General features: G+C 30.9%; 2 protein-coding genes, 1 long non-coding RNA gene and 1 pseudogene across 3 annotated transcripts; 2 read left to right on the top strand and 2 right to left on the bottom strand.

The window, feature by feature from the left end:
- Positions 1-251: 251 nt before the first annotated feature.
- On the top strand, positions 252-7,371 carry LOC143189774 (uncharacterized). The gene is made up of 4 exons (XM_076393865.1): positions 252-463; positions 1,635-5,555; positions 5,748-6,782; positions 6,976-7,371. Exons 1-4 carry the CDS (start codon positions 388-390, stop codon positions 6,987-6,989), a joined length of 5,046 nt encoding a protein of 1,681 aa, XP_076249980.1. The 5' UTR covers positions 252-387; the 3' UTR covers positions 6,990-7,371.
- An 887-nt stretch (positions 7,372-8,258) lies between these two features.
- spz3 (Spaetzle domain-containing protein 3) lies at positions 8,259-201,080 on the bottom strand. The gene is made up of 6 exons (XM_076393867.1): positions 200,844-201,080; positions 145,571-146,079; positions 21,388-21,512; positions 13,948-14,211; positions 13,764-13,889; positions 8,259-9,542 (listed from the first exon to the last, which is right to left on the bottom strand). The coding sequence occupies exons 2-6, from the start codon at positions 146,030-146,032 to the stop codon at positions 9,386-9,388; spliced, it is 1,134 nt and encodes a 377-aa protein (XP_076249982.1). The 5' UTR covers positions 146,033-146,079; positions 200,844-201,080; the 3' UTR covers positions 8,259-9,385.
- Positions 70,303-72,418, top strand: LOC143189822 (uncharacterized). The gene is made up of 3 exons (XR_013004097.1): positions 70,303-70,444; positions 72,156-72,218; positions 72,281-72,418. It is a non-coding gene; the product is annotated as an uncharacterized LOC143189822 (long non-coding RNA).
- On the bottom strand, positions 187,609-187,705 carry LOC143189432 (uncharacterized; annotated as a pseudogene).
- Positions 201,081-202,195: the final 1,115 nt, after the last annotated feature.

Genomic DNA, 202,195 nt, shown 5'->3' with positions numbered 1-202,195 from the left:
AAAATAGATACTGTCAAACATAGAATCTCTTCCTTCTTTGAAGTCGATTAATAAGTAAGTCTAATTTAAAATATTGCTTTTACTGCAAAAGTCATCCTGGTATTAAAAATATTTTTAAAAGAACATCTTTCTTTTATAAAATATCTTTTAGAAAATGCACAATACCATATTAGATATACAGAATATATAGAAATAACTAATATAAAGAAACAACGACACCGCTATTCACCCAGTATATTTGTTTACCCTAGGTGTTTATACTTATCCCGGCGCCAAGTAGTAAACCAGTTTAAAAATTCCATGGGAAGCATTGACTGCCTCAGTCTTCGGCAGTGACCATCGCTAAAAGCGACTTTTAACAGTTAGCTTCATTGGCTTTTCCACGAAATGTTTTTCAATTGCTTGCTGTTTATTTCGCTGTGTATTATTTTTAATTGCTGTCAATGTGCCAGTCCAATAACAGGTAATTTTTTCATTACTATACCGCCTATATATATATATATATATATATATATATATATATATATATATATATATATATATAATTTTGATGTAGATAACAAAAGGTAAATGTTGTCGTTGTGCTCCGCGGCAATGTAAACACGTACCGTGTAATTACAGCAACATTATTATGCAGTACGTCATTCCTTTAATTGATATACGGAGGATTAACAGCAAATTATACACTCATACTGTAGGTTACACAATTAGGTTGATATCATGCTTTTTTATTATATTTATCTAATCTTGTTAAAATAAATTTATAAATTAATCAACAATATAATAATGATAAATAGTGTAGCCATTATAAATCTGAAATTCTTGGTATTTTCTCTTAGGTAATTATATTATTGATGAATGATAAAATTTTAAAACTGGTTAAATCAAGTTGTGTTGGTTTCAAGTTGTATGAGCATTTTACTAAAATTTTGTTGGATCGACTGTAGGGTAATATTAATTAATTTATTTTAACTTTACTGCCTCTCCATAATTAGATTAAATAATTATTTTACACTATTATCTAATAAAACATAATGAGAAAATACATTAAATTAATAGTATTGCAAACCAATAAAGATAATACATGTATTGTTATTAAAAGTCTTATCGCTTAAAGGTGAACAAAATATGATTTCTTAATTCCCAGAATGAAATTACAGGGCGACAATATAGCATTATCAAGAAGAAATAATGTTACTTCTAATTAATTAAAAAAAATTTCTCTAAATCTCAAAATGCAAAAAGGGGTTTCATAATACCGTAAATATCGCAGAATACTTTGAAAAACGAAAATTTAACTCATCCACAGTATTGCCCTGACATTATCCCACCACATTATAAATTCTTCCAGTTATTTAGAATCCATTTCACAAAAAATCTCCGTTGCCAAAAAGAATTGAAAATATTATTTAATCATCCAGAAATTCTCGCAGATATAGAACCCTTAGCTAAATGCAAATTAACATTTCAAAAATATTTGAGAACATGAAGTTTGCTTTGTTAATCGATAATATATATATATATATATATATATATATATATATATATATATATATATATATATATATATATATTTATTTATTTATAATTATATTATTTTAATTATAGTTATTACAGCATTCTTCAATTTTTAGATTTAATCGAAAAAAGACGTATAACAAAACCACAATACAAATCCGCTGACTATCTTAAGAGATTTTTTGAAGCCAAAAATATACATGAAATAAAACGCATAACGAACACAACAGCAGTTGACAAAAGAAAAATTGAGTTTGAAGAAAGAAGAGAACAAGAAACTACTTATATCCATAACAATACCCACACCGCAGTAGACTTGTCTCTCAAAACTATTTCCGGGTACCCGATTAAGACCCTAATATTAACGCCATCCTTTGTAGATACACCAGAAGGTAGTCCCGTCAAGAGGTCAATATTAACAGAAAAGCCATTTTCGGTATACTCCGTCGGCCACAGTCGCCATATTCCTGTCGTATTACCGTCCACTAGAACAGCAATTCTACCAATTATACAACTTAACCCACAAAGAACTTCCTTTGCCGGAATATCAGGAGGTGGTCGCTTCGACCAAATAATTCCACCAGAAAAACCATGGCCAGCATATCCATCAAATACGACTGACATAGTAGAGAGAATAGATGAAATAGAGAACAGTACTAAAATCGTAGAACAATCCACAACCGCATCTACTAAATCGCCGTTAGAATATAACCCACAGAGACCATCGTTTGCCGGAACATCAGGAGGTGGTCACTTCGGTCAAATTATACCGCCAGGAAAACCATGGCCAGCATATCCGCCAAATACAACTGACATAGTAGAGAGAATAGATGAAACAGAAAGCAGTACTAAAATCGTAGAACCATCGACAACAGTAACTACTAAATCGCCGTTAGAGTATAACCCACAGAGACCATCGTTTGCCGGAGCATCAGGAGGTGGTCACTTCGGTCAAATTGTACCTCCAGGAAAACCATGGCCAGCATATCCGCCAAATAGGACTGACATAGTAGAGAGAATAGATGAAATAGAAAGCAGTACTCAAATCGAAGAATCATCCACAACAACAACTACTAAATCGCCGTTAGAGTATAACCCACAGAGACCATCGTTTGCCGGAACATCAGGAGGTGGTCACTTCGGTCAAATTATACCTCCAGGAAAACCATGGCCAGCATATCCGCCAAATACGACTGACATAGTAGAGAGAATAGATGAAATAGAAAGCAGTACTCAAATCGAAGAATCATCCACAACAACAGCAACTACTAAATCGCCGTTAGAGTATAACCCACAGAGACCATCGTTTGCCGGAACATCAGGAGGTGGTCACTTCGGTCAAATTATACCTCCAGGAAAACCATGGCCAGCATATCCGCCAAATACGACTGACATAGTAGAGAGAATAGATGAAATAGAAAGCAGTACTAAAATCGTAGAACCATCGACAACAGCAACTACTAAATCGCCGTTAGAGTATAACCCACAGAGACCATCGTTTGCCGGAACATCAGGAGGTGGTCACTTCGGTCAAATTATACCTCCAGGAAAACCATGGCCAGCATATCCGCCAAATACGACTGACATAGTAGAGAGAATAGATGAAATAGAAAGCAGTACTCAACTTATAGAATCATCCACAACAACATCTACTAAATCACCGTTAGAATATAACCCACAGAGACCATCGTTTGCCGGAACATCAGGAGGTGGTCACTTCGGTCAAATTATACCTCCAGGAAAACCATGGCCAGCATATCGGCCAAATACAACTGACATCGTAGAGAGAATAGATGAAATAGAAAGCAGTACTAAAATCGTAGAACCATCGACAAAAGCAACTACTAAATCGCCCTTAGAGTATAAGCCACAGAGACCATCGTTTGCCGGAATATCAGGAGGTGGTCACTTCGGTCAAATTATACCTCCAGGGAAACCATGGCCAGCATATCCGCCAAATACGACTGACATAGTAGAGAGAATAGATGAAATAGAAAGCAGTACTCAACTTATAGAATCATCCACAACAACATCTACTAAATCACCGTTAGAATATAACCCACAGAGACCATCGTTTGCCGGAACATCAGGAGGTGGTCACTTCGGTCAAATTATACCTCCAGGAAAACCATGGCCAGCATATCGGCCAAATACAACTGACATCGTAGAGAGAATAGATGAAATAGAAAGCAGTACTCAAATCGCAGAATCATCCACAACAACATCTACTAAATCGCCGTTAGAATATAATCCACAGAGACCATCGTTTGCCGGAATATCAGGAGGTGGTCACTTCGGTCAAATTATACCTCCAGGAAAACCATGGCCAGCATATCCGCCAAATACAACTGACATAGTAGAGAGAATAGATGAAATAGAAAGCAGTACTCAAATTGCAGAATCGTCCACAACAACATCTACTAAATCGCCGTTAGAATATAACCCACAGAGACCATCGTTTGCCGGAATATTAGGAGGTGGTCACTTCGGTCAAATTATACCTCCAGGAAAACCATGGCCAGCATATGCGCCAAATACAACTGACATCGTAGAGAGAATAGATGAAATAGAAAGCAGTACTCAAATCGCAGAATCATCCACAACAACATCTACTAAATCGCCGTTAGTATATAACCCACAGAGACCATCGTTTGCCGGAATATCAGGAGGTGGTCACTTCGGTCAAATTATACCTCCAGGAAAACCATGGCCAGCATATCCGCCAAATACAACTGACATAGTAGAGAGAATGGATGAAATAGAAAGCAGTACTCAAATCGCAGAATCATCCACAACAACATCTACTAAATCGCCGTTAGAATATAACCCACAGAGACCATCGTTTGCCGGAACATCAGGAGGTGGTCACTTCGGTCAAATTATACCTCCAGGAAAACCATGGCCAGCATATCCGCCAAATACAACTGACATAGTAGAGAGAATAGATGAAATAGAAAGCAGTACTCAAATCGCAGAATCATCCACAACAACATCTACTAAATCGCCGTTAGAATGTAACCCACAGAGACCATCGTTTGCCGGAATATCAGGAGGTGGTCACTTCGGTCAAATTATACCTCCAGGAAAACCATGGCCAGCATATCCGCCAAATACAACTGACATCGTAGAGAGAATAGATGAAATAGAAAGCAGTACTCAAATCGCAGAATCATCCACAACAACATCTACTAAATCACCGTTAGAATATAACCCACAGAGACCATCGTTTGCCGGAATATCAGGAGGTGGTCACTTCGGTCAAATTATACCTCCAGGAAAACCATGGCCAGCATATCCGCCAAATATAACTGACATAGTAGAGAGAATAGATGAAATAGAAAGCAGTACTCAAATCGCAGAATCATCCACAACAACATCTACTAAATCGCCGTTAGAATATAACCCACAGAGACCATCGTTTGCCGGAATATCAGGAGGTGGTCACTTCGGTCAAATTATACCTCCAGGAAAACCATGGCCAGCATATCCGCCAAATACAACTGACATAGTAGGGAGAATAGATGAAATAGAAAGCAGTACTCAAATCGCAGAATCATCCACAACAACATCTACTAAATCGCCGTTAGAATATAACCCACAGAGACCATCGTTTGCCGGAACATCAGGAGGTGGTCACTTCGGTCAAATTATACCTCCAGGGAAACCATGGCCAGCATATCCGCCAAATACGACTGACATAGTAGAGAGAATAGATGAAATAGAAAGCAGTACTCAACTTATAGAATCATCCACAACAACATCTACTAAATCACCGTTAGAATATAACCCACAAAGACCATCGTTTGCCGGAACATCAGGAGGTGGTCACTTCGGTCAAATTATACCTCCAGGGAAACCATGGCCAGCATATCCGCCAAATACGACTGACATAGTAGAGAGAATAGATGAAATAGAAAGCAGTACTCAACTTATAGAATCATCCACAACAACATCTACTAAATCACCGTTAGAATATAACCCACAGAGACCATCGTTTGCCGGAACATCAGGAGGTGGTCACTTCGGTCAAATTATACCTCCAGGAAAACCATGGCCAGCATATGCGCCAAATACAACTGACATCGTAGAGAGAATAGATGAAATAGAAAGCAGTACTCAAATCGCAGAATCATCCACAACAACATCTACTAAATCGCCGTTAGAATATAATCTACAGAGACCATCGTTTGCCGGAATATCAGGAGGTGGTCACTTCGGTCAAATTATACCTCCAGGAAAACCATGGCCAGCATATCCGCCAAATACAACTGACATAGTAGAGAGAATAGATGAAATAGAAAGCAGTACTCAAATTGCAGAATCGTCCACAATAACATCTACTAAATCGCCGTTAGAATATAACCCACAGAGACCATCGTTTGCCGGAATATTAGGAGGTGGTCACTTCGGTCAAATTATACCCCCAGGAAAACCATGGCCAGCATATCCGCCAAATACAACTGACATCGTAGAGAGAATAGATGAAATAGAAAGCAGTACTCAAATCGCAGAATCATCCACAACAACATCTACTAAATCGCCGTTAGAATATAACCCACAGAGACCATCGTTTGCCGGAATATCAGGAGGTGGTCACTTCGGTCAAATTATACCTCCAGGAAAACCATGGCCAGCATATCCGCCAAATACAACTGACATAGTAGAGAGAATAGATGATTCAGAAAGCAGTACTAAAATCGTAGAACCATCCACAACAACATCTACTAAATCGCCGTTAGAATATAACCCACAGAGACCATCGTTTGCCGGAATATCAGGAGGTGGTCACTTCGGTCAAATTATACCTCCAGGAAAACCATGGCCAGCATATCCGCCAAATACGACTGACATAGTAGAGAGAATAGATGAATCAGAAAGCAGTACTAAAATCGTAGAACCATCCACAACAACATCTACTAAATCGCCGTTAGAATATAACCCACAGAGACCATCGTTTGCCGGAACATCAGGAGGTGGTCACTTCGGTCAAATTATACCTCCAGGAAAACCATGGCCAGCATATCCGCCAAATACGACTGACATAGTAGAGAGAATAGATGAATCAGAAAGCAGTACTAAAATCGTAGAACCATCCACAACCACATCTGCTAAATCACCGTTAGAATATAACCCACAGAGACCATCGTTTGCCGGAATATCAGGAGGTGGTCACTTCGGTCAAATTATACCTCCAGGAAAACCATGGCCAGCATATCCGCCAAATACGACTGACATAGTAGAGAGAATAGATGAATCAGAAAGCAGTACTAAAATCGTAGAACCACCCACAACCACATCTGCTAAATCGCCGTTAGAATATAACCCACAGAGACCATCGTTTGCCGGAACATCAGGAGGTGGTCACTTCGGTCAAATTATACCTCCAGGAAAACCATGGCCAGCATATCCGCCAAATACGACTGACATAGTTGAGAGAATAGATGAATCAGAAAGCAGTACTAAAATTGTAGAACCATCCACAACCACATCTGCTAAATCACCGTTAGAATATAACCCACAGAGACCATCGTTTGCCGGAATATCAGGAGGTGGTCACTTCGGTCAAATTATACCTCCAGGAAAACCATGGCCAGCATATCCGCCAAATACGACTGACATAGTAGAGAGAATAGATGAAATAGAAAGCAGTACTCAAATCGAAGAATCATCCACAACAACAACAACTACTAAATCGCCGTTAGAATATAACCCACAGAGACCATCGTTTGCCGGAATATCAGGAGGTGGTCACTTCGGTCAAATTATACCTCCAGGAAAACCATGGCCAGCATATCCGCCAAATACAACTGACATAGTAGAGAGAATAGATGAAATAGAAAGCAGTACTCAAATTGTAGAATCATCCACAACAACATCTACTAAATCGCCGTTAGAATATAACCCACAGAGACCATCGTTTGCCGGAACATCAGGAGGTGGTCACTTCGGTCATATTATACCTCCAGGAAAACCATGGCCAGCATATCCGCCAAATACAACTGACATAGTAGAGAGAATAGATGAATCAGAAAGCAGTACTAAAATCGTAGAACCATCCACAACAACATCTACTAAATCGCCGTTAGAATATAACCCACAGAGACCATCGTTTGCCGGAACATCAGGAGGTGGTCACTTCGGTCAAATTATACCTCCAGGAAAACCATGGCCAGCATATCCGCCAAATACAACTGACATAGCAGAGAGAATAGATGAATCAGAAAGCAGTACTAAAATCGTAGAACCATCCACAACCACATCTGCTAAATCGCCGTTAGAATATAACCCACAGAGACCATCGTTTGCCGGAACATTAGGAGGTGGTCACTTCGGTCAAATTATACCTCCAGGAAAACCATGGCCAGCATATCCGCCAAATACAACTGATACTATGAAGATATTAGATGACAATAATTGTACTACAGTAATTTGAACCTAATACCACCCCAATCAAATTACTCAACTTAATTATCAATTGTTAAGAGTATAATAAACAAAAATTGTCGAAGCTGAAGTAGCAAGGGGTTGTTGCTTTAATTAAATACCGCCAGGTAGCTAGTTCAGCTAAGTTCAACACATTTTTACAATGACTTATATTAATATTGTTGTTGATGATTGTTGTTATAGTTTAAACATTGACTACAGATTCTATGTTTTTGCTTTTTAAACACTAGGTAAACATTGCCAAGATAATTAGTTATGACTAAATTTAAGGGTGTGTAAACTCAAATAAAAGCAACTTCTATATTAATAATAATTTATTGTAAAATATATCAAAATGGCAGCTGTTTCATTTTTATACTCTATCTATCTAACATAGAATTATTGTTTTTCGGTAACTCAAGTTACTATGGTAACTAAAAATGCAATTTAAAAACAATCATTTTGGAACAATTGCTAGTTAACATTGGTCGAATTATACAATTACTAATTCTAATTGAAATAGACATTAAATAATCTTAACATTTGTTCCAAAATGACTGACTTGTTTCCACTTTTTATATATAAAATAGACATAGATATCTAAAATAAAATAAAGTAAATGAAGTGTAAAATGTGTCTTTTATTTAGCTTTCAAGTGCAAACTTTCTAAATCTACGAAGTGAATGAAATTTAAAAGTAATAATCGTTGCCGTGTCCATATAATATGAGAGAAGAATATGAAATGAATAAAATGAGGTGTTAGAATGAGTTTTGGCACAAAACTTTACAAACTACACGATAAACATCTACAGATTAATAAATATTACAACCCTAGTGATTTTTGTTATCAAGACGAGAAATTATCTAATCAATTTCATGATTTCATTTGGCTGAAAAATACGTCTACGTTCAATAGTAATGCATCAATAATTTAATTGAAATTATGTAATTTGCTCTGCATATTGTTTTACATCTAGTTACTCAATAAAGATCTTTAATTATTAGAACAGACTGCTTATAGAATAAGCAGCTGGGCATTATTTATTTTTAATAAATTAATTCTGATTTAATATTAAATGTAGAAATGTTGACATATCGAGATATTTTTTTATTTCAAAATATCACTGACGAAAATCTTTGGTAAAAGATGCAAAACTCTTGAACATAAAATTGTTTTCTAACTCTTCTCACATGTTTATTTTGTTAATATCCTATCTACGATGATAAATTGATGATTTAAAAATAACATGAATGAAAGAAAAATTGTATTAAATATAAATCACATCTTATAATTATACAATTTTCATTTTGGAATGCAGAGTAACAAGAAAATATAAATGAAATGAAATAGTAATGAAATAGTCAATTACAATTTAATGCATTGTAAAGGTATTTACAAATTTTTACAGGATATTGTTTAGATTTAGTTGTAGTTTTCGTTTTATCAAGGATTACATCTGCAGACGCAACATGATGGAAATAGGAACCAATCCATGAAAATACCCCTGCAGTCATTGTCTGGATCGTACGCTAATAGTCGGTGCCATTTATATTTTTGTTCGCATCCACAGTCTCCTGAACACCTCTTGGTTGATGATTTTCTAGAATTATTAAAAAGAATTAATTAATATATAGTTGTTTAAATGTATTATGTATGATATTTCTTTTTAATTGTTTTACAACTCTTAAAGGCCGTTTGGGTTTGGAAAATACGTTTTATTTTAATCATCACTTTTTATAATATTTCATCTAGAATGTCAGATGAAATGTAGTAAAACGATTTCAGTCTATAGGATGTAAGTTTGGGGTTTTTTCTAATTTTGAAGTGTTAGTTAAAGAAATTGATATAATGAGTAAATTTCAAATACTGATAAAAGCTCGATAAATTTAATCAGACAATTTTACGTTAATTGACTAGAGGCGTCTTCTTTTGTTAAATATAAGAAATTTGACGGAAGTTTGCCAAATTGTTGTTAAAAAATATTATACTTCATAAAATTTTCTTGTGATTCAGGGTTTCATAAATAATCAAACGCGTTTCGACTTCTTTCTGTTAGATAGATATTTTTCTTGCTTTTGGAATCATTATGGCATTAAATATCTATCTCTGAATAGATTTGGGCCGTGAGATAATAATTATTTAGATATTATTAATCAATTTTCTGAATAATAAATAATACATAATGCAAATAGGTAAAAACGTCTATAAAGGTCTATAGGCAATGTTGCTCAACCGTTCGTAATATATTTTGTTTTAAATATCAAACCACACGTATATATCTGTTCAAAACAAAACATACTGAATATATATTGAATATAACACTAAACATTTCATGGAAAGTTTTGGAACAAAAATATTGAATGCTACTTTACAAGTACGAAAAGGGTTTAAATCAATAAAATTTCTAATTTACTTTTAAAACCACTTTTTAATTTAGTAGTTTTTATTCGTCACTGTAAACCTGCCAAGTACTACGTGCAATTATATTAATTACAAATGCATAATTCAGCCACCATCATTTGTTACCTTATTGAAATTCTTCCATCCGACTGCCGCAAAAATATATTTATTGAACTAATATGTACTAATTTGTACTAATCACCTACTTGTATTGTAGGAACAAATGAAATTTATTTTTGTCTATCGAAGACTAGAGATCCCTTCGGAAGAACTAATGCTTAAAACTACTTTATTGACATATCATTTTATCAGATTTAATTAAAACAAATACTAAATTATTAAACTATTACTTACAGTCAATTGCGTGTAGTTTATTTAAATTTTTTTAGTTAAATTTTAGAAGACCTTTATTTATTCTTCATTATCCCAAATTGTATAAAACAGACGTACTTCAAATTTTGTACCAACCTCCATTTTATAATTTTCACGTCACTTTGTTATATTTGTCCATTAAATAAGTTATTCTCTCTTATTTCATGACATTAAAATTTATAAGAAAATGTTTAAAAGATATTAGAGAAAGAAATCATTATCATATGTGTCATATATAACAACGTTGTTAGTAAGTCAATTATTAAGTTCATCTTTACTTTTCTATTTTTCTATTGTATAACTTGAAATATACGAAATATTAAAAATATAATGTAATCAGTAATATTTAAAAATGTTATCCTTTATGGTAGCTAATAATGACAGTAAATGTTTTTGATTAAGTATTAGCATTTTACAAATATTTTTGGTATTACACTTTGTTTAAAAATGACTAGCTTCTAATACTAGCATAATATGGAATATCCAATCTTCCTAGAGGATTAACACAATAATAATATAGATAAGATAATTAATTAAATATTGAGAAATTTCTAAAATTAGTTGATATAAAGCGTAAATAATTGGTTGGAAAAAATTATTTTAAGCCCTTTTAAGATTTTAAATTAATTTTACACAAGCTTTGCACCTTTTCTCTGTTGAGAAATTGTGGTGGATAAAGGAAAGTTAAAATTAATCTTACATTTTATTGTTTGTATCACCTTCCTTAATATCAGTGCGGGGTTTTCAACCTTTTGTGAAACTACTCCGAGTCATACCTGCTACACTTTTCAATAAGGGTTAAGAAAACCAACTCGTACATTCAATTTTTCATTGTTCACGAACTCCATTTTCAAAGCGCTGCAAGGTATTATCTGTTCTGAATAATCTGTGAGCTGTTAACGTGCTTTATTGAATTAGAATTACTAAACATATGAGTATTTAGAAGGATATATACTTTTCCCCATACTTATATAACATTTATTTGTGTTTAAATTCTTTATAATGAACTTGATCTGAAAATATGAAGAAAACAGTTACTTTTGCCTCAAAACAATATTTACAATTCTGATTGTTAAATATATGATAATAAATACCCTCAACTCCATTACCATAGGAGAGTGGAGAAAACAAATCATATTTTGAATGGTTTAAATAGTGAGAATTTTTATTAAAGCCTCTTTTCATATTTTATCAAGTTTAATGGTAGCTTAAAAAAACCAACCTCTGTAAACCTCTGTTAATCCATGAGTTTTCAATAAAAAAATGCTATACACTATAGGTAACTCCCAAGAAAAAAGGGCATTCTCTATTTTCACATTATATACAGAATTAGTTTCACGATACGCCGATTTTTCTAAGAAACAATCTCTAAACAACAATATATATATATATATATATATATATATATATATATATATATATATATATATAAATATTAGTAATTAGTATATATTAGTAACTATTGTTACAGCGGCATTTTGTACCTTAAATTTATATTAACAAAATATTTTTGTATATTTGTAGACAGATACATTAACAATAGCATTTATTGCACTGATTAATGTTGTTTAAGTTCATAAAAACTAAGGTATTTCAAAAATATCTTACAGCACATTGTGGTCTGTATGGTTGGATATAATAAAAATAATTGTTTGAAATAATTTTTTGAATATAGATTTCTTCTATATCGATATACAAGAATTTCTTAACAAAAATCCAAAGTGAATTAAAATAATCGTTATGTGCTAGAAGTTTAATTATTTAAATGGGTAAAATAGGGACATCGAAAATATACTTAAATTTTTGGTAGATATTCGATATAATTTTAAGTCTCGTTAGTTGTAAATGAGAGTTTCCAAATTAATTTAGGTTGGAAATTAAAATATCGATATTAAAAATCCAGGATTTTTGGAGTACCGAATTTTTCTTTTAAGATATCACCTTCTCCTGTCATAAAAAACCACTAGAAGATAATAAAGTTTATACTGCATTATTTTTAAATGTTATTCAAGCTTCCGATAAAATTTGACATAAAGATTTATAGCATAATATTAAAATGCTTATTCCTGACCAAGATTCAAAAATTTTAATCATATATAACTGACCGATACTTCAGAATCAAAGAAAGAATAAGATGCCTACTCTGACTTGAAGAAAATACAAGCAGGTCTGCCATAGAGAGGTGTATTAGGACCACACAGTCGGAACTTGCCTACACTCAACAAAGATGTTGCTGTTGCATTTGCAGATGTCATTGTAATCCTAGCTATTGGATACAACAACACTGAATTTACCAAGAAGTAACAGCTGTTGCCAAAATACAATGCAGGTGAGAGAAAATGGGCCGGAAAATTAGTCCCGTATGGAAATTCTGCCAAACGTCTTGGCATAACCCTTGATGTCAAACACAGTTGGAAACCACACGTTAAAAATGTGAAACATTCAAGGTGAAGCAAAAAAATGTAACGGTTATTGGGTAGATAGTCAACCCCATCAGTATATAATAAGCTTTAGCTTTACCAATATGTATTAATGTGGACTTATGGTATTCAATTATGAGGTTCCAAAACAAAGATACCAACCAGATACTCTAAGGTATTGTTAATGCTCCATGGTGCATTCGTAACGATAATTTATAGAAGAACCTAAAGGTAGAAACTGTCGATAACTTTATCAAGGATTATGCCCAAAGACATAAACAGAGGCTCCATTAGCACATCTATGTGGAGGTTCTCCAGCTCCTATAGAATCATGGCTTAGTCAGAAGATATCAAAGATGAAGGAAAATAAATCCACTTGAGCTTGATCTTTTCAGTGAAGTTATAAGTAAAACTCAGTGTAGATTTAGAATAACAGTGACATAGCCCAAGGTGTCGAATAAGTCATTTGTAATTTTAAACCGTTGCAAATTACGATAAAAACAATTAGCCTATTAGAGTTAATTTGCTAGATCGTTGTAAAAAATAATAAAAAACCCTAATAACCCCCCTCCCCCTGTCAACAAGTGAATGGCGCGAGGAAAAGTATGGTTGGTCATAATCATACTTACGCGCAAACTTCTTGATGAATTGCTTGTTCGAAATGTTGTGTATTGACAATGGCACGAATTTTTCCCGCTGAATTCGATGCCCAATACGGAGTCACAATTTCTAATTTACTCTCGCATGCATCTATCCTAAAATCGACGATAATGTATAATTAATTATCAATGCGTCTTTTATAATCAATATTACCTTCCGCTATCGTTGCTCTTATTGTTGCTAAAGTTCATATTTTTGAAGTTTTGTCGAATAAATCGCTTCTTGGACGTTTGCTCGGAACTGTTTTCGATATCCGGACCTGGATCGAAATGAACGTCGGGTACGCCAGGTTTAACAGACCGTTTCCTCTTATTTCCGGGTCCATAGTTGGCAGGTTCGTACTCGGGCATATCGAATTCACCATACATTCTTTTCATTAGGGCTTTATTTTCGTCTATAAACAGTTCTATCCGGTCCCTAAAATAACAATCACAATATATAAAATATACACCACTACAGTATCGATTTTTATGATATTTTATATAAACCAATATAGCATACTGTAATTCTAGCCTAATACTGATAAGATAAATAGTTTAAAATGTTTATAAATGTATCTTTTTTAGCATGAAATAAATTGTTACTAAAATAACTTATGATTATTTATGAAGCTTGGATCAATTTATTCAATATAGTAATTTAATATTAGCACTATCTATATATTAATACGATAAGCCAAAACGTCGTCCCTCTTTTTAAGAGTATTGGAGATACAAAGTAGTGTGAGATTTGCATAATTAAAGTTTCTATGGAGTTCACAAAGCTATAACGTATATGGCTCGTAATATGTAACATATTACAAACACATAAAGTTAAATTGAATAAAAACACACACAAACAGATCACCACCCACACCTGCCAATTTCGTCATGTTCATACAAATAGGCTGCTACTAGTTTTTAATTTTATACGGTAGCTCCATTTTTTCTGTCAAACGTACATCACAGAAAAAATGCACACAACACAAATTCATATGAATAATGAGGCCAATATGATTTAAATTAACGATTTCTTAAAACTCTATGAAATCTTCTTTAAAATTGTGTGGTACTTTGGGTTAAATTGTATTGTATCAGTATTGCCAGAACTAGGGAAGAACAAAGGTAAAAAGTATTATAAAAAGCATAAGAATATAGAATATTAAAACCTTTGTCATTTATGTTAGGTCTTTATTTTAGGTGTTTTCAGCTATGGAAAAAGAACTTTAATGAAAACTTTGAAAATAATACAAGAATAATTTTCTCGCTTTATGTACAAGAAAAGGATTTCGTCATCACATTTTGATTTGATTTAAATTATCGAAAAAAAACTCCTTCAGATTCATCATATAATTATTAAAGAGTGCAATTGGAATTTCAGGGTTTTAGTTGAATCTGAATATTGGAAAATGCAGAAAAATCTTGCTTAAGAAAGTTGAAATGATTCTAAACACACAGTGTACCAATGTATTAGAACTAATTATAAAGGAAATATTATAATGATAAACTGAATACTCTTATGTAAATTCATTTGTTCGTTGCAAATACTATTAACTATCAAAGAACTGAAAAACTGAAGCGTGGAACGAAAAGGCACGTGGTCACACAATGTATAATTCCAAATGCTGTCACCGAAATCAAGTAAAGTGAAATAAATTAAGGAAACATCTAGTATAAGAATTCATAGGAGGACCTAGTATATAAAACATGCCTAACCGCAGATTTTGTAAAGTACTTGATGTAGTATTGTAGTTGGAGATGCTTATAAGATTGTGAGGCCCTTATTAAATTGAACTTGGAAAATTATAATTAGGGTATTTTATTTAACCAAATATTCCAAGGTATCTGATACAATACCGGATATACCTTTTCGTTCTACAGAGGAATTTTTAAATATTTTGTTTTTATTTTTGGCAAAATCTTAAAATCTATTTCCAATTTTAATATGAAAATAAATATATTTTTAATAACCTGTCTATAGTAAATGATTATAATAAATCAATAATTTTGTGATTCTTTATTACAGTCATCTAGCCTATTATTCACTATTTCGCCTAGAGATTTAGAAATAATAAACATTGTCTCAGTAATACAGAAATTTTTTTTTAATTATGTAATTAATATATTGTTACTAGTCGTTTCCGTCTAACCTACAATTTGTCTTTATTTTAACTTAAAACTGGGTATATAACCAGGAGGACCCATCGGCCCTATTTCAGTCTCTGGTGAAATGATGTTTATACATGTCACTGGTGTATTTTTATTATATGCACCTCACTATACGACACTACACAAGATCAGATGGTTTGATTCTTTTGAGTCTATGTCCTGTTCTGATGGTATTCAAAAGCTGCAATATGTCAATACTCTCATGAGAATGGAGTCTTTCCTCATGCCCCTTGCAATTATCTTGATTTCTTGACTGACTGTGGGTATATCAAGGTCTCGATGTAGGTAATCAGTCCTATCGTATTTGGGTGCATACACAATACCTCTCAGGACTTTGTTCTGAAAAATTTGTATTTTATTTATGTTACTTTTTGCAGAACATCCCCATAATTGAACTCCGTTTGTCCATATAGGTTTCAATATTTGCTTTTATAATAGCAATTTATTATGTACTGACAATTGTGATTTTTTTCCAATTAGCCAGTACGTTTTCCTGTATCTCAATTCTAGTTCTTTTCTTTTATTCTTTATATGTTCCTTCCAGCGAAGTTTGGCATCGGGATTCATTCCGAGATATTTAGCGTTGTTGTTATATGTAATGATAGAATTATTTAATGTTGTTGGTGCTTGTACGGTCTGTTTATAGATGAACAACATATGTGCAGATTTACTTTCATTAATTTTTAGTTTCCAAGCTTGTGTCCAATTATTTATATTGTCACTAGCCTGTTGTAATTTTCGTGAGGCTTCTTCACTATTGTCTCCGACAGCTATAATCGCAGTATTATCAGCAAATGTAACCATCGTGATATTTTCCATTTGTGGTATATTATAAGGGTAAAGTAGATAAAGCACTAGTCCCAGTACACTTCCTTGTAGTACACCTGTTTGAGCTTCTTTTATTGTAGAGTAAGCTTGTTCTTGTTTGACTCTAAACATTCTGGTAGTAATGTATGATTTTAATTGTTCGGTGTCTTGTTTTGGTAGCATTTTTTGTAGTTTATGAACAAGACCTTAACGAAAGCTTGTGCTACATCTAAGAATATAGCTGAGCATACTTTTTTACTTTCGTAGGCTTTTTCAATAACATCTGTTATTCTGTGGACCTAGTCAATTGTTGAGTGCTGGTTAATAAACCCAAACTGGTGTGTTGGTATTAAGTTTTTTATCTCTATGATCGGTTTTATTCTTTTCAACAGGAGTTTTTCAAAAACCTTAGATACTACTGGCAGCAGTGATGTAGGTTTATAGGCTTTTATTTCGTTTGGTGACTTCCCAGGTTTTGGGATCATTATAATTTCCGCCTTCTTCCAAATGTCTGGGACATATTTTAATCTAAATGCTGTATTGATCAAGTTGGTGAATTTTATAATTCCCTTTCTTGATAGTTTTTGCAGTAATTCTCCTATTATTAAATCGTAGCCTGGTGATTTCCTAGGGTTAATGTCAGTTTTATTAATTTTGGTTAACTCTTTCGGCGTGACTAATTCAATAATCGAATTTTCAGCTTCTGTGTCCGGCAAATTATGTTCAATATCAGTTTCGTTTGGTTTGAAAGTTTTTTCTAGATATTCAGCAAATGCTTCTGCTCTTTGGTGATTGTCACGTGCCAATTATATAGGTCTCTTATAGGTGAACTGTGTAGATATGAGCGCTTTAGATATTTTATGGCTTTCCAGAGTGAGTAATCAGTTTCTTTATCATCTCTTAAATGGCTCAGATAGTCATTTATGGTTTTGTTTTTAATTTCCAGTATTTTCCTTTTTAGTCTTTGGGTTATATTCTTTAAACTATTTTTATTTTCAGTTATTCTGTTTTGTTGCCACTTTTTTCGTAATTTATGTTTTTCAGCTACCATTTCCTTCACTTCCCTAGGATAGTTAATTCCTTTATTTGTTCTCTTAATTTCTGGAGTATTATTCCAGGCAGCTTGTTGAATATCTACTACGAATTTTTCTGCTTCAAAATTTAATTGTTCAGTTGTCTTGAGGGCTACATTTAGTTGAATTATTTTGTTCAATTCTTCAGCAAATCCTTCCCAGTCTGTTCTTTTGATTCTTAACGTTGGGTTTCCTTCTTTTCTTATTATATTTTCACTCAACGTCAGAATCGCTGGCGTATTATCATACACTAATACATGAAATTTCAAATATACTAATTTCAGAGGCTCCCTTTACGATTCAAAGTATAATCGTTAGATATTCCTTTAATTTAAATTTGAATATGACATGGCTTTGACAGCGCTCCATAAAATAATATTTAAAAAATGTGGGATAGTGTTTATTGTATACGTTTGCTTTTTTATACTCCATTGTGTTTAATATCTGAAGTTGGACCCATTTTTATATCAGACATGCATATTAATTGAATAATAGAAATTCAACTGTGATGTTCGAAATTAAATAATTTATAAAAATTGTTTTAAGAACAATGTAAAAATGTGTTGTCATTTGCGAAAGTTTTTATAGAACACTAAGTAAATTTTACACAGTTTATAAGCAGAAGTGTTTTACAAAGGGAAAATAAATTAACTTGTATAAATTACGATCAAATTTCGACCAACCATTTTGTTCTGCAATAATATTTTATCAGAAATTTATTTTTATTAATGGACCATATATTTATCGCATCTTTCATGTCAATGTGTAAATAAATTAGATTAGTTAGATTAGATAAAAATCGCATGCATATATTCAGTGATTTAATGGAGTATTATAGGAAGGAATATTGACATTACTCATTATTTCAACAAAGAATACCAAATAAATTGAGTGAAAACTCAATTCGTTTTGCGGGCTGCTGAAAATATGCCTTTTTAAGTTCCATTTAATCATGAAATTGGAGTTATGTTGTTATGAAAAATGTCACAAAATGGTGTGGACTTTTGAGTTCTCTGTTCTTTTTAGGTCTCGTTGACGATATGTTACTGTATTGTGTACTTAACAGGTCAACTGAAAATCCCCGGACTACCATAGTTAAATACATTTTTTTGGAAAAATTATTTTTTTGACTCAAGGGTGGCTCACTGATTATAGCGACCCTCCGGCTTTTCGATACCATTTTTGTAGTACGATTTGTCCTTTGCTTCAAAATGGGTCTCAGTTTCGGCAATCACCTCTTCATTCGACAAAAATTTCTTCCCAGCAAGCATTCTTTTGAGATTTGAGAACAGAAAATAGTCGCTGGGGGCCAGATCGGAGAATACGGTGGATTAGGAAGCAATTCGAAGCCCAATTAATGGATTTTTGCTATCGCTTTCACTGACTTGTGACACAATGCATTGTTTTGGTGAAGCAGCACTTTCTTTTTCTTTAAATGCGGCCGATATTCGATGGTCCTTCTTTTTTCAAGGTAATCAATAAAAATTATTCCATGCACATCCCAAAATACAGACGCCATAACGTGCCAACCGACTGTTTCCCCCGCTTTGGAGCGGCTTCATTGTGTGCAGTCTATTCGGATGACTGTCAATTGGACTTCGGAGTAAAATGATAGAGTCATGTGTCAGCAGTTCCAGCAATAGTTCAGGTTTATTACGCTTGATTATCTTCAAAAAGTGCTCCGAATCATCAACTCGTCGTTGTTTTTTGTCAAAAATGAGATCGCGCAACACCTACTTTGCACAAAGTTTTCTCATACCCAAATATTCATGAATTATATGATGTACACGTTCAGTTGAGATCATAGGAGTGTCTGCTATTTCAATCAATTTCAATTTACGATCATTCAAAATCATTTTGGGGATTTTTTAATGTTCTCCTCAGTAATAACCTCTTTTAGGCGTCCACTGGATTCACTGTCTTCGGTGCTCATTTCACCACGTCTAAACTTAGCATACCAATCCTTGAGGGTTGATTTTCCTGGGGAAGTGTCGGAAAACGGCCATCAAACCAAGTTTTTGCTTCAACTATATTTTTTCGGTTCAAAAAGCAATATTTTATCAAGACACGAGATTCTTTTTTATCCAGTTTTTTTACAATAACCAAAGTAGCTTCACTCAAAATGCTATAATTCACAAACTAACGATCCGACAGCTGTGAAATTTACACACGCATCTTTTGAGGGTTAGGGCTAACTAATCAATTATATTACAGTAGTTGAAAACCTATATATTTAACTTATGCATAGGGGGTCTACAGGTGTGGATTGCTTAGGCTATCAAATAGTCTTAATCTGACACTCTTTAGAATATAGTTCAATATTTAAGTTTCCTGATTTCGATCCTAATTATTCTCACTGGAAGATGATTAATGAATAACTAAGGATGCTTTGTCTCATTATGACCACAACAGCTTGAAATATATAATTTTTTGTTAATTAATAATAATTTGAATCACTTGAGCTATCTACAATGACCATTTATATGCCTGACTGGTGATTGATTGTTAGTTACCAGCGACGAGGGCAGTTTGATAAGTCAGTGATTTATTGATGAAAGATATTTTCCCATAAAGCGTAATATTTCTCAACATAATATCCTTTTAACGCAATACATGTAGTCCAGCATTTTTCCATTTTACTAATTCTTTTCAAATAATAAGTTTCTTCAAAGCCTTCAAAATTGAGCGTTTGATTCAGTTTGTTAAATAATCTTAGAGGCTAAATTAATTTATGGATTTTTATCATAATAACTACATATGGTATGCATGCATCTGTGCATTGCCTTGATGGAACAACTCTTGTCAAATATAGTCGCTTTTTCTTCAAGTCAATATAAAATCTGCCCAATAGCTCTGCAAGATAATGATAACGCTGTTTTACGATACATCTATGTGTCGTCAACGATTACGAAACGGTACAAAAATATCGCCAAGCTCTGCATTGAGAAGGTTACACCATTTCGCTTATGGTAGAGTGTGAGCCATCGCGGCGCCTATCTCACCTATAGCTTTTTCACGTACAAATATTTATATAAAATGCAATTTTCTCGCTCAATTGGGATACATAGAGCCTCGTTCGCCTCAGGCGCTTTCATTTTTCGTTCTTCCAACATCAGTTCATTTTCTTAATTGACAATTTTGTGGCAACAACCTATTCTGGACAACCAGAATGTTCTGCGTCACTTGTGCTGTGACTACCACAACGGAAATCACTTCTTAGTTATTAATATTGATGGTGCATAATCCTCATAGTATTTATTAAGTCGTTCTCTGGTTTCTTTTGCAAAAAGATATTCCATAATCACCACATTATCATCGCTTTTTCCATATTAAAATTCGAGGAGTAGTCTGATAACGTGTACTCTATTAATAGATGGTACTTTATGATTCATTAGCACTAGTCATTAATTTGAAGTCTACTCAAAGTGCCCTCGTATTTCTTAAATTATATATAACATGAGTGATATATGATAAATATATCAGTTATAAAATATATATATTACAAAACATATTTTATATAGGTATTTAATTATATAAAATAATAAACATTTATATATTATACTTACAGTGGGTATGAATTTCCTGCTGTCGGGCAATATAGTTGTTGATGTCTCTTTATACAAGGGACTCCACGAATATATTCACCTCGCAATTCTAAACCTAAAGCTACTGATAGTGCTGTCCATAGAATCTGTAAAAGAAAAAAAGTTTCTCAATGTCGGGTTATCTTTATAATATTTCAATAGATTTTCGTCAGTTAAATAATTAAAGTGATTATAAGAATGGTTATTAACTTTTCTTCATTAGTGTCTGATATCAATTTTTGAATAAGCTCTGCAGAGGAGGAGTAATAATAATACGGTACTTGTAATAATGATAAAGGTAATAATTTAATTAAGAGTAAAGGTTCATCCCTATTATAGAATCATGCACATCATACAAAATAATCATTCAGCTGTCTATTGGTTATAGCATTTTAGCTCTCAGTGTAATTGTTCCTCTTTTCTCAAATGTATCATTGATCAGTACCATGCAGTTTGGTAGATACCGAAAATTACTTCAACAATCGATACCGCTTTTTTTTCTTGTATTATTAACGATGTGAAGTTTTTGAACACTTGCACTTGTTCAGACTGTGGTTTTTTTAACATTTTGTTTCTTATGCACTTATTCACAGGCCATATGGCTTGATAATATTTGTTATATGAGTTGAGATATATCATGTCAAACGTCAGGGAAATTTAAGAGAAATTAAAGAACCGGATATATCTATTTAATTATTCCTTAAATTTAGAAGGTATAACATATATATTACAAAATATGTATTTGTATACAATTAATAGTATTTTAAAATTATTGATTCTTGAATTTAAAACCATCCAATCTTATCTTTATATATTATTTGATATATGTGTGATTGATTATGTCTTATGAGTGGCGTCACTATTACTTTTGCGCTATTGTGATTTAAGATATTTTGTGGTAATACTTTATTTATAAATACAATTGTTGGTTATACATTAGGTAATTTGAATTTTATATTCTCCGTTATTTTTTAAATTTACATGGTTACAACACTTTCTTTTATGTAGTAATACATAATTTGTCGTAATTTAGTTTATAAAAACCAGCATCTCTATTAAATGAATAAATAAAGCTCATTGCTATTAATAAACCTTATTCTTCTAGATAATATTTTTTGTGTGATCATGTCTTGAAGTTATTGAAAAGGTCTGGGTTAATGTACACTCTTACAGTCAACTAATTATTGAAAACTATATAAAAAAAATGGTGCCAAATTAAATTTTAAGAAATAATTAAGTGATATTTTTAAATATGACGCTTTCGGTTATCTTTACTAATAGTAATGACGTAATGTTTTTCTTAATAGATTTAAAATTAGTTTATATCTGAATATTTATATGGAGGATACTTTACTTCATAAATATTTCTCATAATTCCGGATACTTTGCTTTATCAAATTAGTTTACAGTGTGATTAATTCGTAGTGAGTCTGTTAGAATAAGAATAACCCTGTACCTTGTCATTTCACTTAATAATCAGTTTATAACAAGATTAAACTGTCTAGCCTAGCACGACTTGTTTTTTTTTCAATTTTAATTGTATCATTTTTTCTTCACATGTGGCTACAAATACCACGTATGTAGAGCAGTTTATACGACAAGACCTTCGAAAAAGGTGTAGTTGCGTAGGAGTTGAGAGAAATTTAAAGAATTTATTTCTAGCAAATAGTATAGATGAAATTTATAAACAAAATCATCAATTTATTTCTCTTAACTGTCATATTATACTTAACAAAACAGTACTATCTAAATATCCAATGGCTTTATGAAAATGCGAATGTGTATGGTGATGCTGTAGTACTTCGAACGTTCTTCACCAAGCCTCGCTAGTCAGCTAGCTGCTATTTCGTTCCATCATTAATTGTCACATCAACATCGTATTTGGAACACTCAAAGCTTACAGATATTAGAATATAGTTATGTTCAAAAGTCGAAACCCTACGGAGAAATTAGTAAAATATGTTGAAAAACATGTATGTTGAATGAACATATGCGACTATTTAAAATTTTAAAAAAGAAAATAGTCTTGGAATATTTACAATCTTTTCTCCTACACTGTAAGCTAAAACCTTACTCCTATTTTAAGAATATTGCTCACAGAAAGGAGTGTGATATTTGGTGTAGTTAAGGTATATGAGAGGAAAAAGTTCAAAGAGATAATTATTTATTTGGTTATTTATTTTTATTCCTATATTTGTTATGTATCTTCAATTTAAATTTTTTTATTATTTAATTATTGCATGTTTACTGGTTGTTTCGGACTAACCTTTTAACAATTTGTCTCTATCACAACTTAAATCTAGGTATATAACTAGAAGGACCCATCAGCCCTAACTCAGTCTCTGGTGAAATAATGATTATACATGTCACTGCTGTATTTTTAGTTAAATTTTTTAGTTAAATGGTTTGATACTTTTAAGTCTGTGTCCTACTCTAGTGATATCCAAAAGTTGCAATACTTCAATATTCTCATGAGAATGGAGTCTTTCCTCATGCCCCCTTACAATTCTCTTGGTTTCTTGGCTAACTGTGGGTATCTGAAGGTTTCGATCTATGTAGTCAGTTCTGTATTATTTGGGTGCGTCTACAATACTTCTCAGGACTTTGTTCTGAAATATTTGAATTTTCTTTATGTTACTCTTTGAAGGACATCCCCATAATTGAACTCCGTAGTCCATATAGGTTTCAGTATTTGCTTATATATGCAATTTATTATGTACTGATAATTGTAATTTTCTTCCAATTAGCCAGTACATTTTTCTATATGATATTAAAAATGAAAAAAGTTCATTTTTCAATCAAAACGAGCATTGTTAATATTTGAAATTATTTCATAATAAGAAGACATTTTGGCATTCGAACCTATCTTTTTTCAATTTACTTTGACTACGTATAAGTTTACAAAAATTTAAAAATTACAAAAAAAAATGCAAAGAAAACATAATTGACTTGTCACTAACACTAATTAATGTTCCAGCTATCGATGTTACTTTGTTCTCCTATAATTATAACTTAGCTATTACTGGATTTTTTTTCGTTGAGATTTTCAACTTCAATCAATACATGACGTTTTTGTCAATCAACGAAAAATAGATAAGCCAAATATGGAAGGAGTGATGTAACTTTTGAGACTATTCCCCAATCATGTAATAATCAGAAGGAGTAAGGCATGGAGAAAATAGTGGGTGGGGTTTTCACCGGTTTTAAAATATATGGTCGAGCGCTATTATGCCGAAGAATAATAATTTGTTTTTATACGTATTTCAGCAAAGGCATCAACTCTAATCTATAGCGATTCTCTTAGATGTTCTCATAGGGTAATGTCTTCAAACCATCGCTTTCAAAATTTTTGTCTATCTGGAGGAACCCTTCGTGTTCGGTGTCAAAATTACCACTTATAAATCGTCGAAACTAGTACTCATATATTGAAGTCGATATATCGATGGTTGCTGTAAGCTTCATATAGCATTCGATAATCTTGAGTGTAAAATTAAAACATCCCGCAAATGCATGAGATCGATGAGATTTGTGGCGATCGCCACGACCCTTTAGGCCACCATGAATGCATCAATAGGTGCAAGGGTTGGCAGCGCTGGTGGATTGGTACCATGCAGTTCCAGGGTATAAAAGACCAACACGATATTGTCTCACTCTCTTCTCTTTTCTACACCCCCTGTAATAGTACCACTTCCACAGCGCTACCGTACTTCCTCTACCTAACCTAATATCCTGTCAATTCTCCCGTCGACCACATGTATCACTCAATATCGAAATAAACAAGTGATTATTAAACCAGTGTTTTTCAGTTCTCGTGCAAATTCCTTCCAAAAATAGTAGTGAGTGTTCTGACAAATAATCGCAGTGGCAGCCACACATTTCGACCGACTGACCGATCCGACGAACATTCCTACAATTGGCGACCCCGACGTGATCAAAGTGCCTAACAGATAAATCAGTTCAACATAAGCCACTCGACAGGTGCTTGACACGTACATGGAAGGATAGCACCAGGAACGGAACACATCAACATCACGTGGTCGACGACATCCCACGAGACTAGCCTGATGGACGAAAACCACAGAAGCCCATCATGTATACCAGCAACACATGTACATCCTCGCATCACGAGACGGGACACGTAAAATACTTATAGGTACCCTCAAAGAAAGCTAAGCGCCCCAAGACGAACGACGTCCTGCTACAACTCCGATGGCAGCTGATCCCGTAAAACTCCTCGCTCAGGTTGGGATCCTCATCTCATCAGCAGTCCCCGGGCGTTTGTTTGCGTGATTGCGGGTGCACTCCGGAACTTGCACCACATATAGGTACGTTCCACGGCAGTTCCACTAGGAGGGGAGTTATGTGGCGATCGCCACGACCCTTTAGGCCACCACGAATACATCAACAAGTACAAAGGTTGGCAACGCCGGTGGATTGGTACCATGCAGTTCCAGGGTATAAAAGACCATCGCGACGATGTCTCGCTCTCTTTTCTTTTCTTCGTCCCCTTGTAATAGTACCACTTCCACAGCGCTACCGTACTTCCTCGACCTAACCTAATATCCTGTCAATTCTCCCGTCGACCACATGTATTAATCGTAAGTTAAAATAAATAACTTTGATTCAACCAGTGTTTTTAGTTCCTGTGCAAATCCCTTCCAAAAATATTAGTGAGTGTTCTGACAAATAATCGCAGCGGCAGCCACACATTTCGACCGACTGACCGACCCGACGAACATTCCTACAGATTTAGTATACAATGCGCCATCTGTTATAAATCTTTTAAAATAAATTTATAGGTCTGACACTATCAGATACATCTGAATAATTCATAAAGTATTTTATCGATAGTAGCCTTTAATAACAGAAAAGTACCCTAAGCAGTTTCCTTTTCCATTAATCAACTATGAAATACAAAACGTAATTTATTTTATGCTTAATAACAAACGACATTGATATTATGCATTTAGGTAAAAAAAAGAATGATCTATTACCGACACATACAAAACCGTTTAGAGTTACTTGATTTAAAAGTAAATTAAGAATGTTATTTTAAATTATTTTAGCATACTTTTAACCAAGAATATGCAACGTTTGAATCGTAATAACCAACAAGGTAAACGTATAATCTATATTTAATTTACTGGAATTGAAATACAATATAATTTACTAGGTTATTCTTAATTAATAAATAATAGTGTTAGTGTTATATTGTATTTAATTCTTTTTATTCTAAGTTTTTGGACTCTGGTATCACGGTTGTTGATTGTCAAATTTTACAAATTACTAATAGTTTAAAGTTTAATATAATTTGAGAGATATTTTATAATATTCAATCCTTACATATATCAGAACATAGCAGTATCAAAGTTAAGTAGATATATCATAAAAAATTACTCTTTATTGCCATTTAGCCTCTGCTACACGTATAATTTTAGACAAGCGAATGTTTTTAATGTTACAGAAAATGGTACACTAATTTGAATAGTAGATTTTCTGCTAAGATGTTATATGCGAATTTTACGTTGAGCATGATTTGTCTTGATTATTTGCAGGTAAATGTGAAAACTCGAAAAAATACGTCAGTTGGTAGGCTTGGCATATTTCTAAAGATTTGAAATATGTGGTGGTTCTTGGCTGATGAAACCACATTAAATAATAGGCACAGAAGCAAATATTCTGAACAGTTAATATCAATATTGTTCAATATATTCATAAACAAGAGTATAGACACGGTACCTGTCATTTTAACAACTAGCTAACACCAAATAGCTCAACAATAATCCATTAATCCATTAAAGAGAAAATTGCGGTGTTATATTATAATATTTAGGAGGCCCATTCTGATTACCAAAACAACAGTGCATAGAATATAGATATCTTGTTGAGACCCCATTGTGTTTCCAAAACTGAAATCAATTTTAGGTAGAAAGTAGACAGTTAACATGTCCTATATCAAACCAGATTTTGAAAAGCCTTATTTTCGATTAAAAGTCTACAGGTGTCTTTCAATTGTGGCATCTCCAGTCTAAAAACCGTACCGAATATAACAGTTTAGAAAACTATGACGAATGTGAAAATGTGTTTCAGTATTTATATTGATTTTTTTCAAGAAACTTTCAAGAAAACAGTATTTTCCATATAAAATATTCACAATAATAATATAAAATTATTCACAAGTGTAATGTAATGATTCATGCTTACCCAAAACTATCAGTCTAATCTAAAAAGTATTTTTTATTGTCAATTGTATTTTTTGATTTATTTGTTTTACCGTTCAAATGACGACAGTTTTAATCAATCTATATGAACACATTTTGGCATAGCATTGAGTCAATTTTTCTTTATACCCCTTTGAAAGGACAGCAAACTTCTTTCTTTTCTTTCGGATCTTTACCAAGATTACCTCACGTATCTTCAAATTTTACATATTTGCATTACATTATAAAGTGGATTTATATAGTTGTATCTACTGTTAAGCCGGATTAAAATTCAAAATCTTGAGATATTTTTGAAACCAGTAATAATAAAACAACCAAATTAAACTTTAAAATCAAACTTCACCGGTTAATGATTAAACAGCATCACCACAAGCTTCCACAAATTCTAACGGATTATGACAGCGCATTTCTTCAAATCAAACAGGATCCTCCAAGTAATGGAGGTAGTAAATAACTTTTTAGCGTATGTAAATTATAAAAACTACCAATACATGCAGTCAAAATGCCACTCGTGACAGATATGATATGAGTTATTTAATTAGATAGTATGAACCATAGTTAAGTACTTGTAAATTAGAATTACGGACAATATATAGTAGTGGTTATACTCAATCCCGCTAGTAAGCCCTAATTTACTCTTAATCTACTTAATTACAACAGTTTAATGTCAATAAATATTACAGGTTTCGTATTAAAAGAAAACGACATTGGCATTATGCATTTGACTAGAAAGAAATGATTTATTTCGAACAGTTCCATTTTAGTATTTATTATTTAAATCTGGTAAATATATTTTGCCATTAATGCCGACATTCTATTTTTAAATAAATCAACTAGATAAATTAAGTACATAAGTCAAACTGCAAAAGCAAGATAGTTTTCCTGTAAAGCGCTTGTATTCAGCCAATGTCGTTTCTTTTCAGTTATTTCCTTGATTGAATGAGAGTATACGAATGACCTAAATAATGTTTATAAGAAATAATATATTAAGAACATTATATTTTAATTTTTAAGTAATTAAGTTTTTTGTAAGTTTAAAATTTCCAGTTTTTATATTAAGATGTTCTTAAAGCAATTAGTTATATATTGTATACAAATATCTTAAGTTTTTAAGGAAGGTACAACTATAAAACTTTCCATATATGTTACATATTATATAAAATATAACCAAGTCCAAATCTGGTAATTGTACAGTTAATTAATGTAAACATTATATTAAGCAATTTATTATTGTCACTTTATATCTCCATATAGAGCGTAATTAAGAGTATTCGTTTTAAGTATCTCGAAAGAGTATACCTCAATCTGTTGTTATCATCTTGACATGAAGATTTAGAATAAGATATTCTTGGCTGGAAATAGCTTAATGAAGTGATTTGCTCCTTTTCATGTATAAACTAGTCATCATAAGAAATACTTATTGTCCACTGACCAAGATTGTTGAACTATTAGGGGTAATAATAATAAGAAATGTATGTCAAGTCAAGAGTGTACATAAGTCGTTCAATGGCAAATGTACATACCATGGTTCTTGAAAAATCTATAAGTTATAAGCGTTCTCAACACCTCTAGGATTTTAGTTTGGGCGATCTTGTCCCCCGCTGAGAATCAGTTTTATAAAGGAAAATAGTTATAAAGCTTTATTATGAAATTATTTCGACGCATTTAGTGACTCTTGAAGCAGATTCCTTCATGTGTCCTAGTGGCTACTCCCCATAACACGATTTTTTCTGTTCATTTAAAACTTAGTTAAAGGTTTAATTTCGATGTATATTTACGAAATAATATATTATCCACTAACTGATCGACTGAAACCGATTTATTATATTTTAAATTAAAGCCAAATAGACACTAAACACTTGCTATATTATTAGCAAGCTATTAGTTTTGATTAACTATGTTTTTATTAAATTATGAAAAAGAGCTATATGCTAAAACCTCCTTACATATTATTTTAGGTATTTCATATAAAATAGTCTACTAAAAGCTACTATTAATAACCATAATATTAGCCAACTACTAAAACTACTATTAATAATGAGTTTATTTTAAATCAATTTTTAGTTATTAAATTAAGTTATTAAGTTATTTACATTATTTGTAATTTGTTTACATTTATTTACATTAATTGTAAAAGTTATAGTCATATCAGGCTTTATATTATTTTGCTGGATTGTAAAGAACCGAATGCTTTTAAGACGTTGAACTTCAAACGAACTATATTTTTCCTACAAAAAATGCCACTGAAGGACACTGAATGATGGCGGGAATTTATTATGAACATACTTTGTCGATAAACATTTCAGCATTTAGATGGTTAAAAAACAAATGAATTAAAAAATTAATAAAAATTTAACGAGAGTTTGGAAAATTGGTGCCTTATTGAATTGGCAGAAAACTAAGAACTAAGTAATAATTGTTTACTGAATATTGGTAATATTTAAAGTAATAATTATTTGCAATTTGCAATTAAATTAAGTTAAATTGTAATTATTTAACGAACATTTTCATATTAACTATTGCTTGTTCTGGTGGATGACAGAAATAAATAGAATTGCAAAGGGCCAAAATAAGAAATTTTGAACATATAAAAATATGTATAAAAAAATATGGTTTTGTAATCAAAATTAAAAAAGGAAATTCTGATATATAATAAATTCATCTTGCCATTATTAAGGATATTTTTGGCAAGTTATTATTTAATTTACAGTTTTTTAGTTTATAATAATTAATACAATAACAACGAACAATTTGGAGATAAGTTCTCAGTTGTCAGATTAGTTTGTTAGTTGTTGTTTTAATATTTTCTGAAAATACTTTATACAAATGTTAAATAGCAATTAATTAAAATAGTTAATTTAAATTCTATTTTCTAATTCGCTCTTGTAATATAAATATTTTAATGTTATTTTTTTACTCCTGTGGTAAATAAACCCGCTTGGTGCACCCTCCAGTGATTTAGACGAATAAAACTTGAAAACAACTTTATACAGTCTATTTTGTGTCTATCTATCTGGTGGTGCAATACTGCCGACCTACTTTTATTCTACTATACGCGAAATACTTATGTTATCAACACTTCAATAGTCACATTTTAAAACATATATCAACACACTTATTTCTTAGAAGATCCACTATCCTAACAGTTGTGCAATATAACAAATATTATAACTGATTTTAGATTTTTATGTGTTAAATCAAAATAAACTTGACAAATAACGCCTTGAAAAATATTGATAAGTATAATCTCAGACAAGCACTCACATTTTCAAAATATCGGTAAACGTCGATTAAAAGTTTCTTTCTAAATGAAATGGATTCTCTTATCCCACAAGAACAGTAACTGAAGGTGAACACATTGTCCATAGTTCATGGCCTAATTGATCTAAATTATCACAGAATAAATGCATTTTGAAATCTGTATAATATTTAAATACTACCAAAAATATATAAAATTGTGACTAACGACCTGAAATACATTAATGAATAGCAATTCAAATAAGACCTTACAAAATGTTTGTTTGATTTGCAGGAATAAATTAGATTTTTAGCTAGTTTTTTTTAATCACGAATGTTAATTAATGTGATGTCCGAAAACGTCCAACAGCTGACTTGATCAAACATGTCGTATTGATTTATTATAAATTCTAACCTTTATAAAATAAAAAGAATTCTTATCGTTTACGGTTAATAATATTATAAATTGTGAAAAATCACAGTTGGCAAAATAAAAATATGTTAAACCGATTCGCAAATATAACATTTTAAATACGATTGATCGTGTATGCAAACGTCATTGTGGTGGAGATAAACAGACGAGAACCGATATCGAAAAGGAAACAAAAACGCAACGCATGACAGAAACAAGAGATGAGGAAAAAACGTGAACGCTTGGACGAATGAAAGTCAATGTTCCAGTTGCCTTGACACACCCGCCAACTTGCTATACCAGGTTCACTTTTTTCTCTTTCCGGTACCCAAATCTGAAGGTATTATGCACTACGAGGGGTTACAGAAAAGCAATACACTCGAACAACCCACTAGATTAATTGTTATAGTTTCATAATGCCATGTCGTATGCACTAAATCACTCAGGCTTGTAGGGTTAGTTCTATTGGCAACTTTTTAATATTATATAATATATTAATTAAAATCAAAACAAAATTTATGGTGTTGGTATTGATTAACACCTCCAAATAGGTCAATGCCAATAAAACAATATTAAGCATTATTTCGATTAAAAATGTAGTACCATATTACAAACTAACTACAGTTATTAATTTATATTAGAGTCAAATTTAACTAAAAAACTAGAAAATTGTTTAAATTTGAAAAATAAAACAGTTTAATAGCAGTTAACAGTTAGCGCAGTTGACAGATACAATAACTATCAGCGAGATCATTGGATGTACATTGTAAATCAGAAAACATCAAGACCTATAAAGTATGCATGCCGAAAAAATATCGATATATAGAGATATTCTGAAAAAAAAAAATATAAAAATATATTGTCTAGCCGATATTTTTCGCCCAGTATATCGATAGTTGTCAATGAGAGTATGAAACTTTTAGTTACAAACAAAAGTATCGATATTGAAAGCCTTGTGGTGTCAAAGGGGAGTATCGACCTTTTATCTAGGGATTTTTTTCACCCGTTCATGACGTAAATTTTACGGTAGGACAAGAGCACAAAAAATTCGATACGAAATCCTAGGATTTTGTTGAAGCGTTTTGAAGAACTTTACTCCAATTCCAAAACATTCAATATTTGAAAAACGAAGCTGAAGTAGCTGTCAACAGACATGGTCTACTAGAATTTGGACAAAATATTGCAGTTTAAGATGTACGGCTACCAATGGCGAATTGCAGTAGTTCAGATTTTTATCCGTGTGCTATTGGAATATAGAGCTATCAGACCTGGGAAAACCATTCTATACAAAGTATATTATGGGAATTTAATCTGAAACAGAGCTATTTCAAATTATTAATGGCAAACTCAATAGCTGTTCAAACCACATACATTGCTTTGGTCGTTTATTTGGAGGGTGGCTGAATACTAAATAGTAAGACAGTATGTCTGACTGACATACTAGAGATAGGCGCTTAGTTTATTTGGAAAGCATTTAAGTCCTCAATGTCCTCTTTAATCGCCGTTCATTATGTCGTCAACTCCTCCCTTAAAATAGTGTTTCAAAGAAAATTAAAAGTTTTCTATGTTTTAAACCTTTCACATTTCATAACTTGAATAGCATTAAATGGAACCTACAAGGTACTAAAATAATATTTTATGTCATAACATCATAATTATGTATCTTTGTATATATTATTATAAATGTATTATTATAAAATACTACGAGGGTTGCTAGTTATATTTCTGAACTTGAAATTTAAATATTCAATGGATCCCATTAGTATGGCAAGCATCAATAGAATATTGCATAAACATTAAGCCTTAAAAATATGGATCATTTCTGAATACACCATAATATAACTGCCCAAAGATGGTTAGTCTCCACTGTTGCAAGGAACTCTTCGAAAAAATTCGAAAGAAGAGGCGAATCATTCTCCATCATAACAATGCAGACGATACACATACATGACACTTTTGATCGACCAAAATACCGAATTGGAGAGTCATCCACTATGCAGTCCTAATTTGACATCAAATTATCTTTATTGGTCACAACACAGTAGAAAAAGTACCAAAACCATTGGTTCCAACACATACGTACTACATTTCGAAAAACAGTAAATTCAATTTCCAAAAAGAATACCTGGTTTTTTATTATTATGGTAAAAATATATTTTTTTATTACTCTTCGTGATTGCACAATCTGCCCTATTGGCAATAAGTATTTCTTATGTCTATATTATATATACATGGCATGTAGAAAATCATTTCATTAAGCAATCTTCTGTATCGAATAATATAAGTTTACATATGTCCAGTAATCAGATCAGATGGTGTTAAACGTTTTAGTCTACGCGCTTCACTATCACGTCGCATATTTAGCTGATTAGCGAGTACATTGGGATGCACTGACACTCTTTCGAAGTATTTCATACAAACACGTTGAATTACACTCTTTATAAGTTCTAGAGGAATATCGCGTTGTATCACTTTATTTGAAATATAGTACGGAGCATCAACAATGGCACGCAACACCTTATTTTGGAACCGCTGAATGATTGATATATTAGTTTTGCTAGCGGTAATGCATAGTTGGATTCCATTGGAACAAATAGGCTTGAGTATAGACTCATACAGCAATACCTTGTTATCTAATGATAACTTGGATTTGCGCCCAATGAGCCAATACATTTGATATAATTTTAGTCCCAGTTGTTTCCGTTTAGAGAGTATGTGCTTCTTCCAGGTTAGGCGTCGATCTAAATGCATACCAAGATATTTAACATGCTCTGCTTGGGGGAGTTGACGATGAATGATATTCACTGGTGGACATGTTCTTCTGCGCAAGGTAAACGTGACATGCGTGGATTTTGTTTCATTGGCCTTAATGCGCCATGCCCTCAACCATAATTGTATTTGCTACAGGTGTATTTTTAGGTTTATTGATGCTGTGACTGGATCATCACTTTATCATGATTTGATCATCACATTAATCATGGGATGCTAAGATTCCTGTGTCGTCTGCGTATGTTGCGACAGTAGTCATTTTTGTGTTGGACAGATCAGCGTATACAGAAGATACAGTACTGGACCACTGGGTGTACTGACACTACCTTGCGGAACTCCTGAATATATGGGTTTAATTCGGTATGTTCATCGCCTTAATTTACAATAAATTTTTTATCAGTGAGATAGGATTTTAGTAACTGATAGTCCGGATGGGGGAGAAGGTTGAGGTTTCTTTAGTTTAACCTGCAAGCCCGTATGCTAAACTTTGTCTTAAAAGCCTGAGATATGCCTAGAAAAGCAGCCGAACAATATCTTTTAGTATTTAGGTCAGTGTTTATTTTGTTTACAAATCTATGCACTTGTTCTATAGCCCCATGCTTATTGTGAAAGCCAAACTGATGTTCTGGAATAATTTTTTCTTTTTCCTATTATATAGTTTAGTTTTTTTATGTATAATTTCTCGAAAACTTTCGAGATTATCGTTAAGTCCACTTGAAATGGTGAATCCAGAAAGCTACTAATTTCATTTTCGTCATCTTTATGTGGCTGAGACTGGAAAGGTTTAAAAACATTCTTTAAGTGTTTTGAGAAAATGTCGGCCATCTCTTTATTGCTTTTAGCCCAATTATTTTCGCTTGTTTTAATAGGTGAGTTATGCTGCTGTTAATCTTTCTTGTTGCTTAACAATTGTTGCTTAACAATTTTCTTGTTGTGTGTTCCACAACGAGAAATATAAATGAAAACTCTCGTATTTTTTTAATAATTCATTTAATGTTCTAACAAACTTAGAATTATGAACATGTTCCTTTATCGAAAATAATATCATTATTATTTATCAATTAACCAAGTCCAATTTTGTCTAACACAATAGAAAAAAGTTAATTTTTTCAAAAAAACACAAAATTTCTAACAAAATGCAACGTCGAAAATAATAAACAATTATTAAATTCATCAATAGAGAAGATTATATAAAAATGATGAGTAATTTTTCAGAATTATATTTACAAAACGTTTTACTATTAGCAAACATTTTAAGCAATAATTAATATTCTAAGAACAGAAAACAATTTAAGTACAGTACTAAAATTTTTTATTTTTTAAACATTTATAACGTTGAATATTTTTTCAGCAAAAACCAACAACGGAAAAATACCGGTTAATAAAAAAAATCTTTTAATGAATTGGCTAAACAATAATATGTATCTTTTTATTTAGAAGAAAATATTTTAAGAATGCATATCTAATATAAACTAACCATATTAGTCAATCAGATTGCTGTTAAAGACAAATACCCATTATCTTATCAGGCTTCAATATTTGAACCAATTCGTTTTATAATATTTTGAATTATTTCTTCTTTACATAAGGCGCCATCTCTTGGCAGTAATGTGATTTTTATTTTATTATATTTAATTTATAAAAGTATTTATTAAAACTAAATACTTTATTAAATAGTGAGATTCCTTTAATTTCTAAATAATATAATATCCAACCAGTCATAAAAATTACTTATTTGACTCGACCTTAAATATTTTTCTTTTTTCACATTTCACTTTTTTTTCGAAGTAAGAAGTGATGTTATATAAATATTACCAGCTTTTTAGCGAAGAGTAAATCAGCCTATATAATTAAAATGCAAAAAAAAAACAAATTGCATTAAGAAGAGGGTGTATAAAATTTTCTAAGGTATTTTTAACTAATTTTAAGATATTGCATTTGATCTATCTAATCGATTCTTTCAAAAATTTAAAAAATGTAGGAAAATGTGCGCTACTATGTCTAATATTATTTACGGTAGATATGATATTACATTCATAAACCTTCATACTTTTATAAGCTGCCGAATATCTAATAACCTATATAAACGAAACCAAATATGAACGATGGATGTAATATGGTTACTTATAACTATCATCTCCCCAATAACACTCAAACTAGTGTTATTTTTTACTCTAGAGGACGAGTATACTATTATATCTCCATCGGAATATTTTCATACATAGGACTAATTGGTTTAAACAATTTTGGTACTATCTAAAATCTATGTCACGTACCTTTTACACTATGAGATTTTGTGTTAAAATCATCTTCTAACAACGAAGCGTATTTTTAAATTGACTGATATATTAGCCGGTATAATTACGATATATGTAACCGAGGAACGATGACAAACAATTATTTTGTCCAAATTAAACGATATAGACGTAGACATATTATTCTAGCAAGAGGGCGGTAATGTGCCACCTTCTTTAAAAATGGTCTACACGGTCATTTCTTACAGATTTGACGCGAACTGACCACCAAACATTTGTAATATGACTTTAGTACACTTTTTATACCTATGTAACTATAACTAATATAACAAACTCCTCAGAAAACATAGAACACAAAGCCAATGCATGAAATTTCGAATGACCGAAAGCTCTAAACCATGCAAAGCTTTGTGGTATCTAGCATAACTTATGTTTCCAAGTGCCAAATGCATTGATTGTATGCAGTGATGCCCTTTATCGTAAAATTTCTAGTTCCTTCTGACTAACTAAGCTGCATTCCTAGTCTCCTAACTACGTTCCCATAAATTTGTATGTGTGGAAATATATAAGGCAGGAATTTACAATTTCTAATATTGTTTGGTAATGTCCTACTTTAACAGCGGGAGAAAGACAATTTAAAACATGGTCGAAAGAAAAAATGAGAGCAATATTTGTGCAGTACTGATTTTTAAGAAAGAAAATTACTATTTAAATTGAATTTTTCGTAAGTTGACATTCATAAAAATTAAATTTGACCCAAAGCTCAGAACATTTGCTTGTCACTGGTAAAATAAAGCTAGGGTTTCCATAAAGAAGTAAAAAAAGAAATTATATAATCCTTCGAATTTATGTGTTGTATTACATATCCGAATTATTAACAAGTTTTGTTATCAATAAATATTAAATAGCTTCCTAAGAAAAACGATCTAGATGAAGAACCCTTTATATTAGTATTAACAGTTATGAGAATTTATAGTTTTTTGTCAGATATTTTTATTTTACATATATGTAATAATTGTTTACTAGATAATATAGCATTTTGATTACATAATACTAAAAGCTTCATTTTATTGTAACAGGTTTATGACAACGTCCTCTAGTATTCAAAATAGTTGTCGGATTCGAATTCGGGAATTACTATTCAGAGAGGATACGTGATTAAAAACTAAAATTTATTGTGATGAAAAAAATTAAATTATCGACTGAAAACTCCGGCATTTTGAGACAAAAACCTCCGCAAAAACACCGTATGATACTCAAATAATACTTATTGTTCTTTGTTATATTTTAAAGGCTCCTTTTACCAACCAGGGCCTATCTGAACTGGACCTACAGTTTAACGTGGGCATCATCATCCTAGTAGACATCCAGCCTTACCCAGCCTGGTTACTGACCCAGATTTTGTACTTTTGTCTTGAGGATAATCACAAACATACAATTACGATGAACAGGACACAAAACGACAACAGCACTAGGACGTCGTGTCACCCTGATTACTACGCCAGTTAAATTAGCAATAATATTTACAAAATCAAATTTTTTTACAATACAACCACATAAACATTTTATTTGATATAAGAAGAAATCTTAAATATTAAATATGTGCGCGTTTTGTTCATATAGCACAACAGTAATCAATAGATATGGATTTAAACCATAATATATTGTTCAAGCCACGAAAGTTTATGTAAAAATATCTATAAAACAAGTAATGTACATGCATATATTAAACTTACAATACTTTTACAACGTGAATTTCTTATAAATAATAGGCAGAATGGTCGATGAATATTGATGAAATGAAAGAAATTTAACTAGTTAAAAATGTAAAAAATACCAACCATAGCCTGTTGCTATTTACATGCAATATAAATTGGCATATTAATATTGTTGGCATGTGCCTTACCATCACAGAATGTTCTAATAGATACGTTGCGGCAGGAATAATGTAGTACGAAATTTCTTTGTTACTTAAAACCGACAAAGAAGACACACAACAAAATTCATATATATGCAGAAACCCTATAAACGAGTCATTGACATTTAGTTGGGTATTCAGTCGCGAGTCAGAGGAGTTTGAACCTGTCTACAACAAGACTCGGGCAAAGAAGAGCAGAGTTTTCGGTTAGTATCGTTTCATTTTTATATAAACAACATGAATATATTATGTAAATTTCTGCGATTAGTCACCGCATCTGGTGGAATGGGTTTTTTCTTGGTATCCGGCATAATCAAAATCCAAAATGGGAATTTTAACGAAATATACCTAGCATACTGTTATCCACCGGATGCACTGAGGTTGAACTGGCACTATCTAAGACTGCTAGAAGGTTGCAACAAGTCAATATCCGTTTATTCTATTAAAAATTCAATAAACGACTGTCAATCAAAAATACTGATAATTATTCACTGTTATCACAATGAAATTCTACAGTTTATATAAAGGTAATTTAAAAATATCATTAATATAGCAATCTGCAATCAATAAAGAAAAATAGCGGAGCTGTTGAGTTTCTTCTGCCAAACAAAAAGTCTGGACGGATTATTATTTCAGCACTCGATGACTCGGTGAGCTTCGTATCACCAATATCTGCCTATTTCCTAATTTTACGTCTACGTTATTATGGCTGTCACATCACATCATATCCAATGTTATTTTAAACATTTTGACAAATTCGATATTCTAATTATGATTTGTTGTTCGCTGTTGGATTGTGAGCATAAAGCCTATCAAATTTTGCATCCGGATTGACCTTGAATTAGTTTTGTAAATGAGATTAAGAATTGATTGATTAAGAACGGATGATCTGCATTTGGCAGAGACAATGGTGCTTTCAGTAGATAATAAATATGTTGATATATTTGCAATTGCTTAATACTATTTGCCTATTATTTCCGAACTTATTTCTGATATAAATTTCAATATTCCAACAAGACTTTTACAGTATAGTACCTTGAAATTGGACGTAACATTGTCTTCTACAACGTGCGTTGCGCCAAACGGTGTCATATGGGAACAACTAGTGTATTTTTCAATGTTTGCCAAACAGTGTTTAGAATCATTTCCCATTCCAGAAACGAACGAGAGTCATAGATATGGTGGTGGAAAAATTGTGAAAAATAGATTCATCGCTGTATTTTTATGCCTATTTTAACTGACATGTTGGCATCATAATATTTTTCTTAATTGGAGTGGAATGCAGTTCGTTATTGGATCATAAGAGTACTGCATCTGCGAAATAGCTCAATTTCATTGTGTCCTACACGCTGTTATTCTATTTGATCTGTATGAACTCGTTGTATTATAAACCTATCCACTTTATTTCCACTCACTTTCGAACGCAATTATCACACATTAATACGACTATTACTATTTTCTGTCACTCCCTGGTCATCGGTGCATCTAGCACGTCAGATACTTCGACGCACATTTGACTAACTTTGTCGACTTGAGACTGGATGACTCTATTTTGGCATTGTTAATAATGCCAGATGAACCGGAAGCCATTACTGTTTTTCTCGAAAAAATCTATATAATTTTCATAAAAATGGAAAAATGCATTTATTCAAAGTTTTGGCCATTTAATTGCATACATATTGTTCATCTTTCAGGCAATATATGGATGGTATTAAAAAAAACTATTTGCCCTTTGAGCAAAACCATTCATAAAGCCATTTTCGAAATTAGCAATGTACTGCTCTACAAGTGCGTGTCTCTTTGATGCGAAAGTTGATAGTGGAATGGGGAAGGTCTGGAGAATACGGTAGGCGCGATACTATGTCTTATTCAAGTGCTTACAATGCTTCCTTGACCGATTTTGCTTTATGAGGCGCTTCGCTATCGTGCTATAAAATCACTTTACTGTGCATTCGGACCCACCATAGAAGTTTTCCATCAATGCGTATTTAAAATTTATCATTTGTTGTCGGTAGCGAACACTATTAACTGTTTCACCAGGCTTCAACAGTTCGTAATAAACTACGCCAATCTGGGTCCCATCGACTTGGAGTCGATCGGCCTTCTTCGCCGGATGGAACTATGATTTTTTTGCACTTAGGTTTTTCAAAATAAATCCACTTTTTCACCCGTCACTATTCGGTGTAGAAATCATTTCTGAGCATACTTTTGAAGCGGCTTTTCACAGAGAAGTTTTCGATTTTCCATTTATCTATTACTCAATTCATGTGGCAACCATCTTTCCATCTTCTGGATTTTACCGTAATCAGTCGCTCCTAATCAGTTGCTAATCCTTTCTTGGGCCATATTTGATTCTTCTGCCAATTATTTTTTAGTTTAACGTCCTTTGACTTACACATCGAAATCACCACTCTTAAATTTTTGAAGCCACGCCTCTCATGTTTTTAAGGTTAGAGCATGCTCATGTAAGTTTTTTCCAGCAAACGATGATTTTCAACAACCTTTTTCTTTTGACTAAATACGAAAATAATGTGTAAACGTTTTCAGGAACGAAACTTGACAATTTCAAAGAGGTATAAATCTGTGACGTTGAATAAAATATCAAATCATAACATTGCATAATTAAGCCTAGCCGACATCTATTAGAAAAATAGACAATGATTTTTCAGTATTCCCCATAAATGTAAAGAGAGTTCTCGCGCACTAAAGTTGTGATTAAATAATAGTAGTAGCACTTTCTATAGAAAAGAAACCTTCCTGTTTTACGATATCCCTCACAATTATTCAATATTTTCTCATCATATAAACCTTCCCTTGACTTCCATAATCATTCCATAACTAGTGTAAAACCAAATTATATCAGTCCAGCCGTTCTCGAGTTTTAGCGATACCAACGAATATCAACTCATTTTTATATACGTACATTATTCTTCTAACAAATATGTGACAAGTCATTAAAAGGCCTATATCACACTTTCAACGAGTTTGGTGGTAATCTATATAATATTATTTTATGAAGGTAAGTTATGTAAATCTTAAGATTATAAATTGCAGATAAACATAATTACTAAATAAATGGGTTATTTATCTGATTTAAAGCTTTAAGTTGATTTTGCATATTTACTTCTCAGGTCTCCATTATAGTGATGAAAATATATTACCGTACTTTGATATGCAAGTATATTAACAGGATAGTAAGTAATATTAATAACACATAATTGTTGTTTAAGTGAGCCTAGTCTATTTTATTTTAGCAGCGTCGCTCTGTTGCAACTCATTATTAATCATTTAACTATTTTCCTGTTGTGCTGTGAAAATGTATATCAAATGTATTTTAATATTAAATCTATTTTCTATTTGGAATATTCTGTAATTTTCTAACTTTAGTCGCTTTGCTGTTTAAGCTTTCTTATTTTTTGTGTAAATAACTGATTGAAGGAGTTTATAGTATTACGAAAAATAAGAGAATTATTTAGGAAGTGGGACGAGGCACGTACCACTGAACAAATACCCAAATATCTAGTAAAACAATATATTTTAAGTAAAACACCTCCTTATACCTTAGAAATGTTTTTGTATTTAATTCCTAGATTGATATTTCTTGACATTTGAAATAAACCTCAGCCTCCAATCACCTTTTCGCTTGATTCAAACCTATTTCTCTAGAAAAAACTTCCAAATAGTCAGTAGAGAGCAGATCTGGGCATTACAGTGACTGACCACGCAAGCGGCCAATTCAGCCATTGAATCTGACCATCGTTTCCGACTTATAACACAGTCCATTGTTTAAAGATAATGTTAAAAATAAAAAAAAAGTGTTCCACTAAAATTATCATAAATTTTAAACTAAACAAAGCATTTTCATAAAAGTCTGACACATGTTCTACTTCGTTGGATTTTTCTTGACATTATTTATATATTAAACTCGCGACTTATTGAATGAATTGTTATTGTAGTATTTAATTCTTGCAATACTACCATTAATTGAAAAAAAAACCATAACGACTTTAAAAATAACTGTCAGTTATCTCATAAGAGTGCAGTTGGAAATATGATTTTATAAAATGTTCTCTTACCCTGGGTTTAAATTTTTATGTAAAAAACATTTGTAAATCTTTAATTTTTTTCAGTTATTATTTTGGAAATCGGCAATCCGGTTTTCGGTGTGCAAAAGAAAATTTCTCTATTAATTACCTTCAAACTGGCAAAGCAATACACTTAGAACGTGTGATGCTACAAAACATTTTAATTCGAATTTGTATTTGTTTTGAATCTTTCACCGTATCTCATTCATCGCTTTTTCTCATTACTTTTGAGAAAGAAAAGAAAATATATTGTATATCCTCCTTTCGCTTATCTTTGTGTTGTGCAATCTTACGTAGAAAATATTGCAAATTTTGATCTCGGAGATTTTTACATAGTTAATTTTCACAACACTTTTTAATGCATAGTTTTCAAACATTTTATATAAATTTAGGCCCTTTGTTGCCAATAGTTACAAAGCTAGTTTTGCAGACTTTTAAGAACATAATAGGTCTAAAATTTACAAAGCAATATAACAGAGCAATTATAACAGAGTCCCGGGCCTACCATAGTAAAACACATTTTTATGGCAAAATTAGTTTTTTTTTATTCAACATAATTCCTTTCAAGGGTGATACACTGATTATAGCGACCCTCCAACTTTTCGATACCATTTTTGTAGTACTATTTGTCCTTTGCTTTAAAATAGGACTTAGTTTAAGGCGATAACCTCTTCATACTTTTTTCTTTACAGCGAGCATTCTTTTGAGATCTGAGAACAAGAAATAGTCGCTGGGGGCCATATCTGGAGAGTACGGTAGTTGAGGAAGCAATTCGAAGCCCAATTCATGGATCTTTGATTTGATCATCCTCAAACATTGGAATCATCAAATCGTCGTTGTTTTTGGTCAAAAGTGAGCTCGTCCAGCACCTACTTTGCACAGAGCTCTCTCATACCCAAATATTTGTGAATATTACGATGCACACGTTCAGTTGACAATTATAGAGTGTCTGCTATTTCATTCTCTTTCAATTTACGGTCATGTAAAATCAGTTTGTGGACGTTACGTATCCACTACGTTCACCTACTTCAGTATTCATTTCACCTCGTCTAAACTTAACATACCAATCCTTGATTTTGGTTGATTTTCCTGGGGCAGTATCCGGAGACTCGACATCAAGCCAAGTTTTTGCTTCAACTATATTTTTTCCCTTCAAAGATCACTATTTTATCAACACGCGAAATGGTCCGACAGCTGTTAAATTTATACACGCATCTTTTGAGGGTTAAAACTAACTAAAAAAACATATGGATATACTTCTAGTAGCGCCATCTATTTGCCATGCCGGGAACTTTTTAGTTGACCTGTTATCTACTGCAAATTAACAAGTGCTTACATAAAGCATATAATCATATTATATTATGAGTAATTTTAGAACCAGAATAAAGATAAAATATCCTCGAACGTTTTAGTCAGTTGTAGGTATACGGATTTAACAATATGTATCCAGTGAATAAATAAGAGCCTAAAGTCGATATTCATCAGATAAATTACAGGCAGAATGTTTAAAAACATCCATGGCTTGCGTCTAATATGAAATGAAATAATTTTCCTTCGAAGCTAATTCACATCGCGCATGTTCCTTAATCTTTCATTATAAATGCACTGAAAGAGCGATGTCCGATAGGGTTTACATTAATTCACAATCTTTGACGATATCACAACCTCCAAACACTTGAAAAGTAAATGTATTCTCAAAGTAACCACATACTTAAAATACATAAACCTCTAGTTCCTGCCGCTCTCCCATACTCTCTAAAGGTTATCTAGTTGTGAGTGCTATTCTCAGCCCGATTAAATATCAGCAGTGATTAAAAAAATATTCAAGGGAGTTTGAGCAGAAAAGAGTTCTCCATGACTAAGTTCAACCTGTGGACTCAAGGACGGGACTTCCAGACTGGTTGTGTATAGCGCATTTTCCTTCATGGTTTCAAGTTGAATTCCCTTTAAAAATATATTCCTTTTTTCCTATATCCAGAACATTATAAACTTAATACATATCCCGTCCATCTTCCCATCAAACATTTGAAATTAATAATAAATAAACAACTGTTCTCTTAAAAAGTCCAACATTAGTGTGTAACCAAACAAATAAACAGTAAAACATTCGTTATACAGTAATGTATATTGGCGCCATCTAGTATATCACTTTTAAATGCTCGAGTATTTCCAAATAACATTGATTCCCACAGATATACGGCATTGAGTATGACAAACGTTGGCTGGAAATCAATGTGGCTTTTACTCGGGAGATTGCCGAGTCACGTAGCGCATTCACACCGCACAAAATAACCTTTCGAATAAAAACTCTAAATCGTAATGTAAAATATAGATCGACACATTGCCGTAATGAGTAAGCACAATCGGTAATCAATTTGCTTCAATTTAATGTGCATAAAACAATATGGTTGTAACTGTCTATTTAAAAGGTCCATTTTTAATGGCCTTGAATGTAATTGTTATCCCATAAAAAAAGTCGCAGCAAAAACATCCGGATAGAAAGAACCAATATACGAACCGCGGTTGATATGAAACTAGGCGGTTTTTATCTCTCTATATCATACATGCAGACTTTTATTATATTTTTAATGTTATTTTTTAAAATATTTTAAAGTATCCTTGACTTACAGTTTAACGTGGGCTCCGAACCACGGTCCTCGGCATTAGACCTACCAATTGGTCAGTGACCAACTTAGAGACTATCCCAGAAGAAGTGCGGTCTTACCCAACCTAGTAACTAGCGTGACTGGGATTGTTATTCCTCGTCGGACTTTCCACTGTTATCTATACAGACATTTACAGTTACAGTCACAAACAGAAAGTACATCCATGCCCCAACATAATTCGAACCCGCGACTATCGTGACAGTAGGAGGACCCTTCTGTCGCCTTGACCACTGGGCCAAGGAAGCCCGCATGTTATTTTTGGTTGTGTTTTAATGTCTCCTTTTTACTAAACAGGGTTTATCTGGACAGACCCTACTCCTCCGTTTTAACAAATATCAATCCTAGCCTGGTAACTGAACTAGTAACTGGAGGACTTTTACCTTGTCGGCTTTCATGCCTCGAGATATTTTCACAATCATAGGCGGAATTCAAACTCGCGACTATTGCTGCAGTAGGAAGACCATTATTCTGCCCTGCCTTGGTTATCAAACCTTATTTAACTTTTACGGTTACGAATTAGCAACAAATTTTTTACATATTTACGGATAGTTTGGTAACTATAACCAAATACCAAACGTCTATCTTTGTCTCACTGTCAGGTTTTATTTGTTACGTTATTTGCTAAAAAATAGATACGTTTCCCGAACCCCAAAACTAATGCGCCAATGTAGAATTACATGCTTAATACATACAATTCATACAAGCTTCCGGTACTTTTATTCGTATTAAATAACTTAAAGAAAATGTTATATATCTAATTGATATACTTATTGACGTCATTTGTACTTGTTTTCATTAACACGGCAGATTGATTCGGTAGCAATTTATTTCCAGTCGTTCCAACAGATAGCCACTTCTTTCAGTTAAAGTCATGTTGTATTTTTCAGAAGACAGCAATAGCCGAAAGGCCTGCGGGCTGCTCGTGCTCATTCGGTCGAAGCTAGCTTGACAAATTTCACACTTTCTTACAGGTTAGGAGACATATTTCAGGTTAATTTTATGTTTACAAAAGTTTGCTGAGGTAATATAATTATCTGTTATTTAATAGAGAAAATTAGCAACAAGCAATGCGAATATAAGTGTATGTTACATAATTCGGTCAGATTTTAAGTAAAAAGTAAAAAAGTATCAAAATAAAACATGCAACGTAAATATAAATCTAATTTGTGAGAGTAGTTATAAAACATTATATTGTAGTCTATAGGTTTCTAGATTATACGATGAAGAATACTCTGTGTAAGCATGTGCATTTAGCATATAATCACAAGAGGAGAACGGACACTAAATATTTGGAGATGGTGTAGCAATTGCTCGAAGAGAAAATGGGGTGAGTAAATCGCAAAATAAGCAAAACATTAAAAGAATCTTACAAGAAACATATACACTGGAAATAGCGGAAGAAGAACATGAGGACAATGACCTTGGTAATGGAATATTCAATATACATAACATTTTGAAACAAATAGATTAAGATTCTCAAAACGAAATACTTAAGAACACTGAGGTGATGCTTCAGAGATATCAGCAAAAATTAACCCAAAAAAAAATGTAAAACACACCAATACCATCCAACAACCAAATGTAGAAAGGTAAATATATTTTACCAAAAGCCCAATATATAACCTCATTGTTTTTCTCACTTTTAATCTATCAGTATTTGGTTTTAATTTCCTCCCTTTATAAATAATGTGTTAGATATAAATAGTATATCAAGATAAATTGTATTTATTCTAATTTTTGATTTAATATTCTATTTGTATTTCTTTAATTATGTTTACTTAGATTAAATTTTTGTTTATTGTTCTTTTTATTGCAATAAAATATCTTATACGATATATAATTTGATTTTTTTTATTATTTATCTGCCCTGGAGAAATATATAAACTGAAAGTAATAATAGATCAAAAAGATTCAAACTTTTTTTATCAATTTACTTCACTTTTTCTGCTAACTACATCTTATAATTAAATTCTTCTTAAAATGTTAAAAATGCATGACATTTTAATTATTAAACATCTGCTTTTTGGAAATCTTCTAAAATATCTGCAAAATCTAAAATTTATATGTATATAATTTATAGGTAGTTTATAGTAAGTATAGGTAGGTATACAACTATGACCATTTTTCATTCTTACCTTTACTATAATCTTTAAACAAATCCTGTTTTCAGATTATTAATTCAATTTATAACATTAGTGCTACAAAATCGGAAGAATGTATAAACCTTACCACCTTATACTCTTATTTTCTGGCGACTGTGGAAGAAGTCAAGCTGCCTTCAAATGAATGCGCATGAGCAAACCGCACATGTTTCAGCTTTTACGATCGTCTTTTTGTTTGTAAACAAATGTTTCTATTCTAAATCCTACGCGTTTCATAATAATCTTTCCGTCGTCGAATTTATCAGGAAATTTTATTTTAATTCATTAATTTGAATAAATCTACAGATTAGACCATTCGATGTTTCTCAAAAGCAAAAAACAATCTTCATTTAACAAGAATAAGTATTCACGATTGGCTTCAAAAGTTTAGAAATAGTAAATAGCAAAACACTGTATATTGAAACTAATAATGAAACATTGAACAAAAATAATAATTTAGTGTAAAGCGGTTGAAATTACTTCATAACATGAGAATATTGTAAGCTGATGAAATGAAATAAAATGAAAAAAAATGAAAAAAAGAGAGGCTTGCATAAAGACAAAGACATTTGAAATGTTATTCCCGTAACACTGTATATTATTTTCCCGGTTTTCATTCGCTTATAACCGATACTGATATTATATATCAGAAACCATAGAGTAACAGTTGTCTTAACGATATTTTAACAGAAGAGCATCGACTATTTTCAAGTTAGGTTTCCTCAGATTTTTTAAATAGCTATATGCGGATTAAGACCCGGAAAAGTGCTATATGTATAATTTAAAAATTATTTTAAAAATATGATAATATGTGTATAACAGAATATCAAAACATCTAACATTTCGATAATAAAAACAATTCATAATGATGACTCACCGGTAATATGATTCAGATCTATCCTTTATATATATCTTCAGTTCCTGAATGTCAAAAGCTACATTCATTCAATGCTTTTTTTATTGTAGAATGTCTAGCTTCATATTTTCCGTTGGAAAACCCATAAGGTGCATATATATATAGCAAATAACAATACATAAATCATATGGAATATTTTAATTAAATGTATATCTTAAATGTCTTGAAATGTATGATATTAATAACCGGCTGCATAACTATTCTATACACATAGCAGTAGATGGGATTTAGGCTAGCACAGAAAGGACAAACGAATGCAAAGGTTATCGGGAATTTTTAATAGTTAAGACTATGACATAATATGTCAAAGAGCATTACGATAATGAAAGGAACGATCCAATCAATGCTTTTTATATTTGCAGTTTTTAGATGCCAATATATTTATTAGTTCAAAATTGTTGTGTATCAAAAACTAGACCATATAAAAATTTTTTTTATTAATTTTGCTATTTATTCCTTATCAGTTCAAGATCTCATTGTACAGATCGTATAATTATTTATTTACATATTGTTTATTGCTAGGCAATACTTTTCCTGTGATTCATATTAACATTTGAATTCTTTATAAAAATTAACTGTAATTCAACAACAATATATTATCGATAAGAACAAGGGAAAATCGAAAAAAAGTTAATAAAGTCACTTTGTAAGTTTCGTATCTGCATTTTCGTAGACTTTCATAAAGCATTTAATTATTCTGTTTAAGTAGCACTACACAATATAAACCTCATTCTAGCCATTATTTAGCTTTGTAATCGGTACTGATATATAATTAGACAGTCATTAACCGACTTTAAAAAAGTTGGAGGATCTATATTCGGCTATATATTTTTTTGAAGAGTGTTTAGGTTTTTATTTTCAAAAGAGTACATTTCCGGCGTGGTCCCTTTGGTACCATGTCAGGATCTGATGGCGAAATCCGGAGAAATCGATGGAAACCCTCAAATTTTAAAGGCATATATAATGTTTTAACACATTTATTTATCTAATATGATCAGATATTTGTGTATAATGTTATTGCTGAACTGATACGATGGAAAATTTGAAGTAGTTCAGTTTAAAAGCCATTTAATTTACTTTATAAGCTCTAACCATATATGAGACGGCGTGAAGATATTGAACGCCACTGCTTCTATGGTGTAATGGTTAGAGCTTTCAGCTAACCCGCGGAAATTGCGGGTTTGATTCCCGACGGAGGCAACTACTTTCTGTTCTAGTTTGGTTAGTACATTTGTCAAACCACCTAAATTAGGTAGCGGATCCCGGAGCTTGAAGCGTTCCTTATTTTCAATCATTAGTTCTTTATTACTAATTTTCCTCATACGGGCTACGCCTTTACTTGATCTACTCATTGTAAGACTTACGTAGGTACATATTTTATTTTAAAATCTTTTTTTTGTGTTAAAAATCTAAGTCTGACGATTTTTTACATTTTGTGAGTTTCTTATTTATTATGTGAAGCCAGTTCGATTTCTTTTGTTAATAGTATGTTATACCACAAGGGCCGAAAATTGAATTTTCGGCTCATCATGATTCCCGAGGCGAAGCCTAGATTTCAACTTTTGGCCCGTGTGGTGTATACGATTTTTTTTTCATAGCCGGTGGAAAGTAGGTTATTAACAATACTCAAAACAACATTGAAGATTATTTTTAAGGTTAGAGGTAGCAACGTTAATGACAGCGGTAGACACTTTGTTGTAGTGTTATAATAAATAGTCCCTAGTTACAAGTATAAATACGCATAAGAAATGATTTTCTCTCGCCGTTATAGAGGGCGCGGGTGTACTTCTCACGTGAAGTAAATGTTTAGCTTTCTTCCCTGTTGTTAGAGACGAAATCCGACGAAGAGCATTGTATCTGGTAATAAAAGTGGATGGGCGCAAAAATCATGTGTTGCCCTAGGAGAGTTATCCACATCGACACTGAAGGGGAAGTGGTTTACGAGTATTACTACCTACTAAAACCGAACGAAACTATTACTGCAGATGTTTATCTGCGTTAATTGGACAAAATTGGACGTGTTGTGCGTATATAGCAACTAGCAAACGCAAATCATGATAACACTGAGTCACAAGTTGTACAAGTTGTGAAGGATACACTGTTGCTGTTCGAATGCCAAGTTCTACCACATCCAGCGTACTTACCAGATAATGTCTTGTTTGGAATGTTAAAGAACCAAGTCGACACTGTATTGTCAGATTTTTATAAAAATGAGAAAAATGTATAGAACATTATGGTAAATATTTTTGTTAATATAAATGTGGTAAAATAGAAAACTGTATTACGCATTGCTATCAAATGAAAAAAGAGCGTTAGTTTTGTATCAGTTGCGTGCTGATAAATAAGCTGTTATATTATGTTATTTAACGCAAGAAATAGAGAATGAAAAACACTGCTTAAGTAAGAATATGAAAAGAGGCGAACAATTATAATCTAGGCATAAGAAGAGCTTATGCCTTAAGAAACGAACAACGCTGCAGAGTATTTTATGATCATTAGCTAATCAGAATTTTTTGAAAATTTAAAATGTATTTATATAAAAAACAATTACTATACACAAATTTATATTTTATACTGCAATCCCAAACCAGCCCTAATCCTAAATTAAAATAAGCACCTTTTGCATATATTCTACCAATTTTCTTCACGAATTCCTTTTTAAAGTGAAAAAATAATCAGAATACACTCAAACACCTAATAACTTATTACCTACACTTAGTAATGGAAAATATTAAGTGTTTCAATTAAAGCGTTGCTTTTTTAATAAAAAATAGATTATTTGAAGCTAGATTTCCATCACAAGTTACTAGTTTTTCTGATCATTTGTAAAAGAGACTAATCTCTGAAAAGAATTAATATGTGTTCTATGAATCGATATAAATTTGTTTTTAACCCAATTTAGAATGCAAGAGCGCCAACTGTTATAGTTTGTTGTTAAAACATCACAGAAGATCATATGGGAGAAATGTCTGACATCTGTTTCCGAGAATGCTTGAATTCGTGCGTAAGTAGGAAAAGAAATATTACGATGAAGACCAACATTCGTCTGTTTTCAATATAATATTGCCATTCCTTCTGCATGTTTCTGAGACTTGGATACTGTTACAGTCTTAATTCTGTAATCTTGAGGTCTTTCAAATAAGCTGCCTAAGAAAAAGTTAACGAATTTCTCACAGACCTCTATGGCAAAATCGGCCTTTTGAATAGTAGATACAGCAAACAGTTCCGAAAAGTATATCGGTTGTATCTATCATCTGAAAGCAATCTGAAAAATAACAGACTAACATTGTCCCAGGCCAGGACAGCTATGGCCTATTACCAACTATAGCGAGATTTAGTCGAAGTCGATTGTTCGAAGTGCTGCAGCAGCATCATTAACATACTAATTGAGAAGTAAAAATTCCCTCAAGAACTGGCTATGGATTGATAACGATGATAGATGTTACCTCTTAACCATTTTTGTAATTACAGAACCAACCAGTTACCAAAAAAAAACCTCTCAATAACCCTGTATTGTAATTCTTAATGAGATTGTAATGTATCCTTTTATGTATATCTTATCTACTATATGAGATATTCATTATATTGTTCAACCACGTTTAAAACCTGCAAAGCACTGTAGACGTGTTTGCTATGAGAGAACATAATCACTTACAGACGTTTAAAATGCCTGAATTATTAAATTCAGTAAGAAAATAACGTATTACATCCAGGGTCCATTTTAAAAAGTTAAAGAGTACAAATTAATTTTAACACGTAACAAAAAGTATATAAATCTAAAACAATATATATATATATATATATATATATATATATATATATATATATATATATATATATGAAAGTACCATAAATATGATAATTATTATAATTAAAATTAATTCACAATCCTAGTATATCAATATCACAAAACAACAATGTTTTAAATATATGTTGTTATGTATATAAAGAACAAAGTAAATTAAATAAGTATATACAATACAATCATTTATACTAATATACCCACAACGTGCTTCATGTAAAAACAATGTTTCGGAAACGCTTTTTGGGTTACGGCAAATGTAACTAGGATGTAAAAAAATAGCCTAGAGCAATACCATTCGCGCGAAGGTCAAGAACTTTCACCGCTAGTCCAGTTGATTTGGAGATGATTAGTTGTTCGATAGCCCACTTCATGTTTTTAATCGTGTGGGATATGGAACACTCTCTCTTTCATAGATTGCTTGTATGAATAAATACGAATCCCTTAAAACATGCAAACATAGATGTCGGTTGTTGCAAAAATAATATACGAGGTTCGTTCAAAAAGCTTCTGAAAATATTTTAATTATTATAATATTTAATTTATAATTTTTATTACTATATAATATAATTTATTTAAAATAATATAGGAGGTAGTTAATTCTGCCATTCAATTCATTTTATTAACGATGGGTGATTAAATAATAAGCTTATAATATATTTAAAAATCATATACAGATTATCTTAAACCCTTAAAAATATGGTTCATTAGGTTTTGGGATTGAAGTCGACAAAAAAAGTATAATATATAAAATGAAAGAAATTGGTATCCCCTGCACCAATTTAACTATAGCCATAGTTTCAGTCTGTATGGGCTGTTAACAAATTGAATTAGATCTCAGATATTATCGAAATCGCTTATGGTGAACGAAGATAATATATAATAGAGTTTAGTCTGTGACAAATCTTAGCAATGATCATATTCTAAAAGTGTCAAATACATATTTCCTCCTTAGATTATAAAACTTCTTATGCGAACAATTATCCGTTCTTTTAACACATATATCCTACATAATTTAAATATATTTATGATATTTATCATATATTATATTTGTATATCATCTTAATGATTGGGAATAATAAGAAAATCTACCTAGAATCATTAAATCATTTACTAAATGAATAATGAAAATGATTTGATTTTTAATTACATTTAAATTAATTTATTAATTTTGTTTTGACAACATTTAGGTAAGAGTAAACAAAAATTATGTCAAAAATAAACTTAAATAATCTAAAGTAAATAAACACCCCTCCATACTGCTCAGCAAAGACCATCTTAAGAAATACATAATGTTATCCATAAAAAGCCAGAAAAATATTTCATGTAGTTATATTTAATTAAGAGAAATATGATACAAATATGTGTAAAAAGTCTGTATAAGGATTGCCATTTCCGTTTTAGAAATAAAATATTAATTAATTTTATTGTATATGGTAAATGATTTAAGAAATATTTAGCTTGCCTACCGCAGTAAATTTTATTGTTTCAATATTATTTATTAATATTATTCCATATAACTTAATATTATATATTAAGTGTATTATTTATTATGTCATAATAATAATATAGACATAATAGATATTGAAATTTTATAAAAATAATAATTAAAAATAATAATAAATTAACTTAGATGGTTCAGTAATATAGAAGAAATATTTATAGTTATCATAATATTTACTATTCAATACTGAATATCAGTTTGTAATTTATATCAAAAACAAATAAAATAACATATTGCAACCTAAAACAGTTTAAAACAACCTTTTTTAATAACTGTGTTAAAATACATATAAAATTAAAATATGATTTAAGCAAAATTATTACTTTAAACAAAATATTTCTACCAACCTATATGTTACATCTGTTAAATGTTCTAATAATAAATTACAAGGAAAGGTCTTTCAACTAAGAAAGTCTTTCACTCAACCAGTTATTTCATTTTGGGGTCATTGTCTTAATGTATTTGGAGAATATCAGCTCCGATTATACCTAAGTAGGTGGTAATAGTCAAGAATTTTAGAACTAGTGGTGGCTATTTTGTATTTGTAGACGTCTCGCCATAATTTTATGAGGTTAAACTATGGTGGTTTTTATACGAGTAACATTATACACAATGCCCAATGGTCACAAAGACATCATTGTTAACAAACAATTTTTATAATTTAAAAAACATTTTGAATATTCATTATTCATTAATAAATTCCTAAACGCAAGTACATATTGACCGTTAACCACTGTCAGAATACGTTTTTATGAATGCTATTATCTCTTTATCCAATGAAAATGGCATTGTTTCCACGGCTTCATGTTCTTATTGCGAAAATTTGGCACTGAGGAGAGTTCCGTCAGCAAGGAAAAAGGCAATAATTTTCTTGATATTGAAAAAGGTCCAACGGAGCAATTTTTGTTTCTATTGATCTTCGTTCTGCCTTCGATTGTATATACTGGCCCATAATTAACATATTCCCCTAAATATTATTAAACTCTTTCAGACAATGTACGGTAGTTTAATTAGTTGTATACAAGCGCAGGAGTTCAAGTACTTGGGGTCAGTAAGACAGGAAAAGAAATAATAATCCAGGGTTGAAGTAATTAAGCTGAATCAGTTAATCCGCAGGAAGTTCCACTTCGTTAAGACGATCAAAATTGCATTTCGGAAGTAAATTTTGAGAGCAGCTGGTGAAGAGTTTGCAGTAAAATTCTAATTTTATTATTTCACAGTCATTCACAAAAGAATTCATTCTGCAACCTAAAACTCGCAGTTAACTCCCTTTTTGATGATTTCTAGGCCGTTCGATTTAAAATGATGGTGCTAGTATCTATCGAATCGAAAACACAATACCAAATATAAAAAAAACTAAAAATACACTAGACCATGACTTGATCAACGTTAGATTTGTCTAAAAACATCGATCCTTGATTGGTTTTCAATAATGTTGAATCTTAAAATTCTTTATATAATAATATAAATTTCACAAAATTGATATATTAAAAAATATATATGTTATATTAAATATTCTAATAAACATAATTTAATAACAATCTCATTAATAATAATCTCTCTCTTAAATCTCCTTCTGTAGTCCATCATTTAACACGGAACTCTCAGACATGTAGAACACACTAGTCAGCGTTAAACAGTTAAACAAAACTTTTAAACTGGTTCCCTGTTGTGGAAAGTTAAAAGACGATATTTCCTCCATCTGTTATTAATAATCTTAAAAATTTCAGCTCTTAGCGACGATGAACTATCAACGAAAAGATACAACATTGTAAATTACCTTCGAAAATATTAATAGAAGATATGATTAGCTAAGTAAAAACTGCAATATATAACAAGTGTATGAAACTAGTGAACGAAACCTCCTGTTTCCAACCTGTAAAGAAGAGAAACTAGTAGTAGTAGTCTTAAAGAGGATGAGGGTATCCCCAACTACCGGGTAATAAAGGAAACCCTACAACCTTACCTGACAACTCAAGGATAGAAAAAATCAGTGCCATTCTCACAATAGAAAATTATTTTAAACCAAAAACTATAAAAAATGTAATGCCTCAAGATTATTTCACACACCGGGCCATACGTACCGTCAAGAATTAAAAACCGTCTATACCCAACTCCCACAAACATTGAAGGTACTATGTTTAATCTTGTTAAATATCTATAAGATACCTAATCATCAATAAGGCATCAATTCTTAACAAATTAAAAGCTATGTTGAATATATGAGCTATCCAGAAAACATCCACAGTTTTAACGCCTTTAAAAAAATATATAAATATAATATATATAAAAAAATATCAGACAACCTCTTGCTTGATACGATATGATATCTTGAGCCTAATTATTCATAGAACGTTCTCAAGGAAGTATATCGGGATGAAATCTGACACATAATTTCACATAAATTACACAAGACACTTAAATATTATTTAATTTTATCCAAATTATATTAGACATTTAACTAATTCTATTGTATATCAGTAAACATTTCTCAGATATTCCTCGTACAATACCTAGGTAATTAATCAAATTATGAACTTAAAAAAAACTTGTTTTCATAACTATTTTATTCTGCAACGTTAATTAAAAATACGCTCGGACTATAATTAAACACTTTTTTATAATTCGCTCGAATGTCAGAGAAAAAACTACCGATTTAGATCGATCCGATATTGTGTTTTTATTGCAAACGAAATAAATAAAAAGCATTTAAAGGTTGGTAAGTTGCGCGGAATTTCACCCACCCTTTCAATATCGTTCAGAAAATACGCGCCGAAAAAAAGTCGCCTCTACTTTCGCTTCTTTCTTAAATACAACCGTACGAATAATGACGACCGTACTTTTACTTTCTTGTTTTGCATAATTATTTCATCATCGATATCATTAAATCTAATTATGTTGTACGGATCGAGGTTTTTTTAATTTTAATTTTAATTTCGGCTTTTATTTCGCGTTAGGTCACGTTTATTTTCGTCCACGTACGTTTCGCAAAACGATTTCAATCACCATCAGGACTTACGCTTTAACAGAGAACTAATTTTAATGATCAAGCAGTTCTGTTTCACATTATAGTTCACATTGGTTATTGTATTATATTGTTTTTTATATGTAAAGAATTTTTTATAATTTATTATGAATTAGTCATGTTAAGCTGTTGAATTTTTTAGTAACTAGAAATATTGTTTGCATGAACTTTAAACCACTGTTCTGCTACACCAGTTGTTTTTTAGTAAGGTATTACAGAACTTAAATTTTTGGTTAGTAAGTTTAGTGAGGAACCAATATAAACATTATCTCAAAGAACTTACAGAGCTTTGTTCAATGGTCACGTATGGTGATTATTGAGTATCATATTTCACATATCCTAACTATAATTGATTTTTAACTAGAAAATTTGATCTATAAATTATTAGGACGTGGGTCGTGATATGAATTCTGATAATTTTTCCATCCTTAATACTCTGAGTATTAATATTATCAAAATTGAAATTATACTTCAAAATGAGTTAACCATTAATTATAAAATTATCAACTAAACATCAGCTAGATTGTAAAATTGACAAACTTTTAAACAATATTAAACAAGAAATAGGATAAACCTAGTGACAGACTAAAGGTTGTTAAAAATGTAAGCTCTTGGTACAGGAAAAAGAAGATTCAGAAGAATATGGCCTCAAACCAGATCACCAGGAGATAAATCTAGATTAAATATTGTCCCAAGGTAACTAGAACTACCGATCCAAAGAGTTAAAAAGATGTATATTAGAAACTATCTAATTGATATTCGAACTGAAAGTTAAACAAAGACATTGGTAGGTAAACAGACAGTGAAATTAAGGAATTTGCCAACGAAAAACTACTATATATGAACAAAAAAAATGATGTAAAAAAGAAAAGACGTACCGGGCACCTCTAAATGTTTTTCTAATCGAATGAGGGTGGAGCCACCCTTGACTAGGATAATCTTTAATAATATGTGGCATAGGGGGCTTAATTTTAAATTAGGCCAGATGTTTACGAGATAGTTTTTAAAGTTATTAAATATCTCTAATATACGGACCAATCTCCTTATGGCTGGTAATTTCCAAATTATTTTATACAACTAAACTTGAAATACTGAAGCCAGTGATAGAGGATAACAACATAATCCTGGTGTATTAGTCTGGCTTCAGGGAGAAAGGCAACTATAATAAAATGTATAGTATTACGGATATCGATAGGTCTGCAAATTGTAAATAATATCATTGGCAAATGATATTGGACACAAAGTTACAATGGAAAGAATAAAGAAGAAGATATAAGAATTGGATAATTTAGATGCATATATTTACTATTCGGAAGAAATTCTACCTTGTCAACATATAATAAAGTTTTGTTGTATAAATCAATATTTATGGAATATGACTTCCAGCTGTGGGGTTGTGCCAATAGAAATCTGGATATAGTTCGACCTTTTCAGAATAAAGTATTAAAGACTGCTGGTAATGCCAAACCAACCAAATGGACACCGTTAACCAAACCATTAAAATACTTATCCAGAGCCATGAACAACTACTTCTTCACCATAGCGATGTTGAGACAATACGGCTTCCCGATATGTGCATATAAAAACACAAGATAAGAAGCTGACTAAAACAAACTAAACGATAGTTCGGAAATTATATCAGTTCGATATTTGGTTTTATTTCTAAATAGGAATCCTTATCAATAACCGGTATTATTATTGATTAAACGACTAGTAAATTGTTATTTAATTTAATGACTTTAGTAAGAAAATGTAAATGAAATAAAAAATTGCTAACCTAATGCTTATTTTAATGATATTAATGTATGTTTAAGAAAACATGTATTGAAATGTTGATATAAATCTCTTCCACTACATACATATATTATCATAAACAGTTAAAACTTTTAAAAATATATTTTATATATTTTCAATGCATGTTCAATGTATCTAAATATTTTACCGTATTAGCACCTAATAATTTCATAATTATACCAACAAAAATTGATCTCTATTGTTAATGAAATTAAGATTAGCAATTTACCTAAGATTCATTAATATTCCTCCACTGTTTTATGGAAATAATAATGTTATTAAGTGATGTAAGAAGAAATAGTTCATATATAATATATTAGATTATATTGATATGGTAATTCAGAAAATCCTTAATTTTTTGTGTTAAAAGTAGAATGTAAAGATAGTTTGGAAGGAGAAGTATTCAACAAGCCTTAAATATCCCAATTAAGGTCAAGGTCAAGTTTAGAGCAATGAAGTCTCCTGAATGAGGAGGACTAGGTGGTTTAATAATAATAATTAACAATTTAGAATGTAAATGTCATTAAAAAAAACACAATCATACGTTAAATGTTGTTAAGCGTATATAATCAGTGTTTTTCCTTTTCTTCAAAACGTAAAACTGTCTAAAAAAATCGTAAATCTATTGTTAGTAATTGTTAAGAAATTATATAAAAGGTAACGGAAATATTCTTTCTTTGTTTGTCTGTGTGTTTCTTGAATCCTTTTTTTAATTGACATTGGCAATTCTCAACATGTTTCAACAAAATTATCGTACAATTCAGCGTATTTTTGGTTAATTTTAATAAATGAATGGTTCAGTTTGTCAATGACGGCCAAATCAAGAATTGCATTACGATTCGGCTCTTTAGAACCAGTAGAATGCTATAAATTTGAATCGTATAATCGTAGCAACCTACTCGAAATTTGAATAACACCACACCACTCATTTAACCTTAGAAAAAACCCATTACCAACGTTAATAATAGTTTTAAATTCAACAGATACCAAAACAAATTAAAACTAAATTATAAACAAATGCTATGTATTGACTATTATAGAATAATCCCTAACTTATTGAGTTACATGAGATCAAATAACTAATTGTTCCAGGTGACATTAATGAAAACACTGTTTAATCTAATTTCTGTATATATAATAGTTGAAAAGTAACCGGTCTAACCTAAATGATATACACGAATGGCAACCTTCAGGTGATCAAAATGTCATGATATTTCGATAATTGGACATTGAGTTAAAGTGGTTTTAGTAACGCTACTTTTGATATTTTTAAGAATTTAAAAATATCAACTGATTATAAGTATTGCTATTTAATAATTAGAAATTCTGTTCAAGCTAAACATTTGCTTGTTATGTAACTGAATCTCAAAAATATTGTTATATTTCTATCAATTAAAAGGATTGTTAAGTATGTCCTAAAATGTAGAAAACAAGTTGCGTTTAGGGGGAGTTAAAAATATTCTAACATAATCTTCTTCTCTTGGTTTCCTTAACCTTTCTTTTAACTTTTGACTAAAGATTACCTTGACATGAATCATGATTCCCGGACTAATTCTGGAAATCAAAAAAAAACTCATTGCAACTTAATGTGATGAACACTGTCAATATTATTAATATTGTAATTTTTATTTCATAACTTAAGCTCCTGAAATAGTACAAATATATGATTGGATTTTTATTGAGAGTATAAGATCATTTTCAAATAACAGACTTTCTTTCGCGATTTCTTTACTCAGAAGAAGTAATAAGTACATAAAGAGATATGATCTATGTTTATTATGTTCACTTACTACCACAAGTGACTATTCACTATTTCCAAAAACAATTATCAAGATCTTAACGGTCGATAGTCTCGTGTTTCTCTTCAAAAATTCACTGTTATAGTTTTTCTTTAAATCTAAAATATAGTTTTCTCCGTTTTTACTCCAAAATGTATGTATGCATATGAATTACTTCACAAAATTCTGAGGAATATAAAAACCCAAAAACGGTCATAAAGGCAACAACTCGAGAGTTATTTTCTACTACAAACCAAATCATTTTAACAAGATTTTTACTCCAAAATGTATGTATGTATATGAATTAATTCATACATTTCTGAGGAATATACAAAACCCAAGAACAGTCATACAGGCAACAACTTGGAAGTTATTTTCTGCTGCAAACCTAATCATATTAACGAGAACTTTTTCAGACCCAGTTTTTTATGCAGAATGAAAATACTATATATTAAAATTTCTGAGGCTTCGAATATTATATAAGCACAGTTCTTCGATTGAGTCGTCGACTACTCAAAACTATGTCGTAGAAATATTACGGTCCAAAAAGCACATAACAAATATATATGAACTTCTTTCAATCTAGCTCTGATCTGTTTGAAATTCACGGTCTAATGACATATGTTGATTGCTACAATAAAAGTATTTTTGGAGTGTAAAATTTTGATTTGGCTTAATTGTGACTGGATTTTTTACGAATATATATATTTCTTATTAAGTTATTTCATTCATTGCTTCTACATTTATTTATTTTAAGAATCATTTTGAAAAGAATTATTAGGTCTAGGTTTAAACGATCTTGTTTTAACTTTTAGTTTTATTGTGAAAAATCGATACGATGTATTTTATTCAAACTATTTTCCATCAATATCCATTTATTTTTCTCATCTTTCAGACAAGGCAAATTTTATCTCGAAAGATCGATGCATTTCTTGATGTTATTTTCATAAGGAGCAAAGCTTGGGGAACACGGAGAGTAGGATCGCACTTCTCACTCAAAACACGAGGTTGTTTTCAAAATATGTGGTCGAGCGTTGTCATGCTTAAATAACATCCCCATTAAGGGTTCCATCGAGTAATTCCCTCAAATCCTTGCCAAATATAATTTGGTGTCTAGAACCCTCTTTTTCTTCGATGACAAAATCACCACAAAAGGTCGATACCAATATTCGCATGCTGAAATGGAGAATAGTTGTTTTAAGTTTCACACAGCATTAGATTACCTTCATCCACCTTTTTCTTCAGATTGAAGTAAGAAAGAAAACTTTTGTCAAATACGATACTCGATTGGTTCAGACATTTTCAACACACTGAAAATATATTTTGTCCACACATCGACAAAATGACACGTACTCGAAAAATGTGAATTGAAGTGAAGTTTGTGACTGAGACTTGAAGTTGGTTATAAAAATACCCGATGCGATTTTATACACAGAAACGCAATCTACTTGAAATCCTGTAAAAATAATTTATAGACCCGATAGGTAAATATAAAAATCTGAAACATATAATACACTATGTTAAATATATGATGCGTCGATAGAAGAGCCAGTATAAAAAAGAGGAAGAAGAGTAAGGAGAGGGCGCTGTAACTTGTATCGAGTCGATATAAAATACCAGGGTTAATATTAATATTTATCTTTTGTTCCAATACAATAAGTAGTGCATTAATTCCGTCCCGTCCCGTCCCGAATCATAAGTGAATCGTAATAGGTTATGGGCCCAGATTTCTCAGTCCAGCAAAAGTATAGTGAAGCACCAAGAAAGAATTATTCCATGCTAATCATAACTGGCGTGGTATTCCAGAAAACAATAACTTCAACAAATGGGAATTTAGAATACACACCATATTAAGGGAAAACTACAGTGATGCCAAACTAAAAAGAAAATCGAGCGTTGTGTAGTTTGAGAAATGCAGCTAAATGTGGGAACACTAAATTTAATGAGGTAATGGACAAGTTGAACTTTAAAAGATCTGAGTATGACTATTGTCTGTATTCTAAAGATAATGTTCATCTTGTTGTATGTGTTGATGATGCCCCAGTAACAGGACCTGAAGATCAAACAGCAAACTTGATGCAACAATTGTATGAAATATTTAAAGTTAGAAAGATAACCGAAGTTAAACAATTTCTCGAAATGGAAATAGAGAAGACAACCGATGTACTGAAGATACACCAAAAGGGCATCCTTCAACGACTGTTAAATGAATTCAACATGCAAGACGGTTAAACAATAGCTACACCAATGGAAGTCAACTTTCATGTTGATGAATGTGAAGAAGTTATTAAAGATGTACCGTTTAGAAGATTAGTATGCAGCTTCATGCATTTATCTTTGGTTACGAGACCGGATATTGTATAAAGTGCTTCGTATTTAAGCAGATTTTTAGACAGACCAACAAAATGAGCATGGAAAGCTGCAAAAAGGGTACTACGATACCTCAGTGGTACAAAGGACCATGGATTATTATATGGTAAGGGCAACAGTAGATTACAAGGTATAAGCGACGCAGATTGGGGAGGTGATCGTACAACAAGGAAGAGTGTTAGTGATTTCATAGCATGTCATAATGATAACCCAGTGGCGTGGCATTCTCGGAAATAGAACTGTGTAGCGTTGAGTTCAATGGAAGCTGAATACATATCTGCAGGTTTAGCAGCACAAGAATTATTGAATGTCAAAGTACTTCTAAGAGACTTAAATTAAAGTAAAGGGGTGATATTATTTGTTGATAACCAGATTGTTATTTCCATATTCAAAAATTTTTAAATCTCCAAAAAAGCAAAGACGTTGATATAAAGTCATTAAGTAAAATTAAGTTCACACAATTCAAAGATAAAATAGTTCAAAGAGAATTGTCTAATGTAGAAAGTTGATTATTACCTTTGTTTATTATATAATTGGGCAAGTTTGTTCGATTAAATCACTAAGTAAAGTTAAAATTCTCACAATGTAGAAATAGAATAGTTCTTAAGTTAAAACAAATTTACATGTACAATGTAATAGTTTTGTTCAGGCAATTTAAATTGAATTTTTGTAATTTTTGTTTACAATCTTAATTAGGTTAATTTATTTAGTACATATCAATTGAAGGGGAGTGGTAAATATATGATTTGTTTCGATACAAGAGCCAGTATGGAAAAGACGAAGAAGAGTTAGAAAAGGGGCTGTAACTTGTATCGAGTCGATATAAAATACGAGGGTTAAAATAAATCTTTATCTTTTGTTCCAAGTTAATAAGTAGTGTATTAATTCCGTCCCGTCCCGAATCATAAGTGAATCGTAACACACTAAACTCAAACAGTGACTTGACCATAAGTTTCAATAGAGAATCAGGCATGAACTGTAGTTAATCATGAATAAAACCTACATGTCTATTAAACCTATTAAATTGCTAAAAACTTGAAGTCATGTGGTCATGAAAAACGAAGAATGCTCGAAACATCCTTGTTTTGTGTATTCTATTTATTTAACTATAAATAATCTTACCATTGTCTCATATTTCTTTGTGAGTCATTAGGAAATAAGATTGATGATATATCCTGGTTGTGTTAACAAGAATATTTTGTTGGCTAGTTTCAAAATCAACATTAGATTGTATTTAATAGCTCCCGGTAATTATTTATTGCCATAGATACATCTACATTTCACTCCTAAAGTGCATGTAAGCGCAATCTTTAATATATATGCATGTATTCTAAAATGTTTAAATGGTCAGTTAGTCTATTATGCAAGTACCATAGTTTATAGCTGTGCTGCAAAAGAAACTAATCTTGTATGTTAGTCTGAATACCACATAAAATATATTTTTTAATGTAAATATATCTTAATTTTTTTTGTTTTATACAGGGTGAATATATAAGTTTTGAGACTTTTTATAACTTCAATTAATTCTGCTACTTTCTTGCCTTCAATGCCAAATTAGGCATCCTTAAATTTTTGAACACAGTGCTTTGACAAAAATGACAATGACACTGACACAAAACATGACACGATACAACATGACACAAAATAAGATCACTTATCAAATTCATCAATTGATTTTTAGAGGCGGGTAAGTTTGGCTTTTAGTAAAAAATTTAACCAATTCGGAATATAAATGTTAAATAATTTTTTTTCTTTCCTAACATTGTATATGAAAAATATCTTAATTATATCAGAATGACAACAAATAAAGCGAACAGTAAATAGCAGACATATTAGTTTAATTAACAGCATGTAAAATGTTGCTTTCCATTTGTCATTATTTATGTTCTAATATTAAGTCATATATATCTTGTAAATTTATAGCAATTTTTAAAATAGTTTTTCAATAAATAACAAAAAAGTCACTTGGGTCATATGTCGCTATTTTTAATTTCTCTCTGTATTAGTTTCTTTTCATCAGTTTTAGTAAACAATGGGTAGTTCAGTAATTTTATTTAATTTATATAATTTTCAATTTTGATTTTCAGTCAACTACACCAAATGGTCATCATCTTAACAAAATCAACACTATTACGAGTTATTGTATTGCTATGCTTTTAGAAATGTCATATATCTTAGGCATATCTTAGGCATTAAATATTACCATTACGAAGAAGATAATTTCAAATATTTTATTATTCCATATAGAATATGCATATTAATACAATTTTTCTAGTTATCTTCCAATGAATGTATATCTTGCCTAAATTGATTTGTAAACCAACATTGTGTAGAAATGCTCTTCTACTGTTATTGTTACGTTTGTTTTATGAGTTCCAGGTTAAGTTCCGCGCATTAAGTAATATTAATGGACAGTTATAATAATCCTTGTCTGCGGAACTATTTTTTACCAAACTACTGTACTGCCTAAATAACAAGCACTTTTGTTAAAATGTCTTGAAGTTTAAGTGAATATATAATGAACTATAATCAAATGATCATCATAACAGAACCATCTCTTATCAAACTCAAGACTTAACAAACCTAATTTGGAAACCAATAAATACATTTTAAAAAGTTCTCATTTAATAAATTACTGATTAGATTTTTAGATTAGATATAACCTCTACAGATTGTTAACAAGACATATTAACAAAGGCATACTTAATGTCTATTATAATACTTACACGGATAAAATACGTACTACCCATTGATCATCTAAGGCTAAACACGTGTTGATTTAATTAAGGTAACACTAAAACTGTCCACTATTCTGCAGTAGACGACGGAGAAAGTAAAGTTCAGATAAACTGAACTGTTTATCTCATGAAATATTAGTGGCAGTTAGGTAATGCGACTAGCCACTTAGTTATAACACAAGCAATAATGGCCATTCAATATCATCTTAAGTGATTACGAAACATACATTACTTATAACTATTTAATTTAGCATGAACAACATTAAACTAATAGGTATACGAGTATTATATTTTCTAAGTATTTATAAGTATGTCTCATATGATATTCCAAATAATATTTCATTTGAATTAATTAATATATAATAAAGGGAAATTTCTTCCTGCCTCCCTCAATTCCTTTGTTATACTTTGTTTGAATCTTGTATTATGTCTAAGAGAGAGTAACAACCAGTTTCACACATTTGTTAAAACAAATATCTAATCTATCTATGTTTAAAAGATGCATATTTCATGTATAAGGTTATTAGATTATTAAAAATAATGTTCTTATATTGGTAAAACAATATAGGTATAAGAAAGTTAGCAGTGCCGAGTTTGAAGTCAGTAATACAACGGATGTTTTAGACGACTTATTCAAGTTATAATCCTAACTAACCCTTAAAATGGGTTTAAATATTCATATATTGAAATCATGTGATTTTAATAAAATATCAAAAATGACTTACAAAAATTGAAATTATAATTAGAATATGTAAAAATAGAGCTATGACACAATAGTTACTCGAGTGAAAAAGGAGGGAAGATGCAAAGTGATGAAACAACAATAGCAAGCTGAAAATTTTATGATTATTATATTTTAGACGCTATAAGGTTTCACCATATGGAAATAATTTTATGGGTCCCAAGTCCCTACTTATCCCTTGTAATACTTCTGAGTACTGGTACTGCTCATATTACAGAACACTTTTTACATTTCATATTGATTACAGTACGATCCATTTTATGAATTCAAATAAATTAATTTATTTTCCTAAAATATTTAAAAAACAGTAACAAAACCAATGTTAAACAAATATTATACAGAACTGAAATAAGGCAATAAGTATGTGATATATGTTATCACAGATAAGTGATTAGAATACAAAATGAAGAATATTGAATATACATTATAATGAAAGGAAGTTCATTCAGAAATTGCATTGCAAATTAAATTTGCTAAAGCCTCTCACGATAAAAAATATAATATATAGTTAAAAAGCCGCAATTATATTTTGTATGTAAATAAAAACAATTGTGAATCAATTATATTCAATTAAAACAAATATAAAATAGATATACGAGGGTGAATATTTATATTTCTAACCTTGGCAGCAGTAAATTTTATCAAAACCCATCTTCCAAACAAAAGTACTGAGAATTAGGTGGACCCAGATACTAGAGGATTAATTACCTAAACTGAGACCTTCAGATAATGACTGTCATTCAGGAAATCAAAAAAACTGCAAGAAGACATGAGAAGACTCTAATCTGATGTCAATATCAAAGTATTAACAATTCTTGGGTAACACCAAAACAGGATACAGACTCAAAAGAATCAAACCAGTTGATTTTATGTAGTATAATTTAATAAAGTGCATTTAGTAGGAAAACAACAGTGTTAATACATAAATATTGTTTTATCAGGGACGGTGTGTCCTCCTAAATATATACTTAGATCTATATCTAGATTTAAGTTATTATAAAGACGAATTGTAGGTCAGTCAAAAACATTCCCTCCACAATTAATTCATTAAGGGTTATGCAAAAGTACGGCTTCCAAATAATTTCGATGCTGTATGTGATCTTATAAAGGCAGTTACTTTTTTAAATTCATTCACATTCAAATCAAACTACGTAGTCAACGATTTTATGCACATGATGAAGGGGTTGATGAATCGAAATACAAAGAGTCATCGAAATACAAGAGTATTTATATTCAAGGGGAATATTTTGTTTAAAAACCATAAAGTTAGTTTTATTATTAGGACTCCAAATACACCTTGATTTGTTTTATAGATTATAGAAAATGGAACAAAAACCTACTCATTCACTGTGCATCAAAGACGATATACACAAGTGGATATAAAATATTGTCCACTTCCTCAAGCTGAGTATGCTAAATATTTTAATATGTATATACACTAAATTGAGGTGCATTAGCACTATTTTTAGTACTAGTACACAAATATTTTGAATAACACATAATGGTTTATAAAGGACCAACCGCCTGGCCTAACCTGGAAGAAGCACATACTTGCTAAACGAAAATAACTTGAACTTAAACTATATCAGATATATTGGCTTATCGATCGCAAATCCAATATGTCATTAGATCACAAGTTATTTCTATACGAATCAAAATTTAAGCTCATTTGATCATACGGAATCCAACTGTGAGATACTGCTAGCACGTCAAATATAGCCATCACACAATGGCTTCAAAACAATTTGCGTGTCATTGCTGATGCTCCGTAGTATGTCTCTAATGAACTGATAGAACGCGATAGACCTTCCTCGAGAATCCATAATGTGAATTCAAAATTAAAAGAGTGTTTGGTCATTCAATGTGGTCGCTAATTAACTAAATGTGCAACGGGATTTTAAAGTGCGTAAAATAAAAGGTTAAACATCATCCGATCTGATTACAAGACGTGCATATACTTTAGAATAATATTTTCAGTATCATATATATAATATAATCATAAGAAAAGCTTATTGCCCACTGAGCAGATTCTTAAACCGCAAGGAGTTATGTTAATTTTTTTTATTAGGACATAAGTATAAAAACAAGACTTGTTACACTTGTGTGCAATAATAAATTTGTTATCGTCACCTTAATAGACTCCTTAGAGTAATTTGCTTTTGCAGACAAATTTTGATCTTTTGACAAAATGATATCTAGCGTCTTCAACTTATAAATAAAACATAAGGTAAGTGTAAATGCAACAAAATGTGCAATATAAAGAAAATATTAATGATTATAACGCGAAATGATGGGGGGATGGTAAAGGAGGAGTCCTCTGTATATGTCTACACTTAATATACTTACACTATGTACACTCAAAAAATGTTGACGTATGATCCATATTTTTTGCATTGTTTACAGCAATTTAATGAAAATATTGATTAAAGTAAAATCACAATACATCGATAAACTTCATTCGACCTTTATGGATGAAAGATGATCCAGAACTCATAATATGCCGACTTCAGTGATTGTTTAATGATGAATTTCATGTGAAAATAAGTTAAAATCGTTTATCGCTCCAATAAACCTTGATACTCAGTATGAACTAATATATCAAGATCATTATGAAACTTATCATAATCAGGATGTATGCGCATTGGGCCTTCAAATTGATGTAGTCTAAGAACTCAAAATATAACTGTAAAGTATGCAACCACTCTATATAAGTCTAATTCTCCTTAAAATAAACAAAACGCCAATATGACAATATGTTATCAGAACAGCAGTAGTAAAGGATAACAACATAGTTTTATAGCTTCCCGGCTTTGAAGAAAATGAGTAATACCTAATTTAAATTAAATATATGCTGTAAATATCTGAATAATAGAATACATCCAGTATCTATGAACCCTAGTTATAACATAGCAACTACGTTAGGTGAAAATATAGTCATTAATAGCAAACTAAAGAACAATTTCCTCCAATTCTGCAAGATTATTTACCGTATATTAGTCACCGTTAGCGTTGAATGAAATTATCAAGAAAATTAATATAGCAACTTAAATATATTATATTACTTACGTGTTCGAACTCACTGCATCGACAATATTTGTGAAATGAGGAAAAAAAATCACCAATATTTAAATAAATTAGACACATACGTAAAATACAATCTTGCGATATTTTCCAGAATTTCAATAATAAAATTGTTTAATTTCTTTATATCTAAAATGTTAACTCGAATGGTAAATGAAGACTATATAAAAGGAAACTTGTGGATTGGGCCTAAACGAATAAAAATATGCTTAAAAACTGACTTAACATTTAAATTTAACGTAACTTTATTTTTCATATATATTGATATAAACGATATTAATTTGTAATTATTTTTGTTTATAATCGTGTTTTATCTATAAAGTATATATTTTTTACAGCTTGGTTACATTTTTTTAAAAGCTTCCTTAGAAGAGAAGCCTACTTATTAAATTTTAGGACAGAATGAAATGCATAGGTGCATATTCAGAAATTATCTTGTTCACCACAAATTAGATAAATTCTATTACATTTATTAAGTCTTTTATAAATTAAGCCAATTGTTACTAAAATCTAAATTTTCATTAGATTTAGATTCTTAGACTTTTTTACAACAGTACAACATAATAAACACAATAATAATTAGATAGTAAGAATTACACTTATATGTTAAATATATTTGTGACGCTTAAGACAATAAATGACAGAATCACCAAAAAACATACGATTCTTCTCAGCTAAAAGCAAACATATTAATGACAGCATCGAATATGGTTTTTAATTAACTAAAAATGTTGCTAATATTCGAAAATCGAATAACACTGACTTACGTAAATTTATGATGCACTTATAAAATACGAATTTGAGAATGTATACTAACATAACCTCACAAGTCTATTTTCTATGAAATAAATATGAGAATTATGTCAAAGCAAGAAGAAAAGTGACTCAGACGTATATATTTAAATATGAATGACTTAATATGGAAAAATATAATGCAAATAAGAGTGTTTTATATCAATAATACTATTTCGCAACAAAATTAGTATTATTAATTCATGAATATGATATTAATAAAATTGTTACATTATTACTGAATTAAAATAAATCGCGAACAAACACAAAATCATTAAACATGTTTTTGAAAGGTGACAGGGTCTAGTAACAAATTCACTTTAAAGACATGCAGATGTACGCTCGATGTCGACCTACCGTCAAAACAACGTAATTATTTAAACATTTGTTCACCATTTTGCACTTGTATCGTCGACGTAACCATAGGACACGCTCATCGGTCACCAAGCATCACCAATACTGATTTTCACGAGCGCGAGCGCGCGACATAGGCCAGCCCGAACACAGACCAAAATCGAAAATAGGAAATTGAAAAATGGCCGGTGAGTTTTGTGGTTGTCTGAAGGTCGTCGATTTGCAACTGGAAATCCTCTGACTAACATCGTCGTTATGTAAGAATCATATAGATGTGCGGCTAATAATAAAACGCAAGAATGTGTGCGCTACGGAATCGTGAATTTCTACTTAAAATGCGGATTCGGAGCCGCGCGCCTCGTCTTTACCGCTCGGATTATCGGCTAAGGTCGTAATTAGCGGAAAGGCCACATTCGAATCCGTCATTTCGGCAATTAAGGTTAGTTCTTTTTTTTTCGTTTCATTTGTAGACAAGGAATATATTAAAATGGTTCGGACATGACATAAATGTTAACTGGTACTAATCTTGTTATACTCTACACTTTTGATGATTTATTATGTCATAATATATGATGGCCACCATTTTGATATTTTATATAACGATGGCGTAACAAGAACTAACACATTACCACTTACAAAAATGTATCTAATTTTTTCGTGTTTATGATTCACCATATTCTTAATTAATTTTGATTAACCTTAATTTAAAAAAAACACTGACTGAGAACTGATCTCAATATTTTAGGATTTAATAAAAAGCACATACAAGGTATTGTCCATCGACAGCAGATACTTTTTCCAATCTTTCAGGCAACTTATTATATTAGAAAGAACTATGTATTTTTGGGGACATCGATAAACTTAATTCGATTTAATTCTTTTTGGGGGTGAAAAATGATCAAGAACTCATAATATACCGACCTCAGAGATTGTTTAATGATGAACTTAACGAGGAAAGAAGTTAAAATCGGTTATCGCTCCAATAAACTTTGATACTCAGTATGAGCTAATACATCAAAATCATTATCATTAAACATATCATAATGAGGATATATTAAATAATGTAGGCGCATTGGGTGTTCAAATTGAAGCATTCTAAGTTCAAAAAATAGAATTTTAAAGTACGCAAACTCTCTATATAATCCTGATTGTCCTTAAAATAAACAAAACGTCAATATAACATGATAATGAGTACCACTATATAAACTAAAAAATGTAAAAAAGGATGGGTAATATTGAAATACAAATATTAATCAATATAAGTTATAAGTACAGCAGTGTTAAAAGGTAGTAACATAGTTTTATAGCTTTCCGACGAATTTCTATAAAAATGTATCTAATTTTTTCATGTTATGACTATATTCTTAATAATATTGATTAAACTTAATTAAAAAAAAACTGCACTTGAAAAAATGCTATTTACATCCGTCTATAAAATTTAATATTAAAATGATCAGGGTCAATTATAAGTATTGTCGATTTCTTTGAGAACTGATCTCAATATTTTAGGATTTAATAAAAAGCACATACAAGCTATTGTCCATCGACAACAGATACTTTTTTCAATATTTCAGGCAACTTATTATATTAGAAAGAACGATGTATTTTCTGGTACAGCAATAAACTTAATTCGACTTTTAGGGATGAAAAATTATCAAAAACTCGTAATATGCCGACCTCAGAGATTGTTTAATGGGGAATTTAACGTGAAAAGAACTAAAAAACGCTTATCGCTCCAATAAACCTTGATACTCAGTGTGAACTAATACATCAAGATTATAATCCTTAAACTTATAATAATGAGGACATATGAGATAATGTACGCGCATTGGGTGTTCAAATTGATGTAGTCCATATTCTAAAAATATAATTGTAAAGTACGCAAACTGTCGATAGAAAATTGATTGTCTTTAAAATAAACAAAGCGTCAATATAACATGATAATAACTACTACTATATAAACTAGTAAATGTAAAAATGTAAAAAGGATAAGTAACAGTGAAATACCCAATGCAAATAATAATCAATATAAGTTATAAGAACAGCAGTGTTAAAAGGTAACAACATAGTTTTATAGCTTTCCGACCAATTTGTATAAAAATGTATCTAATTTTTTCGTGTTTATGATTCACCATATTCTCAACGTCAAGATCCGTCGACAAACGTCGTGACAAACAATAATCGGAAGGAGCAAAGTCTGAAGAATACAGCAGGTGAGGTAACACTTCCCATTTTAATATGTCCAAATATGTTTTAGTTATGTTTTTTGTTTCAGTTATGTGTTGTTTTAGTTATGTTTCTATGTTCCAACTCATCAATTCTAGTCGATAGCCGATAATAATTTTTCCCATGAGCTTCACATATGAACTATGGGTTTATCTGGACTGGACCTAAAGTTTAACGTGGGCTCCGAACCACGGTCCTCCGCATTAAGCCTATGGACTGGCGAGTGACCAACTTTAGAAATCATCCCAGAAGACATCCGATCTTACCCAGCCTGGTAGTGACGTGACTGGAATCATTTTAACAAAGACATTCACAAATTTTAAACAACCACAAACATAAATTTACGATCATGCCTCAGCAGAATTCGAACCCGCGGCTATCGCAACAGTATTCCATATTTATTTTTATAACATTGAAGTAAGGAAATATTATATTAAGTTATTTTGTTTCTTATATTTTATATTTTGTTATAATGTTCAGTGGTGTAAATAAAATTAAATGCTATTTAAAAAAGCTGGTGAGTATTACCTTATTTGAGATAGTTATTTTAATATGTTTTAATACGCTGACATTTATTATTTTAATTAATATTATATATCAAATATATTTCTGAGCTTGTATTGAAAATACTGTGAAAACAAGTTTTAGTAACATATCGTTTTTAAATTATTCGCTTACTCTGTTATGAAGGAAATATTAACTTAATGAATTGTGATTTCGATCACTAGCTAATATAAATAACTCTTTTCTATCTAACATTATTGAATTACTCAGTCGAAGGATGACGGTATACCGATACTTTCGTCAAAAATATCAATATTTTTGGCAGATATATCGACAATTTTGGATGTTTTTCCTAAGAAAAATTAAAGGTTTCTTCAAAAATATCGATAGTAAACCTCAAGCTTACATAATATTTTGGTTCTTGGGTTTATTTTGGTACTTATTTTAAAGTTTATTAAAAATATCGCTGCTTTTTAAAATATCTGAAAAATATTTTTATTTTTTTTTTTGGCTGATTAATATCTGCTGAAAAATATCAATATATTTAATAAGAAAGATCGATATTTTTTATTCTCTGATATATCGATATTTTTTTAAATAGCAATGCCGCTATATTGATGTAGTAGTTCGACAGCTTAATAGTTAATATATAAACAATTTGCAGACTTCCTTCATCCGATAAGAAAGATCTGAAAGGAGCGAAAATAACCTGCCAGCCAAAACAATCCAAATTGTGACATCGCCACTCACAACAAAAGTGAATCTATTGCGACAATTTTAAGAGCTAGTCCAGGAGAGCCATCCACACCGACATTGGATCGAAATATTCCTATACATAAAATTTGGTTGTCCATATGCAGCAAGGTGTAGTGTATTACGAGTTCGTACAACCAAATGAAATCGTTACTTCAGGTATATGCTGACGTGATGTACTCGTTCCAAAAGTTGTGATTTGTTACATTGGATACACTATTGCAGCTGGAATAAGAAATTGAGACGCAAAAAAGGAATCGGTGATTTATTCAATCGCTAACAAATCAACATCCTTCTACATGGTATATCAATATTCTAAAATGAAAGAAAGATCAGGATACATGCAAGCACCTAATATAATGTGTAAAATTAAAATCAAATAGAAAAATTACTGAATGTAGTCAAATTCATTTCAAAATATCACGTTATACGTATTTTAATGTTTAATAGGAAAATTTTAGAGAAATTAAATATTGATTCTGTAACGTTTATAGTTATTTTGTCATTTATTTTTCTTGGAATAAAATTAAATGATAACATTAACATTATATTAAAACAACGTTGCTGGTTCTATTATGATAAAAGTATCTTAATATGTCTATAATATAGTATAAATTAAATTATATTTTAATATGAAAGATATTTGAATGAGTTTTAAAATAATATACCTTAGTCCTTCAAGCAATTAAATTCGAATATGATAACTGAGGCATTGAAGATTTGGCAACTATTGTAGGCAAATATGTATTTTATATAGGAAACCATAAAAATATTGATCCTTTTATGAACTTGTTACAGAATATTTCTTTCAATAGTAGAATTTCTTCCATTATTAATCTATATGTTAAACTCTCACAATATTAGTAAAGCAACAGGAAAAGCACATATAAAGAAAATTGAAACGGAACATTAAATTAAATGTTTTTACATTAAATGACACAACAACATATGTATTTGATCACATTTTTGTCAAAATATTCGCCAATGTACGTGATATTTATTTTCCATATAGAACCTAGCACCATATCGATCTTGGGTTTGCCAAATATGTGTGTGCATCTGTACCTGTAGTATGTAAACATTTAAAAACTTAGAAACTAGTTTACATCTTGTAATATGCATGTAGCTTAATATGAAACAAAAAATATTAAGATTTAAAGGCAATACTGAATGACAGTTTAGCTTAGAGAGCAAGTTGTTTATTTCTCCGATATTGCTAACACAGACTTTACAGTAAGAAGTATAGCAAGAAATATCTAAACTGTCACAGACTCTACAAAAAGAAGTAAAACAAGAAATATCTAAACGTAACAGTTCATGACAGGAATTATCACCAATATTGTGCAGATGCTACGTTAAAACCATTAAAATCAATGGAAATAAAGACAGGGGAAGTGTAACTGTAACAATAATCACTAAAAAAGTACGATGAGAAAATAAGCACCCTTTTAAATAAGCTTATAGACAAGCTACCGATCCAACAACTTATCAAGAAAAATTAACAGAAACTAAAATCAAAACAAGCAACAATAAAAAGCAACATCAAAAAATCCCATGAGAAAAACCTTTAAAAATATATCAAAAAAGTATTACACTCAGCTACGTTAAATCACCTTAAAAATTAGGTAAACTTTTGTCGAAACAACTACAACCTTATTCCAAAGATGCAAAATATTTCGTGAAAAAGGTTTTTTTCATAGCTCGGTCGAAACACTTGTATTTATACTCGTAACTAGGGGACTATTTATTCTATCGCTACAACAAAATGTTTACCGCTGTCATTAAAGTTATAACCTGTAATCTTAAAAATAAACATCAATGTTGTTAATAACGTACTTTCGACCGGCTAGAAAAAAAAATCGTATACACCACACGAGCCAAAAATTCTACTTTCAGCCCTGGTGGTATAATATACTATTGAAGTTCCTTATAATATTATCGTAGAATCAGTACTAGGGATGCCGAAAAATTATTCATATTTTTCGATATCTTTTAAAAACGTCAAATATATCTTAAGCATTATAAAAAAACCATTTAATTATTTTAAATATGCCTTTAAAATGTTACTTAATTTACTTAATATACTATTTGCTATATATATATTTATATATATATATATATATATATATATATATATATATACACATATATATATTTTATGAAAACGGTCATGGCTTATTTTGGTATAAAAACCGTCCTTGCCATCCCAGGAAGTGAATTCAACTTGTGTAACGAAAAGGAAAACTAAAGATACCTCAAGATGGCAGATAAAATTTTAAATAAAGATTCTTTTGGGGACTAAACGTGGATGGAAAGACGGAAAAATACTACTACATAATATAATAATAAGGTCATTGGTATGTATTTTTATGTCAATGGTATATAAAACAAATTGTGATAATGTAAACATTATCCTTGAGGGTTCAGGTTCAGTAAAAGTAAAACATCCTTTTCAGGCAACTAGCAAGGATATGTTTATCAGAAATTTTTATGAGGTGATATTTGGCAGTTTATTTTATTTAATATATAGCTATATCAGTCAAAATTTTTGTGAGATCCAAGAAGGTATATTAAAAGATATATTAGTGTACCTAAATAATATTATTTATATATATATATATATATATATATATATATAATATTAATAATATAATAATTAAATATTAATTAAAAATTATATATTAATTAAATTAAGACAGTGGTGTATTTAAAAAAGGTGTTCAGTGCACTATTAAAACTAAAATCTTATAATTTATGCCATGAAAAATCAAGAAAAGTATATTGAGTAAAAATATCATAACAATATAAAGAACGGCTTCCCATAAGATATGGTAGTGTTTAAAAAGCAAACTGAACGGCTTTTGCACTGAATGACTTCCAGTCTTCCGTCACATCACTTCAGCAATAATATTGAAGACAAATATCTGATTTCACGTGAAAACTTTGTATATGCCTTTGATATTTGATGATTTCCTTTGATTCACCCCCCCATTCCATCATCAGATCCTGACTTGATTCCAAGAGCACCACCACACTCAAGTACACTCTTTCGAATAAATAAAAAATAAATAAAGAAGAATCGGTCAACAAAAGTAAGTAAAAGTAAGATAAATTACTTAATATTTTTATGTAATATAATATATATATATATATATATATATATATATATATATATATATTATATTACATATATATATATATATATATATATATATATATATATATATACATATATATATATATATATATATATATATATATATATATATATATATATATATATATATATACATATATATATATACATATATATATATATATATATATATATATATATATATATAAATATAATTAACATTACTCATAAAGTGTATATAATTTATTAGTTCACCATTGGTCCACAAATTATAAGAAATAAAAAGTTAGCTGACTGTTCATTCGGCAGCAAGTGTTCATTATTTTTTATGAAACTGTGAAAATCGCGGAAAATGCGAAATAAGCCTTGAAATATTAGTACTTGTTTTTGAAGGAAAAATGTTTATCATTACAGATAAAGTTCAACTAGCATAATTGCTTTATAGAATTAAATTTGCAAGTTATCGCTAAAAAAATGGTAACATGAAATCGCATATAAGTTTGTTCTTGAAATAGCTGGATTGCATTTCTATCAGAAAATAAGTATACTTGGGAATCAGGTATTTCACTGCGAATGCTACAGGGTCCCCAAAATTAATATTTCACGAATTTGACTTTAATTTTCATTTCAATTTCGTATTTATATTTTACTTGATTAATCTAATCTAATTTCACTTAAGTAACTTGATTTCATCGATTCATTGACAAGTATTGGATGGAAACATGATAGGGAATTTAACAACACCAGAAAATTAAGGCGTTATAAAATTAAACCAGAGAAGAGTAGGGATTACTCCAAGGCTCGGTATCATATTAAAAGAATAGTGAAAGAAGGAGAGTGCAGTGTGAAAATAGCGATTCATGTGTCATCTGTTTGCCACAGTTAGATTATAATCTTATATCTGCAGAAAAGTTAAAAGTCAAAAGTAGGGATGTCGGGCGCGAAGTAATATATCGATATTTTGATAACTTTAAAAAATATTTATATATTGGCAAATAGAAATGTCGATACCAAATAACGCAAAATTAACTTGATGTCCAGATGGTAAAAATGTCAAAACAAAAAGTCGATATTTTCCTTTATAATGATCGATACCTGGAAACAATATCGAAAAATATCGACCCAAAAAATATCGATATTTCTATATATCTTTTATATCGATATATGAATATTTTTTCAACATCCCTAATACAAAGAATTGTTTGATAATAATGATCGGGCGCTAAGCGTTATTAATGTAACACAAAAATGGCAAGTGGAATTAATATTAAAGATTGTGGCATTGGAGAAAGTTGCAATTGATTTAGGAAATCTATAATTAACTTTAAAAGTCGTCAAATATTTCCAAAGCCTATTTGGTAGCGCAGTGGTTATTACGACAGGATGGTCTATTACTGTTGTACTATATATATATATATATATATATATATAATATTAATAATATAATAATTAAATATTAATTAAAAATTATATATTAATTAAATTAAGACAGTGGTGTATTTAAAAAAGGTGTTCAGTGCACTATTAAAACTAAAATCTTATAATTTATGCCATGAAAAATCAAGAAAAGTATATTGAGTAAAAATATCATAACAATATAAAGAACGGCTTCCCATAAGATATGGTAGTGTTTAAAAAGCAAACTGAACGGCTTTTGCACTGAATGACTTCCAGTCTTCCGTCACATCACTTCAGCAATAATATTGAAGACAAATATCTGATTTCACGTGAAAACTTTGTATATGCCTTTGATATTTGATGATTTCCTTTGATTCACCCCCCCATTCCATCATCAGATCCTGACTTGATTCCAAGAGCACCACCACACTCAAGTACACTCTTTCGAATAAATAAAAAATAAATAAAGAAGAATCGGTCAACAAAAGTAAGTAAAAGTAAGATAAATTACTTAATATTTTTATGTAATATAATATATATATATATATATATATATATATATATATTATATATATTATATATACATATATATATATATATATATATATATATATATATATATATATATACATATATATATATATATATATATATATATATATATATATATATACATGTATATATATACATATATATATATATATATATATATATATATATATATATATATATATATAAAAATAATTAACATTACTCATAAAGTGTATAGAGTTTATTAGTTGACAAATTATAAGAAATAAAAAGTTAGCTGACTGTTCATTCGGCAGCAAGTGTTCATTATTTTTTATGAAACTGTGAAAATCGCGGAAAATGCGAAATAAGCCTTGAAATATTAGTACTTGTTTTTGAAGGAAAAATGTTTATCATTACAGATAAAGTTCAACTAGCATAATTGCTTTATAGAATTAAATTTGCAAGTTATCGCTAAAAAAATGGTAACATGAAATCGCATATAAGTTTGTTCTTGAAATAGCTGGATTGCATTTCTATCAGAAAATAAGTATACTTGGGAATCAGGTATTTCACTGCGAATGCTACAGGGTCCCCAAAATTAATATTTCACGAATTTGACTTTAATTTTCATTTCAATTTCGTATTTATATTTTACTTGATTAATCTAATCTAATTTCACTTAAGTAACTTGATTTCATCGATTCATTGACAAGTATTGGATGGAAACATGATAGGGAATTTAACAACACCAGAAAATTAAGGCGTTATAAAATTAAACCAGAGAAGAGTAGGGATTACTCCAAGGCTCGGTATCATATTAAAAGAATAGTGAAAGAAGGAGAGTGCAGTGTGAAAATAGCGATTCATGTGTCATCTGTTTGCCACAGTTAGATTATAATCTTATATCTGCAGAAAAGTTAAAAGTCAAAAGTAGGGATGTCGGGCGCGAAGTAATATATCGATATTTTGATAACTTTAAAAAATATTTATATATTGGCAAATAGAAATGTCGATACCAAATAACGCAAAATTAACTTGATGTCCAGATGGTAAAAATGTCAAAACAAAAAGTCGATATTTTCCTTTATAATGATCGATACCTGGAAACAATATCGAAAAATATCGACCCAAAAAATATCGATATTTCTATATATCTTTTATATCGATATATGAATATTTTTTCAACATCCCTAATACAAAGAATTGTTTGATAATAATGATCGGGCGCTAAGCGTTATTAATGTAACACAAAAATGGCAAGTGGAATTAATATTAAAGATTGTGGCATTGGAGAAAGTTGCAATTGATTTAGGAAATCTATAATTAACTTTAAAAGTCGTCAAATATTTCCAAAGCCTATTTGGTAGCGCAGTGGTTATTACGACAGGATGGTCTATTACTGTTGCGATAGTCGCGCGTTGGAGTCCTGCTAGGGCATAGATATACTTTATGTTTGTGATTGTGATTGTAATTGTAAGCGTCTTTATAACCAACAGTGAAAAATCCGACACGTAATAGCCATCCCTATCATGTCAGTAAGTAGGGTGGGTAAGACTGGATGTCTTCTCCGATGGTCTCTAAGTTAGTCACTGGCCAGTTGATTGGCTTAAAGGCGAGGAACGTGGTTCGGAGCCTACGCTAAACTATAAGTCCAGTCCAGATAAACCCTCGTGGATAAATAGGAGATTTTAATATATATCAAGAATAGTTCTTTCAAAGTAATATATTTAAAATATTTGACGTAATAAGATGCTAGAAGCCTGGTGAATATTTTTTAATATATGATTTGTAATACATGATACCTTAATACAAATGTATTAAACAAAAATATTAAACAGTAACGAAGCTAATGAGTAATCAGTGAGATAGTGTTACAAAGTCAGCCAAAGTTACCAAAGACGGAATATGTCAAAATAATATTAAAGCAAGAAAGGAGTAAAAATAAAGTATACAACGGAAATTGGAACGATTGGGAAGGTTAATTAACCTGATGGAAACAAGTATGTTACTAAATAAAGGATTGGTTAATGTTTTAGTTGACTGATTAAGTAATCAATCAGTTACTTTGAAGTAACACAAAGTTGAATAAACACCTTAATAATATTAGCTAACATAAAATTTTTCAAACATCACTACTAATGTTCGTTCAAGTGTATATAATTTATTATATCGCCAACAAACAATAGATATAACAAGATGATAGTGACATTGCAAAAAATATGTGACAATTGAATAAGGAACTACTATATTTTTAGTAGTGCTACTGAGAAGTTCTATTTTTATAAAACATATTAAATTAATATCATAATATCATATAACATATTTTAAATATATTGAGTGTTTCACTCAATAAGAGTGGATAGCTGGATTGGTTGTCGCAGACGTTCCTCCTACAGGTGCGATAGTAGCGTGTTCAAATCCTGCTGGGGCATGGTTGTACTTACACAGTCGTGATTGTTTATGATTGTTATTGTCCATATGGCAAGAGTGCAAACTTCGGTAAAGAGAATAGTCCCAGTCATGACCGCAACCAAGCTGGATAAGACTGGATCACCACTCGTCAGTCAATAGACTTAATGCCGAAGACCATGGTTGAGAACCCACGGTAAGCAGCACATAGAGTCCAGATAAACCAGGGTTACCTACGCTATAGTTTAGGGTAGGGAAAAAAGGGATAAAAAGAGAAAATATAACCAAAAAAGTGGATTCTGGCAACTAAAGATAAAAAACAGTTACTATAAAAGAAAGAAACTGCTGTTATTTATATTATATTATTTTTTTCTATATAGAAATGTAATGTATATGAATCAATAAATAAGTAACTAATAGATCTGACAGGCCTGAAGTTACCATCAATAGGATCAAATAGAATTATTCATTTAGCAATTAGTGAACTGATCAAATACACGATTGAAAACATCTTAAATAAGCCCTGGATTGAAAGTTACATTTAGAAAAAATTTGCTCTTATTTGCATATCTTTTTCTAAATCTGATGTGAATAGAATGTAGTTAAACGTATCAATGTTGCGAAAGACTTTAATAAAAACTATGTCAGTTAAGTAGCGTTTTAATTTATAGCTTTTAATTTGAATCGGTAGATTATTTATAGATGTTAATAACCAGGTGTAAAAGAACAATTTCATTTTACTTGGTCGTCAGACCATTAAGGTCATAAGCACAATGGATATTGCGAATAAGATCTTTATGCGGTTCCAGTCACTTTTAATTTTTAATTTTACGACCAATAGACCAAACCATACTGTTATATAAATAAATTAAATAACTTTCTTAATATTACATTTTGCCGTTGTCAGCCTACGGTGACATATACTTTTTATACTTCATTCACCAAATTAAATCAAATCGATTTTGTACTTAATTATTAATATAATTTAATTATCATAACACCAACTCCTGGATTTGACATAAATTTAATAGAACATATTTCGTCTATCTACAACATAATTGGGTCAAAATATTTAGCAGTCATCATTTGAGGAAAACTTGATTTGTGGAGATTTAAATTATTTCAAGCGATAAAGTAATTTATCACCATGAGGATAATCTTATAGCATGTATTTATCTTCTTCTATATGTCATTTCGCTAGGCCTCGAGAATAAACGCGTGACAACCTCGAGGCCTCTATCACATGGGGTGATTTCATGGTAATTAAGAACAAAAATTTGCAAATTCTGGTCAACTTTTGGACCCGAGCAGATGAAAACTATTGAACTGAGAGCATCAATCAATGTGCTGGTGTACGATTGGTTTTAGTTTTCGAGTTCGCGCATAGTGGCAGCACTGCTGTATGCTGCAGTTTTAAAACAGCTGTCAGATGGAGACGTTGCAAGAAACATTATTTTACAACATCTTTTTGTACTGTGATTGTGCTTCAGAACATGTAAAAATTCGGATGACACTTTGTAAAGTAGATTCAAAGTGTTTTTTGCGCTCATGGATGTTATCTGCTCGAATAACGTAGATAAATCATGCAAAACAAAACTGTACAAATGGTCACTTCATGAAGAAATGGTATTATTTTCTCTGCCAACGTAATGGATAGGACAGAAACATTATGTAGATGCATGAATGTTAGTTAATGAAAAAAAAAAAGCACAGTATAAAATCCTGACATATAATCCGTATGAAAACCAATGCAAAAATGCCTTAAGAGCTTCGTTTTCATCATTGGAGCAATTCGATTTTGTTATAGAGGAAGAACATATAATTTTTCGAAGTAAATTGAGTAATTTGATTTGGAATTTGAGTTGCTTGCATCACGGTTGCCGGAATGGCAACAGCATGAATGCAGAATGGCTAAAGCGTAACACAATATACCATATATAGAAACAGAAATCACGCGATTTTACCATTAATCATTAAGGAAAATTACATGTAATTCTGCAATGGTTTTAATGATTTTTTCATGTGATAGATATACCATATGATAGATATTATCAGGGTTTGTTCATAGATGACTTTAAGATCAGATTTAGGATCACCCACCGTGAAAATAAAAACCATCCATTCCTATAGCTCACTCAGTACAAACTATGGAATATTACGCCACAATGTTCTACACCAAGATCAATTATAATTGGAATCAATGGACATTTGATGACAATCTAAAGGTTGAGAAAAAAAAATTGCTTAATATTGCAACATTAATTGATTTACATATTCATTGCAGTTTATGGGTCTATTAGTTGGAATTCAATGTGGATTCATGAATTTTTATTGTTTTTTGTTTCTTGTGGGACAGTCGTACAGTATATCGTCATAGAACGAATACTTATCGGGCTTGATATTCGAAAACTAATAGCTCATGCAAAATTTAAAAGATGCTTAACCTCTGATGAAGCAGGAGCATGGGCATCATATCCAAGTGTAGTTTAAAACTTTTTCAGTAACCTTAAAACACCAGATTAAAAACACGTAATCGACAATTTATTGTAAAATTACTAAAATATTGGAACTCTAAAGTCTCTCGAACTTCATTTTCTACATTCACATCTTGAGTTTTTCCTTAAGAAAGGACAAAGACATGATAAGCGATTGCTGTTGGAGCTCAAGGCATGAAACACATATCAAACAGTATAAGAGACTCAGTTCAACTTCTGTTTGTTTCCAATTTATGATTTTTAATTTAATAAATGACCGCTAATGGTTAAAAATAGGAAAATGGTGAATTTATTAAATATTTCGAATAATAAAATGAATTTTAAAAATCGGCCTGATTTGGATTCAGATTCTGACTATATTATAAACAGCTTTTGATTGATCAGGTCCTAAACCGTGTATATTTGTGTAATATATGGGCTTCATAAATATAGGATCAGTTTCATGGTTGAGATTATTTTATCACAACATATGCAGATAATTCGGCGCGATCAAGCGAGATATGAAAAAGAAAGATCGAATACTGCAGAGATGAAAATGGGAAAGACGAGAAAAAGGACTTCGGTGAGATAATATTGGAAACAGATTAAATTCAAATCGAAAGCATACCTAGTACTGAAGCATCTATTACATTATATAACTCGTACCTGCATATCATTGTAAATTGCTTATTAAGCTATAAAAATGTTAGCCTATATATGTTCGAATAGGAATAACAAATGATTCGGGAATTCGACAGCTGTTCATTCTATACACTGGAACAGTGGCAACAACAAATAATGTGTCTCCCTCTTCCTATGGAAACCCTAACTATTATTGGAGAATTTACGCATCATTCTGCGACGTCAGAATATAATAAATCTAACCACAACAACTGTACCAAGAAGACGAACGAAAAAAACAAAGGTACGAACCCAGCCATAGTAAAAAAACAAACCACAGTTGTAAATATATTTTTGTGTGCGGTAACCGCTTATATTAAATCAACATGTATTTACGAAATTTACAATAAATAAGTTATACAATCAGACACGTCATAAAACTATATTAAAGAAAGTTACAAATAAATGACTTGGATATATAAACATAACAACAATATAGAGTTAATAAAATATTGGGACTAACGAAATCAGAAACAAATCAGTTCCTAATTAACAATTAATGATTTCCATTCTACAAAAGATAGGTAGAAAATCACTTAATCATGTAGTTTATTGTGTGAACTGTAATATAAATTTAGTTCGAGACATTTTATAATTCCTTTGAACAAGTCGGATTGTCGTATACCTACTGAATTGCCATCGCGTATAATTAATTAGTTTGTGTATTTCCAATGACCAAAAGGGTTTAACAATTTATGCCAATTAATGTGAGCCTAAGTTATTTACGTTTTGCAAATTAACTTCTTCCGTAAGATTTAAGGCTTCAACAGGATGAGAGGGGGATTTATTGATTATTGTTGTTACTGTTTATTTCAAGTGTATAAAAAGGCAAACTTAAGAGCTCATTGTAATAATAAAGTAGGTTAAAGAAAATAACTTGCTACTAAACTACATAATTCGGACATTAATTTATTTATTTATATTATTTCAAAAAGTCAATTTCAATGACAAGCTCTTATTTAAAAAGTTAAAAGCCTGTAATTCCTCGCTTCTATATCCATAGAGAATATAGTGGTTTAGCGGTATAGGAATTTTGGTTTGGAAATATTTCGCGACGTCTAATATTCGTATCTAGATGTTACTACTTTGAACTTATTACTTGATTTAATCGTTATGCTAATGCTATTTCGTTTCGTATGTATAATAAACGGTGCTGAAAAAATATGATTAAATCATAATCAAAATTAGTCGGTTAAAATGCATATTCGTTTTAATCAATGAATCATATGTACAGATAGCAAAATAATCACACATCGTTTTCCTTTCAAAATGTTTCCGGCTCTTATTTAAAAAATAAGTCTTTTAAAAAATCACAAATTATCTGGATTAAACATGTGTGGTGTGTAACTCTGCATTGATTTTACCAGGTATGTATACGCTTATATATATAGTCTATCCAAAGAAGTTTTGAACATACGTCATCAAGATATTTAATTTATTTTTAAATGCCGCAATTTTTAAATCTGTTTTAGAATTAGATAATATTTTCTTTCTCATTTTATTCTTGTTAAAATGAAACAAAATGGTATGTGATATGTTCGAACATGTAACCTAACCAGCCTGTCAAAGTCGCCCGATTATCAAACTTATGCAAAATTCTGCAAAGTAATACTGATAGTGATAGTGATAAGAGGTGATAAATCGGCGAACGTTGTTTTAACGCTTTGCTGGATGCAAATGGAAGACTTATTATTACTCTGATTCGAAATGCCGATGTCACACACAACATATTGCGTGTCTAATCAGTTACTTTGAACAGAAACAAGATAATGGAGGATTCATCTAACAATAAAATTATATTTTTAATATAATATGTAATAGTATGATATTGTATTAATAATATATAATTCATTACAGATGCAAGAAAAAGAAATGGTTAATCATACTTTGGGTTTGGATAAACTCAATCAGACACTTTGAAGATGAGACTAACGAAAGATGAAATTATGCACAAATGTTACATAGATTGGAAATTAACAGCTTAGTTATTCACTAGAATTAAACTTTCTGAATATGGGATTATGATTCAATGCTAACAATTTTACTAGATAGGTGATGAGAGTGGAAACAACTAAAGGTGAATATATAATTAATATACGATAACTGTAGGAAGTTGTATTGTAGAGTGTGAACGATTTATGTTCATAGATATGTGTGTAATTGTTCAGAATTATACATGAGCATTACGTTAGAATGTGTGAGGAAGGGATGAATACTAACTGTTCTGTAGATATGGTAAATATATTAGGGAGAACTCAGTTATTAATTTAATCAAGAATGGTGTACCCAGGTAGAAACAACCAAGAGAAGAAACAAAAAATACAGCTATATCAAAATAATTTGACAAGGAAATACACCATCGAAAGAAACAATAACTAAACATAAAAAGGTAAACTTGCTCTAATAATAGTAAAATACATCGCTTGGAAATTCACTAGTTAATTAAGTCTTCAGTGGATTCCACTACATAAAAAATAGGATTAGAACTCTACCTCATGGTTGATGAAGAAAAGAATACCATGTAAATATAATAAATCTATAACCTATAAACTAATGTAGCTGTGTAATTAATTGTAGTCTATATTATTCAATAATATACGCATTAGATGTACTATATTTGAAGAATATTGTGATATGTCTTTTATCATAAGCTAAAACTCAGAGTTGATGCGCTAACATTGTGAAGTTTTGACATCATAAACTGAGATGACGTCAGTTCTTGAATAGACTATATAATTTTAATATACTTTATACCTAATTTGGGCCCGTTAAAGAGCTTTTATAATCATTATATATATATATATATATATATATATATATATATATATATATATATATATATATATATATATATATATATATATATAGTATAAACAATAATTAAAATATAGAGTAATAATGATTTACATATAATATTTATCAATGCAATAAAATCAGATGGTCATGAACTAACTAATTAACACTTTCCAAGTTTTCTACCATTCCTGATGACCTAGGTTGTCCATAGTTTGGTCTTTCAAGGAATGTTTGACGTATAATTTAAGTAATGAAAGCCACAAACTTTCAACATTGCATTGCCATTCCGCTTCCCATTGTCTGAATTACCTACCGATTAGCCTGGCTACCTATGACAAAGAAGCTAAACAAATATAAACTTTCCCTTAAGCCTCTATAAGAGGATCTATTACATAAAATGGAAATCATACGGGTAGATTTTGTTTCGTTGGATTTAACACGTCAATATTTCCGCAACAATGGGATTTTATTAACGTATTAATTCGGAATGAATCTTGACGCAAAACTTCAATAGAGAGAACATGCAAAAAATAAAAGGAAAAAACTGGAGTTAAAATATTGGTTAATTGTAAGAATATCACAATTATCACCACATAATAAATTTCCATTATACAAGCAGGTAATGAAACCTATGTGGACATACGGAATTCAATTATGGGGATGTTCCTCGACGAAACGACGAAATCACGAGAATCGCAATTGCATAAAAAGAGACTCCATTCTCATTTCAGTATCAAGTATTACAATCTTGTATAAGACCAAAAAAGGACGCAGACTCTAAAGTATAAAACTAATTACTCTTGTGCAGTGTACTATCGTGAGGTTCATTTGATACAAAAACTGCAATATTAATACATAAAAATTATTAAGCTTAGATTGAAGTTATTACAACGACAAATTGTAGGTTAGTTAATAAAAATAAATAATGCGTTTTTCGTAAAATGTTAAAACTCCCGAGTTATTAGTGGAAAATGTGTTGATAGGTAAATTAGTTGTTTACGGGTGAGATAGTATTCAGTAACTGGCAAACTTATAAAATCATCATTTTATAAAAACTGACAAGAATTATACAGAAAAAGACTAAAAAGACAAGTAAAAAAACTTGAACATTCAAAAAGTAGGCCATAGTAGATTTTTAAGTAATATGTAGCAAAAGTTAAAGCAAATATCACCTTATTATGAGTACTGTAATGTTCCTTTCTTCTTGTTTTGTAACCAGCTCGGTTAATAGTTTAATAGTAAATAGCAAAAAAATTATTTTATATTCAATGTCTAGCTCCACGCCAATATCAATACTAATGCAATACTTATTTTGCTAAACTGTCTAAATATTTTCATAAACTTTTTTGTTGATTAGATGTCTAGGGCTTGTTTCATCATAAAAGAATTTTCGCAGATGATACAGTACCATTCTTTTAACCACCCTGCAGAACTATCTTCCTTGTTGTAAAATTAATAATATTGTAAAAGAAATAACCTAGCATTTGTATATATTACAATTTTTTTATGGCTCAATTCATGACCGTCTTTTTTATATAATTTACGAAATTGTATTATAACTTCCGTCCTGAACTGCCATATGCTATATTAATTAAATATTGGCAATTTCCCGTCAGCACGTTTAAATTATGTTACGTTTTAATTGAAAAATATGTACATCAAAACATCATATAATAAAACTTACATTTTATATGGGAAACGTTACTTTAGGCAATTATCTCAAGCTATTCACGATACCTTCGAAAATTCCAACCCCTTGCGCTTTGATTGACATTTGATCTCGCTACTGAATTACCTTTACTATGTTTGGCAAATATCTAGTTCGGTGTGTTGTTAGTATGAATATTCATAAAAATTATTAAAGACATGATTGCAATATATGATACTGCGGATGAAGATGAATACTAATTTGGTGTAATTTTGTACCACCCTTGCTTTGCGGCTTGTTAAAAACTGCAAGAAATGCAACCGAACTAAACTTCTGGCATTTGCTAATAAAGATTTTGAAGATCATAGATAATATAACTACCTAATGGACTCTATAAAATATATACTAATACTATGGACTCACCTAATAACTAAATTAAAACATGTTATTTCTCATATCGATAGAATGTTGCTGTATAATTAACAAAACACATAAGTTTATGTTTTTTTTTTCTCTAACTTAATTATGTCCAATTGATACAGTTTCTCATGCGCTTACTTTTTTAAATTATGGGGCAGTGAATTGTTAGTTCCCAGTCATATCGTGACCTTGAACTATTAAGCTATGCGTTTTTTATTCGTAAACGTTTTAATTGAAATATTTAAAAAATTATTTAAATCGAATGCTGATTTTTGCAAATCACTGCGGTTACTTAAAGACTGTGGTTATTTAGAGTGGACCAATGACTAAAAATGCAAGATCATCTAATATATATATTGGGCATAGGATAAAATTCGTGGCACTTTCTTAGTAAAACTCAATTGGTTTTCGTATATTATAAAAATAAATTGATTTAAGCCTTTCCATTATTCCATTATTATCAACAAATTTAATCTTTCTTTTTTATGCTTTTCTTTGGCAATATAAAAGTTCAGTGATAGAGTTCGGCAGAGATCAGATAATGAATAATTAAAGGACATAATCGACAATGAATCGCTTTCAAATATAATTGCATCAGGTTTACAAGATCACTAGGCAAAGCTTTAGTGCTTTGTATATTATACCAAAATGCCATACTTTGTCGAAAACCGTAGTCAAATCCAAGAACACTGCCCTCATGCCCGTTGGTGTTGCAGCTTGATGAATTGACGAGTGTTTAGCTCTAAAACGCTCGTTTTCGCAATTTCAACGAGAGTGTAGAGAGTTACTTTGTCGATCTTTTTTTATCATGAGTTCAGAAGACTGATTAAACGGTAGTTGGAAGGTGCTAACTTGTCTCTTTCTTTCGGAATAACAGTAATATACGGAATTTGTGATTTTTTAAAGTATATTGAGTTGTTTTTGAGTAAAGTTTTGAAGTTTTCAAATGGTCGCGACCCGGAGCTTTTCGGCGAGTGCGTTTCGGTCTTATTGTTCATTTTTGTGATTTTTGAAGTCATAAGTATTTAAAAAACTAACTTCCAAATACTCCAGCGTCAGGTATTTGAAACACCAACTTCAAATTTTATTTTTAGGAACTAATTGAATTACAAATACAAAATATATAATTGTATATCAATTACATATTTTAATTACGAATAAATCAACCCTAGTGTGTATCATTCAATTAACATTACTAATAGTATCTCATTGCTGATGCAGAAAGAGACACTTTTCTCTAATGCTAAGAGCTTCATACCACTGTATTTTATTTTCTAAATTTACAATATCAAAATTAATTTTCGCTAGAAAAACTTGAAAATGAAGACAAATTTATAATTGTCGTAGCATTTTTTTTCTGATAAAAATGTTTGATACTTTAACATATATTTCGTTTATCGTCAAGTTTGATACTGTTTTGTAACAAAATAAAGTTATACAAATAAATAATAACTAATTCTGAATGATAACACAGGCTATAGTAAGCACTTGAAAAATAAATAAAAAGTTTAAATTTCATGATGAGCAGAATCGGTGTCCTTTTATGTGATTGTTTTTTGCTAGAATGTTGGAGTTAGTTTGTTTGATGTTAATCTTCCTTATTTTTAAACTCCACTGGTTGTATATACAGTAAATGAACGGATAGTAGAAATAAAAAACTTTACGACTACACTAATTTTTATGTTTATTTACTAACAGTAATTATCAAATTACCATCCCTCCAATGAATATTTAAGGAGATCTGTATTTTCTGCATTATTTGGAACTGGCAATTTTAAACTGATAAACAAAAGAGGACAGGAATGAATCAAAAATTTGTTTAAACCTTGTATTTTCGCTCAGTTAGAATCAATTCAGATCAGTTATTTTGATCAGCAACATTTTTCAGCATGTGTTAAAGTAAATAACTACTGAATAACCTAACCGGTCCGCTTGGTGGCGCAGTGGTAAAGGCGATGGGACGGTCCTCCGTCCGGTTGCGATAGCCGCGGGTTCGAATCCTGCTGGGGCATGGTCGTAAATTTATGTTTGTAATTGTTTAAAATTTGTGAATGTTCTAGGCAAGAGTGTAAAATCCAACAAGGAAAATGATCTTCTGGGATGATTTCTAAAGTTGGTCACTCGCCAATCGGTAGGCTTAATGCTGAGGACCGTGGTTCGGAGCCCACGTTAAACTTTAGGCCCAGTCCAGATAACCCATAGCTGGTAAAGGAGACTTTAAAATATACATACAAAAAAAAAATTAAAAATAACCTAACTGTTAAATTCGATTGATTGAGTTACTTTTAATGAGTTGTTCGGTGTATAGAAACATTAATCATGAAAAGCTCAAAATTGCCTTTTTGGATGATTTAATGGTAAATTTTGTTTAATTTGTTATTAATAAAATAAATATTTTTTGGGTTCATTAATTATTTGCTAGTTTGCTATTAAAATTATAACGTCATACCAAAAGTAATCAGAAAGATTCGGAGATTATTTTTAATTATTAAAAATATTCTGAAATAATACGTATATTAGAGAGATAAATAGACTGTCAAGTATTAATATATAATAACGGATGAATGAAACGCCACTGCATACTATTAAAATAGGCTGCAAACTATGAAGGATGATGGCATGATGTATAAAAATAACGGCAAGAAAAAAAGGTTGGGTTAGGCACGTCGAGGTTGTCGCAAAAACCAGAAGAAATACGCTTCATATATTTCAGATGATCCTTTTTTTTTGGTTAAGATCAAGGAAATTGTTTGTCTTTTCACTTGTAACACGGTCGAGTTATGAAATATGGGTGAGGTTTTCATCGGATGTCGACTAAGGTTCATGGCTCATTGCGATTCGGCTTGCATCATACCTGTTATAATTCACAGTCAAAATATGAGTCAACAAATATATTTTGAATGGGGCTGATTTTATAAGGCCATATCTCTTGTTCTCTTATTGATCAACTAGTTTTTTTGTCGTAAATGATAGAGACTTTTGAAGGTATATGCTCTATCTAGTTACATATATAGGAATAATGCTTGTTATTATTTAGGAATCACGACTCGAGAACGTCTAGAGCGATTTGGCTAACTGTTAGTTTTGTAACATTTGTGGAAGTTCAGGAAAGGTTTATATGGTGAGATAATATGGAATAATTACGGTTTCTGATTAGATCTTGAGGCAATTATTTCTAAATAACGTCATTTGGAGTAAACTCATATTATAAAGAACAATTCTATGTCAACTTCTAAGATACCATAAAAGTTTTGTGGTTCATTAAAATTTACTATCAGAAATAAATGAACAAAACGTTAAACAATTGCAGATCTAGGACAATAACAACATGAAAATGATTACTAGGTGTACATTATCCACCACCAAATGAATATCATCAACTTACATAGAACGATACACATAATTATTTATTTTATGGACAATCAGGATGCGGACGCATAGATCATAGGTGTTGTGCTCACAATCCAACAGTGAAGCGAACTAGTGTGTTGAACTATTCGAGCAGAAACGTTTCCTCAACAGAACAACGATATAGTTAAAATTGTCGAAATAAGGTTACCGTGTAATAATAATATATATTACAATTATTGTCGAATATAAAAATTTACGCCTAACAAAAATAAGCTGTAATTTGATAAAGTCATTCACCCAATACCATGAGGGTATTCTAACCTGGAAATTTGGAAAAATAGATTTTTTCATACTTTCAAAGCTTGAACATTTAAGACTAAATCCTTAAGAGGATTTTTTTTTAATTTAAATTATTTTCGGATATTTTTAAGGATGCAACATCTAAACCGTCTCGTAACTAACCCAAAACCTGAGGGGGTACTCTATAAATTTAAAACAATCGATATATTTTCATATCTTCGAAGTTTGGCCTTTTAAAAATGAGCCCTTAAAATTATGTATGCAGTATGTTGAAGTTGTGGTATAATATCATCATTAAATATTAATAATAATTAAACTTAATTGGACTTCAAAGTATTCTACCAAAAAAACTCATCGCATCATAAATACCCATAAGCTCTCCAAACAAAAAATCAACGTAATTACGAAATTATTAATTAAATCAAAATTGAAACATAAAATACATTAAACAAACGTCCAAAATGGCCGTTTTCAGCTTTTCATAATAAATGTTTCTATACATCGAACAACTCATTAAAAATAACTTTATCAATCATATTTAACAGTTGACGATAAACGAAATATATGTTAAAGTATCAAATATCCTTTATCGAAAAAATGCCACGCTAATTTATATTTGGCTTCATTTTCAAGTAAATTTCGTAAACAAAAGAACAGTGGTACGAAACTCTTAGCATTGGATAAAAAGTAGCTCTTTCTGCATCAACAATGAGATACTATTGTCAATGTAATTTGGAGGATACACACTAGGGTTGAATTACTTGTAATTAAAATGTGTAATTGATACCCAATTATATATTTTGTATTTGTAATTCAATTACTTCCTAAAAATAAAATTTGGAGTTGGTATGTCAAATACATGACGCTGGAGTATTTTGAAGTTAGTATTTTAATGTTTCAATTTTGAAACATAATAAGAGTTCATATTTTACATGTATTAACAGCAAAATGTTCCAAAAAAATTATAAATCAAACCGAACGAAACCTATATTCGCCATATCTATAAATTTTTAACAACAACGAAGATTAATGAGAATATACATTCATTGAGAATGAAATAGTTTAGCGTCAGTTAGTATCAGCTTGGCAATATTTATCAACAAATATAAAAATCTGACAAAAAATACCCATTCCAGCCACACCTATAACTAAGCTGGGTAGAACCGGAAGTCTCTTCATCATTATCTGCGTTATACTTTTAGGCTATATTAATACGTTCCAGATGGTAAAAATTATATTTAAACAAGAAGGCTATTATACAAAATATAAAGATTCAATGAAGCAATATTATAGCAGTCAAAAGCTGTTATACTTATTTGAAAATTAGTATTCTTCGTCATATATTGCTTCCTTACTTCTGAAAATGACGTGCTACTTATTTAAGGCTTAAGGGAACACCAGTGAGTTTGTAAAATTGTGATGTTAAAGATAACCCTTGTCCAGGTTGGAAAAGTTCGATGAAATTCTGAATGATATCGAGGTAGACAGATATATTTCGTCTTGCGATATTGCTACGGATCTAACCGGCGATCCATTGATCTAACCTAAGTTTGCATTGACGCCATTGAAAGTGATGAAAATGACTTTTTTAAATGGCACATGCATCATTAATTAGTGAAATTTATATAAATAAATTCAGCTTGGAAACTATTTAAAAAAAACCGAAATTACTCTTAAGCAAATACATTCAAAAACAAGAATAAATACACGATAAATTTTGTTTTTCCGCTAATAAAAATTATACTAATTTCGTAGATTTTTCTATAATATATAGTTGAATATTTGAGTGTGTTTACGAATCTTTCTCGTGCTTCCGAATCCAGGTCACTATAAACCTGCTGGTTATGAAAAAGTATAATGCAAATATGATGTTAGGCTAAACATGTTCTGGTTTTAACACGTACAAGTTGACATATAGTGTTGAAACTAGTTTATCTAAACCACTATCTCATTTACCCAGATACAAAATGATTTTTTTCCTAAAAGTATAAAAAATAATGATATTACTCATGATATATTTACATATTTCTTATATTTACATAATATAAACAAAATGTATGCATTATTGTTAGTATGTAGGAAATTTATCTGTGGTAATTTCTCTGATACAATTCATAACGTATAAATATTTTTAGTCATTAGAGAAATATGGACCAGGACCAAAATAAATGTAGAACTGATATTAAAATTTTAAAAATTAAGAACTGTTTTGGTAACTGATTAAACATTTAAAGTTATTTCATTCTGGGGTGGACATACTTTTTATAAAAGTTTCAAGAGTATTTAGTGTTCAATACAGTTTTTCTATTCGTTGAAGATAAACCATCTTACTAAAAATTTCACAATTTTTTGGAATGACACCTTTTGAAGATTTCTATCATATTTCATGAAAATGCTATATATCAAATTGAAACTCTAACTGAGATTAAAACATTAATAGAAAAATATGGTATGTGATTGAGGGTACATGTCCATTTAAATAAAACAAAACAACTAATTTTTTTAGTCAGATATAATATGTTAATATGATTTATACATAACTATATCGTCAGCTATAGCTAGAAATAAATTTAGTTACCGATATTGTTTACATTATTATTTAAACTAACTTTCTGTGAACTTTAAACTCATCTCCGTTATTCATCTCTTCCGCAATTGAACAACTTGTGTCACATTTTACTGTATCTTTAATCTAATAAATAATTTTTTGTCACCAAATAATTTAAAATAATTTTAAGTAGTCAGAGTATCATTGAAAATCAAAGGAACCAAACAAAACTTAACATATTTTAGCAAACTTTTAGCACCATCGAAGTAAGTAAGTAAGTTTCATATACCTTTTACGCGATATTGATTTATGATGAGATTGAAATTTACCCCGTAGAACTGAATTATTCCCTAGTAACTTGATATTTTTGATCAAATAACTTATATATACTTTGTACGTACTAATATTCACATATTCCTTATATATTATTATTAAATTTACATTCTTAGATATCATTTCACCTATTCAGGACAACGATGTTGGATAGTAATTATTTTTCATTTTTTACATCAACATTTTGACCATACTATATCATTTAGCACTCATATTTTTATAACTATTTTATAGGTACTTGATTGGAGCCTTTATTAATTGGATTTATATAATTCAAATGATTGTTTAGCGATATGTGGATTAATGTTACTATATTATACAGCAGCGTTACCTAATTTTTCAAACTTATAGAAGTAAATAGTAACATATAATTAACTCAATTATATATTTTTGCATGGCCATTGATTTCTTGTTGTTTTTCGAGGTATATATCCTATGTATAAAAACTTATACTCTCAAAAATAAATTTGTTAGCTCAACCTCGCTATTATTTTTTCACTGCTAATAAAATACTTAGAATTTTATTGTTTTTACAAGTTTTTCACCAGATTCTCACAATCGTAGATAAACATATAGCAAGCTGCTCAAACTATAACCGTATAATTAACAAATTACAAACAAAATTAACTATGTTGTCAAACTGCGCATGCGCATAACAATCATACAAGATCTTGTTTATTTATTTTTTTGTCGTCATAATCTAATTTTCTAAAAACTATCCGTACAAAATAGGGAATGTTATAAACAAAAATAGCACCGGATTTTGTTCTACCAAATGTTACTGTATTTCATCAACACAATACTGAGCACAGAATAATGTTTAGCATCAACAAAACAAAGGAAAGTGAAGAAAGAATGTTTGTTAGAGGTTGCTTCATTCAAAAGTGCTCCAAAATGTTTTAATATGCATCGGCTGCCGAATATGAGGCCCAAGCAGAAGAATCATTAAAAAAAAAATTATTATTTAATACTCATACGCATTAACATAAAAAAATTAAAATATTAAAAATATTATCTGTGGATAAAAAAGTGCAATATTTTCTTCTTGACCTAATATTATACAAATCAAAATAAACGCATATAACAAGGTTATTTGCATAAAAACCAACTTACACAATTAAATAAATTGTATTACATAACTATTTAAACTATTAACAAAAAATAATACAATCAAAAAATAGTTATTACCAAAATTTTACGAAAGAAAACGAGATCATGATATATTTCTCTGCAAAATTACCATACTGGTTTTGCTCGCCTAACCGTTTAGATCTAATAAAGACGATCTGAGGTTTTTAAATATTCATTTTATTTAATGGTATATATTTTATCTCAATGGCCCTGCGAACGTTTGATCTCATTACACACCAGGTCGATCTCTGAAAAAGTCATCTGTTATGTCGGTTATGTTATTATATCTGTGGAGCTGATGTTAAAATGCAATATTTGCAATTAAATAAAATTTGTATCGTTAGCCATAGTCATATTTCATTAACAGTTAAAATTAATACTTACATAAAAATAATTGTTCAAAAATGTATTTCAAGAAAAATATAAATGTAAAACAAAATAACTTGTATATATAAAATAAATATCAATTTTGCGGATCTTAATAAGAATAAATAATATTTAAAATATGATCGTATATAAAATAAATAAGAAAGCTGAGAAGTAAATATAAAATATCCACAAACATTATAAAAGTGATCTGAATTTAGTATCAACAAAGCTACAACAAGAAAATAATATTTATTTAAATATTATGAAAATCATCGCCAAAGTCACTTAATTAAAATACGAGTTGTTTCAATATCCAGATAAATCGCTATGTCTAGCTCCCTATATACTGGCTCTTCTGCTGTAGAATGGTATTTCGTAAGCGTCCTAGAAGACCACTACTGTAATATGATTCTAAAATTGCAGGATGATTATAATACGAGAGCCTTTTGATAAGTCAGTGATTTTTTAATTTTCTGTGTAGTAGCTTTAAATATATTACTTCTGCTCTCAACTGACACCTGTTAATATGCTACTGTGAGATTTCGATTAAACTACACCATTTGTTCATCAAAAATTGTAAAACCGCTGGACCAAATGTTTTTCGTCAAACGGAGATTATGTCGAGAAATGTAAACGCTTTTATGGTAAAAAACATATCTTTCATTTAAAATGTTACTATTAACTTATTCACTGAGTTATTGAACAACAATGAAATTCACATAGTCAATATTGCATGCAATTATTACTCAGAATTTCTCTCTGCAGAAATAAATCATAAATCCAGGAAATTTAAAAGATAAAAATACATTACTCATAAATAGAACGGTATATAAAATTCCTAGGTTCAAACTCATTTCAGTGATCTTTCAATAATGATAATAGTTGTAATTAAAAAAGAAATTCAATTAACTAGATAATTTTAATGACGCATCCCAATATCGATAAGATATAACATTTACTTTATCAGTAATAAAAAAAAACAATGCACACAACCGACAGGAAGTTCGTATTTTTCAACCATTCGTTTTAAATGCAAATCCAAAATGCAAAAAGTACCATACGCAAGCGACCATAACGACGACTGTAATAATTCCCATTCACTTTTGTTCTTTATCGACAACAAAGAAAACACAATAAAAATTAATACGTTCTATTTCTAAGTAATTATCATTTTTGTACAGATTTTATCTACGAAACTATACCCATTTACATTGACCTCTTTTCTGGTCGTTCAACAGTTTTCAGCTGGTTTAATTTTTGTGGTTTTCCACTTTTAAAAAACAAATTCTTCGAAGTCGGATATCGATCCCTATATTTTTAACTACATCTTTATAGTGCAAGTTAGGACTAAGGTAATTTTTAGGAATTTATGGCAGTCACATGGGAAAGATGACCAACAGAAATATTCTTATTAACCAAATTCTGACCAACTTTTGGACTCGAATAAATGAGAATGATCCTTAACGTCGTTTGATACCCTGAACTCAGATCTCTACGTCCGTTTGTCAAATTAAATGACGACATTGCAATAAAAAACAGTTGAAGCTTGATTTTGTGCAGTGATTGTACTTCGGAAGTGTTAAAATTGCAACGACAACGTTGTCGATGGTTTGTTAGATTAGTGGATATTATAGGTTCGGTAAAAGTGGAAAGATTATGACCAATTCACTCAAAGATACGTATTTACAGTATTTTGGTTTTGCTGTAGTAAACACTAACAAGCCATGAGTAACGAAATTGTTTTGTATGCGTGCAGAACCAAGTTGTACAAGAGATCACTTGGTAAAAATGTATACTTTTCATTTTATGTACCAACATTATGGAAAGAACAGAAAAACTATGTAAATTATTGCTACTTTTGCATGATAAATGTCGACAGTATAATTGCAAGAAATAATACATTATAAATATACTGGCGTATCATCAGTGCCAAAAACACTTCGACGTACGGACACTGGTCCATTACCAATTTGTTTAGATACAAATGCAAATAATGCCTTAAGAACTTAACTTCATCAGCGGCGAAAAATGAAAGCGATTTCGTAATGGAGGAAAAACATTTAATTAATTAACGAACTAGCTGACCAGGCAGACTTCGTACTGCATCAATCGATAAATAAAAGACCTAATAATCCGTAATTAACAAAAAAAATGCTCGGTATGAATGAATTTTTATTATTATTTTTGATTAATTACACATGTTTTTTTCTGAAATACCAGCTATTTATAAGGTTTCAATTATATATTTACAGACACACACAGTTATGATAGTTTGTTAATCAATTTATAGCTTTCTGTTAAACTATATTTTTTGTTTTGTTTTGTGGTGAGTAAATAAACAAAGATGACGGTTTCCCGACGCGCGAACACGCGACCTATAATTGTCCATGCGCGAAACAGGGAAACTCTAAGTTGATTCCGCAAACTTCCAACGACTGGCCTTTAGATTTATTTATGGTCATCGCAAAGGCCAGACGTACTGGAATTATAGAAGTTTAAAATCGAATGGTAAATTCGTTGGAATCATCGGTATACGCGGGATCAAGACATCCTCTTCTTTGTATTTTCCCTTTGTGATTGTTGTCTCAATGACGTTTTTCATCATCTTTTTCACATCCAGTCTTGTTCCATTGCATAGTCGAGGTTGATTAATGTTACGCAGCATGACGACAACTGATCCTAAACTTAACTTCAAAATTTTTAAGTGGTAATCCAGGCAATTCCAGTGAATTTAAAAACTCCGTGGGATAGTTGACTACGTCGTCCTGGTTCATAACGGTGTCGACTGATTTGAAGGTAACCAACTGTCCCGGAGGAAAATTCTAAATAGTCGTATTGAGATCCTCGACAATCTCGAATTCTCGACTTTTTTCCTCCTGACGATTTTCTAAATGGACTTCCAAGAAAAGATACGCCAAATTGCTTCGTCGCTACTTACATAGCGACCCATCTGGTACTGCGATATTTCGACATTTGCATTGGTTACAATGAAGACGGTCATATCGTTAACATATTTACATATGTGCTTTATCGACTTCACAGAGTTACAATATTCCACATTGATATGAGTCTCAAAAGCTTTGGATAATATTGGCGAGTATGGCACGATCCAACGATTGTCTACATCAACATTTTGTCCTCTTACCTTCACAACTACCGATCGCCCATTGCCCGCAACTGATCGCCGACGATACAATGGATATCCATCATTTCCCGTTATGGTTCCACAGCTGTTATATTTCTGAATGTTGGCCTAGAAGTGCTTAGAATAATTTCCAATGCCAGAAACTAAACAGCGTAAAGGATCTGCTGGTGGCACCAATTGTGACAATTTTACTTTACCTCCAGCACAACATAATTCAGTAGATTCACCACTCTATTTTAACGTCTTGCGATATTAACAAATTATTGTCATTTCCACAATTGTTACCGATTTGTCGACACAATAATCTATAGCCGCATCATAGTGGAATACAGCTCGTTCCAGGATCACAGGAGCGCTGTGCCTGCGGAATCGCTCAATTTCATTATGTCGTGCTCGCTGTTGTTGTGTTTTATGTGCACGAAGACATTGCATTCTAAGCCTATCTACTTCATTTTCACTCTCTAAAGAACACAATTCTAACATAGCAATACGACTATTTTCTTAATCTGTCTCTCTCTGGTCATCAGTGCGGTTACAACATTTGATTGACTGCGACGACCTAAGTCAGGTCGTCTTCTCCTCGGCATCGTAAATTGTAATTAATCAAAAAATTTCTCGCGCACTTAGCAATAAAGTAAATTTTAATTAATGAAAGTGAGAAAAGTTCTCGCGCACTTAGCAGTAAAGTATCACTATCACAAAAAATCAACAAAAAAAGAGCGCATATTTTTAAATGTCACTATCCCAAAGGATCTTCGAAGTTAAGAAAGTTCTCACTAAGAAAGTTTGTCGGGTTCGATCCTCGACATCAAAGATAAAACAAAATTATTGTTTTTATTTAATTTCGAGCATTTTCATATTTATTCACCTTTTAAAATTTCCTTGGAGTTCCACAAATAATTCAAAACTAAAATTATCCAAATCGGTCCAGCCGTTCTCGAGTTTTATCGAGACTAACGAACAACGATTCATTTATATATATATATATATATATATATATATATATATATATATATATATATATATATATATATATATATATATATATATATATATATATATATATGTCGTTTCTGATATTCGAAAACTAACGAATGACGCAAAGTTGAGCACCATTTCAAAGTGTTGTTCGGAACTTTCTCGGTAACCAATAATCACCGGATTACAAGCACACAATCGACAATTTGTTGCAGAATTACCAAAAGATTGGAGCTGATGTATCTCAAATTTAATTTTTCACAATCATATCTTGACTTTCCCCGCAAATAGCTTGGACGATAACAGCGACAGACAAGGAGAGCGGCTATACCAAGATATAGTGAAAACCGAAAGGCAGTACCAAGGATTTTATTACAAACGTAATGACAAACCTTTTGTTCAACATTCGTTAATTTCTGATGTATACTTTTTAATTCAATAAATGATCGTCATTGGCCAAAAATAGTAAAATATTGAATTTATTACATAATTCGAAAACTAAAAACAATTTTAAAACACCTGATACTCATTTGGATTTGAAGCAAAATTTTAAGTTAATTAGTTATGTTAATACACGTTATATTATTAGTTATACAAAGCTTTTGGTTTTTTAAACATGTGTGGTCCAAAACTTGGACATACTTGTTATTACTTGATTATTAGATATCAATAATCAGCTCTTGGTTTAGAGCAAAAAAATTTTTTAAAGAGCATGTAAGATCTTCATTAATTTTGAATACTGTAGATATTTTTTGTATGACATATTTCACAATATTTTAATATTTTCCACAAATGTTGTTGCTATCAGACTTTTCCCATTAATTACAACGATCAGATTTAACATATATTGTTTCTGGTTGTTTTAAGTATACTACATATAGAAGATTAGAAAACTACTCCCAGAAGATTAGAATAATCACGTTTAGGTCATGTTTAATAGTTATATGAAAAGGATAGAATGGGTGAAAGTAGAGTTGAAAATTCACTGATTGCTGCTAACCATGATTATGAGTTATCAGCATACACACATGAGATGTAAATAAAACGCAGGAAAGATATATGAACAGCAAAAAGAGACAGGTACTATAGGATAAATCCAATCTGACACGCTCTCACCCAGTTTCTTTGATCAGAAAACCAGAAAGTAATATTTTACTTTTACAGTTTTTAAGTAATAACATATATATTAAATAATAAGTTATATTGGATTACGGAAATACCGCTAAAAGTAAAAAACAAGCAAATAGTGCAAATAAACCCTCTGAAAACAACTAAATTAAAAATAAAAATTTCGTGCAAGAAAGCAAAAGAGAGTGAGAAAAATATTTCAAAATAATCTGTATAGTAACGAGGCTATCTTATGTTGAATTGCACAAAGATGAGAAGAAAGAAGAGAGCAATTGTACTGTTCAGTATGAAAACTTGATGTGTAGTTTCAGTATTAGATTTATTATCTTGTACCGTTAAAAGAAGCAATTACTTTACATAAATATTTCTAACTATATCGTAATATGGCAAAAAGCCGCGACAATTTAGATGAAAATCTAGATTTATTTGGATCTATAAATCAATTTGACAGATTTTTATCTTTAAATACATTCACTTTAAAGATATTTTTTAATAGTTTTTTATCTATAGCACTATCTTTTGGAAAACTATAAACTCTATTCTATTAACTAATATATCGATATTTTTTAATATAGTTATATTTTAGGTATATTATATAAAAAAAATCTATTATTCAAATAACAAAATCCGCCAAAATATATTTTAATTTTATTTTTATTTTTTACTAAAAAATTATATTAATTTTTTATTTAATTTAAACCACTTCAACACTATTACGTTACTTATTGACTGATAACGTGGTATTTGAAGCATTCAAACTGCCAAATAATTAGCAAAAGGAAAATGAAACATACTAAGTAATATATGATAGCGAATGGTGCCATCTACAAGGAGAAGCTGTCTGAACGATTTACAACAACGACATAACAAGCATCACGTCTGTGTCTAAATGATCACGTTCTATAAAGTAATGTTTGCCATTGAACATCACAAAAAAACATTCACGACATCGTCAAATTAATCGATTGTTCGGCTAGGTAAAAACCCATCGAAGTCACCTTTAACATCCAATTGTTTCGTTGTGTCACCAACATTTTATTATTAAAGTTCAATTGAATGAATAAAACATCACAAGGAAGTAAGTAACGTTTGCAAGGATATGTGGAACATTTGGAGCATTTCAATTGCATTCGGATGTTATGAATCGTCGCAAAACATCTCTGAGAAAGGTGAAGGACGAAATAAAGAATAACCGAACAATGAGAGCAAATAATAAAGATATAGATCACCCCTCGAGTAAATGTGCTAGAAATGTCGCATGTAATATTAAATGAAAATATTTTTTAAACAATGAAGGTGCAAGTCTATATACGACATCAACTTATTACTTTGTTTCAAGCAAAAATAATTAAATTTATTTTCATCAGAGGAAATCCCGTGCTATATTCTTGCTCAGATTTTTTTAATATTAAGTTGTATTACACCCATTTACATACAAGGATATCTTCACAGTCCAGATTAAATCAGATTGCCTATGTTTAGAAGATACTTTTTGTGTAATAACTTTTCTTCCACTATGGCTGATAATTCTGATTTATAGTGGTATTAAATTTGCTTCTTATTTACCATAATCCGCAATCCAAAAATTATATCTCTTGACTTCGATTGTCAATCGTGAAAATTTAACTTGCAAATATTCCCATATCAATTCGGCCAGTTTGATGCCAACAGAGAACCATCGTTACCCGGTCGACCAAGTATTAAGGCCAAGTAGAGAGAGAAAAATATACAAATAAGCAGAATTTATTGTTTTATTCCTTTTATGTATTTCTTGATGAGTTCTAAAAATGTTTCAAATTGAAAATAAATTAAATTGTTAAAGTTGAAACCGAAATTAGTCTCAAAAATCAGGACATCGGCTGCCTATAGAATTGAATTGAAGCAAATTGTTAGAACAGTATCAAATTACCCCTTAAGAAAAGATAAATTGGAAACATTTGAATAATAAATGAACAATGAGTGTTAACAATAAATAAAACTTAAAAAACATATTATAATTAAAACATCATGTTTATTCCAATATGATACAGATCGTCATACATCCTTTAATACCGCAGGAATTCAACAGGAATATTTGATTGATTGTTATTATTGTTTTATAATTTCTTCAACGCTTTAGCACTTTTTGACACTATCAACACAGACCAAGAAATATTGACGAAATCTGAGACGCTAACGTCCATCAGTCGTGCATTCCAAGGAATTCCAAAACAATAACGCCAAGTTAATTAGCAGCTAATATTACATAATATCGTTCTCGGTACAACAGTAAAGTGTTAGGAGAAGTGTGACAGTCAAACAGTCAGAATAAACAATTAGTCAAAAAAGAAATCAAGACGACTGGCAAATTGCGTCAGGGGCCAACACGCAACAGCAAAATTTCCGTCCAAAGAAAACGTTCACAGAACAAACTCAAATCAAATAGAACGGCAGAGTTCTCATCAAAAAGAACGGTACAGTTGTTACGTATATTTCAGCTGTAAAAACAGAAAGTTAAAATAGAGAATCGATTGTTGCCATAGTTTTTACTGACTTGTGACACGGTGCATTGTCTTGGTGAAGAAGCACTTTCTTTTTCTTCAAATGGGCCATTATTCGACGATATCGTCCTTCAAACGGTCCAATTACGCTATGTGATAGTCACTGTTGATGGTCCTTCCTTTTTCAAGGTAGTCAATCAAAAACTATTCCATGCGCATCCCAAAATACAGACGCCATAACCTTGCCAGCCGACTGTTGCCTTTTCCCACGCTTTGGAGCGGGTTCATCGTATGCAGTCCACTCGGATGACACTCGATTGGACTTAGGAGTGAAACGATGGAGACAAGTTTCATCCATTGTCATATATCGACGCAAAAACAACTCGTTAAGAAAAGACAAATTGAAGACATTTGAATAATAAATGAACAATAAGTGTTAACAATAAATAAAAGTTAAAAAACAAATTATAATTAAAATATCATGTTTATTACAATATGATACAGATCGTCATACATCCTTTGATACCGCAGGAATTCAACAGGAATATTTGATTGATTGTTATTATTGTTTTATAATTTCTTCAACGCTTTAGCACTTTTTGACACTATCAACACAGACCAAGAAATATTGACGAAATCTGAGACGCTAACGTCCATCAGTTGTGCATTCCAAGGAATTCCAAAACAATAAGGCAGAGTTAATTAGCAGCTAATATTACATAATATCGTTCTCGGTACAACAGTAAAGTGTTAGAAGAAGTGTCACAGTCAAACAGTCAGAATAAACAGTTAGTCAAAAAAGTCAATTCAAGACCACTGGCAAATTGCGTCAGGGGCCAACACGCAACAGCAAAATTTCCGTCCAAAGAAAACGTTCACAGAACAAACTCAAATCACATAGAACGGTAGAGTTCTCATCAAAAAGAACGGTACAGTTGTTACGTGCATTTCAGCTGTAAAAACAGAAAGTTAAAATAGAGAATCGATTGTTGCCATAGTTTTTACTGACTTGTGACACGGTGCATTGTCTTGGTGAAGAAGCACATTCTTTTTCGTCAAATGGGCCGTTATTCGGCGATTTCGTCCTTCAAACGGTCCAATTACGCTATGTAATAGTCACTGTTGATTGTTCTTCCTTTTTCAAGGTAGTAAATCAAAAACTATTCCATGCGCATCCCAAAATACAGACGCCATAACCTTGCCAGCCGACTGTTGGCTTTTCCCACGCTTTGGAGCGGGTTCATCATATGCAGTCCACTCGCATGACTCTCGATTGAACTTCGGAGTGAAATGATGGAGACATGTTTCATCCATTGTCATATATCGACGCAAAAACCACTCGTTAAGAAAAGACAAATTGAAGAAATTTGAATAATAAATGAATAATAAGGGTTAACAATAAATAAAAGTTAGAAAACATATTATAATTAAAATATCATTTTTATTCCAATATGATACAGATCGTCATAAATCCTTTGATACCGCAGGACTTCAATAGGAATATTTGATTGATTGTTATTATTGTTTTGGAATTTCTTCAACGCTTTAGCACTTTTTGATACTATCAACACAGACCAAGAAATACTGACAAAATCTGAGACGCTATGGTCCATCAGTTGTGTATTCCAAGGAATTCCAAAACAATAAGGCAGTGTTAATTAGCAGCAAATATTACATAATATCGTTCTCGGCAGAACAGTGAAGTGTTAGAAGAAGTGTGACAGTCAAACAGTCAGAATAAACAATTAGTCAAAAAACAAATCGCAACAGCAAAATTTCCGTCCAAAGAAAACGTTCACAGAACAAACACTAATCAAATAGAACGGTAAAGTTCTCATCAAAAAGAACGGTACAGTTGTTACGTACATTTCGGCTGTAAAAACAGAAAGCTAAATTGAGAATCGATTGAAAAGTTCACTGTGAGACCTATGGTATGTTGGAGTGCCTACTCCTATAGACGACTTCTGTATCATCCGTATAAACAGCCTCACCATTTGGATACTGTTATAGGATTTGAAAGAATAACTTCTGAAATGTTAGTAAATTTATATTCTGTTTATAATAAGAAGCTAAGATCTAATTTATTATGATGATTGTCAAAGTCCATATTGAACCAAATGTTGTCACTGAAGTCAAGTAAGGTAAAAGAAACTACAGACATATCTATTTGCAGAACTCATAAGAAACTTGATACACATTTTCCTTATTAAAATATATATTAAGTGTATAAAAAAGAAACAAAAATAGTGAAAAGCTATTCCTAACAGGTTAGCTTGTTTCATTATGTATTTATTAACAGAAATTGTAATCACCACAATAGCAAATTAAAAGTACCTGCTAGACATTTATTGAAACTGGCCTATGAATATCACCAAATACTTTCTAGAAAACAATTTGCTCGAAAAACAATGTTAATAAGCATGGAGATGGAGTGTTTCGCCATAAGATCCGCTTACGTGTCACGTGCGAAGCAACCGAATTAAACAAATTCAATTACATAACGGGCGTTTCGGAAGAAAATCTCCGAAATAAAATCCGATCGGCTCTTGTTTAGTTCAGTCACATCGCTGAGAACGGAAACAAAGACATTACACGTAGGATTGAAATCGGCGCCTACTTGATTGGACTATTAAAATGATGAAGTGTTTATCGAAAGGAAAAAAAAGACGGCGGACTAATGAAGTTGCGAACCCATTAGCCCTGTGATGTTAAAGGTTAGAACGGTATGCCGTCGATATTTTACTGCTTTGGCAAATAGTGAAAGGTAGACCATTTTAAAAATGATAAAATAAATTGACATGATTCAACGCCAATAACTTAGTCATTACGTTTCATGGTCAGTGTAATGATATTTAAAATTAATTCTTAAAAATGTGTTTTATGTCTTGCCGGATCGGTATGTCCCTCGCTTAGCTTTGTTCGGCTGTATGTATTAAAAGAAAAAAAGCATTGTATTTGATAGTCACAGTTTAAGAGCATATTCATATATTTGAAATAATCATTATTTAGCAGAAATTAAAAACAATTAATAAACAAAAATAATACCGAATGACAAAATTTATTATATTTTAAAAGATCAATTCTATTTAGACAACAATTTATATATAATCGGCTTAGCGAAAATGTTGCCTCCCTTTTTAAGGAAAACGGGACAACTCGAGGAGGGAAATTTAGAACAGTTGAAGTTTATATCGAGGAAGAATTTTCAGGCCTAAAATGTTTCTGTAATATGCGCTACAAATAGATCTCAATAAAATTCATCAGAAACCATCAGAATTAAATACTATTATACGAATTTATATTTTGAAGGAAAACATATTATTATTTTTTTCATTAAAAACGATATTAAAATGGATAATATTATTTAAGATTTCATGTTACTTTCCATTATTCCCATATTGTTGGAATTATTAAAGAGTTATGGCAAGTTCGGATAAAAAACGATTAAGAATAGTGTGATCACCTAAAATTATATTTTAAAAATTTTTGTAGAGAGAACAAATTAACGTGTCCGTTTTAACGGGAGCTATATACTGCTGTGAAAGAAAAACCTGACCTGATTAACAAAATTCAAGAAGAACAAGACTGGTCTGTTTTGATTATTTTTATATTTTGATTTAATTTGATGTCTCGTGAACAGAGAGCAGCTAAGAAAAATTGTTCTTGTTTAAGAACTGATTCATTTCAGGTTTCTTTAGTAAGTGCATTTATTAGCAAAGCACTAACCAAATCAAAATTATTTGAGAAACTGCTGTTAAGTCGGATTAAAACCATTACCACATTTACAGTTTGGATTTTAGAATCATTATTCGACAATGGACCAAGTGCACAGAGTAACAGAGGTTGTTGAAAAGTCATTTGCTGAAAAATGATGATTTTGACCGGGTATGACATTTGGGACATTTACATTACCTGAAAATATCACGTGAGAGAATAAGCAGAGCAAATTAGACTCAAAGTCAAGCAACTATACTAGTTAGTTAGAAGATACTCTCAACTTAACCTAAAATCAAGGGGATTAGTTTATCAGTCAATCATAAAGCTTACTTGGGCATATTGGGTGCAAATATGGGGTTGCACTAAAACATCAAACCAACTAGGAATCTAAGGCACCCAAAGCAAAGTTCTACGATTAATTAACAATGCTTATCGCTACGTAACCAGCGAAAAGCTGCACCATGATCTTGGAATCAAATTGATAGACGAAAAGATCCAAGATTTCGCTGAAAAACATGAAACAAGGTTGCTAAATCACACCAAAGTCGAAGCAATACAACTATTGGACAACACGCAAGAAATCAGAAGACTAAAGCGAACCAAATGACACGAACTAGTTTAATGTGTAAGAGTATTATTAACTTGAGCTTAAGTAAATTAGTTATATTATAATTTTTTAAATACATACAGATGTATTAATGCCGTACTCGCCTTATTTGGGTATTAATGCAAGTTCAACAGAACAATAGTAATAAATTAACTTGTGAATTAAGATTGTACTAAGCCTATCGAATGCAAGATGTAATTAATAAAAAAAATATTTGATGCTCTGAAGTTGTAGCAGTTCTGAAAATATTCTTATGGTAATTCTTAATTTTTATAATGTTCACTGGTGTAGTAATTTTAACTTGTCAATAAATTTTTACTATTGAAACAGAATGGCAATTATTTTAAATTAAATGCTATTTATAAAATTTTAGCGAGTTTTAGTTCTTGGAATAGTTGTTTTTATATGTTTTAATATACAGATATTTATTATTTTGATTAATATTATATATCTAATACATTTCTGATTTTATATTGAAAATACTGTGAAAACAACACAAGTTGTTTTTAAATAATTCCCTTTACTTATCTTATGTAATTAATATCTCCGTATATAATAGATAATGAAGAGAAAAGTTATTTACATCACTCTGGTCTCGAATAAATATATTTTTTTAAATATTGTTCTATTAAGTTATTATAAATAAATATAATAACATACATATTTATAAATACTAATTAAAAATAATTATAAATGTAATGCAATAAGAATTTACATTATGTAAAAAATTACCCATTTGCCCATTTATCTTCATTAATTATATTAAACTTTAAACTAAGAAGTCTTCATATGGTGAACAGTCAATTTGTTGAGTGTACATTAAAAAAATCCAGGATCTATTTTTTACCGTATTCTGATCTTTAAGGGCCCATCAATGCCAGTGAGTTATCTTTTGTATTTTTATGTTATAAATTATCAGGTACCGTGAAAAGGCATTCAACAAAAAGCAAATCTTCTTATAATAGATCGAACGAATGATGTTGGTTTGGTCATGTATTTATGATGATGTTGCAACTATCCAATCATTAATCTATTTTCATACTTAAGAAGGGAAGGAAATGATGAAAAAAATTGCAACAAAACAAAACAACTGAAAATAAAAATAGTTTAAACAATATAACCCAAAGACTGAAAAAAGAACAACTAGAAATTAAAAACAAAACCATAAATGACTATCTGAGAAATGTAACAGATGATAAAGAAACTGATTCCCCCCTACCCCCAACAGATCCTGATTTGGTTCCAACGGGACCACATCGGAAAGTGCCTTCTTTCGAATAAAAAATTATTAATGAAACGAACGAAAAATGAAACTGAAAATGAATTTTGGAAATGGGCCTAAAATTGACGGAGAAATTGGCGAACTAAATATATATATATATATATATATATATATATATATATATATATATATATATATATATATATATATATATATAATCGAACATTGAACCTCCTCATTTTTCGAATTCGGTTAAAAATAGTTTGTACCAATTTTTCTGAATAAAGTTACAAATATCTTCAAAATATATCTGTACACCCTATATACCATATAAGCGGAAATATATTATATAGCGCCCCGAATTTGTAAAATTGCCAATACATGTATTGCATTGTGTAAGTTTAGCATAAAACTATTATCGGCCATTAAAGTTTACCACATAATATTTTAAACCCAACATGCATATAACAGTCGATTTAATTGGTATTACCTTCAACTACAAACATACTGTAACATTTTCAAATAACATATAAATAATTGATCGTAGCAAATAGTACGGCACGCATTATTTAACCATAACCGTTTAATGTTAAGGAGGATCCGATCGAGCAAGATATATGTAACATCCTGCGCGAGAATACTTTCATATTCCTTCGAGAAAACCAATTTTTTCGACCATCGTCACGACATTGAAATTAAGGCGAAGTGACGTCACGGTATTACTGATTCGCTCATTGTCCTTATACATATTTCGTGCGGCAAAATGTTACAGTTTTTTTTACGAAGGTAGAGAAATGTAGCGGTTCTATGAATCCCGCGCGCGTTGGTATAAATCAAGGATGATTGAATGGTTTCAGGTTCTTCCTTGATACTATTATTTTTAGATCGTTCTTATTTTTAGGATGATCGACGGTATGCGAATAAAGGTTGGGCTTTTGTTATTATTTGATGGGTGAATGTAGAATTTCCGGTTTACCTAACTAAGTAATAATGGGTGGACTTGGGGATATTTATAAATCCGTTTTCAAGACGAGGACTTTTCCACAATGGTTATGCTTATTAAGTATTGTACTTAAAATTATATTATCCATTTCGTTATTTCCTTAAAAAGTTGTATGAAAAAAGGAAAATTTTGATGAAAGATCAGTTCATGTGTTTCGGTACAGATAGTTCGTGGATTTTGTCAACATTTAATCACAAAATTTGGGTGCGAGAACTTTCTTTCCTGTTATTATTAACAATTCCAAAGAGAAGAAGTCGAACTATATCAAATGTACGATGACGTCCTAAGTAGATTGATGACCAGCGAGAGACAGAAAATAATAATAATCATACTACTGGAAATAAAGTCTATAGGTTTAGAATGCAACGAGATTGTGCACATCAAGAGTAATAATTTTGAGAACGACACAATTAAATTGAGCGATTCCGCAGCGGACGCAGTGCTCCTGTGACTATGATACCTTCAAAGCAGTTACAATTAGTGAAATAATAATCGTTTGTTAATATTGTATGGCATTAAAATATAGCTGCTGAATCTATTGGAAAACTGCCACAACTAGTAATAATACCAAATTAACAACGCTCATTAATTTGTAACATGAGAAATTATTTTTATCAGTTATTGGCCAATACTAAAAGAAACAATGGTTCAAGGTATTATAAAAGTACATTGTACAAAGTACAAAGAACTCTAAGTAACATTAAAATTTTTTATCAGAATTACGTAAAGAAATCAAAAATCAAAAGTTCAAAATAAAATCTCCATTTCAACTATCAGATGTGGATCATCAGTTCTAACAAATTTATTTTAGAGTAAATCCGGTGCGAAAATTCACAATTTTGGACTCACATTCCAATGATAGTGGAACGAACTATTGTCCAAGAAGTACTCGTTTATTCATCAGAGCAATGATTTAGTCAAAATGTTCAAAGTAAAATTATAATAATATTAGAATACTATAATAATAATATTATCACCAGTAAAATCATTATATTGTCACCAGCCCTGACAAAACACCTGGTAGCAATAATGGTGGTTATAATATAATAAACAGTTATAGTTATTGTTCGAAAAAATTTGCGTGAATGTCATAATTGTCAAAAAAAAATAGTTAGACAATAAAGTACCAAAGAGTGTTTTATTTTTATCTAATTTATTTTGTAAATTTATCATCCCATAATTCTTATGTATGAAAATGAAAAATTTAGTCCAAATAACAATAATTCACTTTGACCCAGACGGCCCAGATCAGCCAGCCCACCCACTCCAAAAATTATCAGGCCAAAATTATATAATTTATGGGTTCTTCATCGCATCTTCAAACACCGTCAAACTAGATTCTTTAAAGAGTGAACTTTTTCAGAACAGGCATGTCCTTCCCTAAAATCGCTACAGCTTCAACTTCAAAGTTAATGTATGTTGCCAACACACCCGCTATACGCAATCGGCCTGTTCAAGGTTCCCTGTTAATATAGACTTGGGAGGATAATAGTTAGACAGATAAAAGAACATCAAGTGACTGGATATTGGCCACAACATACAATCATACAAAATAAAGTCGAGATTTTAACTATTACACAAACATATCATTCCCCAGATCTTTAAGTATTTAACTGCCTATTAAAAAACGAGAGTCCTTAACACTCATGTGTAATAGAACTTGCTTAAATAGAATAACCTGGAAAGGAGACTTAACTTAACAGGGCTCTGTCACTGAAAATGTAATCTACGAGGATTACAAAATGTCAACTAGTTTTAATAAATAACAGTTACTCCAAAAATTCAAAAGGTATTGTCTTAAAAGGAGTGAAGATGATATGGATTTGAAGGCAATTCAGTAGAGTAAAAAACACTATCTTTTTTAATTGGACGCAACAAAATCCGTTTTCTTTAATATAACTTAATAAATGTCTGATAAAATTCATTGATTTTCATTTGAAGGAAATTATCATACAAATTGTATTAAGTAAAGTATTATTATCTGAAATAAAATAGCTAATAAATCGAATCGGAATTATTGTTCATTAGTCATTAACCCTATATAGCATAGAATATATAAATTCCGCTGAAATCACCAAGAGATAATTTCTATTTTAAATATTTTAGATCAAGTGTATTATATAGTGTAAGGTACGCTTCGAACCAGAAAACTCAAATACCTTTAGTACTTTGGATTAGTTAATGGTTATTATTCTTTAGCAACGTTTAACCTTACCAACAGGCGAGTAACCAACATAGATATCTGTACACTTTTAACCGATCTAACCAATCTGTACACTTTTATCACATACGTTCAGACAATTGATCTATTCTCATCTTCTATGCTGCTTATGAATTAATATTTCTTATTAACATACTTTAGCTATTATTACATGCCTTATTAGCATTAGTAAATTTATTTTAATGGGAAATTATTATTGCTCAATTAATCAATTATGGTTAAATACTATTTTCCAACGATATCTGTTTTATTTTGAACCATGATTCTACTGAAATATATAGAGACCCATTACTCCGCATTGTAAAATATCTAAGATTTAGAAATTTTAAAAGACTATGAACTGATACAAGTAATTCCCGCAGGCCTCTTGACGTCAAGGGTTTTTACAAATTACGAGTAACGCTAATGGTAAAATTATATTGAAAGATTTAGGCCGATCTAATTTAGGTAACATAATTGACAACATTTTGTTATTTGTGTGCAAATAAGAGGCCGCTGGGAGATATATTTTACTTTCCAAAATTATTACATTTATTTACGCCTTGCTCTTATTTACTCTTTCCTATATGATGAATTTTAACACTTTTGATGGTATACTAATTTTCAAATACATGTATATTTGTGTTGCATTATATATGTGATAACTTAAAGTACTTTAATTATTGAACTATATAACAAAACCAATAACATTCTTATTTTTCTACACCAGTTAAATCTCCACTTACAGTTTAAGTTTGCAGCTCAATGGCCTATTTAATGGTCTCTGAGAAAATACATGTTCTGAAAATACACAGTGAAAAACTGTTCCAAAATTTTATATAAATATATATAATACATATAAATGTGTAAAAATATATCTGTATGGATTTTTTTTAATCATAAAAATAAAAGTATAATCCAATTTATTTATCTTCGTACATTTGCAGGGCATATATTCTATAAATTTTCCGAAAATACATTATGAAGTGCATTAATAAAATACTCCTAATGATTTTCTATACCAATCGCACGAGATGGATTGCGCTTATTTAAGACTTGAGTAGTAAAAATATTAATGGATCATCAATTGTATACACAAAAATGCATATTTCAAGGTACTTTAGGTAGTAGAAAATCTAAAATATTTTCTGTAGTTAAAATCCATAACAAAATAAAAATAAAAATATAACATAACAATACAATTGAATTATAAAATTATTACTAATATATCAGAATACGTATATATTATAATTTTAATAATAAGCACTATGGAGGAAAAACCTACGGACCGAATAACAATGTTTTATAAAAACTTGTATTAGTAACATATTAGTATACTGATTGCATTTAAATTAACTTTTTTTAAGTGTGTTCTATTTTTGATCGATGAGATTATAGATTTCTATCGCATGGGACTTTTATAACTCAAATTGACGCCAGTGATTCCCGCAGGCCCCTTTTGACGTCATTTATATTCATTAAGGGGTTTTAGAAAGTCAAAGACCAAAGCAAATCACTGATGACTAGCTCCTGCTAACAGGTACATAGAGATTTTTTATTTAATTAATAACAACTTTTTACCGAACATATACAACTAAATTGTTATTATAATTTCTTATAAACTCTGTAAATTGTCCATGAATATCTCAAAATTATTAATAAAGCAGCTATTAACTGATAACATTAAGTATTTCAATATATTCTGATCATTTTTCGAATTTAAAATGATATTTATATACTAATCAAATTATTATCCATCATTTTCAACTTTTAATTCTATAATGCTTCCCAACATTTTGATACCGAATGGAAATAAATACGTTGGATTGGTTTGGTCTTCCTAGCAATGCTATATCGATCGGAGCCTGCAATCAGGTAATCAGAAGATCCTATGTCAGAAGACCCTCACCCAGCGTACTAGGGTGAGGCAAAGCCTCTCATTCGAGCAGAACAAGTGTATCCTTCCGGACTTGGAAACTGTGGTCGAGCTGTGTCATAAGTCGTTCAATTTATTTAATTGAAGTATGAAACATCTACAGTCTCATTCCTTTTTAGCATCTTCCCTATAATACAATACACATTTTTGATTCCATCATATGTGCAACATAACTTTATGACCTTCTTGTGGATGGCACTTTAAGACTAACCTAAAAAAGCTTTAAAAATAAATGTACTATTTTATTAGAACGTAAAATAGGGAATGTCAAAATTTAAAGAAGTAAAATTAATTAAAAGAAATAAATTAGCCAGGTTAGGCCCACGAAAAAAGAAGAAATACGAGAGAAGCAATGAGATTGACTAAATACAACTGATATATTAAGGAACGTCAATGTTCAAATATATGTAATGATAAAGATGAATGAATTACTTAGATATTCTTATGAATATTACATATAGCAACTAAAATTTGTTATTCGAAATATTCCCTAACATAAGATATCAACTAAAGGGAGCATTAGCATCTTTAAAATGAGTAAATAAAATTCTACCTTCAAACTATAGTGGTATAAATCAATGAAGCAGCACACCTTACAAAATACTATATATTGTAAGTATAATAACAAAAGTTATTAGAAACAACATTATTAATTTAAAATCCTCATTAAATGACGCCATGAATTCAAATCAGGTATATCGTGCATATAGCCGTTTTGGTCAAATTAGATAATAGAAAAATCTATTAATACATAAAATATACTTTATTTTTACACATTCGATCGCTAGCGGTTAAAAAACCTTATATACCTGTACAATAGCTAATCTTTATAAGGTATAAAGTCTATCCAAAGTTGTTGTGAACATACCTCATCAAATTGTTTAATGTATCGCCTGCCGCAATTTGTAAATTCGTTTTAGAATCAGAAAATATATTTCTTCTCATTTTATTTTAGTTAAATACAGATACAAAGCTGTCTGATACGTGCGAAGAAGTAAACTAACCAGCCTGTCAATGTTGTCCGGTCAAGCATATGCAACATTTTTCAAAACAACAGTGATAAGAGGTTACAAATCGGCAAACGTTGTCTTAACGCTTCGCTTGTTTTGATAAATTTCAAATCGCTACTTATTATTACTCTGATTAAAATGCCGATGGCAGATAGAACAGATTGCCACTCTAATAAGTTACTTCAAACATGAACTAGATAATGGAGGCCCCCCTTCTCATTAAATTCGTTATAGATGTAAGCATTTTACTGTTAAATAATAATTTGCTGCGGTTTTTATTACAAATATTTTTTGCGTGTTACAGCTGCACTAAGTATTATTATAGTCACGGTCACTGAAAGGTCTCAAAAAATGAAAAACATAATATTAGATTCACCGAAATGAAACCGTCCTTATACGAAGAGGATGAAGGTGTCAGAGGTGCACTATCAGAGATCAAATATATGAAATGTACAGAAACAGTGAGTAGTTTTTTCAATATAAATATAATTTAATACAATTATATCAGAGGAAAAAGTTAGCCTGTAAAGTATCAAAGAGGTCTAATAGAACTTCCGGACATTGCTTTCAAAATAATGCAATTTTTAAAAGCATATAATAATCTTAATGGGACCAATATACCTAACGGTCACTCATGGCAAGATGAAATAAAAATAGTGTTAAGACAACTAAAGTTAATGGAAAAAAAAATAAATGTTGGATAACAACTGATTAGGTACTATTAGCCTTCACATTTATTAATAATTCGTTACAGATATATTGGCTTCATGCTGGAAACAGGAAATGAAAATAACACTTTCGATTTGGATCACCTCGATCAGATACATTAAAAAAGAAATTGGGAAATGATTGAATCGTGAACAAACGTTCGCTAATATCTTAGTTATTCACTTGAGTAAAACTTTTCGAATATGGGATTATGATTCAATGCTGATTATTTCTAATATAGGGTGATGAGAATAGAAACAACTAAAGATTTGTATATAATCAATATACGACAATTGTAGGAAGTCGTATGAAAAATTTATGTCCATTAGGTATTAGTGTAATTGCTCAGGACATACATGAATATTTGGCTGAAATGTGCGAGGAGAGAACACACTAACTATTTTTCAGATGTAACAAATGTTGAAATAAATTACATTTGATCTCTCTCTCAGTCTCGCGGTCTTGACTAAATTTAATAGCTGTGTACCGTGGTATTCCTTAGCTTCTTCAATTTCCTTTCCTTCTCATATTTGTTGTTGACAGAGGAATAAGAAAGGTACATTTACTGAATTTACGTTTGTGATGCTAAGAAAGCGCAATGCTGGTGGCTAGAAGATGATTTACAGTGACTATATTATAACTCTACTGTCATATCAGTTAGCATTAGGATAACAACCCAGCAAACTAAATATGTAACATTAAAATGCCATTAAGGTTTAAATTGGAAGTTGGTTGGGAATTTAATCAGCAAGAAATTAAACTTCTCAAGCATCAGGTTATAGTAATGTTGATAAAGGCTATAAAATGATGTAAACAGACTACAAAATCAACAAGAATATCAGAATATTTAAGCGGTACAATATGACAAATTAAAATTATTAATATAGACACCAAATCAACAATTTACAAGGCAATGATAAAACCTATTATATAACATACACTACAGAAGATGGGGGCCTTAATAAAAAGATATAAGCGTGATATGAACACAAATCTAAATGATACCAGCACAGGAGTTAGTTTAGTTTGGTTCTCCAACCAATATCTTCATTCATATATGAAGATAAAATTGACACAATTAGCAAATCAATACCAAAATTTTCAAAAACTAAATATGACAAATTCGAGAGATTCAATTCAACTATTTGGCGAAACTATTCAAGAAACTTGACCGAAAATGAACGCTAATATATTTCGCTGTTAAAAATGGATACAGCTTTACAAAAGATATCTATAATAAAACATTTGTCTCTAAATATACAAACCTGACTCTCTAGACATCACAATACTGTGATCAAGCCAGAGTGTCTTTACGGAGCTGGAGCTCTCATTTTCAACAAATAGAGGGACATGAAGAAATCCAACAGAAAATTAAATATTATCAACAATAAATGTGAAGGTTAATTGTACCAAATCAGTTGTTGTTCCAACATTTACCTTTTTCCGTTAACTTTAGTTGTCTTAACTCTATTTTTATTTGATCTTGCCATGAGTGACCGTTAGATATATTGGTCCCATTAAGATTATTATATGCTTTTAAAAATTGCATTCTTTTGAAAGCAATGTTGTCCGGAAGTTCTATTAGACCTCTTTAATACTTTACAGGCTAACTCTTTCCTCTGATATAATTGTATTAAATTATATTTATATTGAAAAAACTACTCACTGTTTCTGTACATTTCATATATTTGATCTCTGATAGTGCACCTCTGACACCTTCATCCTCTTCGTATAAGGACGATTTAATTTCGGTGAATCCAATATTATGTTTTTCATTTTTTGAGACCTTTCATTGACCATGACCATAATAATACTTAGTGCAGCTGTAATACGCTAAACATATTTGTAATAAAAACCGCAGCAAATTATTATTTAACAGTAAAATGCTTACATCTATAACGAATTTAATGAGAAGGGGGGGCCTCCATTATCTAGTTCATGTTTGAAGTAACTTATTAGGGTGGCAATCTGTTCTATCTGCCATCGGCATTTTAATCGGAGTAATAATAAGTAGCGATTTGAAATTTATCAAAACAAGCGAAGCGTTAAGACAACGTTTGCCGATTTGTAACCTCTTATCACTGTTGTTTTGAAGAATTTTGCATATGCTTGACAGGACAACATTGACAGGCTGGTTAGTTTACTTCTTTGCACGTATCAGACAGCTTTGTATCTGTATTTAACTAAAATAAAATGAGAAGAAATATATTTTCTTATTCTAAAACGAATTTACAAATTGCGGCAGGCGATACATTAAACAAATTGATAAGGTATGTTCACAACAACATTGGATAGGCTTTATACCTTGTAAAGATTAGCTATTGTACAGGTATATAATGTTTTTTAATCGATAGCGATCGAATGTGTAAAAATAAAGTATATTTTATGTATTAATGGGTTTTTCTATTATCTAATTTGACCAAAACGGCGATATGCACGATATACCTGATTTGAATTAATGGCGTCATTTAATGAGGATTTTAAATTAATAGTGTTGTTTCTAATAACTTTTGTTATTATATTTACAATATATAGTGTGTTGTAAGGTGTGCTGCTTCATTGGTTTATACCGCTGTAGTTTGAAGGTAGAATTTTATTTACTCATTTTAAAGATGCTAATACTCCCTTTCAGTTGATATCTTATGTTAAGGAATATTTCGAATGACTAATTTTAGTTGCTATATGTGATATTCATAAGAATATTTTAATAATTCATTCATCTTTATCATTACATATATTTGAACATTGACTTTCCTTAATAAATCAATTGTATTTAATCAATCTCATTGCTTCTCTCGTATTTCTTGTTTTCCTGTGGACCTAACCTGGCTAATTTATTTCTTTTAACTAATTTTACTCCTTTAAATTTTGACATTCATCCCTATTTTACGTTCTAATAAGATAGTACATTTGTATTTAAAGCTTTTTTGGGTTAGCCTTGAAGTGCCATCCACATAAAGGTTATAAAGTTTTGTTGCACATATGATGGAATCAAAAATGTGTATTGTATTACAGGGAAGCTGCTAAAAGGGAATGAGACTGTAGATTTTTCAAACTTCAGTTAAATAAATTGAACGACTTATGACACAACTTGGCCACAGTTTTCAAAGGTCTAAAATCCTTTCTATCGTGTATTTCTTGTTGCGTTATTTTGGCTCCTTTCATATCTTCCTTAATTGCAGAGATCCATTTCGTTGTTTTAGCCTTGGTCTTACTGCAAGTTTCATAGAGTTCCATCATCTCTCTTGTTATATATATATATATATATATATATATATATATATATATATATGTATATATATATATATATATATATATATATATGTATATATATATATATATATATATATATATATGTATATATATATATATATATATATATATATATTATAATTATTATTTAATAATTAAATAATAATTATAATAATTAATACATTTTTTTATATTGATAAATTATCCGGTCTGACCCACCCTGGTTACTGGGATTGGGATCATTTTCGTTATCGAATTTTGCACTCTTGTCTAGGATAATCACATATTTTAGACAATCATACACATAAAGTACATCCATGCCCCAGCAGGATTCGAACCCACGGCTATCGTAAGAGTAGGAGGGCCGTTCTGTCGCCTTTACAACTGCGTCCGGCAAGCTGGCAATATATTTTATTATATATCATTGATAGCTGCTACTTCTTTCCATCATTCAGGCTACTAACGGAATCAATTTCGAAATAATAATATATATTTTGAGGCTATCCACTAATCGACCCATTTCTGGGTATTTTCAAAAGAAATGAAGCGCAGCTCAGACAAGTCACAACTCATATGCCAGAACAAGTAGTAACCAGTAGGAGCAAGGTCTGAACAATACGGCTTGTGGGTTACAGACCCCATTTTAGGGTTTCCACGTATGCTTTCACCGGTTATTTAATACGTGGTCGAGCATTGTCTTACTGACAAAAAAACCTTGTTGTGTCTTTGGTCGTATTCCGGCCTTGCGAAAACGGCGCGCTTTACAAATAATGTCAATTTGTAAAGGATAGAAAACCCCATTGATGATTCCATCGGGTAATTCCTTCAAATCCCCGTGTCCTCAAAGTTGCTTGATTGTCCAGAACGCTCTTTTCCTTAGGTCTCAAAATCACAACTCTAAAACGTCGAAACCTATAATCACATGTTGAAATCGAGGGAGTGTGGTTGTCATAAACCTTACACAAAATTAGCTGACCTTCAACTTCATATTTGTTTAAAATGAAGTAAAATAGTTAAACCCGAAGATGTGATTTAGTCGGTCCAAATTCAAAAATTTTCATCTACTGGAAAATGTTTGTTCATACGTCGTTCATACGAAATTACACATACTGAAAAGTGAAGCGTGTCAGTGGGTTTCAACATGAAGTTAGTTACAAATTAACCCGATGAAATTTAGACCACAGTAACAGCACATGTAAATAGTCTAAAATTAATTTGTAGGCCTATATAATATATGATATAACATAATATGTATTTTTAGACTTAATATTCAAATACTGTCTATGAAGAAATGCAAATTTTCTGCTGTAAAAATTTATTTTCATTATTAATGATACACATAATATTTAACAATAAACCCATTCTCGTTCATTCTTAGCTCCAGAGTAATTTAATATAAAACAATTATCAAATTTGGAAAATATTATTGCTCTAAATTTCATGTCAAACCGTAAGCGTAACGTGCGAATTTCAACATGACCCAGATAAAACGAGGAATATCGTTTTTCATCAATCTCTAGTAACAAATATGGAAGTGTGGCCAATTGACCAAACGAAATTATGTCATAAACTCGAATTTTAGCTCCCAATATAAATAATTCTCTCATGGTCGCAAGATATTCACCGCGGATGCTGCCGACGTAAATTTGGTGAAAGTGAAAGTACCAGCCGTTCGGCCAGGTATCAGAACACGTTGCAATGATGATTTTTTTTCGGTGAAACCGGAACACATTGATTATAGTATGTGGACTAAAATACTAAAAGCCGATCAAAAAGAAAAGATGTATTGCCTCGTCTGCTTTTCAGTTTTTTTTTTTCGGCTGTTTTACTTTACGGTTTATGATGGGCAATTACGAATAAAAAACAAAACAAAACCAATAAAGAAAGTTGTTTTAGCATTCTTTTAACGTCTCGTTTATGATACAGTAACTTTTAAAGCAAGTTATTTAATAACATTGTAAAACTTATTAAGATATTAATTAGTGAATCATAAAACGTTACTTCAAGTTAGTCTGGTAATATTATCTCACAGCTATGAATAAGATTTACAGGTTTACAAGCAAAAAAAGCATGTCTGATAAATGTTATGATTATAATCACGAGGACTAGATACCAGTGAGTAGAGTTCCCTAGTAACTAAAGATTTTAATATCTCAAAGGATGTTGCTCGGAACTGTCCGTTCTTCAGATCCCAGATTAAGCAACAGGTCCACTCACGAAATCCGAAAGGTTAACGTGGTTTTAATCCAATTACATAATTATATTACTTTAATTAATGTTGTTAATATATAGCACTCATTAGAACAGCACTTAATAGGGGTCACTGTCAGTTGACATTTCTGCTTAATAAGTATTAACAAATTATCATTCAAGAGAGAAACATTCCATTACAAAGTTTATAAATTTATACTTTTGAGTTGATCGGTTACGTAAAATTCCTCATGTTTGTCATTACATACACTGGTCAAGATGGAGAATTCAAAATCCCAATAAATAAAATTATATTAAATGTAACAATTCAGACCGTTTAATTAAAGAGCAAGGACAATGTGTAACATTTCATTTATTACTCTTAGTAGTTCCACAGTCTGCCGAGAGTGAATAAGTATTTGTTATATTTGTATTTTGTAGACATGGCATGTAGAAAATCACTTCATTAAGTGATCTCCTGTACAAAATACTAATTTAATTAATTAGTCTTATTTTCAAGCTTATTCTAAAGTATCTATAAGTCCAATAAACATATCGAATGATGTACCTTTTAGTTTACGCACTTCACGGTCACTTCACGTATTTAGCTGACTAACGAGTATATTGGGATGAACTGACACTCTTTCGAAGTACTTCACACAAACATGTTGACTTTTCGCAAATTGTACCTGATGTGTATACGTTTATTCTTTTTTTAGAAATCTTTAATTCTTAGGTGTCGCTGCTTCTTGTATATTTTTTGTAATATTCCTTGTTGCTGTTTCTATATCAGTTACAGTTTGTAACTGAAAGTTCAAAAAGACGGTTCTGTCTAATTTTTCTCTAAATAGCGGCCAATTAATTTTATTATTACACAAAGAAGGAGGTTTATCTTTGAAGATAATTTTTTAAGAAACTGTTATTGGTGAATGATCAGAAAACAATTCGAAACACGATTCTTCCCGACATTTTTTGTATCAATATTTTTTGACATACAGAAGTCTATAATCTCGGTTGTTTTATTTCTATCTGAAAGCCAATATGTTCTCCAGCAGAGATATGTTGTAAGTTTATATATATATATTTTCATCGCTTTCAGCAGTCTGGCTGTTTTTTATGATAATTATTATATTTAGGAATTTTCAGATAGTTTTTATCTGTGAAATGTATCTCGGAAACCATCATAATATCAGTATTGTGTTCAATTATGAATATTTTTAGTTACCTGGTATGTTGTTGGAGGCCATTGGTATTCCAGAGAGCAATTTTGAACTTTATTTTTTCAGCCATTAGGCAGGTTTCATGACGATGGTGGTGAGTTGAAGCGCACTTCATCGTTACGAACATTATATAACGAGTATAACCTATTGTTCGATGGTCTCCTACACATTTTAGATATTTGCATTAGGCAATTTGCGACAGTAAGATTTTATGCGCCCATACACTCGACACCTTGTGAATTATAGTATTATCCTTTTTGTATGTGATGGTTCACATTTAATAATATTATTTGCCAGTGTTTAATAACTCTACCTCACAAACCTATTATTTTCTTTGGTTTTTATGTCAATATAGAACATTGGCAGGGGTTTCTTTGTCGTGCGATATTTAATAGCTTTTTAATATTATCTTAATTGTATTTAAGTCAATCACATGGTGCAATCCTTTCAAAATGAATTTAGTTATTTTTTGTGTAAGTATTGGTGATATTTTTCAGTAAGTCGTTGTGTGTTTTATAACTCCTACCTGATAAACCGTTATTAGTGGTGGCTTGGGGACGACTTTTCCGGGCTTGGTTGTATACTGGTTTCGATATCTTGCGAGAGGTCGCTAAATATGTTTTTTGTTTCTATTGGTTTTTATAACCAATAGTCACTAATCCTGGTTTGTTTTGGGCGATCTGTTCACCTGGGGTTCTCAATAGTTTTTTGGTTAATACGGTAGCTGATTCTGTTTGTGGGGTATTTGTTATGGACTACTCGTCACCTGTACCAGAGTGTATAGATTTTTGGTTTGAAACAGTATGGGTCGCCGTCTTTAATTTGTCTGTTTATACTTGGTTATTTCCAAAATAATAATGTTTATTTCGTGCAATTATTTTTTTACTAACATACTCTTTTTACGCTGGCTTTTAATCAAAAGGGAATTTAAGAATAAATAAAAATATATTGCTTTTTAGGAATGTTAAAAAAAAGTATACAAGTAATTAAGAGAAAAGATGCGGCGGCCTTTGTATCGGGTCACTTAAACTACTACACTTTAGATCCACTGTAAAACACGCATATATTATACGGTGCTAAACCGTCCCTTAAATAACCGTAACGGAACAGATTTTTATTTTTGTTAAGAATGGTATTTTTCTACCGCTTGGTGCATGTTAAAAATACGTCTTCACTCTGCGAATGTTAGAACTGAACTTTTGAACCATTTTTAATGTTTTTTTTTTGGGCTAGCTAAAACTCAATATCTATAGTCCATCTGAAATAACAGTGAAATGATATCTTTATGGCTTTGAATGTTTTGCTAATTGCAATGTGTAGGTTTTCTAATTCTCCTTCTCATTTTAATCCGATTAAAGCTTGAACTTCCATTTGAGCAAATTGAAATCAAACTCCTACTACATAGAAATAAATGAAATGTTTAATGGCCTTTTATGTAAATTACTTTTCTAGATATAGAAAAGACTTGAAAAAAAGATATATAAAAAAGTGTTACTACAATAGACATATAGCTCGAGAAATGCATACAAGCAAGAAGCGTTTGGATATGTGGAAAGAAGCATTATCTACAATAACACTTTTAATCTGGGTGATTTCTATCAGAGTATCAGAGGAAGAAACAAGTGCTAAATAGATTGTAAATTAATATTACATTTATTAACTTGAATAGTGACTCAGAGACTGAATAAAACTTTCGGGATGTGGGACTATTAGCCAATGGTCAAAATTGTCAAAAGAAGTGTAAAAAGTGTGTTCATAAATGTGCGTGTAATTGTTCAAATTGTACATGAGCATTTGGTTAAAATATACACCGCTAGAGGAAAGAATGAATACTGATTTACAGCTATAGAAAATGTATTATAGTGAAAGCAGTTAATAAATCTAATTTTATTAAGATAGATATATACAGGTGGTAACACAATAAAACAAAACACAAAAGACTACGGATATAGAACTACAAGGATATCAAAATAACTTTACATAGAAAGGCAGCAATAAAAGAAACAAGAACTAACATAATTAGACAAATGATCTTAGTAATGAATGTAATAGTATATTACACCACAAGGGCCGAAAGTTGAATTCTCGGACCTGCGGAATCATGACAAACAGGGCCGAGATTTCAACTTTCGGTCCGTGTCGTGTATACGATCTTTTTTCCTAGCCGGTCGAAAGTACGTTGTTAATTTAACTATAAATTTTGATGAGTATGTTTTTGACGCCTGTCCCCGACATCAATAGACTTCTTCGGTAACGTATCTGTATTTATTATCAATCGCGCTTCTGCATCAAAATTTCGTATAATATCTTCCTCATCCGTGGATTCATTAGATGATAACGTATTGTTCATTTTTTCTGGATTATTGAATCGAGTAACTAAAAAACAACATTGATGATTATTTTCAAGGTTAGAGGTAGCAAAATTAATGACAGCGGTAAACAATTTGTTGTAGAGACAGAAGAAATAGTCCCTAGTTACGAGTATAAATACGCATAAGAAATTCTTTGCTCCCGCCGTTACAGAGGGCGCGGTTGTACTTCTCACAGGGAGTAAATGTTTAACTGTCTTCCCTAATATTATGGACGAAAGTACGTACTTTTTTTTTAAACTGTAGTTTAAACTCTCAAATGATATATGCACTAGATGTGTTATAATATTAAAATAAATTATATCCGATAAAATTATTTTTGTATCATTATTTCATATATAAGAATCAGAATTTAATTATATGTCAAAGCCCGAATAAATTAAAAATGAAAGTTAATGTAGTAGCAACATTACGACGTTTTCACGTCACATAATTTAATGACGTCAGATCGCTCTTTTATCGGATAAACTATACAGTTTTGATTATTTACACATGAATGAAGTGTGAAAAAAGCTAATTAAAAGGTTTTTTGTAAAAGGCAAAATAGTTAAATTTTGCTTGAAGAAATATCGATATAAAAGCGGCCAAAAATATCAATAATTCTTGAACAAAATTTCGATAAATCTATGTTTTTTCGGCATCCCTATGTTACATACTTAAACCAACTAAACGATTAACGACACAATTACTACAAACAATATCCCTAATATAATTTCACCTGTCGATTGCCAATCTACATTAAGAATCCATTGACAATGGCCAAACATTTACGACTGAGATATACGTGTTGAGAATAACTTGCATCATTGTGAGTCAGTTGTAATTAACAAAAATGTTGCCATCCCTAGTGTATAATTTATCATAATTAAGTAGATAACAATAAAGAGAATTCAGCGAATCAATTGTTTTATAGTACATATACTCCGTCCTCTTTACCTTGTAATTTTGTTCAATAATTGACTATTTATAATATATATTTAGAAGACGTAGTAAAATTACAAAGATCGAGTACGTATATACTTAAGATTACACAACTTTACATGTTAATATTATTAATTTATTTATTTATTAATACTTTAATTGGCGTATATTATTCAAATATGGATTAAACAGTAAATAGTTTATTGACAATTTAAACAAACACATTAATTTATCTAATCATTTAAATAAATCTAATTCTTAGTAGCGAACTCCGGGCTTATTAATTATTTTGCTTAAGGGATTATACTACCTTGGATTTATGCAATTTTTATTCACTTGATTTTTTTATTACTCTTAGTAGTTCCACAATCTGCCCTGAGGGCAATAAGTATTTGTTATGTATATATTATATATACATGGCATGTAGAAGATCACTTCATTAAGTGATCTTATCTATATAATACAATTTTACTTAATAAGTCTTATTCCAAAGCTTATTTTAAAGCCTATATATATATATCCAATAATCAGATCTGATGGTGTTAGACATTTTAGTCTACACACTTTACTGTCACTTCGCGTATTGAGCTGATTAGCGAGCACATTAGGATGCACCCACACTCTTTCGAAGTACTTCACAGAAACACGTTGCATTACACCCGTTATTGGTTCTAGAAGAATATTGCGTTGTATCACTTCATTTGGAACATAGTAAGGAACATCAATAATGGAATGCAACACTTTATTTTGAAACCGTTGTATGATGGATATATTAGACTTGCTGGATTCGCTAAACTAATATATAAATTATTAAGCAAGATATTAGCAATCAATTTTTGGAAAATATACTATAACTCTCCAGATATTTTAAAACATATCAAAACCTTAAAAGCTCTACCATATCATAACAACCGCAAGAGTAACGAAAAAAGACAGCACTATGTTCTTGCTACTTCCAAAGCAATATATAATGCTATTTATGTAAGTTTAGTTCCAACTGCAACCTATTCGGTTTTTTTTCTTAGAAAAATATTTTTCATGGAAAATCTTTCTAAAATATATACAAACAGCAGGGGTTCGTATACAGAAAAATATAATTATTAAATTATATTATATTTTTAAAATCTCATTTATTTTTATGCATTAATTTTTCAGCATGACAAAGTAATACCCTTAAAATTATAAATATTATTGATATTTTGATGGTTTTAATAATAATATATAATATATATATATATATATATATATATATATATATATATATATATATATATATATATAAACACAATAAACACCTATAAACTTTATATATCTTTACGTGAAAGTACTTTACATGACCTAAAAATGTGATATTTAGTAATTTCATAAATTAGACATTTAATATTTTGAAAAAGTGCTTTGGTCTAGTTATTTTTGTCTTATTTATGGAAAATATAGCAACAAACTTGGTATAATTTCCAAACCAATGATCTTATTTTTTTGGTAGACAAACTAGTAAATTAGTTTATGTTTTTTTTTCAATTTATGATGGCAGATTACCTAGTTTTCTAGTCACAATTTTTCAAATAGATATTTGTATTTTATGTAATTTATTGTTTTAGAAATAAATTTGAATAAAGATGCACAAAAGATCAGATTGCAAAAGATTGTGGTCACAGAGGATTACGCTTTCCTTTTTAGCATTGCCTGTATAACCTTACTGAATTGTTATTGGAGTAGAATATAATTATTATAATGCGCATGCCGATCAAAAGGGATATACAATGAAAATCTGTTGGGACTTGTTGAAAGAAGCATTTCCTGCCCTCAATATAATCCTCAGTTTGGGTAAAATCCATCAGGCGTACGGATACAAAGAATAAATTGACAAATGGTGGTATCATGAACAAGTGTTTGATACATTAATAATATAATTTTAATAGTGAAAATGACAATGACTATAAAACCTGTGTGTAAAGATATGAGTGTAATTGTTCATAATATACATGAGCACTTTGTTAGCATGTATGGCGATGGAATAGATACTAATTCTTCTATAGGTGATATGGCGAATGCATTAGTATAAAATCAGGAGATATACATGAAATCGGTAAAATTTTGCAGGGCATATATATAATATGTACACGGGCAGTAACCAAAGAAAAATAGGAAAACTATACTCATATCCAAATGACGTGTGAACGAAACGCCAGACTGAAATACAGCAACAAAAGAAACAAGAACCAAACATAAAAAGTTACAGATGCCCTAATGAAAATAAAATTATTTACTGGATATAAAATTGTTAATTAAAGTATTAGGCCTCCAGGGGACACCACAACATAAAAAACGTGCCTAGAACTCTACTTCAAAGGGTTTTCGAAAACAAATCAATGTGCTCACAGATCAATACTGTTGCTGTGTAATCAACTACACGCTCCATCTATTTCAATATGTGAATACTATTTTCGACGTTTTAATAGTGATGATTTTGACACCGAAGACAAGAAGCGTTTCGAAGCGCCAAAAAGAAGTGAAGGCGAGGATTTGGAGCCATAACTCAATGAAACCATCAATGGGTAGTGTTAAAATGGGAAGTGCTACCCCACCCACTGTATTTCCCAGACCTTGATCCTTCTGATTACTACTTATTCCAGCACATGAAATGTGACCTGTCTGAGCAGGACCTCATTTATTTTGAAGATACCAAAAATGGGTCGGTTCGTGAATAGCTTCAATGGATACATCGTTCTTTCGAGTTGTAACACGTAAATTATCTGTAAGATAGAAAAAAATAGCGGCTATCGATTGACAATAATTAGGTGCAATATTTTCTCAATAAAAACACTTCACGAATCCGATCTCATAGCCATACATATTTTTCTTTCGAACAACCAGGGCCGGATTACTCGCGCTCTATACCATTTATACATATACATTTTAAAGTAAACACATACATATATCACCGCAGGCTGATGATATGAAATTGAAATTTAAAGGTTACGCACGTATTGTAGCATTGAGAAGGTGAGTTGAATAAGAGATGTGTGGTAATAAACGTTTGGAAAGTTGCTAATTAAAATCTTTCACTTGTGCGGCCCGTTGTCTCAGACCCACCGTGAATAAAATAGCCGCGATCATCATACGTACCGTGCCGTCGGATCGTTTTTTTTTTAATCTCCTTAATATTAATTTTGAAACGGAAAAATGTTAATAAGACGAATCGAATTAACCTTAATCTATATCAACGCAAATTCGACACATGGTTTCGTCACTTCCGATGTGGAGGAATTCGATGCATAATTAGAATTTGCTGGCTCAAGGTCAGGTCTAAGTCGATATAACCCTGACTCGTTTTTTACCTTGATTCGGCCGAAGACCAAAGGATAATATTGCAAAAATAACTGTAACGAGTTTTAAATCATCGCGATATTAAGTTTTGAAAAAATACTGCTGTTCTAATGTTATACATTGTATGGTTCTTTTTTAAATTTTGATATTTCGTTAATTATTCCATCACTACAAAACAGCATCCATATAAAATAAGAGGTTTATAAATAAGATATTAGTGTTAAATTAAATTTTAATTTGTTAGTCGACAACTGAAATGCATAATTACCTGGGATGGAAAGATGGGACAATGTAAGAGTTTGGGCCTATCAAAATTTTCAGATGTTATATAACACCTATTCTATAATTTAGTGATTATGATGATTCTATGTTCATAGAATCAGCATTTTCATTGCACATTTTGAAAAGGAGCACCCCATTAAAACCTTCCACCCAGTACCGGATACCACGTAGTTAGTTATAAGGACATTTTTGTCATTTTGAGTCATTAAACGGAAAAACTCAAGCAGTTCCTGTCATATCATGGTGACTGAGAACAATTGCATGATTCATTTCTTATCTATTTCATTTAGACGGAAATACAATGCACAACTAGGATCTGAGTTTGAGGGATGTGCATAAATATATCATCCAAAAAAACAATAAGATGCAATGTAAAAGGAAAACAGAAAATGATAAAACCGATTGAGTTTCCCAAGCAATTCTCCAACATACAACTAATTCTTCTTCTAATTCCAAAGTTAAAAGCGGACTACTAAAGGTAGTGGACGCAGACGAGGTCTGAGTGAGTGTGGGTGGGAAAGTGAAAATAAGTAAAACTGAGAGGATGATGAGTTCACTTATAAAACAGCACCCACTAGATAGATGATGGCCACAAAATTTAGTTCAATATCGTGCAGATTTTAGACACTTTACAAGATTATTTTGATAAAAATCATCGACAGGTTTTTGAGAATTATACACACCAAAATAATCTAATAATAAATACATCAGCTGTAAGCTATATATAATCTTACCTAGTATACCATGTTTATTAATAAATTAATGGATCATGAAAAAGCGGGGTGCTTATTAATTGATCAATGAGCCATGACAGGCACTTGCTTAAACATGATAACATGCTTATGAGAGCAGCACTATTAGAACTCCCACTCTGAAAATGCAGTTTGTCACAATTGCAACTAGTTTTATATTTAATAAATTCTATCGCCATAAAGAGTTAGCCGGTTTTTATAAAATGTATGGCATAAAATATCTTTTCTTTATATTTAAGTATTTACTCCACTCTTTCTACGCGATCCTCGACATTTATCAAAATAATATGTGAAACTCGACAATGGCATGGGAATTGAAGGGCGACATATCGTTCAAGAAGGGCACCTAACACTTGAGCTATTTACTCTTACACAGAGCTCTCAACCATATATTGCAATGTAGTTGCAAGTCCTTTATGATCATCTACAAATCCTCAAATACTACACAATCATCTGGGCTTATCTAAAAACTAGGAACTAGGAAAATAATATTATTTTTAATGCCATATGTTTATATTCTTCAGCACATGAATTGTCCGGTGTGCCAAAATCTTTTAAATCAATTTCCTTTTTATTCAGATATTGAAGAAGTCTTTAATATATTTAACTACTAGGGAAAATTGAAGTAAACTGAGGGCAATATTTTTATGAGTTTATTAAACTATGCAGCAATAAGTTCCCGTCTAAATATTTCTATTCCTATTCGGTTGAGGCTATTACTGTAGATTATGGTAAAAGCTAACAAACAAATTCTTTCTCAAACATGAATCTTCCCCCGTGCAAGACAGTGTAATGTATTGGATAAACACGCTTCCCAACAACGAAAATATTGTTAATGTTTCGAACTCAAAAAAACTCATGAATTTTTATATACTTATTCCAGAAAAACTATAATATGAACTATTTCTAAAAATTTATCTCACTTATACTGCTACTTTTATTCAATTAACTGTAATTTCATTATAAGTAATATTTCATATTTTCTATTATTCTACGTTTTTCAATAATAGCAAACCTGATATCTCTCAAAATACAAATAATCTAGCTCCTTGAAGTTTATATAGTCAATTCAAAACAGTAGTGACAGGTGTGTCAATATATGTCTATCTAAAGTTGTAAATTCGTTTTACAGTCAGAAAATAATTTCCTTTTGATTTTTTTGACATGTTCGAACATACAACCGAATGAGCCTGCAAAAGTCATTCGTTTGTCAAGCGTCTGCAAAATTCTTCAAAATATTATGATTATGGGCTATAAACCGTCAAACGTAGATATGATAAATTTCAAGTCGCCGCTATTATCACCAAATATTGAGAATCTGTGTCTTGTGTTGTATGCATTTTGTAGCTATTATTAATCCCGTTTAAAATGGCAAAAATATGCAGCTATTTGAGGAATGTAGAACATCCCTTCATACACTGTTGCGAAATATAGGATTTAAGTGGTGTAAAGACAACCCACGAAGGGGTTTAGTGGAACCTCCAGACATTGCTTTGAAAAGAATACAATTTTTAATGAAACATGGATTTTTCAGAAAGGTACATTGGATTGCTCATGGCAAGATGATAAAAAGCCAGTGTGAAAAAATGAAAGTTGATGGAGAAAGGTAAACGTTGGAAAAACTATCGATTAGGTTCTGTTAGTCATAACATTTATTAATAATCCATTGCATATAGTTCATTATGCTGGAAACAGGAATGGTTTTATTTCTGGTGCAGAATTAATGTTATACTCTAAGTCCAAGGGTGACTACCATGGAGAAATGAACCATAACTTGTTTTTGAATTGGTTTGAAAATCAGCTTTTAAGGAACTTGAAGGAACCATCAGTTATTGTTATGGATAATGGACCATATCATAGTAAACTGGTGGGGAAGATCCAAACAAGTGCTGCAATTAATGAATGGCTTAAAGTATATAATATAAGTTTCGAAGAAACCTTGTTAAAGAGTAAACTATTTCAAATTGTTAATCGGTAAATATAAATTAAATATTTAATTATATCTTATGTAACTAACTATTTTGGAAATAAGCCTGAGGAAAGATATATAGTAAATCAGATTGCTGAACTTTATATTATAATAGACATTGAGGTCGAGAAGTATATTCAAACCGGAACTGTCGAGATTTATGGAAAGAATCATTGTCGACAATAACACCTTCGGTTTGGTTGAGCTCGATAAAACACATTGAAGAAGAAATTAACAAATAGTGGAATCGTGAGAAAGTTCAGATTGGAAATAAGCCGCTTAGTTATTCACTTGAGTAGTGATTCCGAAAATGACACTGATTGAATGAAACTTCATGAATGATTTTTTATGATTCATTGCTGGCAATTACCAAGACAGGGCGATGAGGGAGCAAATAACTAAAAGTCGGTATATAACTAATATATTTTCACTGTAGAAAATTGTATTATAGAGTGTGAAAGCTATATGAGAATGTGTGTTATTGTTCAGAATATACATGAACGTTTGGTTAAAATGTATGAGAAGAGAAATAATACTAACCTTTGTAGTTTGTAGTTAACCTACTAAATTTTGTAGTTATGGCAAATGCCTTAACGAGAATGCAGTAATTAAAATTAGTTTTATCAAGAAAGATGTATAGAATAAACAGTAGTAACAGAAAAAATTAAGGAGAAATACAGGATTATCAAAATGGCTTTACAAGGAAACATTGCATCGAAGGAAACAAGAACTAAATGCAAAAGGTGAATATGTTCTCTAATGAAACTAAAATACATTACTCAGATATACAATTCTCAATTAGATGTATTAGGCCTTCGGGGGACACCACGACATCAAAAAACACGCTTAGAACTCCTCATGGGTGGTGTGGAGTTCTCCTCATGGGTGGTAAAAGAGTACAATGTAAACAAAACAAGTCTAACGTATTATACTATTATACCTGCATCCTTAATTGTAGTTTTAAGTCCTTCGATAATATATGTATTAGATATATCATAATATTCAAATAAATTATAATACATAACATTTTTGTTTTATTATTTTATTTACATTAGAATTAGAATTTTGTTATATGTAAAAGAAAAAATGTAATTAAACTCAAAGTTGATGCGGTAGCACTGCGTCAAAAATTTATGTCACGTGTGTCATTACTGTTTTGAATAGACTATAAATAATATTATATTAATAGTATGTTTCATACCATTTTTGTTGTAAAATGTCCATTGTTTTACTTATTATATTATTACCATATTCTATAATTATTTATATCTATAGAGAACATTTTTGGAAATTTTTGGAATTTCCTCCCAAAAAATACCATTTAATACCTTCTATAAAACTGACACCATTTCGATATAAATGTAGAGTGAAACCTAGGTAAACTAGGTAACCAGCCACCCAGGTAAGTTACTGGTTAACATTCACACTGCTTCATTAGTCCATACTGCAGAAGGCAGAACTTCCAGGGTCACAATATATGAAGAATTATGGCAGAATCTATTACAATAAGGAGGTGAAAATGCATTAATCCCAAGAGCCACAAACTAATTATTTGTATATTCAACCTCCTGGCAGATTATTCCTACAATTTAAATTACATGTCATCAAAAACAAAACAGTCATATTTTCAAAAATATTAGCATATATATATATTAATATTTACTGTTTCTAAAAACCTTCGTTTATTATATATCATGAAACTAGATTCAGTTACAGTGCTGTGCATAATTAAATGTTCTTTGCTTTATTCGCTTTTTAAAATTAGTAAGAATTAAATAAACAGCATATAAATGATCCCAATAATACTCGTGATACTCAATTTAATAAATAAATCAAAAACAAATATAAATGGGAATGATTCAAAATAAATTGTCTTTCACTGTAATATGTGGTTGATGCACTATTACCAACAATCAATGAAAGTTTAATGAACTTATTTAACTGCAAGGAATAGTATGTTTACGTTAAATATATTATTACTTAACTAAATATGATGACAAACTTAGTACTGTTAGATTCATTCACCAAAACAGACAAATCTTTTGAAAGATATAATCTGTAGAAATCTGAAAAATATAAATAAAAACATTAATTCCAAAGTTCCAACTTTACTTAATAGACAATATACAACATCTGAATTTTATTATCCATATAAAGTTTAACCAACAAAACAAACGCCTCTGCATATTTAGAAATCTGCTTTAAGTCATGTCACCAACATGTTTTGGTTAAATCTTATAGTCGGGAGAAGAAAAGAGATACTACAAAACAACAAAACGAAATGCAATAAATAAGCCAAATTATATGCAGGAAATACATATAAATAATGCGCATTAAACTTTGTTTCCGACGTTTCCCTACATGGACTGCAATAATATAAATTTAGTAAATTTGTATTGAAAACGTCATTTTACACGCCAAATTATTGTTATATGAGATAACTTTGAATTTTTGAGGGACAGTAATTTTTCAAGAATAAAGGACATGGACTAAAGATGACAATATAATTTACAACGTTTAAGAACATATTGCAAAACATGTGAATACCTACGCAAAGCGACCTAAGAATTCTTTCTAAACACTCCTCACTCTCTAGACGTTATATTGCAGAGGAAGTATATTGGACCAATTGACCGATTGCTCCAAAGAATTTTTTACATAAAGTTTCAACTTTCAAAAAACAATTACATCAAAACATAACAACTTGTTGCATTATTACTGATTATTAACAGCAGAAACTGGCGTAATTATCATTATTTATTAGCTTTTGCCTTAAATAAACACGTTTAAAAATATTCGTTACATATATAATATATTTCTGCATAATTTTGTAACTGAGCTCCACGAGAGGTTAATAAATCTTTCATTAACATTAGCATTTAATAATCAACTGGAATTTCAAGCTACGTTTCTAATCGCGTTTCATATATTTCAACGAAACATATATAAAATTCGAGCACCTAATTGCATAGCTTAATACGCATAACTAATTCACCCAAATCCGTTCACTACCGCATTTAAGAGCAGCAAATTAAAATTGTTACACGAACGGTTTCGATTAATATAATTTCTTGTACGCCTGATTATTGAAAACAAACATCTCATAGCCTTGTCGTCGTTGAATATTAACGTATCGGTTTTGTTTGCAGACTATGACTCAATAGATTTGATATTTATTCAAACATAATTGCAAGAAATACGCAAGATCATTTTCATTATAATGTCGTAATGTATGCGTTTCCCTAGTTCCAGATCATAAATTCGTTCATCTTTCCATTTATAACTAAGTAAAAGTGAAAATGAAATTATGGAAATAATATTTGAATATATAATTTATAGCGAGAAAAAGCATGTTTGTTTGTTTATATAGAAGCAATATTACGCTCTAGTTAATGTTTAAGACGGGCTTCGAACCACAGACATAGGTTATCGATTATCCACAATTTACATCTTACATTAAATAATTATGAGAGTTAGTGAAACTTACCGATTAACAAAGAGCCAACGTGAAGGATATCTTAAACATATGGCTTTTACAGTTTGAGTAATGGTGTAATTGATTCCTAGATGATATTTAACACTTTATTGATACCAGAAAGCTTGCCCGTTAGTAAATTATGTTAAAATTGTCTAATTTAAAGCTGTAAAGCATGTTTGATATATCTTATTCCCATTCGCATATTTATCTATGTAGCGGCCAGGTTATAGCTTTATTCTCGAGAAAAGATTAGACATATCCATTCCTTTTAGAATTTATATTTTAGACTCTATTAAATGAGAACAATTATTATGCGCTGTTTGTTTCAAAAACTTGAATATTTGCAGACAATGTGACGTAGAAGACAAAACATGTACTGGAAGGGCGAAAATCTACGAGGTCGTACATTTTTTTTATTATTTAATTATTACATTGTTGTTAGTCGTTTCCGTCTAACCTACAATTTGTCTTTATGATAACTTAAATCTAGGTATATAACTAGAAGGACCCATCGGCGCTAACTCAGTCTCTGGTGAAATAATGTTGTTACATGTCACTGCTGTTTTTTTATTATATGCACCTCACTAACTACACAAGATCAAATGGTTTGATTCTTTTGAGTTTGTGTCCTGTTCTGGTGGTATCCAAAGGCTGCAATATTTGAATATTCTCATGAGAGTGGAGTCTTTTCTCATGTTCTCTTGCAATTCTCTTGATTTCTTGACTGACTGTGGGTATCTGAAGGTCTCGATGTAGGTAAACAGTATTATAGTATTTGGATGACCCCACAATACCTCTCAGGACTTTGTTTTGAAAAAATTGTATTTTATTTATGTTACTTTTGGCAGAACATTCCCATAATTGAACTCCGTGTGTCCATATATTTATGTCCTGATAATTGTGATTTTCTTCCAATTAGCCCAGTATATTTTCCTATATTTCCAGTTTTTTCATTCCTTCTTGATATGTTCCTTTCAACGAAGTTTTGCATCAAGATTCATTGCGAGATATTTAGCGTTGTTGTTATATATACAATAGTATTATTTAATATTATTGTTGCTTGTACGGTCTGTTTATAGGTGAATTGCACATGTACAGATTCACTTTCATAGGACGTAAAATTGGAAACCTTAATGTAGCTAAAGCATACTATAAGATCGAATTAATTTGATATCAATAACGAATCTAAACCTGTGTTTCAGTTCAGTTTCAACAGTACTTCACAAAATTAATTAAAATTAAGTCTGTCGATGGATACCAGGACGTTGCCCGGATGTTGCCAAGAAGATGGAAAAAATAGCGACTAATCAAGGACAGTATTTTACATAAAACAAATGTTCACTTATATTTGTTCACTTTCACTCATTTCACTCAATTTATATATAAACAATTCTAAGCTATTTGTGTTCAGATCGCGATTACAAATCGCAATCCATCATTGAAAGTGTCATAATATTGGTTTTCCTTACATTCACGACCAAACTTTCAATACTACTGGGAGATCTAGTATTACTACCTGTACGTTAAAAAATATTATCCTATACTCTGAAACATGTAGAAATAAATCTCCATTGACAATCTACAATTTTTCAGCAGTACAATCTAGCTCCTGTTCTTTCAACAGTTTTAATAATTTTTCTGAAAATCTAGGGTTATGGATGATTAAATAATTAATTAAAACAACATATTTGATACATTGCAGGATTGTTCGTTTAAGATTGATAATTTCACAAAGCTATTAAATTGTTTGATATATATTAACTTTTTAACCATGTGCAGGGTTTCAGCAGCGACAGCGGAAACAACGGAAAGAAAGAATTGATAAGAGGGGGATGTTGATCTCGTATTATTTAAGGATTGTTGGATCATTTAGGCATAAACCATCGCTCAGTACAGATGTGCCACGATAGACTGCCCAAGAAATAACGGGCATATTTTGTAGCATCAGTATTTTATTTATTTCGTCCTAGCCCATTCACGAAGTCATATTCCCAGAAGATGAAAAGTAATATTAGATAAAAATTTAATGTAATTGGAAACTTTAGTAAGAAATGTAATATTAATGAGTAACTCATATAATTTAAATTAAAATATAACTCAAAGGGCCTTAATACCCTGAAGGGAACAAAATAATTAACGGATGGCATTAGATTTCTTCGATACTGGACCGTTTGAACTATGCTGTATAAGAAAAACCTCCAAATTTGCAGAAAATAATGGGAACATAAGTTCTGACAGACATCATGATATCCAAAAAAATTAAAATCCAATCAACAATTACATCGTATTTCCAAGTCTGTAATGATCAGTACATAACTTATTTTGAAATATTGAAGCCATAGTACCTTTCGAAAAGGAATGTTATTGATATCATAATATTGTAGTAGATCTGAAAATTGTATATATTTTATATTAAGTCATCAAATTTAAGCGATTATAAAATAAAACTAAATGATAGTGATGCAACAATTATTGTTGTATATTCTGGACTTATAATCCGAGATTGATTTGCGACAGGATATCTTAACGTCAGAACATAACATCCTTAGTAGACTTAATCTCATTTGCGAACAGAAAAAACCACAATATTTCCTAGATATATAATGACCTAATAGCGTATGATATGCAAAATAGTTCCTGAACTGTGTTTTCGTAATTTATGGACTTCCCTTAACTGAATCAAATTCGAATTGAAGTGAGTAAACACCTTTTACAAAAACATCCTTTTATTTTATCTTAGAATAAATCCGTAATAATTGCTTGTCTATTGATTCACTAGATTTAATGGGAATTTTCTAAATAAACTGTGTAATTTCAGTATTGGTAATGCACTATAAATAATAGTCAATATTTGCATATTATTTAGATCAGAGTAAAATAGTATAATAGTGTTAAAATTGTTTCTATAGGAGTACTAAATACGAGTTATTGATTCAGGTGAATTTTAAAATATATAGTGATGGAGTCGGTGGCAGTTAATTATCACAGTCTAAAGAATTATAAATTATTATTTTAGTGGTTTTTTAATAGTCGGAAAAGGAAATAAAGAAAATCCTTTATTGAATACATATTTAATTTTGATTTATACGCAGTATTGACTTGATCGGTATTATATCTATATTCTGGCTGACCCAGCAGACTTCGTACTGCCTCAATCGATAAATAAAAAAATCATTTCTAATTTCGAATCAATCCCAGAAACTCAGTAGCGTAAAGAATCTGGTGGTGGGACCAATTGTGACAATTTTACTTTGCCTCCAGAACAACATAATCCAGTAGATTCACCACTGTATTTTAGCGCCTTGCGATATTTACAAATTATTGTCATTTCCCCAATTGTTACTAATTTGTCTGCAGAATAATCTATTTCCGCATCATAGTGGAATGCAGCTAGTTCCAGGACCACAGGAGCACTGTGTCTGCGGAATGGCTCAATTTCATTATGTCGTGCTAGCTGTTGTTGTGTTTGATGTGCACGAACTCGCTGTATTCTAAGCCTATCTACTTTATTGTTACTCTCTAAAGAATGCAATTCTGACATAATAATACGACTATTTTCTTGATCTGTCTCTCTCTGGTCATCAGTGCGGTTAGCACATGAGGTAGCTCTTCGCACATTTAATTGACTGCGACGACCTAAGCCAGGTCGTTTTTGTTATTGTCGTCTCCTCGGAATTGTTAATTGTAATTAATCAAAGTGAGAAAAGTTCTCGCGCACTTAGCAGTAAAGTGTCACTATAACAAAAAACCAACAAAAAAGGGCATATAATTTCAAATGTCACTATCACAAAGGATCACCGAAGTTAAGAAATTTCTCGGGCACGTGGCGGTAATCGTCACTCAAAAAGATAGAAGGATGCACTCTTTGTCTGAAGTATCGGTCGACATAGAAGATGGATCGACATATTAGTTGGTTTTCAAATGTCAAATATTATGGTTGCGTTCAGAAATTTAATTTGTGAAAAAACTTAATATTTATCAATATATATAAGAACAATATAATATATATTTAACAACTGTACTTAATCTACATAAAAGTAATCTGCTATTTAGCAACCGTAGTTAGCTAAAATTAAATTTACTTTTTACCTCCTGAGAATAAAGATATAAAAATTCTAAATAGTTACTAATTTTAAACTATTCTTTCTATTTGATTTCTGATCGACGGGGGATACATCAAAGAAAAAAAATTGTTGTTTTTATTTAATTTCGAGCATTTTCATATTTATTCACCCTTTAAACCTTCCCTAGACTTCCACAAATAATTCAAGGCCAAAATTATCCAAATATATATATATATATATATATATATATATATATATATATATATATATATATATATATATATATATTTCTATAGATAACAGTGCTATTTTGGGCAAACTTTGGTCTTCTTTTTAAGAATATCGCTCTCACAAAAGAGAAAGAAATTTTGCATATTTATTTATATATGGAGAATAAATTCATGGAGCTAAAATTCATATGTAGCATGTAATATAGATAGACATAAGATCGATTCAAGATCTAGATTCATGTACTGTACTGAAGTACTGTTGGAATATATCGCACGTAATATTATTCCTGATTACTCAATTAAACTATTTATATATTGGCTGCTGAGAAAATAATCAAATAGAAGAAAAATAGGTAATGATTGTTATTCTTTTACAAAATAAAGAAATATTAAAATATGTTATCAATATTAAAACATATGTTATCTATAAAAATAGTGTTGTCACGAGAAAACATGTATTGTTAATGGTCGACTAACTACCTGTTCAAAGACTGAAGATTAGTACCTCAAAAATAAGTAATTTATTTGTACCATATTAAATGTTTATAAAAAGCATAATGCATTAAAACTTGTCATTAAACCACAGACATGTTGAATGTTATAAGAATATTAATTATTAATAAAATAAAATATACCGAATATCCCCACAAAGTTAATTACATAAATCAATCAATTAATTCATAAAAAAATCAAATGTGAAACATGAGAAAACCCTTATGATAATGAATATTATGTAAACAAAAAATTTATTTCTTTCCATAGGGGAAAGTTCCTCAATCATTTAAATTTCTGCAGATATCCATTTTAAATCAATAATATAATTTTAAGGAAAAGAAAGTGATACATGAAAAATGTAGAACCAGAATATGGAAGAAATTAACAACTATCTGAAAATTAAACTAATGAATTTCTAAAGTAACGTAATTACGACTACTGGAGTCATCGCTCCCATTGGATCTGGAGTAATCTAATGTATTCTAGAATATATATTTAACCTATCTCATCAACGCCTAACAAAAAATATGAGTCTGAGGACCATTATTAAATAAAAGGAGTAAAAAATAGTTGTTCTGTTAAGTAGTTTGTTGAAAATTAGTGCAGAAAAGCCCCGAGAAGGAAAAACATGTAACTTCATAACACAACATTTCACGCAGCCATGGAAACTATTTAACATTAATTTAATGTTCAGCTATAAAATATCATACTTACACACTAGATTTGGTATTTAAAATTATTTGGAACAGGAACGTTTTAGGCCAAATAAGCCTTGATAATATCCTTAAACGGTTGTACGAAAACGTTGCAAGAAGATTATTAAATGTAATATTATTCTGGACATATTTGAAATATATAATTTGAGTCTTCAATGTGTAAAGAAAAAGCTCATTGAGAAAAAAAGTGAAAAATAAGACAAATATTCAAGAGTGATTGGAAAGGTTATATTTTATCGGTATAGACCATAAAAAGGAGATCCCCTACACCGCTGGAGAAAATAAGCTTCTTTCATCAAGATAACGAATGAATCATAAGGTATATTTTTTATTAATGTTGTCAAGAAAACTGTATAACAATGACCAATAATTAACTATATATATTCCGATTAGATTTCAAAATGGAAGAACCAAATAACGACCAGTTAAATAATGGTCGTTTAATAGAAAAAGATTAAAACCTATAACATAATTTATAATATCACTTAAATCACTCAAACCCAATTTCAACACATTTAAACTGACAGGTTCAATCTAAATACACCACCCACAATATAAATTAAACTTTCGCCTGAGATATGGTCGATAGACGTATTAACGTAGAAATTGATTTTGGCTTCAGCGTATTACGTTATCTAAACAAGATCAGTCATAAAATCAATTGCAAAATGATCCAACTTTCGTAAGATTTGAAAGGAGTTAATAGTAATGCAAATCGTTTCACTAGAAATAATCCAAAAAGTAACGTTCTAATCGGTAGAATTAATAAAAAATATGTAGTTAAATGTAATTCATTTCCATTGATTATGGACCATTTTGGGTTAGTACAGTTAATAAGGGACGAGCAAAAAATCAAAAAAAAATCTAACATCGGCACGTATTTCTTTAACTTTTAGATAAAAATAACTTTAATTTAATATATCCTTAATTAAGCAGACTCAAAATAATGCATAGAGAAGATATTATAAATAAGGTCGATTGGTGGCTAAGCTCCAGGGTTTCTTTATAACAAATGCTCAATTTTTAATTTTAAAAATAGCGAAAACTTATTTGTACTCTCAATATAAATGCGAAGTGTTCAAGAAGCATAAAAGGTATTATTAATGATTAATAAACAATAATTTATTTTAAAATCTATGATGTTATGTGCTAAGCGAGACTAAACAATGTACCTTTTAAAACATATTTAACTAAAGCATTTCCTGTGTATTCGCAACACCGCTCAACTCAATACATACACTTTTTGAAATCAATTTTACGATAGCCTACTTAGATCCTTTCACTTCGCCGACCTTCACGAAGGTATTTTATTGTTTTCATTGTCTGAGCTGGAACTATAACAAATCGCTATTTGCCTAAAAAAAATGTGGCATTTCTTTTAAAGGTAAATATCAGACTGGTCTGCGTTCTGTATTGGAATTTCATTAAATTATATCAGATATTAATCAGCGCCAGCTACAATAAAACGAATTACAATTAATATAACCTTCAATTTAAGGGACAACTAGATATATTTCTTCCTCAGTAGAATAACGTGTCGCTATATGATTAAATAGTTTTTCGTTAATTCTTCTTCGTTGAAGACCTTGTAAATATGAGTACGTTCTCTCGTTGAACACTTGTATTAAAATCAATACAATCTGCCTGAATAAAGTTTATATAACCCATTCAATTAAACAGCCAATGCTCATCATAGATGAAGTTAAAAGTAGTCCAATTAGAGCTTATAAAAATGTAAAATTAATTTTAAACCCGGAGCAGATTTTTCCTTTTCATTATATACTAGTTAAAAAGAGGTAGATTACATCAGAAGATCTAACAGAATCAGTATATTAAATTGAATTTGGTTTGGTACTGGTAGACTATGTTGCCAAATATCTGTAAAATTCTTTAAAACCTTAGTTATATTAAATAGAAGTTATAAAGTAAAGCAAACATAGTAAACCTAAAAACCACATTTTGACGTGCATTGACTGTTTTGTTGGACGAGGTATATTACATAGGACACAAGTTATTATACCAGAAATAAAAACAGGAAGCCTTACTTTATGTACTTCATTCCAATGAAATACAACTGAAAATTATAGAACGCCATGCCATACAATCATAGAATTATGAAATTCAAACTAAATACACATACGTAAAATTGGGTAATTATATATCTTAAAAGAAGCAATTTTTATTTAATCGACAATTTCTATGAATCGAAAACATTACAGTTGAACGAATTAATATTTCAAATATAAAAAACCATTCTGGTAAAGTGATATCGACAAACATATCTGTGTAAAATACAAAGGCGAGAAAGTAATGTTATAACAGACTAATATTAACATGTGCTATACAATTCTTAAAAAACTACATAGGAATACTACAAAGCATGGAAGCTCAATTCCACCTTACGCATTTAACAAACATTAACTCTTTCTATCGATGATGACCAACCTGGCCGAAGAACACTTTCAGAAATGGAAGAAAGGTAGTATTTAGCAGTTGATAATACTTTTAAAAATTAAAAAATTTTTCATAACGAAAATTGAAACTGTTAATAAAAGATAAGTGTATGTGTTCAAGTATTATTTCATGAATATATAACATTAAATACTATAATAACAGCCATTAATTATAGATAGCTGGCAAAGTTAAATATACAATACAACAAAATTATTTTCTTGCACCGTTTTATTGGCCGTTTTCCAAAGTTCTTTCTTGTTTTCTTTCTTATAACAGTTTCATTTCATCGAAAAGAGACGCTCAACAAATTGAAGTTGATGTGATGTGACCAAAATAAGTAAATATAAATAAAAATAATAAATATTTTAATGTATTTTTTCTATAAATAAATATAAATTAGTAAATAACCTTCCTGTGCAAAAATTTAGAACAATTAATTTAGTCTTACTGGTAATAGTTGCAATGTTTGCAAGTTTTAAATATCTGCTATTGTATATGATTCAAGGTTTTTACAAAATATATGTAAATCTATATAAAATATTTTCTAACTAGCCGATAGGAAGTTTCCTAGTGATTTAATACTAAGGATTAATTCATAATTTCACCGTTAAATATAATGCCATAATTATTACTTTTTCAAAAAACAATTTCTAATTTTAATTTGTGCTAGTTATTATATTAAATAAGTGTGAGTAAATAAAATAACTTCATGTACTTACTGGAATTTGAATAAAAGTACCATTGTTGAGGACAGGGTGAGAATATAATGGTACGACTGGAACTGTACCGTTTTTCAAATAAATAGGTCCCTGTATAGGTGTCACGGGTGGTACAGGATCGTCTTCATCCTCATAATCATAGTCTATAACCGCATGCACTTTCGTTTTGGTCCCTTCGTCAGTCACACGCGTAAAAACCGGCCCTTGTTGACCGGTGGGCCCTACATTCGGCGGCAATTGAAAGCCTCTTTTCTGGTTAGGTGGTAAATTTTGCACGTTCGCTGGCGGTGGCGACCGATTGTTCGCATAATCTTCATTGAGAAAAGGTTTCTGCGGCGTGGGATACGAATACGGGGTCTGGAATGGTGGTAACTGATGGGTGGGCGGCTGAGGCGGCCGGTAGAAATTGGATAGAGGACTGGGGGTAGCCAAAAATGGTGAAGTGTAATTAACGAGGGCCATTTCTGTTGAAATCCTAGGGAACTGTCATCGGCATGATTTCTCCTATACTGAAACAAAAGGAAAAAATACTGTTGAAATATGAAAATTTTTATTTTATTATTTTATTGTTTAATAACAATATCGGATATGATATTTAGTAAATTTTACTATAAAAAATGATATAATGTATTAGGAAGTAGTTCCCGATATTCTTAAGGGTTAAATCATTCTATAGTCAACTTTCTTATATTATTAGATATACGGCATGTTCATTTAGGCTGGGTGAGATTCTTAATAATAGACAATGACAGACATTGTATACTGGTTTTTCCAAGTTTAAGAAGCTGTATGTCATCTCACATTGCCATTTTGCAAAATCCCTTTGTCGATATATTCTACATAAATAAATATATCTCAATAATACGAAAAAGTCCAAATCAAGCAACCATGAATAGCGGTCAGATCAGTGGTACAAAATATATTTAAAAAAACAATTATTAAAAAAATATTAAAATATTTTTCAAAACTTTCGTCAATTTCTCATCTTTTTCGAACCATCGCGCAATATGGATAGCGTGTAAAAAAACGTTGTGGGTTTTGCAGCCATCCAATGATCGTCCAATTTCATACTTCTTCAGTACTTCAAAGCCGTATACTAGCCAAGCTATGATGTAACGACGTGATCGTATGGCGGATAAAGTACCCTATGTCTTCACAACTATCGTAACGTGTGGCCGATCATTGTCATACCGGAGGACTTTGGGGCTATTCCTCTTCGTAGTTGTTCTTTTACTTTTGCAAAAATCGCTTGTTCAACTTATTCAATTAAGGTCGGTAGACATCTGAAGAAACAGTTTCATATAGTTTTATTAGCTCGTAATACTCAACATCTCGGTAATTCCATTATGTACATAACAAGGTTTTATGGCCATGAATATTCAGGTTCAGCTAGGGACCATAACCGTAAACCCATAAAGAAATTTTGGATGCATATATTTCCCATAAACATCTAGAAATTTTGGATGCATCAACTACCAGGCTGTCTGAAAATTCTTTGAATGTTTAAACTGGGCATTTCTTTCAATAGGCCTTGTTTTTGCAATTGGCAAGAAAATTACTATATTTAAATAATTGAAACCAAAACCAAAAATTCGGTTATAACAATAGATTCAGCAACATATTTCTTCAAATCAAATAACTATAATATAAAATTTGAGTTTTCCATGCTTACTGTAAAACACTCAATAATACACTGAATCAGTCAAAGATACTAAATGAAAAATTGTTATTCTAACCAGAGAAATATCAGAATAATGGAACTTGACATTTAGGTTAGGCTGTTAACTAATACATATTGAACATTACATTTATTTTTTAAACATCAAAATATCTATATTCTATTTTTGACAGATCTTAACAACAAGAATGTTAGATATTCACTGCAATATATCTCTTGAATGATTCATCAATTTTTATAAATTATTTAGAAGGAAATAAACAATTTGTATTTATTAATTTCCAGTTACTATATTTGGTGTCTATAGAATGTAAGATATCGTTGTATTAATGAACCGCCGACATATAACAAATAACTTTTCATAATTATTTTTACTGTTTTCTTTTTTCTAAGGAAAGGTTTGGTCATGCATTTTTATGGCTAATATAATTTAAATTGATTCATAAATAATGTATCTGTATAATTTTATATGATCATAAACCAAACCCGAAGTAATGTTAATGTATTCTATCTTAACCAGAAAAAATTCTAAAAAAGAAGATATTTTATCTGATGTTTTAAAAGGTAGCCAATGTAATGGACCTACAATTTAACGTGAGCTCCGAATCACGGTCCTTAGCATTAAGCCCACCGACTGACGAGTGACCAACTTAGAAATCATCCCAGAAGATATCCGGTCTTACCCAGCCTGGTTACTAGCGTAACCGGGATCATTTTACTTGTCGCATTTTGTACTCTTGAATAGAACAGTCATAAATATTAAACAATAAAAAATATAAATTTGCAGCCATGCCCCAGCAGGATTCGACTCTGCAACTAACGAAGCAGTAGGAGGACCGTTCTGTCTGTTCTGACTGTTATGTGTTCTGTTTCACCTTAAAAATTATTAAAACATCTATTGAGAAAAATTGTTACAATTGGTCCAATAATTGATCTATTTTCGCACTTCTCAGTATTTCGAAAACTTGTAACAGCCAATCTCTGCTGTATCAATTAGAAGTGGTTATCAGAATGTTTTATGTGATGGTGAGTATGCTGGATGCGAGAAAATTGCCCATTCGAACTGCAAAAGTGTATCTATCACAACTCTTACAACGCGTGGCCCAACGTTGCCATGGAAGAGGTTGACTTTGCGTCTATAACTGGATATTGTTGATGTTTTTGCAACCATAACTCGTTCAATTTGCTAAGGTGATGTCAAGCAAGATTTTGTGGCCACGAAAATTCTGCTTCGGTGTCGATATCGATAATTCTCCTAGACTAACTCCTAACATTTGGGATGGGATTTCTTGGGATTTCTGCATTAGATCCACTTTTCATCGCTAGTCACTTCGCTATTTTAACAAATCTAACCATTTTTCCTCGTTTTGGATCTTTGCCATTGTATGTGAATATGTAGAAATAGTTGATCCAACTGTTAAACAAACTGAAAGTTAATTTTAGAGTTTGAGTTATTTTTAGCAAATAAGTTTTGCAATTTATTGCCTTTGAACTTTTTTGATCTTCCAGTCTACTACTTTGTTATTAACATCAAAATCAGCACTTTTAAATCATCAATATATTATCTCTTAAATCAAATAGACAATCAGGATATGACGGAGCCGCATCACCATAAAGTTTTAGAAGACTTTGAAGGCTTTCACCAGCAATTTTATTCAAGTCAACCAACAAGATTCATGAATTCCAAAATTCTAATTTTGGGCGTTCTATGATTGGCACTATATGCTCTAAACAACTCGGCAATACTAATAAAAAACTGTTATGTTATGTAGAAAAGTGTCAAATAGAGTTAGGTTAGGTTATTTAATAGTTTGTTACTTTGATACTTCGCATTTTGCAATAGCAATAGCTTCACTTGCAATCACATAATATATATGCAATTATCTTGACAAGTTATAACCAAAATATATTTCCTACACTACACCTACAAAAACCATCAAATTGTGGGCCATTTGCGAAAAGCTTTAATTAATTTCTTCCTGTTTCATACCAACAAAATTCATCCAATGAATACTTTAATAAATTTAATACTAAAAGAAGCACCACAAAGATTTAGTATCAAAATTGTTTTCGAAACTAAGGGACGATAATGGCTAAAATCTTGGTTGGAAAATGTAAATTAAGATTGAATAACATTCAGACCATAAAAGTATTCAATAAAAAATGGACATTATACAGGACACTAAAAATAGTTTGCAACAAGTCACTGGTGAAATACTTATAAAACATACTTGAAAATATTTAAATGGTACTGACCTGAGGTGTACATTTAGCAAATAATAACCTATTTCGATCGATTCCATTAGGCTTAGACACAAGACTCTCCAATCTTTTGATAATATTCGAACATTTATCGACGTTTTGCTAAATTTGGAATTTTTTGGGCACTTAGTTGTACAAGAAAAATGTAAAAAAAAACTAATACCAACCATTGGCAATATTTAAACAGTTATACTTAAAAAAATTTTAATAGATAAAAAAGTTCACAATAAAGCCTTAAATTAATAAGAATTGTTAAACTTAAGAAGCGAGTTATAAGAACCTGGACAAAAAAACAGAAAATTTTAAACAATATTTAAATTAAATAAATACTTTAGTTGCAGTAAAATAACTTTTTTTAAATTATTCTTCGTGATTCCACAATCTGCCCTATTGGAAATAAGTATTTCTTATGTCTATATTATATATCATGTATAAATCATATGCATGTAGCAAATCACTTAATTAAGCAATCTTCTGTATAAAATATTATCTTAATTAATTAGTCCTATTCTAAAGCTTATTCTAAAGTATACATATGTCCAGTAATAAGATCAGGTGGTGATAAACGTTTTAGTCTACGCACTTCACAATCACGTCGCATATTTAGCTGATTAGCGAGTACATTGGGATGCACTGACACTCTTTCGAAGTATTTCGCACAAACACGTTGAATTACACTCGTTATAGGTTCTAGAGGAATATCGCGTTGTATCACTTTATTTGAAATATAGTACAGAGCGTCAACAATGGCACGCAACACCTTATTTTAGAACCGCTGAATGATGGATATATTAGATTTGCTAGCGGTACCCCATAGCTGAATTCCATATGACCAAATGGGCTTGAGTATAGACTCATACAACAATACCTTGTTATCTAATGATAACTTGGATTTGCGCCCAATGAGCCAATACATATATATTAATATTGATATAATTTGAGTTCAAGTTGTTTCCATTTAGAGAGTATGTGCTTCTTCCAGGTTAGGCGTCGATCTAAGTGCATACCAAGATGACGATGATTGATATTCACTGGTGGACATGTTCTTCTACGCAGGGTAAACGCTATATGCGTGGATTTTATTTCATTGGCTTTAATGCGCCATGTTTTCAACCATAAATGTCTATGCTCCAGGTGGGATTGTAGGTTTATTGATGCTGTGACTGGATCTTCATGGGATGCTAAGATTGCTATATCGTCTGCATACGTTGCCACAGAAGTTATTTTTGTGATGGACAGATCAGCCGTATACAGAAGATACAGTACTGGACCCAGTACACTACCTTGCGGAACTCCTGAATATATGGGATTTAATTCGGTATGTTCATCGCCTTGATTTACAATAAAATGTCTATCAGTGAGATACGACTTTAGTAACTGATAGTCCGGATGATGGAGAAGTTTCTTTAGTTTAACCTGCAAGCCCGTATGCCATACTTTGTCAAAAGCCTGAGTTATGTCTAGAAAAGCAGCCGAACAATATCTTTAGGCATTTAGGTCCGCGTTTATTTTGTTTACAAGTCTATGCACTTGTTCTATAGTCCCATGCTTATTCCGAAAGCCAAACTGATGTTCTGGGATAATTTTTTTTTATAATAAATAGTTTAGCTTCTTTATGTATAATTTCTCGAAAGCTTTCTGGATTATCTATTTTATACCCTTTTCTGATAGTTGTTTTAAAATTTTACCAGTAATTAAATCATAACCTGGAGCTTTTCTAATATTAATCTCTTTCATTATTGTTTGTTTAACTTTTTTGACAGTTAATTTCTCGTGGGGTAAATCCATTTGAAATGGCGAGTCTAGAAAGCTAGTAATTTTATTTTCGTCGTCTTTATGTAGCTGAGGCTGGAAAGGTTTAAAAACATTTTTTAAGTGTTTTGAGAAAAATATCGGCCTTCCCTTTACCGTTTCTTGCCCAATTGTTTTCGTTTGTTTTAATAGGTGGGTTATGCTGCTGGGATCTCCTAAGCTTCTTTGTTGCTTTCCGCAATGAATAGTCTGTAACCTTAGTTGATGTCAAGTTTTCTAGGTATTTTTGAATGCTTTGGTTTTGTTCAATTTGGATTAGTTCTTTCAGCTCTTTTATTGCCCTATTAAATTTTCTTTTATTCTCCTCAGTCCTTTGCTGTTGCCAATTTCGTCGTATATATAATCTTTTTCTGTATTGAACATGATATATGTGTATTTTTTCTTGGAACTATATCACAGGTAGGAGTCGTGGAATATGCTGCCTCCTGTACATTTTTTTGTAGGGTTTATTGCTGCTATTTCTATATATATTTCAGTTTGTAACGGTAAGTTTAGAGAGATGCTTCGGTCTAAGCTTTCTCTAAATGAGAGCCAGTTGGTTCTATTATTGCACAGAGAATTTTTGATGCTAATTTGTGAAGAAATTGTTACTATTATTGGTGAATGATCAGACGACAGATCGAAACATGATTCTGCCTGACACTTTCTTGTATCAATATTTTTTGTAATACAGATATCTATAGTATCAGGTTTTTCATTTCTGTCTGAAGGCCAATACTCTTATCTACAACATATCTCTACTGGTTCACCAGTAGAGATATGTTGTGAGTTATCTGTCTTCATTGCTTTTAACAGTTCTCTACCTTTCGAGGTTATTATTCTTGAACCCCACATTAAATGTTTTGAATTACAATCTCCTCCGGCTATAAATCTATTACCTAGCGTACTGAAGAATTCTTGAAATTGCTCTGCCTTGTTGTTATGTTTGGGTGGGCAATAAATCGCAGACATTGTTAATGGTCCATGGACTTCCTCTATGGTTATACTGGTGGCTTGCAAGTAGCCTTTGCAGAATTTTTCTTTTTCGAAATGCTTTATATCATCTCGAATTATCATGGCTGTATCTCCATGTGCATTATAATCAGGGTGATTTGTAAGATAAAGTTTATATTTGGGAATTTTCAAATAATGTTTATCCGTAAAATGTGTTTCGGAAACCATCATAACGTCATGTTGCTAGTTTCAGTAGGTTAAGATGTCGTTTCTCGATTTTTCAACCATTTGAACATAAGCTATGTCTGGTTGTCTTGGTCTGGTGGGTAGACTGGTATGTGTGAATAGTTTTTGTTGCTGCTGATGCCTTTTTTCCCTTAAGGCAGGATAGGGTTTCTGCTGTAGTTGCTTGTGATCTGCGCAACCCTTGTAGTTCGCTGGATGATTTTCATTACAGTTAACACATTTCACTTATTCATCGCAAACTTTATGGGTACAATCTCCTCTTTTGTGTTCTCCTGCACATTTTACGCATCTATATGATTTGCGACAGTAAGTCTTTGTGTGCCCGTGCGCTAAACACCTCGTGCATTGTGGTATAATTCTTTTTATATGTGGTGGTTCGCATTTAATAATATTATTTTCCAATTTGGTGATTTCACACACCGCCTTATTATTTCCATTAGGTTTTAAATCAATATAGAACATAGGGAGAGGTTTTTTTTATTGTGCGATGTCGTATATTGTGAACATTTACCTTGATGTTGTTAAAGTCCGTCCCGTGTTGTATTTCTTTTAACACGAATTTAAATGTTCTCTCGGATTTTGGCTTGAATGTATGTTATTGGGTGTTTCTTTTATCTAATTCTTTTACTATAACTTTGTATAAGTGTTCCGCTTCGAACAATTTAATTTTTAGTGTTTCATAGCTCAGTGTTTTAATTGTGTAGTTCGTAATAATGGTTTTCAATAGGTCATGGATGTGTTTTCCTTATAGATTCCTACCTTATAAACTGTTATTGGCGGTGGTTTGGGTACAACTTTTTCAGGGCTTGGTTGTATATTCTCTTCAATTTCTTCCGACAGGTTGCTAAAGCAATTTTTTGTCTCTATTGGTTTCTGTAACCAATAGTCAATGATTGTTGTTTGTTTTCTCGCCATTTCTTCTTCTGGGCTTCTCAATTATTTTTTGTTAATGACTGTAGTCCATTGTGATGGTGGAGTTTGCGTTGTTGCTGATTGTGCTAATCTTATATCAAAGTGTGCAGGTGATTTGGTTGAATCGCTGTGGTTTGCCATTTTTAGATTTTTAATATTTTATTTTATTTACTTCCAGATGATAAAAAAAATAAATACATTGTTTATTTCACGCACTTAATTTTTCACTTCACATTTTTTTCGCTAGTTTTTGACCAAAAATACTATAAATGGATTTCAGAAGGACTATTCTAAAATAAGGTGAAATAATCTTAAAACACTAATAATAATGAGATGCAGTCTTCTTGTCTAGTCACGTAAACACGTATTCACTACACTTTAGTGTTTGTTCATTGTTTTGCTTTTTTAACACTCAATTAAATAACAGTAATGAAATATTGGGTTTTTTTTTAAGAAAGGTATGATTTTAGAACTTGAAGCGTATTGAAAATACGTCTTCACCCTACGAAGGTTGGAACCGAACTATAAAATAACTTATTACATTAATTTTATTACAGAGAAGGGTTATTGAAGAATGAGCAATGAGTTATTCCATTCTTCTCTCCTCCAACATATTTGTTGCAATAAAGATCATTTAAATACAAAAAAGTTAAAAGTCGTGCAGAATAATATTCGCTGAAAATTACCAAATACTCCGAGCAAGGCCACAACTCAATTTCTGAGACAAAAAGTGCACCTATCAATCACTGTCGCTATTATAATTTATAATTTCAAAATTCAATCAAGCTCTTTTTTACTTGCATAAAGTAATAAATAATCCTAAAAGTTTTAGGAAAATCGACAATAAAAACACTAGAGATTAAATTTAATATCTAACAACATAATAGAATAAAAAACTGTCTACAACAATATATATTCAATTAGGCGTGCCACTTAATCATAAATGTTTTCTAATACGTTATGCCATTAATGCTTAGTAATGTTTTCATGCATTAAGTCGATATAAATTTAAAGTACATCTTATAACATATAAATTGTAATAAGTTCTTTTAAGTTAAAACCAAAAGCAATAGTTAGTCATGATAAATTGTAACAATATCAAAAATGCATGTCTTTCAATTATGATATTATAATATTATTAAAACTAAATTAATTGTTTAAACAATAATCTGTCTTAAAATGATTATTTTAATATAAATGATATCATTTTTTCTTTATTAGTCACATATAATCTATTAAAATGCAACTAGATTAACAATAATTCCCATGAATAAATCTAAATAAAAATTCAAACAATTGCAGTAATTAATATGCGACACCATAATGTTTACATTTATTCACAGTACTGTCGATAGAAAACAAATCATTTTTTATAAGAATGTAAACTACATTTACAACAAAATAACAGTACTTTCGTTAAGGTAAAGAGCACTGATATGTTTTTATTTAAATTAGTAATTATAATACGTATATGTATTTGAGGTTTTCACTCGATAAATTAAATTACCTTAGCAAAAATAATTAATTTTCAAGTTTCTTATAACGGCGATATACGATACATGAGAAAATTAATGTTTAATTATATAATTGACAATTTGACCAAATCAAGGAAATAATACATCAAATTACCATAAAATTGATCACGTCATGTGGCAGTAGTAGCATCAAGGAACAATGAATTCCCCATGACAACGAGGCAAAATATCTATATATAACCTTTAACATTGAGCTAAAGTGGAGAAATACGTACGTTAAAAATTAATTCCTAATTCAAAACAATGTACAAACTGCTCTATTCTGATACACAGGCTTCTGAAAAATCAATATCGTAAGTTCTAAGATTTAAAAAAGTTGTATATCACAAAAATGCGAATCACTGGAGTTGAATTATGTGCCGGTAAACAATAAAAATATGCTTGAAATACTGCTGTGCTTGCTAATGTTATTGGTTGTGAGAGACCTATATAGTGGTATTAAGAGTAATATTAAAAGTTCTAGTAAGAGTGATAGTAAGACTGAGAGTTCACTGGCTGATATCATTGACTGTTCACTGATATCACTGAGATATGGTGACTAAACACCAAATTAAAAATATTGTACTTGAACCGCAGCTTTTAAAATAGCTGCAGTTCTTAGTGGAATAATTTAGTGGATTGTCTGAATACCTTCCTATAAAAAGTTGTCTTATTTTTTTACCTAAACATCCTCTTCCATGATAACGAAGATGGAAACCTACTCGTTCCTCACTCTCTGCTTTCCTTTCTCTATTCCCCATAACAATTACGTTCAATTGTAGGTTTAATTAATTTGGGGCCTGGCAATTATCCTGGCCAGGGAAGATGCTGATAATATTCTGATTTACCTCAAACAAGGACTGAGCCTTAATATCTGGGAATATTGGCGCATTATTATCTTCGAATATGGTAGTATTCCACAGCAATATATATTAGTCATAGCAAAAAATTCATCATTGATCATATCGAGATACTCATTTGCAATAATCCGGCCAAAAGAGCACGGCAATAATTGATGTGAATTAGATGACCAACTGAATACCATGATATTATCAGGTCTGGATCGTAGACTTCATTGTTCTACCCATCAAGTATTCAGGTTTTATGATCATTGCACTTCTTTCATAAGCGTAAGCTTCCATCATTAAAGGTTTTGCAATCACAGCCCTTCCATATATGTTAGCTTAATGGAGCTCTCGCCGTAGTGTTTTTGCCGAAACAATATTACGCAAATGAATGTTGAATTATGCGGCAACCTTTTTCGCAGTAGTTTAATTTTTTGTGTGCTGTCATTACGTGGATATTGCACCTCGCGTTATGTTAAACAAATCAGCTGTTCTGATAAGTTCTACCGATGGTTATCTTATATATAAAAATGAATCGCAAAATGTGTTGGTAAGCGCATAACTCAACAACGCCTGGACCAATTTGGCCAAATCTTTTTTTAAAATGTTCGTTGAAGTACAAGGATGGTTTTTACGGCGAGAAAAATTAAAATTATTGCTGAAAAAACCCTAAAAATAGCCCTTTTATATATAAAAATGAATCGCAAAATGTGTTGGTAAGCGCATAACTCAACAACGCCTGGACCAATTTGGCCAAATCTTTTTTTAAAATGTTCGTTGAAGTACAAGGATGGTTTTTACGGCGAGAAAAATTAAAATTATTGCTGGAAAAACCCTAAAAATAGCCCTTTTATATATAAAAATGAATCGCAAAATGTGTTGGTAAGCGCATAACTCAACAACGCCTGGACCAATTTGGCCAAATCTTTTTTTAAAATGTTCGTTGAAGTTCAAGGATGGTTTTTACGGCGAGAAAAATTAGAATTATTGCTGGAAAAACCCTAAAAATAGCCCTTTTCTTTTTCCCATACAAATGATTTGTAACTAAAACGTAGTCAATTTGAGCTTTATTGCTATGGTATAAAGTTCATATTAAATTACAAGCACTCACTGTTGTCTAAGCAATGTAGGTGTGTTCCTAACGTCAAAGATCATATCTATCAAAACAATGTGCGTGTGTGCGTTGGAGCACAGAATACATAGTTGGAGGAGTTTAATGTCGCGTTCCGAAACTCGCTTTCTTTTGTATTAGTTTCGGCACGCGAGATAAAATGCATCAGTTTCCACGTCATTACATCAGTCAAACAAAAATCGCATTACCAACAGTGTTTTATTATTTTTAATATCCAAATTTTAAATAAATAAAACAATTCGTACGGCTTAAAAGGATTTGAGTTCAAGTCATATCAAATTAAAAAAAAAAGTTTTCTGTTACAGATGACTTTTGACAGATGACAGATGAATTGTCAACTGATACACGAAACAAATTCGTATATCGTGTTTTGTGCAGAGTGTTTAGTTAGTTAGTGTTTGTTTAGTTCGTGATTAGTGAAAAAATAATTTATATTTGATATGCCTCCTATAAGACTAAGCAATTTAGGTAGAAGTACCAGAAATGCTATAAACCAAGCTAATTACCGATCTAATCGTACTGCACAAGAAAGTGACGACGGAAATGAACGTGAAAGAATTCGGATATCACAAACGCGTGAAGCGCGAGCGCGACATTCAACTAATAATCGCGCAAGTTTGAATCGAGCTGCTTTCAGTTACGATGTGTCAATTGACTACAGTAACTACCAATGTGTTGTTATTGGTTCTATGAACTTGGTTTGCTCACACTGTAAGGCATTAAAATACAAAAACGAAGCCAATGGATTGTGTTGCGCAAATGGTAAATTGAAATTGATACCATTGGATCCACCACCAGAACCATTGTGCTCATTGGTTTCAGGAATAGGAACAGATTCTATACACTTTTTGACACATATCCAACAATATAACAATTGCTTTCATATGACTTCATTTGGGGCAACAAATGCAGTTCGGGAAAATTTTATGCCAACTTTCAAGGTATGTATTATAGCAGTTACTCATAATTATTTTAGCGAACAAAATTTTCTGTCACCAAAGTTAAGATGTGTTACTAATCTTCAATTTCTTAATCATTACGAAATATATCACTTAGTCATCATATTATATGGTGATTCAGTTTCAGTGACACTTTTATTATATTTTATATTTGATAGATATTAGTTAAAACTAAATATATACTTTTTAAGATCAAATATTATTTAAGTTTGATCATTGACAATCCATTAATTTATACCACACCATAATATTTTTTTTATTTACAGATACAAGGGCAAATATATCACAGAGCATGTTCACTGTTACCAGTGTCAGATAGCGACAACAAATTCCTGCAAATTTATTTTATGGGCAATTCACCACAAGAAATTGATCTGCGTTGTGCACATAACAATTTAGTAAAGAGGTCTATTGTAGAACAATTACAAACTTTATTTCATCAACACAATCAATTGATTATATTGTTTAAAACTGCCCTGGATCTGATGCCATCCGATAATCACAAAATTGTAATCAGAGCTGATAAAACACCTGCAGGTCAACATACAAGACGTTTTAATGCACCAACTATTGATGAAGTTGCTATCGTTGTAGTTGGAGAAAATTTGGAATCCCGTGATATTGTTTTACATCGTCGGAATGATCGATTACAACGTATAAAGGAAACACACCGCTCATATGATGCACTGCAATATCCCATTATATTTTGGCAAGGTGAAGATGGCTACGATTTATCAATAAAAATGATAAATCCCATTACAGGTAACTAAAATATTAGTTTAGCTATGGCGATAATATCTCAGTCACTATATTATGTATTTGAATGTTATTAAAACAAAATCTGTTTACAGGTTCTGAAACCAACAAAAAAGTCAGTTCAATGAACTATTATTCATACCGCCTAATGATTCGGGAAAATGAAGATAATCACCTATTGAAATGTCGGCGATTATATCACAAATATGTTGTTGACATGTATGTTAAAATTGAAACGGAGAGATTAACATTCATCAGGTTGAATCAAACCAAACTCCGATCCGAAGAGTATATTCACCTTCGAGATGCGATTAATACTGATGGAAATGCACAGAATGTCAGTCGGATGACTATTCTTCCAGCAACATACATCGGAAGCCCTCGGCATATGCACGAATATGCTCAAGATGCCATGTCGTATGTTCGTCATTATGGTACAGCAGATTTGTTCATCACATTTACATGCAATCCGCAATGGATAGAAATTAAGCAGGAGTTATTCCCTGGGCAATCACCCATTGATAGTCATGAAATTACAGCCAGAGTCTTTAGACAAAAGTTGAAATCTTTAATGAATTTCATCGTAAAACATAATGTGTTTGGTGAGACACGCTGCTGGATGTATTCTGTGGAGTGGCAGAAACAAGGATTGCCACATGCACACATTTTGATTTGGTTGGTTGAAAAGATAAGGCCAAATGAAGTTGATGCAGTGATATCAGCTGAAATCCCTAATGTACAAGTAGATCCTGGATTGCATGAGGTAGTTATCAAAAACATGATACATGGTCCCTGTGGAACTCTTAATCAAAATTCACCGTGTATGATGGATGGTAAATGTTCAAAACGATATCCACGGACATTAATATCGGAAACAATTACTGATAATGACGGTTATCCATTGTATCGTCGCGGATCGACAGCAGACAATGGAAAATCAACAATTGTCAAATTAAATCAACAAGATATTGAAATAGATAATCGTTGGATTGTTCCATATTCACCCATTTTATCAAAGACATTCAAAGCACACATCAACGTTGAATCTTGCCATTCAGTGAAATCGATTAAATACATTTGCAAATATGTAACCAAAGGGAGTGATATGGCTGTGATTGGAATTGGTGCAGAGAATTCTAATGATGAAGTTACCCAATACCAAATGGGCCGCTATGTCAGTAGTAATGAAGCAGTTTGGCGAATATTTTCTTTTCCTATTAATGAGAGACACCCTTCTGTTGTTCACTTAGCTGTGCATTTAGAAAATGGACAAAGAGTGTATTTTACAGCACAGAACGCAGTACAAAGAGCTGCTCAGCCACCATCTACTACATTAACCAGTTTTTTTGAGACATGCCAAAACGATGATTTCGCACAAACATTGCTATATTCTGAAATGCCAAAATATTATACCTGGAATCAATCCTCAAGGAGATTTATACGACGGAAACAAGGAAAACCAGTTCCAGGATATACAGATGTATATTCCACCGATGCGATTGGCCGGATTTATTCAGTACATCCAAGCAATGATGAATGTTTTTATTTACGACTGCTATTAGTCAATGTACGTGGCCCAACATCATTCCAATAGTTACGAACTGTTGATGGTGAATTGTGTGGATCCTACAGAGAAGCCTGTCAACGTTTGCAATTGCTTGAAAATGACGCTCATTGGGATCAAACTCTCAATGATGCTGTAATATCATCACACGCTCATCAAATACGAACATTGTTTTCTATAATCATATCTACATGCTTCCCATCAAACCCAATTGATTTGTGGATGAAGTACAAAGATTATATGTATGATGATATTTTGTATCAAATACGGAATAGAATGGGAAATCCAAATATACAAATCAGTGAAGAAATTTACAATGAAGCATTGATTTCAATTGAGGACTGTGCTTGACAATGTCAAACAAACTATTAATTCAATTAGGCCTGACCGCGCCCAATCGTCCAATGCATGACGCTTTTAACCAAGAGTTGCATCGAGAAAGACTGTATGATCTCAACGCTTTGAAAGAATTAATTCAAACAAATCTTCCACTGTTAAATGAACAACAGAAGTATGTATTTGAAACTCTTATGAAAGTAACAAATGATGAAACTGGAGGGATTTACTTCTTAGATGCACCTGGTGGTACAGGAAAAACTTTTTTGATTTCATTAATATTAGCAACAATTCGCTCACAAAATAAAATTGCACTTGCACTCGCTTCGTCGGTAATCGCAGCAACTTTGCTTGAAGGTGGTCGAACAGCCCATTCAGCACTAAAATTGCCAATAAATATGCAAAGCAATGAAACTCCAACCTGCAACGTTTCGAACTCTGCAATGGCAAAGGTTTTGCAGCAATGTAAATTGATTGTTTGGGATGAATGCACGATGGCACATTAAAATCTTTGGAGGCTTTAGACAGAACCTTAAAAGATCTACGTAGCAATAATAACCGATTTGGTGGTGCAATGATTTTATTAGCAGGAGATTTTCGTCAAACATTGCCAGTGATTCCACGATCAACGCCAGCTGATGAACTCAATGCATGTCTAAAGTCCTCCAATTTGTGGAAACATGTCAAAGTACTTCATTTAAGCAAGAATATGCGTGTCGAGTTGCAAAATGACCAATCTGGAAACATATTCTCTAAACAACTCATTGACATTGGTAATGGCAAATTTCCTATAGACATGTTGACTGGCTGCATTAACTTTCCTCAAAGCTTTTGTCAGTTAACTCGATCAAAAGATGAACTTATTCAGAAGGTGTTTCCAGATGTTTCTCAAAATTACAGAAACCATGATTGGTTGAGCGAACGAGCTATACTGGCTGCAATAAAACATAGATGTAAATGAATTAAATTTCAAAATTCAAGAACAAATTACAGGCGAATTGAGGCTATATAAATCAGTTGATTCGGCTACTAATCAAGATGATGTAGTCAACTATCCACCGGAATTTTTAAACTCGCTGGATTTGCCAGGATTGCCACCTCACAATCTTCAATTAAAGGTTGGATCGGTGGTTATAATGTTGCGAAATATCAACCAACCGCGTCTTTGCAACGGTACACGGTTAGCGATAAAAAAATTACTAAACAATGTGATAGAAGCAACTATACTCAAAGGAAAGTATAAAGGAGAAGATGTTCTCATACCGCGCATCCCAATGATTCCGACTGATGTGCCATTTGAGTTTAAACGACTACAGTTTCCAGTGCGGCTTGCTTTTGCTATGACTATAAACAAGTCCCAGGGGCAATCATTAAGTGTTTGTGGTATTAATCTAGAAAACCCATGTTTCTCACATGGTCAATTGTATGTTGCCTGTTCCCGTGTTGGAAAACCATCAGATTTGTTTATCTATGCGCCAGGTAATCAAACAAAAAACATCGTATACCACAAAGCACTACAATGATAATAATAATAATAATTATGATTCACATGATTAACAATAAAGCGATTACTTACTTTTCAATCCTTATATATGTTTTATTTAATTATTTTTTATTCACAACGCCCTATCACCAGGGTGATGGTTCTGTTCAGGAGAATTTTTTAAAATACGTAGGCACAAAAACTGCCACAGTACAAATCTTTTTGACAGGACGAAGTCTGTCGGGTCAGCCAGTACAATATAAAACTTCAACCTAATATAAACTGACCAATAAATACACGTCGCATTATTTACACGGACGCAGTGTTACCAGTATGCAACAAGATGTAGGTGCTCATATTATTTTATCTATCCCCTGTATATGCAATAGTATACGTGGATAATTATATTTGTGTATCCCTAAATATATTGTGTTATGCGACAGTACATGTTATGCGAAAAATACAGTTGAAGCAAAAACTTGGCTTGATGCCGAGTTTCGGGATACTGCTCCAAGAAAATCAACAATCAAGGATTGGTATGTTAAGTTTTGACGTGGTGAAATGAGCACCGAAGACGGTGAACGCAGTGGACGGCCAAAAGGGGTTGTTACCGACGAAAACACTTTAAAAAATCCACAAAATTATTTTGAATGACCGGAAATTAAAATTTAATGAAATAGCAGACACTCTAAAGATATCAACTAGACGTGTACATCATATCATTCACGAATATTTGGGTATGAGAAAGCTCTGTGCAAAGTGGGCGCCGCGGGACCTCACTTTTGACCAAAAACAACAACGAGTTGATGATTCAGAGTGGTGTTTGAAGATGATCAAGCGTAATAAACACGAGTTTTTGCGTCTATATGTGACAATTGATGAAACATGGCTCCATCATATTACTCCGAATTCCAATCGACAGTCATCCGAGTGGATTACATACGATAAACCCGCTCCAAAGCGTGGGAAAACGAAACAGTCAAGGTTATGGCGGCTGTATTTAGGGATGCGTCTGAAATAATTTTCATTGTCTACCTTTATAAAGGAAGAACCATCAACAGCGATTATTACATAAAGCTATTGGACCGTTTGAAGGAGGAAATCTCCGAAAAACGACCGCATTTGTAGAAAAAGAAAGTGCTGCTTCACCAAGACGATGCACCGTGTCACAAAGCCGTGAAAACGGTGGCAAAAATCCATGAATTACGCTTCAAATTGCTCCCTCATCCACCGTATTCTCCAGATCTGGCCCCCAGCGACTATTTCCTGTCCTCAGATCTCAAAAGAATGCTCGCTGGGAAGAAATTTTCGTCGAATAAAGAGGTGATCGCCGAAACTGAGGCCTATTTTTAAGCAAAGGACAAATCGTACTACAAAAATGGTATATGATATATAATATATTTGTAATAATAAATTTAGTAAAGGCGTTATAATTGACTGATCCTGTTAAATAAAAATAGTCGATAAATTAAAAAAAGGAAGGTACAGCCGATAGACACAATGATTTTAACATGGGTATAAGTTTCCGTAAAAAGATTAAAAAGAAAAAGAGCATATATTGATATCAATTAGGCTAACACCTACATCTAATAAATTAATCGTATAAATGAACTACATAAAAGTGTATTTCTGTTGTTGAACCATGCCTGAAACTTATGCCATTTCATATTATGGCTTTATCAACACAATAATTTGAACGCGAACTATAAGAATTAGAAAAAGGAGTTCTAAGTTATAATACAATAATCCCAATTATAAATTTTATTTGAGTTTGAATTCTCAAAATGAATTACAACTCATAACGTTGTTATGCATTGCATTCTTATTTTTCGATTTATCTGCAATTAAGCATTAGAATTAAATAAACTTGATTTAATTAAGTAATTATAATAAGAAATTTATCTCACCTTAGAAAATAATCCAGTCGTTATATGTTAATATGCATTCTGGTTTCCCATCTATATGAATAGGAACTAAATAGAATTGATTATTGATCACACAGTGGAAGAAATCTCAAAAATTAATTATATATATGAATGCGAAATTTATTTTTATTGTTCTAGTAATAATCATTTATGCATTAAAATTAAAGATAATTGATTTAATTAATAAATTAACAAGAAATATATCGCACAATGCATATTTCAGTTTACAAAAAATTCCTGAATGTTAATTAATATTTATATATGTAAATCATCTTATTTTTGTCATAAAAATATAATATGCACTAGAATTAAGAATATATATATATCATAATAAAAAACAACGAATATTTCAGTTTACAAAAAATTCCTTAAAATGAATTAAAAATTTTATATGTTAATATGTATTTCATTCTAATTTTCCAAGAAAAAGAGTCGTCAACGATGCATAAGAATTAATTAGAATCAATATAATTAATTAATTGAAACGCAAAATATACCACATTATTGAAAAAAAAACTGTTTCTGTAACAATTTCCAAATATTACGTTGGTCTCATATTCATTCATGATTCCGATTTTGGACATAAAAATTGTATAAATAAAACCCGAATGATAAATAATAGAATTTTACACTTTGATATATCCCACGCCGTCAACATTAAGCAAAAACACGATACCTGTTTAATATTCAAATTTCCTGACAAGAACCATAACTAATAATATTGTTATGTGTCATTTTAAATTGTTTCGGAGACATCTGGAACTGAAATCAAATCAGCTATAAGCCATACAATAAAATACCAAAGACCGAACAATTGAACAACATATAAAATACCTGTTTAAACCACACCTATAATATCCTTCCTCATATTTCGGCTGCCACCAATACAAGTTATATATTAAGATATGTTAAACAAATGTAACAAGGTTCTTCATATATTCTTGTTCTTCAGTATTCAATGAAAATAATAAAATATTTTTAGCAAAAACATTGAACCGACTTCAATAAATAAATAAGGAACTCGCTAAAAATTTAAAATAATCTTCTAATAATCTTCTATAAACTTAATTTTTTAACACAAAAAAAAACGTTTTAAAATAAAATATGTCCATAATAATCATTATACTAACTAAGTATAAAGAAACAAAAACCTTATTTAACCTATCTACTACATGTTATTTATATTCTACTATATACACACAATTTGGCTTAATAGCAGCCTAAACCTAAAATTATATTTATTATCAAAATTATCAATCTACAGTATTATTTTATTACTACTAACTTATCACTTTGAAGTCGGTGCCTAATCAATAAAACAATAATAATATAATTTTGTGACATATACAAAAAAAACAAATTACCAATAAAACAAATCTAATTTCTTGCTCGTACTTACAATGGGTAAAGGTGCAGCCCGTAGGAGGAAAAATAGGAATAAAAAACACTGATTGAAAATAAGGAACGCTTCAAGCCCCGGGGTCCGCTACCTAACATAACAAATGTTATTAACCAAAGTAGAACAACAAACATTTTGAAGTTTTTTCTCCATTTCCCCCCCTTACCCCCATCAGATCCTGACTTGGTTCAGTCATCAATAGAATCACCATGTAATGCACTCTTTGGAATAAAAAAAGTATATAGAAAATCGGTTCATAACTGACTGAGAAATCGGCATACATACATACATATAATAAATTATATACAGAGGAGCTTAGAACATCCTCCTCTTTTGAAGTCTGTTAAAAATATTATATAATATATAAAAATCGATTTTATATATAATTTAAAATGTTGTAGAACAGCATATTGTCCAATTATTCGCCCGTCAAGGAATTCCTGATAACATGACATGAATGTGATTATTTAGTATTCGAAGGAATCACCAAACTACCACTTACCAAGCTACCATGCTTAACAGTCTCCACAGTGCACGCTTTTGAATTCCATCGCAATTAGATCGAAACCTCTGAAATTTAGAATCATTCACCGGTAGTACGTTTTTTACAGCTTTTTTCATTTAGCTTGTATACGTTTAACACCACTCCACTCTAGTAAACAGTAAACAATTATTTACAATTGCAGTTGAAACTGGCTTGTGTTATGTTTCGTTTAAAAGAACAGTGATTGGAGACCTCTTCCGGTCTCAATTTTCTCTAGCAGTTCGTTGTCTGTTCACTGAGACAACATATTTGTTTCCATTTTGCCAATGTATGCGCTTAGAACCTTCTATTACTATAACGTGAACATCAAGAAGTACATTGAACTTTGAACTTTTCTCGAGTTTTTCAAATTGTACACTCATATTTAAGAGATTAGACTATATTTAATATAAAAGAAAATGCTAAAAACCTCCAATTTACTTGTTCAAAGATTCCTCTTGGTTAAAAAGCATGTATGCCAACGAGTTTTCAATCTATGAAAGAGTTGTTGAATTCTTCGAGTTAATCAATATCAATGCCAGTGACCCAAAACAATGTCTGCCGGCTTGGTTGGCGCAGTGGTAAAGGCGACAGGACAGTTCTACTGCTTTATAGTCGCGGATTCAAATCGTGCTGCTGGGATATGGTCGTAAATTTATGTTTGTGGTTGTTTAACATCTGTAATTGAAGAAAAATCCGACAATGAAAATGATTCTAGTCACGCCAGTAACTAGACTGGGTAAGAGCGCATGTCCTCTTGGAAGATCTCCAAATTAGTCACTCACCAATATGTAAGCTTAATGCCTAGAACCGTGGCTCGGAGACCAGGTTAAACAGTAGATCCAGTCCAGGTAAACCCTCGCTAGTAGAAAGGAGACTACTACTAAAATATAATAAAAAAACAATGCCCTAAAGCAAGTCCAATGGAGCTACGGAATATAACGCGCCATATGCGTCTATGGTCAAATTCATCTTAATTTTTTACAATATATCATTAATCTAAATGATGTCTCAAAAGTGTCTGCAGCCAAACGCGATGAATTGGTGACTTATATATAAATAGAATCATGTTATTATAGGACACTGCTACCAAACATAGAAAAAATGCGCTTTGGTCATGCAATTTAAGGAAGACAGTCATTATGAATCCATATAAGCGAACTACAACTGATTCACTGATTCATCACTAGATCTCCAAAACTATACACTTGATTGATTTAAAATTTAACATAGGTACTCCTTTCCGGCCGTAGACACCCACTAAGAACGGATATTGACAAATCGTACCCAAAACAGACGGACATTTTAAGCATCTTTTTATATAAAATGTCAGCTTATGTTTGTTTGTCCAAAACTCAGAATCGATGAATTTGTTTAAAAGTTTCACAGAATGTTTACAATCATAAAGCCAATTTGGACCTACGGGGTGCAAATATGGGGTTGCACTAAAAATCCAAATCAACAAGTTATCCAACGCTGTCAAAACAAAATTCTTCGATTAATTACCAATGCCTCTCGCTACGTAACCAACAAAGAATTGCACGATGACCTGGAAATAAAATGGATTTGCGAAGTTATCCAAGATTTCGCCTTAAAACATGAAAGAAGATTACTAAATGATACTATTGTGGAAGCAATACACGCAATACTGGACAACGCGCAAGATATTAGAAGATTGAAGCCAACCAAACCATCCGAACTTATATAAAGTGTATATCTTTAGTGTAAACTATAGCTGAAGTTATTATAATTTTATAATTGAGGAATATATATTGATGTATTTATCTCACACTCGTCTTCCTTGTAAATTAATCTGAGTACAAATGAAATGTAGTAATATATTAATTTATAATTAAAATTGTACTAAGTATATTTAATAAAGATATTATCAAAAAAAAACGGAATATTTTTGTTTAACAAGTTTGTTAAAAAGTATATTTATAGTCTTCTTTAATCTGATCTGAATTACACTTTACAAATAACTTCATAATTAGAACAGTTATCAACAATAGAAAATAATATTATATAACATTACAGATGGGAAGACCTACACCTCATAATCCGGACCAAAGAGGGTCAGAAAAGTAGAAACACAGTTAATGTTACAGAAATACTGTTAATATGCAGACACACCTCAACGTTCCCACTCAGGCTCTGAACTAACGAAGGGTTTGATATTTGTAGTCAGGATATGTTTTATTGTTAGGGGGGAACTGCACACGAAACATTCAGAGGGTGCAATGAGCAACTGATGTTCAAGCAAGAATGTTTTAATTAGACTTACGACTATCGAGACTGCAAAGTCCGCTATCTAAGGACGTTGATAGAATAGATCATGTATCTCCAGAAGAATCCAGTTCAGCTGATCTAATTACCTGAATTACCTATCTGAGCCTCACAATGTTGAATGGGTTTGTGTAAATACAAAAGAATAATCGGGGTGAATCGGAGTGGAGAGGAAGAGGAACATTTTACAAATAAAAATAGTTTTAACAAAAAAATTGAACCGACTTCAAAAAATAAATAAGGTCCTCACTAAAAATTAAAAAATAATCAAACTTGGAATTTAAACACAAAATACACATTTTAATATAAAATATGTACCTAATTATCGTTGTAATAATTATATAAAAATAAATAATAACCTTATTTAACCTATCTGCTGCACATATTTAATATTTTATTATATACACCCCATTTAGCTTAATACCCACCTAAACCTATTTATCCATTTACCATATTATTTAAACTACTACCAACTAATCAGTTTGAAGTCGCTGCCGAACCCAAACATTTATATTAAATTAGATTTGTTTTGTTGGTATTTTAATTTTTTGTACATGTCACAAAATTATAATATTTTATATACATATATATTTTAACGTCTCCTTTTACAAACTATGGTTTTATCTGGACTGGGCCTAAAGTTTAACGTGAACTCCGAACCACGGTCCTCAGCATTAAGCCTACTGGCTGGGCTGCCAGTGAACAACTTTAAAAATTATCCCAGAAGATATTCTCGGGTCTTACCCAGCCTGGGTACTGGCGTGACTGGGATCATTTTCCTTTTCGGATTTTACACTCTTGTCTAGAATAATCACAAATTTTAAACAATCACAATCATAAATTTACGACCATGCCCCAGCAGTATTCGAACCTACGGCTGTCGCAACAGTAGGAGGACCGTCCTATCGCCTTTACCACTACACAACCAAGCCGGATGTCTTCTGGGATGGTTTATTGTTATGGTTAAAGTTGGTCACTTTCCAGTCGGTAGGCTTAATGCTGAGGACCGTGGTTCGGAGCCCACGTTAAACTTTAGGGCCAATCCAGATAAACGCATAGTTGGTAAAAGGAGACTTTAAAATATATTAAAAAATTACGCAGTTAGTTTTTTTAGTATTACAGTGGGTAGGCCAAGTAAAGCTGCAGCCCATATGGGGAAAAATAGGAATAAAGAAACAATAATTGAAAATAAGGAACGCGTCAGACCCCGAGGTCCGGTACCTGTCTGGGTGATTGACAAATGTTTTAATTAAATAACAACAAAAAGTTATTGTTCTCGCCGGGAATCGAACCCGCAACCTCCGTTTGGGATATAACCGCTTTAACAATAAACCATAGAGGCAGTTGTCTACAATATTTTGCCGACGTCTTATATGCTATAGTTAGTGTTTAAAAAGCAAACAGAATGGCTTTCTACTTTACTCTTTCTAATAAAAAAAGAGTTTCGAAAATCGTCACGAAATTGACGGAGAAATCTGCGAATATACATTAAAAAATATATATATCCGAACAGAGAACTACAACCTTTTTCGAAGTCAGATAAAAATAACACTTTAAACTAAAACTGTTTTATAACAAGTGAGATAATATTGAAGTATACATTTGTATAAGAAACCAGTTATTTGAACTGATATAATAGTTACGCTAACGACAGTGAACTTAATAGTAATGCATTTGCCTGTGCATCTTTTGTGCATTAAGTCATCAAATTACACAATAGAGACATAACGAATCGCTTCAAATGCAATCTTTAACATTTAATGGATTGATGGTTTTGAACGTTTCACGAATTGACCGTTTCATGTTTACACACCTTCGTGGCTTCTGTTTAACTTAATGGGAAAACTAGTTAATCGGCAAGATATGCAAGTGTGGAATTTGTAGGGTAGCGTTGGGTATTTTTAGATTGTAAATATAATAAAATCAATTTGATCTAGGAATTCAACAACCAGTTTATGCTAATAAAATGTCGTAATTAACCGAACATATTTTAACGGATAAATAATATTTCCAATATGTTAAAAATAAGAAAAATATTGATTGTTACAAATACATATGCAGCAGATTAACGATCGGTGTGGGCTAAAGAGAATCACCAGATTTAGCTAACAAGCTTAAGCAACTTTTTCTTTTAAAATATAACATTTCTATTTAAGTACATTGTATGGTATTATATTTGGTCATTCAGAATCATGCAAAAAAATAAGACACCCAATTTTGATAAGCCAATATACAATTATTTAATTATTAGTAGTAGTTATTAAAATAGAGTCTATTCAAAAATGTAGTGACGCACGTTATCAATATATACCTCTCTAAAGTTATAAATTCGTTTTACAATCAGACAATATTTTCCTTCTTATTTTATTCTATTTAATAAGAGATAGATTGATGTTTCAGAAGTTCGAACATGTAACCGAATGAGCCTGCAAAAGTTGTCCGTTTGTAAAAATACTACAAAATTCTTCAAAATATAATTATGGGTTATAAACCGGTAAAAATGCAAACCGCCGCGGTCCTTATTGAAAATAGTTTATGCGCGTTGCAGCTGCACTGAATATTAGTACGGACACGGTCACTAAAATATCTCAAAAAATAAAAAACAATATAACCTTAAATCCTGCAAAAAGAAACCATCCTTATGCGAAGCAGGTGACGAATTAAGATCAGCTTGATGTTATCTGTATCTGGGATCAATTATACGAAATGTACAAAACAGTAACTGGTTTTTTCAATCGCAACTTAATTTAATACAATTATTTCAGAGAATGCTGTTAGTCTGGAAAGTATCCATAAAAATCCAAACGACATGCACCTATTTGAGGATACTTTGAGGATACTATTGTAGAACATCCCTTCATTCACTGTTGAGTAACATAGGATATAAGTGGTGTAAAGATAATCCACGAAGGGGTTAAATTCAACTTTCAGACATTGCTTTTAAAGAATACAATTTTTATTATATACAACAAAATTAAGAAATAATTATTATACCAATTTTCATATTTAGATGAAACATGGATATTCGAAAATGGTACATTGGGTCACTCATGGCAAGATGATAGTAAATATAGTGTAAAGACAACAAAACTTGATGGAAGAAGGTAAACATTGTAATAAATATCGATTAGGTTTTATTAATTATGGAACAACAAACAAGAATGGTTTAATTCCTGTTGCAGAATTTTTGTTTTCCACTAAGTCCAAGAATGATTACCATGGATAAATGAACCACAACTTGTTTTTGCAATGGTTTGAAAATCTGTTTTTAATGAACTTGAAGGAAACATTAGTTATTGTTAAGGACAATGCACCATACCATAGTACACTGGTAGAGAAAATCCCAATAAATGCATCAACAAAGGCTGCAATTAAGGAATAGCTTAAAGTATGAAATATTTCAAATTGTTACTTGGTAAATCCGATTGCTGAACCTTATGACCACAAAGTATTATGCCTTCCTCCCTATCACTGTATATTTAATCCATTTGAGTTGATATGGAGTATTGCAAAGAATTATTACAATAGATATTCAGATTGAGAAAGATATTCAAAGTAGATCTGTCTGGATTTATGGAAAGAAGCATTGTCGACAATAACACCTTCGGTTTGGATGAGCTCGATCAGACAAATTGAAGAAGAAATTAACAAATGGTGGAATTGTGAGCAAGTTTTTGATTGATTGGAAATAAACAGCTTAATTATTTACTCGAGAAGTGATTATGAAAGTGGCAGTGATTGAATAAAACTTTATGAATTTGGTTTACGATTCAATGCTGATAATTACCAAGACACTTATACTTTAATTGTAGGAAATTGTGTTATAGAGTATGAAAGTTTTATATTCAAGTGTGTTATTGTTCACAATATATCTGAACCTTTAGTTAAAATAAATGAGGAGAGAAATAATACTAACTGTTTTGTAGATATGGAAAATGCATTAAGGAGGATGCGATGATTAAATCTAATTTTATTAAGAAAGATATACACAAGTAGTAACAGGACAAACTAAGGAGAAATACAGTGATAACAAAACGCACAAGTTATTGCGCTTTGAAAATGGAGATACCGGGAAGGTTATTTTCGTGATATTTTATTCTTTACTTCCGGGAAAAAGAAATAATGCAGCACATGCTAAAAATTATCTTGTGATCAGATCAATCATTGAAAAATTGATAAAATTCTAAAGTATACATAGGGGGCACTGCTGTGGGATATCGATCACACAGTTTGCTGATAAAACTGAATACAAAAAGAATAGCTTGATATGATAGCTTGATAAATTAGCGGTAAAAAAAGTAATACGCTGAAGTACTATTATCAATCGCTACTGAAAAACGAACCCGAGACATTTTCGAAACAAATGATGACTGGGGCATCACCTGTAGCAACAATGTGTGAAGGAGCCCGAAAAAATGGTACAAACTGTTGCAAAATGAACACTGATACCAAGGAAGGTGATTAAGTTTACTGTTACTGTTGGTGGGATCAGAAATTAACTGTTTATCATGAACTTCTTGAAACAAGCTCAAACATCATTCGAATATAATTTTTTCGGATTTTGCAAAACCCTCTTATTGGCTTAAAGCTAGCTTCAAAAAAACTTGCAAAAATGGCTTGATTTAGTTTATCGCTCAGAAATCTATTCTAACTGACAGAATTATCAATTTAACAGCATAGTAGCAGAAGAGCCATCGATTTAAACAACGCATCTAATTAATTAGTTTAGTAAAATTCTTTCTTCCTTTCAAAAAATTCCAACCCATTATAGTATGAAATGAAATGGATAAATCTTGAGGAATTAGATCGTATTCATTCACTATATATTGTATAAATATGGATTAATCTAATTCGCAGTTTGAAAAAGTAACAAAAAAACACTCAGTGAAATGAAGGCTTTACAAAAAAAATTATAATCGATTAAAATAAAACATACTTGGTTGCTAAATGGGACTGATTAAATTAAATTATTAAGAAAGCACAGTATTTAATTTATTATTCATGTAATATCCCTTAAGCATCAATCGATCGAAAATAAATATCTTTTAATCAGATATGAAATATCAGGGTCATAAAAATAATGGTTACTCTAATAAAAATATGTAAAATGTATTTTAATTATATATATTTTACAATTATGCGCTTTAACATGAATCCAAATTATTATCTGGGTTTCTGGAATACTTTTATATATACTTAAAAATATATACTATAAAAAATAAATTTATACGGTTTACTGCGGTTGAAACGATCTTTGTATAAAACTTGGTATTATGTATAATATGAAAGAAATAACAAAACAGTTTCCTGAGACCGCATGCCTGAACAATACCTAAATCTGCGTAATTTGTGTTTAAATTATATGTCCCTATAATCATATGGAACTATATTCCAGTAATGACGTACGAGTAATGATTGTACGAGACTTTTCACACTTCTCCCATTGGAGTCGACTGTGGTAAGATATACTATCACTTCTTCGTATCGCCCGTATATCGTTGAATGTTGAACGAAAACTGTCATCAATCAAGACATTATCCAGAAATATTGAATCAATCTATCCTGGTTATTTCTATGCCAGCTGATGATACACAGTAAAAATTGTTCAATGAGAAAAACAATAAACAAAAGTACTTCAATTAATATAACTATTGTTGTTAAATTCTCCATATCAAAACATTCCTAATATTTATTACCAGCTATTTCTATGTAAGGGTATAAATGATACTTAAGTAGGGACACAGGGTATATACAAATTACCAATATATCGATAACGATATATTTCAAATTAAGTCACCATCAGTATAATATAACATTCTATTATACAAATAAATCGATTTTTTTACTCGTAAATAAATCCAAAATTTTATCTTAGTTGTTATCAACCGCTTATATAATTTCCTATCTGTAAAAGGTCAATAAATAGTATTACTAAAATAACAAATACGTTTTCTATTGTTGTCTCTTCAATAACTTCAAGTCCAGTGTTTTATACCAGCTATCAAACTTAATAATAACTTTGATTATCTATTTCCATGTAGCTGGTTTCTGTTTTTAGTTATAAGCAATCCAGTATGAAAAATTGCATTTGAAAAGCATTTTCATGGTCACAATTGATCATTTCACAAGTCACAAGTGACTCATTTCCACTAAACAGATTGGAATTGTCTTCATTATATGGATATGTAGATGAAATTGATGCGGCCATAAATTCATACTCTACTAACATAAGCCACATCTTTTGATAAATATCGACATTTTCGGTAGTACATATATCCATAACTACAGGTTATCCGATATATCATTTCATGACTCTGCATAAGTCACTAGCTAGAATTAAATTGAATTATTTAAATGACAATTGTTTGTCAACAAAGCAACAACAACAAAGCAATTTGGTACTCCGTCTAATGTTACAATTATCCAGAGTCAAGAAGTGGAGCCTGATACAATTACTTCATCGAATATATATTAGTTTCTTTTATTTTTGAACCTTCGAATCATTGTCAGTCGGGTAAAAATGTTCTGAGTACATACAAGGTCAAATACGAAACTCCTGAGTTACAAAGTTTTGCACAAGTACCGAACACAAAGAGAATCCCACGCTATACATTTATATTTAAATAACAAGAGTGTCACGAGTTATCGTAGCTCGAGGTCCATAGTTTGAACTCAAATCGTAAAACAATAGCACGCGCAAAAAGTCCTAACCTATGAATTCCTCTGGAGAGTCACTAACATCTACATCAAAGCACAATAATATTTGTATGTGCTATGTATAGGGTATTAAGATGTGCTAAAACCGAATAAATATGTTTTTGCAAACGTCTATTGACATCAATTGAATAAATTGAACGTCATATTATAGCAAAAAATACGAGCAACAGCAGATAATAGAACAGCAGCCATCATTTCGCACGACAATTAAGGCGACTCCTTGAAAAAATTGGGATGAATATACTATAACAGCTCGAATTGGAAGTTCTGCCATACCTAGTGCTCTCAACAAGTAAAAAATGTTTAATGACAAGAATGATACTTAAATTAGTTTTAGGTTTTTTGTGTAAAAGCTTAATTGTAAAAATCAGTACCATATATTTATCCAAAATATTTTCCATCTGTAGCCGCTACGTTTCTCTTCTTTTCAACAGTTTAAGAAATGAAGCACCACCCATGCAAGTCACGACTCATATAGGACAAGTAATAATCAGAATGAGCAAGATTTGGAGAATACGATAGGTGAGATAGCACTTCCCATTCTAATATTTCCAAGTATGTTTGCACCGGTTTTGCAACATATGGTCGAACTTTATCATATCGAAGAATAAAGTTGTTAAGTCTTTGTTCGTATTCCGGTCGTTTTCGCGCAGTTCCCACATCAATTGTAGAAATAGAAATCTCCATTGTTTGGCTATCTGAAATATTCGTATCTATTATCAAAATTGCCACTTCTAAAACGTCAAAACCACTATTCTCATATTGAAATCGATGGAGCCTTGTTGCAATTAACTTCACACAACAAAATTTTGTTTGTTGATACTTCGACGAAATGGCACTAAATATAGTAAAAGTAAAGCCTGTAAATGGTGCCAGTTCGATTTAATACATAGATCTGTTATAAATTTTTTAAAATTAATTTATAAGCCATATATATACACAAAAACCAAGAGAATAAGTTCAAATCAATTTTTCAATATATATGCAGTACTTAATCTTATATATAAAAATGAATCGCAAAATGTGTTGGTAAGCGCATAACTCAACAACGCCTGGACCAATTTGACCAAGTCTTTTTTTAAAATGTTCGTTGAAGTTCAAGGATGGTTTTTACGGCGAGAAAAATTAGAATTATTGCTGGAAAAACCCTAAAAATAGCCCTTTTCTTTTTCCCATACAAATGATTTGTAACTAAAACGTAGTCAATTTGAGCTTTATTGCTATGGTATAAAGTTCATATTAAATTACAAGCACTCACTGTTGTCTAAGCAATGTAGGTGTGTTCCTAACGTCAAAGATCATATCTATCAAAACAATGTGCGTGTGTGCGTTAGAGCACAGAATACATAGTTGGAGGAGTTTAATGTCGCGTTCCGAAACTCGCGTTTCTTTTGTATTAGTTTCGGCACGCGAGATAAAATGCATCAGTTTCCACGTCATTACATCAGTCAAACAAAAATCGCGTTAACAACAGTGTTTTATTATTTTTAATATCCAAATTTTAAATAAATAAAACAATTCGTACGGCTTAAAAGGATTTGAGTTCAAGTCATATCAAATTAAAAAAAAAAGTTTTCTGTTACAGATGACTTTTGACAGATGACAGATGAATTGTCAACTGATACACGAAACAAATTCGTATATCGTGTTTTGTGCAGAGTGTTTAGTTAGTTAGTGTTTGTTTAGTTCGTGATTAGTGAAAAAATAATTTATATTTGATATGCCTCCTATAAGACTAAGCAATTTAGGTAGAAGTACCAGAAATGCTATAAACCAAGCTAATTACCGATCTAATCGTACTGCACAAGAAAGTGACGACGGAAATGAACGTGAAAGAATTCGGATATCACAAACGCGTGAAGCGCGAGCGCGACATTCAACTAATAATCGCGCAAGTTTGAATCGAGCTGCTTTCAGTTACGATGTGTCAATTGACTACAGTAACTACCAATGTGTTGTTATTGGTTCTATGAACTTGGTTTGCTCACACTGTAAGGCATTAAAATACAAAAACGAAGCCAATGGGTTGTGTTGCGCAAATGGTAAAGTGAAATTGATACCATTGGATCCACCACCAGAACCATTGTACTCATTGGTTTCAGGAATAGGAACAGATTCTATACACTTTTTGACACATATCCAACAATATAACAATTGCTTTCAAATGACTTCATTTGGGGCAACAAATGCAGTTCGGGAAAATTTTATGCCAACTTTCAAGGTATGTATTATAGCAGTTACTCATAATTATTTTAGCGAACAAAATTTTCTGTCACCAAAGTTAAGATGTGTTACTAATCTTCAATTTCTTAATCATTACGAAATATATCACTTAGTCATCATGTTATATGGTGATTCAGTTTCAGTGACACTTTTATTATATTTTATATTTGATAGATATTAGTTAAAACTAAATATATACTTTTTAAGATCAAATATTATTTAAGTTTGATCACTGACAATCCATTAATTTATACCACACCATAATATTTTTTTTATTTACAGATACAAGGGCAAATATATCACAGAGCAGGTTCACTGTTACCAGTGTCAGATAGCGACAACAAATTCCTGCAAATTTATTTTATGGGCAATATACCAAAAAAAAGAAACGGAGAGATTAACATTCATCAGGTTGAATCAAACCAAACTCCGATCTGAAGAGTATATTCACCTTCGAGATGCGATTAATACTGATGGAAATGCACAGAATGTCGGTCGGATGACTATTCTTCCAGCAACATACATCGGAAGCCCTCGGCATATGCACGAATATGCTCAAGATGCCATGTCGTATGTTCGTCATTATGGTACAGCAGATTTGTTCATCACATTTACATGCAATCCGCAATGGATAGAAATTAAGCAGGAGTTATTCCCTGAGCAATCACCCATTGATCGTCATGATATTACAGCCAGAGTCTTTAGACAAAAGTTGAAATCTTTAATGAATTTCATCGTAAAACATAATGTGTTTGGTGAGACACGCTGCTGGATGTATTCTGTGGAGTGGCAGAAACGAGGATTGCCACATGCACACATTTTGATTTGGTTGGTTGAAAAGATAAGGCCAAATGAAGTTGATGCAGTGATATCAGCTGAAATCCCTAATGTACAAATAGATCCTGGATTGCATGAGGTAGTTATCAAAAACATGATAAATGGTCCCTGTGGAACTCTTAATCAAAATTCACCGTGTATGATGGATGGTAAATGTTCAAAACGATATCCATGGACATTAATATCGGAAATAATTACTGGTAATGACGGTTATCTATTGTATCGTCGCAGATCGACAGCAGACAATGGAAAATCAACAATTGTCAAATTAAATCAACAAGATATTGAAATAGATAATCGTTGGATTGTTCCATATTCACCCATTTTATCAAAGACATTCAAAGCACACATCAACGTTGAATCTTGCCATTCAGTGAAATCGATTAAATACATTTGCAAATATGTAACCAAAGGGAGTGATATGGCTGTGATTGGAATTGGTGCAGAGAATTCTAATGATGAAGTTACCCAATACCAAATGGGCCGCTATGTCAGTAGTAATGAAGCAGTTTGGCGAATATTTTCTTTTCCTATTCATGAGAGACACCCTTCTGTTGTTCACTTAGCTGTGCATTTAGAAAATGGACAAAGAGTGTATTTTACAGCACAGAACGCAGTACAAAGAGCTGCTCAGCCACCATCTACTACATTAACCAGTTTTTTTGAGACATGCCAAAACGATGATTTCGCACAAACATTGCTATATTCTGAAATGCCAAAATATTATACCTGGAATCAATCCTCAAGGAGATTTATACGACGGAAACAAGGAAAACCAGTTCCAGGATATACAGATGTATATTCCACCGATGCGATTGGCCGGATTTATTCAGTACATCCAAGCAATGATGAATGTTTTTATTTACGACTGCTATTAGTCAATGTACGTGGCCCAACATCATTCCAACAGTTACGAACTGTTGATGGTGAATTGTGTGGATCCTACAGAGAAGCCTGTCAACGTTTGCAATTGCTTGAAAATGACGCTCATTGGGATCAAACTCTCAATGATGCTGTAATATCATCACACGCTCATCAAATACGAACATTGTTTTCTATAATCATATCTACATGCTTCCCATCAAACCCAATTGATTTGTGGATGAAGTACAAAGATTATATGTGTGATGATATTTTGTATCAAATACGGAATAGAATGGGAAATCCAAATATACAAATCAGTGAAGAAATTTACAATGAAGCATTGATTTCAATTGAGGACATGTGCTTGATAATGTCAAACAAACTATTAATTCAATTAGGCCTGACCGCGCCCAATCGTCCAATGCATGACGCTTTTAACCAAGAGTTGCATCGAGAAAGACTGTATGATCTCAACGCTTTGAAAGAATTAATTCAAACAAATCTTCCACTGTTAAATGAACAACAGAAGTATGTATTTGAAACTCTTATGAAAGTAACAAATGATGAAACTGGAGGGATTTACTTCTTAGATGCACCTGGTGGTACAGGAAAACCTTTTTTGATTTCATTAATATTAGCAACAATTCGCTCACAAAATAAAATTGCACTTGCACTCGCTTCGTCGGGAATCGCAGCAACTTTGCTTGAAGGTGGTCGAACAGCCCATTCAGCACTAAAATTGCCATTAAATATGCAAAGCAATGAAACTCCAACCTGCAACGTTTCGAAGAACTCTGCAATGGCAAAGGTTTTGCAGCAATGTAAATTGATTGTTTGGGATGAATGCACGATGGCACATAAAAAATCTTTGGAGGCTTTAGACAGAACCTTAAAAGATCTACGTAGCAATAATAACCGATTTGGTGGTGCAATGATTTTATTAGCAGGAGATTTTCGTCAAACATTGCCAGTGATTCCACGATCAACGCCAGCTGATGAACTCAATGCATGTCTAAAGTCCTCCAATTTGTGGAAACATGTCAAAGTACTTCATTTAAGCAAGAATATGCGTGTCGAGTTGCAAAATGACCAATCTGGAAACATATTCTCTAAACAACTCATTGACATTGGTAATGGCAAATTTCCTATAGACATGTTGACTGGCTGCATTAACTTTCCTCAAAGTTTCTGTCAGTTAACTCGATCAAAAGATGAACTTATTCAGAAGGTGTTTCCAGATGTTTCTCAAAATTACAGAAACCATGATTGGTTGAGCGAACGAGCTATACTGGCTGCAAAAAACATAGATGTAAATGAATTAAATTTCAAAATTCAAGAACAAATTACAGGCGAATTGAGGATATATAAATCAGTTGATTCGGCTACTAATCAAGATGATGTAGTCAACTATCCACCGGAATTTTTAAACTCGCTGGATTTGCCAGGATTGCCACCTTACAATCTTCAATTAAAGGTTGGATCGGTGGTTATAATGTTGCGAAATATCAACCAACCGCGTCTTTGCAACGGTACACGGTTAGCGATAAAAAAATTACTAAACAATGTGATAGAAGCAACTATACTCAAAGGAAAGTATAAAGGAGAAGATGTTCTCATACCGCGCATCCCAATGATTCCGACTGATGTGCCATTTGAGTTTAAACGACTACAGTTTCCAGTGCGGCTTGCTTTTGCTATGACTATAAACAAGTCCCAGGGGCAATCATTAAGTGTTTGTGGTATTAATCTAGAAAACCCATGTTTCTCACATGGTCAATTGTATGTTGCCTGTTCCCGTGTTGGAAAACCATCAGATTTGTTTATCTATGCGCCAGGTAATCAAACAAAAAACATCGTATACCACAAAGCACTACAATGATAATAATAATAATAATTATGATTCACATGATTAACAATAAAGCGATTACTTACTTTTCAATCCTTATATGTGTTTTATTTAATTATTTTTTATTCACAACGCCCTATCACCAAGGTGATGGTTCTGTTCAGGAGAATTTTTTAAAATACGTAGGCACAAAAACTGCCACATTACAAATCTTTTTGACAGGACGAAGTCTGTCGGGTCAGCTAGTAGTTTATAAAAATAATTAACAATAGCTCTATAAAGTTTAGTAATAATTATTCTATTGTTAGTTGTTATAACCTTTTTTGTATGATAATTTTAAATAATATTAGCACGCGTCTGTTTTGTTAATTAAGGTAATTTCTTATTTAGTTTTGTCATCGACATTTCAGGAAAAGAAACAGGTTACTGACTCGACTTATAACAGTTTATCAGAATTAAAATTAAATTAAATAATATACGAGGTCAGCTCAAAAATGTTTTACTATAACCGATAAATATTTTATTATAGAAGAAGCTTTTAAGTTTAATTCAAAATATTATACAAATTGTAATCTATGGTTTGATATTTAATTATAAAGGTAGGAAGGATACGATTAGGAACTCTAATTAGAATTAAAATACGAACAAACAATTTTTTATTACCATAAAAATATGCAATCTGACCAGAATTTCCGAGAAGCAGTATTTTGGTTATGTCAAAAGAAAAGTCATTTTAGAATTGATTGGTTGTTTGTTGACATTTATTATGAATTAACTTTGTTGATTTAATTATAGAAATACTGGTCTAGGATAGTTTTAAATAACAATTTCAAAAACAGAAAGTGGTATATCCAGTGGAGAATTTAATATATTCTAATTTTGTCGCCTGTCTGTAGCTGCTATAATTCAATACCCTAGTTCATACTTTTTTTTGTTAATACAATTGCCACTCTATGATTTGTGCAATGGAATAATTTTAAAATTCATAAGAACAAAAATATGTTGTACAAAGCGCTTAGTAATTTTTCACACATTTGATTTTTCACATTGATCTGTTCAGTATACTGTATGGTACTAAAGTATTGTAACATTAAAGACTTGTTTTCTCCACGTATATAATGCCACTAAATTCTGCCACTAGTCCACTTACCCTGCTGTTAAATCCGCCACTGACTATATCCAATGTTTAAATAGAAGCATAAATCGGTAAAATGGTAAATAATAAAAAATAGGGAGTGGTCAAGGTAACAGGACGCTCCCCCTACTATTATCGTAAATTTATCGTCGGCATAGTCGTAAATTTGTATTTGTTTGTTTGAAGTTTTGATTGTCCAAAAGGCAAGAGTACAAAGTCCGGCAAGGAATATGATCCACCTCATGCTAGTAGCCAATCTCTGTAAGACCGGTTGTCTTCTGGGATCATCTAAGTCGATAACACGCCACTCATTCACAAAGGAAAAAATCGGAATTCAAAATTAAATTATTTTAAGTTCCGATTATAAACGATTTGTCAATAATATTAATATATAAAAGTAACGTTTATATTTATTTTATATGAGAATGATTCTAAAACAAAATCCTTATTTTGGAAATAAATTTTATAAAACTCAAATATACACACAAAGATAATCATTTAGCACATATATGAAAGATCTATTAATTAGTGAATACATTTTTGGCTACAATTAATTTACATTAAAATTAATTATTAAAATTTCGTTCAAGTAAAACCTCAGTTCAAAAAAACAGTTCAAATAATATCTGAATTGTGATAGTTTTTCATCACGTACGTTGACCTGCTATATCTCTCCTCTAAATAGAAAGAGAAGATCCAATTTAAACGTGGCCGTAAAAGTCTGAAAGACAATTTACATGAAATACGCCCAAAAAAAACTGTAATAAAATGGATTGTCAGTATATAGGTTTTGGAGACATTTGGGGCTGATAGAACGGATACTAATTTAGAAAAAAATTGAAGGAAGCTCTGAAAACCTCATTAGGTTGTATTTTCTTTATACTACATCTTATTGAAGACTCTTAATACAATCTCGATAACATCGGTATATAAGAACGTTTCTTGCGCATGAGTTTTACTTATAAATTTTATACATATTTTTTATCAGTTCAAATGGCTTCGAGAAGTTGACGTTGACCCGTTTTGTTATATTGGCAGCGAATTTATTAATGTAAGATGCAAAAAATAAGCTCTACATGTATCATGTAACTCTTGTAGATATATTCTGGAAGGTACGTTTATTTTACTTTCTTATTTTTATTGTATGGAACTATTTATTAAGTTATATGTTACGTCTTATTGTGGGCTGGTACGGAGGTGAAAAAAATGTATGAAGTTTTTACTCCAAGTGGCCATCAAACAGATGGTTATTTTTGCCTTGTAAATACACTTAAAAATTCAAATAAAATATCTTTCTTGATATATCCTCGACATTCGCTCCAATACCCCATGGAGAAAAAATCCCTCAAGGTAGCCATCCATGACGAAGTTCATTTATAGCCGCACATTCCGAATTCGATATTGAATCTGAACCAAAAATACCACACCTCGTCAATTAATGATTCACTAAGGGAGTTAAATTTTCCAAAAAATAAAGCGGAGTTGGCGTTGCGGTTAAAATAATGAAATTTTCTTCGAATGTTCGAATATCCAATACCCTGAAAGTATACAGTATACCTCATGTATTATATTTGGAGTTGATAAGAGAAAATTTTGTTTGACATGTCAGGGGAAGTAAAACTGTTCATTTTTAAACATTGGACTCTATTTGAAGACATAAATCATACATAGAATTTATTTATATTTTAACAGAGTATTCTTTGTGTCAATCATTAAAATTTGTACAATTTATGTATTTTTATTGAGTTGGTTTTTAGAATTTTTTACACATAAAATAAAATTCTGAACTATTTCTTGTTCTTGTTCTTATTCTTATTTCTAGTTATAAAAGCAGCAAAATCTAGGTACATATGTCTCATGTGCAAAAATGCTATAGACCGATTTTATTACTAAAAGAATTGCAAGACTTTTACTGGACAAAAACTCAGCCCAAACTCTCAAAGAACCTTCAGATTGCTTATGAGTTACAAAAAGAGGGCAAAACCATCTTGACCCGTTTCAACACACATTGTGAATATACACTATTACAGCTCGAGGTAGTAATTCTGCCACACCTAGTGTACTCATAAAATATAGCGCCTTCTAATAACCACTTATTAGGATCAATGCAGCAAATCTTGGCTGACCACGCTTTCAAAATGCCCAATAAGTGCGAAAATTGATCGATTATTGGATCACTACCAAATCCATACCGTTCTTTCTATACGATATCGCCGTGTTGCCAGAAAGATGGGAAAAAATTGCAGAAAGTGACGTAAATATGTAACATAGTGTGTACATGTATAAAATTGTACTATTTTTCGCAATCGATGCTCTTTAAATTGATATTGCCAGATTAAAACAAAATTAGATTAATTAAAATAAAGTCTAATAGTAGCACAAACTTTATACAAATTTGTGTAGTTCGATTTGCTTCAATATTCTAATTTTCTGCGTATAATACAGTAACTGTATAACAACTGCCACGTTGGTGTGATTTAGTAACTTTCTTTCATGTATCACTCAAGTACTATTTTTCTTTTTATTAATAAATCGACAGCATGTAGAGCAGATAGAGGTGTGATCCCAAAACACTACTCTGTAGAACTTTAGTCAAAATAGGTTTAGCTGTGGTTAGTGTTAGTAAAATCTTACACGAACTTAAGTAAGCTATGTCCACAATGGATCTCGCTTTTGCTAAATACTGAAGGAAAAATTCGATTGTATCTCAAATTATAACTCAATGCATATTTTTATTATGAGAATATGATTAATTGTATGTGTTTTTTAATTAATTTTGAATTATATAACTAAAATATAGGCCCCAATATTGTAATTGTATTTCCGTACTTCAATAATTTCAATTACCCTTGACACAATACAGATTAATACAGGTAATTATTTAATATAACCTCTTAAATTTTCTCGATCATGTTCAAGGTGATAAAGACAAAATCGACAATGTGGTTCTCTTTGCTACTTCCTCGACACCATAGAAAGCGCGAAAATGTCATGATTATAGATGATATTGTAAAATAAACATCGAGAGATCAAGGTCGAATTAAATAATGTCTGCACCGAATTAAATCAATTATTTTTTGTCGGTCGCATTTTGAACTAACTCGTTTCTTATATACTAGTGGGGGAAAAATAAGTAAAAATGTTAGTTTAAGCAATTCATGAAACTCTTACCGCTCATATTACCTTGAATATACTATAGTTCAACGAAATTTAAAAGGCAATTATGTCACGTTACTAGATTTGAACAAATACAAAGTAATACTTCATATAATATTGACATTTCCGAGGTCTACCTTGTGGTAACAATTATTGCTTGTTAAAGATGTGTTCAAGGGGTTTATTAATAAAGCATTAGGTTGCGCATTCCATAACAATTGTTCAATAACAGACTTCTATTGCTCATTTGTCATTCAATTGTCAAGTACAATATTAAGTGGGTCTTTGATGCTGCTATTTTTAAAAGACTTATTATAGTGATGGATTAATTATAAAAATTTCATTAAAATATATTTTTTCATTAAATAATATTTTGTATTATAAGTTCAATGTTCAAACCACTGTCCAATGTTCTTGCATTTCAATCCAAATTTCATTCATCATTCTCAAAAATTCTTAAAAAATATTTGCTGATGGCTATCTGTGATGGGAGGTGCATACATCACCAAGATTAATTATAGTCCAGTTAAAATAAAATTGGGAAACAGTGTGATGGAAACTATTGTTCATGGTCACTTATTATTCATTCAAAATTAAAAAATATCCTCGTCTTAAGATTCAATCCATAAATAGCCCACTTTTGTAAGTCTCAAAAGGAAATCCTTGTACCAAAAAGCCATGTACTATTGCTCGAGATAGGCAATAGTTGATTAGAAATACCTAGAAATGGAAAATCAAAAAGGACTTCCCAGTTGAATGTTTCCAAATAAGTTTTGATCAATATTGAGACTTGCCTACAAATTTTGTCATGCTGAAAAATAATTTTGTAGTATATTTCGAAGTTCGATTCAAATATATCAATTGTAGATAGTTATTAGATTAGATTGGATATATAGAGTTGTTAATATTGAACCACATAATTCTTGTCCATCAATTGCTCCCTGTTTAACTCATAATATTCTACGCTTCGAATTGTTATAATAGAATAAATTTTCATGATCGACAATAATAACCTCTACGTCATTGACGAAACAGTATGTCACTAACTAAAAACCACTGTCCAATGTTCTTGCATTTCAATTAAAATTTCGTTCATCATCATCAAACATTTCCAAATAACATCTGCTTCCTAATTTGGATGTCAACTAATTTGTAATAATTGTAATAATTTTATAAATACTAGACTGTTTGCCACTAAAGCAATTTATATGGATCAACTCTTTTAATATTTATTTTGACAAGTCGCCTTTGCAAATCATTCCTTAGCCTGTTATCAAGTGTGCAATGCTTTTAGAAGAAGCTTCCCATATTTCCATATGTTTCATTAACAGTAAGCATTCAGTCGACTATAAGGATAATTAAGAGCAAATAAGTTTCTATATATGCCACCATGATCAAATATACTCTAATTTTTTGAAATATGGGTGGTAACAAAGAAGAATAAAAAAGGTTAAATATATCAGAGAGATACATAAATGCAGATAACAAATACTAATACAAAAGATAAGTATGGTAAAGATAAGTAAGGTATTATATATATATATATATATATATATATATATATATATATATATAATATATATATATATATATATATATATATATATATATAATATATATATATATATATATATATATATATATATATATAATATATATATATATATATATATATATATATATATATATATATATATATATATATATATATATATATATATAGCTGAAACATTACACTAAATAGTGTGGCATTCAGTAAATTAATTATTTCATTCTGGTCAAAACTTTAAGTTTTCAAAAATCTCCTTAGGATTTGAAATGTTTTTATCAAAAAATCATATCAAAGTCTATAAAGTAAATAATCAAAATAAATGATACAAAGTTAAAAGAATAAAATATCATATAGTCACATATTATATTACATTAATCGCTAAACACCTTCACATTTATCAATGCTTTAAAATGTTTTAATTTTACTATTGTTTTATTTTACCAAATTTACCGTTAGCCGGCTGGGTGGAACAGTCATAAAGGCGATACGACGGCCCTCCTACTATCGCGATAGCCGCGGGTTCGAATCCTGCTGGGGCATGCTCGTAAATGTATGTTTGTGATTGTTTAATATTTGTGATTATCCTAGGCAAGAGTGTAAAATCCGACAAGGAAAATGATCCCAGTAACGGCAGTAACAGGCTTTTAAGTAAGGTAAGACCGGATGTCTTTTGGGATGATTTTCTAAGTTGGTTACTCGCCCGTCGGTATACCATATACAATAGGAACGACAAATTATCTACCGGATAAGAGTTGGAGCTTGCAGCGCCTATATATATATATATTTTGTGTCACCAATTTGATGGCTATTCCTGGTTGGTTTATTTGGGCATATTTCATTTTGTTGTAATATATTTAATTGTAGCACATATTACACAAAAATTTTAAGCCTAAAAATTTCTCCTCGATATAAGCTTTAACCGTTTCAAATTACACGCTTTTCATAAAAAAAAAGACAAGGGATCAAGTACAAAGATACACTGCATTTATTTGTATTATATAGTACGATAAGCTTAATCTTATCCACAAATAGGACGAATTAATTAATGTGTATGAAGATTAGAATTTTTACCTTCAATATGGCACATATTCTTACGCCTAATATAAAGTTTGTTTATTAATACTAGTCCATTCTAGCTGTTTTAAAAATGTGGAACGCTTCACGATTTTGCGTATTATCTTTGCGCTTGGGCCAAGCTAACCTTCTCTCTATCGTTATGTTATGTACAATATATATGTACCAAGGAAGAGAACTTAACACGTGCGCTACCGATCTGTGATAAAATACTTACCCTAGAAGCCCACTACGTTATTTCTAATTTCAACAATAAAATACCCTTAATAACTTTTTTTAACGTATGTCCGGGCTAGGTCTTAATATTTTTTAGACTCAATTTTTTTTGTGTCACGCGCAAGAGCGTGATCGGCACCGAGGTCAAATTTTATTGCAGACGGCCGCGTAACGCACGAGCCCGTAGCGAATAAAAATGGACAGAATAGGAAAATATATTGTTGATTAGAAGATATAATTTAATATACCATAACAAAATTGTATATGGGAATGAATCAACTACTAAAAAAATATTCAGCAGGAAAACGACCAAAAATAACCTTATACAAACAAAATATCTATTTAAGTAAATTGAGAAGTCAAAATAAATAAAAACCCTACTCAGATAAATTATAAGGGTCGCCATGAATAATTTTTACGTAACCTAAACAGTAACTAGGATATCCAGGACATGCAGTGCATACATAAATAGCGTTTTTTCTTTTTCTTTTAGTAAATAACAATTTTTACATTGTTTTCTAATTACGTTTTCCGCTTTCCTCTCTTGTATTTTCAAAACATGTTCGCTGTACTTAGGGTACGTTTCATATCTAATTTTCCACTTTTAGGACGACAGAGCCTTGACATATCGATATTTTTTCTCGCCATATGCAGTTCTGTAATACATACGAATCAAAAAGGTAAAATCACGTAGTAACAAAGCACGTAAATGACTCAACTATAGTCTTTAGATAATATCAATACCACAGTAAGGGCGCAGTGCTAATGCCGAACTAAATACAATGCTTAGAAAGACCACCGCACATATAACGCGCTTGAACGTAATGGGCGCAAGCTTATATTTCGCCCTAGCGCGTTATTGGCAGCGTAGCGTGTTAAAAATATTAGAGAGTTCTTACAATTATTTTTTATTTTCCCGATATAATTATTTGGCAAATGTTGCTTGTTAATGATTTATATCCCTTTGGTGATCTTTTAAGGCTAGACTACGTTTCAACTTATTTTTGATTTTACTACTTTTTATCAGTGACTGTTTTCAATCGCTATTTTCGGTCCGATTGATTTTGTTACTATTTACTATCGACTGTTTCAGTCGTGTACTTTTAGATACTATTTTTGGTTCCACTAGTTTTATTCGACTGTCGTCCTAGCCGCGACATTGACAAAAACGTGCCCAATTTATGCTTACATCTATGTTACATCATACATCTTACTTATATTTATGCTTTATGTAATATATATAGTTTTATGATTTTTTTGATAGTTTTCTTGTAAATAACAATATATTGTATATTAATATAGCAGCATTTTGAAGCGATATTTTTCAAGATTGTTAATGTAATAGTGTAAAGAGATTAAAATTGTGAATGATAAATAGTAAAATATTTTTGACTGTTTTTGTGTCAATAATAGGTAATATTTTGATTACCCTGTCGATGAAGTTCTATTGTATTGTCTATATTCCTTATAGTATATTATTTAAAAATAGCAATTAACCTATTAAAATACTATTATTCCATTATTATTAGTATTATTCCATGCCATAGAAAAATTATTTCCTTTTTACAGATCCACAGAACATTCAAATATAAAAGTAATTCTACTTCCTTTAAAATGAAATTATTAATTGCACGGTAATAGTATTCAGTAATTTCTTTTTTAAGTTAGTACGTGAAGGAATAAGTATAAGAAGGAATAAATATAAGCACATATAAAATTAACTGTTCCAAGCAATTCTCCGTCCTTTGCTCTCTCACAATTTATACAAGAAAGGGTTCGTTCATCTTCGTCTGACATCACGACAGTCAAACAAAACAGTCGAACCATACATTTGAATGAAAATAGTAATTAGTATAGCAATTACTATAAAATAAATAGTAATTACTATTTTCAGTCGCTAGTTTCGTGACTATCGACTGTTTCGACTGTTTCCAGTCGATAGTTCCCAACGCTAGTTTCAACTATATATATTGGAAGATCGCCTTCTGTTCTGTATGTTTTGTAGCTTTAATATCAATAGCGCATTTAACCTTTGACGTTGACCGATTCAACCGTTGACTCGCAATTTAAATAAGATTTCTCAACGAACACCCTATGTATTATTAAGAATTAACTTTAAGCAAATAATTAAAAGAACAACTAAAATAATCGACATCAACCGAAAATATCTCACACGACACTGTTGAATTTGCCTGAATAATATCTAAATATATTCAGTCCATTAGTATATTTGCATATATGAAATTAAAATATAAGATAACTAATAAACGGTCGAATTTGTTCCTGATATAATATATCGAACGATAACGATCAAGTTAAAAACTTTTTGATCATCCCACATAAACAATATGTCGTGTTGGACTATGTTTATTTAAATTGTTGCGGTTTTAATACCGGGCCATAAAAAGTGAAACATTTGTTTGTTTTATGGTGCATGTCGTAATCAACGTCCAGCACATTGGTTTGGGTTTTGGCTATTGTTATAGTTAAACCGAGACAACAATTACAAGTGATGAATTCGTTTAGGTTGGTGCGAATAAATGGGGGAATTTTCGGCAACGGCATTGCGTAAAGTTGACAAATAGAAAACGCAATTACACGATATGTAAATATTTTCGATTTATTTAGACAGTTTGGATTGTAAAATGTCGCGCGAGGGTCATTCTGCACATTTGCATGTTATTTTTTACGAAAAATATTTTCGATTATTTAATAAATTTGTTAAATGTTTAGTAAACACCAAATTCAATAACGCTATTATAGTAATTTATAGTCAAGTATTACATATTAACATAAAATTTTTATTAATTATACTACAGTGTTCAAAAAATTGAAAAACTATTCAAATTTTAAGACAAGCCGATTACTTATTTTTTCTAAATTAGTTGTCCCCCTTTAAACTAATCCCCCTTGCATTTATGATAACAGTTTCTGTACTTCAATAGATCAAGTAGTGGCTATATCTGGAGAATCCTAACGGTATTCGGTAAACTTCGGTAGTTTCCGCCTAATTATGCGACGTTGCCAGTCGACTTGTCGAATCAAACGTACTACAGTAGCCCTATAAGCCACGCTTTTATTGCCTGAAATGAAAGAACAGTTTTCATGCTATTTTTATATATATTGTATAGATATTTTTAGTGCTGTTCAAGGAAAATGGAGGCTTGCGTTTTTATATATTCATAAAAAAAATATTTTTTACCTTACATGTTGTTTTATTTCCTCTTTTTTCTTTTAAAATCGAATATTTTTTTTAAAGGTTAAATAATTGAAACATAATCTATAAGCTTAAAATAATAGACAGTAAGCTTAGTTAAATTCTAAAGTGAGTTTAAAGTGAGATTTTAGGTTAATTTGTGAATTCTTTAATATATATTGTACTCTTCAAGTATAGGAGTAATTTACAAGAACCATAACTTTGGTTTGTTATTATAGTGTTTATGTATTGATAAATAATTACATGTTGATTTATTTTGTCTTTAATCTTTTCAAAAATATTTTAAAACGAAAGATGTTTATAAAAGATTCTTAATATTACATTTTTTATATTTTAGGGGGCGAAAATTATATAAAACCTTTTACTTGATTTTCAAGAGTAATACAAGTTTCTATATTAGGTTAACTTGTGACTTCAAGATAATTTATTCTTTATTAATTATATTATGTTATTCAAATATACTCTATATATACATATATTGTAGTATATATATATATATATATATATATATATATATATATATATATATATATATATATATATAATTATTATATATAATTTTCAACAACTGGCAACGTTGTAAACTCAAACACTCACACGCATGCAGGGATTCTCCAGAACTAGTCTCTTGTTCTAGAATACAGTTACTTGAAAAATTCTTCACAGTTTAGAAATTATATTATAAATGATTATTTTCATATCTTTGAAGAAATCGAAGATCCCAATTGCAAAAATGCAAGTGAACTTTAGCTTAAATAATGAATTTTCAATCAGTACTAAAACAGTAAATTAATATTCAATCTGGATAAATCCTAGTCTACTGACTAGTTTTACTAAACTAATATTCTAAAACGTAGCAAAAAAATCATTCAAGCAGCAATATATATTGTTTTATTATTAAGCTAGAAATACAGAGAGCAACTCTCGTATCCCTATCAATAATAGATTACAGACCAACGCTAGGGATTGACCAACAGCGTCTCCAAGCTAACTGATATGACAGAGTATGTGAAAAACACAAGTGCAAAAATTCAATATATTCAGTTCATTTCATTTACTAAAATGCTGTTTCCAAATCCCCAGTGAATTTGAAAAATATTTATATATTTTTGCTTACAAGTCCTATAAGATAAAGATTAATTAAAAACATTAATATAAAATATTAATTAATTATTATAAATTATTAATAAAATAATAATAATATAAAATTCTCCAATAATATTAATATGTTCTGCTCTGTTTTTAATATTACTTGAAGCTTGGAATTATTGCTTTATATGTATATATCTTTCATAGCTGCTACTATACGATTTAGAAAATTTTCCTTTTTGTCATTTAATTATTATTTACATACTACTACAAAAATGTAAATATGTGACATTTATTGAATACTCCAGTGTAAATATTATAATATAACCATTTGTCCAGTTCATTTTGTCAATAAGTCGCAACAATGAAAGGGTAATAAAAGCTTACTATAACTAGTTAAACAAATACAATTTTAAAGCGTATATAATGCGACTGTCGAAAATAAATAAGAGAAAGTAATAAATTTGGATAAAAGAAAGTTTAGTGGTATATAATATTAGAGAAGAGTAATCAATAAAAAATTAACTCATAAAACAGCTTCGCAGTACTACACAAATTAGTTCATCAAAATATAAGCTAATGATACAAATGGTCTCGCTTAATTGAAAAAAAAAACGATTTCAATAACAACCTAAGAGAAACTAACTAATTAAAATCTGTTTAATCCACTTGATAATTTTGTAGGCATTAGATTAATATTACATTCAAAATCTTTAAGATGTATATATATATATATATATATATATATATATATATATATATATATATATATATATATATATATATACATATATATATATATATATATATATATATATATACATATATATATATATATATATATATATATATATATATATATATATATATATTAAATGAAGCTTCATTGTCACTTTCCAATAGAGTAACACTAGCAATAAAGTATCACCTTCATTTGCAAATTTTAATGGTATCAAACTAAAATTAATTCAAAGTTCTTATTAAGCAAAAGTACTTATGACCATCAATAAAATAAAATAAACCTCCTCTAAAATGATTCGCATGAAAGAAGAGGAATATGGCAATCAAAATTAAAACTCTCTCGAAAGCTTATTTTGCTAATTATCTTGTTTAGTTCTATGATATGCGTAACCAGACAAATGAAGAAGATTATAGATTATAGTAGATGTATAGCAAATTTCGTGTATTATTCTCTGAGACCATCTTAGATATGAAGTTATTGGATAAGAAGTTATAGTCAATACATTATCAATGAGTATATTTAAGGACACAAATTTTGTCGAATAAAGAAGCACTCTTTTCTTAACAAGCCTCTGTGTCGTGGACAACCTATTGAATGGAAAGTACAACTCAATACCAATCATCATTCCAAAAATGACTCCCAGAAAAAAATACTATTTACAACAAACTTATAACAGAAAGTCAAAAGTATTCGTAATCAGAATGGCCAGCACTGTCACCACTTGCCAAAATATAATAAAAGTCCCACAAGCAAGAGGAGAAGGATTTACACATGGTCGGAAGAACGTCCAATAGTATATAACAATGAAGATTAATGTCGAAAGAATCGACCTAGAGATCAAGTTACATTACCGGTGTACATAATCAATTCGTTTAAAAAATATTTAATTAATATTATATTAAAATAAGTGATTATTAAATAATCAATTATCATTTTCCAATTCAGTAACGACTACATTTGTGTAATTGTTAAAAATAACTATTATACATTAAATCGGAATAAATTCATTTGAATCAACCATTTTGTAGTATTTATTATATGAAATCCGTTATTTTTAGTTATATTAATCACCGAATCAATGACGGTACTAAAAAACCAGCATACGTATATGGAATTAAAGATAAGCGCATAAAGAGCGAAATTTACACATATTGGTCAATACTCATCACCAAAAATGTACTTATTATCTGTATAACAGTGCAATTTAATAACACCTTTGGTAATTTCTCCTTAATATAATCTTCAATAACAGTTTAACTATATATTCGGGTAACCATGGGGGAAATAAGTACATTGCGGTTGGTGCGATATGGACATATTAACGGGTGAATTGAAAAGTCCCCTACCTAACACATAGATGGCGCCACTAGAATTAAATCCATATGTTTTTTAGTTAGCCCTAACCCTTTAGTTAGCCTCCAAAGATGCATGTATAAATTTGACAGCTGTCGGATCATTAGTTTGTGAATTACAGCATTTTGAGTGAAGCAACTTTTGTTGAGAAAAAAAAATTAATAAAAAGGAATTTCGCGTCTTGATAAAATATTATTTTTTGAAGAAAAAAATACAGCTGAAGCAAAAACTTTTCTTGATGTCGAGTTTTTGGACGCTACCACAGAAAAAGACCTGGTGAAATAAGTACCGAAGACGGTGAATGCAGCGGACGTCCAAAAGAGGTTGTTACCGAAAAAAACATTTAAAAAATCAACAAAATGATTTTGAATGACCGTAAGTTGAAATTGAATGAAACACTAGACACTATAAAGATATTAACTAAATGTGTACATCATATCATTCACGAATATTTGGGTACGAGAAAGCTCTGTGTAAAGTGGAAGCAAAGCGCGAGTTCACTTTTGACTAAAACAACGACAAGTTAATGATTCGGAGCAGTGTTTGAAGCTGATCAAGCGTAATAAATCCAAGTTTTTACATCGATATGTGACAATGGATGAAACAAGGCTTCATCATTTCACTCCGAAGTCCAATCGATAGTCGTCCGAGTGGACTGCACACGATGAACCCACTACAAATCGTGGGAATCATGGGGTTATGGCGTCTGCATTTGTGTATGCGCATGGGATAATTTTCATTGACCTTTGAAAAAGGAAATATCACCAGCAACTATTATATAGCATTATTGGACCGTTTGAAGGACGAAATCGCTGAGAAACGGCTGCATTTGAAGAAAATGAAAGTGCTGCTTGACCCAGACAATGCACTGTATCAGAAGTAAGTGAAAACGATGGCAAAAATCGATTAATTGCGCTTCGAATTGCTTCCTCATACACCGTATTCTCCAGATCTGGCCCCCAGTGACTATACTCAGATCTCAAAAGAATGCCCGCTGGGAAGGAATTTTTGTCGAATTAAGGGGTGATCGGCGAAACTGATGCCTATTTTGAAACAAAGTACAAATCGTATTACAAAAATGGTATCGAAAAGTTGGAGAGTCGCTATTATCAGTGTATCACCTTTGAATCAATGTATCACCTTTGGTCAGCCGGGAGCTTTTCAATTGACCTGTTATGGCTATATAATGAAATCTATAAAATTATACATAGCAGTGCTTAAACATGAAATATAATCCCGCTAACATTATTTTTCAGTTGAAATTGGTTTCTCTGACTATCACTTGTTTCCATAAATATCATACTGTGTCGGTGATCAGCAATTCCTACGGAATTTAAAAGCAAATATGTAATTTAATCATTAATCATTCATCACAAATTCCATTAAATGTTTTATTTTGATTCGCGGACAACAATGCCCCCTGCAATCAACAAAGGGCAAACCGTCTCACCTGACAACTGGTAAGAACTAATGAAAATAGCGGCTAGGTTCTGATATCAACATTTCTCTTTTCAATCTATCTTCAAAAAAGTGCTCTTGGAGTGAGTGCCGGCAGCGTTTCTATAATTAATGTATTTTCGGTAGGCTCTTCTGGAACATCATGGTTTTCCAGCAGAGTGTTCTACTGATAAGGTCCTGACACGATATCTGAACGATATCCCAATAGACTAACCGAAAAAGCGTTCAGGTGGTGTGAACCCTTTGAAGAAGTTGTTGGAATGAAATATTGTTCAAATGGATTGTAGGTTCGGGAATAGATTTCTTAAGGGTTTCGCCATTTTATTTTGTAGTGTTCGGAGAGCCATGCGGAGATGTATAATTTTAAATTCATAATGAAGCTTAACAAAGTTCCGTTATCGATGACTATAGTTTCCGGAAGAAAAAGGTGACAGGCAGTGGTAAGTGTGATTCACTAGATGATTACATTTGGAAAAGGCGCCCCCTCTTGTGTGGACTTTCGATCGGCAAAGTTTAAATGAATTCAAGTCTTTGTAGGTTTGAACAATGGGCGGGGAGGGACCTTGATTGGGTTGTCGGTCTTCGTACAGTGTTCACAATTGTTTAGTAATATTTATATAAATAATTTATAATTTTTATATTTTGCTAAATATTTTTATTTAATGTGATATTTGTTGTTTTATTTACTAACAGCTTCTTGGCTTATTTCAATATACTAACTTCTAATAATGACTTTTGAGTCGAAATATCAATTTTTCGCCACTTATTAGTATTTAATTGTGATTCAAGATCATAACGGTAAACGATAAGCCACATCTATTATGATGAAATGAATGATGACTATTGCGTACATAACAGGTCAATTAAAAAGTCCCCGGCCTACCATAGTAAAATACATTTTTTGGCAAAATTAGTTTTTTTTATTAAATATAATTCCCTTCAAGGGTGATACACTGATTATAGCGACCCTCCAACTTTTCGATACTATTTTTGTAGTACGATTTGTCCTTTCGGCAATCGCCTCTTCATTCGACGAAAATTTCTTCCCAGCGAGCATTCTTCGTCCACTGCATTCACCGTCTTCGGTGCTTATTTCACCGCGTCTAAACTTAGCATACCATCCTTGATGGTTGATTTTCCTGGGGCAGTGTCCAAAAAATCGTCATCAAGCCAAGTTTTTGCTTCAACTGTATTTTTTCCCTTCAAAAAGCAATACTCAATCAACCCACAAAAATCCTTTTTATCCATTTTTTCACAGTAACAAAAGTTATTTCACTGAAAATGCTATAATTCACAAACTCATGCGACAAACAATGCGATAGCTGTCAAATTTATAAACGCATCTTTTGAAGGCTAGGGCTAACTAAAAAGCATATGAATATAATTCTAGTAGCGCCGTCTATGTGTCAGGCCGGAGACTTTTCTACTGGCCTGTTAGTTATTTAAGACTCCTTATGCCTAGTGCTTACAGTTTCATGTTAATTCAATTTTGGACACTCTTGAAAGACTGTACAACTGGTTTAACAACTTCCGTCATTGTTGATCAGACTTATAATTTTCTGAATATTCCTTTCTCCTCGGTTATTTTTATATTATTACAATTTATTATACATTTTTATGATATATTTTAAAGTCTCCTTTTTACCAACGAGGATTTATCTGGACAGGGCCTACTGTTTAACGTGGGCTCCAAACCACCAAGCCGGTGACCTATTTAGAGACCATCTCAGGAGACACCCGGTCTTGTCATAATTTCCAGTATTTTCTATAAGGATATTTATAATTACAATCACAAACAGATATGTATATACCAGTTATATAAACCACAAAATTATTATAAATATTTATTTAAATTAATTATTACGATTTATTTAAAATGTCAACAATTTCTTTAAATACTTTTGTTCTGTCGTGGCTAAGTTATTAACCGTCAGAGCAATTAAAATAAATTATACAATCAGCCATTAGCCAGTAACTGATTATTTAGTTACTAATTTCTAATTCTGTACATTATAAGTGTTAAAAATGACCAGAAATAAATTTCATCGAAATAACCTTATTTAATTATTTATTTAACTATATTTAACAAAAACGCAGCGTAAATTCAATACCTCATTATATTCAGCTGTATTAAACAATGAACCGATAATGGTATTAAAAATAGCACAAATATCACGTATATCTGGAGACATTTTTAATTTTTACAAAATATTATAATTGAAATAAACAAATTATTATTTATTGTTGTTTTCCCATGGTTTATACAATAGACGAATAAACAATTTGCATTCTTATCATAAATAGAAGATATATTGCATTAAACAGTTCAAATGATGTTTTTTTACGTCTTATAAAGATGTTATTTCAACATATATTTCCAATATATTGAATTGTAGCACCGAAATATCAAAAATTTAGTAAAATAACTACTTATATTGACAAACAATTATATAATTTCAAGAGACCTAATAAGTACTGTTAAAATTTGCTGCATCTCATCTTAATTGGAATTATGAAAATTGAAAATAAGTTATGCGTTGAAAGTAAGTATATGTAGTGATGCTGAAAAAATATCAATACATCCTATATACATAAAAAAATATTGATATTTTTATTAGGTACCTAAACCATTGAATATGTCGGTAGTTTTTAAAATACTTATATAATAGCCATATATATCCAAGTCAGTATATCAATATATTTCTATTGTTTTTTTATAACATCGATATTTTTCCTAGCTGTTGCAAAAAATCGATTTGTTTTATTCTCCGATATATCTATATTATTTAAAATATCGATATCGATATATCGATATTTCTCTCCGCGGCGGATATTCCTAAGTCTATGTGTATTAGACTAAATAAAGTTGGTGAAATTTCAACTAATATGCAATTCTGCCCACCCACTAACGTAATAAAAAACTTAATAAGAAATATAAAAGAATAAAAGAAAGCAACACAAAATATCCAAATAGACAAAACCACCCTAGAGTGCAGGTTCAAACCCAATTTAAATTCTGTAGCTGCCACTTTTGTTACATTTTTTCTAATAACACTTCACAAGTTTCCTATTTTCTTGCAGACATTAAAAATTACTTGTAATTTTTAGATAAAACAAATTTATATTATTTGTACATTTCTGGATTTTTGTAATCTGTATTATATATCATAAATTTGCTTTATTTATTTATCGCTTTAGATTATTCTTAAATATGATCACTGCTAAAATATTCATATTACGTGTTGATCAGTATTATTTAACAAATCAATTTTCCCTTAATGAAACTCAATATCAGTAAAGTAACCAAATATTCTTGTAAGACATTTACAAATTGTTTTATATCAAATTGCATCCTTAAATCATTTGATTATAATTTTGTATGTAAATTAGTTTTGGATTTAAATAAGGACAAAACCCTATTGAAATGAAATGTTATTCAATAATATTTTTTATTAAAAATACCATATCTATCTTGATTATATATTTTATAATGATAATTTGGATAGATTTTATTTGCAAATATTAATTTTACTAATTTTCCTAACAGGAAAACTATAAAATTCAATTTTGTTTACAATTGTGATCTAATCCATACTATTTATACCTTACCCATTTGATCTTAAAAATATTTAAATAATTTATTAAGCCCTGTTGGCAGTCATGTTAATTTGATTAAGTTATGTATTTATTATTCAATTATAATATCGTGTTCTTTTTTTCTTGAAATTAAAATAAATTTTGTGATTTAATTTGTAAATTTAAGTTGTAATAAAATGTTATTTATTTATTAAGTCAAAATATTTGAAAGGGTTTCAAATAATAAAACTTTTTTGCATACATTTATCTTAAAATTTTATTTTCTTTAAGGAAAGAAGAGGCGACTTGTAGGTTTACAGTCGCTTAATATAACATATATTTATGTAGATTTGGATGCTACAGTTTATTCAGCGGCTTAAACCTACCTATTATAAGCTTTATTAGTATTATTATTAAGATTACTCCCATTTACTAAAGTAATTAGACTGTCAATATCTATAAACTAAAATTGACTTGTTTTAAGGACTTGGCTATCGCACAGTTTTCAGCTATTAGAATATTATCATGGGCATTTAAGAGAAATTTGCAAGTATCGCCATAATTCGTATTTTAATTTACTAATATTTTTCTTCTATAAATCGTATCTTGCATCCAATTGGTCTACAATATTACAATGATAATCTGAATTGATTGTCATTTTGAAGATAATCCAAGACCAAAATTTCTGCATACACTAAAAGCAAAGAATAACACTGGTTGATTTCTGAACACGAACTTGCTTTGCAGCTAAAAAGCCGGGTTTAGGCTAATCATTTTGATTTCCGTGCATAGCAATGAACCAAGGTATAAAATAAAGGTAATTATTTTTAAAATACCACTCGAATGCATTTTTTGTACGCATAATATAAATGGTGTAGTATTTTAATTAATAACGAACAGCAACAAAATAATTTCAAGTTTTTGGTTTAACAACATTGTAGAGGCCAGTATGCAGTTCACATTTTAAATCTTGCCGGTATTAGTAATATTTCTCAGCCGAAATGAGCACTGCAGTCTTCTTTATTCGAATTAAAATCTTTTTTAAAATTAAAGTTTGATAAGAACCATAATTTTTTTGTATAGTTATACACGTAATTCACTTTTAATTTGCTAAACAATATTATGTAATAAACAATTTTGATAAACTGAAAACATTTTCTGTGACACTTATTTCATTAAAAGATATTTGAAAATATATATATTTTTTATATAAGTTAATGCTTTGAGAACAACATGTATATATACTTTCAACTATATGAAGAATAATTTTGTCATTATTATTAGTCATTTTGTATTGGTGACTATAAATGAGCATATTGTATTTCATAATATATTTAAATAAATTATAATGTCTATTATATAGTACTATAATAACATTACCAGTTTCATATTTCATATTGTTGTTTAACTACAAGGACAAACAAACATTAAAAGTGAAAATATAAATATCATTAGTCTAATTTAAACTGTCTTTATAATATTTTAACTCAACTATTTTCATAAATAAAAAAAATTATTCACTAAAATGTAGTGAGACATTTAATAGGCATGTTAATATATTCCAAAACACCCAAAACAAAACAACAAAACCTTAACAAAACGTACTAACATTTGAATGAATAGTAAACAGAATACAAAATGTGTTGAACTCACCGAAAAAAACGGCGCCAAATATTCGAAACCAGCGTCGTCAACTGAAGCAAACGAAACAACTGCGGCACGATTCGCACTAGCACCCTAATCTATCGTAAACGATCAACAAAACAAAAGACAAGATAATAAACGCGACGGTAATAATCGCTAGCAATTCGATTTCTCAAAGAAACTCGACAAATAAATGTGTGCAAATGTTCCTGCAGTTCGATTCAGGCACGAAATTGTGACTGAGGTGTTAAGGTTTAGAGAGTTAGTCGAACCTCGTCAATACTGAACCCCACTCGCTACGCCTACTCTTACTTTTTCACGCAGCGATATCGGCGGCAACGAAGAAATGAGTCTGCGAACGGAAAAACTGTATTAGTGGGTTACGACCGTCCAGCATTTTCTGCATAGTACGAAAACTGTTTTAAGAGGTTATATCTGTTCGGCATAATATTTTTTATGAATGGATTTTCAAATAAAACTATACTACCAATATATGTATCAATTAAGTAACACAAGGAAAGGAAAATATTCTTGTTGTATATTCGCTATTACAATCCATGATATTTAGTTTGATATAGTTTTATGTTCTTTCCACAAAATAATGATAATTCTTAAAACACATCTTTTTTCGATACAGTAGACTTTAAGACCTATGAATTAATTTTAAAGTATTTACAACGAAGGACGTTTCATGATATTTGGAATCCGTTTTAGAACTCTGGAACTCTGAAATATATAGTTTTATGTTCTTTCGACAAAATAATGATAATTCTTAAAACACATCTTTCTTCGATACAGTAGACTTTAAGACCTATGAATTAATTTTAAAGTATTTACAACAAATGACGTTTCATGATATTTGGAATCCGTTTTAGAACCCTGAAACTCTGGAATATATAATTTTATGTTCTTTCCACAAAATTATGATAATTCTTAAAACACGTCTTTCTTCGATATAATAGACTATAAAACCTATGAATTAATTTTGAAGTATTTACGACAAATGATGTTATTGTATATTGATCCCATTGGGGCATATTTGTAAACAACGTCATATTGAAGCCTCACTGACAACCGTCACTTTTCATTATGTGTTATTTCGTCAATGTGGGACTAAAAAATGTCTTCAATCCGTGGAAAATGTTTGTATTTGTACTGAGAAAATAGCATTTGCGAGAAATTGTACTTTTTTAATGATTGATTGATATTATTAGTTTGAAGTCTGCCTAGCGCTTTATCTTTTCTTAGAAACTATCAACACAGACTAAGAATTATTAACGTCAATCCAGGCTAAATACCCTCGGTCAGTTGCGGGTTCCAAAGAACTCCATAACAATAAGCTGACGTACAACAATTACAAT

The sequence above is a fragment of the Rhynchophorus ferrugineus genome, unplaced genomic scaffold, assembly GCF_030347505.1.
Source record: "Rhynchophorus ferrugineus isolate W39M unplaced genomic scaffold, kcgeb_rfMv2 rfM1, whole genome shotgun sequence".
Taxonomy (NCBI): Eukaryota; Metazoa; Arthropoda; class Insecta; order Coleoptera; family Curculionidae; genus Rhynchophorus; species Rhynchophorus ferrugineus.
This window is presented reverse-complemented; position numbering and strand designations above follow the sequence as displayed.

What these genes read in the sequence shown, in the direction of transcription:
- LOC143189774 (XM_076393865.1), top strand. Translation starts at nt 388, where the DNA reads ATGTTTTTCAATTGCTTGCTGTTTATTTCGCTGTGTATTATTTTTAAT. An exon ending in ATGTGCCAGTCCAATAACAG is followed by an intron (nt 464 to 1,634) that starts GTAATTTTTTCA and finishes TTCAATTTTTAG; the next exon opens with ATTTAATCGAAAAAAGACGT. An exon ending in TCACTTCGGTCAAATTATAC is followed by an intron (nt 5,556 to 5,747) that starts CTCCAGGAAAAC and finishes GTCAAATTATAC; the next exon opens with CTCCAGGAAAACCATGGCCA.
- spz3 (XM_076393867.1), bottom strand. Translation starts at nt 146,032, where the DNA reads ATGGCCCTCGTTAATTACACTTCACCATTTTTGGCTACCCCCAGTCCT. An exon ending in AAGAGCAACGATAGCGGAAG is followed by an intron (nt 13,890 to 13,947) that starts GTAATATTGATT and finishes CGTCGATTTTAG; the next exon opens with GATAGATGCATGCGAGAGTA. An exon ending in ATTCATCAAGAAGTTTGCGC is followed by an intron (nt 9,543 to 13,763) that starts GTAAGTATGATT and finishes TAATAATTCTAG; the next exon opens with AAAATCATCAACCAAGAGGT.